The sequence below is a fragment of the Triticum urartu genome, chromosome 1 (genome assembly GCF_003073215.2).
Source record: "Triticum urartu cultivar G1812 chromosome 1, Tu2.1, whole genome shotgun sequence".
NCBI classification, from domain to species: Eukaryota; Viridiplantae; Streptophyta; class Magnoliopsida; order Poales; family Poaceae; genus Triticum; species Triticum urartu.
Genome location: NC_053022.1, coordinates 153,747,885 through 154,036,242, shown reverse-complemented (window position 1 = coordinate 154,036,242; position 288,358 = coordinate 153,747,885).

Below are 288,358 nucleotides of genomic sequence, written 5' to 3'. Positions count from 1 at the left end.
GATAGATCTTGGTTTTTGGATCTCTCAAGTTCTTCATAGTGTCTAGCAGATATAAATCCCAAGTGACTCAAAGAATAGAGCTATGCTCCCCGACAACGGCGCCAGTAAAGGGTCTTCATAACCCACAAGTATAGGGGATCGCAACAGCTTTCGAGGGTAGAGTATTCAACCCAAATTTATTGATTCGACACAAGGGGAGCCAAAGAATATTCTCAAGTATTAGCGGCTGAGTTGTCAATTCAACCACACCTGGAAACTTAGTATTTGTAGCAAAGTGTTTAGTAGCAAAGTAATATTATAGTGGTGGTAGCGGCAACAAAAGTAAAGACAACAAAAGTAATGTTTTTGGTATTTTGTAGTGATTGTAACAGTAGCAGCGGGAAAGTAAATAAGCGAGAACCATTATATGGAAAACTCGTAGGCACCGGATCAGTGATGGATAATTATGCCGGATGCGGTTCATCATGTAACAGTCATAACATAGGGTGACATAGAACTAGCTCCAATTCATCAATGTAATGTAGGCATGTATTCCGTATATAGTCATACGTGCTTATGGAAAAGAACTTGCATGACATCTTTTGTCCTACCCTCCCGTGGCAGCGGGGTCCTATTGGAAACTAAGGGATACTAAGGCCTCCTTTTAATAGAGAACCGGAAAAAAGCATTAGCACATAGTGAATACATGAATTCCTCAAACTATGGTCATCACCGGGAGTGGTCCCGATTATTGTCACTTCGGGGTTGCCGGATCATAACACATAGTAGGTCACTATAGACTTGCAAGATAGGATCAAGAACTCACATATATTCATGAAAACATAATAGGTTCAGATCTGAAATCATGGCACTCGGGCCCTAGTGACAAGCATTAAGCATAGCAAAGTCATAGCAACATCAATCTCAGAACATAGTGGATACTAGGGATCAAACCCTAACAAAACTAACTCGATTACATGATAAATCTCATCCAACCCATCACCGTCCAGCAAGCCTACGATGGAATTACTCACGCACGGCGGTGAGCATCATGAAATTGGTGATGGAGGATGGTTGATGATGACGACGGCGACGAATCCCCCTCTCCGGAGCCCCGAACGGACTCCAGATCAGCCCTCCCGAGAGGTTTTAGGGCTTGGCGGCGGCTCCGTATCGTAAAACGCGATGATTTCTTATCTCTGATTTTTTTTTCTCCGAAAGCAAATATATAGAGTTGGAGTTGGCGTCGGAGGGCATCCAGGGGGCCCACGAGGTAGGGGGCACGCCCTAGGGGGGGCGCCCCCCACCCTCGTGAGAAGGGTGTGGGCCTCCTGGTCTTCATATTTGGCGAGGATTTTTTATTTTTTCTAAGACCTCCCGTGAAGTTTCAGGTCATTCCGAGAATATTTTTTTTCTGCACATAAAACAACATCATGGTAATTCTTCTCAAAACAGCATCAGTCCGGGATAGTTCCATTCAAATCATACAAGTTAGAGTCCAAAACAAGGGCAAAAGTGTTTGTAAAAGTAGATAAGACGGAGACGTATCATTAACTGCTTGGTTCAATTCTGCAATGCGATGTCCAATTGTCATGGGTAGAATTTTGTATTGTTGTGCATGTGAGGAATAAATCAAATTTGGCTGCACTTAATACACGAGAAACATATACAAGTGCCATATTTCCTAGTTCTTAATCATGCTTGGTTTGGATAAATGGGTTTTCCATGTGCCTTGAATTGATCTGATGAATATGCAATGTGCTTATTTTTCATCAACATATTTTACTGATAGAATGCGAACCCTTACTTAACCTGATGACTAACTACCTTATATGTGTTGTAGGGAAACAATGGGAAGCACTGAGGTTTACAATCGAGGTTAGCACGTGCATGGTCCGTTGTCTAATAGCACATTATTGTGCAATTGCAGGAACCATTCTAATATTTAGGTTTTTAACAATTTGGTCTTGCACATGTAGGTCATGCTGTCAGAGGTTTTGACCCACTGTTCGACCCTTTTTGCATCTAGGGACATGAGTTTTCCATGAATATCAATCAAGTCAAGAAACTCAGAAAGATTGTTAGGATAAAGAAATTAGCGACAAAAAACAACAAGATCTTTGTCTACAAAATGAAGAAGACATCGGTTCACTACAAGATGGTACTAACTATTATACCTTGCCTTTTTTATTCCTTTGCCCCACGGTTCAATATTGAAGTGTTCCTGAAGAGGACGAAGGACGGACGGTCAATCATCCACAGGCACTGGCCTAAAGTTGCAAAGACCTTCAACATGAATGAAGGCTCAACATTTGCCTTCCACTTCAACAGTTTTCCAGATGAGATGCTTCTGTCTATGTACCGTCTATGATGCTAATTTCGAAAGGTTCTACATGTTGCAAGTGAAAATTGGTGCAGGTGCAGTTGTGTAATGGTGTAGCTGAGTGCTGAAGCTATATCATGTTGTACTCTGATGAATTTCAATTATGAAATCCTACTTCCTTAAGATGGAAATGAAATATATTATGTGCTTAATATGAATGTCAATTAGATTAATAAATGGATTATTAATAATAGAGCAATTATCCTACTAATGGCGAATTAGCCTGCTAATTGGGTTTAACTATTGCAAACGGTTATTGAGATAATACTGTGGGCGATGACCTTAAGCAACGCACACAGTTTCTAGGAATAAACCGTGTTGGATCAACGAACAATCACACACGATCTTCTCTTGAAAATTGCTTGTGTTAGGCCACCTTGCGCAAACGTTTACCACATAAAAAATGTGTGTGATGGACAACCTTTGCCACACAGTTTCTTCTACGCACCGTGTGTGACGCATTCAATAACGCAAACAATAAAATTGTTAATATCGTGTGTGATGTACCTGCGAACGGAAACGTTTTCCTTGAAGCGACTGTGTGGGATGTATATACGAACGTAAACGTTTAGCAGGGACTGACTATGTGGGATGTACTTACGACGGGAAACGATTTTGCCTGTATAATTGTATTTTTTAGCACTACTATATGTATAACCGTATTTGATCACTCGTGAGTCGCACACGACCTCATTTTTCCGAGCATGTGTGCCAGGAGGGCATATCCCCGACGGTTCCTGGGTCCTGTGGGAAGGACCCCCCTATCGCCCACACTCACTTGGCAGCGGTTCCAAATGCCGTCGCGAAAAGAAGTTAAAAACCGTTTGTATACCAGTGATTCTTATTGAATCTCAATCGTAGTGATACACATATTCATAATATTGACGCCAAAAGATGCAAAGTTGATAATGATAGTGCAACATACTTGTGGCGATGCCGTTTAGAGCATATTGGCGTAAAGCGCCCGTATGCATGTGTAAGGAAGGAAGACGCTCCTCAGGTCGCTCCCGTGGCCGGCTAGGGGAGCGAACCCTTGCTGCCGCCAGCGCAGCCCCACCGCCCTCCTCCTCCCCTTGCCGCCACCAGCGGAGGTCGCCAAGCAAAGCCCGCCCGACCCAGTAGCGGGGCGCTTTTCTCCTCCCGTCGAACCTCTGATACGTCTCCAACGTATCTATAATTTTTGATTGTTCCATGCTATTATATTATCTGTTTTGGATGTTTTATGTGCATTAATATGCTTTTTATATTATTTTGAGACTAACCTATTAACCTAGAGCCCAGTGCAAATTCCTGTTTTTTTCCTGTTTTTGAGTTTTGCACAAAAGGAATACCAAACGGAGTCCAAATGGAATGAAACCTTCGCGATGATTTTTCTTGGACAAGAAGACAACCAGCATACTTGGAGATGAAGTCGGAAGAGCCACGAGGCGGCCACAATGACGTAGGGTGCGCCTAGGGGGTAGGGTGCGCCCCGCACCCTTGTGGGCACCTCGTGCACCTCCTGACCTAATTCTTGCGCCTATATATTCCCATATATCCCCAAACCAACAGAGGCACCCACGAAAATACTTTTCCACCGCCGCAACCTTCTGTACCCGTGAGATCTTGTAACATCCCAATTTTCAATTTGGATGTTATTTAGATCATCATATGTATTCATCATTTGTACATTTTTTAAATTTGTTTTATTTGAATTTTGATCCTAGAAACATTAAGCAACTCAAGGACCAAATGAGAGAGTTGGAGGTTTTCTCAATAATCCATTTTTGAATTTTCAAAATTGGCAAATTGGATCAAAGAGGTTTACTCAAAATATTTTTCCAATATTTCAAATAAATAAAATAATGAGAGAAGATAATATGACTTCTTCAAAAACAGTAAAGAAATGTTGGAAATTTATTTTTGAATAGATATAAATTTGATTTGATTTTATTTACGTGTTTATTTATTTCTTGGTACTAAAAATTTTATTTTATTTTTAGGCATTCAGGTCCAGAAAAATGTTCACCTAGCCCATTTAATTAGGAGGGAATTCTGTGAATTTTTCTGCAGTTTTTTAAAAATATTTTTGTTAGGTTTTCGTATTTTTTGTATTTTCAAAAAATGTTTAAAAAAACTTTGTTCGAGTCGACCGAACTAGGCCGCGCCCAGCCCAGCCAGCCCAGCGCGCCGACCGCCTTCGTTCCCATCGCCTCGACGCCGCGCCGGACTCCTCCAGGAGTCCGACCGCACCATGCCGCCGGCCGCTCCCTCCCCCACGCCACCGCGCCCCCCTTTGGCCTTTATAAGGTGAGGCCCGGCCCCCTCCTCCCCTCGTCAGCCGCCCCGCCGCCTCCCGCAGTCGTCGCCGACGCTGCTGCCCGCCGCCGCCTGTGCCGCTAGTCACCGCTGCCGCCGCCTAGCCGCTGCCGCCGTCTATCCGCTGCTAGCCGCTGCCGTCGCCGCCGCTGCCCCGCCGCCACCGCAACCACCGCCCGAAGCCGCTGTCGCCGAAGTTCGCCACCATTGACGAAAACCGTCGAGAATCGCCGGTAAAACCGCTGAGGCATCCTATTTTTTGGTTTTTCTTTTTAAAAACCCAGTCGGGTTTATTTAATGAACGTTCGTTCGTTTAGGATCTATAGTGAATAGATTCGTTAGATTAGTTTTTGTAGCGGAAGTTCGTCCGATAGATTTTTCTTTTTCTATTTATTTTCGGCCAAGGCCCATCCGTAATTATTTTCTTCGCAGATTGGTCCCTATTCTTCAAACGATCAGAACTTTTTGCTCGTTTATCCAAATCCAATGAAACCAACGCCAAATTCTTCATTATGATCCACTCTATCTAGATAACCAACTTAAACATGTTTTTGAAAGTTTAAAATTTTATTTCAAACAGATTTTATTTTGAACTTCTTTTGATCGTGCTTGATCTTCTCAAGTTCTTCTGTCAGGCCATTTCTGTTGACGCGAAGTATCTCATGACGTCCTTTAATATTCTGGAGTTGCGTTCGAAACTTCTGGATTTTCAATATCCTTGGTGTGAAACATGGTCCTACTGTCCTTCAGTTCCTGATGGATCTTCGGTATCTCAAGGTTTTGCCCCTCCAGCTTGGCTACTTTCAGCTTCTAGGTTCTGAGCTCTTTATGAAATGCTTCCTTGTCGAATAAGGCTTCCAGAGGGTCCATCCGAAAATTCTTGATGTAATACTTCAGATCCTGGTGATACACCAGCTGAGGTGAAAACTTCATCTTTTGCTCGTTCGTCAAGACTCAAGTTTTAGGCCGTCAAGAAAAACTCCAAGACAGGAGATATCAACTATGGAATGATAGCTCATGGTTGAGACATGGGCATAAACACGGCTATTCAATCCTTGTGATTCCAGAATAATGAGGTATGTGGGAAAAACATGCCTACCTGTGGTCAACGTCAACTGAAAACATCCCTGGCTAGGCATATACTTTGCTCCTGGCGAGCTTACTAACATAGGTGTTTTAAGTGCTGCAGTTGGCAACTTAAACTTGTCCACAAATCCCCTTGATATGTATGAATGCGATACACTAGTGTCAAAAAGAACAAGGGCTGTAAATGACTTAATAAAAAACTTACCAATAACTGCGTCAGGCTGCTCGTTAATTTCCTCCACGTTGACATGATTCACGTGTCCTCTGGTGAAGGGGTTGGGCTTCTTTCCTGAGCTTCCATTGCCATTTCCATTATTTGCCTCAGGACAGTCATTGGCACAGTGTCCGGTCTTCCCGCACTTGTAACAAGTAATGTGACTCAGATCCTTCTTGGCGGGGGTTGCTGGGTTGGAACGGCTCTGACTGTTGTTTCCTCCACTCCCATTACCATCTTTGGGCCACTGTTGTCGTGCAATTGTCATGGCAGATGTCCTAGCGAAAGGACTTAGTCGTGGATCCATCGCAACTAGGAAGCTTAAAGGGGTTAATCGGGACAAAGGACACGAGAGGTTTTATACTGGTTCGGCCCCTTGCGATGAATGTAAAGCCTAGTCCAGTTGATGTGGTATTGCTAGGTATCGATAACCAAGGAGCGAAATATGCTAGCTTGGCTCTCGATTTGTTGTTTCTTGCCCTAAGCCACCGCCTGGTCGTCCCCTTATATACAGGGATTGACACCCTGCGGCCTACAGAGTACCGGTCGGCTCATACAATGTGTCCGGCTCGGTGTCAACTCTTACATGCCTTATCTTACAAGTCTTATTCATTCATGGTGGTTTACACTTACGGGCCTTAAGCCGCCTCTGGGCTTGGGCCTACTACAATATTTATCATAAACTGTCACCTTGTATACTCTTCAGGCTTCCTTTTAAGTAACCTGCCATTGGGATTGGCCCGGCCCCTCCTGGGCGGGTAATACCTGGTAGTCATATCCCCAACATTAGGCCCCAAGTTGATTTGAACTTTGTTCTTGTCAATCTCCAACGCTTAGAAAAAATCCATCTATTACTGCTGTGAAAGCCTTGTAACCCGCCATGACGTCATCTCCGAATTTTTCAGAAAACCGCCACGACGTCATCTTTTAACGGATCCTTATCTTAAATGTCTTCTGAAAATCGAGGCGTCCATTTAGTTGGATAATCATTATTTTGGCCTTCCTCGATTTTCGCGCCTGCCTATTCACCTATCCCCTTATAAATAGGTACGACCGGCCTTCCTCAGTCTTCTCCTTCTTCCTCTCGCAACCCCTATGTCGCTCAAGCTCTGTCGCCGCTGCAGCGCTCACTGTCGTCCTCAACCTCGGTCGCTGCATCACCCTGAGCTAGTCCAGAGAACGGCGGCGATCCTCCGTAGTAGATCTGTGTTCGTAAGTCCTTGCTTTCCCATACCTTATATCTTCATTTAGGGTTTGCGAGTTCCTTCTGTGTTCTTCGCTGTTCATCATGGTTTCTTTGTAGTTTCTCCACCGCATCCTCCTTTGATCTAAAAGAAGTATAGAACTCATGCGGTAGTTGTTTTGCATCCATTCCAGATGCTAGCAGATCCCTTTTTCTCATACAAAGGTCTCCTTAGAACTGATGAACTCCCCTGTGCTGGTTTTTAGGTCTAGATTTATTTTTATTTTTTGAACCATCTTGATCCAAAATAATAGCAACAACTTGTGAAACTTGTTTATCTCAGTATTTATCCAATTCTGTCTCAGGCAACCTTCGAATATCTTTAGTCATGGCGGCTTATCGTGCCGGCTCATTTTTGCTTTATATATCATTAGCCCTTACTTAAGCCGCCATTACTCATCTGTACTATAATCATTAACCTGTAACTCCACCAATTAATTTGAACTGGCAATTCTTTTCAGCTTGTCCTTTTTCATTATGCCGTCAAAGACGCTAACAGTCTGCAATTGGGTCCCTTCCATAGTCATTGATGACACTTTGAAGGATTTTGTCACCATCAAATTTTTGCCAGAGAAAAACATTATGTCTTATCGTGCCCCTGACCCGGACGAAGAACGACCTCAGCTCAAAGATGGTGAAGTCATTATCTTTACTGATCATATGAACCGGGGTTTTTCACCACCCGACTCAAAATTGTTCAGAGATGTTCTACATTTTTTCAAGCTTCATCCTCAAGATCTTGGACCCAACTCCAAATCCAACATCCGCAATTTTCAAGTTCTCTGTGAGGTTTATCTTCAAGAAGAACCTACCATTGAACTCTTTAGAGAATATTTCTATCTGAACTGCCAGAATGAATGCACCAACAGCCCTAGCTTGGAACTTGGTGGAATTTCGATTCAGCACCGGCAGGGTGCTGTCTTTCCCTTAGTAGTCTTACCAAGCCATCCCAAGGATTGGAACCAAACTTGGTTTTATTGCAAAGACACATCGCCAGCTGATGAAAAACCACTGTTGGGTTATCGCGTGGAGCGTCTTGACTCTAAGTTTGTGCTACCTGACAAGCTGACTGCCGCTGAACGTAAGAAGCTCATACCATCCATCAAAAGGATTCAAGCCTTGTTGGGAAACGGCCTAACTCGAGTTGACCTGATCCGTTGTTGGATCGCATGGCGGGTCATCCCTCTGAGCCGCCGATCCAACTTGATGTATAAATATGGCGGAGGTCCAGATGACCCTCTGCGTCATAGTTCTGTACAACTGACTGAAGAGGCCATTGTTAAAATGTCAACCACCCTCGTAAAAAGTAAATACAAGGACTGCATTAAAGTTGGATTGAATCCTTTCTGCAAGCTTAACCCGGCTCCAGAGGTAAGTCCCCTTGGCTCCCTTTTTTGTTCACTAGTTAAGTACTTGTCTGACTTTTAACCTGTTATCTGCCTACAGGCCAAATCGGACTTTTGGAAGGCTAAATATGATCATGAAGCTGCCAAGAAGGCTAGAGCCGCCGCCATAGCTGCCAAGAAGACAACCCGGAAATCCAAGAAGTAAAGAACTGCTTCTGATATGTTCAAGATGGATGATATTTTTGAGTCGGAGGTAGCCCTTGACTCTCTTGGGCTGCTTTTTAACAATCTTATTGACACTGACTATTGCCAGGACGACACGAGGGCCAGCCAAGCAGTAGAAGAAGAGGTAACTATTTCCTCCGACTCAGCCCCTTTGACAAGACAGAAACCTCGACTGGTAACCTAGAAAGTAAGGTTTTCACACCCTTTGGCTTATTTGGATCCTCATTTTCTTTTGAAAAAGCTGGAACACGAGAGCCGCCGTCAGGCCCGGACCAACAACGATAATGAATTGCCCACCGGCTTACCAAAAACTCCTCGGAAACGCCAGAACGAGGTTTCTTTCACCTTTGACTTTTTCTTTTGTCAATGAATCTATTTCCTTACTCTCTTAACTGTAATTTTACTATTGCAGGAAGTTTCTCGCTCTTCTAGCGATTCTTCACAAACTCAATTTCCGGCTTTTAAGACTGCCCCTGGGTAAAGAAAATCATCTTTCTTCTGCATCTTTAAGACTACATCATTATACTAACTCATGAAATCCTTCTTTGCGGTCAAGCAAAGCCCAAGAAAGCCAAGGTGACTAAGCCGACGGAAGACCCAAAAGACCCTGCTCCTGAACCGGCAATACCAACCCCTGCTCCTAATCAATCTGAAGCACCAGAAGACCCTGCTGTCAACATTCAACCCGACCTTCCTGAGCTGGCAGCTGATGAAACCATTCTCAATCCATCCATCGTCGGGCCGTCCAGCTCAGCTAACCCGTCGGCGCCTCCTGACAATGACGTCCTAATCACTGGTAGCAGATTCGTTGAGCCGGGCAATCCAACTGTACTGGCCAGGCACTCTGCCAAACAAGAGGCTTTGGAAAGGCAGAAAGTGCGGTTTGACGTCTCTCACTATACTCACCTGAATGTTAGTGGTGTGCTGTCTGGATACCTCAGTCATGTGCATTCCAGCCGTGACTCTGAAATTGAGATGGTCAAATAGCTGCAATTGAAATATGAGGTATGTTCTCCGGCTTTCATTAGTTTACATATGCTCTGCCAGCCCCCAAGTCTCCGGATTATGATGAACCTGAATGATCTGTAGACTTGTGATATAGGTTGATGCTTTGTCTTAGATTTTCCCTAAGTCCATTGGATTAGCATAAATTTCACCTGTAGTCCCCAAGGGTCGGCTTAATTTATCATAAATGAGCCGGTACTTGATTTCATAACTATCTTGAATCAGTCCAAACAAATAGTGTGATCCTGCTCAAGATGAAAACTTTCTTAATATCATGCATTAGCCCCCAAGTGCCAAGCATTGTTACTTGTAAAACACTTGGGACTTTAATCATAGAAGAGCCATTTTGCATTTAAAAAATTACTTTGGCAGACATTAGCTCCCAAGTGCCGAGTGGTGTTGTGTTGCAAAGCACTTGGGACTTTAATCATGATTTCCTTTATTGAAATAAATTTTTAACACACCTATGCATGTCTGTAGACCGCCATAACTGAATTGAGTTCTCAATTGACTGATGTAAAGATCCGGCTGGCGGATCAAGAGACTGAGACAAGAAATGTTGACTCCAAACTCCAGTTGAGCCTCTCTGAAACTGAAAAACTGAAGACCAGTTTTGACACGGAGAAAAAATCCTGGGCCGATGAGAAAACCTTGCTGATACAGCGTGCTGAGACAGCCGAGGCGGCTCTCAAGGAGGTTACCACGGAGCTTACTGGCTTGAAAAACCGTGTGTCTCAGATGGTCTCCACAATCTTTGGTGAGTCATTTGTATTATTTACTTAAACTCTAGTTTTGCCAGAAATATAAGCCGTCTGCTTAACCCTTTAAAATACTCATAGGTCCACGGAGTGGCAATCTGAGCCAAAACGGCGTGACAAAACTCATGCCGGTTTACACCCTGGTGTAGCAACTGTACACTGGGCTAAAGGGGCGCTTGCTATTATCTCCCTAGCCAACCAAGGGCCAAACCTCTTGAGTGATGTTTTGAAGAAGTTATCTATTTTAGCCGCCATATTCCAAGAGGTCAAGTGGTCTTGTGCAAGAGCCAAAACCCTAATTTCTCTAAGCCGCTCCAAAGCCTGGGTGCCGGAACTAGACCCGGCGGATGTAGCCAAGGGGTATCCCCCCTTGAAGGAAGACGGGACTCCATTTGATCAAGACGATTTTGTCGCTTGTGTGAGGGGAGTTCGTCCGCAGGCTACTATCCTTGGTGATGAGACCAATGTTGATAAGTATGAGCCGGGTTTTGAAGTTGAGAATAAAAACATGGAGACACCGTCGTATAAAGTGACAGATCTCATCCCGCCGGTTCGCCAACACACCTTTGCCCCAGAAATTGACCCGTCTGGACTAATTAACGATGAAGCTGAGTTTGTTGATCTTCATGGCTTTGATTGGTCCAAGCCCAGTTTCCAACTATTGGAGGATGAAGAACCGGCGAGGGAGGAGTCGTAACCATCCAACTAATCCAGCTGAGACTTTAATGAACCGGCTCTTAGCATCTGCTTAGGAGACAGGACAGTTTTAACCTTTTTGGGCTCCCAAGGCCTTGTAATAGGCTAGCTTAAAAACCTACATGTTCTACCTATGCCATCGTGCATATCATACTGCGTATGACATTTTATCCATCATGTCAATATATGTTGTATATCCTTTATCATATCTACAGTGTTTAAACCTGTTCCTGTATGTAAAAGATGAGAAACTATCCTAGTGGTTTATTGCTGGACGGGTCAAAACACCCAATACATAACTATGAAATTACCATAGTGGAATAATCAGGACCAGATGTAAAGATAAACAAGGCTGAAAAAGCCTTTGATTAAAGAAAAACCCAGATAAGTCTGTTTATGAACGACAATGCCATACCTGTGTTCTTTGACTCTGGACTGCTGGCTTATGTGACCCGGACAGTAAGGGTGACAACCCAATCGTTTTATAAGTCAATACTCCATATGCCTGACGACTGTTATACATTAGCAACTTATTGTCAAAGAACCAAGACAGTTTAAATTGAAACCAACCTTATAGTCAGATTCGAGATAACAAAAAAACCAATAAAACAAAAGATTATCTTTCAAACAATGTAAATCAAGTATTAAGAAAAATTTGGAGGCTTGTGATTCGAATACGATCAGTAAACCAGACCAAAGGGGTTAAGCTAGGATTTGGATACGATCATGTAGCCCCTGGTGGCCTTGGCGTTGCGCCGATCAAGAGGGTACCGACAGCTATGTTCTCTTTGGTTCGAATACGACCTATGTGTGAACAGGAAGCCCCCAAATGACCTTGAGAGGTTTTTAAAGACCCTAATTCGAATACGATCCAAGTCGGACTCAAAAGGGGTTAAGCTATTATTCAGATACGATCAAGAAGCTCCCTAGTGAGTTTGGCTTTGCGCCGATCAAGAGGGTTACGATAGCTATGTTCTCTTTGGTTCGAATACGACCTGTGTTTGAACAGGAAGCCCCCCGGTGACCATGAAGTTTTAACGGCTAGATTCGAATACGATCATGAGCCGGACCGAGAGGGTTAAGCTAGATTCGAATATGATCAGCCCCCAACTAGTCGTTTAATAATTAAAATACTAAAGATATGTGATCATTGAATATGAAAAGGACAGAGGTCCTGCTTTATTACTTATCATAATATATACAACGTCAAAGTATGTACATTATGCGAGCAGGTGGCTGATACGTCTCCAATGTATCTATAATTTTTGATTGCTCCATGCTATATTATCTACTGTTTTGAATGTTTATGGGCTTTATTATACACTTTTATATAATTTTTGGGACTATCCTATTAACCCAGAGCCCAGTGCCAGTTTCTGTTTTTACCCTGTTTTAGGATTTCGAAGAAAAGGAAAATCAAATGGAGTCCAATTCACCTGAAACTTCACGGAACTCATTTTTGGAAGGAAAGAAGCCCAGAAGACTTGGAGTGCACATCAGGGGACCTGTAAGGAGGCCACGAGGCAGGGGGGCGCCCTCCACCCTCGTGGGCCCCTCGTGGCCCCCTTGACGTACTTCTTCCGCCTATATATCTCCATATACCCTAAAAACATCCGTGAGCACAATAGATCGGGAGTTCCGCCGCCAGAAGCCTCCGTAGCCACTGAAAACCAATCTAGACCCATTTCGGCACCCTGCCGGAGGGAGCAATCCTTCTCCGGTGGCCATCTTCATCATCCCGGTGCTCTCCATGACGAGGAGGGAGTAGTTCTCCCTCGGGGCTGAGGGTATGTACCAGTAGCTATGTGTTTGATCTCTCTCTCTCTCGTGTTCTTGAGGTGGTACGATCTTGATGTATCACGAGCTTTGCTATTATATTTGGATCCTATGATGTTTCTTCCCCCCTCTACTCTCTTGTAATGAATTGAGTTTCCCCTTTGAAGTTATATTATCGGATTGAGTCTTTAAAGATTTGAGAACACTTGATGTATGTCTTACCGTGCGTATCTGTGGTGACAATGGGATACTACATGATTCACTTGATGTATGTTTTGGTGATCAACTTGCGGGTTCCGCCCATGAACCTATGCATAGGGGTTGGCACACGTTTTCGTCGTGATTCTCGGGTAAAAACTTTGGGCACTCTTTGAGGTCCTTTGTGTTGGTTGAATAGATGAATCTGAGATTGTGTGATGCATATCGTATAATCATACCCACGGATACTTGAGGTGACATTGGAGTATCTAGGTGACATTAGGGTTTTGGTTGATTTGTGTCTTAAGGTGTTATTCTAGTACGAACTCTAGGGCTGTTTGTGACACTTAATAGGAATAGCCCAACGGATTGATTGGAAAGAATAACTTTGAGGTGTTTCGTACCCTACCATAATCTCTTCGTTTGTTCTCCGCTATTAGTGACTTTGGAGTGACTCTTTGTTGCATGTTGACGGATAGTTATGTGATCCAATTATGATATTATTGTTGAGGGAACTTACACTAGCGAAAGTATGAACCCTAGGCCTTATTTCCTATCATTGCAATACCGTTTACGCTCACTTTTATCATTAGTTACCTTGCTGTTTTTATATTTTCAGATTACAAAAACTATTATCTACTATCCATATTGCACTTGTATCACCATCTCTTCGCCGAACTAGTGCACCTATACAATTTACCATTGTATTGGGTGTGTTGGGGACACAAGAGACTCTTTGTTATTTGGTTGCAGGGTTGCTTGAGAGAGACCATCTTCATCCTACACCTCCTACGGATTGATAAACCTTAGGTCATCCACTTGAGGGAAATTTGCTGCTGTCCTACAAACCTCTGCACTTGGAGGCCCAACAATGTTTACAAGAAGAAGGTTGTGTAGTAGACATCAAGCTCTTTTCTGGCGCCGTTGCCAGGGAGGTGAGTGCTTGAAGGTATATCTTTAGATCTTGCAATCGAGTCTTTTAGTTTCTTGTTTTATCACTAGTTTAGTTTATAAAAGAAAACTATAAAAAAATGGAATTTAGTTTGTCTGATACGCTTCACCTTTTTAATATCTTTCCTGAGTATGATGGAAAGGATAATTGTGCTCAAGTGTTAGAAGAAGAAATCTATAAAATGTTTGGCACTAAATCTATGAATGATGAGCATGATTGCAATGTTGTTAGTATGAATTCTTTGAATATCCATGATACTAATGATGATTGCACTAGTTATGATGAAAATGTCTCCTATAAACATGTCAATTTTTGTGGAGTACATTGGGTTTGTAAGTACACACGAAATAGGGAAGATAGATATTGCAAGAGGCATAAGTACTTAGAAACTAAATTGTTGCAAGAAGAGCTAGATGAATGTGCTGAAAATTTAAATTATGTTGGCCATGCTTGTGAGCTTTGTAATGAACGTGGTCATTTAATTATCCAATGCAAATTGTTTCATGATCTAATCGTGTCCAAAAATTGTGATGACTTGATTTCCCTTGCACATTATAATGAACTTAGTTTGCTTATGGGCTACGAAGAAATGAAACATATAACTAAGGATATTCCAAAATTTGCCCTTGATAGAGTTCTTCATTTTGACCTAGAGGAAATTTATATGTATTGTGCGGTGAATTGTATTGAAAATCCTTATATTGCCAACTACATAAAGAAAAGAGAACAAATAGAAGATGAAGACAATACTAATGAAAGGGAAGAGACTTCCCAATATCCTCCTATTATTTCTTATGATGAATCAGGTAACGAGGAGGAGCCTCCTATTCAACCAATCTCATTAATAAGGAGCTCCAAAAAGAGGATTGAACCCACACATGATGTGGTGAAGAAGAAGAAAAGAAAAAGGAAGAGAGGTAAAAAGATATCTCTCCCAAATAATGATGCTCCTATTACTATTGTGCCTCATGAAAATATAATTGTGGAAGATAATGATACTTCTTATGATTTTGAAAATCTTTTTGGCACTTTCTTGGAAGAATATGATAATTTCTATACTATTGGTGCTATCCATACTATTAACGATGAGAGTGATTATGCTTATGATATGAACAGGCCCAAGCTTGGGGATGCCATGTTTGATGAAGATGATGTTTTTGAGAATATATTTGCTGCAATTAATGTTTGTCCCAAGCTTGGGGAAGCTACGATTAATGAAGATGATATTTTTAGTCTCCCAAGTTTTGATATGCAGCCTTATAATGATGATAGCATGCCTCCTACTTATGATGATTATTGTGATGATACTTATGCTATAAAAAGTAGTGATTGTATTTATAAAACTTTTCATGATTATGGTGACCCCTTCTCTGATCATTACTCTTTTAATGTGGAAACAATTTATAGTATTCGAGTTTCTTATGATACTCCCACTATTCTGAATGAGAAGAATTTTGCTTATGTGGAGAGTAATAAAATTTCTATGCTTATAGATCATGAAAAGAATGCTTTAGGTGCTGGTTATATTGTTGAATTCATTCATGATGCTACTGAAAATTATTATGAGGGAGGAATATATACTTGTAGGAATTGCAATAATATCAAGTTTCCTCTCTATATGCTTAAAATTTTGAAGTTATGCTTGTTTTACCTTCCTATGCAAGTTGGTTCTTGTTCCCACAAGTTTTTTGCTCACAAAATCCCGATGCATAGGAATTGGGTTAGAATTAAATGTGCTAGTCATATTCTTCAAGATGCTCTCTTTATGTTACAATTCTTACCTTTTATGTGAGCATCATTGAAATCATCATGCTTAGCTAGGGGCGTTAAACGATAGCGCTTGTTGGGAGGCAACCCAATTTTACTTTTATTCCATGATTTTTGATCCTTTTTAGTAATAAATAATTTATCTAGCCTCTTTTATTATTGAGTTTTTTATGTTTTAATTAGTTTTTGTGCCAAGTAGAACCGTTGGGAAGACTTGGGTGAAGTCTTTATGATCATACTGTAAAAAACAGAAACTTTGCCGCTCACGAGAATTGCTGCCATTTTTATTTGGAGAGTTCTATTTAGTTAATTATTTTTGCATATGATTAATAGATAAATTACTCAGGTCCAGCAATTTATTTTCGAATTTTATTAGTTCCATAAGTATACATTTGATTCAGATTACTACAGACTGTTCTGTTTTTGACAGATTCTGTTTTCATCATGTTGTTTGCTTATTTTGATGAATCTATGAGTAGTATCGGAGGGTATGAACCATAGATAAGTTGGAATACAGTAGATATTACACCAATATAAATAAAGAATGAGTTTATTACAGTACCTTGAAGTGGTGATTTATTTTCTTATACTAATGGAGCTCACGAGTTTTCTACTTTAAGTTTTGTGTTGTGAAGTTTTCATGTTTTGGGTAAGGATTCGATGGACTATGGAATAAGGAGTGGCAAGAGACTAAGCTTGGGGATGCCCAAGGCACCCCAAGGTAATATTCAAGGATAGCCAAGAGCCTAAGCTTGGGGATGCCCCGGAAGGCATCCCCTCTTTCGTCTTCATTCATCGGTAACTTTACTTAGAGCTATATTTTTATTCTCCACATGATATGTGTTTTGCTTGGAGCGTCAATTTATTTTGTTAGGATTTTCTTGATGTTATTTACAACAATGTTTTGCATCTTTTATTTCAATAAAAGTGGCATTGATAGCCTTTACTATGCCTATGTTACAAGTGTAGATGTTGCTGTTTGAAAACAGAAAGTTAACCGCTGTTGCAATAATTCCCTAGAAAAGTCAGAATGTGATAAATTGTTGAAACCTTTTTCATATTAAGATATGATAAATTTAATACAGTGGGAATTTTCTTTCATAATTTTTTGAGCTAGTGAAGTATGGATGTTGCTGCATTTTTTACAGACTGTCCTGTTTAGGCAGATTGCTGTTATGTTTGCATTGTTTGCATATGTTTGCTTATTTAATGACTCTATTTGAGGATAGGACTATTAAATATGCAGAGGCATTTAGTATTCAATGTTGATTAACAATTTTAGTGATTTTCTACATTAGAGTATGATAAGGTTTTTGCAATGGTTTATACTAACTTATCTCACGAGTCCTTGTTGAGTTTTGTGTGGATGAAGCTTTTGAGATTTAGGGAGACCGTGATATGAGAGGAATTAAGGAGACACAAAAGCTCAAGCTTGGGGATGGCCAAGGCATCCCAAGATAATATTTCAAGAAGTCTCAAGCATCTAAGCTTGGGGATGCCCCGGTTGGCATCCCACCTTTCTTCTTCAACAATTATCGGTTAGTTTCGGTTGATCCTAAATTTTTGCTTCTTCACATGATGTTTGCCATTCTTAGAATGTCATTTTATTTTGCTTTGCTTGCTGTTTGAATAAAGTACCAAGATCTGAAATTCTTAAATGTTAGAGTGTCTTCACATAGTTGCAAAATTATTCGACTACTCATTGATCTTCACTTATATCTTTCGGAGTAGTTTGTCATTTTCTCTAGTGCTTCACTTATATATTTTAGAGCATGGTGGTAGTTTTATTTTGAAGAAATAGATGAACTCTCATGCTTCACTTAGATTAATTTTTGAGAGTCTTAAACAGCATGGTAATTTTCTTAATCCCAATATGCTAGGCATCCAAGAGTAGTAAAAACTTTCATATAGAGTATTGAATACTAAGAGAAGTTTGATGCTTGATGATTGTTTTGAGATATGGAGGTAATAATATCAAAGTCGTGCTAGTTGAGTAGTTGTGAAATTGATAAATTCTTGTGTTGAAGTTTGCAAGTCCCGTAGCATGTATGTATGGTAAACGTTGTGTAACAAATTTGAAACATGAGGTGTTATTTGATTGTCTTCCTTATGAGTGGCGGTCGGGGACGAGCGATGGTCTTTTCCTACCAATCTATCCCCCTAGGAGCATGCGCGTAGTACCGAGGGTTTTGATGACTTGTAGATTTTTGCAGTAAGTATGTGAGTTCTTTATGACTAATGTTGAGTCCATGGATTATACGCACTCTCACCCTTCCATCCTTGCTAGCCTCTTCGGTACCGTGCATTGCCCTTTCTCACATTGAGAGTTGGTGCAAACTTCGGCGGTGCTTCCAAACCCCGTGATATGATACGCTCTTTCACACATAAACCTCCTTATATATTCCTCAAAACAGCTACCATACCTACCTATTATGGCATTTCCATAGCCATTCCGAGATATATTGCCATGCAACTTTCCATCATTCCGTTCATCATGACACATTCATCATTGTCATATTGCTTAGCATGATCATGTAGTTGACATAGTATTTGTGGCAAAGCCACCGTTCATAATTCTTTCATACATGTCACTCTTGATTCATTGCATATCCTGGTACACCGCTGGAGGCATTCATATAGAGTCATCTTTGTTCTAGTATCGAGTTGTAAATAAATAGAAGTGTGATGATCATCATTATTAGAGCATTGTCCCAAGTGAGGAATAAAAAAAGGCCATAAAAAAGAGAAGGCCCAAAAAAAGAGAGAAAGGCCATAAAAAAGAAAAGGCCCAAAAAATGAGAGAAAAAGAGAGAAGGGACAATGTTACTATCCTTTTACCACACTTGTGCTTCAAAGTGGCACCATGATCTTTATAGTAGAGAGTCTCTCATGTTATCACTTTCATATACTAGTGGGAATTTTTCATTATAGAACTTGGCTTGTATATTCCAACAATGGGCCTCCTCAAGTGCCCTAGGTCTTCGTGAGCAAGCAAGTTGGATGCACACCCACTAGTTTCTTTTGTTGATCTTTCATACATTTATAGCTCTAGTGCATCCGTTGCATGGCAATCCCTACTCCTTGCATTAACATCAATCGGTGGGCATTTCCATAGCCCATTGATTAGCCTCATTGATGTGAGACCTTCTCCTTTTTGTCTCCTCCACATAACCCCCCTCATTATACTCTATTCCACCCATAGTGTTATATCCATGGCTCGCGCTCATGTATTGCGTGAAAGTTTATGAGTTTGAGATTACTAAAGTATGAAATAATTGCTTGGCTTGTCATCAGGGTTGTGCATGATGAGAGCCTTCTTGTGTGACGAAAATGAAACATGACTAAACTATATGATTTTGTAGGGATGAACTTTCTTTGGCCATGTTATTTTGAGAAGACATGATTGCTTAGTTAGTATGCTTGAAGTATTATCATTTTTATGTCAATATGAACTTTTGTCTTGAATCTTTCGGATCTGAATATTCATACCACAATTAAGAAGAATTACATTGAAATTATGCCAACTAGCATTCCACATCAAAAATTCTTTCTTTTATCATTTACCTACTCGAGGACGAGCAGGAATTAAGCTTGGGGATGCTGATACGTCTCCAACGTATCTATAATTTTTGATTGCTCCATGCTATACTATCTACTGTTTTGAATGTTTATGGGCTATATTATACACTTTTATATCATTTTTGGGACTAACCATTAACCCAGAGCCCAGTGCCAGTTTCTGTTTTTACCCTATTTTAGGGTTTCGAAGAAAAGGAAAATTAAACGGAGTCCAATTGACCTGAAACTTCACGGAACTCATTTTTGGAAGGAAAGAAGCCCAGAAGACTTGGAGTGCATGTCGGGGGACCTGCGAGGAGGCCACGAGGTAGGGGGGCGCGCCCACCCCCCTATGCACGCCTCCACCCTCGTGGGCCCCTCGTGGCCCCCCTGACGTACTTCTTCCGCCTATATATCTCCATATACCCTAAAAAGATCTGTGAGCACAATAGATCGGGAATTCCACCGCCAGAAGCCTCCGTAGCCACCGAAAACCAATCTAGACCCGTTCCAGCACCCTACCGGAGGGGCAATCCTTCTCCGGTGGCCATCTTCATCATCCCGGTGCTCTCCATGACGAGGATGGAGTAGTTCTCCCTCAGGGCTGAGGGTATGTACCAGTAGCTATGTGTTTGATCTCTCTCTCTCTCTCGTGTTCTTGAGGGGGTACGATCTTGATGTATCGCGAGCTTTGCTATTATATTTGGATCCTATGATGTTTATTCCCCCCTCTACTCTCTTGTAATGAATTGAGTTTCCCCTTTGAAGTTATCTTATCAGACTGAGTCTTTAAAGATTTGAGAACACTTGATGTATGTCTTGCCATGCGTATCTGTGGTGACAATGGGATACCACGTGATACACTTGATGTATGTTTTGGTGATCAACTTGCGGGTTCCGCCCATGAACCTATGCATAGGGGTTGGCACACGTTTTCGTCGTGATTCTGCAGTAGAAACTTTGGGGCACTCTTTGAGGTCCTTTGTGTTGGTTGAATAGATGAATCTGAGATTGTGTGATGCATATCGTATAATCATACCAAGGATACTTGAGGTGACATTGGAGTATCTAGGTGACATTAGGGTTTTGGTTGATTTGTGTCTGAAGGTGTTATTCTAGTACGAACTCTAGGGCTGTTTGTGACACTTATAGGAATAGCCCAACAGATTGATTGGAAAGAATAACTTTGAGGTGGTTTCGTACCCTACCATAACCTCTTCGTTCGTTCTCCGCTATTAGTGACTTTGGAGTGACTCTTTATTGCATGTTGAGGGATAGTTATGTGATCCAATTATGATATTATTGTTGAGGGAACTTACACTAGCGAAAGTATGAACCCTAGGCCTTATTTCCTATCATTGCAATACCGTTTACGCTCACTTTTATCATTAGTTACCTTGCTGTTTTTATATTTTCAGATTACAAAAACTATTATCTACTATCCATATTGCACTTGTATCACCATCTCTTCGCCGAACTAGTGCACCTATACAATTTACCATTGCATTGGGTGTGTTGGGGACACAAGAGACTCTTTGTTATTTGGTTGCAGGGTTGCTTGAGAGAGACCATCTTCATCCTACGCCTCCTACGGATTGATAAACCTTAGGTCATCCACTTGAGGGAAATTTGCTACTGTCCTACAAACCTCTGCACTTGGAGGCCCAACAACGTCTACAAGAACAAGTTTGTGTAGTAGACATCAGTGGCTCAAGTGTAGTAAGGCCAAAGATGAGCAATATTCCACGGCCGGCAGGTCTCCTCCTCCGATTTACGCGAGTCTTTGTGCTCTCGAACATCGATAAGGCAATATGACCCGTTGTTTAAGTTCTTGCTGACCATAAAGGGTCCTTCCCAAGGTGGGGATAGCTTGTGCGCATCAGACTGATCCTAGATGATCCGGAGCACTAAGTCACCTTCTTGAAAGGTTCTGGACTTAACCGGCGGCTATGATAACATCACAGGTCCTGTTGGTAAATTGCTGATCGGGCCGCTGCCAAGTCTCGCTCCTCATCTAATAATTCAAGCGCATCCTGTCGAGCTTGCTCGTTATCAGCTTCAACGTAAGCCGCCACATGGGGCGAGTCATGATGGATGTCACTGGGCAGAACTGCCTTTGCTCCATAAACCATGAAGAAAGGCGTATAGCCCGTAGACCTGTTAGGGGTAGTATTGATACTCCATATCACAGAGGGTAATTCTTCCACCCAACAACCAGGCGTCCGTTGTAAATGGACCATAAGCCAGGGTTTTAGACCTTTCAGGATTCTTGGGACAGGTTGGTGCCATTGTCAGTAATAATGATGTGTGGAAAGCCAAAACGAAAGATCACCTTCTTCATAAATTGAACCGCCGTGGCCGCATCACGCTTACTGACCGGCTCTGCCTCAACCCATTTTGTGAACTTGTCCACTGCCAATAAAAGGTGCATCTTTTTATCTTTGGACCTTTTGAAAGGTCCAACCATTTCAAGCCCCCAGACTGCAAATGGCCAAGTGATTGGAATCATCCGCAATTCTTGAGCCAGCAAGTGCGCTCGTCATGCAAATTTTTGACACCCATCGCATCTACTGACCAGATCCTCTGCATCGGTGTGAGCCGTTAGCTAGTAAAAACCATGACGAAAAGCTTTGGCCACAAGAGACTTTGAGCCAGCATGATGGCCACAATCTCCTTCATGGATTTCACGAAGAATTTCTTGACCGTCTTCAGGAGAGACACAACGTTGAAACGCTCCGGTGACACTGCGATGATACAACTCACCATTGGAATTGTCATTGACTTAGACCGCCGGGTTATTTGTCGAGCCAAGGTCTCATCCTCTGGCAACTCACCCCGGTTCATATAAGCCAAATAGGGCACTGTCCAATCTGGAATGACATGAAGAGCCGCCACCAATTGTGCTTCTGGGTTTGGAACAGCCAAGTCCTCCTCTGTAGGCATCTTGACAGAAGGGTTATGCAGAACATCTAAAAAGGTGTTAGGCGGCACCGGCTTACGTTGAGATCCCAACCGGCTTAAAGCATCGGCTGCTTCATTCTTTCTGCGGTCAATGTGCTCCACCTGATAACCCTTGAAGTGTCCAGCAACAACGTCAACCTCACGGCGATAAGCTGCCATGAGAGGGTCCTTGGAATCCCACTTGCCTGATACTTGCCGAGCCATCAAATCTGAGTCGCCAAGGCACCGTACACGGCATAAACTCATCTCTCTAGCCAGTCGAAGACCATGGAGTAAGGCCTCGTACTCAGCTACGTTGTTAGTACAAGGAAACATCAATTGCAACACATAACAAAATTTGTCACCTCGAGGAGAAGTTAAAACAACTCCAGCCCCCGAGCCTTCCAATTGTCTGGACCCATCAAAAAGAATCGTCCAATATGTGTTGTCTGGCTTCTCTTCAGGTATCTGCAATTCCGTCCAATCGTTAATGAAGTCCACCAGTGCTTGAGATTTGATGGCAGTACGTGGCACATACTTTAAACCATGAGACCCAAGCTCAATGGCCCACTTGGCGACTCGTCCTGTGGCTTCTCTATTTTGAATAATATCTCCTAAAGGAGCATAACTAACCACAGTGATATGATGACCCTGAAAGTAATGCTTAAGCTTCTGGCTTGCCATGAACACCCCATAAACAAGCTTCTGCCAATGTGTATATCTCTATTTGGACTCAATGAGCACCTCACTGACGTAATAAACCGGCCGTTGAACCGGATGTTCCTTGCCAGCCTCCTTGCGCTCGACAACAATGGCCACACTGACAGCATGTGTGTTTGCAGCCACATATAACAGCAGTGGCTCCTTCTCAATGGGAGCAGCAGGAACCGGTGGCTCGGCGAGCTGTTTTTTCATATCTTCAAAGGCAGAGTTAGCAGCATCACTCCAGACAAACTATCTGTCTTCTTCATCATTTGATACAACGGCATAGCCTTATCGCCTAACCGGCTTAAAGCTGCGACACGACCCGCCAGCCGCTGAACGTCATTGATGCACGCCGGTTTAGCCAAAGACGTAATTGCCTTAATTTTCTCCGGGTTAGCCTCAATGCCTCTGTTAGACACCAAAAAACCAAAAGTTTGCCAGCTGGGACTCCAAAAACGCACTTGGCCGGGTTAAGCATCATCTTGTAGACCCGGAGATTATCAAAGGTTTCCTTTAGATCATCTACCAGAGTTTCCTTCTCTCTGGATTTCACCACTATATCATCCACATAAGCGTAAACATTACGCCCAATCTGATTATGAAGACAGTTCTGCACGCACCGCTGATAAGTCGCCTGGGCACTCTTAAGCCCAAAAGGCATAGACACATAGCAGAAGGCTCCAAACGAAGTAATGAAAGCCGTCTTCTCCTGGTCCTTAACTGCCATTTTGATCTGATGATAGCCGGAATAAGCATCCAAAAAACTCAAACACTCATAACCCACCGTAGCATCAATGATTTGATCAATACGAGGGAGAGCAAAAGGATCAGCCGGACAAGCCTTGTTTAAATCGGTGTAATCCACACACATACGCCAAGTGTCGTTCTTTTTGAGCACAAGCAGCGGGTTAGCCAACCACTCTGGGTGAAAAACATCAACAATAAACCCGGCCGCCAAGAGCCGGGCCACCTCTTATCCAATAGCCTTGCGCCTTTCCTCGTTGAACCGTCGAAGAAACTGCCTGACCGGCTTAAACTTGGGATCAATATTGAGAGTGTGCTCAGCGAGTTCTCTCGGTACACCCGGCATGTTAGAAGGCTTCGATGCAAAGATGTCCCGGTTCTCACATATGAACTCGATGAGCGCGCTTTCCTATTTGGGATCCAAGTTAGCACTGATAATGAATTGTTTGGATGAGTCGCCAGGCACCAAATCAATCATCTTGGTATCATCAGCTGACTTAAACTTCAGCGCCGGCTCATGCTCCGTGGTTGGCTTTTTCGAAGAGGTCATGTTTGCCGGGTCGACATTATCCTTGTAAAACTTCAATTCCTCTGTCGCACAAACAGACTCGGGGTAAGTAGCATCACCTTCTTCACATTCCAAAGCTGTCTTCCGACTTCCATGCACTGTGATGGTGCCTTTATGACCCGGCATCTTGAGCTGCAGATAAACATAACACGGCCATGCCATGAATTTTGCATAAGCCGGCCATCCAAACAGGGCGTGATATGGGCTTTTGATTTTGACCACTTCAAATGTTAACTTCTCCACCCTAGAATCATGCTCATCTCCAAAGGCTACTTCCAGCTCAATCTTACCAACTGGATATGCCGACTTGCCAGGCACTACTCCATGGAAAACGGTGTTGGATGTCTTAAGACTCTTGTCAGTCAACCCCATGCGATGGAATGTCTCATAATAGAGGATGTTGATGCTACTGCCTCCGTCCATGAGTACTTTAGTGAATTTATATCCACCAACCTGAGGGGCCACCACCAAGGCCAGGTGACCCGGATTATCAACCCAGGGAGGGTGATCTTCCCTACTCCACAAAATAGGCTGCTCATACCATCTCAAATAACATGGAACCGCCAGCTCAAAAGCGTTCACAGCTCTCTTATGAAGTTTCTGGTCCCTTTTGCATAAACTTGTGGTGAATACGTGATACTGACCACTGCTCAGCTGCTTTGGGATACTCTGTTACCCGGATTGCTTGCTGCTGCCTACCTTGGCTAGATTGCTGATTATAGCCGCCTTGATTGCCTTGAGGGCCCTGGCCATCAAAAACCACCACCTCCTGAGCCGTCACCCGGGCCATGAATACCGCCACCGCCTGAGCCGTTGCCCAGTCCATGATAACCGCCACCGCCTGAGCCGTTGCCAGGTCCATGATAACCGCCACCGCCTGAGCCGTTGCCAGGTCCATGATTACCGTCGAACATGTTAGAATTCTTGAAAGCATTCATGATCGTACAGTCTTTCCATAGATGGGTGGCCAGCTTCTCCCGGGTGTTGTGTCTTGGACAGGGTTCATTTAGCAACTGCTCGATGGTGGGACCTGATCTGCCTGACCGAGCAGGTGGCCTCCCCTTACACCGTTGATTGTTGCCCTGTGCGTTGGTGTTAGCCACAAACTCCAGACTACTGTCAGCCTTACATTTATTATTACATCCTTGATTTGCCGGGTTATGCTGATGACCTTTGCTGTTGTCGTTCTTCTTTCCCTTCCTTTTCTTCTCTTCATCAGACGTGGGATCCTTGGTACTATCAGAATCGGCGTATTTGACCAGAGCCGCCATCAGCTTGCCCATGTCATTGCAATCATGCTTGAGCCGCCCCAGCTTCTGTTTTAGAGGTTCGAAGCGGCAATTTTTCTCCAACATTAAGACCGCGGAGCCGGCATCCATCTTATCAGATGAATGTATTATCTCCTTCACTCGGCGCACCCAATGGGTCGTGGATTCACCTTTCTCTTGCTTGCAATTAGTCAAGTCCACAATCGACATGGGTTGCTTGCATGTATCTCTGAAGTTCTGAATAAACCGGGCCTTTAACTCTGCCCATGAGCTGATGGAATTGGACGGCAACCCCTTCAACCAAGTGCGAGATGTTCCATCCAACATCATGGTGAAGTACTTGGCCATCGCTGCGTCACTGACCTCCAACAACTCCATCGCCATCTCGTAACTTTCAATCCATGCCCCGGGTTGTAAGTCAGTTGTGTAATTAGGCAGCTTACGAGGCCCTTTAAAATCCTTTGGCAAGCGGTCATTATGCAGAGCCAGCACCAAGCAAGGGACACCTCCAGTCCTCGTGGTCACACCTGCTTCAACAGAGGTCATTGGATAAATCGGAAAATCTTGCTGAACCGCCTGCTCAACTGCCTGTTGAACTGCTCGCTCAGCCTCTTGGCGAATCCTCTCCTGGTCAACCAAGTTAAGGGCTCCATCACGCGCCGGGTCATGCCTACGCGGCTGGTTACGGCGTTGGGCGTTGCTTGACACGGCCGCTGAATCCATATGCCTGCTATAGCTTGGGCTCCGGCTTGGGCGAGGGGTTGAATTAATTCTGTCTCGACTATAAGAGTATGACTCCTGCTGTGCCAGAGCCGTCTGAAGAAGTTCTCTGACCCTTTGCGTTTCGATTGCAATCAGAGAGTCGCCTTCCATGGGGAGAGCCGCCAAATGCGTCGATGCAGCAATCAGATTCTCCAGAGGGCTTGGAAAATGACCCGGAGGGGTCGGTGTATAACGAGGTGGAGCAGTGTTCACACGAGGGGGTTCCATACCCCGCGGCTGACCCGGCGCCCGAGCCCCGGGTGTTGTAATCCGGTTTGCCTCCGGCGGGTTACTGGGACCGGGTCCAGGTGTGTGGAAGAGGTTCCTAGGATCGTAAGTGAGGGGCAGACGTGATTGAGTCTTCTGGTGCCTTCTCCTCGTGACCTCGTTTGATGCATTCAGATTCATCGAGAGCTGAAAAGCCTCTGATTGAAGCTGCTGAGCCCGAGCGTCGAAAGCCGCCGGCTCTGCAGCCATCCTAACGTCATCCGCTGCCAAGTTTTCCTTGGCCTGAGCTACCTCCCCACGTAACCATGCCATCTCCGCATCGTGCTGAGCCTTATCCACCGGTTCAACCATGGCAGTTAACAGGTCCGTCATCCTATCCATGAGATCCATCAGCACTTGAGCCGGTGGGCACGCGGGGTCTCCTTACCCGGCCGCTGCCGTCCCGGTGGTTATTGCTGCCACAACCGTAGAGTTTTGAGCAGTCTGCGTACCAGTCATGAAGATCCCCGCTCTGTTCGGCGGCTCAGAGTGGTCCGGAATACTGCTACCAACGGAACAGCCCCCAAGCCCGCCATCTTTTAGTTGATACAACAAATTCATTTCGCCTGTGGATGACTCATCGTCAAAACAGATGGCCGTCTCACCGCCATCCACAGATCCTTCAGAGAACTCCCCTCCATGGATGCAACCCACGAAGGCACGCCTCACGGCGGGCTGAGTCCGGGCGGGTCTCGCACGCTGAGCCGTCTCAATGAGGTTGGTGCAGATGTCCGGCTCATAGCCCGGCTCGCTGATCCGGCCGACGAAGACGTGGATTCTGCCGAAGGGGACCCGGTACCCGTACTCAATTGAGACGGCATCGGGGCCCCAGCCTGTGTCATCGATGTAGAGGTTGCCGCGACGACTCTTGGTCATCCGGCCCACAGTTTATCCCTTGAGCCCTTCGAAGCTTCCCTTCAAGAACTCAAATCCACTGTGCACTGGTCCCACAGTGGGCGCCAACTATCGTGGATTTGTCACGGCAGATGTCCTAGCGAAAGGACTTAGTCGTGGAGCCATCGCAACTAGGAAGCTTAAAGGGGTTAATCGGGACAAAGGACACAAGAGGTTTTATACTAGTTCGGCCCCTTGCGGTGAAGGTAAAGCCTAGTCCAGTTGATGTGGTATTGCTAGGTATCGATGACCAAGGAGCGAAATACGCTAGCTTGGCTCTCGATTTGTTGTTTCTTGCCCTAAGCCGCCGCCGTGTCATCCCCTTATATACACGGGTTGACGCCCTGCGTCCTACAGAGTCCCGGCCGGCTCATACAATGTGTCCGGCTCGGTGACAACTCTTACATGCCTTATCTTACAAGTCTTATTCATACATGGCAGTTTACACTTACGAGCCTTAAGCCGCCTCTAGGCTTGGGCCTACTACAAGCTTTATCATAAACCGTCACCTTGTATACTCTTCGGGCTACCTTTTAAGTAACCCGCCATTGGGATTGGCCCGGCCCCTCCTGGGTAGGTAATACCTGGTAGTTATATCCCCAACAACTATGGTTGTGTGAATTTCCTCCATTGTGAGAATGGCCTCCATGGTTATGTCCTCCATGGGTTTGAGTGTGTCCTCCTGAGTATGGGGAATAGCGGGGCTTCTGCTGGGCTACAGAGTTATACTTTCCCTGTCCATACTTCTGCTTGCGGTTCTCTATGTGCTCCTGCTTGCCTTCAATCATGAGGGCCCTGTCTACCAACTCCTGATAGTTGGTGGATGTTGCCACCATCAACTGCATACTCAGCTCATCATTCAGTCCCTCAAGAAACTTGTCCTGCTTTGCAGCATCTGTGGCCACATCATCTGGGGTGTAGCGTGATAACTTACTGAACTCATCCACGTACTGTGCCATAGTACGATTCCCTTGGCGTAAGTTGCGGAATTCATGCTTCTTCATACTCATGGCTCCAGTTGAGACATGTGCGGTGTGGAAGGCCCGCTGAAACTGATCCCATGTAACATTGGCCACTGGGAAAGTGGTGGTGTAGTTCTCCCACCATGAGGCTGCGGGTCCATCAAGCTAATGTGTGGCAAAGCGCACCTTCTCTACATCCGTGCATCCAGCAGTTGTTAGCTCTCTTATGATCTTGCGGAGCCAATCATCAGCAACAATTCGATCAGTGCTGCTAGAGAACACCGGCGGATTTAACCTTAGGACACAGGCTAGGTTGTCAACTGGGGGTGGTGGCGGTGGGTTGTTGTTGTTGCCTTGGTTCTAGATGAGTAACTGCATCAAGGTATTCTGCTGTTGGATCAACTGGGTGAGGTCCGGCGGGAAAACAAATCCGGGGTCACATCTCGTAGGCATCTGATAGGTTAGAGGGGTGAGAATAGAATAGAATAGGGTCTAAAGAGATATTTGACTACCCATATGCACATGAGATAAACATATTCAATCCACACCACTCAATTCAAACAAGATTCATACAATTGATCTAAGCTACTATTACAAGATCTCGCGAACAATTTCTAACTACTTGGAAGAATTCTAATAGTAATATGGTGGTCGACTAAAAATTTTGATCGGTCAAATACTCCATAATATCTGCTCCAACTTCGTCTTCAAAATCATCACTGTCCTTGTCATCTCTATCTTCTTCAGCATCACTGTCGGTGTCGGTGTCATCAAGTATGATGTAGTCTTCAGAAAGAATGTCTACTTCAGGTTCCGGTTTCACTACAAATATTCCTATCTTCTTCCTCAGGTCTTCATTCTTCTCCAGTAGCACAGCAATTTCCTCTTCGTATCCATCGCGAGTAGCCTTGAGCTCCTCTTCTAGCTCCATATTCCGGGTCATTGCCTTCTTCGGATCTATCATGATAGCGCACATCTGATTCTCATATCGACGAATGTGCTGGTTCATCTCCTGTATGTAGGCTGCAATAGATCCATCCTTCCTGGTGCAAATCATCTCCCATTGCTCATCCCGACGTCCACATATCTGATAGATGGTGTCTTTGAGATCCTTGTTGTACACCACGCCTATGCGTCCAATGGTAATGTGGGCGGCCATGCTCTTTCCTAAGCTCCAGGTTGGTGCATCAAAGGAAAACTCGATGGGTTTTATTTAACGAACGTTCGTTTGTTTAGGATCTATAGCGAACAAATTTGTTATATTAGTTTTTGTAGCGGACTTTCGTCCGATAGATTTTTCTTTTTCTATTTATTTTTGGCCAGGAACCCATCCTTAATTATTTTCTTCGCAGATTAGTCCCTGTTCTTGAAACGATCACAACTTTTTTCTCCTTCATCCAAATCCAATGAAACCAATGCCAAATTCTTTGTTATGATCCCCTCTATCCAGATAACCAACTTAAACATGTTTTTGAAAGTTTATAATTTGATTTCAAATAGATTTGATTTTGAACTTCTTTTGATCGTAACTTGAGTTTTGTAATTCCGATTTAGTTGATTTTTTTGTAAATCGAAGTTCTCGACCTAAACTTTCTATTAATATCTTTTTCTTTGGTTTTATTTGCATCTTCATGCTTGAGTGCTTATGTATGCTATTGTTTGTCTATGATAGATTTTCCAGAGTGCGAAGCTTGCTACTACGAATTTCTAGGGTTTTCAGATCGCCGGCAAGGCAAGTTACACTTTAATCGTACCCTTTTATTACCCAGTTTTTATGCATTAGTTACATCGTCAAACATTGCATGAGTAGGACTGGGAACATGTCGTTATTGCTATGTAGTTGATGAGGTAGGAACCTAATACTTTTTATCACCCCGAGAATATACGGTATGCTCATATTGCTTAGCCATGCTTGTAGACGGGGATTGGTATGTGAGAATCTTGAAAGTTGTGAGAGTAATATTAACTAAGGGAAACTTATGGTGGCTACTTTAATACACATCTGGGTGGACTGGTTGTGGGCACCTAGGGAATCCAGTGTTGTCCTAGGAGATCTCGGGGTACCCGTGTGATCATCCTATGGAATGCCACCCAGGCTCAAAGGGATCGAAAGATTATTCATGCTTAGAAACTTTCGTGTGCAGCCACAAGCCATTATGGGCTCTGGCATAGTTAAGTAAGTTGTGGGAAACCTTTCCATGATGGGCTAGCAGATGTAGGGGAATTGTAGGTGTGCCGGCCTATCTATCAGTTAAGGGGACCTCTCCAGAAAGACAATGTCTCGATCTTCCGATCATGGATGAGGTCGAGTCTTGTGGGGAAAAGTGTGCAAACCTCTGCAGAGTGTACAGACTAATCATGATTAGCCGTGTCCCCGGTTATGGACATATTGAGTATATGGTATTTGTGTTATTGGTTGATCTCATCACTTTACTTAATAAATTGGTTGGGTTGTTAATATTATTGATACTTGATAATTTTGGGATTGAGTTGGGGATTACCTTCTCAATATTGGCATAAACTTGGTAATAAATAAAACCTATTCCTTTGTTGTAGGGAAAAAATAGCTTTATGCAAATGTTAAACTTAGAGCCTCCACCAGCCAAATATGCATGTAGTGATAGTCATTATTCATCATTTCTCTATAGTGTGATCTTGCCAGCATATTCCATGTGCTGACCTACACGGCTGCAACGTGGAGTTGTCTTGCACTCAGTTTTTCTGTGGAGTTGGATGGACTCATTTACCTTTGAAGCTTTTGCAGTTATTTTATTAGATGGCCTTGAGCCATATTATTGTAACAATTACTCTTTATGAGGACCTTGATGTAATAAGTGTGTGATTGAACTCTGTTATAATTCCTCGAGTACTGTGTGTGTCAGCATACCGATCCAAGAATGACACTTCAGCACAGAGACTTCGATCCATTGGGATCGGGTCGCTACAGATCTCATCTAGGGACCTTTTTCGGCACCCTGCCGGAGGGGGATTCAATCACAGAGGGCTTCTACATCAACTCTATTGCCCATCCGTTGAAGTGCGAGTAGTTTACCTCAGACCTATGGGTCCATGGCTAGTAGCTAGATGGCTTCTTCTCTCTCTTTGATTCTCAATACCATGTTCTCCTCGATGTTCTTGGAGATCTATTCGATGTAATACTTCATTGCGATTTGTTTGCCGAGATCTATGAATTGTGGATTTATGATCAGCTTATCTATGAATATTATTTGAATCTTCTCTAAATTCTTATATGCATGATTTGATATCTTTGTAATTCTCTTTGAACTATCGGTTTGGTTTGACCAACTAGATTGCTTTTTCTTGCAATGAGAGAAGTGCTTAGCTTTGGGTTCAATCTTGCGGTGTCCTTTCCCAGTGACAGTAGGGGCAGCAAGGCACGTATTGTGTCGTTTCCATTGAGGATAAAAAGATGGGGTTTTCATCATATTGCTTGAGTTCATTCCTCTACATCATGCCATCTTGCTTAATGCGTCACTCCGTTCTTCATGAACTTAATACTCTAGATGCATGCTGGATAGTGGTCGATGTGTGTAGTAATAGTAGTAGATGCATAATCGTTTCGGTCTACTTGACACCGATGTGATGCCTATATTCATGATCATTGCCTTAGATATCGTCATAACTTTGCGCTTTTCTATCAATTGCTCGACAGTAATTTGTTCACCCAATGTATTATTTGCTATCATGAGAGAAGTCTCTAGTGAAACCTATGGCCCCGGTCTATTTTCTATCATATAAGTTTCCGATCTATAATATTAGTTTCCCATTTACTCTTTTTGCAATCTTTTACTTTCCGATCTATAAACCAAAAATACCAAAAATATTTACTTTATCGTTTATCTACCTCTACCAGATCTCACTTTTGCAAGTAACCATGAAGGGATTGACAACCCCTTTATCGCGTTGGGTGCAAGTTGATTGATTGTTTGTGCAGGTATTCCGTGACTTGTGCGTTGTCTCGTACTGGATTGATACCTTGGTTCTCAGGCTAAGGGAAATACTTATCTCTACTTTGCGGCATCACCCTTTCCTCTTCAAGGGAAAAACCAACGCAAGCTCAAGAAGTAGCAGGAAGAATTTCTGCCGCCGTTGCCGGGGAGATCTACGCCAAGTCAAGACATACCAAGTACCCATCATAAACTCTCATCTCTTGCGTTACATTATTCGCCATTCGCCTCTCGGTTTCCTCTCCCCCACTCCTAAAATGATTTTCGAAAATATTTGCCTTTTTCTTCGCCTTCTTTCCATTCAATCTTTTGTTTGCTTATGTTACCATGTGCCTTCTTTTTGCTTGCATCTTCGGTTGCTAAAAGTTTATGGATCCTCATGTTGGGGAACATAGTAATTCAAAAAATTTCCTACGATCACGCAAGATCTATCTAGGAGAAGCATAGCAACGAGACGGGAGAGTGTGTCCACGTACCCTTGTAGGATCGAAAGTATGTCTAGAGGGTGGGTGATTAGACTACTTGACCAAATAAAAATCTAGCCTTTTCCCAATTTTAGTTGTTGGCAGATTTTAGCTATCTTAGCACAAGTCAAGCAATCTCCACACAATTCAAGCAAGCATGCAAAAGAGTATATGAGCAGCGGAAAGTAAAGCATGCAATTTGCAAGAATGTAAAGGGAAGGGTCTAGAGGATTCAAACGCAATTGGAGACACGGATGTTTTTGTCGTGGTTCCGATAGGTGGTGCTATCGTACATCCACGTTGATGGAGACTTCAACCCACGGAGGGTAACGGTTGCGCGTGTCCACGGGGGGCTCCACCCACGAAGGGTCCACGAAGAAGCAACCTTGTCTATTCCATCACGGCCGTCGCCCACGAAGGAATTGCCTCACTAGCGGTAGATCTTCACGAAGTAGGCGATCTCCTTGCCCTTACAAACTCCTTGGTTCAACTCCACAATCTTGTCGGAGGCTCCCAAGTGACACCTAGCTAATCTAGGAGACACCACTCTCCAAGATGTAATAAATGGTGTGTTGATGATGAACTCCTTGCTCTTGTGCTTCAAATCATAGTCTCCCCAACACTCAACTCTCTCTCACAGGATTTGGATTTGGTGGAAAGAAGGTTTGAGTGGAAAGCAACTTGGGGAAGGCTAGAGATCAAGATTCATATGGTTGGAATGGAATATCTTGACCTCAACACAAGTGTAGGTGGTTCTCTCTCAGAAAATGTGTATTGGAAGTGTAGGTATGTTCTGATGGCTCTCTCCACGAATGAAGAGTGGGTTGAGGGGTATATATAGCCTCCACACAAAATCTAACCGTTACACACAATTTGCCAAACTCGGTGGGACCGAATGGTTAAACTCGGTCGGACCGATTCAACAAACCTAGTGACTGTTAGGATTTTCGGTGGGACTGAGATGCAACTCGGTAGGACCGATATGGTTAGGGTTAGGGCATAACGTAATCTCGGTGTGTCCGATTACACAAACTCAGTGGGACCGATTTTGGTAATAAGCTAACAAAGAGTTGGTCAGGTAAACTCGGTGGGACCGATTCGCTCATCTCGGTGAGACAAAAAATGTTACAAAAGGGAAACAGAGAGTTTACATTGCAATCTCGGTGGGACCGATCGCTCATCTTGGTAAGACCGAAACGTTACGATGGGAAACAGAGAGATTACAATCCCATCTCGGTGAGACCGAGATCCCTATCGGTGAGACCGATTTGCCTTGGGTTTGTGGCAGTGGCTATGACATTTGAAACTCGGTGGCGCCGGATAGAAAGAATCGGTGGGGCCGAGTTTGACTTTTGGTTTAGGTCATATGTGTATGTGGGAAGGTAGTTGAGGATTTTGGAGCATATCACTAAGCATTTGGAGCAAGCAAGCCATTAAGCAACACCTCATCCCTCCTTGATAGTATTGGCTTTTCCTATAGACTCAATGTGATCTTGGATCACTAAAATATAAAATGTAGAGTCTTGAGCTTCAAGCTTGAGCCAAACTTTTTGTCCTTAGAATTTTGAGGGATCCCTTTCCTCATCCATGCCATGCCATTCATTGAGCTTTTCCTGAAATATTAATCTTGGAATAATGTTAGCTCAATGAGCTATATGTTGTTAGGAATTACCAAAACCACCCAGGGATAGTTGCACTTTCAATCTCCCCCTTTTTGGTAATTGATGACAACATATAGATCAAAGCTTCAACAAATGATAATAAGAGTGAAAGATATTTTCTCTTTGAGAAGTATGTGAAAAGCAAGAGCTCCCCCTAAATTTGTGCATATCTTAAGATTTGCTTTGGACTGCAAATGCACAATGAGTTAGGATCATGGGTTACTCTTCCATGTCACATACATCTTGGTGGAGCGCTCAAAATAATAAAGATTGAATACATGCACGCATCACCAAGCAAAGTGAATGATCATATAAGGATAAGTAAGATAATATCATCTAACAAGCATAAGTGTAGCTTATGATCAACCACATGATCATCAATGTCTCACAGATAATAGCATAGTATCTCAAGCAATCAAAAGACAAACAAAGTTCAACCACCAAAGCAAGAGAGAATAAAAAGCAACGCTCTCTCTCGAAGCCTATGATCTATACATGTTTCTCCCCCTTTGACAACAAGTTACCAAAAAGTTCATAGAAAATGCATAGCACTAAAACGTCTCTCAAGCTTGGTCTTCAGGTGGTGGCGTAGAGATGGCTCCTTGGACGAAGACTTCAGTTGATGTGGATGGAGCTGAAGGAGTTGGTGTTGGAGCTGGTTGCGCTGAAGCTGTAGCTGGTGCAGATGACGTGGCTCTGGTGTCTGGAACAGGCACTGTAGCAGACCTCTGAGCTCTAGGCACTCTGGCAAATGCATCAGTGGTTGTCTTGCCCTTCCTCTCCCGCATATCATCTTGAAGTTGCTCTACAGCAGACTGAATCTCAGTTACCTTCACATCCAAGTCATAGAATTTTTGCTCCATGATTCTTTCCAAGCTCTCCTGGTTTTGAGTCAGGGTGGCCAGTCCCTTCTCAATCCTCAGAGTGGATGCAATCAGGTAGCCAAGCTGATCTTGCTTGCTCTTCAGGAGATACTGAGATGCTTCTTCAGTAGTTGGCATCCTTGCATCCTTTTCAGCTTTTGCCTTCTCCTTCTTGGCTTGTGCGTGCACAGAAGATGGTTCATCCTCATTCATAACCACAATGTTGTCCTCGAAGTCTGGATAGATATGCATGTGCTCCTTGTCCAGCAGATATGTACCAGTGCCCATCTTGGAGTTGATTAGCTCCTAGATCTGTGGGGCATACCCACAACTCCTTTCTGATCTACAGCTGTCCTCTTGATAGTTTCAACTATTAGGCTCATGACTTTGAACTTCTGTGGGACATCAAAGATGTGAAGCAAGTTAATTGCATGGCCTCTAATCATCTTGTGATCACATGACTTTGGCAAGAGAGTGTGCCTGAGGATCCAGTTGACGGTTGGCAAGCCTGACAGAAGGTAATGTACAGATCCAAACTTATGTGTCTCAAGAGCAGCATCTGGGATCTCCTTGTACATGTGTGCCATTGTGTTGTGATCCTTCTTCCTGTTGGCATAGACATCCAAGTCATCTTCACTCTCTTTTGGGGCATTGATCAACTTCGCCCATTCAGCAACCGTGGACTGGTACCTCGTACCTTTAGACATCCAGACAATCCTTCCATTTGGGTAGAAATGAGCTGTGGAGTAGAACTGCATGATGACCTCATCATTCCATTTTGTGAGCTTCTGAGCCACAAACTCATCGACTCCACAAGCCTTGAAACTATCATGTACACCTGGATAGTGATCCTCATTATCCTTGATGTAGTCCCAGTCGACCCATCTCATGTCACACACTATGGGATTCTTGTCAAGAAGCACTGTCTCATAGAAGTCCTGTTGTTCCTTTGTGTGGAACCTGTAATCAACAGCAGTCCTTCTCCTGGTGGCATATGGATCTGACTCTCTCCATAGCCTCAGAGCTGAGTCCTTCCTTATCTTCATGTTCTCAGCTACTGGATGAGCATCATTGTGATCTGGGATTTTGGGTTTGAGCTTCCTCAGGACTTGTCCTTCATCATCTTTATCAGCAGCAACTTCAGGCACTAGGGCCTTGTTCTTCTCAGCAGCTGGTATACTCCTGGTATTCCTCTTAGGTGCACTCTTGGGCTTGGAGGCTACTTTGGGTGCTTCTTTGGGCTTTGATGTTGCAGCCCCTGACTTTATAGCATCACCCATCAGCTTTTGTGCCTTGGGTGCTGGTCCAGCAAACTATTCTTCCTCTTCCTCTTCAGAATCTCTCATGATTGAGGATCTCCCAAGCACTCTAGCAGTGGTCTTTTTGATCCTCTCCTTCCTCTTCTTCCCTTCTGCAGCAGCCACTTTGGGTTCAGATCCCAAAGGGACTTGAGTAGATGCTCTGGCCTTAGACATTGGAATTCTCTTTGCAGGAACCTTTTGCTTCATGCCTGGCTTGGTGGCAGCATTAGTGCTATATTCCTTCTTAACCACTTTCTTCTTGGAAGTGCCTCATCCTCAATTGACACATAGTCTTCATCCTCAGATTCAGAGGTCTTCTTCTTTCTGGCCCTAGTGGCAGCTTTGGGTAAGTTTCTTGGGGTGCTCCTGCTACCATCATCTAAACTTCTAGAGGGACTAGTGCCCTCACTCAGGTGAACCTGCTCCTCTGACCTGTTCTGGCTGTCACTCTGATCAGACATATTGCAAACACTGACAGCAGACCCTGTGAATAGATATAGATGAGATAGAGTGGATGAGCATCACAAAATGCAGAGGTTTTTGCAAAAGAATGAGTCAAAAACTTAGTTTTAGTTTTCCACAGAAAGCATTTCGGATCAACCGATTTGTAAACTCGGTGATACCGAAGCAGCTGTTGGAACCTAAACTAGTGAACTCGGTCAGACCGAGTCACAGTTCGGTGGCACCGAGACTGCTAGGGTTTCACAAAGTCCTGAACTCGGTCACACCGATTTGCAATTCTCGGTCAGACCGAAAATTACATGTGCAATGGCCTGATCCGAATCGGTGGTACCGAGTTCCACAACTCGGTGGGTCCGAGATGGTTTCGGCGGAAACCTAACCCTAAATTTTCAATTCATGACTAAACTACGGAGTGTTTTGACTGGATAAGAATGATCTCAATCGTGGCAAGATACATGGCGAACACAATGTGCTAGGAATCAGATAGGGATAGCACAGTGATCGAGTTCATACCCTAGTTCGGCGATGAACTCGCTACAGCGGCAACGGCGGGGATGATTCCCGTTGACGGCGGCGGAGACCAGCAGCAGGAGGCGGCTGGCGACGAGGAAGACGATCCGGAGACCGTGGAGGCAGAGCGGGCTAAGCGTGGGTCGAGGAGGTTCAGAAAGTTTTCCAAAATTTGACCCGTGGGTATATATAGCCCGACCCTGTCGGTGTGACCGAGTGGAACAACTCGGTGGCACCGAGATTTATAACTGCAATTAGTTACTGAAACTCGGTGTGACCGAAAGGTTCAAATCGGTTGCACCGAGATTGAAAACCTAGATCGACTTAGTGATCTCGGTATGACCGAAATGGATGAATCGGTCAGACCGAAACACACAAAGAAGTTTTGGAAGTTTAAGTCTATGACGAATCGGGGACTCCGAGTGCTCCTCACACAGAGTGGTTCGAATCTGACTTGATCAAATTTTTTGATGTAGCATGAATAGAGTTTGAGACGAGAAAAGCATAGATATCTAGAGAGGGTTCTTAGGCATTCTTGTCCATCCACTTGGCAAAAGAAAAGAAAACCAATCAATCAAAACAACAAGTGGATGTCCTCGAATGAGTAAAATATGCAATCAACATGCTCACACAATAAAATGGAAATTTAAATATGTGGTAAAGCATGCACAACCAATTCTAGCATCTATCAAACAATTTGCGATGACTAGGTCATCTATATATGAGTATATTGACTTAGGAGTCAAATGAGAACATTTGATCATAGGTCATACTCATCGTTTAAGCACAAGTGGGGTTACCACTTTTACATAAAGCATTGTTGTGTTCACACCATTAGAGTTGATTTAGCTCAATTCTTAGAGTAAAGCTCCCCCTAGATGTGATATCCCCCCTAAGAGGGATGAACTAACCTTGGGTTTTGTCGATGATGACTTCATGTAGATGTTGAAGATGTGGATGCTCAATGTTGATGTAGATCATTTGAAGCTATCCATTGGAGTGAGTTGCACTTTCAATACCTACACGGGTTAGTCCCACAAGGAACAAACAAGGAAATCCATAGACATAAAGTGATGCACACACAAGATGATGTCTATGAAAGCTTTTAGGTTACCTTGTCCCTTGTCTTACCAACAAGAGGGTTTGTGACTCCTTGAACTAGTGCAAGATGTGGAAGTTGATTGCACTTGTTCTTGCCAAGATGATAAGAGTGAAGTATGTTGGCGGAGTCACCCTCAAGAACTCTCTAGTTCTTCTTCTTCGGGATCCACACCATCTTGATGGGAATCCTCGGTGTTGTAGTTGTACTTGATGAAGTGGAACTTGAAGTAGTCTTGGGAACCCACTTGACCAAGGCCTTAGGAGCTTCTTCAAATGCATCAATTTCCTCTTGAAGCTTGTCCTTGCCTTTTTGCTTGTGGTCTTGTGGTGGAAGATCATCTTGAGCTTGTGTCCCTTTGAAAGAAGTAGGATCATACTTCTCTTGTTCAGGAACAAACTTTGTCTTGGGGTATTGATCTTCTTCCCACTCAACTCCATTGGCATTGAACTTTCGTTCAAAACCAACACCTTGATTCTTCCGGTGCCTTCCTTGCTAGCGTACAATTTCCTGTAATTGCTTACTTCCCGCAAGGCTCTTGTAAACACATTTCTCTATAATTCCCTTCAATAAGCTATTTTCTTGCTCAAGTGTAACTTGGCTAAGAGAATCATTAGTGGAATCAAGAGAACTACTAGAAGCAACAATATTGGATTTAGCATGATTATTGTTACTACTAGAGGAAGAATCTTTCTTGTTCTTGTTACTAGAGTTGACTTGAGGCATGTAAGTGGATAAGAGTAAACGCTTGGCAATGTAAGAAGAACTTTTCTTACGAAGATCATCATTGATTGCTTTTAAGAACTCATGCTCTTGCTCAAGGTTGAGCTTTTCAAAGCGTAATTTCTCATGAGTCCTTAAAAGTTCTCGATGATCTCCTAAGATAGTTTCATGAGCTAACTTAAGAGTGTTTAGTTCTTTAGTTAGAGACTCAATCTTGTCCTTATCATTGTCATTCGTTTTATCTTGATTAGCATGATTAATTGATGTTTCATCACAGTATTCATCACTAGAGTTGTCAACAAGTAAATCATCATCACCTAAGAAGTCATCTTCATCACTATTGAAATCAACATACTCGGGGTGTGATACCTTTGGGCCTTTAGCCATGAAGCATGTTCCAACTCCTTCATTTGGTGAGTCAAATATGTCATAGGAGTTGGTTGTCACAAGTGCTAGACCGGCAACACCTTCATCTTGAGTATATTCGGAGTCGGAGTGATAGCTTCTCTCGGAGTGGTTGTCGGAGTCGGAGCCGGATACCCATTCACCAACATGAGCTTGATGTCTTCGTTTTGTGTAGCTCCTTGATGACTTGTCCTTTCTTTCCAAATCCTTGCTTCTCCGTGAGGGTCTTCGTTCATAACCATCATCTCTACTCCTTTCTCTAGATGGTGATTCTTCTCTTCTACTTCTTCTCTTGGGAGAATCTTCTCTTCTCTTGTAGGGGCCGTACACTCATTAGAATAGTGTCCGGGCCTTCCACAATTGTAGCAGTTTCGCTCTCGACTAGAAGATCTTTTGTCATTGTAGGACCTTGACTTGGAGCTTCTCTCTTTGCTTCTACTCTTGTAGAACTTGTTGAAGTTCTTCACCAGTAAGCTCAATTCTTCATTGAAGGTTTGTTTCTCACTCGATGATGTGGGGGCTTCACATGAGGCTTTGTAAGCACCACTTGATTTGTTGTGAAGTTCCTCTTTATCCTTAAGTGACATCTCATGAGCAACAATTCTTCCAATCACCTCCGTTGGCTTGAGATCTTTGTAATTGGGCATCATTTGGATCAATGTGCACACCGTATCATATTTTCCATCCAAGGCTCTTAGGATCTTCTTGATGATGAATCTATCGGTCATCTCTTCACTCCCTAAGCCGACAATCTCATTTGTGATAAGAGCAAGCCTAGAGTACATTTCAGCAACACCTTCACCATCCTTCATTTTGAACTTGTCAAGTTGACTTTGAAGCACATCCAATTTGGATTCCTTGACGGAGTCGGTACCTTCGTGCATATCAATCAAAGTATCCCAAATTTCCTTTGCATTCTCAAGACGGCTGATTTTGTTGAATTCTTCGGGGCAATATCCGTTGAAGAGGATATCACAAGCTTGAGCGTTGTATTGCAGCATTTTCAACTCTTCCGCGGTGGCTTCACAATTCGGTTCTTTCTCGTCAAAGAATTCACCTTGCAAGCCAATACACACAATAGCCCAAACGGCGGGGTTATGTCCAAGAATATGCATTTTCATCTTATGCTTCCAACTAGCAAAATTAGTGCCATCAAAGTAAGGACCTCTACGGTGATAATTTCCCTCGCTAGACACCATACTCTCCTAGGTTGTGAAACCAAGGCTATGACCGCCAAAAGCTATGGAAATCAAAGCAAATGGAGACCAAAGCTCTGATACCACTTGTAGGATCGAAAGTATGTCTAGAGGGGGGTGATTAGACTACTTGACCAAATAAAAATCTAGCCTTTTCCTAATTTTAGTTCTTGGCAGATTTTAGCTATCTTAGCACAAGTCAAGCAATCTCCACACAATTCAAGCAAGCATGCAAAAGAGTATATGAGCAGCGGAAAGTAAAGCATGCAACTTGCAAGAATGTAAAGGGAAGGGTTTGGAGGATTCAAACGCAATTGGAGACACAGATGTTTTTGTCGTGGTTCCGATAGGTGGTGCTATCATACATCCACGGTTATGGAGACTTCAACCCATGGAGGGTAACGGTTGCGCGAGTCCACGGAGGGCTCCACCCATGACGGGCGCACAAAGAAGCAACCTTGTCTATTCCATCCCGGCCGTCGCCCACGAAGGACTTGCCTCACTAGCGGTAGATCTTCACGAAGTAGGCGATCTCCTTGCCCTTACAAACTCCTTGGTTCAACTCCACAATCTTGTCGGAGGCTCCAAAGTGACACCTAGCCAATCTAGGAGACACCACTCTCCAAGAAGTAACAAATGGTGTGTTGATGATGAACTCCTTGCTCTTGTGCTTCAAATGATAGTCTCCCCAACACTCAACTCTCTCTCACAGGATTTGGGTTTGGTGGAAAGAAGATTTGAGTGGAAAGCAACTTGGGGAAGTCTTGAGATCAAGATTCATATGGTTGGAATGGAATATCTTGACCTCAACACAAGTGTAGGTGGTTCTCTCTCAGAAAATGTGTATTGGAAGTGTAGGTATGTTCTGATGGCTCTCTCCACGAATGAAGAGTGGGTGGAGGGGTATATATAGCCTCCACACAAAATCTAACCATTACACACAATTTACCAAACTCGGTGGGACCGAATGGTTAAACTCGATCGGACCGATTCAACAAACCTAGTGACCGTTAGGATTTTCGGTGGGACTGAGATGCAACTCGGTAGGACCGATATGGTTAGGGCTAGGGCATAACGTAATCTCGGTGTGACCGATTACACAAACTCGGTGGGACCGATTTTGGTAATAAGCTAACCAGAGAGTTGGTCAGGTAAACTCGGTGGGACCGATTCGCTCATCTCGGTGAGACCGAAATGTTACAAAAGGGAAACAGAGAGTTTACATTGCAATCTCGGTGGGACCGATCGCTCATCTCGGTGAGACCGAAACGTTACGACGGGAAATAGAGAGATTACAATCCCATCTCGGTGAGACTGAGATCCCTATCGGTGAGACCGATTTGCCTAGGGTTTGTGGCAGTGGCTATGACATTTGAAACTTGGTGGCGCCGGATAGAAAGAATCGGTGGGGCCGAGTTTGACTTTTGGTTTAGGTCATATGTGGATGTGGGAAGGTAGTTGAGGATTTTGGAGCATATCACTAAGCATTTTGAGCAAGCAAGCCATTAAGAAACACCTCATCCCTCCTTGATAGTATTGGCTTTTCCTATAGACTCAACGTGATCTTGGATCACTAAAATATAAAATGTAGAGTCTTGAGCTTCAAGCTTGAGCCAAACTTTTTGTCCTTAGAATTTTGAGGGATCCACTTTCCTCATCCATGCCATGCCATTCATTGAGCTTTTCCTGAAATATTAATCTTGGAATAATGTTAGCTCAATGAGCTATATGTTGTTAGGAATTACCAAAACCACCCAGGGATAGTTGCACTTTCAACCCTCGTAGACCAAAAACGGAAGCGTTATGTAACGCGGTTGATATAGTCGAACGTCTTCACGATCCAACTGATCCAGGTACCGAACGTATGACACCTCCGTGTTCAGCACACATTTAGCATGATGATGTCCCTCAAGCTCTTGATCCAGTAGAGGGTCGAGGGAGAGTTCCGTCAGCACGACGGCATGGAGACAGTGTTGGTGATGTGATCCGCGCAGGGCTTCCCCTAAGCACCACGACAATATGACCGAGGTGGTAAACTATGGAGGGGGGCACCGCACACGGCTGAGGAACAATTGATGTGTCTTTGGGGTGCCCCCCGCCCCCGTATATAAAGGAGGAGGGGAGGAGGCGGCCGGCCTAGGGGCGCGCCAAAGGGGGGAGTCCAACTAGGACTCCCAATCCTAGTTGGACTCCCTTTCCTTTTCTGGAGGGGGAAAAGAGGAAGGGAGAGGAAGAGGAGAAGGAAAAGGGGGGCGCACCCCCTCCCTAGTCCAGTTCGGACTCCAAATAGGGAAGGGCGTGGCTACCCCTTGTGGGCTGCCTCCCCTCTCCCCTATGGCCCATGTAGGCCCAATATTCCCCTGGGGGGTTCCGGTAACCCCTCAGTACTCCGAAAAAATCCCCGAATCACTCGGAACCATTCCGATGTCCCAATACAACCTTTGAATATATGAATCTTTACCTCTTCACCATTCCGAGACTCCTCGTCATGTCCGTGATCTCATCCGGGACTCCGAACAAACTTTGGTCACCAAAACACATAACTCATAATAGAAATCTTCATCGAACGTTAAGCGTGTGAACCCTATGGGTTCGAGAACTATGTAGACATGACCGAGACATATCTCCGGTCAACAACCAATAGCGAAACCTGGATGCTCATATTGACTCCTACATATTCTATGAAGATCTTTATCGGTCAAACCGCATAACAACATACGTTATTCCCTTTGTCATCGGTGTTGGGGATATAACTACTGAGTATAAACCGCCCAGGAGGGGCCGGGTTATACCCATAAGGATATATCCATATTGAAGCCCATGAAGACAAGGAGCATGGCGCTTTACTATAAGAGATCTAAAAGCTTAGGGCCCAAAGGCGAATTAGGGCCCGTAGACATAAAATGCCATAAGGTGTGTAACTTGTGTTGTAAGATAGGAAAGAATAGAAACCGAGCCGGACACGCTTATGAGCCGGCCGGGATTCTGTAACCCGCCGAGCGTCAACCTGTGTATATAAATGGACGACCCAACGGCGGTTCAAGGACAGAAAACAACAACTCGAGAGCCAGGCAAAGCAGATTCGCTCCCTGGTCATCCAAACCCTAGCAATTCCATCACAACTGGATTAGGCTATTACCTTCACCGCAAGGGGCCGAACTAGTATAAACTCCTTGCGTCCTTTGACCCGCTTTAAACCCTTTAAGCTAACTATGTTGCGATGGCTCCATGACTAAGTCCTCACACCAGGACACCTGTCGTGACAATCCCACGACAGTTGGTTCCCACCATGGGGCTATCGCACGATGGTTTCAAGTTCTTAGAGGGCAGCTTCGAAGGACTCAAGGGATATGTTTTGGGCCGGATGACCAAAAGTTGTCGCGGCAAGCTTTACATCAATGACGCAGGCTGGGGCCCCGATGCCGGTTCAATGGAGTATGGATATCGGGTCCCCTTCGACGGTATTCACGTCTTCATTGGTAAGATTGGCAAACTGGGCCCTGAGCTGGACATCTGCACCAACATCGTCGAAACGGCTCAGCGTGCGAGATCCACCCGGGTTCAGCCTGCCATGAAGCGTGCCTTCGTGGGAGTCGTCCACGGAGTGGAATCTGAGGATAGATCGGTATCTGGTGGTAAAACCGTCGTTTTACCCTGATGATGAGTCATCTACTGGAGAGACAGAGTCATTGTACCAACTGCAAGATGGCCGGTTTGGGGACTATTCCGATGGCGACAATATTCTGAACCCCTTTGATCCGCCGAGCCGAGTTGCAATCTTCATGGCCGGTACACAGTCAGCGCAGCATTCTTCAACCGCAGCAGCAATGATCTCCGGTTCAGCAGCTGGGGCACGAGGCCCTGCGCCACCGCCGGCTCAGGTTTTGTTCGATTTGTTCGACGCTTTGGCAACACTGCTGGCGGCTGAAGTTAACCCGATGAATCAGGATTAGCATAACGCAGAAGTCGTGAAAGTGAAGGATCAGATAGCTCAAGCCAAGGCAGACCTGACAGCCGAGAACACCAGGATGGCTGCGGAGCGGGCCGAGTTGGATGCATAGTCTTATTGGCTTATGTTGGATCAGAACGCATCAAATGATGTAATAAGGAGAAGGTACCAGTCCCACCTACCTGCGGTTTTTGAGCCAAGGAATCTCTTTAACACGCCAGGAGCAGGAACCAGCAACCAACCAGTGGTAAACCGGGTAGAAGCACCTGGAACGGGGGTGCCGGTTCAGCCGCTCACAGTGGATCCGCCTCGTCAGAATATCCTGTCACAACACGTGTCAACGCCTCCGGGTCATTACTCCAACCCCCTGGATAACATAGTCACTACCGCTTCATGATTGGCAGCCCTCCCGGTCGAAGGTGAGTCCCCAGTAGAGGTTGAGATGCGACGGGCTAGGGAGCTCCTTCAGACAGCTTTGACTCAGCAGCAGGCATATTCATACAGCTGCGAGAGCATTCATTCCACCCCCTGCCCAAGTCGGAGTTACAACAGGCACTTTGATGAACCGGCCGTGTCAAGCAGTGCGCGGGACCATAATCTGCCTTGAGGGCATAATCTGGCAGGTGGTGGTACTAATGCTCAGGATTTGGTGGATCAGGGCAGAGCACGTCGAGAACCCGAGTTAGCGGCGCAGTACGCGGCCCGTCAGCTTACTCCAGTTCGTCCAACAACTTCGGTGGAGCCAGGAGTTACCTCCAGCTCTTTGGGGGTGCCGTGTCTCGTCCTGGCTCTACGTAATGTACGGCTACCCAAGGATTTCAAAGGACCCCGCAAAGTGCCCAATTATACTGCCGATTTACCCCCCGAGTCATGGATCGAAAGGTATGAGATGGCGATGGAGATGGTGGATGTGGATGTGGATGATGCAGCCTATGCTAAATAGTTCACCATGATGTTGGAAGGAACAGCTCACACTTGGCTGAAGAGTTTGCCAGCTAACTCCATTGGGTCATGGGTTGCGTTAAAGGCTCGGTTTATCCAGAATTTCAAGGACACGTGCAAGCAGCCCATGTCAATTATGGACTTAGCCGCCTATGTCCAAGAAGATGGTGAATCGACAACCCATTGGGTGCGTCGAGTTTCAGAAATCTTGCATTCATCGGACTGCATTAATGCCGATACAACAGTCTTAACATTGGAGGGCAATTGCCGGTTCATGCCTTTGAAGCTAAAATTGTGACGGCTCAAGCATCACTTCAATGACATGGGACCACTTATGGCAGCTTTGGTTAAGTATGCCGACTCTGATAGTACCAAGGACCCTGAGTCTGATGATGAAAAGCCGGGGAAGGGAGAGAAGAGTGGCAGTAATAAGGGGCAGCAACATAACTCGACGGGTCATGGAAACAACAGTAAGCGCAAAGTAGATAACAGTTCGGATTTTGTGGCTAACACCAACACGCAGAATAATAATCAGTGCCATAAGGGTAAACCGCCCCCGCGGAGTGGAGGATCAAGTGTCAATCTTGAGCGCATGTTAAACCAGCCTTGTCCAATGCACGGGACGCAAGAGAGACGAGCCACGCACCTTTGGAAGGATTGCTTTATTATGCGGGAGTTCAAAAACTCAGATCTTTTCCAATACGATCATGGGCCGCCCGATGGTTCAGGAGGCGGTTCTCATGGGCCGGGTTATGGTGGAGGCAGTTCTGGTTCGGGATTTCAAGGCAACCAAAGCGGACATGGCAATCAAGGCAGTCAGGGCAACTAGGTTGGTTATAATCACCAGGGGAGTTAGCAGCAGCAACAATCGGGTTACCCGAGCAATCCGAAGTAGTTGAATAGTGGGCAGTATCATGTCTTCACCACTAGCTTATGCAAGCGTGATCAGAAGCTTCATAAAAGGGCAGTAAACTCCATTGAACCGGGAGTGCCCCGTTATCTGCGCTGGTCTGAACAACCCATTTTGTGGAGTCGAGAGGATCATCCACCCCGGGTTGATAACCCGGGTCATCTGGCATTGGTGGTGGCACCTCAGGTTGGGGGGTATAAGTTCACCAAGGTGCTCATGGATGGAGGGAGCAGTATCAATATCCTTTATTACGAAACCTTCCGTCGCATGGGGTTGACAGACAAAAATCTTAAACCGTCGAACACTGTTTTCCATGGTGTGGTACCTGGTAAATCGGCATATCTAGTTGGTAAGATAGCTCTGGAGGTTGCTTTTGGAGATGATCATGATTCAAGATCGGAGACATTGACTTTTGAAGTGGTGAAAATCAAGAGCCCATATCATGCCCTGCTTGGATGGCTGACTTACGCTAAGTTCATGGCAAGGCCTTATTATGTTTATCTGCAGCTCAAGATGCCGGGTCATAAGGGGACCATCACGGTACATGGGAGTCGTAAGATTGCTTTGGAATGTGAAGAAGGTGATGCGGCTTATGCTGAGTTGGTTTGTGCAACACAGGAGTTGAAGTTCTACAAGGACAATGTTAATCCGATAGATATGGCTTCTTTGAAAAAGCCAACTACAGAGCATGATCCGGCCTTGAAGTTTAAATCGGCTGATGAGACGAAGCTGGTTGACTTTGTTCCTGGTGATTCATCCAAGCAGTTTAGCATTAGCTCTAACCTAGATCCGAAATAGGAAAGCGCGCTCATCGAGTTCATCCATGAGAACCGGGACATCTTTGCATGGAAACCTTCTGACATGCCAGGTGTACCGAGGGAACTCGTTGAGCACACTCTTAATATTGATCCTAAGTTTAAACCGGCCAGGAAGTTTCTCCGCCGCTTCAACGAAGAAAGGCGTAAGGCTATTAGTGAGGAGGTAGCCCGGCTCTTGGCAGTAGGGTTTATTGTGGAGGTTTTTCACCCTGAGTGGTTAGATAATCCGGTGCTAGTGCTTAAGAAGAATGGCACTTGGCGGATGTGTGTGGACTACACAGATTTTAACAACGCTTGTCCAGCTGATCGCTTTGCTCTCCCTCGTATTGATCAAATCATTGTTGCTACGGCGGGTTGTGAGCGTTTGAGCTTTCTAGATGCTTATTCTGGTTATCATCAGATCAAAATGGCAGTTAAGGACCAGGAGAAGACATCTTTTATAACTACCTTTGGAGCCTTCTGCTATGTATCTATGCCTTTTGGGTCAAGAGCGCCCAGGCGACTTACCAGCGCTGCATGCAGAATTGTCTTCATAATCAGATTGGGCGCAATGTTCATGCTTATGTGGATGATATTGTGGTGAAGTCCAGTAAGGAGCAGACGTTGATAGCTGACTTGAAGGAAACTTTTGATAATCTCAGGGTTTATAAGATGATGCTTAATCCGGCCAAGTGTGTTTTTGGTGTTCCGGCAGGCAAGCTCTTGGGTTTTCTAGTGTCTAATAGCGGCATTGAAGCTAATCCAGAAAATATCAAAGCTATTACGTCTCTGGCTAAACCGGTGTGTATTAATGATGTTCAAAGTCTGGCGGGTCGTATTGCAGCATTGAGCCGGTTTATCAGCTGATTAGGTGAGAAGGCTATCCCTCTATATCGGATGATGAAAAAGACAGATAATTTTGTCTGGAGTGAGGCTGCTAATGCGGCGTTTGAGGACTTGAAAATGCAGTTAGTTGAGCCACCTATCCTTGCTGCTCCGGTCGATAAAGAGCCGATGTTGTTATATGTGGCTGCTAATGCCCGGGCTGTTAGTGTGGCCATTGTGGTGGAGCACAAGGAGGCTGGGAAGGAGTATCCGGTTCAACGGCCGGTTTATTATATCAGTGAGGTACTTATTGAGTCTAAGCAGAGGTACCCACATTGGCAGAAGCTGGTGTGTGGAGTTTTTATGGCAGGCCGGAAGCTCAAGCAGTATTTTCAAGGTCATCCCATCATGGTGGTCAGTTCTGCCCCTTTAGGAGATATAATCCAGAATAGGGAGGCAACTGGCCAAGTTGTCAAGTGGGCTATTGAGCTTGGACCTCACGGGTTAAAATATGTGCCTCGTACGGCAATCAAGTCCCAAGCACTTGTGGACTTCATCAATGACTGGACAGAATTACAGGCGCCGGAAGAAAAGCCAGATAACACTTATTGGACTATTCATTTTGATGGGTCCAGGCAATTGGAGAGCTTGGGGGCTGGAGTCGTGTTAACTTCCCCATGAGGTGATAAGTTTTGTTATGTTCTCCGTTTAATGTTCCCTTGCACTAACAATGCAGCTGAATATGAGGCTTTACTTCATGGTCTTCGAATGGCTAAGGAGATGAATTTAAGCCGGGCTAAGTGCTTTGGTGACTCGGACCTGGTGGCTCAACAAGTGTCTGGTACTTGGGATTCCAAGGACCCGCTCATGGCATCATATCGTCGAGAGGTGGATATTGTTGCGGGTCACTTCAAAGGTTATCAGGTTGATCATGTGGACCGGTGAAAGAACGAAGCGGCGGACGCTTTGAGCCGTTTGGTTCCCAACGTAAATCGGTGCCACCTAATGTTTTTATGGATGTTTTGCATAACCCGTCGGTCAAGTTACCTACAGAGGAGGATTTGGTTGTTCCTGATCCGGAGGCTCAGTTGGTGGCCGCTCTTCACGTTATCCCAGATTGGACAGTCCCATATTGGGCGTATATGAACCGGGGTGAGTTACCGGAGGATGAAACTTTGGCCAGGTAGATAATCCGGCGATCCAAGTCAATGACCATTGTCAACGGATAATTGCATCATTGCAGCGTAACAGGGGCGTTTCAGTGTTGCGTATCTCATGAAGGAGATTGTGGTCACCACGCCGGTTCAAAATTCCTGGTAGATAAGGCCTTTCGTCACGGTTTCTATTGGCTGATGACTCATGCTGATGGTGAGGATTTGGTAAAAAGGTGTGATGGTTGTCAGAAGTTTTCATGTCGAGCTCATGTTCCGGCTCAGGAGTTGAGGATGATTCCAATCACTTGGCCGTTTGCCACTTGGGGGCTGGATATGGTTGGGCCCTTTAAGAGGTCCAAGGATAAGAAGACCCACCTTCTGGTGGTGGTTGATAAGTTCACTAAGTGGGTGGAGGCAGAGCCAGTCAATAAGTGTGATGCAGCCACGATGGTTCAATTCATCAAGAAGGTGATTTTCCGGTTTGGTTTGCCACACAGCATCATAACGGATAATGGTACTAATCTGTCCAAAGGTGCTATGGAAGAATTTTTTCAACGTGAGCACATCCAGCTTGACATGTCATCCGTGGCTCACCCCCAATCTAATGGTCAAGCGGAGAGAGACAATCAAGAAATCCTGCGAGGCATCAGGCCCCGGCTTATGGTTCCTTTACAGCGGACGCCGGGTTGTTGGGTGGAGGAGTTACCTTCTGTGTTATGGAGTATCAATACCACGCCCAACAGATCTATGGGTTATACACCTTTTTTCATGGATTATGGAGCAGAGGCGGTTCTCCCTAGTGACTTCCGTCATGACTCACCCCGTGTGGCGGCTTATGTTGAAGCTGACAATGAGAAGGCACGTCATGAAGCACTTGACCTGTTAGATGAGGAGCGTGATATTGCAGAGGCACGTTTGGCGATTTACCAACAAGATCTGCGTCGTTATCACAGCCGTCGGGTTAAAACCAGAACATTTAAAGAAGGGGATCTGGTGCGCCGGCTCATCCAGGATCAGACTGATATGCATAAGTTATCCCCGCCTTGGGAAGGACCTTTTGTGGTCAGCAAGAATCTGCACAACGGGTCATAATACCTTATCGATGTTCAAGAGCACAAAGACTCATGTAAATCGGAGGAGGAGACTCACCAGCTATGGAATATAGCTCATCTTCGGCCTTACTACACCTGAGCCATAGGCTCCTCTTATGTACATATTATTGATAATGTATATATTATGATGATCAGTATAATAAACCGGCATCCCTGCTAAAGCGAGGCCTCTGCTGTTATTCCTTGAAAGGTTTTAGGTTACATGGGGGCTTCTGTTTATAAAGCGGACTTCTAATTACCCATTGATCCAGCTCATAAGCCACACATAAACACTTGGGGGCTTGCCACCCACGGTCAAAAGGAGCCAAAGAGAGTCTGTTGCAAAGCACAACTCAAACATAGGCACCCATTGAGCACAACTCAAAATATTACTAGGGGGCTCTTTGCTTTTACAAGAACAAAGAGTCGATAACCTTGTAATAGGCTATAAAAGCCAGGTGTATTCACCTAAAACCCCGGGTTATCCTGCCTTTTTAAGTAAGCCACTCCGTCCAGGTAATCCTGGTAGACCCGTCGAACGTTTGACAAGTCAATCTTATAAAGACCCTGAACTTGTCATAGTTAAAATGATGATTGGTTGATGTGAGGTCCATCTTATAAGGCTTTGTAAAATGGTTTAACTCAGTGGCCTGGCAGCCCATGAAAAGCCTCGCAGTTTTTGCATATTTTCTTATGAAATCTTTCTGATGTTTCTTTTGAGGCGTTTTATACTAATCCGGTGTTTATTGACCCGTTTTTTGCTGTCGATTATAAGTCATCAGTATACATTCAACCATAATCCGGTGTTGATTGACCCGGTCTGGCTTCGACTACAAGTCGCCAGTATGATATACGAATAATCCGGTGTTTATTACAACCCAGTACGGCTTTACTATAAACCGGCAAAATAGGGAGGAGTTATCAGTACTCAAGATTTGGGTTATCACCCTTACTATAGAAAGTTGGTGAGCCAACGACATGATTCAATGTCACAGGTATGATGTATTTCATATTTGATTGTCATTCAATACGGCCTAGTTATAAACCCGTCCAGTGATAAACCGCTAGGACACTTTCAACTTGTTATATGCATAAACAGGTCAAATAAAGCTGCTAAAGATCATAAGCAGACAAAACATAAATCATGGCGGATTAAGAATATCATGCAAAGTGAATATGCACGATGGCATAGCAGACCAAGTGTTTTAACTATCCTATTACAAGGCGTTTTTATGCCCAAAAGGATAATTGTCTTTTCAGCAAGGATTGCAGTATGCAGAAGGCTAAACCGGCCTCCGGATCATGATTCTTTGTCGGCTGACTTGACGGCTGCGGATCCTGCTGCGCCGGTTCATCCTCCTCCTCTCCACCCAGCGGCTGGAAGCCAATGGTTGTCTAGTCGATTCCATTTAGGGCCTTGAATACACCTTCGTCGCTTGTAAGGGTGGAGGGGTCAACATCAGGAGAATAGGTATGCTTACAGATTGGCGGGATAAGATCTTCCACATCATGAGTTGGCGCAGCAAGTCGTTTGTTGTCAGCATCATAAACCGGCTGATAGTGAGAAATATCTGTTTCTTAGGCCAATTTTCTCACTAATGGGTGCATTTCCTTCATCAAAGCTCGAAGATCATCATTATCAAACTCTCACCCGTCTTCCTTTATGCTCGGATAGCCGCGTCCTATATCAGCCGAGTCAAGATCTGGTATCCAGGCTTTAGCCCGGATTAGCGTAGTCAGAGCACCTGCCCTTGCAGCTGATCTTTTTAACTCGTCCAACCGGGCAGGAAGCATGGACAGCTTCTCCAATGTTTCTTTGATCAAGGTTGGGGGCGGTTTATTATGAGCAGCAGTACAAATGATCCATTGTGCGCCGGTGTATAACTGCTCTATAAGAGTATAGGCAACCTTCAACTTCTTCTGCATATCAGAGCCCAGATGGGTAATGCGAGATCCTGCATCATTCAATATATTGATAAACCGGTAGTTTATGGGATAATACATGTTGAAGCTTATCATAAGAGTACTTACCAAACACAGCAGTGGTCATGGCGTTGATTTGCCGCTTCAAGCCAGCCAGTTCTTCTGCTACCGGATTAAGGGTTGTTTCAGCGTCCTCCTCTCGTTGTAGCAGTGCTGTTTTTCAACGTCCCATCCTGCCTGTTCGCCTCTAAACCTTTCTTTCAGTTGTTCCATGGATGTTAAAGCCCCAGTCAGCTCTTCTTTAGCCTTGGAAGTTTCTGCTTGCTGGGATTTAATATTTTCCTGAAGGTCGGCGGTTTGAGATTCTTTTTGGTTCAGATTAGCCTGCAAGAGACATTTAATGAGTTAGTCATGCATACTTGAAGTCCCAAGCACATAACAGGTTATACACTTGGCACTTGGGGGCTAATGCATATGGCTTTTATCAACTGACATTTTAAGTCCCAAGCACATAACAAGTTATACACTTGGCACTTGGGGGCTAATGTATGTTTTCTCAAGTCAAAGTTATGGATTTTTTCTTCCTCAAATCGGTTTAGAAAGATGATTATCAAGAAATTTTGGAAGCTTCATGACAGAAAGGTACCGATTCATCCTAAAGGTATAAATCGGTCCCTGGGGGCTACACAAGCAAACAATGTAAGATTCATACTTTAAAAGTCCCGGTTCATCCGAAACGATAAACCGGCCCTTGGGGGCTACGCAGGCAAATTTGAAGTATTACGAAGTCTCGGTTCACATTGATATCATAAACCGGCCCTTGGGGGCTGGTAGAGTTGATATTAGAAATTGGACACAAGAGAAAAATTTATGAAGAGTTAACAGTGTTTACCTCATATCGCTCCTTCATCAGGCCTACTAAAACCGGCTTCATAGTCGCGGCTTGTATACAGGCGGCTTAAGAAGCCGTAATGAATCTCTTGGGCGTTGAGGTGGGAATAGCTGGATAAATCTGTTTTCCACTTTCCCTTATCCATAGCAGAAGATTATTCCTTCGCACTATGCTTTGATAAAGTGACAGGATTGCCAGGGGTGGTGTGGCCGATGCAAGTGACAAGAACATCATTCGATTGATCATCAGCCGCTTTGGCTGGGCTTGGCGGTTTATCCGCAGCTTTAGCCGGACTTGGTGGGTCAGTAGCATGGCCGACAAGATCATCTTCCATCGGGTTAGCAAAGGTTTCATGATGTTCTGGTGGTGGATCATCATGTATAGCGTCAGCATTCGGCTCAAATTGTTCTGGGATCTGTTCTAGTTCAGTAGATGGGTTATCATCAGCCGGATTATTCAATTTGGCCTTTTTGCTGGGCCTGGCCTTGGCTCTGAAAAGAAAATACATAAAGGTTAATATAACAAACAAGTATAAAGCATCAGGAGTTAAGTTTAAAGTGCTCACCCAGGAACAGTCATAAGAGGAGGGAGTGGTGTGGTCGTTGACTCGCCGGATGATGAATGAGGTGTTCCCTAATACTTTGAATCAGATGGATTAAGAGGTTGCCTGAAATAACCCGCCTGGGATAAGGAATATCAGAAATATGAGACCTCTGATCGACGTTTCCGGGTTGGAGTGTTCGGTAAACTGGCTGAAGTAAATACATGGCCGTTGTGCCGGGTTGTGCGGCGAGCTTCATGCTGCTGTTTCTTCAAAAGAAAGTTGGGATCCAGATTAGCTAGAGGGTGTGAAAATTTTACTTTCCGGTTTGCTTGACGGATTTTCTGTGTTGGCCGAGGATCTGAACCGGAGGAGAGAATAATTACCTCTACATCTTCAGCCCGGCTAGCTTCAGCGTCATCCTGATAAGGGTCATTGTCAATGAGGTGTATGAAAAATGAACCAAAAGAATCAAGTTCTACCTCTGAGTCTGGATTGTCAAGGTCCTTGTGGAGATTCAGCCCGGTGGATTCAGCTGCGTTCTTTTTGGCAGGTTTTTTGACGACCTTTGTTTTGGGTCGAGGGGTCTTGGCCGGTTTATCCTAAGGTTTCTTCTTCCAAAATGGGTTGTCACCCTATTAAAAGATTGACAAAGGTTATAAGAAAAAGTTAAGAATATTAGGTACAAACAGGAGTTAGGCAATTCTTACAGCTGGCGGTTTATTCAAAATGTAGAAGGGACTTAGCCCTGTTTTTGCTGCAGACAACCACCGATTCATCAAGTATCTTTTTAACAGCTTCAGTTATTTTAGCGTCAGTTAACTGAATGTCAGTGTGCCGTTGAGGATATTTTGAGTCCCCTGTGTACTCGCACATTAAACCGGGGCGACGGCTTAAAGGTAAAATACTCCAAGATATCCAGTAACGAACAAAGTCAATTCATGTGAAACCATTAGTCATAAAGGCTCTGAGCTTGGCGAGTTGTGGTGCATATTTGGCCCATTCCTTTGCAGTCAACCTTTGCAGAAATGGATGTGTGTTGGTAAGCCAGTGAGCACGATAACCCGACAGAGGATTCTCATCATCAGAGAAGTATCCTTGCAGTAGAACCAAGTCTGGTTCCAACCCTTAGGGTGACTATGATGCTTGGCGTGAGGGAAGCTGACGTCTTTCCTTTTTTGAATTGAAATGCCGCCAAGTTCAGTATTTGGCCGTCTACAAATTCAGTACGACGATTTAAATAGAAGAAGTCCCTGAACAGTTCAACGGTCGGTTCTTCTTGCAAATAAGCCTCGCAAAACACTTGAAAATTACAAATATTGGACACAGAGTTAGGTCCAATATCTCAAGGGTGGATCTGGAAGCTAGCAAGCACATCACAAAAAAAATTGATCCGGGAGGCTTAAAACCACAGTTCAGATGATCAACAAATAGAACTATCTCACCATTCTTGGGCTCAGGAGGATTTTCTTGACCGGGGGCTCGCAAGTGAATTTCACTTTGTTTTGGTAAAGCGCCAGTTATAACACATCCTTCCAGATCTTCTTCCGTAATCCGGGATGGAACCCAGTTACAAGGATAAAAACTCTTGGCCATTTTTTGGACAGCCTGAAGGAAAGTTTGTGCTGGTATAAGATTCATGGTTGACAAGAATGAAGCATTGCATGTTAAGAGAGAAAAGGTATTCAGGCATGCAAAATTGTTAAACCGGAGGTTGGTGCTATTATAAATGATAAAGCGGTTGGCGGTTTATGAGGGGACTAATGGTATATGGCAGGTTATTTTCCAAAAGATAAACCGCCTATATGGACAATGAGAGTATAGATCTGAAGCCGAAAAATGACTAAGTGAGGAAGAACAAGTTTCACAGTTGCACATTAGAATTTCAGATCTACCGCATGTCAGGAAAAGGAAAATATTTAGACCTAAAGTTCGGTGCTTGAGCACTTCATGAAGTTCCAGATCGGGTCTTTCTACACAAAAGAGATGATCTGATGCCAAAAGAGGGACTATCATTGCTACCGCACAAGAGTATATCATGTTTGGAGTCTATCATATAGGCTGTAATGAAGAACAGGGGAAGAACACCGCGAAGCTTCCATGAGCCTGTGCGAACCCTAAACGGATCTATAGAGGAAAGAAAGAAGAACTCACCAAGACTGTTGAACAACGGAAAGGTGCCGCGATTCTCTGGTCGAATCAGGTTGATGCAGCGGCCGTTGTTGGGGCAGATGCGAAGGTCGACGGCAGCGGCGGCGCTCGAGTGCTAAGGCGACGCGACGAGGAAGAAAGACAAAGAGGCAAGGGGAGAAAAGGAAAGGGACCCTCGGCCCTATTTATAAGATGAAGGGATAAGCGACAGGCACGAGAATCGAGGAGCCTAAAAAATGGATATGTCACAAAGCTATCGCCTCGATTTTTGGAGGCTCATTAATAAAAGTTAGGTATATACAGTTGTTTAATAAAAAGGTGATGTCATGGCGGTTTATTATAATCCTGGAAGATGACGTCATGGCGGATTGCAAGGTTTACTCGAAGGTGCTGAAGAAGAAAGTTTCTTAAAGTGTTGAAGATTGACATGAACAGGTTCAAATCAATCTGGGGCCTAATGTTGGGGATATAACTACTGAGTATAAACCGCCCAGGAGGGGCCGGGTTACACCCATAAGGAGTTATCCATATTGAAGCCCATGAAGACAAGGAGCATGACGCTTTACTATAAGAAATCTAAAAGCTTAAGGCCCAAAGGCCGATTAGGGCCCGTAGACAGAAAACGCCATAAGGTGTGTAACTTGTGTTGTAAGATAGGAAAGGATAAAAACCGAGCCGGGCACGCTTATGAGCCGGCTGGGATTCTGTAACCCGCCGGGCATCAACCTGTGTATATAAAGGGACGACCCGGCGGTGGTTCAAGGACAGAAAACAACAAGTCGAGAGCCAGGCAAAGCGGATTCGCTCCCTGGTCATCGAAACCCTGCCAATTCCATCACAACTGGATTCCTTGCGTCCTTCACCGTAAGGGACCGAACCAGTATAAATTCCTTGCGTCCTTTGACCCGCTTTAACCCCTTTAAGCTAACTACGTTGCGATGGCTCCATGACTAAGTCCTCACACCAGGACATTTGCCGTGACAATCCCATGACAATCGGTATGTTACTTGCCCGAGATTCGATCGTCGGTATCATCATACCTAATTCAATATCATTGCCGGCAAGTCTCTTTACTCGTTCTGTAATGCATCATCCGGCAACTAACTCATTAGTTACATTGCTTGCAAGGCTTATCGTGAAGTGCATTACCGAGAGGGCCCAGAGATACCTCTCTGATACACGGAATGACAAATCCTAATCTCGATCTATGCCAACTCAACAAACACCTTCAGAGACACCTGTAGATCATCTTTATAATCACCCAGTTACATTGTAACATTTGATAGCACACAAGGTGTGACATCCGGATAATTAAGCTACAGTAATCCCCTGCTAATGATGCCATGTCATCGCTTTTACTGTTGCTACCTCCCGCTTAGATTCAATCTGGTTCAAATTCAAATTCAAATACTAAGTGCAATCCAAAAGCTAACAAACATGAAAACTAAAATGTTGATAATATGACAAATATTCACTTCTTAATATTGGTGGTGAACCAAATTTTTATAAAGTAGCTTAGTGCCCTAAAATGAAAGAAATCAGAGGCAGGAAAATAAAAAGGGAAAAAGGCTAAAGCAAAAGAAAAGAAAGGCCACAACCCCCTGCCCCCAGGCCTAGCCCACCCGAGCGGCCCACTTCCCCCCTCCACCGGTCGCCTTCCCTGTTCCCCCGGCCCCATCGCTAACAGGGGCGAGCCCCCACTAGACCGCCTCACCGGAGACGCCCCAGCAAGGATAAGGAGGCCAGCAACCCCCTCCACTCCCTCCAAAATATCTCACTACCCCCCTGATCCAGATCCACGTCTCCCCTATGCTCTTGCCTGATCTCGAGCTCGGCTGCGCGAGCTCGTCGCCACCGACCGCTCCGCGCCCTGTCGTCGTGCCCAGGAGCTACGTTGAGTTCCTCTACGTCGTCTGCACCTTCGACTTGGAGCTCAGAGCCGCCACCTCGGCCGCATCGAGCTCGTCTCATCCCTTTGACCGTCTTCTTCTTCTTCAAGTCCGTCGTCGTCTTGTGCTCCGGCCCCTCCCCATGCATGCTCTTGCACAACTACAGGTCCGGTGATGCCCTCCCTGTCCAATCCCTCCCTCTTTTCCCCCGTCCCGAATGCCTTAGGCCACGCGCCGTCCCTCGCGCCCGTCCGACATCACCGCGCCCTGCGTCGCGCCCCTGCCTTTGCCTGGTGCCCGCTCGTCAGTCCCGCACCGGCGTGCGCCCTTGTTGCTCTGCGCTGCTACAGCTTGCGATGCTGCTGCTGTCCCCGGCCTGCTGCTGCCTGCTAGCGCGCGCGTCCACCCGGCCACACCCCGTACGCCCGTGCTCGCGCTGCCGCTGCTACCCTTGTCCCCTATCGCGAGCCCACTACGGCCTAGTCCCCTTCCGCATTCACCTAGCCCCGTGCCGCCCATCTTCGTCCGGTGTGCCCCCCGCTCGCTGGCCGACGTCCCCCACGTGCCCGCTACTGCGGCTCGCCCCCGCCACTGCTGCCCCGCTGCGCCGGTCGCCACGGCCACTGCTCCTCCCGCTGCGCTGGCCGCCTCCGCCGCGCGCCCCAGGGCTCTGCGCCGCCCCTGGTTGTGCTCCCACTCCGGCCCCAGCCGTGCCTCGCCGGCGTGCCCGTTCGGGCAAAACCGCACCAGTTCGGGCGATGTCGCGCCAGTCGGGCGCCCGCACGCTATGGCCTTGTGCCACTGGTAGCGAGCCCCAGCGCCCCTGTAAAAAAGAGTTAAATAATAAAAATAAAAATAATTAATTAGGTTAATTAATCAAACTAATTACACTAATATGTCCATGACAGTGGGCCCCTCCCCTTAATTAGTCTGTTAGAATTATGGTTAGGTCAATGTGTCACTTAGAGGCAGGCCCCACTGCCCTGTTTGACCGGTCAATAGACTATGTTGACTGATGATGTCATGCTGACGTCATGCTGATGCAGAAACCTCCAGTAGTTCCAGAATATTGTTTAAATCTTTGAAAATTCATATAATTTAATCTATAACTCGGATGAAAAAGTTTTGTACATGAAAGTTGGTTAGTGATCCATCAGTGACCCCCACGTTGTCCTTGTTGCCCCAGCTTCATCATCGAAGACTCGATCAATGTGATCGACAACCAGAGCCCGACACCTCACAGCACATCACACCCCCTCTGTTGCTCAACTCTACAGAGATACTATCAAGTGCCGAGGGTGATACCTCATAATAAACTCTTGATGATAACTCTGCAGTATAGCTATTCGGTCGTGGTCATCAAGGGTGATTCCTTCGTAACCACTTCCCCTACGACTCTATCGTGCAACCCCTCAAGTGTGAACCTGGAGGGTGGTTCCTCTGACGTTCACCTTGATGATTACATCGAGTGGAATCCACCGAGGGTGATTTCTCGGGTTTTCCCCTTGATGTTTGGACACCCGGTTACTTTTCCTTTACTTGAGACCTTGGTGAAAGTTGGGCGGGCCCGAAGAGCACCCGCAAGATAATTACGTGGCACGGCCAGGCATTTTGGGCCCTTGTCGTAAGTCCACGAGATGGGGTGACGGGGTCACATCGATCGCGAGTCTCTGCTCGTCTCCGCAAGCTAATAATACACTATGGTTTGGGTATTTGTTTTGAGTTGGTCTTTGGCGTTTACGCACTAACCACCATGCGAGAATAGTTATGGGCCTCGACGACGTAGTATCAACCGAAGCTTTGTCAGACGTCTAGCTCAGCATTGCGGCACGGCTGGGCCGGCACCATCCATGTAGAGGTGGAGCCTGGACCCGTCCTGCTCGCAACGACCCGGAGTGCAATGGGCAATGGGCCCAGACCCCGGAGTCCTTAGGATGTAGACCAGCGGGGACCTCTCTACTGAGCCTAGATAGGGCTACGACGTGTTGATCTTCTGAGGCCGGGCATTGACCCAGAAAAGTGTGTCCGTCCAGAGTAATCAAGCATGTTGGAAAACGTGGTGCAACCCTGCAGGGAAGATTATCTATTAATAGTCGTGTCCATGGTAACAGACGTTCAGACTTATATCCTCATCTATTACAACTAGAAATGGATAAACGAGATATGTGGCTTCGAGATTGCTTTCTCGTAGGGAGTCGAGGAAGGTTCTCTGGGCGTTAATGCTATAACATGTTTGTCAAATGTAAATTGCTATTCTTTACTCTTCTACTTGCTACAAGATGCTTGGAGCTGCTTGAAGATGCAAGTCATCGATAGGCTAGGCCTTCCCCTCTATTCTGGCATTCTGCAGTTCAGTCCACAGATACAACCCTTCCTTTGATACCAATGCATACTTAGTATTGATCTGTTGCTTGCGAGTACTTTGGATGAGTACTCACAGTTGCTTTGCTCCCCCTTTTCCCCCTTTCTCCATCTTTTCGGTTGTTGCAACTAGATGGTGCATCCCTGGAGCCAGATGCCACCGCCGACTGATACTACTACATGGAGGCCGCCAAAGACCAGGAGTAGTTAGGATGTCCCAGGCAGGAGGCCTTGCCTCTTCGATCATTGATGTTTCTGCTAGCCTTCTTAAGGCAAAACTTGTTTAACTCATGTCTGTACTCAGATATTGTTGCTTCCACTGACGTTTGTGCTACGAGCTTATGTATTCGAGCCCTCGAGGCCCCTGTCTTGTAATGTAAAGCTTGTATTATTTCAATTTGTTTCTAGAGTTGTGTTGTGATATCTTCCCGTGAATCCCTGATCTTGATCATACACATTTGCGTGTATGATTAGTGTACAATTGAATAGGGGGCGTCACACAAGGTGTTCCTCCGGTATTCGGGAGTTGGATAATCTCATAGTTAGAGGAATATGTATAAGTCATGAAGAAAGCAATAGCAATAAAACTAGACAATCATAATGCTAAGCTAACAGATGGGTCTTGTCCATCATATCATTCTCTAATGATGTGACCCCGTTCATCAAATGATAACACATGTCTATGATCAGGAAACTTAACCATCTTTGATTAACGAGCTAGTCAAGTAGAGGCATACTAGGGACACTCTATTTGTCTATGTATTCGCACATGTACTAAGTTTCCGGTTAATACAATTCTAGCATGAATAATAAACATTTATCATGATATAAGGAAATATAAATAATCAACTTTATTATTGCCTCTAGGGCATATTTCCTTCACCTCATCCACTTGCTAATCTTTTCAAGAGATCCAATTATGATGAACCAATTTCTAGTGATTTGAGTGCACTAGATTATCTTTATGAGGTTTTGCTTGAAATTCGTGAATCTGAAAATTGTGATGAAGTGTTGACAGAAGAAAATTATAAAGTGATTCATGATAGTGCGCTGAATGAAAAGCATGATTGCAATGATGTTATTATAAATTCTATTTAATGTAAATTGTGCTAATAATATGCAAAACCCTATGCTTGGGGATGCTAATTTTGCCATGTTCACTACTTGTTGCAATGATCATGATTGGGGTGATTCTTTTTATGATCTTGGAAATTTATTTAAGCCCCATGATGAATATGAGATTGATAATAATGTTTGCAATAATATTGAAAGTGGGTTCGGAAGAGTGTCAACTTTAGATCCCACATATTTGGAGAATGTTCAATCTTATGAAATTTTTGATAAAAGTGGGTTTGGAGAGGTCATGACTTTAGTTTACGTTACTCCCACTATTTTGGGAGAGTGTCAACTTTGCATGCATGTGGATCAAGCTGAGAATATTTTATGCGATAGTTTTATTGATGAATTTGATTACGATCCTACATGTAATTATTATGAGAGAGGAAAATATAGTTGTAGAAAGTTTCATGTCACTAAATCAACTCTCGTTATGTTGGGATTGCTATTGTTCCTTTCTTCTTCCTTGCATATGCTAGTATTTGCTTGCCTTGATAATTTGTTTGCTTCTAAGATGCCTATGCATAGGAAGTATGTTATACTTAGTGATGTTTTTCACATGCTACATGATGATCTCTTCGTGTTTCAATTGTTATCTTTCATGTGAGCATCATTAAAATTATCAATGCCTAGCTTAATGGCTTTAAAGAAAAGCACTTGTTGGGAGACAACCCAATATTTTTCCTTGCTGTTTTGCAATAAATAATTCATCTAGCCTCTGGTTAGATGTGGTTTTATGTTTTAATTAGTTTTTTTGCCAAGTAAGACCTTTGGGATAGCTTACAGTGATAATTGATTTGATCTTACTGAAAAACAGAAAATTTTGTGCTCAGCAGAACAATTCTAATTTTCAATAGAAGCATGATAAAATACTGATTTTTTTGAAACAGATTAACAAAAAAATTTATTAGGTTGTCATAATTTTTCAGAATTTTTGGAGTTACATAAGTGTTCGAAATATCAAGATTGCTGAAGATTGTTCTGTTTTTGACAGATTCTGTTTTCTATGTGTTGTTTGCTTATTTTGATGAATCTATGGGTAGTATCGGGGGGGGGGGGGTTTGAACCATGGAAAATTTGGAATACAGTAGATATCACACCAATATCAATAAAGAATGAGTTGACAACAGTACAGAAACTGGTGATTTATTTTCTTATACTAACGGAGCTTATGAGATTTTCTGTTGAGTTTTGTGTTGTGAAGTTTTCAAGTTTTGGGTAAAGATTTGATGGACTAGGGAATAAGGAGTGGCACGAGCCTAAGCTTGGGGATGCCCAAGGCACCACAAGGTAATATTCAAGGACAACCAAGAGCCTAAGCTTGGGGATGCCCCGGAAGGCATCCCCTCTTTCGTCTTTGTCTATCGGTAACTTTACTTGAGGCTATATTTTTATTCACCACATGATATGTGTTTTGCTTGGAGCGTTTTGTATGATTTGAGTATTTGATTTTTAGTTTACCACAATCATCCTTTTTGTACTCACCTTTTGAGAGAGAGAGACGGATGAATCGTGATTTATTAGAATACTCCATGTGCTTCACTTATAACTTTTGAGCTAGGTAATTTTGCTCTAGTGCTTCACTTATATCTTTTCAGAGCACGGAGGTGGTTTTATTTTATAGAAATTGTTGAAATCTCATGCTTCACTTATATTATTTTGAGAGTCTCTAAACAGCATGGTAATTTGCTTTGGTTATAAATTTAGTCCTAATGTGATAGGCATCCAAGAGGGATATAATAAAAACTTTCATATAAAGTGCATTGAATACTATGAGAAATTTGATTCCTTATGATTGTTTTGAGATATAAAGGTGGTGATATGAGAGTCATGCTAGTGAGTATTTGTGAATTTGAGAAATACTTGTGTTGAAGTTTGTGATTCTCTTGCACGTATGGTGAACCGTTATGTGATGAAGTCGGAGCATGATTTATTTATCGACTGTCTTCCTTATGATTGGCGGTCGGGGACGAGCGATCATATTTTCCTACCAATCTACCTCCCTAGGAGCATGCTCTTAGTACTTCGTTTCAATAACTAATAGATTTTTGCAATAAGTATGTGAGTTCTTTATGACTAATATTGAGTCCATGGATTATACGCACTCTCACCCTTCCACCATTGCTAGAGCGATGATGCTGCAAGTTTAGAACCTGAACATCGAGGTGACTCAAGACGGCAACTCTCATCTGCAACTCTTCTTTGTGGTGCCACCGCCCATATAAAAGCGTTGCCACCACGCCAGAGGAGCTCAGCCCCTCCCATGTCTCGGGCCTGCTCGGCTCCCTCCAGGCGGAGCACAAGGCAGACCGCTACTGCATGTGTCGTCCTGGTGGCCCAGCGCGCTGCTCTGCGCCTCATTCAGGAACTGGGTGAGCTTGGCCCTAGTGACAAGATGACTCCAAATGCAGCAGCTAGGCTACTGAAGCGCTTCGAAGAGCCAATGTCATCCGAGGACACTAACACCATCACCAAGCTCACAAGGCTGGACTGACGGGCCCTGAAGATTGCTATCGGCATGGCCGGCGCAGATGGAGAAGATGCTGAGTAGGGACGCCACTTAGGTTATGTAGTCTCTGCCGACGGCTGGTCTTACACCAGTTTGAGTTAGGATCGTCTAACATGGGTAGTATTCGGGATCTAATGCTAGTTTCTAGATGACGATGGAGGTTTGGGCTATTGGTGGCTATCGTCGCCCCACGGCAAGATGTAAGATGTATATGCACTTTCCTTTTAGCGATTGAAGTCAACGGAACATATCATCGTGTCCTTATGAGTGATCCAAACATCAAATTCATGTCCTAGAATGTGAGAGGCCTTAATTCACCCGCGAAGCGATTCGCCATCAGTGAGGTAATTCAAGCACATAGAGTAGCAATTCTTAGTATTTAGGAAACCAAAATTAAAACCAGGACACGTGAGTTAGTTAGAGACATAAGTGGCGCTACTCTCCAAGGATGTGTAGTTCTAACTGCGCTAGGATCTAGAGGTGGGGCAGCTATCTTCTGGGATACGAACCTAGTCAACATAGTCTCACACAATCCGGGGGCCTTATTCATCATGGCCAAAGTAGAGCTCATTTTTAGCAACCAGTCTAACTGGTTTACCATGGTGTATGGGCCATCCGAGGGTGACCAGAAACAACTCTTCCTCGTCGAACTAGCTGTCATGGGCCTGCCACCCTCTGATGCATGGCTGATAAATGGTGACTTCAACATGATATATGAGGCAGGAGACAAGAACAATAGGAATATCAATAGAAGGATGCTGGTGCGCTTCCGCAAGGCCATTGACACAACAGGCCTGCGCATGATCTGCAAAACAAGGAGATTCACCTGGAGTAACGAAAGAGAGGATCCCATGCTCTTCAGCATTGACAAGTTTTTCTGCAACAATGACTGGGAGGCAATGCACCCGGGCTTCATGCTAACTGCAGCATCAACTTCCTCCTCGGATCACTGCCCGCTGATAGTGGCTAATGCATATGCACCCTTCAGAAAGGCTAGGTTTAGATTTGAGAATTTTTTGCCATGCTTGATGAGGACATCAATACCATTGTTACAACCACAACCCCTGCTGTTATACATACTGGACCAATTACTAGAGCTCGCGCACGCCAATTAAATTACCTGGTACTTTTGTTTCTTGGTAATGACTCTAATGTTCATGAGAATGTGATGCTGCCTAAATTGGATATATTTGTCTTGTTTACAAAAGAATGGCCTAGCTTGGACAAGAAGGATGAACATTGGAGCAAGATCAAGCATGGAGATAATGGCATGCGCAAGGGGACAAGAATGGAGTTTCAAGGGATGATTTCAGGACTTCGAAGCCACCATAATGAGTGCATGAATCCTTGGAAGAAATTTACAAGATGTCACTTCATAAATTTCGTCCAGAGGCTATTATAAGTGATGCGTCATGTAACGCCCTCGATGCGGCTATATCTCCCACGTGTCGAAGCACGACTTAGAGGCATAACCGCATTGAAAGCAATGTCGCAAGTGAGGTAATCTTCACACAACCCAAGTAATACATAAGGGAAAAAGATACATAGTTGGCTGACAATCGCCACTTCACACAATTACAAGAATATAGCATTACAACAACCAGATACAATCAAGGTCCGACTACGGAACCAAATTAAAAGAAGACTACCCCAAATGCTACACAGATCCCTGATCAACCCCAACTGGGCTCCACTACTGATCAACTAGAACGAAACAACACAAAGGACAAGATCTTCATCGAGCTCCTCCTTGAGCTTGGTTGCGTCACCAGCTCGGTAACATAGGCACCTGCAAACTAGTTTTGGAAGTATGTGTGAGTCATGGGGACTCAGCAATCTCGCACTCTCGCGATCAAGACTATTTAAGCTTATAGGTAAGGTAAAAAGGTATGAGGTGGAGCTGCAGCAAGCGACTAGCATATCTGGTGGCTAACATACGCAAATGAGAGCGAGAAGAGAAGGCAAAAGCGCGGTCGATAATCTATGATCAAGAAGTGATCCTAGAGCAACCTACGTCAAGCATAACTCCAACACCGTGTTCACTTCCCGGACCCCGCCGAGAAGAGACCATCACGGTTACACACGCGGTTGGTGCATTTTAATTAAGATCAACTTCAGGTTTTCTAAAACCGGACATTAACAAATTCCCATCTACCCATAACCGTGGGCACGGCTTTCGAAAGTTCAAATCCCTGCAGGGGTGTCCCAACTTATCCCATCACAAGCTCTCACGGTCAACGAAGGATATTCCTTCTAGCGGGAAGACCCGATCAGACTCGGAATCCCGGTTACAAGACATTTCGACAATGGTAAAATAAGACCAGCAACACCGCCCGAATGTGCCGACAAATCCCGATAGGAGCTGCTCATATCTCATTCTCAGGGCACACTCAGATGAGCTCTCCATACAACTAAAACCAAACCTCGAGTTTCCCCGAGGGGGCGCTGCACAGGGCTCTAATTTGGAGCGCGACTCCCAAGGGAAAAGAAAATGCTAGGTGGCGAATGGTAAAACCAATGTTGGGCATTGCTGGAGGAGTTTTATTCAAGGTGAACTGTCAAGGGGTTCCCATTATAACTCAACCGCGTAAGGAACGCAAAATCCGGGAACATAACACCGATATGATGGAAACTAGGGCGACAGGAGTGGAACAAAACACCAGGCATAAGGCCGAGCCTTCCACCCTTTACCAAGTATATAGATGCATTAATTAGATAAGAGATATTGTGATATCCCAACATAATATCCATGTTCCAAACATGGAACAAACTCCAATCTTCACCTGCAACTAACATCGCTATAAGAGGGGCTGAGCAAAGCGGTAACATAGCCAAACAACGGTTTGCTAGGACAAGGTGGGTTAGAGGCTCGGCTTAATAATATGGGAGCCATGATAAGCAAGTGGTAGGTATCGCAACATAGACATGGCAAAAGAGCGAGCATCTAGCAAGCAAATATAGAAGTGATTTCGAGGGTATGATCATCTTGCCTGAAATCCCACAAGGAGTAAGAACGAGTCCATGAAGAAGACAAACGGACGTAGTTGAACGGGTCCTCACAAACGCGACGTTATCGGAACCAACCCGAAGAAGAAAACACCGGAAAGAAGCACACACATGGTAAACAACCACGACATGAACACGACATGATGCACAATCAAGTATGATGCATGTCCGATTTAATGAAGCATGGCATGGAAAAATGCACAAGCAACCCTACAAATTAAGTGGAGCTCAACATGCAACGAGTTGCATAATGACGAAACACCACAACACGTTATTTAGTTCGATCTCGTTTATGTACCCAACAATATTAAATGTTGTTAAATATTGCAAGAGGGTGAAGCAAAGTAAAACTACCTATCTAGTCAAGGTTAAATGAGGCCGGAAGCAACGAACAACAATTCCGGTAAATCCCCATATGCATATATTAGGTTTGGTACTGTTCTGCCCTAAACACAATTTTAGAGTTGTTAAATATGCAAAGTAAAGCCATCATGATAAACTAGGCATTTTTCCACCCCAATTACATATAAAGTTTATTAAATTCCGAGTTACGGTTATTTAGTTATGAAATAAAGCATTTTAGCATGGCATAGGAGCAAATTTAACCAAACAGCATTTTAAACATTTCAAACATGGATGAAAGTTGAAAATTATTAAACTAGACAAAATTCTAAGCAACTTTCATATATAATTTATTTAGATCCGAGGCACGGTTGTGAAGTTATTAAATGCATGAAACTAGGGGGTTTTCTGTAAAACTGCAATTCCCTGGAAATTAGCTAAATTCGCACAGCCTCAAAAAAAAGATACTGGGTCGGATCTGCTGGCCCTACAACAGGGGAAAAAAGGGTGGGGCGCCAGGGGTGTTCTCACCATGGGCTTGGCCCATTCGGTGGGAGGAGGGAGGTCTGGCGCTGGCTTGCTCACGCGGCCCACGATGGCGCTGGAGGTGGGCCTTGGCGAGGGGCGCTGGAGTCAGATCACGATGTGAGGCAGGGAGACACTGACGATGCTCGCGCGGTCAACGGCGCTCGAGCGGACGAGCGAAGCTCCTCTACTTTCGAGCAGAGCGAGCATGGGCCGGCAACGAAGGACTTGGCAATGGCAGCGTAGAGACTTGGCGGACGGCGGCGTGCTCGGTGCGAGGCGGCGAGATCCAGCGGGGAAGCAGCTTGGCGGCACCGGGCTTGGGAGGAGGCCATCGGCGGAAATGGCGTGGATGGAGCAAGGCGGCAGCGACTCGGTACTTGATGCGCAGGGCGAAGCAGAAAATGCCAGCGCACGGGCTTGGCGGGTCGAGCTGCGGAACTTGGCAGGTCACTAGAGCGTTCGAAGCGGGGCGGCGTACTCATCCAAGGTTCAACAGAAGCGGGCTCGGCAGCCGCAGGAAGATGCGCTCGGGAAGATGCAGGGGAGCGGTGGCGGCGACTTGGCATCAGGAGGTGCGAGGAAGGCCGGGACGGTCCTGATCTGGGCGGACCCAAGGCGGAGGAGCGGTTCTCGGTGATGATTTGAACATCAGCGGCCGCGGAGCTCCATGGGTCCTTGTGTTCCCTGCGAGAGAGAGAGGAAGCAAGGAGATGAGAGGGGGAGAGAGAAAGGGAAGGGAAGGGAGAAGAGACACGGGCGCAGGGTGAGGGGGGCCAGCCTGATGCAGCGGGCGGTGGTTCCGAAGAGGTCGAGGAGGTTGTTTCGAGAGAAGGGGATCAGGGGATGGCCTGGTGGTGCCTACTCTGGCGAGCTCTGTGCAGAGGCGGCGGGGCTGGCTGCTCTGGTTGGGTTCCTGGTGGCAGGGGAGATCGAGTAGAAGGAGATCTGGGAGGATCCCGAGGTGGGGGGTTTGAGTGTGGCGGCTGCGAGGAGGAATGATGGGACATCTCTCCTTGATTTTAGGGTTGCCCTGATATTTATATAGCGGGTGGATTTGGGGTGCATCTGGGTCCTCCGATCTTAATCGAACGGTCGCGAAAAGATAGCTAGAGAGTCCAAATAAGAAAACGAAGACGTTTTGTAGATGTTTGGGGATGATCCGGACATGACGATGACGACTGCTCGGGTCGGGTCCGGGACAATTTTCGGACGCGCGCGAGGGGGGCTGCGGGCTGACGAGAGAGGTTAGGTTGGACCTGGCGGTAGGTAGTGAGCCGTGTAGACGGTCTCGAGCTGAGAGAAGAGAAGAGAGGGAGGCCCGAAGACTGTTTCGGGAGACCGAAAACGTCTGACGTTTGACCGACTATATTGTCGCTATAGTTAATCGTTGGGGCGTCAAATGAACTCCGAATGCGATGAAACTTGACAGGCGGTCTATCTACACTATAATAAGACCACACGCCAACTTTCATCCCATTCCGAGATCATTTTCCGGCCACTTATAAAATAATATTTTGGACATGCCGCGGGCGCGTGCAAGTGTGTCTGGGCTCAGAACGGACAGTGGACGGAACTGGGAGACCCGGACTAATGCAAGTTTCGAAAACATGATGATGCAATGCACATGATGACATGATATGCAATGCATGACACGCAAGCAAAGACACGGCAACAACAGCGAATAACTGGAGGACACCTGGCACATCGGTCTCGGGGCATTACACGTCACCTTATTATTGGGCCAGGCCCATGTAATTTCAAAATATAGAAGTATACACTATTTTTAGAGTCCGTATGTATGGGAAAACAGAGTTAGGGTTGGTTTCGGAGCCCTCCTACAAGGGGCCGCGAAATTCGCCCTCTCTTCCTCCATATATACATCCCTTTTAGGGCGTCGTTTAGACTTTGGGTTTTGTTTAGATTAAAAGTTTGACATAGCTGCAACTTCGCGTACTTCATTTGTGTTCAACGACCAGACCAAGATGCCATAGGGCCCCACCTTGACCAATAAAGCTTTCATCGTATATTCGCAATATCCAGATTGCAATCTTAGTTTCTTGCTTCTTCTTTGTTTGCTTGCAGGAAATAGACCTTCATGGTCAGGTTGATTATGCTCCGGCGTGGCCAATAACCTCTCGGAGTTGGTTTAGCGATTGCTAAGGCGCGACGTCCCTGCACGTTGGTAGTAGGATCGTCAAAGTCTACTCCTCCAAAACGATAATCACCTTCTCATCGAAAGACGGGACACCTTTGCCTCTATCAAGTGGTATCGGATTTCCAGCTTGCTCGGTGAGATTTTCCAGTTCTTCATAGTTTAGATCGAGTCTGTTCTTCATACCTACAGTCCACGAAAAAGCCACAAAAAAATTAGGGTTAGTTCATCATATCCCAATCTGTCTGAGCCTTTGCATAATATTTTCAATGTTTTGCTTTGTTGAATTTGCGGTTGCATCGTCGTGTCAAGTTGCTGGTCTTAGTATCTAGTTCTTTAGTGTTTCAAATTCTGTTTGTGACGCTGCCGCCGCCGCACCATCGTCATCGCGTCTGCCATATACGACACCGCTTATCCGCTACTTCTCTGAGTCCATATACTACCACCGATCCGAGTCCATATACCACCACCACTCCGAGTCCATATACCACCACCAATCCGACTTCTTTTCAAATTAGGTTTGTTTTCAAGATCCATCTAATTTTAGATTCATGTTTCCTTGCCTGAGTAGGTTTTAAAAAAAAGAGTCTGGAGACCCCCGGGCAGTTTTTAGGCCAAAATTTTAGTAGGTGAACTTTTTTTCCTATCATGTTTTTGTGCTTTCCTGAGTCTTTTGAGACACGTGCCATCATACTGATTTTTATCACACTTTTTGGTCGTTGCTGCCCTGATTTCCGAAAAAATTAACAAAATTTTTTTCATGCCTATCCTGTTATTTTGACTTGGGAAGAGTTTTGAGACACTCCCATTATAGTGATTTTCGTAAAAAAAAGAGTGCCAAAAAAGAAAAATTCCAGAGTGTGCTTTTCCCTTGTTTACGTGTCGCGCCATGATTTTGTTAGTGTTCTAGGCTCGCATCTCTAGTACGGTCTAGCCTAGGACACAGTACTGTCATTGAGCGTTTATTCAACTTTGCATCGCTGAATTGATTATTGCTGACATTTTTGCTACCATATCATAAGGCTTCCCAGCTCCACATACATCTACATTGTGTGTTTGACACCACCTGGCAATAGCTCTGTCGAAGCTTTGAGAGTTTTGACTACAATGGTTGCCGATCACCACCTACTGCTGGGTAAGAACTGGTAAGAATTTGAGATTTGCTTGACGGAGTTGTGACACCCCACCACCACCACCACTTCCTAATAGTCTGTAGGATCATATTCTTGTGTGTTTATATTGCTTCTAACCACGACAAGACCACAAGTCGACAAGAATTACTGGGAGAACTTGACGAAGAAGGAGCTTCATGATAAGTGTCAGCAAATGTTGGGTCAACAGGTGGAAGACGTGATGGCCAGCTTTGGAAATGCACTAGGGAGTATTGATGATATTAAGAAGACAATTGACACCAAGTTGGACGCCAAGTTCGATGAAGTACTTGCACATCTTCCAAAACCACCACCTGCATCTGCTGCACCGTTGCAACAACATCAACAACTACCTCCACATCGCGATCCATTAGGGCGAGCACAGTGTGTTCCTCTTGAGCTAGGACAAACTTCTAGTGCCGCTGCTACTGCTGTTGATGCTTCTGTAGCTTCTTCTACTACTGTCACAGAGGAGGACTATTACAAGGATGAGGTTGATCAAATCAGAACTACGTGCAACCACCAGCACTAGGTCGTCCTCATGCATATAATCGCAACGGTAGGGCTGCTCCACCACCTCGGGTATGAGATCATTACCATCTTCCTAAACTAAAATTGGATATTCCACCATTCGAGGGTAGATATGTTCCTGATATATATATCTTACATGGGAATTAGAAACTGAACAACGTTTTACATGTTCACAATATCCTGAGGAGAGACATGTTGCTGCTACTGTTTGTGCTTTCACTAGTTTTGCATGTGTATGGTGGTCTGAACATTGTAGATTATATCCTATTCCCACTACTTGGCCGATTTCAAAATTGCTATGCGTACTCATTAGGTTCCACCATATTATCAATGTGAATTACTTTAAAATCTGCAGCATTTGAGACAAGGAAAAAAATTCTATAGAGGAGTAGTATCAGGAATTACAAACTGACATGATTAGATGTGGCATTGTTGAGGATAATGACACTACTAGGAAAAGACCTACTAATGGCGCACCAGTTTTGCCTACTAATGGCGCATCACTGGTGCGCCATTAGTATCACGCCACTAGTATTTATTACTAATGGCGCACCACCCAGTGCGCCATTAGTATATGACACCATGCGCCATTAGTATGCCTCCCAGGGGCCATATTTAACAATGTGCTTTGGCACACTAATGGCGCACTACGGATGGATGCGCCATTAGCATACTTGGCATACTAATGGCGCACTATTTGGTAATGCGCCATTAGTATACTTTGGCATACTAATGGCGCATTCTGTAGTGATGCGCCATTAGTATGAATATTAGGTTTATTTTTTTTACTTTTTTGATTTTTGCACAGGTTACAAAATATATTATTTGACAGAATATAGACAGTAGCACACAGCAACAGTAGATTCATCGAATACAATAGAAGATTAGTCTCCGAATACAATTCATCATATTAGTCTCTGAATTCAAAAGACCGAACAAAGATAAAACATTACAAGTCTCGAGAACGCGAGTATCGAGTTTGTCTTCACATTACAAGTCGATATCGATCATCTAAACTACCATCACATAGAAGAGAGTTGCGGTCATCACGATGAGCATCATCGCGATGAAACTGGTCTTCATCCGGTTCCTCCAATGCTCCCTCCTCTCTCCCGCTAGATAGCGGGCGTATCTAGATTCCGCCTCCGCCCTAGTGGTGTACCCTTTGTAATTGTTACTGCTGAAACGGTGAACCTGTCTCCGACACTCCTCCTAGTTGTCGTAGACTCCGGGAACCTTACCCTTGTACACGACATACGGCGGCATCTCTATGCACAAGCCAAACAACAGACAATACATACATAAGCAATATATAAGTATGCAACAAAAGGATCGAAAGAGAAAAGCAAGACATGACATTAATAGCACGATTCATGGTCCTACTAATAAATAGCATCGATTACATCTAAGTTGAACGACTGTCCAAACCAAAGAGACATACAAGTTCATTAAAGTTTAATTACAACATGAGCCAATCAATGTTTCAGAACTACACATAGGATCACTACTGTCGACTCGACTCATGGGACCGGAGCATGGATGAAGCCGCCGTCTGTCGTGATGGTCATGAAATCGCGGGCGTTGTCAGCCTGCATTTGTAGCGTTCCGTCTATCTCCCTGTTGGATGGTTGATATCTGAGGTAGAACTGCCCCGAGGTATGAAGGACATCTTGATGGATGATGTTCGCAAACTCCGACTAGATGCGAAAGAATTCTTGTCTGATGTCCGCGTCCTGGATTGCCGACAAGCTCGCGGCCCAATCTTTGAGATTATTTGGTAGAAGAAGGTGATGATGGTCCCTTACGATCGCCCGCATGTGATGGAGGGCATAGTAGGCATCCTTCTGACCACCAGGTGGCTGCTTGACGCAGCAGAACGTCGTATTGGGGGCGAACACGTGCTTGCCATACTTACAAACTGCCCTGGTGAAGGTGCCTCCAGATTTGGTGTAGCCGGGGAGAACATCATCAAGAACATTCTTGATATTTGTGTAGTCTATGTTGGAGTTACAGTTCGGGTCGAAATATGTGGCCATGGAATATTTCGGGCTTAAGAGGATGAGTTTGCAATGTGTGTCACTACACAGAACACGGAATGTTAGAAAAAAAAGAACGATCGAAATCTAAGAAATCATATGTTACGGGGCGGTTAAAGGATGACTTACTCGGGAAAGTAAGCCACAAGGAAGTTATCCTTATCTCGGTTTGCCAGAATGACGTCTTCGAGGTGTGAACTCGCGACTTGGCGGTCCCCAGCGCTGCTCAAGAGGTTGGCACGCATGTAGAAGGGGTCGACGATCACGATGTCCGGGGTCTTGTCTCTAATGATCCGCATCTCCATACTCAGCGAAAACAGCCGAACGAAGGTGTAGTGCAGCGGATGAAGGTTAAACATAGCAAAGATGTCATCAAACCGCAGGACGATCGTACCCCCGATGTCGCCATCCACAAAGCCCTTGCCCTCTGGCACCTTGGCCACGAAAACTGGGTATGCCACATCATTCTCTCTTAGACGCCGCTTCTCCATAGAAAGAACACTGTCGTGCAGACTCCGCATAGCACCGGTTGCAGCATTGAGCATATTTGTCGGTAGCATCGCCCTACCCACCACATGCACCCTCCTCGAGATATCCTTAGGTGAAGGTGGCCCGTCCTGAGCACGGATCGTACTCGATGCTGGCTGGCTCGCACCGGCGCCCTTTTTAGTCTGCCGTTTCAGGCTCTTCTTCTTGATCTGTTGTAATGGGACCGAGTTCTGCTCAAAGACCGCCTTCTTGAGTGTGTTGGGGATGATAATATTTCGCACCTCAGCTATCTGAGGCTCGGTGAAGGCGGCAGCTGGAGGCTTCTCCTGAGAACTGAACGCCAGACGACGCCTGTTGCAACTGGGTTTCTCCGACGTACCAGCTAGATCGCGGTCGTCTTGGTTGGGTTCTTGAGAAGGAGGCCCGCAGAACTCGTCATCGTACCCATGTTCGGCAAAGTACTTATCAACGTTGGTAAATGTACCGTTGTCGTCGTCATCCGGATCTTGTGCCATATGCATGTCCGGATCCTGTGCCATAGGGATGTCCGGCATGTCCGGTAGCGTTGCGGCATTCTTGCCATGGCTTGGCGCCGGCACGACTAGCGGTCTTGTCTGTGGGGTGGTGTCCCCCGCCCCCAAACGAATCTGGCTCTTCGGCCAAAGCAGGGGCCAACTTACGCAGGCGCTGAGGGTCATCTCATCTTCTTCATCGGGCCCAGCGGGTCGAATCAGAGGTAACAGCTCGTCGCAGCCTGGTAGCACCCGAACCACTTCAACCCTGTACATTGTGGGTGGCATCGGATTACCGTGGAACACGGGGTTGCTCGGTTGAACGATTCTGCCCTTGGCGACATCGACCAACTCGCCGCCCACGAAGTGCAGGAGAGTGCAAGGAACGTCGGCGGCGCCCTGCGAAAACATGTAGGGCGTCAGGGATGATCAGTCAAAGGCAAGGAGATGAAGTCCTCGGCCGAGAGGCTTAGTTACCGTGATGCCGTCGAGCTCGGCTAATGTCGAGGCACCGCCAACGGCGGGCGTGCAACTGACGGAGGGGCCGCTTGCTGGCGAGGTGCCGGTCGGCGTACACCCAGGTGCATTAAGCTCCAATGCCGGCGCTGGAGACACCAATACCGCCGCCACCGGAGACACCAATGGCGCCGCCGCCGGAGACACCAATGGCGCCCCTGCGCGTTGTGCGAGTTGCTGGCCGTGAAGCTGGGAATCGGGGGCGGCCCCTGTTGGCCACCCGCAATCCACGTCGTTATCCCATGAATCAAGGTAGGCATAATGCCGGTGAGCGTCGATCCCAGTTGTTGTTGCACCTGCTCTTAGACCATCTCCGAAATCCGCGCCACTTGCGCCTTGAGTGCTTCAACCTCGCGCGACTGGCTTTCCGAGCTGGTCTTTTTCTCCTTTCGCCCACCAGTGGTATAGTATGACGACCATTTTGTGGACAAGCCTTTGCCGGCCACACGACCAGCTGACGTTGGCTTACTGAGCTTATCCTTGTTTTTCATTACGTTCAACGCCCTATTCAAAGGGGTGTCGAAAGGGGAGCTCTGAGACGACCCCGCGCTACTGCTTTCTTTGTCCTGCGGAAGGAACGTGAACCATTTAGAAATATTGGGGATTAATTAGAATGCAACCATATGGAGCTAATTACGCGGGGGTGTATTCCTTACCAGAACAAGCTCAAGCGCCTTGGTCTTCAGATCCGTGGTAAGTTCCTTTGTTACCGGGTCCTCCTTGTACCGGGCCCTGAGAAAGTTCCTGGTCTGCTTGTCATGGTATTTCTCGAAGCGGGGCGGTAGGCCTTGCTCGACACGCTCCGCGTCCTCCTTGTCCCATATAGGCTCCGCCACTATGTAACCGCCGGGACCGAGTTGGTGGACCCCTATGTTCAACTGCCGCATTTCTTTCCCCCACTGACTTGATTCGGAGGTTGCGGGGTTCTTGCACTTGATCTTGAACTCCTTGTAGTCATCTTCGCTAATCAAAGGATATTTCGCCTTGATCTTCTCATAACTATCACCTTTGTCAATCATTGCCTTCACCGTGCTCTTCCAAGTAGACAGGGCCGTGCTCATCCTCGTGAGGGTGGCACCGTTCACTTTATTCCCCGAGAGGCGTGTGTTTGCAAACTCAGCGGGGAACTTGTATCGTTCGTGCAGCTTCATGAAGAGGAGGCTGCGCAAATTCCCTTGGTCCTTATTCCTTAGGTTCTCGGTGTTGATCGAGGCGGTGCTCCGGAGAATGCACCCGAGCTGAACCGAGTACCCCTTGACTACGTGTTTGGGCGCCGTCGGATGGCCGGCGGAGTTCACTTCAGTAAATTCCTCCCTGACAGTGTCGAGCACGTTCGGGCGCCGGTCTTCCGTTGCCTCTTCGGTTGGCTGCCATCTGTGCGTGTGCCGCCATCATAAGTGGTGGCATCCGCGGCGCCATCATCAGTGGTGTCATCCCCGACGCCACTAGGGGTTGTGTAGTCAGGATCGGTGTCTTCCGCGGCGTCCTCATAGCGGTGAGGTTCTTCCTCCAACTCCTGGGACAGCTCCTAGAATTGCTTGCCGCCCGAACCGTCGGCCTCATCATTGTGGGCCATGTTTCGCTCTAAATAGGAAAAAAGTTTGGTCAAAAAGTTGGTTATTGTCAAGGAACAAGATCATGGTCTCATCATTTAGGGTTTGTCAACACCGAGGCATCCTAAAAGCTAAGCTTTTATCATTTAGGGTTTGTCGACACCGAGGCACCCTAAAAGCCTAAGCGTACATCATTTAGGTTCTCATCGACACCGAGGCACCCTATAGAAGCCAAGTTAAGTTTTCATCATTTAGGGTTTATCGATGCCGAGGCACCCTAGGTTGGGCCTAATCACTTGGCACTAATCACTTGGCTCTATTGCCACCTATGTTGGGTTTATCATCTAGGGTTTATCGATGCTAAGGAGAATTCTAAGTTGGGCCTAATCACTTGGCTCTGTTGCCACCTATGGTTTAATGCAGCAAGAATGGTGGGGCAGTTGATCCTACTTAACTAAGTACTGAGATACCCCGGCCCATGCATTAGTCGCAAGTACCCCATATGTCCTATTTTTAGCAAAGTCATGCTAAACTTCACGGAAAATTTCAGCATGCCCTTTGCTGAAAATAGGACATATGGAGTACCCAAATTTGCCGGAATGGAAGTTAATCAACATTCCGGCAAACTCAAGGGCCTCTCGGGGTACCTGCAAATTCATCACGACACAATGGTCAGAGACAAAACCCAGCCACAGACCATATGGTCCTCTGCTTTCATATGGAAAAAAAATCAGCTCAACTTATGTGAGCTTCCATTCTAGATATAATAGGTCACCCAACAAAAAATCATCAATAGTATGATCAATTTTGAATCAATAGACATACTTCTCAAAAGAGGCATGATCAAATTCTGGTGCCCTTGACTTACTAGTATTTATCTCTTATGACTGATGAATGTGCATTGAGTCCAGAAGCAAAGACTCTACAGTGAAATGAAAAAAACCTTGGAAATATATTTATGATAACTCTAAATGGATCAGAAGGTGCAGATGCACTTGTAAAAAAAAGGTATGCATTTGCAGCAGCTTTGTTCTGATTATGACACCATTTTGTTAAGAAGGCAAAATAACATTATCATCCCAATTCATGGTTGAAGTTGAAGACCCTAAGCTTTAAAATTCCAAGTCTCACTTACGCATGTTAACTTATTTACCAGTTCAGAACTATCACCAGAAAATAGTAAATCCACATTGACCACATAATATTATTTTGCAACCACTCAGTTTGTCCTTGGCCGGGACACTTGAAGCACAAAACAACTAATGCAGAGATAGGTCTACTTTGGTTCTAACAGATCACATCCTGGTGCATATGTGGGGTTTTTTACTTAGAAAATACAAAACTTCTATTATTGTTTTTATTTTTAACCAGAGCCTAACCACCTCTACAGTTTACAAACTAATTCAGATAATCACTAATCAGGCATGGAAAATTATTTTAGCCATGATCCCTGAGGATTAGAGCCTCCACAAGTCAGATAAAATTAATGTCTCCACTTATGTTGTCAATGCTTGTTGTATGTTTGGCTTAAGGGGTTTCCTTTTCAAATTCTGACTCTGTTTCTAAACAAAGTAGGCTTCTATCCTATCTAGAATGTAATGAAGATGTCTTGGATAAGCTGAGTGTTGTAATGAAGATGTCTTGGTGAGACTTGATATATGTCCAAAATTATAAAAATCACAAGGTACTTTCTCTACCTAATAAACTCCATATGACCACATAAAACCCTGTTTAACACACCTGTAAAGAGGAACAACCCCCCTAAGGAGCTAGAAAGCTATATGAAACAAAATTATCAAGCATAGGCATACAAATTCAGTACTGTATGAAACAAAATAGGTACAACAAGTAGCTGCTAGAGTCATATGCTAAGAGTAGGTGTCAGCCTAAGACATTCTGAAATAGTAAATAACTAAAGGGCACTTGATTATGCACTTAGTAACAAGGTATATTGCATGATTCATAATTTTATAGGAAACCAATAGTAGAAATTTGATTGGGAGTGCTCCATTTCACTAGAGGCCCAATTGCTTTTATCAGTAGCATGTGCATCACTGCATCAGGACATTAACAGGTGCATGTAACGCCCCGAGACCGATGTGCCAGATGTCGTCTAGTTATTTGCTGTTGTTGCCTTGTCATTGCTTTTGTGTCATGCATTGCATATCATGTCATCATGTGCATTTCATTTGCATACGTGTTCGTCTCATGCATCCGAGCATTTTCTCCGTTGTTCGTTTTGCATTCCGGCACTCCTATCTCCTCCGGTGGTCATTTCTACCTTTCTTTCATGTGTGGGGATTAAACATTTCCGGATTGGACCGAGACTTCCCAAGCGGCCTTGGTTTACTACCGGTAGACCGCCTGTCAAGTTTTGTGCCATTTGGACTTTGTTTGATACTCCAACGGTTAACCGAGGGACCGAAAAGGCCTCGTGTGTGTTGCAGCCCAACACCCCTCCATTTGGCCCAAAACCCACCAAAACCTGCTCCATCATCTTGGTCGTTCGATCACGATCGCGTGGCCGAAAACCGCACCTCATTTGGACTCTCCTAGCTCCCTCTACCTATAAATATGTGTCTTCCTCCGAAAATCCCGCAGTCCAAACCCTAGATCCAACTCCCGCACGCCGCCGGACATGTTTGTCCCGCCGCCGGACGTGTCCGCCGCCGCCGCCACGTCGCTCCGGCCAATGCCAGGCCGCCACATCATCGTCGCCGCCCCCGCGCCCAACCGGAGCCCGCCACCTGTCCAGCGCACCGCCTCCCACCGTGCCGGCCCGTGGAGCCCATCGCGGGCCCGCCCAGCCCGGATCCGCCGCGCCGCCCTCCCGACCGAGCCGCGCCGTCCGCCTGTCGTCTTCTTCGCGCCCGGTCGTCGGAGTTGCTCCGCGCCACCGGACCTCCGCCGCCGCGCCTCTACTTCCCCGCCGCCGCGCCTTCCTCTGCCGCCACCGCACAACGCCGCGCCGCCCGAGCTCGCCGGCCAACGTCGTCTGCCACGGCACGCCACCCGGCCATCGCCTCCGTTCGCCGGCGTCGACCGCCGCCGTCTCCCGCCACCGCATCGCCGGCGCAAGCGCCGCCCCGCCGCCGTCCTGTCTCGCCCTCGCCTTGCCGGAGTTCGAAGTCCGGCCGGATCCGGGGAGTGGGATGAGATCCACCACTCCCCGAACCAAACACCCGTCTCGGATCTGCACCGCGCCGTCCCGGATCCCTCCGTCCCGCGTTGACTTTCGCGGAGGTATAATTCCACTAAGTCCCCGAAATTCCCAGATTCATGTCCCATGTTCTTCATGCCGTAACTTTGCATCCGTAGCTCCGATTCATGCGTATAGCATATCAAAATGTTCGTCTCAGAGAGTACATCATTTCACCTCATTGTATCATTTTCATTTGAGTTCATCTTGATGCCCTAAATGATGTTGGAAGAGTGCTACTTGAGATAATTGTCAGATCTGCTGCTCCATTTAGATATTTGTCATTTTTGCCATGATTATTGTGTGCATGATATGCCCATGAGCTCTACATATGTTTTGTTAAGTGTTTCACCATCTTTCTAGAGGTGCAACCCATGTATTTTTGTGATGTCTGTGGCGACTAGCACAAGCTTGAAAAGTGAGGCACTTGTTAATGCTGATTTCAGGAACTTAGCATTTCCACTAAGTCCTTGGTCTGTTTATCTCATTATGCCATATGTTCATGTTGTTTCCTAGTGATCTGTGCCTCTCTTGAGGATGATCAGTAAGGATGTTTTGTTAATCTTGTAGTGCTCTATCCATCCATGTATTTGTTTGAAATTATGAAGCACCCTAGCTTGAGTCAATGGAGCTCTACTTTTGCTATTTCGTGAATCTGGGCAGATTGTCTACTTGGTAGCAATTTTGCCACGGATGTTGTAGTTGATCCGTGCATGCTATGTTATTGTTCTTGCCATGTCTAGCTTGCATTATGTGTATTCTTTATGGGTGTATGCTTATATTGTCATGCCTTGCTCTGTAGTGAGTGCATCGAGCTCGTAAACATGCCTACTTGTTATCTGTTTCAGCATGCTCCAGTTTTCTCTAAGTCTGTGATCTGATTATGTTTTTGCCATGTTCACATGTTTGCAATTGTATTTTCTGCTCCCTTTTGGCTCAAGGTCACTAAGGGACTTTTGTTAATATATTTGAGTAGCTCCATGCCATGCTTTACTTTGCCATGTTCAGGTCATGTAGCATATAGTTTTCATGCTCCGAAGAGTGCTATCTGATCTGAAATTCCAGAAAAGTGTTAATTTCACCAAGTCTGAGATCTGTTTACCAATTGCATTTTTGCCATGCTTGTTTGAACCTGTTAATGGATGAATTGGCCGTAGCTCTGTGTTCATCTTTTGTTAAGCATCTTGAGTGGATCCCTGCCATGTATTTTGTTTCCATGTTTGAGTGCTGTAGCATATTTAACTTGTTGCATTTAGATGGCTACTTGCTGTAAATCGCAGAACGTGGTCATATTTGAATCGCTTGCCATTTCCAAACCGTAACTCCGATTCCGGTGATCTTTATATTGTTTTCAAGTGATTTCATCTCATCTTTCCAGTGGCACACTTGGATTTCCATGTTGAGGCCAGTTTCATTCATTCCCTTGCAAATCATGCATGTGCATCGCATGCCGCATCCCGCATATCATACCATGTTCATGTGTTGGTTGTTTACTATGTTGTGTGCTTCTTTTCCGGTGTTTGCTTGTTCGCGTTGGTTCCGATAACGTTGTGTTGTGAGGACCCGTTCGTCTACGTTCCGTTTGTCTTCTTCATGGACTCGTTCTTCTTCCTTGCGGGATTTCAGGCAAGATGACCATACCCTCGAAATCACTTCTATCTTTGCTTGCTAGATGCTCGCTCTTTTGCTATGCTATGCTGTGATACCTACCTCTTGCTTATTATGCCTCCCATATTGTTAAACCAAGCCTCTAACCCACCTTGTCCTAACAAACTATTGATTGGCTATGTTACCGCTTTGCTCAGGCCCTCTTATAGCGTTGTTAGTTGCAGGTGAAGATTGAAGTTTGTTCCTTGTTGGAACATGGAGATGTTGTTCCTTGTTGGAACATGTTTACTTGTTGGGATATCACATTATATCTTATTTAATTAATGCATCTATATACTTGGTAAGGGTGGAAGGCTCGGCCTTATGCCTGGTGTTTTGTTCCACTCTTGCCGCCCTAGTTTCCGTCATATCGGTGTTATGTTCCCGGATTTTACGTTCCTTACGCGGTTGGGTAATAATGGGAACCCCTTGACAGTTCGCCTTGAATAAAACTCTTCCAGCAATGCCGAACATTGGTTTTACCGTTTGCCACCTAGCCTTTTCTTTTCCCTTGGGGGTCGCGCGCCCAAGGGTCATCATTATTTTACCCCCCCGGGCCAGTGCTCCTCTGAGTGTTGGTCCAAACTAGAGTCCTGTGCAGCGCCCCCTCAGGGAAACTCAAGGTTTGGTTTTAGTTGTATGGAGAGCTCATCTGAGTGTGCCCTAAGAAAGAGATATGTGCAGCTCCTATCGGGATTTGTCGGCACATTCGGGCGGTGTTGCTAGTTTAGTTTTACCCTGTCGAAATGTCTTGTAGAACCGAGATACCGAGTCTGATCGGAATGTCTCGGGAGGAGGTCTATTCCTTCGTTGACTGTGAGGGATTGTGATGGGCTAAGTTGGGACACCCCTGCAGGGATTTGAACTTTCGAAAGCCGTGCCCGCGGTTATGGGCAGATGGTAATTTGTTAACGTCCGGTTGTAGAAAACCTGAAGTTGACCTTAATTAAAATACATCAACCGCGTGAGTAACCATGATGGTCTCTTTCCGGCGGAGTCCGGGAAGTGAACACGGTATTGGAGTTATGCTTGACGTAGGTTGTTTTAGGATCACTTCTTGATCATACTTTTATCGACCGTGCTTTGCTTTCTCTTCTCGCTCTCATTTGCGTATGTTAGCCACCATATTTGCTAGTCACTTACTGCAGCTCCACCTCATACCTTTACCTTACCCATAAGCTTAAATAGTCTTGATCACGAGGGTGCGAGATTGCTAAATCCCTGTGGCTCACAGATACTTCCAAAACCAGTTTGCAGGTGCCCTTGAGTCCGTGCAGATGACGCAACCAAGCTCAGGAGGAGCTCGTTGAAGATCTTGTCCTTTGTCTTGCTTCGTTCTAGTTGATCAGTAGTGGAGCCCAGTTGGGGTCGATCGGGGACCTTTGTCGCATTTGGGGTTCTTCTTTTATTTTGGTTCCGTAGTCAGACCTTGATGTTATCTGGTTGATGTAATGCTTTATTCATGTAATTGTGTGAAGTGGCGATTGTAAGCCAACTATGTATCTTTTCCCTTTATGTATTACATGGGTTGTGTGAAGATTACCTCACTTGCGACATTGCTTTCAATGCGGTTATGCCTCTAAGTCGTGCTTCGACACATGGGAGATATAGCCGCATCGAGGGCGTAACAAGTTGGTATCAGAGCCTTCCCCGACCTTAGGAGCCCCACTGATTGTTCGTTTTTAGTAGCCGTTGTTGAGTCTAGAAAAATGTTTTGAGTCATTTAGGAATTATATATATCGGAGAGTTGAGGAATTCTTTTTACTTCCCAGTCCCCTCATCGCTCTGGTAAGGCATCCTGCCGTAGAGTTTTGACTATTCTCTTCTCAAATTTCACTAAAAAATTTTTAGGATCACGCGGGTATCTTGGAATCGTTCTGATGGTTTTATGACGAGAACATTGTCTTGGTGCCTCCTGTTAGGGGTTTTGTGGAAGTGTCCCGGGGAGTTGAGCTCCGAGGTGTTATCGCCATAATTTTATCGTTGCAGTTCTGGAATACCTGAGTTTAGTACGCCGACATCGAAAATCTCTTTTATGCAGTTCGTTGGTGAGATAACCTCGACGCCACCCAGTACTGGGGCGGGAGTTCGGGAGTAACGCCATAACTTGTATAACAGATGCTTTTCGAAGGTTGAGGTAGATGATTTCCAAAGGTTTCTTGGTTATGTGTTGAAGGATGGATACAGCTGGATGTAGGATTTGCTAGTTTGGGTGAGATATTATGCTTCCCCTGTATCCCCAACACCTGATTGCATAACCGGAAAGGTTCGGGAGTTTCATAGGTGGGAATTCAAGTAGCTCATAGGATATCTTTCCGACAGATGTATGATTTGAAATTGGGGTTCGACATCTAGTGGTCCGCCTATTCACGGTCGGTTTTACAGTGGTCTCGTTGTGTCTTAAAGAGTCCTTGGCTATGCCGACTCGGGGACGCTTCGTATGTTATGTGCACTGCCTTGTACATGATGGTGCTGTATGATCGAGCCCGTGTAGGCCCCACCCCGAAAACTTCGGACAAAATCTCTATCATATGTTTGTTCCGGCTTATTCTACAAGCCAATCCTTTGTTTTGTTTTGAGTTGTGGTATTCGAGTTGCTTCGAAGTCAAGTGTTGATTCCATACCTTTCCCCAAATGGTGTTCTCATACTCCGATGTGAGAACTAATCCTTCTCCGTCATCGAGACTGTCAAGCCAATCCTTTTTAACCGGCTTGCTTCTCTTCAAGTGGATCCGATCATTGCAACATCCGCAAGTTTCAATCTCAGCTTTCTCTACGGTGTTCGTTTCATCCATCCCAAGTTGCATTTGTTTTCCCGCCCACCCACCCTTTTTCGTGAAGGACTCAGATTTCTCAATCGAGTATCCATCTTATTGATGTGAAGACTCTCTATTCTTTTTCTATCAATATTCTTATCCGGTGATTCTCATGAAGATTCTAACGGAGCTTCAAGTTCGTCTCTCATCACTAGTTTTCTTCTCCGGTGGAACCAATTCAAGCTTTCGGTGTTGGTCATACCCTTTTCCTCGTTTCAAATGCCTTCTCATAACGGTACACCTAATAATCTTTCACCGCTCGCTATTCTATTGTTCCGGAGTGCTCAAGTTATCTCGAAGATTCATGTTTTCCACTCTGCAATCGTTCAAGATTTTTTGAGGTTGTTATCTCATTCAAGCCATTTATTTCAACCGGTGCAATCTCTCTTCAAATCGTTCTACGGTCTTTCTTTTGAGTGGGCCCTAACCCACAGGTCTTTTCCCAGGATCTTACCCGACTCTTCTAATTTTTCCCGGAGTTACTCACAAATTCTTTTCGAAGTTTGACATAAGAATGATTCATCATCAGTCATATGTATTTCTCCAAGATCTTTCAAATTCTTTTCATCGTTGGCTCGACCTTTTCCAATTTTAATTCCGGAGTGCCTCTACAATTCTTGGTGTTGTTTCTCGTCATCATTCTCTGTATTGAAGACCGAAGAAGAGTTTTTCCTTCATATCCTATCTGTTCTCTCAGAGATTCATGGTTCTAGTTCGAGGCCATCCTCTCATAATTGTTTTCGAGTGTGAGAATTCTTTTCATCTATCCGGAGTAATTGAAGAGTCTTCTCAGTTTGTTATCTGGAGTCCATCTATTCAGGATTATTCATTCTCAGCTTTCAGTTATCATTCTCCAATCATACCGGTGCTTAAATCAAGGATTCTCTAATCAGCTCGTAATCCCTTCGTTCTCATGTATCTAGATTCTCTCAAGTATCCTCGTTCATTTCATAATTCTTCCCGGTGTTCCTTTATGTTTCCTTCGGTCATTCTAATTCTTACCGTGGTTCGTTCAAGACTTCTCTTCCTTCGTTATCATATCAATTTATTCGTTATTTCAATTCTACCGGTGGTTCGTTGAAGACCTTCCCAAGTTTGACGCTATATCTCTCTTAATTTTTTTCTACGAGAATAAGTAATGTGTCAAATCCATTGATTGTCATCAATTTAATTGGTGAAGGATAAGCATAATATAATTCTTATTCTTGTTTCATCGAGTTTGTTCAATTCCTATTTTTTCGGAGTGGTTCATCATACTTATTCTGGGTTTCAAGTGCTCTTCTTTCTTTCCCGGAGTTCCAAGTTCTCTCAATTATTTCATCGCGAGATCCATTTAAATCATTGCAAGGCTTCAACCTTATTCTTTTCATCCTCCATTTTGATTGATCATTTCTTTTATTTCCGGAGTTCTCATGAAAGTTCTACATGATGGTTCATCAAGGATTTATACTCCTTCTCGAAGTGTTCATCGAGATTCTTTTCTAAGAAACTCAAGCTTTCTTCATATTGTAATCCGGAGTGCATTTCTGTCTATCGTATCATTGGAGATGGTATCATGTCATTCTTGATAATTTGAGTTCATGTTTTCATGATTCACATGCTGTCAAGATTGGGATATTTTAAATCCATCAACCTATTCGTTGGAATTGTCTTGGGTTATATTTCACCTAAAGCCATCCCTAAGGACTGTTGCTATCTATGGTGCTCATAAATGATCTAAGCTCTTCTTTATCCTCCCGGTGAAATAAGTTTCTCGTCTCCTCGTTCATATCAATCCAATTCTTTTCTCGTGAGTGGCAGGTTGTCACCTCATAATTTGAGATGTATTCCATAAGACCATATCAAGCTTATTCCTTTCGTTGTTGGTTTTTCCAACAACTCCGTTCTAGCTTTTGTTGTAAACTTGCTCCCTCAAGGCCTTGTTTTCCCTTCGTTCACTTCATCCCATTCTTACTTTTGTTCCGGAGGCATTGTGATGCTCATCTTTTCAACCCATCATCTCGAATGTGTCAGGACCATGCTCTTGTCGTGCTTATCCATTTAACCGGAGTGTCGTGCCCTCTTTTCAAGTTCTATCACTTCATCAAGTTCTATTCAATTCCTTTCTTTTTCAAACGGAAAGCTTCAACTTTGTTCATCTCCGTTGTATCCTTTCTTCCAATGTGTTCAACCTCTTCAAGGTTCGTGGTTTCACTCGTTTGTCAATGAAGCAACTTAGTTTTACCTCTTCTCTTTCTCTTCTGTTGTCCCTCCGGTGCCATTCTAGATCTCGGGACGAGATCCTCACGTAGTGGTGGAGTGTTGTAACGCCCCGAGACCGATGTGCCAGGTGTCGTCTAGTTATTCGCTATTGTTGCCTTGTCATTGCTTGCGTGTCATGCATTGCATATCATGTCATCATGTGCATTTCATTTGCATAGGTGTTCGTCTCATGCATCCGAGCATTTTCTCCATTGTCCGTTTTGCATTCCGGCGCTCCTATCTCCTCCGGTGGTCAATTCTACCTTTCTTTCATGTGTGGGGATTAAACATTTCCGGATTGGACCGAGACTTGCCAAGCGGCCTTGGTTTACTACCGGTAGACCGCCTGTCAAGTTTCGTGCCATTTGGACTTCGTTTGATACTCCAACGGCTAACCGAGGGACCGAAAAGGCCTCGTGTGTGTTGCAGCCCAACACCCCTCCATTTTGGCCCAAAACCCACCTAAACCTGCTCCATCATCTCGGTCGTTCGATCACGATCGCGTGGCCGAAAACCGCACCTCATTTGGACTCTCCTAGCTCCCTCTACCTATAAATATGTGTCTCCCTCCGAAAATCCCGCAGTCCAAACCCTAGATCCAACTCCCGCACGCCGCCGGACATGTTTGTCCCGCCGCTGGACGTGTCCGCCGCCGCCGCCACGTCGCTCCGGCCAATGCCAGGCCGCCACGTCATCGCCGCCGCCCCCGCACCCAACCGGAGCCCGCCACCTGTCCAGCGCACCGCCTCCCACCGCGCCGGCCCGTGGAGCCCATCGCGGGCCCGCCCGGCCCGGATCCGCCGCGCCGCCCTCCCGATCGAGCCGCGCCGTCCGCCCGTCGTATTCTTCGCGCCCGGTCGCCACAGTTGCTCCGCGCTACCGGACCTCCGCCGCCGCGCTGCTGCTTCCCCGCCGCCGCGCCTTCCTCCGCCGCCACCGCGCAACGCCGCGCCGCCCGAGCTCGCCGGCCGACGTCGTCCGCCGCGGCACGCTGCCCGGCCACCGCCTCCGTTCGCCGGCGTCGACCGCCGCCGTCTCCCGCCACCGCATCACCGGCGCAAGCGCCGCCCCGCCCCGTCCTGTCTCGCCCTCGCCTCGCCGGAGTTCGAAGTCCGGCCGGATCCGGGGAGTGGGATGATATCCACCACTCCCCGAACCAAACACCCGTCTCGGATCTGCACCGCGCCGTCCCGGATCCCTCCATCCCGCGTTGACTTTCGCGGAGGTATAATTCCACGAAGTCCCCGAAATTCCCAGATTCATGTGCCCATGTTCTTCATGCCGTAACATTGCATCTGTAGCTCCGATTCATGCATATAGCATATCAAAATGTTCGTCTCAAAGAGTACATCATTTCATCTCATTGCATCATTTTCATTTGAGTTAATCTTGATTCCCGAAATGCTGTTGGAAGAGTGCTACTTGAGATAATTGTCAGATCTGCTGCTCCATTTAGATATTTATCATTTTTGCCATGATTATTGTGTGCATGATATGCCCATGAGCTCTACATATGTTATGTTAAGGGTTTTGCCATCTTTCCAGAGGTGCAAACCATGTATTTTTGTGATGTGTGTGGTGAGTAGCACAAGCTTGCAAAGTGAGGCACTTGTTAATGCTGATTTCAGGAACTTAGCATTTCCACTAAGTCCTTGGTCTGTTTATCTCATTATGCCATATGTTCATGTTGTTTCCTAGTGATCTGTGCCTCTCTTGAGGATGATCAGTAAGGATGTTTTGTTAATCTTGTAGTGCTCTATCCATCCATGTATTTGTTTGAAATTATGAAGCACCCTAGCTTGAGTCAATTGAGCTCTACTTTTGCTATTTCGTGAATCTGGGCAGATTGTCTACTTAGTAGCAATTTTGCCACGGATGTTGTAGTTGATCCGTGCATGCTATGTTATTGTTCTTGCCATGTATAGCTTGCATTATGTATATTCTTGATGGGTGTATGCTTAGATTTTCATGCCTTGCTCTGTAGTGAGTGCATCGAGCTCGTAAACATGCCTACTTGATATCTGTTTCAGCATGCTCCAGTTTTCTCTAAGTCTGTGATCTGATTATATTTTTGCCATGTTCACATGCTTGCAATTGTATTTTCTGATCCCTTTTGGCTCAAGGTCACTAAGGGACTTTTGTTAAGCTCTTTGAGTAGCTCCATGCCATGCTTTACGTTGCCATGTTCAGGTCCTGTAGCATATAGTTTTCATGCTCCGAAGAGTGCTATCTGATCTGAAATTCCAGACAAGTGTTAATTTCACCAAGTCTGAGATCTGTTTAGCAATTGCATTTTTGCCATGCTTGTTTGAACCTGTTAATGGATGAATTGGCCATAGCTCAGTGTTCATATTTTGTTAAGCATCTTGAGTGGATCCCTGCCATGTATTTTGTTGCCATGTTTGAGTGTTGTAGCATATTTAACTTGTTGCATTTAGATGGCTACTTGCTATAAATCGCAGAACGTGGTCATATTTGAATCGCTTGCCATTTCCAAACCGTAACTCCGATTCCGGTGATCTTTATATCGTTTTCAAGAGATTTCATCTCATCTTTCCAGTGGCACACTTGGATTTCCAAGTTGAGGCCAGGTTCATTCATTCCCTTGCAAATCATGCATGTGCATCGCATACCGCATCCCGCATATCATACCATGTTCATGTGTTGGTTGTTTACTATGTTGTGTGCTTCTTTTCCGGTGTTTACTTCTTCGGGTTGGTTCCGATAATGTCGCGTTGTGAGGACCCGTTCGTCTACGTTCCGTTTGTCTTCTTCATGGACTCGTTCTTCTTCCTTGCGGGATTTCAGGCAAGATGACCATACCCTCGAAATCACTTCTATCTTTGCTTGCTAGATGCTCGCTGTTTTGCTATGCCTATGCTGCGATACCTACCACTTGCTTATCATGCCTCCCATATTGTTAAACCAAGCCTCTAACCCACCTTGTCCTAGCAAACCGTTGATTAGCTATGTTACCGCTTTGCTCAGCCCCTCTTATAGCGTTGTTAGTTGCAGGTGAAGATTGAAGTTTGTTCCTCGTTGGAACATGGAGATATTGTTCCTTGTTGGAACATGTTTACTTGTTGGGATATCACATTATATCTTATTTAATTAATGCATCTATATACTTGGTAAAGGGTGGAAGGCTCGGCCTTATGCCTGGTGTTTTGTTTCCAGTCTTGCCGCCCTAGTTTCCGTCATATCGGTGTTATGTTCCCGGATTTTGCGTTCCTTACGCGGTTGGGTAATAATGGGAACCCCTTGACAGTTCGCCTTGAATAAAACTCTTCCAGCAATGCCCAACATTGGTTTTACCATTTGCCACCTAGCCTTTTCTTTTCCCCTGGGGGTCGCGCGCCCAAGGGTCATCATTATTTTACCCCCCCACCCCGGGGCAGTGCTCCTCTGAGTGTTGGTCCAAACTAGAGTCCTATGCAGCGCCCCCTCGGGGAAACTCGAGGTTTGGTTTTAGTTGTATGGAGATCTCATCTGAGTGTGCCCTGAGAAAGAGATATGTGCAGCTCCTATCGGGATTTGTCGGCACATTCGGGCGGTGTTGCTGGTTTAGTTTTACCCTGTCGAAATGTCTTGTAGAACTGAGATACCGAGTCTGATCGGAATGTCTCGGGAGGAGGTCTATTCCTTCGTTGACCGTGAGAGCTTGTGATGGGCTAAGTTGGGACACCCCTGCAGGGATTTGAACTTTCGAAAGTCGTGCCCGCGGTTATGGGCAGATGGGAATTTGTTAACGTCCGGTTGTAGAAAACCTGAAGTTGACCTTAATTAAAATACATCAACCGCGTGTGTAACCGTGATGGTCTCTTTCCGGCGGAGTCTGGGAAGTGAACACGGTGTTGGAGTTATGCTTGACGTAGGTTGTTTTAGGATCACTTCTTGATCATACTTTTATAGACCGTGCTTTACTTTCTCTTCTCGCTCTCATTTGCGTATGTTAGCCACCATATATGCTAGTCGCTTTCTGCAGCTCCACCTCATACCTTTACCTTACCCATAAGCTTAAATAGTCTTGATCGCGAGGGTGCGAGATTGCTGAGTCCCTGTGGCTCATAGATACTTCCAAAACCAGTTTGGAGGTGCCATTGAGTCCATGCAGATGACGCAACCAAGCTCAGGAGGAGCTCATTGAAGATCTTGTCCTTTGTATTGCTTCGTTCTAGTTGATCAATAGTGGAGCCCAGTTGGGGTCGATCGGGGACCTTTGTCGCATTTGGGGTTCTTCTTTTATTTTGGTTCCATAGTCGGACCTTGATTGTATTTGGTTGATTTAATGCTTTATTCATGTAATTGTGTGAAGTGGCGATTGTAAGCCAACTATGTATCTTTTCCCTTTATGTATTACATGGGTTGTGTGAAGATTACCTCACTTGCGACATTGCTTTCAATGCGGTTATGCCTCTAAGTCGTGCTTCGACACGTGGGAGATATAGCCGCATCGAGGGCGTAACAGTGCAACAACGAATGCATCAGATCCTTGCATTGCATAGTGGAATACTAACTTTACAATCTTTGTAATCCTAAGCTCCCCTTTGTGTCTTCAGATTCAGTGGAGTGAGCAAGCTACTCACACTGAGCCGAGTATGTGCCAACTGCCAACTACTGAGAGAGAGACTTTACAACCACTCGTACCACAAAATCTACCTGTCTATAACCAAAAGAACCGAAAGGCAGCAACCAACTAATAATGATAACATGGTAACATAACAGCTTTGGGGAAACAAAGCCAACCCTGAATATAAAAATTACAGTAGTACTGCAAAATATTACCAACAGTACGGTACCAGCTCGCTCGGAAAAAGAATACAGCCATTCATGCTTTCCCTGTGCCCTCAGGTCCAGGATAGGAAAATCGCAAGTACCTAAACCTCAGAAAATGTGGAACTAACTAATCTGATAAAATTGATGTGTACAAATCTGTTGCCTCCCAACTTGATGTTCGTCTGTTCAGCCAAATTAAATCTCATCTTCGACATCGCAGCCCGAACACAGAACAAACTAGATAGCACTTGACACACCAATCAATCCCAATGGAACGAACGGACGCACACCCACGCACGCACCGCACGGGCGGTGCTAGGGTGCGGTGAGCGCGCCTGGGCGGGGCCAGGGTGTGGCTAGGGGCCGAGGGGAGCACGGCCACGGGGGGCGGCAACCAGGAGCTGGGGCGTGGTGGTGCGACAGTCTACGGCGACGAAATCGAAGGGGGGGGAGGGGAACCAGGGCAGCTCACCGAGAGGAAGACGATGGCGAGCTCGTGCGGGGCCGGGGTTGACGAGGTGACGTGGATCGACGGTGAGGCCACGGTGGCCGGAGGTGGAAGAAGACCTCGATCCGCATGATGCAGAGTCGTCGAGCTCGAACGACTGGCCGTAGATGACGTAGAAGAACACTGCAGAGCTCCTGGACTCATTGGTGGGGTGCGGGGACGACGGTGGTCGCGGGGACGATGCGGTGTCGACGGGGACGACCTAGTCGGGTGAAGCAGCGCGAGGGGAGGGGAAGTGGGGAGGTGCTAGGGTGTGGAGCGGGCGCGGGTGTCGTCGGAGCGGGCGCGGGGGAGCCGGAGCGGGTGTGGAGCGGGCGCGGGGGTCGTTGGAGCGGGCGCGGCGGGGGGGGGGAAGGGGGATCTGGAGAGGGAGAGGGAAGGGGGGATCGGGCGAAGGGGTATCCAGCTAGACACTATAGCAATGGCGCACCACCCTCTAGTGCGCCATTAGTAGTTTTTTTCTGATAGCAATGGCGCACCCTCCTCTAGTGCGCCATTAGTAACTTTTTTTTCTGACAGGAATGGCGCACCCTCCTCTGGTGCGCCATTAGTAACTTTTTTTTTCATTATTTCTTGTTGCATCTAATAATTTGTTTTTTATCAAATTTTTTATTCTCATGAGGACTAGAACAGAAGATATCATCAAATATCATCAATTTTTTTTGAAAATATCATCAAATTTGTTTTTTTATTTTTAATTGAAAATATCATCAAATTTGTTATTTGAAGATATCATCAAATTTCTTATTTGAAAATATCATCAAATTTGTTATTTAAAAATATCTTCAAAAAGTGGGGGAGGGTGCGGGTGTCGGCGGTGGCGGTGGAGCGGGCCGGGGGAAGGTGTGGGGTGTCGTCGGTGGCGGTGGAGCGGGGGGAGGGTGCGGGTGGTGCTCGGCGGCGAGGGGGATCTGGCGAGGGGGATAGCTATCGAGAGGGAGGGGGATCGAGATCGAGTGTCCTCATGAATATTCAATATTTTTTCATATTGAATATGAAAAAATATCATCAAATTTGAAAAAATATTCATGAATTCAAAAAGTGCCCATGAAATTTAAAAATATTCATGATATCAAAAAGTGCCCGAGAAATGAAGGCTACAATTTAAATACAATCGATCTTAGCTAGCTATCTGTTCACAATCTTCTTGCCCTTCTTTTTTCGCAAATGGAGTTCTTCTGTGGAACGGACGTCCTATAGGTAGGGTGGTCCCGCTTCTTCTTGTGGTGTATGCTGCTACTTCATCATCGTCGTCATGTTCGATCTTCGGGTCGCCGTACTTGTCGAAGTCTTGCTCATTGGCTACTCCATCCATTCCGATGATCTTCCTTTTGCCTCTCCTCACGACAACACGACTGGGCTTTGACGGGTCGGTAATGAAGAAGCATTGGTCCACTTGTGAAGCCAGTACCCATGGCTCATTTTTCGCGGTGACGTTTGCGCCCGTGGTCTTGGATTTGGCTTCGGGTATAACCATGGTGGTGAAATACCGGTCTTCTTTTAGGACGCTCTTGGCCCATTTGACACGGAACATCGGGACCTTCTCTCCAGCGTAGCTCAGCTCCCAAATCTCCTCGATCCTTCCGTAGTATCTGTCCTTGTCGTTACCGGTGTAGGATTCCATCGTTACCCCGGAGTTCTAATAACCATCGCTCTTCATGTCCTTGTCCTCGGTGTAGAATGTGTAGCCGTTGATATCGTACGCCTCATAGGTCATCAGGTTGTGCTCGGCGCCCTGTGACAAGGCGAATATGAGTTGTTCTTCCGCGGAAGAATCCTCATGTAAAGGGTACGCCAGAAGCTTCTGCTTGAACCTACGCGTGAAACATGAGTTGTGCTCTTTGATTATATCTCCGTCCGTCCTCTGTTGGCCTCGGTCATTGTACGTCTTCTCAATAAAGGTTTTGTCCTCTACCACCCAAGGATCGACCACGTCTATGTGTTATAGCGCGACTAGGTTTTCTCTTTCAAAGTCGGCGAGTCGACCCTCAAAGTCGGCATGCATTTCGCGGCGACCCTCACGGTGACCCCATCCAGCGAGCCTGCCGAGGTGCCTGTTGACGGGCAGACCAACGGGGTTCTCGATGCCTAGATAATTCGTGCAGTAGGAGATGCACTCTTCAGTCAGAAAGCCCCTGGCTATACTTCCCTCTGGACGTGACATGTTGAGAACGTATCCTTTGATGACACCATTCATCCTTTCGAACAGCATCATGCTATGCAGGAACGTCGGCCCGAGTTGGATGATATCCTCCACGATATGGACCAGCAGATGCACCATAACGTCAAAGAATGCGGGCGGGAAGTACATCTCAAGCTCGCATAGTATCACCATGATCTCTTCCTGTAGCCTTCTGAGTTGCCTCACGCCAACCGACTTCCGAGAGATGACGTCGAAAAAGTTGCATAGGCCAAATAGCATTTCACGGACGTGCGCGTCCATGATCCCGCGGATTGCAACTGGAAGTATCTGCGTCATTAGCACGTGACAGTCGTGAGACTTCATCCCGCTGAACTTCTGCTTCGCTGGGTCTAGGTAACTGCTTATCTTCCCCGCGTAACCGTAAGGAAGTTTTACTACTATGAGGCAGGTGAAAAACTGCTCGATCTCCTCCTGACTTAGAGTGAAGCACGCGGGAGGGTAGTCATTTCCGGTCTTCTTGGCCTTTTTGCCTTTGCGACAACTTTCCGTGTCCTGCTTTGCCTCATCATCATCATCATCATCATTAGCGTGAAGCTCCTGCCTGATGCCCACTGATTTCAAGTCTGCCCTTGCTTTCGGCCCATCTTTGGTCCTCTCTGGCATGTTGAGCAGGGTACCAAGCAGACTCTCGCACACGTTCTTCGTGATATGCATGGTATCAAGGCTGTGAGGCACATGGTGGATCTTCCAGTATGGCAAGTCCCAGAAAACAGACCTCGTTTTCCATACCTTCAGCAGCGGCTCTGGCGCCTTTCGCTTCTTTCCCGACTCTGGCGCCTTTTGCTTCTTTCCCGGCATTGGGCAATCTTTCCAATTTTTCAACAGCCCGTCTATTTCCTTGCCGCTCCTCGTACGCGGGCGTCTTCGGAGTTCGGTTTCACCATCGAACAGATCCTTGCATTTCCTCCACAGGTCATCGTCGTGAAGCCACCTTCGATGTCCCATGAACACGGTTTTCGAAGACCCAGGATCTCTATCTAGCTGGCGATACGTTGTGTCATCCATGCTCCTGACGCATCCATAAAATCCGTGGACCACCTGCCCCGCGAGATATCCGTAACCGAGATAGTCGTGCACCGTCGTGAGCAGTGCGGCTCTCATAGGGAAATATTCTTTCTCTGCGGTGTCCCACGTATTGGCTGGCGTTTTCCACAGCGTGTCTAGCTCCTCTTTTAGCAGCCCCAGATACAGATTGATGTCGTTCCCTGGTTGTTTCGGCCCTTCAATTAGCATACTCATGTGAATGTACTTCCTCTTCATGCACAACCAGGGGGGAAGGTTGTACATCCACACAAACACAAGCCAGGTGCTATGTGTGCTTCTCTGGCTGCCAAACGGATTGACTCCATCGGTGCTCGCTCCCAGCATGATGTTCCTTGGATCCTTCCCAAATTCTGGGTGTTCGAAGTTCAATGCTTGCCACTAGCTCCCATCCTTAGGGTGACTCAGCATCTTGTCTTTTTTATTTATCTCCAGATCATTTGCGTCATCTTCTTGCTTCTTCTCCTCCCTATCCGCGTGCCAACGTAGGAGCTTTGCTACCTTAGGGTCCGCGAAATACCGCTGCAGATGAGGAGTGATCGGAAAGTACCACACCACTTTTCGAGGAGCTTTCTTCCTCTTCTTGTATCGAGTGACGCCGCACACCGGACATATGGTAGACTCCGTGTTCTCACCCCGATAAATGATGCAATTGTTCATGCACACATGGTATTTCACGTGCGGTAAATCCAGAGGACACACGACTTTCTTCGCCTCCTCGAAACTGGTCGGGCACTTGTTCCCCTTGGGAAGACGTTCGTGCCAGAATGACATGTTCTCGTCGAAGCATGCGTCAGTCATTTTGTGTTTTACCTTCATCTCCAAAGCCATGAGCGTTACTTTCAGGCGGGTATCCTCGGGTCTACATCCTTCATACAATGGAGTAACCGTGTCTATCTCCAGTTGATCCAGCTTGGCTTTCTCTCGGGCGGCAGCTCTTGCGTTATCCGTCTGGTTGAGAAGCAGCTCTTGAATATGAGGGTCCTGCACCCAGCCCATAGATGGTCCATCATCGTCTGCTCCTCCGGCATCTTGATCTTTATGATCATGCCCTTCGTCTGCTTCGGCATCTTCCTCATCATCATGTCCGGCATCTTCTACATGATGACTGTGTACAGCATCACCGTCGTGATCATGTCCCGGAGATTCTTCGTCTTCTCGCCCGCCCGAGCCGCGGTGGTTGTCTTGCTGCCCTTCCTCATTTTTTCCCGGCCCCCATGGACGACTTCATAGTCATCTACATCACCTTGCCACTGATAGCCATCCATGAAACCACGCAAGAGCAGGTGGTCCCGCACCTGCCCGGAATCTGGGTCCGCAATAAGGCTCTTCAGCTTGCATCTTCGACACGGACATCTTATCTCCGTCTCGTTCTTTTGAAGCATATCGGCCTTCGCGGAGCTCAAAAACCTATTCACGATGCCTTCGGTCATCGTGCGGACCATGGTCGCCTGCGAGGTAGAGCAAAACGATATTTTAGAACCAAGAAAAATTTTGGCATGACTTTCCCTAAAAATAGAACCAAAAAGAATGCATAGTGCCAAAATTCTCGCCGAAACGGAAATGAATCAACATTCCGGCAAAATATTGGCAACTATCGCATTTCAAATACCGGTACCTGCAAACACAAACATATATGCAACACCACAAACATATGAAACACCACAAACGTACATAGATCTAGCTAGGCCACAAAAAGTGCATGTGCACGTTGTTGGAGCGAGCTAGGGAGAAAAAAAGTAGATCTACAACATGAAGATAGCTTTCCCCTTACTTACCTATCAAAAAAAGGTAATTTCAACACTTAATTTTGATGAATCTATGGTGCAAATGAGGTGAGGAGGAGGAGGCAGCCGACAAGCTTAGAGAAGGAGGTGGGGGAATGAAGTGGGGAAAGTGAGTGTGTAGGTGTGGCTGTCCAAAAATATCTACCTGGTCCCAGGTTACTAATGGCGCACCACATAGCCATGTGCCATTAGTAACCCAACATACTAATGGCGCACCACACAGACATGCGCCATTAGTAGTTTTGCAAAAAAGTAAAAAAATAATTTTTATACTAATGGCGCACCGTGGCACAGTGCGCCATTACTAGTTTAAACTAGTAATGGCGCACTATGCAACAGTGCGCCATTAGTAGTTTTGCAAAAAAGTAAAAAAAATACAGTAGTGGCGCACTCTATGGCTGGTGCGCCATTAGTAGTTCTAACTACTAATGGCGCACTCTGCCCGGATGCGCCATTAGTATGTTTGAAAAAATGAAAAAAAAACATTTTGTTACTAGTGGCGGACCGTGTGCCTGGTGCGCCATTAGTGTCTTCCACACTAATGGCGCATCTCCACATGGTGCGCCATTAGTATATAGTAGTGGCGCACCACTTCTCTGGTGCGCCATTAGTGTCAATTTCATCTTTAGCCCTTTTCCTAGTAGTGTGAGGCTATGCTTGCACGTTTTATGGGTGGATTAAATAGAGAGATTCAAACCATTTTATAGTATAGGGAGTATAACAATATCACTCATTTATTCCATCTTGCTTGTCAAGTTGAACGTGAAGTGCAGGATCGACAGGCCTTGGCGCAAACTAACTTTTCTGCAGGTCGACCTTCATCATGGACACCAGGTGCATCCTCTACTTCCACACGTTCCACAGCATCGGCACCTCCGTCAGCTACCACCTCCAACCGTGATACAAGAAAGCCAGCACAACCACAACTATCTGCCAAGAGCATACCTTCTGGGCCTGCACAGAGCTCTTCTTCATCCATGGCATCAACAGGGCAAACACATGATATTATTTGTCATTGTTGCAAGGGTGGAGGTCATTATGCAAGAGAGTGCCCCTCTAAGCGTGTGATGATTGCTACCGAGGATGGTGGGTATGAGTCCGCTAGTGACTATGATGAGGAGCCTTTGGCTCTAATTACAACTCTAGAACATGGTGGAGATGATTATGAACAAGAGATGCAATACATGGCTACTGAAGATGCTCACAGGTATGAAAGTTAGTTGCCCAACGTGTTTTGAGTGTGCAGGTCACACAAGCTGAGCAAAATCAGAGGCACAATTTGTTCCAGACAAAGGAAGTTGTGAAGGAACATTCTATTCACATCATCATAGATGGAGGGAGCTGCAACAATTTGGATAGCATGGAGATGGTGGAGAAGCTGTCTCTCACCACCAGACCACATCCGCATCCTTACAACATTCAATGGTTCCACAACAGCGACAAGGTTAAGGTAACACGTACTGTTTGTTTGCATTTTAGTATAGCTACATATGTTGATTATGTTGATTGTGATGTGGTACCCACGCAATCTTGTTCCTTATTACTTGGTAGACCATGGAAATTTGATAAAAATTATGCACACCATGGTAGAAACAATAAATATACTCTTGTTCATAAGGATACACATATTACTTTGCTTCCTATGTCTCCTGATTCTATTTTGAAAGATGATATTAATAGAGCTAGTAAAGAAAAATAGGAGCACAATAAGGGTGAAAATCAGATTGTGGCAAAAGAATTCGAGCAACACATGAAGCCTAATAACAAACCATATAGTGTTGTTTCTGAAATTAAATTGAAGAGTGGATGTTTACTTGCCACCAAAGTTGATATTGATGATCTAGATTACAACAAATCTGTTTGCTATGCTTTTGTGTGCAAAGACGCATTATTTTCCTTCTAGGACGTGCCTTCCTCTTTGCTTCCTGTTGCCACTAACATTTTGAGGAGTTCGTTGACGTCTTTACACAAGACGTGCCACTGGGATTACCTCCTATTCGAGGGATTGAGCATCAGATTGACTTAATTCCCGGTGCTTCATTGCCAAACCGAGTGCCATACCGTACCAAAACAGAGGAGGCGAAGGAGATTATGTGTCAAGTACAGGAGCTTCTCGACAAAGATTATATACCACTACTGCAGGATGCTCCTAACGGAACATTACGATCAGAGACCCTTTAACGAAACTATGTGTGATGCATTAATCGCAAACGGTGATGTAACAAACCATCAAAAAAAGATGAAAAACGTTTGTGATGAATGATACATCAAACACGGTTCAGATTTTAGTTGTGTGTGCGATGCGGGGCATATAGTTGATCCATACGAACTGTTTATGATGAGACAGAACAACAGAAATGGGCAGCCAGATCAAGGTGTGTGCGATATACGGCATAAAGTTCGCTCCGACGAACCATTTGCAATGACCAAGGTGAACACAAATGATTCAGCGTAACAAGATGTTTGTGATACCCGGCAAACAGGTCGGTAATCAGAATTGTGTGTGATCTTTATAGACATCCCATATGGTCTTTTTTTGTGAATTGTGTGCTCGTTAGGGCACATAGTTCAACAAACCAACCTGGGGGCGATAATGTAGAAGATCTCCGTTCAATATGTATTACTAACCGTCTGCGATGAGATTGACAGGATAAACAGAGATAACAAATTAATATGAGCGAATGGAAATAGAGATATATACAGTCTGCTTAATTTAGTCCTTCTTCTTGTTGTTGTTGGATTCCCCCGCGACATCGTCTTGGTGAGTTCACTTATTGCCGCTGACCGTTGGCTTTTCATCGCCACCGTCGTCTTCATCGTGGTTGATGTAGTCATCGTCCTCCTCCTTGTTTGACCATTCCTCCCCATCATCAGTGTCGTCCTCTTCTTCGTCCTCCGATGGCTCCTCGTTCGTCTGGTTGTCGTCTAACGACTCTCCATGATCCAGATATAATCAAGGTCTGGGCTCGACACCAGACTCACGGAAGACGAGCGGGATGATTCTGATTTTGACCTACCATCGGGCGCCAGACTGCTAGTCAAACTATCGCCCTCGTTGTCGCTCGACATGGCTGCAGTCATATAAAAACCGCAAGAAAGCGAGATTGCAGAGTGTATGCAAGTGTGTAGTGCGGCCTGCCAGGGATGATGAAGATGGTCGACACTTAAGCAGGGTATGCAGAGAAGAGGAAATGCCAATTGAACCAGGGGTTGACGTATTATCTAACCGCTGATATAATCAACCGCAATTATTTGTACCCAGTCGCTCCAAATTCCCGGGGTTGCGCAGGACTCCTATTGGTTGATTTCTTTTTTCAAGACAAAAACAAGGAAACAGTTTTGGGATTATGCACCTGTACCGGTACAAATGGAGTATGACAGTTGGCAAGCAATACATTGAGCTCTTCTTATTCATGAAGCCAGTAATAATCAAACTACAAAGGAAAATAAAAAAGGCAAAGGAAAATATCTGCACAAATCTTCGCGTAACATCAATGGCATAGGACCTAGATGTGCATTACTTAGAGCACATCTAGATGTGGTTTAGCAATACTGTCAAACAAAACCCCTAATCTATCACGGGAAACCACGGCCACCTATGGGACCAAAGGTCCCTTGCTGGTTCGGCGGGGGGATGGCATGTTGCATAAAAAGCAGAGGAGCGTGGGGCAGCACGACAGAGATCACACGAGAAATTTTACCAAGGTTCGGGCCGCCGTGAGGCGTAAAACCCTACTCCTATTTTGGTGGATTGATGGTGGAAAAGTGGTGGTGCTCGTAGCCCGCTTGCCAGGCAGGGTTGCCTCGGGGCTAAACGGCTACGTGCATACGAAATATGCGGGGTGGATTTGCTAATCCAGTGTCCAACCCTTTCTAAGGTTGCCTCAGGCCTCCTTTTATAGGTTAAGGGGTCAACACAGTGGCAAATCAGTCATTATGCACTAATAAGATAGCAAACAGTGCTATCATACCTAACTCTGTAGGTTGATAGAGCGCATTAAATGCGTTGCTCGACGTCACATCGTCGCTTGCTTGGCAAGTGATGTAGGGTAGAACCCTATACAGCCAATCTTTCACGAAAGGAGCAGATCCCGTGATGAAAACGAAGAACACAAGGGAGAAAACGAGGGGAAACACAAGGGAAAACACGAGAGAAACACTAAACCGACAAGTAATAGTCACACATGTGCTAGATCCCTGAGTACATAAAAGATCCCAAGATCCACGGATAACTAAGGACGATACAAAGGTAGCCGGTCTTCTCTGTGAGGAGGTCTTGAGGTTCTTCCCGTGAAGGGGTCTTGAATCTGCTTGGGGGATCTTCTCCGTAGGAGGCGCAATCTCCAAGGAGAAGGTAACCAAGTGGATGAGCAAAGCTCTCACATGAAATATGAGCTAATCCTTTGCTGACCCTAAAACGTAGGTAGGAGAAGAGTATATATAGTCTAGGTGGGCGAAGGGGTACATGGGCTGCGGCCCAACACATAACAACACACAGGCGTCAGACGTCCGGGAGTCACCGTCATCCGGAGGCTCATGAGGGTCCGGACGTCCGGTGCTTGTCGGACGTCCGTTGATTCGGCTCGGGTGTGCTTCGGTCGGTCGTCCGGTCAGGGTCGGTTGTCCGGAGGGCTTCGGAAATCCGTAGTTTCGGCTCGAGTGTGGGTGCGTCGATTGTCCGGAGAAGGTCGGACGTCCGGAGCCTGGAGGTTGTCGGACGTCCGGTCTTGGTCGGTCGTCCGGAGCCTGTAGATCGTCGGGCGTCCGGTCTTGGTCGGTCGTCCGGAGCCTGTAGCTTCTTCCACATCTCTTCTTCTTCACGTCCATCTTCCTCTTCTGATTCTCCTTGCTCCTTAGCTTCTTCATGGCTAACTCCTTGATACCTGAGTATGCATAATGTCTCTGTTTGAGGTAGTAGCCATGTCTCATGTGCATCAAAGTGAACTTGTGAGAGGAGAGATGTCACCTCGATTTCAAGAGATCTTGCACGTGCTCGTGTCATGGGTCCACTAGGCACTTTGGTGAGACGATGGTAGGTCCATGGGGATGACCTTGGGATGCTCCGCATCATCTCCCCTCCCTTGAGGAAGATCCGACCTCGGATCAAATTCTTCATTACCATGGTAGGGCGAGAGGTCCTTGACATTGAAGATGTTGCTCATGTTGTACTTGTCGCGTGGGAGGTCGATCTTGTAAGCGTTGTTGTTGTAGCGTGCAAGCACCTTGAAGGGTACATCCACTCGAGGTAGAAGCTTGGAGTTGTGTTTGGTGGGGAAGCGGTCTTTGCGAAGGTGTAGCCACACAAGATCACCAATTGTGAATACCATGGGTTGCTTGTTGATGTTGAGCTTGGTCGCAAGTCATTGTACTTGGCGCTTGATGGTGTGCGTTGTATGTTCATGCACCTTCTTGAGATGGTTCACATGTGCACTTGCATCCATATTGTTGCGCTCTTGTAGTGGTAGAGGGAGAATGTCCAATGGGGACAATGGGTTGAATCCGTAGACGACCTCGACGAGGGACTTTCCGGTTGTTGAGTGTCTTGCTCGGTTGTAGGCAAACTCGGCGATAGGTAGACACTCCTCCCACTCCTTGTTGTTCTTCTTGATGAGCACGCGAAGTAGAGCAGAGAGTGTGCAGTTGGTCACCTCCGTTTGGCCGTTAGTTTGTGGATGATACGCCGTGTAGAAGAGTAGCTTGATTTCGAGCTTGGCACATAGGGTCTTCCAAAAGTAGATTAGGAACTTGACGTTGCGGTCCGAGACGATCGTCTCTGGCACTCCATGTAGACGCAATATTTACCTACAAAAGAGATTGGCAACATGTGAAGCATCATCTATCTTGTTTCAAGGAATGAAATGTGCCATCTTAGAGAATCGTCCACAACGACAAATACCGAATCTTTTCCATTTTTCGTCCTAGGCAAGCCAAGTACAAAATCCCTCCTAATATCTTCCCATGGTTGATATGGAATTGGGAGAGGCATGTAAAGGCCATGGGATTGATCTTTGGACATGTAGAGCATCGGTTGGTGAAGCGGTTGACGTCGCAAAACATCTTGGGCCAATAGTAGTTCTTGGAGAGCGTAGCGAAAGTCTTGTCGCGTCCAAAATGTCCCATTAGGACTCCTCCATGAGATTCCTGCAAAAGCAACAAACAAAGAGAAGACTCAGGGATGCAAAGCTTGTTAGCTCTCATAAGATATCCATTTTTGATGTAATAGCGGTCCCAAGAGGTATGCATCAAACATTTGGCATAAGGAGTAGAAAAAGTAGGATCATGCTCATACAAGTCTTTTATGTGCTCAAAGCCAATGACATAAATTTCAAGTTGAGTAACAAGCATGCATATGCGGGAAAGGGCATCCGCCACAACATTTTCCTTACCTTTGATGTACTTGATGACATAAGGAAATGACTCAATGAATTCACTCCATTTAGCGTGACGCTTGTTCAACTTTGTTTGACCCTTAAGGTATTTGAGCGTTTCATGATCGGTATGAATGATGAATTCATGAGGGCGAAGATAGTGTTCCCATTCATGCAAAACTCGCACTAAAGCATATAACTCTTTATCATAGATGGGGTAATTGAGTTGCGCTCCGGAAAGTTTCTCACTGAAGTAAGCTATGGGGCGCTTCTCTTGCGTTAACACACCTCCTATGCCATTACCAGTAGCATCACACTGAATCTTAAAGGGCTTGTCAAAGTTGGGTAAAGCAAGCACGGGAGCATGAGTAAGCAAATTCTTAAGCTCACTGAATGTGGTATATTGGGATGGTCCCCAAACAAAAGGTGCATTTTTCTTGCTCAAAGCATGCAAAGGTGAAGCAATGGTGCTAAAGTCCTTCACAAATGTACGGTAGAAATCGGCTAGACCAAGGAAGCTACGCACTTGATGCAAGTTGGTTGGTTGTGGCCAAGTTTTGATAGCATTGATTTTAGAGTCATCAACATGAACACCCTTAGAGGAAACAACAAAACCCAAGAAAACGAGCTTATCAACGCCAAAAATGCACTTTTCTATGTTAGCATAGAGACGCTCCTTTCGAAGAGTTTTCAAAATGGTGCAAACATGGGTGACATGATCTTTAAGAGATTTGCTATAAACAAGGATATCATCCAAGTAGACCGCAACAAACATACCAATGTAAGGGAGAAAGACATGATTCATAAGACGCATAAAAGTACCCGGTGCTTCCGATAGACCCATAGGCATGACTAACCACTCGAACAACCCAAACCTGATTTTGAAAGCGGTTTTCCATTCATCACTCTCTTGTATGCGGATCTGATAGTAACCACTTTTAAGATCAATCTTGGAGAATATAGTGGCACCACAAAGTTCATCAAGCATATCATCAACGCGTGGAATGGGATACCTATAGCGAACGGTGATAGCATTGATAGGTCTACAATCAGAGCACATGCGAAACCTACCGTCTTGTTTTGGCACAAGAATGACCGGGATGACACAAGGGCTCAAACTTTAACGCACATGTCCATGGTCTATGAGATGTTTTACTTGCCTTTGGAGTTCTTTGGTTTCTTCGGGGTTGACATGGTATGGAGCTTTGTTCGGAAGAGGTGCTCCGGGTATGAGGTCGATGCGGTACTCGATGCCTCGTAGTGGTGGTAGTCCCAGAGGTAGCTCGTCGGGGAAAACATCTTGAAATTCCTGCAAAAGAGAAGACAAAACTAAAGGTAGAGCGTGAGATGTGTTAGCGTTTGGTGCGTCGTCCTTGCACAAAAGGACATAGTGTAGGACACTAGATGGGTTCTCACACACTCCTCTTATCTCACTTTTGGTGGCAAATAGAACTAAGTTCTTCTTGTCGCTCATTGTGGAGGCACTCGATTTGGGCTTGTGGCGCTCACTCTCTTTTTGGTGGCTCGCTCTCTCACCACTCTCTCCATGATGGGTGGCTTGCTTGTCGGTGATCAGTTGGCTTGGAGACGTGGGGCGAAGTACGTACTCCTTTCCTTTCATCTTGAAGATGTAGTGGTTTGTTCGGTCGTTGTGGATGACACCCCTGTTAAATTGCCATGGGCGTCCAAGAAGAAGGTGGCGAATGGTAATTGGAACGACGTCGCACTCCAAAGTTTCTTCGTAGGCACCAATTTTGAAGGAGACTTGTACTCGATGCTCGACTTGGACAGTGCCGGAGTCGCTAAGCCATTGAACTTTGTAGGGATGTGGGTGCTTCGTCTTGGGCAATTGGAGCTTGGAGCAAAGTTCTTCACTTGCGAGGTTATGATAACTCCCTCCATCGATGATGACTTTGACGAATCTTCCATTGATGCCAACCTTGGTATGAAAGATATGGCATCGTTGGTCTTCTTCTTGGTGATGTTGAAGAGTCAAGACCTTGGAGACAACTAGAGCCGGACTTGAATCTTCATCGCAAAAGACTTGTTCCTCTTCATCATTCACTTGCCAGTGCATAGCCACTTGCTCAAGGGCTTCCATTTCTCCCTCACTCATTTAGATAAGTGACGTCGTCATTGAGGATCATGGTCCGCTTGTTGGTGCACTCGTAGGACTTGTGGCTTCGGCCTCCGCATGTGAAGCATTTGAAGGAACTTGTCTTGACTGTCTCATCGGTGGGCGGTTGTTGATGATGAAGCTCTCGGCTTGAAGTTGCTCGGTGTAGAAGGATGACTTGGAGTTGACGAAGCTTTGTTGTAACTCGACTTGTCAACGTTAGTTGTAGAAGGCTTGGTAGATGGTGTTGGAGTCGTTGAAGCTTGGGTGTTGGAGAAGCCGTATGTCTTGGATGAGAACTTGGCATACTTGAAATCATCTTGTATTTGGCGTTCCGCTTTGGTAGCTTGATGCACTAGCTCGATGATGTTCAAGTATGGTTGGAAGTCGGCAATCTTCTTGATAGGATGGTTGAGTCCATTCAAGAAACATGCCATTGTTTGCTCATCATCTTCCATGACATTGGCTCTTATCAGGGCAATCTCCATCTCCTTGTAGTACTCTTCAACGCTCTTGGTTCCTTGCTTGAGTAGTTGGAGTTTATTGAGGAGGTCGCGGTTGTAGTAGGTAGGCATGAATCGTGCTCTCAGGACATCCTTCATTTGCGCCCATGTAGTGATGGGTGGTTCACCTATTGCCTCACGACACTCGATAACTTGTTCCCACCAAACGAGGGCATAGTCTTGGAACTCAAGGGATGCCATCGCGATATTCTTCTCTTCATCATAGTTGTGCAAGCGGAAGATTTTGTCAACCTTCAATGCCCATGATAGGTACTCTTTGGGATCGTTGCTTCCATTGAACTTGGGCATGGTGAACGTTAGCTTACCATAGCATTTCTCTTCATTGTGTTGGGGTCGGGGATGATGACGCCCATGTTGTTGATGATTGTCAAACTCGTGTTGCTCTTGGTGAGGATGGTTGTCAACCTCATGTTGCCCTTGTCGTGGAGGATTTCCATTGTCTTCATGCTCTTGTTGATCTTGGGGTTCTTGCGGATCTTGTGGAGGGGCTTGTCGAGCTCGAGGGAAAACTTGAGGAACTTGACGATGCACGCGGGCTTGAAATCTTCATTCGTGAGATTCTTCATGAAGTGTTTCTTCATGTTCACAAGCTTGTCGGCCTCGGTTCGCTACGGCTCGACTTGCATCTCGGAGGGCATGTTGTGCCTCAAGTGCTTGAGCTTCACGGAGTTGTTTTTCTTGGCGTTGTGCCTCGGCATCTTGTGCATCTTGGTGTAGACGCGCTCGCTCTTCCTCTTCATGTTGGCGTTGTCGTTGCCGTTCTCACGCTTGCGCAAAGGCAGCTTGGTTTTGACGATATCGGTACTCTTGAGAGTCAGTGTCGCATAGAGGATTTAGGTTCGCTTGACGATCATTGCGCGTGGCACAGCGAAGAGTGTTCGATGTCGGTGTACTTGAGCCGGAGAGGGTGAAGTCGGAGTGTCGACTTGAGCGGCTCCATCTTGATGAGGACGAAGTGGAAGAAGAGCGGTTGAGCAACAAAGCACGAATCTCATCCATTCTTGCGTCGTTCTCTTGCTTGTGATCGTCGAGATTGTGGTCGAAGTAGTCCCTTGTATGTTGCTCAGAGAGTCGCAAGTCGGTGTCGAGGTTGTCGATATGGTCACTCATTGCTTGTTGCTCTTGATGCAAAGCACGTTGTGCACCAAATAGGTGGCTCTTTGTGACGTAGGAGTTCATGTCGTCATCGTGCTCATTGAAGAGTGGGTTGGTAGAAGTACTTGGCCTATCCATCATTCCAAGAGAAAAATGTGAGTGGTAGAAAGAGAAGAACGTATACCAAATGTACCTTGACCGAAATTGAAGGTGGATCAATAATCACTCCAATGTGGAACAAGGAAATAGCACAATTGGTACCAATTCTTGTCGGTTTCTCACACCTACACAAGTAAAAGCTTATGGTGGAGCTTGGTTAGGATGGTGGCACAAAATTTGATGCAATTGTAAGTGAGCTTCAATAATGTTGGAAAAGATTCGCAAGTTTGCAATGCAACAAGTAGACCAAGCAATATAAGGTACACGGAAACACACACGCAAAGAGATAAGTGGGGTCATGCAACCAAGGGTGAGCCAAAAGGTGGAATCCACAAAAATGCTCTTGTTGCACAACACTAGAGAAACGCCAGCACGATTGCACAAAATGAGGATACGAAGGCTTGTGCACAACCTACTAAGAAAAAATGCAACGACTTCTATCCCAAGTATGCTCTATGTATGGTGTTTCGATGCTATGATCCAAGATGATCTAGCATGACAATCTTAATGTTATATGATGCTATGGTTCTTGCTTAAAAGCTCTTTGCTTATCTTTTCTTTTGCTTAAAAGTTTGTTTGGCTCTTTGTTGTTTGAGCTCTTTTCTCATGCAATGCTTCACGAACCAAGATAGCAATTGTGTATGCGATGACAACCTTGTGACACAAGAGATGATACCAAGATATGCACCAATGATGTATGTATGCTATGGGAAGTATGATCACTAATGTGCACAAGTCTCGTTGCCGGCAATACTCAACGGCTAGTCTCGATGGGTAAGCGACACAAAGGAGTAAGGCTATGATTGCTATAAATATAATGGAAAGAATGATATGTCCAATACCAAGGTGAGGTTACCATTTCTTGCTCACGGTATGGTGTCAAAATGGTGTTACGAATACTAAGATGTAGTCGAGGTTGTCGTTGTTGATGACGCGTCCGTGGAGAAGATGAGCGGTGGTGATGTTGATGTCGAACCGTACCTAAATAGCCGAAACACAATAGGACACGGAACCACAACTCAAATTCTCAAAACTCGAAGTGGCAAAATGTGTTGGCACAACACAAAAAAGACACATCTGTGACATTTTGGGCCGAACGAATTTTTTTTCTGTCATACATATGATACTTCTATGACGATAATTGTGACAAAACCCGGTATCATCATAGATGTGGTGGGCTCCTACTTCTATGACAAAAAAATCATGACAGAAAATGGGCTTTTCATAATGGGTGGGCCGGAGACGCAGCTGCATGACATTATTTGGGCCGTCCATGATGGAAAAAACCGTGGTAGAAGCGAGGGCGAGGAAAATTTCGGGGAGTTCCCGGTTATGGTGGGAGGTAGGGGGCCGAGCGAGGCGTTGGGCTCTAACTGAATCCGAGCGAGGCGTTGGGCTCTAACTGAACCCGAGTGATTGCACTGCAGGCTACGCGTTATTGAACCCGAGCGATCGATCGATGGCTGTTAACTGAACCCGATCGAGCGATTCCTTCGCTACTCCTGCTAACTGAAGCCGATCGATGCTGCCTCTGGATGAACAGTGAGTGTTGTGGGGGGGGGGTTGGATGAACAGGACCCCGTGGTGTTGCCTCTGGATGAACAGGACCCCGATCGATCGAGCCGGTTGGGGCTGGATGAACAAGACCCCATGGAGGGCTGGATGAACAGGACCACCCCGTGGAGGGCAGGATGAACAGTAGACGATGGAGGGCAGGATGAACAGTAGCCCGTGGAGGGGTGGTTGAACAGGAGCCCGTGGAGAGGGCTGGTTGAACAGTAGCCGGTGGAGTAGCGCGCGGTGGAGGCTGGATGAACAAGAGCCCGTGGATGAACAGTCGCAGGTGGAGGCTGGAGGAGGTCGATGGTGGATGAACAGTAGCTCGTGGAGGCTGGAGGGGATCGACGGTGGAGATGAACAGTATCCCGTGGAGTCCCGTTTTGCGGTACGCCACACCCCTCCCGATGAACAGGACCCCCGTTTCGACCGCAGCGCTCCAACACAAGTCCGTTTCCTCCGTTTTGCGGTAGGCCACACCCCTCCCGATGAACAGGACCCCCGTTTCGACCGTAGGAGGTCCGTTTCCTCCGTTTTACGGTACGCCAGACCCCTCCCGATGAACAGGATCCCATTTCGAACATGGCCGGTCGAACACAAGGTCGTTTCCTCCGTTCTGCGGTACGCCAGGCCTCGTTTCCATCGCTTGTTCCGTCCAAGCCCTCCCGATGAACACGACGCATTCCGTTGCCTCCCCATGAACACGACGCATTCCGTTGCCTCCCCATGAACACGACGCATTCCGTTGCCTCCCCATGAACATGACGATGACGCTGTTTCTCCGTTCCGACCCAGCCATGTACACGAGCCCTGGCCGTACATATGCGTGAGTAGGCGTTCGAGACCCCGCCCGTATGTACACATACATGGCCGTATTTTCTTTCTTGCACCCTGGCCGCCTCTACTATGACATGTGTGCGCCTCTACATCCACCAGTATATATGTACGTACACGTTCGTGACCAGAATGACAATGCTACGTATGCTTCGACCAGGTGGGTCCCGACTGTCAGGCACTTCCTTCCGTGCGAAGATGTAGCTGGTGGGTCCCATCAGTCAGAGGGGAAAAATACGGTGGCCCGTTCGGTGGGTCCCCGCTGTCAGGTGGAGGAATACTTATTTTGCACGTAATAAGGAGGCACTTCCTTGCTGCGGCCGTGGACCTAGCTGTCAGCCTCTCCACGTATAGTCCACGTCCGATGGATGTCGTTCCTTGACCACGTTGACCACGCCACGCCGAGAGCACCAGGGCGGTGGACGACGGCGAGTCCTAGGAAGGGGACGACGCGGAGCCGGGGAAGACGCGGTAGTGGATGCCCACGCGTAGAGAGTACGAGGGTTCACTGGTTCGCTGCGGTGTGAGGCTGCCGTCGCTGCAGAATAATAGGGGGTGTGGGTGAGTAGAGGGATGGCCTGGCCAGCGGTGGGAGTAGTAGGGGGCGGTGAGGCCTCCACCGCATCGCAGCCGGCCACGGGAGGTAGGAGCACGAGGCACGACCGGCGCTGGTTTGGGCGGCTGGAGCAAGAAGACCAGAGGTTGAAGAAGCACTACGGCCGTTGGATGGACATCGTACGGTCACTGGAGCTAGAATCATGCATATTGACTAAGTTGAAAAAGCCCCCCGTCCCCGTCAACTTAGTAGGCCCACAAGTCAGCCTGCCACTATACTAGGTCCCAGCTAACAGGGGGAGTATTCATTTTTTTGTGCGTAATAAGAAGGCACTTCCTTGCGTGCGAAGATATAGCTGGTGGGTCCGAGCTGTCAGCGGCGGTAACGTTTTTTCGTGAAATACAGAGGCCCTTTTGATGGGTCCCTGATGTCAGGTGGAGGAATCATTATTTTGCACATAATAAGGAGGCATTTCCTTGCGTGTGGCCGTGGACCTAGCTGTCGGCCTCTCCACGTAAAGTCCACTTCAGATGCATCTCGGTCGTTGACCACGTTGACCAGGCCGCGCCGAGAGCACCAGGACGGTGGACGACGGCGAGGCCTAGGAAGGGAACGACACGGAGGCAGGGAAGACTCGGCAGTTGTTTCCCACGTGGAGGGGAGTACGACTGTACGAGGGTTTACTGGTTCGTCTGCTGTCGCTGGAGAATAACAGCAGGTGTGGGTGAGTAGAGGGATGGCTAGGCCAGCGATGGGAGTACGGTGGGGCGGTGAGGCCTGCGCAGCAGCAGAGCCGGCCGCGGGGAGGAGGGAGCAGGCAGTCCCGCCTGCGCCTGTTTGAGCGGCTGGAGCAGGAAGAACAAAGATTGAAGAAGCACGAAGGACGTTGGATGGCCATCCAACAGTCACTGCTTGTGCGTCAACCTTTTTTTAGGAAAGCCTCAAATTTGTGGAAAACAGCATACAGCCCATCTGCCATTATTTCTGATAATTTACAGCCCGTTTGCTAATTATTAAGGTTTTTTTGGAGACCATATTCTTTTTGTTAGCATTACAGCCCATATTGTTGCCACGGTTAAAAAAGTATACGAAATTTTGCATATTTCGGTGCAGTCCGAACTGTTTTTAATTCCGAAATTTCGACTCACATTCAAACTGATTTTAAAAATAAATGTATATCAATATAAAATCCAACAAATTCTCCACGCATAAAAATTAATGTAATTTCAAATCTCGAAATGAAAAAAAGATATTTGAGAGTAATTGCGGTTTGATGTGTTCTAAAAATGTACATCCCATTTCTCATTACTGATGGGCCATTTTCTCGGCCAGCCGAATGAAAGCTCTCCTCGTCTTGACAGATTTGCAACCCAACGGGCCTGACAAAGCGACTTACTTGGCAAATCACAAAAAAACTGGGCTGTGGCCGTGGACCCAGCTGTCAGCCTCTCCACGTACAGTACTCTTCCGATGGAGTGTCGATGACCACGTTGACCACGCCGCGCCGAGACACTACAAGAAGTATGTCAACTTGTGACCACCACTATTGGTCACTGAAAGGTCATGGTTTTTCATTTGCGACCTTTTTGTGACCAAAAACAGAAGGTCAAAAGCTGGCGGTCATAAACTGACTATAGCGACCTTTCTTCTGGAATGGTCGAAGACGTTTACGACCAAAATAAGCCTATTGTTCTGTTTTGGTCACTAGCAACCTCCCCAGGCCACGTAAGCATCCAACGTGGCAAGCTGATGTGGTACAAGATTCAGCCAGGTCCAATTCGGTTTTCTACATGGGCCTAGCCCATTAATTCAGCCTATTAGTGTTTTTTCTCATATTAATTTTGGCTAGCTAGATGGGCCAAGCCCAACAATTAAGCCTTCTCATTTTTGGGCCGTGGCCTTTTCCGCTAGAAAGTTTTAGTTTTTTTGTAATATAAAAAAGGTCCACTAGTCAAATGGGTCCCAGATGTCAGGTTCAGGTATGTGGGTCCCAGCTAGCAAGTTCATATTCTTCATATTTCAATTTAACAGTCAATAAATAACCAGTATTTAAATTGGCACAAACAAAAAACACACATAATACTCCAAATATTATCAGCCAAATTCAGTACAGAGCTCCTATTGTACAAATAACATATACTTTACAAGCTCTACACATAATAAGCTCTAACATATACAAGCTCTACAAGCTCTACACGTGATACAGTGTCCTGGTGTTAACCCTATAGCTCTACAAGTGTCTTCAATCTTCTTCAACATGGAGCTCCTTCGGTAGCGAGCACAAACTAGGCACCTGCATCATCACGTGAAGGCAAAACTAAAATTACTAAGATATATCATCAACAACCATATAGATTTGTTTAATATTACTAAGATATATAGCCATTAGTTTGTTTTAACATGGAACCCAAGAGTATGTGACTCTAGCACCCTGAGAAAGATGTTAATTATGCTTGTTTAACAGGTACAATCATACTAGCTGATAGACAAACATTCCAGGAAGAATTGATGCTTGTTTAACAGGTACAATTGATACTGCCATCTCTAACAAACAAATTTAAAGTTTTTAATACATTTTTTTCTATTAGTAAATCTGAATATGCCACTTCCTGATTCATGGCCGCATAGTCCAGCTAGCTACACCAGTTTGCTCTCATGAAAAAGTTAGAAAAAAATGTATCATTGGTAATTATGCAACTCTGTTTGGAGTCATTTCTCCAAACAGTTACTGCTGTTATAGTTACTGTTGTATCCTAATTGATAGTACTTTACAGTAGATAAACATTTGTTGATGCTAAAAAAGACAAAGGCTTGTACCATGACATGTCCAACAAGCCTAATTAATAGTGTCAAATTGTAGCAGGACATAAAAGAACAGTACAGTAGTAACTTAAGCATGCTCCCCTGTAGACACACACACACACACGCACGCACACGATCAATTCAAACCCAAACAAATCAAATCATGCTCTTCATCTGGACCGCTACAGATCCATGTATTGACGCTTAGCATCAAGCATTAGGCCATGAAGCATCTATCCGATTTGTTCAACAAGATGAGTACATACCTGACTCCAGGTCAATGCGGTGGATGCGGCTGTACTTGAACATCTGGTCCAGGGATGAGACTGCTAATCCAAATCGAACAAACAAATTCATTAGGAGGGGATCGGAGAGACAAGGAAGAAATGAAGTAAACATACATACATGTCTATATAAGTAGTAGAAGTAAGTAATATAAATACATCCTCTTTCTTCCTCTACAACACTAACTAGAGCAACATCAATCATTGTACACAAGGAGCAGCAGCAACAAGCCGATAAAGAAAGATCAAGATTTGTGTCTTTTGCAAGTTTTAGCACACTAGTACATGCGTTAAAATGGAAGTGCCGCTGCTGGGTTGCAACAGCCAACAAACTATAGGGTTACCATCAAGTTAGCATTACAGAAAGCGAAAAGGAAAGTGGAAAAGACATGGCAGCCTATAGTTATGCGGAGAACATCGACAAGTAGCCAACAGGATGAGCATTGTGCAGTTTAATAACACAATGTATTAATCTAAATACATGTGAGCAAAACTAGCAATGTTATTAATACACTGCTAAATGAGCATTCAGGATGCTTATTATACACGTGAACAAAACTAGGCCAAAACATAGTAAAAAAACTACTAAATGGACACTAGAAGCAAAATGAGCATTGTGCAGCAAAAAAAGCAAGCAGGAGCTAATGGCCTAGGAACTACTAGTAGCACAGTGACACGAGGTGAGTATGGTAGATCTAGGCGGCTGGATACATATGAACTAGTATAGGCAGGCAACAACATCTCTTCTCTAAATCTCATGTCCCCACCCCCACGGTGACCGATTTACTAGCTGTTGTTTGCAAGTAGCGAATCACTGGATGGTCTTGTCACAGTTCATGTTCCTGACCAATTCAGAAGGGTCGCATGGATCGAACACTAATTGGCGCATCCTCGCGTGAAAACAACTAGACCTACACGGAAAGGTAATCGAGTAATCCCATCACAGCTCAAATCGCGCATCAATTACAACCTAAATATTCCAAACCAGAGAAGATCCACGACGGGAAACCCTCTCCAACCAATGAACACATCCGAGCAATCGCATACGAGTCGACATGAGAAGGGGCGAGAGGCGGGAGATGGGGTATGACGAACCTGGATGCCGCCGTGCATGGGAAAGATCCATCAACTGGGAAAATCATGGCTCCACGGGAGGCTTGAGCCTATCAGCCTCCGGACCCATGTCCTTCTCCGTGTTCTCCAGTAGCCCCTGCATGTATCATCCACAATAGAAGACCACCACATCAACCGCAGCTCAAGGAAAGGATTTTACAACAATATTAGGTTGCAAAAACAACTCTAAGAGACTGATATTGTAAGTTCATTGACATTCACAAGCCATTTGCATTTTTATTCAGAACCGTGCAACACCACTGACATTACTTTCACAATAGAAACAAGAAACCATGGTGCATTGTAAAATGACTACATTGAAGTTTCGAATCACTGGATTTAGAGAAACTAGAGAACATCCCGCTGGCATGTGTATAAAAGCAAGTAACTAATCCAGTATTAATTATGTACAATGGGATATGTGCAAAGCAAGCTTTCCAGCACCAAATTAGCAACTCCACTATGAGAAAGCTGGTGACGAATTGATGTTATAGTTTCTGAATTCAGAACGGGTGCACGGCAGCTACGACTTGCAAATAAGTAAAAGTTATGCACCAAGTTACATACATAACTGATATTCAGCTAGCATTCATGTATAGTATGATGCAACTCACATACTGAACTAGCAACTTAATTGTGCACTTTACTCCTTCACCATGGCAAAAAAACATGTTATAGTTTCTGAATTCATAACATACGCATGACAGTCGCGACTTGCAATAAGTAAAAGTATTTTCTTCTACAACTATGTGTAAAAACAGAGGATGATGTGTTGTAAAATAGTCCCTAATCACCATCTCCCAGAACTACCCATGTCTTGAGCATTCAGCTAACCCTAGGCCAAGCTACAAAGGTAGATGCCGACGTAGAGCTTGCCCATGGTTGGGCGTCTCCTCTCCCTGCATCCAAGTCGAGTTGGTGATGTTGCAGCCTTGCAGGCGTGTAGCTGCTCCTGCACATCGGGGAGGGGAATGGAAGGTAAGGGGGAAGAAGAAAATGAAAAGGAGAGGAGAGGATTGGGGGTCTAACCTTGATGGCGTCAGGGTAGCGGTGAAGCTGCATCGTTCATGTGAGGGAGACAAGATGAGGTGAGGAGGAAGACTTCCCGTCGATGGCGTCCCGGTGCTCGAGCAATGACGGCGTGCTAGATCTGCATGGGAGACAAGATGAGGTGAGGAAGAGAGGGAGGGAGATATGCGACGAGGACAAATGGAGGGACTCACCTGAGTCGCTGGAGCAACGCCAGAGCCACGCCGATGAGGTGCCAGAACGCAAGAGGAAGATCTGGTCGGGGGAAAGGGAGCAACGGAGGCAGGGGAGCTCAGATCTATCCTGCATGGATCTGTTGCTGGAGGTGGCTGGGTTGGGGGAGCAAGAGAAGGGGTCGCCGGCGGTGGAGGAGGCCGGGGTTGGGGGAGGTCTGCGGTGGCTGGGTTGGAGGGGATCGATCCAGAGAGGGGGAAGATGTGGGTTGGAGGGGATCAATCCAGAGAGGAGGAGGAGTCGTGGGGATTTTCCCTCTCATGTGAGAGAGAGATGGATGTCGCCGCGCGCGCGCCGGATCTCGCCGGCCATTGATTCCCGCCTGTGGTCGACAGAGGCGGCGACAGGCAGTGAGGGGTGGAGCGCTAGGGTTCGGTTCGAGAGAGAGAGAGAGAGAGGAGGGCACGACGGCAGGTTGGGTGGGGTTCGCGCGCGCGAGAGAGAGAGAGGGAGAGAGAGGAGGGTGTTTGCTGCAGTTGGTTGGATGGATCGACGGACGGATGGATGATGTATGGATGGACAGATGTTTGCCATGTCATCAATCCATGCCATGACTGATTGCACCAATCAGAATGAAGCTTATGTAGTATTGTTTTTTAACCTCTTATTCTGGATAAACATTTAACATGGCACCCTTTTATACTTTGTTAAAATGAGTCAATATTGTGCACATGTGTGTATCTTGGGATGACAAACAATGTTGGTTTGGGGGGGCTTTCATGTTCCTTGCACAAATAATAATTTTCCATTTTTTGAGTGCCCAAAATTAGTTTTTTTGTGAAGGACCTACAATATATTTGTTGCAAAATTGGACCAAATCAATTTTCTAAAATACTAGGCCATGTTTAATGCATAATTGACCAAAGGGTTGGGTGTCAAAAGTTTTGATCCACCTCTGGTGAAAAAGACAAATTCCGTCGATTTAGTTGGAAGCGGGTTAAATTTTAACTGCAGCTGCCTCATAGTTTGCTCTTTATTTTTTACAAAAATCATTTCTAGGTACATAAGTATCTATTTAATCATAGAAACACCAAAAAAAAATCCAAGATTCAACCACTAGCTAGGAACGGTCATTCCCGCCGTTTTGACCGCATTTTGAAACGGGCATAAAAAATTCAAAAAAAAATCAAAAAATTGGGAAACCTTCGCATTGTGTCATTATATGTGGCCAAATTCCTAGGAAAAATAACAAACTTGTAATACGGCAATTATTTTAAAAAAGTGTTCTCAGAAACGAGCTATCACGTGTGGAGATCAATGGCTTTCAAGCCAAATGATCAATCTTATGGCCACATCCATGGCATAGTTTGTTCAAATGATCTCATATTGTGCACAAGGCTGCATATTGGAATGGCAAACAATGTTGCCTAAGGAAGTTTTCATTTTCTTTGGACAAAAAAACCATTTTCCATTTTTGAGTGCCCAAAAGGAGGTTTTTTTGTGTGAAGGACCTACCAAATAATTGTTGCAAAATTTGACCAAATCAATTTTCTAAAATACTAGGACATATTTAATGTACAATTGACAAGATGATTGGGTGTAAAATGTTTTTATCCACCTCTCGTGTAAAAGACAAATTTCCGCCGATTCAGCTGGAAGCGGGTCAAATTTGAACTACAGCTGCCTCATAGTTTGCTATTTATTTTTTCCAAAAATCATTTCTAGTTACATAAGTACCTATTTAATCATAAATACATGGTTTGGTGGCGACACGTCAAGGTTTGGGTGGTGGCCGAGGGCCCCAACTCTAGAGCGCGTAAACTCGCATGCCCGCCGCGTGGTCACTGCGTGACCGTGGTGTTGCCTTGTGTTCTGGGCGGCCTAGGCATTTCTAGTGGGTTGGGCACTCCCCAGGTAGGTGCTAGGAAGAAAATTACAACATAAGATTCTCACGAGGAGACCGATCGATGCTCAAACATGAATTAGCAGCCAAGTGTTTGATTAGCGGTACGGGAAATGTACATGGCTAATGGGCGTGAGTTTTGGCTGAGGATGATCAGTTACTAAGAAGACCATCTTCACAAATTTTCAGCTCAAAAGGAGGAGCCTAGGTGGTACTTGCTTTGCAAACTACCACACTGGACATGACTACGAATGTTGAAGCTCGGCTCAAAATAATAAATGGATTGAGCTGGCATTTGGTGGAGGATGGTTATTTGGGCATAGGAAAGCACTGTAGAAAATGGATACTATTTGGACATGCCAAAGTGGTACTTCCTTCACAAACTGTTGTTCTGAACAGAATAGAAAAATGAATATTTTTGAATTATTTTTGAACTAGGCAAGGAAGGTTTTTACATATTTGACGAAGATATGGCCCAAAGAATTTATGAGATTTTTTTGGGAATTTTGGGAATGACAGAAATATAGGTTGCTTCACAACCTAGGGCAAAAACTGCCACATGGACATGACACATAGGCAAAACTGGTGAGATGGCGCCTAGTCATAGCAACCCACCACAATTTACAAGGCTATCACCATCTATATTGGTCGTTAACAACTAGAAATAAGGTAGCGGACTAGCGCTGTTTGCTTTATGACCATTTCCTCTAATGAAATTATGACCTTTCTGACCAAAATGGTCGTTATGGTTTAGGGTTTAGAGCCCTCCAGACAGCTTTTGACCAATCGGTCTAAAATGGTCATAAATTTATGACCAATTCTTCGAGGGTCACTGACAGAAGGTCATAAGTTGACATATTTCTTGTAGTGAGAGCACCAAGGTGGTGGACGACGGCGAGGCCTAGGAAGGGGACGATGCAGAGCCGGAGAAGACGCGGCAGTGGATGACCACGCGGAGAGGAGTACGAGGGTTCACTAGTTTGGCTGCGGTGTGAGGCTGCCATCGCTGCAGGGCCTGGATAGCGGTGGGAGTAGTAGGGGGCGATGAGGCCTCATCGGCAGCACAACCGGCCACTGGAGGCAGGAGCAGACGGTCTCCGTGGCGCTGGTTTGGGCGGCTGGTGCAAGAAGAGCAACGATTGAAGAAGCAGCAGGACCGTTCGATTCAAATCCAACGTTTACTGCTGCTAGAATCATTTGTTGACTAAGTTAACAAGCCCTGCGTACGCGTCAACTTAGTAGGCCCACAGGTCAGCCTCCCAACCGGTGCGCCCCAGATGTTAGTGGGACGAATCATTTTTTTCGTGTAATAAGGAGGCAGTTGATTGTGTGCGGCCAGGCCAGCGGAGGGAGTAGGGTGGGCCGGGGAAGCCTGCGCGGCATCACAACGGGCCACAAGAGGAGGGAGCAGTCAGTCCCGCCGGCGCTAGTTTAGGCGGCTAGAGCAGGAAGATCAGAGATTGAAGAAGCACGTCGGCCGTTGGATGGACATCCAACACTAACTGCTGCTAGAATCGTGTGTTCACTGACAAAGCCTTGCGTAAACAAGTCAGCCTCGAAATCTGTGGTGTGTACAGCCCATTTGCTATTATTTTTATAATTTTTACTCATTTTCTAATTCATATGGAATTTATTGCAGCCCGTTTTCCATTTTTAGAATTGCTGGCCATTTTCTGGTCAGTACCAGGGTCAAAAAATTAACTAAATATGTGGGAAATTTTGAAAATTCGGAATTTTTTGTTGGGGAGCAAAATATTCTTAATCCAAAAATTAATAGCCATACTAAAATAAATTTAAAAATAAATTAGTACTATGTCATGTTAAATCCAATGAAATACGTATAAGATATCAGTGAAGAACAAAAACAAAAAAAGAAACTTATATCCCATTGCTATATTTTTTTTTGGAATTTTCAACCCCTTTTGATATTACTTTTAACAGACATTGACCATACTCTTAAGCCAGGCTGGAATGCATCCCTCCTCGTCTTGAAAGATTTTTAGCCCAGTAATTCGGAGAAAACAAATAGGCCTAGCTTGGGTATTCTTCAAAAACAAATACTGGGCTACCTATTTTCCCAAAGAACTGGTGCATGAGCATTTAGCTTTATTGATTTATTTATTTATTTACTTATTTATGTTAGGGGACCATGAGCATGTACCTGGGCCGGATTCATGTGAGAGCCTCCCTTCTAGTTAATTATGGGCTTCTCTATTGGGCCTTCATCAGTGGGCTGCATGCTATCAACAAGTGGAAAATGTGTTCCGAATTTCAAAAAAAAGCGTTCTGTACGATAAATAGTATGCGCTACGTACGGTATGGGGCACTAAAGGATCGAACCATGCAACGACTTCCAAAACATTGTGTTTGTCATTCTAACAACACATTTATTCAACCAACAGACAAAATATACTACTGATTGTACATTGAAAACAGCAGCAGCAGCAACCAGGGCTGGGGGTGCAACAGAAGCAGTAAGCAGGCCAGAAGAGTGAAGACGCAGCTCTCTCTTCCAAACCAAACATCAGCCATCATTACAAAAGGGCTACCAAAAAAGAACAAGTGTATGCATCAAACTAAATAAAGATCCTACTACACCAAGTGTACGCATCTAACTAACTGGCTCAGTTAGACGTTACTATTTTTTTCGAAATAGAGGCAAAAGAATTGCCTCGTCGATTAATTAAGAAGAAGAGAATTGCCTGGTTAATCTACAGAAACCCAGGCTATAACCAAAGACGTTACTATTTATTAAGCGGTAGTGGAGTCGCAAATGGAGAGGAGTGGGAAACTTCACTGGTTTGGGTGCGCGGCAGCACAGCCGCAGTGCCGCCCACGGGAGACAGCAGCAAGAACAGAGGTTGAAGAAGGAGCATGGCTGTTGGATTAACATCCAACGGTCCAGCTGCTAGAATCATTTGTTGTTTAAGTTGACAAAGCCGTGCGTACACTTCCGCTTAGTAGTCCCAGAAGTCACTCACCAAATCTGACGGGTCCCAGCTGTCAACGGGATGAATACTTTTTTTCGCAAAACAAGGAGGCACTTCCTTCCGTGCGAAGATACAGCCGGTGGGTCCCAGCTGTCAGGTGGAGAAAACATTTTTTTCATCTTAATAAGGAGGAACTTTCCTTGCGTGCGACCATGGACCTCGTGGGTCCCAACCGTCAGGCTCTCCACGTAAAGTCATCTTCCGATGACTCTTGTTTGTTGACCACGCCGCACCGAACGCAGCGAGGCGGTGGACAACGGGGAGGCCCCGGACGGGAACGACTCGGAGATGGGAAAACGCGGCAGTGGAGTCGCAGATTGAGAGGAGGAGAAGGGTTATAACTGGTTCTGTTGCGGCGTGGGGCTGTAGTCTGTGCAGAATAACAGGAGGTGTCGAGGGGTGGAGGGATAGCCTGGCCGGCGGTGGGGTAGCGCTTCACAGCGATGCGTGCTAAGCAGAGCCGCTAGCCGCCGGAGGCCAGACCAGGCAGTCCCGACGACGCTGGAGGAAGAAGACGAGAGATTGAAGCTGCATGCCGACCGTTGGATATAAATCCAATGGCTGTGGATGACACAATCATTTGTTGACCAAGTTGACAACGCCCTGCGTAGGCTTTGACCTATTGGCCCACATGTCAGCCTGCAAAAATGTGGCATATATTTAACCCATGTTTTCTAGAATGTATAGTCCATTTGCTGGGCTAGGTGAACAAATAATTTCGCGTCAATCAGGCCCATTTATATTTTCTAAGAAATCCCAGCCCATTTGCACTTCCTTGAAATACACGTATTAGGCAGGCTCGTTATATATACTCCCTCCGTCCGGAAATACTTGTCATCAAAATGGATAAAAGGGATGTATCTAGATGTATTTTAGTTTTAGATACATCCCTTATTGTCCATTTTGATGACAAGTATTTTCGGAAGGAGGGAGTATAATGTTATGTTAGAAGGAGCAATTAATATCAAAGAATAAACCGGAGAGGCACATTTATATATATATAATTAAGAAATTAGCGAGTTATTGCTCAAAATAAAAATGAGCACGTTACTATTAAATTGGTCCTTAAAATCTTCGCAAGCTTTTGTACGCAATCACCAGGATTTTCCTTGCCTATGAGTCAAAAACAACCAGGATTTTCCTTGCCAACTTCCGTTAAACATTTACTTTTATAAGTTGGGATGTTTTTATAATGTATATATAAGTATCTATAAAATATACGATAATAGTAATAATATAAATATATATAATGTGGTTAGAAGGGAAAACATAGATTGGACACATCATTACTTTTATAAGAGACCTGTGTTTTATACCCCACAGTAGGCATACTAACAAGTTCACACACAAATACAACAAAAAAGGTAAACATTCATATCAAACTCAGATTCACAAGACACGTTCATATCCATAGCCAACATTCACAATCAACAACTCAAAAGATTCATATATACACAAGCTCAGCATATCTATGCATCCAAATGATTGATAGATCACGCGACAATATTCATACATAATTTACAAAAAGATTCAGATATACACATGTTCAGTATGTTTATGCATCCAAATGATTGAGATCACAGCCAATATGATCCATGGACGAGCTTTAATTACCTAGGGTACAGACTGGTAAATGGTGTTCAATTGGAGGTACTTCTTGCTAAAATTAGTTCTTGTACGAGTAAACTTTCGAGTACATAAGAGGCAGCACAGACAATCTGAACTTTGCTTGTAGGTTTATCCTCAAATAGTGGCCTCCTGCCCAGGGAGGTTTGAGCAACTTGGCCACTACTTTCATCCAACCAGTTTACTGGGTCATCTTGGTCCTGTATCTCACCAAAATACTACATTGAAGACGAGAAAGGAGACGGTTGAGAAAATGAACCACCCAAATTTTTTATGCAGTTCAACTGAAATGGAGCATCCTTAGCGTGTAGACTGATTAAGTGCCAGATGAATATACGTGTCAACCAACTTGTCTGGAATCTTTAGACTCCATGCCATATAGTTCGCTACCATATGTGCCGATAACCAAAAGGCACAAGTTGGGACCAAATATTGGACTGCGTTTTTCTGGGCTATGCACCAAGCAATATTTTTGGCGTTCACTCTCCTAACACTTGGAGTTTGACAATTGGTTGACACCGGTTGATACTCGAATGAATATAGGCACTTCTTGTCAACATCGATGCTTGTCTGAGTGAACTTTGGAGTACATACCAGCAGCATAAGTACTTGTCCATCTGATCATTTTGTGCAGTTCTACTGAAATCACCCGATGTAATGATTTGCCTGCGAGTTCAGGCTCCAAATTACTCCTTTATGAAATCGGCAAACAGTAGCACAATACCAAATTACCAATACATATGACAGGCACAATAATCAGGATAAAGACCAGTACCAACCTATGTGAGGTAGCATATCAATTACTATTTCCTTTGACTGGAAGCCGAGATAATCCAAGCGACTAACAGCAAAGGAAGAAAGCATGCGGAGTTTAGCGACTGATAGGAAAGGACGAAAGCTATCGAGGCAATGCAGCACCCAAATCTTTTGTGCAGTTCCACCAAATCGAGCATCCCTGTTGGCACATATATTGAGAGAGTGAGATTACTGTAATAGTGGGACTAGTTTATGAAACATACACTAACAAATAGAAGCACCCTCATTATCTTAATGGGTAAAGTTAGCAACATAGTAGTCTTGCTTAAAGAGAGGTATTAGTTTATTTAATCAGTGCCAATTAGCTCAACTCAACACTCAAAGCATTGCCATTTATCATAGGTTGCAAAACTTTAACGTGCAAAGATAAAGGAGTTTCTCATGACAGTAGCACGATACAAATAGAGATGATAGCAAACTAATATGGATGAAGGCCTTAGGCCCATACCAACCTAAGGAAAAAAAGCTTATTCATGTAGTCCCATAAGAGATGATAAAGCACTCACTGGAATCACACAATAGTATATATTTTTGTGCACTTCAAATGTATGGTTGAAATCACTCTTGTTTACCAGTGCTGAGATTATATCGAAAGATTATCAAGAACTTCCAGTAGAGTTAAAGCACTGGCTGGGATACAGTTCATTGTATTGTCTTGTGTAGTTCCATTTAATGTAAGATTGGCACAACATGATCCCTGTTTGCACAAGTAGGAACAAGGTGAAACCTTCATTAGCTTAGTGAGAAAGGATAGGAAGACATTAGCATATTACTCAACCAGTAGCATCAAATTCATGATGGACAATACACACAACATTGCCTCATTGAACCAATGGCAATAAATTGACATGCAAAACAATAGCACTATTATGTCATGACACTAATAATATTCCCTCCCTGCTCCACCACATGATTCACCTCCATAGACAAACATACACACGTACATGATTTAGCATAGGGTCCTACTAAAGATTTGTTTAACTCCAACAGGAAAATTAGGCAGTAATAAATTAGTGGTACTTAAGTACTCCTAATTAATTAAGTGAGACAGCAGAAGTGGAAGGGCTCCCTGGAGGATCGTCTCACATGTAAGGTAGTCGTTGTCGGAGCCCTTGAACGGCCTCGACTGAGGCCTCTGGCTTCAGCAAGATCGCCTTGGCACTGTTTATTCTTCTTATTCTTCTTCCTCTTCATGCTCTATTTCTCTTTCTCCTCACCAGTTGGTGAAAACAAGTACATGATTGGCCTTCTAATTCAGAATTGGTTTTGTCAGTGAGGGAGTACAAGTGTACTAGTAAAAAACAGCATTATTTTCTCATGGCAGTCGGAAAATAGAGATGAACACAATCATTAAATATCATTCTTACCTAAAGGAAGGTTATGGCGCCAATATGGATGATGAGGATTGGAACACAGATCTCCCTTTGTGCAGTTCCACCAAAATGAACCAACTGTTCCATTCTGACATTCCAGTTAAACAACACAAAAGTCACTTCTTTTAAGAAGAGTTTTGTGCAGTGCACCAAAAGGTCACAACAGCAACCAGGTGAATTGGATATCCCTGTTTGCACAAAAAGGCACATAGGAAACAGTTAGAGTCTCAAACAATTACAGGCAAAAGCATTTGGCTAAACTTGTCATGGCTTATAACAGTGGGTGCACCAACAGTCCAGCACCATGTACATAAATAGGGGCATAAAGTGGTGATTCATAGTTTGTTGCCCCGAGAAACAAACATCCAAGAAACATATCTGGGTTGGTCCCATTTTTGTTCACTCTATCCACCTACTTCTATGTGCGGATAGCAAATCTAGTCCTGGTCATACCACTGTGTATAGTGTTACCCCTATATTTCCCTTTTCGACCAAGAGACCGGTTGGATGACCAGTCTGTACTACTTTCACCCCCTTTCCTTCCTGTTTGTACCAAGTCCGATGTACAAACTAAATTCCCCCACCCCCACTTTATTTCTTGTTTGAACCAAGTACTCCCTCAGTCTGGAATTACTTGTCATCAAAATGTATGTGTCTAGAACTAAAATACATCTAGATACATCCGTTTCAATGACAAGTATTTTCGGACGGAGGGAGTACAAGATTCGACTCCATGAAGTAGCTTTACCTCTAACAATAGAAGAAAAAAATATGTGACGTTGGACCATCCGATCGAGAGGAGCTGAGAGGTAGAAAATGATGCACATGCAGCGACGTAGCAAGCTGGGGAAGTATAGCTAAGGCGGTTCCGAACGAAGATATACCTGAAGGTCGTCGGGATGTGGATAGGTGGGCGGTGGGAGGCCGGATCCGCCCACAGGCAACAACGAAGGGATCGGAGGACCTCCCGCGCCGGTGCTCGGCCAGAGATAACGGTGCGGCCGGCAGTGGGTCTCCTCCCTTGCTGTCGACGATGGCCTAAATACTGCCCCTCCCCCCTTCACCGGCGGAGGGGGATAGGTACGGATCTGTAACCAGTGGTGAGGATAGAAATCAAGTGTTTTTTGAAGGGAGAAAGACAGTGTTACTACCCCTATCTTGTTTAAATCTGGAGAGGATGAGAGTGTGTGAATAGAGCAACCCTAGCAAGCAAGCGCGGAGGCTCCGGCCTATATATACGTAGTGAGCAACCCTAGCAAGCAAGCAACCCCTATCTTCGTCAACTCATACAAGACCAGGAAATTTGATTACTACAACGCCCTCTCCCTCGTGGACTAAGCTCCGGTGCCTTAACTGCACCTGCCTTTGGCTGCATGACAGGAGGGCCAACCACCTATTGGGCCCACCTGTCATGGACGCAAAGGGAGGAGCAGTAAGTTGAAGCTTTCGCTATCCCTCCCGCACGAGGTGGACGGACATGCAGCAGTGGATTCGATACTGTAGAAGTAGGAGTAACATCATTATTGTTCATCTTCTCGAAGAGGCGAAGAGCCAAGCGCAACCCGAACGTGGCAGTTGCGAACGCTCGTGTGGTGCGGTACCTTGGAGTACTAGCCAGGCTCTTGCATGAGAAAAAATGGCTATTGTTTAACAATTAAACTCCATTATCCATTGGTTGATACTCATTCTGCATAGGTCCACGCGCTTAGCACCGTTTCCTCCTGGGGTCACCAATGTTTATTTGCTAATTAATAGCATTGCATGCAATGAACTAGCCATTGCAAGTCACTAAAAGCATGCACACCTCTCATCTCTTATTGATTGATATGTCAAGAAACAAGAAACAAGGTAGAAGTTAATGCACCGCGCCTAAGTGTTTTGGGACTATTTGGTTTTCGTAAGATGACTTACACACCTAGACGGAGGGAGTAGTATAGCCCTGTAAACCGAAAAGGAGTATTTGCCTTTCTAGAGATTTCAACAAATGACTAGACTACACTGTGTGCAGTACTCCCTCCCTTCCGGTTTATAGGGCTCAAATCTCAAATCTCATGAACCAAGGCATTTTGCGATTGGAGGAATGTATCCCGTACTTTACAAAACTACCCTAATTAAACTCATGCATTAATTATGTAGTTCTCTCGTTTTCCTCTCCGCCTTGGTCGCGGTGCACAATATTGAGCACTCCTATATGACTAGCCGCTCTATCTACATGCGCGACATTTCAAAGCATCCGGGCCCGCGTGCCATCCACCAAATCACAGCGAGGTGCTACAGTAGAGACTCACTTGTAACCCCGGTGTGGCCGTCATGACCCGTCATATCACAAAACCCACACCTTTACCAGTAGTGGTAAGGTGGCCTCCAAGTTGGACTGGACGAAGCAACCATCATTTCACTGGAACACTCGTTCAAGCCCTTTCTTCCCTTTCTTGAAGAAAACCTCACTCCAGGCTACTCACTTCTGCCATTTTTCTTCTGTACCGATGAAGGAAAGGTGGGCGAATCAGTTATGCTGCTATATTTTCATTCCAAGAATCTTCTTTTTGCAAAGCACCGACCGATTCTCACATCCTATTCTTTTCCCGTTTTCATTGCGATTGTGGTTTCCTTTCGATTGCTTTTTGTTTGTCAGTTCATTGATGGATCCTGGAGCACTAGGCAAAGAGTTGCCGGCGGACAACCCACTGGAGACAGCGATCTCCAGGAAGCGGGCACCGACCAACGAGTTGACCATGTTGGCGGGCCAACCCATGGAGACGAAGAACTCCAAGAAACAAGCATTGGCCAAAGATTTGAGGACATTGGCTTACAAACTCCTCAAAGGAAGTTGGAAGAACGGCAAGGGCCTCACCGTGCCTACCCCAGGAACTCTAATTGCCACCTATGTGAGGCTCAAGACCGAGTTTGAGGAGATAGTCGCCGTTGAGAAGCAGTATTCCCCTGGCAAGGTGATGGCCCCCATCGAGGACAAGGAGATGGCCCCCGAAGGGATGAGATCCCCTGGTCAGCTGCACAAGGTAAAAAATAATGGCTTATTACCATAGTTGTGGTTTTTGATTATTTGCAATGTGCTTGCTAATATGTTAGGGTTGTGCAGGTGCCGGTGGACGTCCTTGATGATTCCGATGTCGTGGCCCGTCCTGTTGGCATCGCCCCGGAGATCGATTCCGATGCCGCTGTCCATCCTGTGGACATCGCCCCAGAGATCGATTCCGATGTCGCGGTCAGTCCTGCGGACATCGCCCTAGAAATCGATTCCCATGCCGCTGTCTATGCTGTGGTCATTGCCTGAGAGATCGATGACAAGAAATAGTTGGTCGGGCTAATCCTCCAGGGTAGTTTACATTACCTTGTGTTTAATTACCAGAGCGATGTGTGTTATCATACCATCTTAGGGCTAGTGCACTGTCTTGTGTGGGCTGATCTTGCTACTATTGTTTGATAGTGAATCATGCGATGAATCATGCGAACTCTCTCCTTGTTATGGAAAAAGATGTATCCTCACCAGCTTTTGATGTAATATATGGCATGATTAGATGTAAGTTTGAACTGTTTATCATATCAACAGGGCTTGTTTGATGATTCTTGGTGTTAGTAGGCTAGCTACTATTCGAGCTATAGTACTTGCAAAACACTCACCGAAGAGAAACGTTGGGGCTGATGAGCTCGTGGTATGCTTATACTTATCCCTCGTTGATCGACCAATAGCCCTAGCTCCTAAAATTGTAGGCTTAGCGGTCGATGACCTAGGCAGGCTAGTTTGGCCTAGTGGGTTTCAGTGATATGACGTGCAACACAAAATCATAGCAGTGCAGAGACGTACTCCCTCCGTTCCAAAATAGATGACCTAGGCGGGCTAGTTTTCCCTAGTGTGTTTCAGCGATATGACATGGTACAGTGCCGTCCAGTCTTCGCGTGTGGTAGCAGTATTGCGGGTACAGTAAGTTTTCTTGAAGAAGCGGAATTCGACGAAGTCATGATGGTTCCTTCGTCCGAACAACTTACAATGGGAAAGGTTGGGCCTACGATACGACCGGGGTAGACCAGGATAATTTTGTGCATGGCAGGTGGACCAGGATGGTCGACGTCCCACATGTCGGCGAATGAAAGTATTCTTTCTGATATAAAGGACGAGCAATGAGTATTCATTGTATATTTTTGATGAAAGCAATTGTCTCCACTGTTACGACGAAGGAGTGTGAAACACGGCAGCCTAGTGAACTTGGCATGTGCACCACTCCCTCCTTCCTCATGTAATGCCCAGGTTACAAGTTTTTCTCACTTTCTCTCTATCTATTTCCTCTCAAGTGTTTTTTACCTTTCTTTTTTTAAGACACAATTGTTTTTTATGCCTTCTTTAGAATTATTTTTTTATACCTAGGAGCACGTGTAGAGACGGGCTCTTGCAGAGCCCACTCCTTGACTTTGTCAATGCATCTCTCTCCTCCACATAAGGAGTACTACTTGCTATGCATGCATGCGGCGGGCAGCTGGCGTCTTGAGGGGCCAGGGCGGTGAGAGCGGGCTCCGGAAGCGGTACGAACTCTAGCATAATTTTGGTTTTTACAGTATTTCTTTCTCCATTGACAGGTAGGCCCACATAGATAGATAAAGAACACGAGCTGATGAGGCGCATGCGTACTGTTTGACTGGTCAACCAGACAAATACGGAGCTATACGCTGAGCCAGTGACCGTATAATCACCATATCTCGTATACAATGATCAAAGTGAGCTATCAAGACAAGTTCGATGACCGCCAATGCATTTTACTCGGTAATAAATGACCAGGATTGAAGGGGACTCCAAATTTGCTTCGACTTCTGTCCTTGAGCTCTTGACAAACCAATGCACTATACGGTTGTCCGGCCACACCACCCCAGAGCTCTCACCAAGCATCGTTCATGCCACCGCGCCGCACACTAACTGGTAAGGCAGCGATGGCATCCCGCCGCGCCGAGTTCCTCGCCGCCCATGACCACACACGAAATGGTAGGGAAGCGATGGCATCCCGCCGTGCCGAGTTCATCGCCGCTCGCGACCTCACAACTATGTGGGAGGAATTTTAAGATGCCAAGGCCGAATGGGCGGTAGAGCAAGAGGCGGCCAAAGCCGCACAGAGGGAGCGGAAAAGTCAGAAAGCACTCAAGAAAAGAGAGGCCTGCCGCCGCAAGAAAGAAAAGGACGCACGCGTTGCTGCGGAGAGGTCGGTGGAGATCCAAGCACGGTGGGGTGTCGCCGACAAAGCCGGGAAGGAGAACGACGACGTCTAGCCTGCATGTGAGAAGTAGTAGTACTAGTAGTTAGTGTGTGTGTGTGTGTGTGTGTGTGTGTGTCTGAGTACGAGCATGTACCAGTACTACTAGTTACTGATAACCCACAAGTATAGGGGATCGCAACAGCTTTCGAGGGTATAGTATTCAACCCAAATTTATTGATTCGACACAAGGGGAGCCAAAGAATATTCTCAAGTATTAGCAGCTGAGTTGTCAATTCAACCACACTTGGAAACTTAGTATCTGCAGCAAAGTGTTTAGTAGCAAAGTAATATGATAGTGGTGGTAGCGTCAACAAAAGTAAAGATAGCAAAAGTAATGTTTTTGGTATTTTGTAGTGATTGTAACAGTAGCAACGGGAAAGTAAATAAGCGGGAACCAGTATATGGAAAACACGTAGGCACCGGATCAGTGATGGATAATTATGCCGGATGCGGTTCATCATGTAACAGTCATAACATAGGGTGACATAGAACTAGCTCCAATTCATCAATGTAATGTAGGCATGTATTCCGTATATAGTCATATGTGCTTATGGAAAAGAACTTGCATGACATCTTTTGTCCTACCCTCCCGTGGCAGCGGGGTCCTATTGGAAACTAAGGGATATTAAGGCCTCCTTTTAATAGAGAACCAGAACAAAGCATTAGCACATAGTGAATGCATGAACTCCTCAAACTATGGTCATCACCGGGAGTGGTCCCGATTATTGCCACTTCGGGGTTGCCGGATCATAACACATAGTAGGTGACTATAGACTTGCAAGATAGGATCAAGAACTCACATATATTCATGAAAACATAATAGGTTCAGATCTGAAATCATGGCATTCGGGCCCTAGTGACAAGCATTAAGCATAGCAAAGTCATAGCAACATCAATCTCAGAACATAATGGATACTAGGGATCAAACCCTAACAAAACTAACTTGATTACATGATAAATCTCATCCAACCCATCACCATCCAGCAAGCCTACGATGGAATTACTCACGCACGGCGGTGAGCATCATGAAATTGGTGATGGAGGATGGTTGATGATGATGACGACGACGAATCCCCCTCTCCGAAGCCCCGAACGAACTCCAGATCAGCCCTCCCGAGAGGTTTTAGGGCTTGGCGGCGGCTCCGTATCGTAAAATGCGATGATTTCTTCTCTGTGATTTTTTATCTCTGAAAGCAAATATATAGAGTTGGAGATGGCGTCGGAAGGCATCCATGGGGCCCACGAGGTAGGGGGCGCACCCTAGGGGGGGCGCCCCCACCCTCGTGAGAAGGGTGTGGGCCCCCTTGTCTTCATCTTTGGTGAGGATTTTTTATTATTTTTTCTAAGATGTTCCGTGGAGTTTCAGGTCATTCCGAGAATATTTGTTTTCTGCACATAAAACAACACCATGGCAATTCTACTGAAAACAGCGTCAGTCCGGGTTAGTTCCATTCAAATCATACAAGTTAGAGTCCAAAACAAGGGCAAAAGTGTTTGGAAAAGTAGATACTACGGAGACGTGTCAACTCCCCCGAGCTTAAACCCTTGCGTGTCGTCAAGCAATTCAGTTGACAAACTGAAAGAAATAAAAACTTTTAGAAACTCTGTTTGGTCTTGTTGTTGTAACTATGTCAAGCCAGCATTCAAGTTTTCAGCATAGATCATAACTAACCACATTTGCAATAATTCTCAGGTCTCACAATTACTCATATCAATAGCATAATCAACTAGCAAGCCATAATAATAAATCTCGGATGACAGCACTTTCTCAAAACAATCATAATATGATATAAAGAGATGGTATCTCGCTAGCCCTTTCTGAGACCGCAAAACATAAATGCAGAGCACCTTTAAAGTTCAAGGACTGACTAGACATTGTAATTCATGGTAAAAGAGATCCAATCATAGTCATACCCAGTATAAATTACCAGTGATGAATGCAAATGACGGCTGTGCTCTCCAGCTAGTGCTTTTTAATAAGAGGGTAATGACTCAACATAAAAGTAAATGGGTAGGACCTTCGCAGAGGGAAGCAGGGATTTGTAGAGGTGCCAGAGCTTGGTTTTGAAATAGAGATAAATTGTATTTTGAGCGATATACTTTCATTGTCAACATAACAACTAAGAGATGGCGATATCTTCCATGCTACACACATTATAGGCGGTTCCCAAACAGAATGGTAAAGTTTATACTCCCCCTCCACCAACAAGCATCAATCCATGGCTTGCTCGAAACAATGAGTGCCTCCAACATACATCAAGTCCCAAGGGGAGTTTTGTTTGCAATTAATTTTGATTTAGTTTGCATAAAGCATGGGACTGGGCATCCTGGTGACCAGCAATTTTCTCGTGAGTGAGGAGCGGAGTCCACTCCTCTTGAGAATAACCCGCCTAACACGGAAGATAAGGACAACCTTGGTTGATACATGAGCTATTTGAGCATACAAAACAGAATGTTTATTTGAAGGTTTAGAGTTTGGCACATACAAATTTACTTGGAACGGTAGGTAGATACCACATATAGGAAGGTATGGTGGACTCATCTGGAATAACTTTGGGGTTTAAGGGATTGGATGCACAAGCAGTATTCCTGCTTAGTACAAGTGAAGGCTAGCAAAAGACTGGGAAGCGACCAACTAGAGAGCGACAACAGCCATGTACATGCATTAAAATTAATAAACATTGGATGCAAGCATGAGTAGGATATAATCCACCATGAACATAAATATCATGAAGGCTATGTTGATTTTGTTTCAACTACATGTGTGAACATGTGCCAAGTCAAGTCACTTAAATCATTCAAAAGAGGATACCACCCCATCATACCACATCATAATCATCTCAATAGCACATCTGCATACAAGGTAAATCATTATAACTCATAGCTAATCAAGCATGGCACAAGCAACTATGATCTCTAATTGTCATTGCAAACATGTTTATTCATAATAAGCTGAATCAAGAACGACGGGCTCATCATATTTACAAAAACAAAAGAGGTCGAGTTCATACCAGCTTTTCTCATCTCAGTCAGTCCATCATATATCATCATAATTGCCATTCACTTGCACGACCGGACGGTGTGAATAATAATAAGAGTGCACGTGCATTAGACTAAGCTAGAATCTGCGAGCATTCAATAAACAGGAGAAGACAAGGCAATATGGGCTCTGGTTAAATCAACAATAATGCATATAAGAGCCACTTCAACCATTTAATTATGGTCTTCTCCTACTGACCCCCAAATAAAAGAAAAGAAATAAAACTATTTACACGGGAAAGCTCCCAACAAGCAAAAGAAGAACGGGAAATATTTTTGGGTTTTCTTTTTAATTATTACTACTACAGAAGAAAAATAAACTACTACTAATTTTTTTTGGTGTTTCTTAAGGTTTAACAAACACACAAGAAGAAAGCAGGAAAAAGAAAATAAACTAGCATGGATATTACAGTGAAAAAGTATGAGCACCGACATCTAGCAATGAGTGTGTGTGAACATAAATGTAATGTTGGTGAGAAATACGTACTCCCCCAAGCTTTGGCTTTTGGCCTAAGTTGGTCTATGGCCACGGCTGGCCTGGCGGATATCCATAATAATAGTTGTTGGGGTCGTACTGTGATGAGGAAGAATAGTTGGGATCATACTGATGTGCAGCGGTTATCGCCTGCTGAGCTGCAGCGTGGAGTCGAGCTGCCTCCGCTCTCCTCTCGTACTCTTCTCCCTCCTCTCTGGTAATAACATATCTTCCTTTTGTTTGTGAATCAAAGAAGGCAGGAGCAGGGAGAGTAATACGGAAAACACGTCGTTTATCAGAAATTAAACGATATAAAAGAGGTGATTCAGGCCTCTCAACAACCTGGTGCGAAGCCATAGAGTCATAATCTAAATATGCAGGAGGCAACTCCGCATCACCCTCATAAATTCCTCCAAAGAAATCTCCATTATGTCTATTATGATGCAACCTACGAGCTACAATGGCTCCCATATGATAAGATTGGTCTCCTAACACAGCACTCCTTCAAACATGACTGAAGGAGAATTACGCGAAGATGAATACTCAAACCTCCTCACAAATGAACTTGTGAGATCATGATACTGGGGGCATTTGTTAGCCTCAAAATCTTCAAGACCGGCATTGCGCAATATGCTTTGAATTCTTCTTTAATTCCCGCACGGTCCATAAAATTTTCCGACAGCCATTCGCAAGGCCATACTGGAGCGTCTCTTGTTGGATCCTCGTCAGCATCGCGCATAGCAATCATGGGTCCTTGCTTCTTAGAGGAACCACCTTGGAACATCTTCCTAAACATATTGTTTTTCTCTGAAAAATTCTGAAATTTTTAGTAACTTCAATATAAAAGTAAACCAACTTCAATAAAACTGATAGCAACTACTCCTACAAGTGCCTAGAGCCTATATCAAGCATTAGAACTACTTGGAACCATATAAATTTGACATGCAAGCTCAAGAACATGGTCACCTATGCAGCACAAATTTGCATGTAATAAAGTACTAGAACAAAAACTAATTGGACCAATGGAGGAGTCACATACCAAGGAACAATCTCCCCAAGCAGTTTTGTGAGAGGTGCATTGAGAAAGGAGATCAAAAATCATAGCAAAAGTGGCTGGAACTCGTGCTTGAGTTGGTTTTTCGGGTGTGTGTGAGACAGAGGAAGAAGATGGGTTCTGGGATAAGTGGAGGAGGGCCACCGTGGGCCCACGAGGCAAGGGGCGCGCCCTAGGGGGGGCGCGCCCACCACCCTCGTGGCCAGGTGGCAGCTCCTCCCGCGGTAATTTTTGCACAGTAAATCCTCAAATATTCCCAAAAAATCATATTAAATTGGCATGGCATTCTGAGGACTTTTAATTTCGAGATATTTTTATATTGCATGGATAAGTTAAGAAACAGACAGAAAATACTATTTTTACTTTATTTCTACAAATTAACAGAAAATATAGAGAGGGTACAGAAGGTTGTGCTTCTAGTTTCATCCATCTCACGCTCATCAAGTCTTGTTAACAAACTCATTCCGATAATCATGAAACCGGAGAAATTTCGAATAACACTAAGTTACCTCAACGGGGATATGCACATCCCCTATAATAAATATATCATATTTCTTTTTGACAGTAGGAAGAGGAAATTCAAAACCTCCAATTATAATCGATGGAATTTTTCCAATAGAGTTGATACTATGAACTTGAGGTTGTTTCCTCGGAAAGTATACCGTATGCTCATTACCATTAACATGAAAAGTGACATTGCCTTTGTTGCAATCAATAACAGCCCCTCCAGTATTAAGAAAAGGTCTTCCAAGAATAATAGACATACTATCATCCTCGGGAATATCAAGAATAACAAAGTCCGTTAAAATAGTAACGTTTCCAACCACAACAGGCACATCCTCACAGATACCGACAGGTATAGGAGTTGATTTATCAGCCATTTGCAAAGGTATTTTAGTAGGTGTCAGCTTATTCAAGTCAAGTCTACGATATAAAGAGAGAGGCATAACACTAACACCGGCTCCAAGATCACATAAAGCAGTTTTAATAGAATTTCTTTTAATTGCGCAAGGTATAGTAGGTACTCCGGGGTCTCCATGTTTCTTTGGTATTCCACCCTTAAAAGTATAATTAGCAAGCATGGTGGAAATTTCAGCTTCCGGTATCTTTCTTTTATTAGTAATGATATCCTTCATATATTTAGCATAAGGATTTGTTGTAAGCACGTCAGTTAATCACATACGCAAAAAGATAGGCCTAATCATTTCAGCAAAGCGCTCAAAATCCTCATCATCCTTTTTCTTGGATGGTTTCGGAGGAAAAGGCATGGGTTTCTGAACCCAAGGTTCCCTTTCTTTACCATGTTTCCTAGCAACAAAGTCTCTTTTATCATAATGTTGATTCTTTGATTGTGGGTTATCAAGATCAACAGCAGGTTCAATTTCTACATCATTATCATTACTAGGTTGAGCATCATCATGAACATCATCATTAATATTTTCATTAGGTTCATGTTCATTACCAGATTGTGTTTCAGCATCAGACATAGAAATATCATTTGGATTATCAGGTGTTTCAGCAATAGGTTCAGTAGAAGTTTGCACAGTCCTATCATTTTTCTTCTTCTTCTTTTTAGAAGAACTAGGAACATCGATATTATTTCTTTGAGAATCTTGCTCGATTCTCTTCGGGTGGCCTTCAGGATACAAAGGTTCCTGAGTCATCCTACCAGTTCTAGTAGCCACTCTAACAGCATAATCATTTTTCTTACTATTCATTTCATCAAGCACTTCTTTTTGAGCCTTAAGTACTTGTTCTACTTGAGTGGTAACCATAGAAGCATGTTTGCTAACAAGTTTAAGTTCAGCTTTAATATTAGCCATATAATCACCCAAGCGTCTAATCATATAAGCATTTTCTTTTAATTGTCTACCAAAATAAGCATTGAAGCCGTCTTGCTTAAACATAAAGTTATCGAACTCATCCAAGCACTGACTAGCAATTTTAGTAGGAGGGACTTCAGCTTTATCATATCTATAGAGAGAATTTACCTTTACTATATGTGTCGAGATATCGGGATCAGGAGGTTCTTCAGTAAATAAAGAATTAAGATCATATGTTTCTTAAACAGGCGGTGAATTAAGACCATGTATTTCTTCAATAGGAGGTAAATTCTTAACGTCTTCAGCTTTACTACCTTTTTCTTTCATAGATTTCTTTGGCTCTTGCATATCTTCGGGACTGAGGAATAAAACACCTCTCTTCTTCGGAGTTGGTTTAAGAATAGGCTCAGTAATTGGACCAGGAGTTGGCTCAGGAGCTGGCTTAGGAGGTGCCCAATTATTTTCATTTGTCAACATATTATTCAATAGAATTTCAGCTTCATCCGGTGTTCTTTCCCTGAAAAGAGAACCAACACAACTATCCAGGTAATCTCTGGAAGCATCGGTTAGTCCATTATAAGAGGTATCAAGTATTTCAGGTTTCTTAAGAGGATGATCAGGCAAAGCATTAAGTAACTTGAGAAGCCTCCCCCAAGCTTGTGGGAGACTCTCTTCTTTAATTTGCACGAAGTTGTATATTTCCCTCAAAGCAGCTTGTTTCTTATGAGCAGGGAAATATTTAGCAGAGAAGTAGTAAATCATATCCTGGGGACTACGCACACAACTAGGATCAAGAGAATTAAACCATATCTTAGCATCACCCTTTAATGAGAACGAAAATATTTTGAGTATATAAAAGTAACGTGATCTCTCATCATTAGTAAACAGGGCAGCTATATCATTTAACTTAGTAAGATGTGCCATAACAGTTTCAGATTCATAGCCATAAAACGGATCAGATTCAACCAAAGTAATTATATCAAGATCAATAGAGAATTCATAATCCTCATCAGGAACACATATAGGTGAAGTTGCAAAAGCAGGGTCGGGTTTCATTTTATCTCTAAGTGATTCTTTGTTCCATTTAATTAATAACCTCTTAAGCTCATATCTATCTTTACAAGGTAAAATAGCGGCAGAAGATTCCATATCAAAAAGATAACCCTCAGGAATAACAGGCATATTTTCATCATCACTATCATCATCGTATTCAGATTCAATAATTTCTTTTTCTCTAGCCCTAGCAATTTGTTCATCAAGAAATTCACCAAGGGGCACAGTAGTATCAGGCATAGAAGCAGTTTCATCATAAGTATCATGCATAGCAGAAGTCGCATCATCACTAACATGCGACATATCAGAATGAATAGCAGAAGCAGGTGTAGGTGTCGCTAACTTACTCATAACAGAAGGTGAATCAAGTGCAGAGCTAGATGGCAGTTCCTTACCTCCCCTTGTAGTTGAGGGATAGATCTTGGTTTTTGGATCTCTCAAGTTCTTCATAGTGTCTAGCAGATATAAATCCCAAGTAAGAATAGAGCTATGCTCCCTGGCAACGGCGCCAGAAATTAGTCTTGATAACCACGAGCATAGGGGATCGCAATAGCTTTCGAGGGTAGAGTATTCAACCCAAATTTATTGATTCAATGCAAGGGGAGCCAAAGAATATTCTCAAGTATTAGCAGCTGAGTTTTCAATTCAACCACACCTGGAAACTTAGTATCTGCAGCAAAGTGTTTAGTAGCAAAGTAATATGATAGTGGTGGTAGCGGCAACAAAAGTAAAGACAACAAAAGTAATGTTTTTGGTATTTTGTAGTGATTGTAACAGTAGCAGCGAGAAAGTAAATAAGCGGGAACCAGTATATGGAAAACTCGTAGGCACCGGATTAGTGATGGATAATTATGCCAGATGCGGTTCATCATGTAACAGTCATAACATAGGGTGACACATAACTAGCTCCAATTCATCAATGTAATATAGGCATGTATTCCGTATATAGTCATACGTGCTTATGGAAAAGAACTTGCATGACATCTTTTGTCCTACCCTCCCATGGCAGCGGGGTCCTATTGGAAACTAAGGGATATTAAGGCCTCCTTTTAATAGAGAACCAGAACAAAGCATTAGCACATAGTGAATACATGAACTCCTCAAACTATGGTCATCACCGGGAGTGGTCCCGATTATTGTCACTTCGGGGTTGCCGGATCATAACACATAGTAGGTGACTATAGACTTGCAAGATAGGATCAAGAACTCACATATATTCATGAAAACATAATAGGTTCAGATCTGAAATCATGGCACTCGGGCCCTAGTGACAAGCATTAAGCATAGCAAAGTCATAGCAACATCAATCTCAGAACATAATGGATACTAGGGATCAAACCCTAACAAAACTAACTCGATTACATGATAAATCTCATCCAACCCATCACTGTCCAGCAAGCCTACGATGGAATTACTCACGCACGGCGGTGAGCATCATGAAATTGGTGATGGAGGATGGTTTATGATGACTATGGTGATGAATCCCCCTCTCCGGAGCCCCGAACGGACTCCAGATCAGCCCTCCCGAGAGGTTTTAGGGCTTGGTGGCGGCTCCGTATCGTAAAACGCGATGATTTCTTCTATATGATTTTTTTCTCTCCGAAAGCAAATATATAGAGTTGGAGTAGGCGTCGGAGGGCATCCAGGGGGCCCACGAGGAAGGGGGGCGCGCCCTAGGGGGGGCGCCTCCCACCCTCGTGAGAAGGGTGTGGGCCCCCTGGTCTTCATCTTTGGCGAGGATTTATTTTTATTTTTTCTAAGATGTTCCGTGGAGTTTCAGGTCATTCCGAGAATATTTGTTTTCTACACATAAAACAACACCATGGCAATTCTGCTGAAAACAACGTCAGTCCGGGTTAGTTCCATTCAAATCATACAAGTTAGAGTCCAAAACAAGGGCAAAAGTGTGGGGAAAAGTAGATACGACGGAGACATATCAGTTACTACTGTAGTTTTTAGAGCAAATTACCAGTACATTAGCCTAGACTAAATGGAAAAATTCCTATCCTAAGCATCAAATGTCATTTCTTTCTCTATAGGAATTGAGATGCATGTCATCTCACTTCCTATGATTTTCATATTCCTATCCTATGAACGAAAGGAGTCCTCTGTTGGAGTAACTACTGTAGCTAGCAGTACTGCTAGTACAGTAGTTTTCTTCAAGAAGCGGAATTCAAAGAAGTCATGATGGTTCCTTCGTCCAAGCAACTTCAAAGTGGGAAGTGGGCCTGTGATTTGACGGCTCATTAGTCATTGTAACTGCGGCGCGATGACCTGGGTGACTCCCTTGGAGTTCTGCATGCATGGCAAGTGGACCAGGATGGTCGAAGTCCACATGTTGGGGAACGGAAGTATTCTTTCCGATATCGAGGAGCAAGGAAACCGCGTGGTATAGTATCACTTCTGATTGGTTCACAAAAAAATAGTATCACTGCCGATTTATAATTATTTTTTATTTCTAATGAATGCTAGCGTTTCAACTCTTACGACGAAGGGTGCCAAACACGGCACGTGCTCGATGTCCCACACGTCAGCGAAAGGAGTGGGACATGAACAACGTGGTAGAGCCCAGCGTAAAAAGAACAGCGTGGTAGAGCGTCTCCACTTCTTCCACTTCTGGGTCGGAGACCACACGTAGTACTAGTACTTAGTGGTATGAATGATACAAAGTGCGACCTGGAGACAAAGACACATCTAGTTGGAAGGTCTCGGGGCACATACACGTAAAAAAACTATAAAAGTTAATATGTGCCTCCAACTAATATAGTAGTAGTAGAGTACTTATGCACGTACTCCATAACATCACCGTGCATTGCACGTACAACATTTAGTGGTAGTACGTAGTAAGAGACAAATGCCGCCCAAGAGTTCCCTTCTCGACCTACTTTTGGGTGTTTGGTAGAGTGTATGGAGGGTGCATGAGTCCATAATAGTTTAGCACAAATACACTAGAAGCATGCATGAAGAGAGCATGCATGAAGAGGGGTGTTGAGTTGAGCATGCATGAAGAGGGAACAACTATGCTGAGACGAGAACGCAACCAAACACACCCTATATGCCACGCATGTTCATACCATTTGTGCCTTTCTACTTCACTTACTGCGCTACATTACTCAGGTTCGTACGTCCACTCCTGGGTACATGTTCATCTCGTAGTTCCAGTCCCACGTGTTCTTCATATAGATGGAACGATCCTTGCATAACACGTGCACCTTGATGCTAGATGTCTCGCGTGTTGGCAAAAGGATGAACAAAGCTCTCGTAAAAAAAATAGAGTGGGAGAACATAGATTCCGGATGACCGAGAAGGAGCAAGGAACCTCGTGGTGGAGCTTCTACACTCATAATATTTAATATTATGTAGCGATATGAAATTAACCAATCATCTCCACAGTGGACTGGAAGAGTACGAAACACGACATCCCAGTGTAGTATCATACTAGTACATGGCTAACCCATGCTATCACCATATTTCTTGGCTTCCGTGCGACACCTATCTCTAGTAATCCAGCAGCCTGTATCGCTTCTCCCTCCTCGTCTCTATCAAAGTGCGGCGGGCTGGCGTTTCTGCCGTCTATTGGGGTCGGTTAACTATCACATGTTAGCGACATGCCAAGAGCATTCTAAAAAAAATTCCTTTCACGTTCCGTTTTCAAAAAGAAAAAAATCCTTTCACATACGAATTTGCCTGTATGCTTTGAGCAACTTGCATGTCCTATACTGCTCCTGTTTGATACTCTAACTTAGCTAGAGGTTAGACTAACTCATGACTAACCCTGAACTAACTGTAGCCAAAGAGGTGTTTGGGTGGCATGGTTAGATTGACAATAAATGCACTTCATGGAGAGAGAAAAGTGATTTTTCGGTGGTCCCAATGAGAACTATCTCCAGTTAGCACCTCTTGGGTGGGATAGTTTTTTTTGGTGGGTTCGGTGCAACTTGCTCCAATTTAATCCCTCATGCTTGGATAGTTTAGGGCTATTTGAGCCCCAACTAGCTCAAACTAACTCTAACCCATGGATCCAAACAGGGCCTATGGCCAGTCTCGACGCGGAGCAGTCGCCTGCACTGGGAAGCGGCGCTCTCTCGGCCATCGCGCCACTTCAAAGCCGGCACCAGTGAGAGGTCGCCTCCGCTCTGGCCGGGCATTAATGCGGCACTGACGCTCCAGGGGCACGCTGACCGTTTCACGCAGGAAGCGCGCACTGGCAAGGGAGTATAGGTTTTGAACCGTTTCAGGTGTAGTACTGGTAGTTTGCAAAACTACTCAATTATTGCACTCAGTTTCCTAAGAAATTGTGGTAAAAAACGTTACTCCACAGCCCGCTTCCCTTCTACTTCCTCTTCCACCGCCCGTGCACGTCCGCGGGAAGTGACCGGTCAACCCTTATATAGGAGTGCTAGCACAAAAGGATCCATGCATGACCACTAAAATTTCCATATTAAAGCGCCGCTCCAGCGGGAGTATGGCGTATGTTGTTACCTTCGGCCGGCCCATGGCTACCGGGCGACGGCGACCACAGAAGAGGCGGCAGGAGGGGAATGAATGCAGCTACTGTTTGGGTTCGCCTTCCGACTTAAATAAATGCGCAGCATCACGTGTACCTGCGGGTGCACAAATTGTAACATACGTGTCTGCTTAAGTGGGCGTCACGTAAGTGGTGTGTGTGTGAGAGACATTCTGAGAGACAGAGTGCGTGTGTGCGACTCTACTCTTCAGACATGTACTCAACCTTTTGCATCGGGATATAAGTATAATGGTATTTACTTTAGCTAGTGATTTACGTGGCCATGTTAACATGGTTGTGTCAAAAAAATGTCACTTCCTGCTCGTGATTTGCGTTATATAATTACAAGCAAGATTCTCGTGCATTGCACGAAACATCAATATGCATTTTTTCACAGAACACCTGTTGTGATTGACCCATGCAGGAGTAATCCCATGTGTAAAAACTAATCATATCTCAAGAATTTTATCGGAAAACTGGTATCTCGAGAATGTCATCGAAAAAATGAAAGATGAGAGATAAGGCGAGGAGGAGTGGAGCCTGGTGGTGACTGGTGGTCGGAATGGGCGGAGGCATGGGGATGGATGGCGCCGGCAGGCGGCAGCGGCCACCATGCATGCTAGATTGTTCCAGAGACTTATTCCTTTTTTAATTGCTGAGCAATGGGGTTGAGAGAGATAATGATGTGGAGAGAGGTGCCGGTATCTTTTGTAAAATTATCATAGTTTGCTTTCTATCCTCAGATATAGATCATACGGTCTGTATTACAAGATGGCAGGCACACCATCACCGCCAACTCGTTTTTTTATAAGGGTACAAATGATAAGTTTGCTGACTACTAAAGTAAAGTGGAATTTGTCCATGTTGTGCAAGTAAATAAAGGTGATTGTTTATCATACGGGTAAGGTTGGATGAAGGGTGGTAGGAACAAATGCTCTGCCTAGAGCATGTGTGTGTGAGATGGAGTCTTAGTGTGTGTGTGAGGTGTGTGCGTGTGTGTGTGAGAGAGAGAGAGAGATGGAGTCTTAGTTTGTGTGTGTGTGAGAGAGGGAGAGAGATGGAGTCTTTGTGTGTGTGTGGGGGGGGCGTGCGTGCTTGCGTGTGTGTGTGTGTGTGAGAGAGAGAGAGAGAGAGATGGAGTCTTAGTGTGTGTGTTGGGGGGGTGTGCGTGCGTGCGTGTGTGTGTGTGTTGCGGGGTCCTCTGTGGCGGATGTAATTTAAGTGTGCATGGCTTTCATCATAGAGAGGTGATGTGTATGGCAGAGGCCACCAACGATGGGGTGCGAGAGAGAAAATGCCCGTAGAGAGGGAAGAGAAGGTGTGTGCGCGTGAGAGGAGTCGACTTCGAGAGAACGTGTTTGTTCGAGAGACACCGAGGAAGACTACTATATATCGATGGTGCATGTAGGCGGGAATTAAACTAAGGGATGGTCTCATTGGTTTTGGGGATATAGGGGAAGAGTGAGAGGCGGGGGGGGGGGGGGGGGGGGGGGGGGGAGTAGCTAGAAGGAGATTGTTAAGTGTGAGTGTGTGTTTTACCCATCCATGCGGAAGTTATGTGCACAAAAGAGGAGAACGATTCGATGTGGCGTTAGGATTGAGGGTAATTAACTACGTATGGAGACATAGAGACCTTGAATGTGCATGTGTGAGAGGTATACATGTATACGTGGGATGTGTGTGTGTGCGCGCGCGCATGATCGAGATAAAAGAAAGAAGACATAAGTCATAAGATCAACGACATGGGAGAGACGGATCAGTATGACAATATGCATGCATGTGAGAATGCATGGAAGAAGTCCCGACAATTTAGCATGTGTTTTTGTATTTAAGAGATAGTGGCGTGGGCTGGAGCATGCATCTATGGCGAGCAGAGGGAGTGAGGCGCAACAATTGTGCAAAAGAGACCAACCTATAAATGCATATGTATGGAGAGACATATATAGTGTGGGTGATAGGAAGCAAGACTCCGTGCGAAAAACAAATGTTGACGGAGAAAGTACAGATAGATACAGAGATGGAGATGCTAGCTAGAGGGACATCCGCTAGTTTGGGTGTTGGAGATGACCGTCGGGTGGTTCAAAGGGTGAAGTTATATATGTGTGTGAGAGGGCACTTGACTGCATGTAGAGAGAAACATATGTAGTGTGCGTGATAGGAATCAAGAGTGAGGGCGAGAAACAAGGTTGATGGAGAAACAGATAAATAGAAAGATAAAGATGCTAGATAGTGTGCGTTAGAGATAGGAGTCGAGTGGATCAGAAGGCTGGGTTATGTGTGTGGGTGTGAGAGAGATAGAGAGAGGGTGCATGTGAGTCACATACAAACAGATATCAGAGAGCAATGAGATCCAGAGAGACGGAGTTTTGTGTCTGCGAGAGAGAAAGATATTCCACAACGAGAGTGATAGCTAGAGAGACATACGAGGGAACGCAAGATATCTCTAGGGTGAGAGGGTGTGTGTGAGCGACATACAAGAGAACAATGGAGAAATATGAGACCCTGGGAGGCAGAGTTTGTGTTTGTGTGTGAGAAAGAGATATTGAAGAGGAAGAGTCGTAGGTTCTCATATCTAAGGAGCGAAAGACATCTCTGTATGAGGGGTGTGCGAGCGGCACACATGGGAATAGTAGAGAGAAATGAGACCCCGGGAGACAAAGTTTTGTGTTTGTGTGACAGAAAGAGATTCCACATGGAGAATCATAGTTAGAGACACATAGCAGGGAGCGAGATATACTTAGAGAGAGATAGAGTGATGAAGGTCGAGGGAGAGAGTACCGTCAGTGTGTTACGAAGATAAAAGATCATTGTCGACATACAGGTAGCACGAGAGATACCTGAGAGACGATGAACGCGTATAGGTCCAGAGAGATAGTCCTATATAAGCATGAGTGATAGCTACATGAGACGAATATCTGGATTAAAGGGGATTCAAATATTTAAACTGGAGATCACGACATCGATAATATCATAACGCAAATTGGTGTATCAAACATGCATATTCATTTGAATTTGGGCACACGTGTAATGTTATATAGTTTATCAATATTAGTGATCCATAGATTCTTCAATTACAAACAATGCATGGTTTATATGCAATTAATGTCTAAACGGGATTACACTATATGTTGCGTGTGTGAAACACATTATACATGTTTGAGAAGTAAAAAAAACTTGCATGAAACACACATTAATTGGAGACAGTTAGCGAGGAATGGATACATTGGATTTCAACATAAAGTGGTTTCAAATATTTGAAAATCCAAATTGATGGATACAACCTTATGAATCTGAGATCATGCCATTTCTAAACCATATTTTTGTATAAATAGTGTTGTGCTTTTGAAAGTATATATAAAAAAATGATGTATATAGAATGTAATTCCAATTGAAAATGGACCCCGCCCGAAAAAAATAGAATACAAACAAGATTCGAATTGAGTTGGCACGGTAAACGTGCACTCTGCAAAATTTGAACGAAGGGGGGAAAGTCGCAGTAACCGCCCGAAACCAAAATCTGCGAGATGGAAATCAATACTGCCTATCCCTTCCACGCAAAGCCTATATGCTAGATTTCTATAGGTTTCGATAGGGGTAGGTTTGTAATTTCACCCAAATGTGACGTAACCACCTCTCACCCGGATTCATACACGATGGGCGCCAAAAAATAGTGTGTCCTCGGCCGAAATCGACTCCCTCCCTGATTCATATTCATACACGGTGGACGCTAAAAACAAACTCGTCGGCAAATATTTGGTGTATGCAAGATTACCATCCTATCCCCAACTGACTAGTGTTGCTGTGATGTAGTCAAAATTTGAAACGGGGGCTAAGTTTGTAAATTTCCTCGCATTTGAGACAAGCGCGCCCTGAATACATGGTCCCCCCTTCCTCTCTACCTCCCTTTTCCCCATTTGTACTCCGTGGGCGCCAAAACACCCTCTCCACCCCACCCTCCTCCGTCCGCCGCAGTCTGCTACCCCATCCACCGCCGTCCTCCTCCACCATGCCGGAGCTGATACCCCGACGCCACCGTCCATTACAAGAGATCGACCTCTCTCATCCACGGCTTCGGACCGGGATCATTGCATCCCGTCCTCTCGCTTCATCCCCGCCGTCGTCCATCTTGTCGGCGCCGCTCCTACGACCGTCTCATCCACCGCGCCCCGCCGCCACTGTCTACGCTCCTACATCTGCTTCCACGCCGCCGACAGCCATCGCTACCATAGCACCATAAAATTCTCAGCAGATGCGTACACGGCGCCGCACCAGAGGCGGTACTCTTTCGTATCTGCTCAACTTATTTATCGCAGCAAGAAAATAGATCGCCACAGCTTTACTCTGATTTCTTGTCTTGGTTGCGAAGTTGCCTTTGTCCGGTTTGCACCTTCAGATCCTCCATGGCACGCTCAACACCATACTCTCAATGCTTATGGTTTTCCCCTTTTATATTCCACACTAGTTAAATCACAGTAGACTAAATTTCAAAATTGGGTCAGTCGATTTTTCAGTGCTCGCCGGAGTTCGCCGGTGCAATCGAAGGGGCTCGGGTGGGGACGGTGGTTGTGGGGGGAGGTGGTGGGGCCTCGTCGAACGAAGAAAACTCGACGCGGGTGGGGGTGGGGGTGGCGGAGGAACACAGGCGGTGGGGCCGGTGGTTTGGCCGGCGGCCCGTGCGGTGTTCTGGATGGGAAGCACAATATGTTCCTTGTCAGGAAGGGGAGCAGGGACATCTGCAGTCAACAGCTGATAGATCTGGCCTGTACGTGATCGATAGGCTTTCAATTACTAGCGGCAATACAACACCGTAATTTCCAGCCAGTTCCACTTTCCCGATTTATATATCCTGGTTATGGTGTACCCCTGTTATGTACACTATGGGGCTGTTTGGTTTGTGACTAACTTTTCCAAAGATTGCCACACCTAAGGTTAGGCAAGTTTGACCAACTTAGGTGAGTGTTTGGTTCAAGCCACATCTTAGGCAAGCCACACTTGGACCCCACATGGCATACACACAAAAAGTGTGGCAAGATTCCCTTAGGCTTGCCACCCGTGGCTCTCATTTTGATGAACTAACCTTACTCAAGTTTGGCAAAAATGTGTGGCAAAGTGTGGCAATGCTAGTCCTAAAACCAAACAGCCCATATGATCTGCCTAGCTGCTGTTTGCTCTTGTTATCATGGTTTGGCAATAAACTCTCTATATAGTATATTATGAACCTATCATCTGCCAGCCATCCTTACTTCTGGAGCCTATTTTTTGTGTACTTGTGCCAGATTATATAAAAGCACGCACCATATTACAGCACACATGAGCTCTCTCATCAGAATCCAATGATAGCACACAAGTGTTTACAGGGGCGCCCCTATATTAGAATATCATCTACATTACAAAGATAATCTCACAACTATTTATGTTTTCATGGTTCTCAGATATTATACGCACAATGAATATCAGAATCCGCGCATCAGAAGAATATTGTGGAGCACTTCAATGACTTACAAAATTGGCAGCAAGGCATTGAGTGCCATTCTAGCAGCAATGAAACTCGTACGCTCCCCACCTGTTGATTCTTGTTCAGAATATCATCCTAATGACTATCCTAACCTCGAGGAGTCAAAGGCAGATGGCCTGTCCTGTTCACCCATCAAGGTGCCTGTTCTAATTTGGCAAGGTTTTATTGATTGCGCGTATCTTGCATATGTTGTCTTGCATTTCTTCTACTTTGTTGCACTGCCATCTGCTTAGTTTACTCATCATATATGTCGAGATGCCATGCCCATCCATTATTAATACATATTCCATCTGTCATCATACCATGTTTTTCCACTCAAATGTTGTTCTTGTGCATCAAACATCAAAAAGGAAGAGGGTGATTGCCGAACTTGAAGGACCACCAGCAAAGTCCTTGAAAAACATGGTGGTGCCGGAGAAATCAAACAACACCCCACTTATATTGGCTGTACAACTAGACACAAAACGTAGGACCGACTCCAGCAGACTGTACCCATACTTCACTGGCCACACCACTAGCCCCACCACACAGGACCTGCACTCTAGCAAAAGGTATACCGATTTCATTTGCCATAGCACTAGCTATACCACAGAAAAATCCCACTCCAGCAAAAAGTACAGCAAGTCCACCGGCCGAAGACCTATCCCAACTGCAGAGACGGCCAATTCCTGCAGATTGGAACCCCATTCCATTTATTCCTAGTTTAAAAGACAATTCTTTCAATGTTGTTAGGGACTATGTGCATATATTCCCATCATGGGAAGATTATTGTGAAGACAAACACCATTTTCACATCTTCCTGTCCAACTTACGTGTAAGTGCTATTATTCATGGTTAATATTTTCCTATTTTCTGCTGATTGAACACATCAATGATTTACATTACATTGTTGTAACTAGGAGACGGTCAATCTGGATAGTCATGATGAGCAAGGCTTGCTTGTGCTTTTCAAGGAAGCATTGCAGCAGTATCGGTGTTACCTGAGGAAATCACACTTTGATGGCAAGTCTATAAACGAATTTCCGGTGAAGTCTCCTGTGCTAAATTTAGAAGACATTGAATGGAAAAACCTTGTTATGCAATGGTCTCATTCCCAGGATGAGGTACTTTCTATGAAATCACATGACAATTTGAACTTCTACTTTTCCGCATGTGCCTTATGGATCTTTTTTGCAGGAAATCTGCTCGAAGAAGAATTCTGGTTTGACAAGAATGACAGGATATCACAAATATGCTGCCCACTGCTTTTCCCTTGTTAGTACCTGTTGTCCTGTATCACTGTACTTGCATACATACCTGGTTCATTATGTGATAGCAGTATGCATGATAGCTTGCTTATCAATTGTTCGCTCCAAATTACCCGATCTGTATGAATGGTTACATTAGTGTAGAATATATCCAATGCAATGTTTTTTTAGCTCCACATTTCTTGTAAGTACATGCTGTCCTTTATCAGTGTACTTATAATGACTGGTAGTTGTTCATGTACCATCACTCTGTAGCTTATTTTCCTTTACCCTCCATTTTCTACACATCAGATCTATATTTACTCTTACCATAAGGTTGGTACTAAAGAAGTTTAGCTGTGCATTGCTCTTGGCTGTACCTTTTACCTGTATCACTGCACTTACACTTATAGCTACTTCGTTATGTAGCATCACTCTTCATCTTATCTTAAATATTCTCCATTTTTTCGTATATTATCACATCTATATTTACTCTTAACAAAATGTAGAATAAAGGCAATGCTTTTGAAGAAGATTCTGTGGTAAACTTCTTGAATTGCCCCCCATCAGCATGGACAAGGCCTTTATAGAGCATGTCTTCACCAATAATGTAAGTTTGTCCATCTCTAGCCTTCAAACTTTGTTGTATATATTTGGTTAGGGATGACTGCAATAGCTGTTTATTTTTGGTGTTTGCATCAAATTGCTTGTTTAAAGTTTATTATATGTAGTTCATAAACAAAAGTTTGTCCTTTCTCAATTTAAGTTTTCAGTTGTACAACCAAGTTCCTTCTTCATACCATGTAAGTTAAACTATACAGAGCAAGTGATCTTCTTTTGTACTACATGTATGCTTCTTTTCTTCATCCGTAATCTAGTGGTGTGGTGAACCTACCCACTACAGCACAATGTCATATTCTGCAATGTCTTAACTATGAACAATGTCATATCATTCTACTATTATTTAAACCGTCTATTTATTTGCTAATCTGAAATGGTATAAATTGACAACACACTAACCATTGATACTTATGAGTTCTTGATATGTAATCCAGTGGTGTCGTGAAGCTGCCAACTCCTTCACAATGTCATTTCCTGCCATGTCTTGACCTGAACAATACCATATTGTGTTAATGCAAATTTAAAGTGTGTCACTTTATTCATCAGTAAGAAATGTGATGAATTGTCAGCACTGATACTTTTATGTGCAAAACCTGTTATCTATCTGCTTGTTTATCTTTCAGAGTGAGGAAGATATAAGTGTTGAACAAGCGCGGTCTCATCATCTTGCTCAGCTGCTTGCGCTGCAGCTCCCCAGCAGGGCTAACCTTTCCTGAACTCTATTGAAGTGCTGTCGGTTTTGTATATTATTTTGTTGGCGTGTTTATTTGCACTGGTGGCGATCTTTGATGCCTAGTGTTTGTAATCTGTTGTCTGCTTGTGCTTTATTATCATAGTGGCGAACTTTGATGCCCAGTGGATGTAATATGCCGTAATTTCTTTATTGTATAGTCTAGGTTTTTTCTTATTCACAATGCTGCAGTTATTTTACTGTATATATATCCTGTCTTCGCAGTAAACCGGCCAAACCGTAAAATTACGGTACATAATCGGGCTGTCATGCAATCACGATGGAGGTTGGGCCTGAAACGTGCCGAATAGCTCACGGGCCGGCAGCAGCCCGAAATGAACCTCGGCCCATGATTCTGCGAATCAAATCACGGGCTTTTAACTGGCCAAAAAATTGTCTTGGTCCTTGTTTGGCCCAATCAGATATCGGCTGTGAGCAGGCCGGATGCAAACCGGGCCGTAGTTAGGCCCAACTATATGACGGGCTTTAAACAGGCTGAAATTAATATAGGGCTAAAATGTTAAACGGGCCCTTAACAGGGCAAAACTAATATCAGGCCGAATTACTAAGTGGGCCTTTAGCAAGTGGGCCCAAAAGCATAGTGTCCAGTTGACGGGCCGAATCTGATATGGGCCATAATTGAGCCCAAAGCCTCTCAAAGGGCCGGACCTGATATGGGCCGTAATTTGGCCCAGAACGTGGTAGGACTTTAACGGGCCGGATCTCATATGGGCCACTATTAGGCCCGGAGCGTGGCCGGACAATAATGGACCGGATCAAATATGGGCCGACATTTGGCCCAAAACATGGCACACAGTTAATGGGCCGGCCTACTAGGGTCCTCAAAATCTTGTGGGCCTATAGCTGGGCCGGCCCATTAAAGTCGGCAAAATCTCGTGGGCCTTTAGCTGGGCCGGCCCATTATGATCTGCAAGAATCTTGTGGGCCTTTACCTGGGCCGGCCCATTACGACACACAAAAATCTTCTGGGCCTTTACCTGGGCCGGCCCAATATGGCCCGGAAAATCTTGTGGGCCTTTAGCTGGGCCAGCCCATTATGGTCCGCAAAATCTCGTGGGCCTTTAGCTGGGCCGGCCCATTATTGTTCGCAAAATCTTGTGGGCCTTTAGTTGGGCCGGCCCATTTAAACTTGTTGGGCCGTGCCACGTGTCGACGTATCATAGGCGCCTTCTGTCCAGTGAGTGGATGACATCTGTCCCGACGATGAGCCGACACGTGTTTCCTCTAGCCAATGATGATTTTACACGTGGAAAATCCCCATTGGTCGGGGTGGTTAACGGGTTATCGGATCCAAAACCCGACCCGATAGCTTAACGGCGTTCCGTTACGGTGGATGCCACGTGTCGGTCACCCTTGACGAAAGCACTTCTATGATGCGCGATTTATCGTCATGGAATTGGACACTTCCATGATGATAATTTTGGTAAAGTCATGGAACACTTCTACGACAGCACAGGTATGACTATCTTGATTCTGTCATAAATTTGTCATGGATGTACATGCATGACAAAAAAAGCGACCTACTGTGACAAACACGTATCATCACGGAAGTGTATTTTTGTTGTAGTGTGGAGTGCGAAACGGGAAAGCAATGGTGGTAGTATTCGGAAGTGGTAATGGTGTATATGTGGTTGGAGTGGGTATGTGGAAGTGGGGCGGTGGTGGTGACTAAACTGAAAAAATTTAGTTTTGTCAGGTAAGGTCGGACGTCCGGGATGGGCCGGTTGTTCGGTCATCGGACGTCCGGAGGCGGTCGGACGTCCGGTGCCTAGGCAAAATTTCGGGCATGGGATGAACGACACATGGTTGTGGTGGAAGAGATGAAAAATGTCAAATCCGAGGGATTTTGTGGATGGAAAAGGTGGGGAAAGGGGGAAAAGCTAGATCCACTCAAGGTAAAGCAAATCCATGGATCAAATTGAACAAAACATCAACACACCAACAAATCACAAAAAAAATTGGGGCTATTTTTGGTGGGGATTTTTCGAATTAGGGACAAAATCAACAAAAATAAGGCTAGAAACACAATAGGGAGGCTCGGAAATTGTGATCAACGTGGCTCTAGATACCAAGATGATGTAGGGTAGAACCCTATACGGCCGATCTTTCACAAAAGGAGCGGATCTCGTGATGAACACGAAGAACACAAGGGAGAAAACAAGGTGAAACACAAGGGAAAACACGAGAGAAACACTAAACCAACAAGTAATAGTCACACATGTGCTAGATCCTCGAGTACATAAAAGATCACAAGATCCACGGACAACTAAGGACGATACAAAGGTAGCCGGTCTTCTCCGTGAGGAGGTCTTGAGGTTCTTCCCGTAAAGGGGTCTTAAATCCGCTTGGGGGATCTTCTCCGTAGGAGGCGCAATCTCCAAGGAGAAGGTAACCAAGTGGATGAGCAAAGCTCTCACACGAAATATGAGCTAATCCTTTGCTGACCATAAAACGCAGGTAGGAGAATAGTATATATAGTCTAGGTGGGCGAAGGGGTACATGGGTTGCGGCCCAACACATAACAACACATAGGCGTCAGACGTCCGGGAGTCACCAATCGTCTGGAGGCTCATGAGGGTCCGGACGTTTGGTGCTCGTCGGACGTCCGTAGATTCGGCTCGGGTGTGCTTCGGTCGGTCGTCCGGTCGGGGTCGGTCCTCCAAGCGTCGGTCGTTCTGAGGGCTTCGGAAATTCGTAGTTTCGGCTCGGGTGTGGGTGTGTCGGTCGTCCGGAGAAGGTCGGACGTCCAGATCCTGGAGGTCGTCGGACGTCCGGTCTTGATCGATCGTCCGGAGCCTGTAGATCGTCGGACGTCCGGTCTTGGTCGGTCATCCGTAGCCTGTAGCTTCTTCTGCATCTCTTCTTCTTCACGTCCATCTTCCTCTTCTGATTCTCCTTGCTCCTTAGCTTCTTCATGGCTAACTCCTTGATACCTGAGTATGCATAATGTCTCTGTTTGAGGTAGTAGCCATGTCTCATGTGCATCAAAGTGAACTTGTGAGAGGAGAGATGTCACCTCGATTTCAAGAGATCTTGCACGTGCTCGTGTCATGGGTCCACTAGGCACTTTGGTGAGACGATGGTAGGTCCATGGGGATGACCTTGGGATGCTCCGCATCATGCAAGCCTTGCCGGGCAGTTTTGCCAGCTTCGCGCCACCGCTTGACACGTCATAGGACGGGTGTCATCTATGGATATTCCCCGTAGAAAGAGGCCTCCATGTGGCAGATGGCTGCCACTTAGTCATCTTGTGGCTTGACACCGCACTGATCAACGACATGCATCATGGTGAAGTGGTTTTAATGAGGTGGTTGTGTCTCGTGAGCCCGGCAGGCCCTGCTGGGGCGTCTTGGAGGTCTTCTTCTTGGGGTAACCTCGTCCTTATGGGGCTCGCCTGCCCGACAAAGGAGGCTTTTCTCCTAGTGGTTTCTTACTCCTCTGGCTTGGTCTTGGTCCTCTTGATCTGCATGTTGGACTTTTGGGAATCTTGTTTTCTTGTACTTTGGCCTGTCCTTGGTGCTGTAAACTTGCTCCCATGTCTGTGCACAGTCCGAGCAACGGACCTAGGGTTTGTTGCACCGACAGAAGCCCCCGGGCCTTCCACAAACGCGCTGTCGAGCGTCACCGGGCTAGGTCCTAATAAGTGCACAGGAAGGTGTGCGAAAGAGGCTAGCCTCTTGAGGTCTTCTTTGCTTCTTCATTAATCTTTAGTCTGGGCCAGTTTTCGGTTTCCCCGTGCGTTGTGTAAAGCCAATCGTGGTGGGGCCACTCTTGTAATGGCCTGTGGATGACTTTAATGCATGAGGTGGAAACTGCCAATTTACTCGTCCCACCACGCCCTTATCCTCAGCCACATATGCGACATGCATCGTGCGGGGTAGGTAACAGAGGCGCATGGTGCGGGAGAGCATCAAGACGGGGGGCCCAACTTTCACGGATTGGCGGAGGAGGGTGGCAGCCGCTTGTTGAGGGAGAGGCTTCCCTCCTCGGCTCGCCTATAAAAGGAAGGGCGAGGGGAGATTGCAGTCATCCATCTCTGCACTTCTTCTCCTCCATCTTCTGCTTCCTGCTGGTTATGCTGAAGAGAAGAGCCTGGGTCTAGGCCCCATGCTCCAACTTGATGTTGGTGACATCAAATGCTTGTGCTGATGCTTGGGGAGTGAGCCTGGTCCTAGCCTGGAGAAGACGCGGTGGACAAACCACCTATGGCGCGGGAGATATCAATCTTCTCCATTGTGGGGAAATGCTTGCATCCCCTACTTCAGTCGGTTCCCCTCCGGGTAGTGCGATATTCAGCCCCGGGCTGTTGCCGCTTGTTGGCTTACTGACCAGGTTTCTGGCGCCTTCGGTGTTTACCTAGGAGGCAGGGCTTGGGATGTTGGTAATGCCAGTACCACCCCTCCCGGAGGCCTTGGTGCTTATGTTGATGAGAGACGCACCTTTGTACCCGCCAAGGTGGGGAGCAGCACGTCTTGAGCCCCCTGGCCATCTTGGTCGCTCGCCGTCTCTTCGGGGAAGGTGCCGGACCACGAGGTTGGCATTCCCCTAGGATGGTGTTGATGAAGATGAAGCCAGGGAAGACGAAGAAGGCGGGAGGCAGGCCGGCCAGTCGGAGTACGATAGCACCGACACGTTCGTCTCGTACTGGCGACCTTCTGCCTCGTTTTTCTATCTTTCCCCTCCTTTCCCCGGTATCGTCATCACCGTTTTACCGGCTGCCGGGGAAAGGATCGCTCTCCTGGCGCTGTCGCTTCCTCCAGTGGTCTTCCAGCTAGGCTCTAATGTCCTTCTCTGCCGGTGCCTGTGCTGGAGCCTCTTGGTTGGTCCTGGAGGTGATGACCAGAGGGCTGCTGAGGTGCTCTTTCCGCCTTCCTCCATCACAGCCTCGCCACTCCCAATCTTGTCAGGCTATGTTTGGCAGGCCCTGACAGGATCGGGGTGGCATTGTGTCGGTGTGCCTCCTGCTCTCTTCTCTTCCCACCGCACTACCTGGGTGTGACGCCCCCGATTTGACCGTACACTAATCATACACGCAAACGTGTACGATCAAGATCAGGGACTCACGGGAAGATATCACAACACAACTCTACAAATAAAATAAGTCATACAAGCATCATATTACAAGCCAGGGGCCTCGAAGGCTCGAATACAAGAGCTCGATCATAGACAAGTCAGCGGAAGCAACAATATCTGAGTACAGACATAAGTTAAACAAGTTTGCCTTAAGAAGGCTAGCACAAACTGGGATACAGATCGATAGAGGCGCAGGCCTCCTGCCTGGGATCCTCCTAACTACTCCTGGTCATCGTCAGCGGGCAGCATGTAGTAGTAGGCACCTCCGGTGTAGTAGGAGTCGTCGTCGACGATGGCGTCTGGATCCTGGGCTCCAACATCTGGTTGCGACAACCGGGTAGAAGGGATAGGGGGAAAAGAGGAAGAAAGCAACCGTGAGTACTCATCCAAAGCACTCGCAAGCAAGGAGCTACACTACATATGCATGGGTAAATGTGTAAAGGGCCAAATCAATGGACTGAACTGCAGAAAGCCAGAATAAGAGGGGGATAGCTAATCCTGTCGAAGACTACGCTTCTGGCCACCTCCATCTTGCAGCATGTAGAAGAGAGTAGACTGAAGTCCTCCAAGTAGCATCGCATAGCATAACCCTAACCGATGATCCTCCCCTCGTCGCCCTGTGAGAGAGCGACCACCGGTTGTATCTGGCACTTGGAAGGGTGTGTTTTATTAAGTATCCATTTCTAGTTGTCATAAGGTCAAGGTACAACTCCAAGTCGTCCTGTTACCGAAGATCACGACTATTCGAATAGATTGACTTCCCTGCAGGGGTGCACCACATAACCCAACACGCTCGATCCCATTTGGCCGGACATACTTTCCTGGGTCATGCCCGGCCTCGGAAGATCAACACGCCGCAGCCCTACCTAGGCACAACAGAGAGGTCAGCACGCCGGTCTAAATCCTATGGCGCAGGGGTCTGGGCCCATCGCCCTTTGCACACCTGCACGTTGCGAACGCGGCCGGAAGCAGAACTAGCCCCCTTAATACAAGAGCAGGCTTACGGTCCAATCCGGCGCGCGCCACTCAGTCGCTGACGTCACGAAGGCTTCGGCTGATACCACGACGTCGAGTGCCCATAACTGTCCCCGCGTAGATGGTTAGTGCGTATAGGCCAGTAGCCAGACTCAGATCAAATACCAAGATCTCGTTAAACGTGTTAAGTATCCGCGAACGCCGACCAGGGCCAGGCCCACCTCTCTCCTAGGTGGTCTCAACCTGCCCTGTCGCTCCGCACAAAGTAACAGTCGGGGGCCGTCGGGAACCCAGGCCCACCTCTACCGGGATGGAGCCACCTGCCCCTTCAGCCCCCATCTCCGAACTAGTATCACAGGTAATGTAACTGTGTAAAGTATATATGTATATGCCCGTGATCACCTCCCGAAGTGATCACGGCCCAGTAGTATAGCATGGCAGACGGACAAGAGTGTAGGGCCACTGATGGAACACTAGCATCCTATACTAAGCAGTAGGATAGCAGGTAATGGTAACAACAGTAGTAGCAAGGACAGGCTATGCATCAGGATAGGAATAACGGAAAGCAGTAACATGCTACACTACTCTAATGCAAGCAGTATAGAGAAAAGAGTAGGCGATATCTGGTGATCAAAGGGGGGGCTTGCCTGGTTGCTCTGGCAAGAGAGAGGGGTCGTCAACGCGTAGTCGTCTGGGCTAGCAGCGGCGTCGGTCTCGTAGTCTACCGGAGAGAAGAGGGGGAAGAAACAATGAATATAATGCAAACAGATGCATAACGATGCATGACATGACAAAGGGTGATGCTAGGTGTGCCCTAACGCGGTACGAGGTGGTACCTGTGAAAGGGGGGGAACATCCGGGAAATTATCCCCGGTGTTTCGCGTTTTCGGGCAGAGGCACCGGAGGGGGGAAGTTGCGAGTTGGATATGTTAGGGATGCGTGGCGGATGAACGGGCTGCATAACCGGGTTCGTCTCGTCGTTCTGATCAACTTTCATGTACAAAGTTTTTCCATCCGAGCTACGGTTTATTTTATATTAATTTTAAAGTTTTAAATCATTTCCTAAATTAATTTTAATTCAAAAATTAAATGTTAAATTGCTATGGGTACTTAGAAGTGTACCCATAGATGGGCTTGGGTGGCTGACCAGCAGGGCCAGTTGACTTGGTCAACTGCCCAGTCAGCAGAGGCTGACTAATGGGGCCGGTCAAAGTCAACAACCCAGTCAATATTGACTATTGACTGGTCAAACTAACTAGTGGGTCCCGCTTGTCATAGTCTCATAATAATTCAACAAGGTTAGTTAGTTTTAACTAAATGATTAGGTTAATCTAATCCAGATTATTTAAGTTAATTAATTAATTAACTAATTAAATTAATATTTTAATTATTATTTATTTATTTATTTTTAATTCTTTTTTTTAACAAAACAAAAAAAACGTTCTGGGGGGGGTCCCATGTGTCTGTGGCCCAGAGGGCATTAGCGAGTTTGGGCGGCGGCTAACGGGGCGGGCGCTGGGTGCGGGCGCTCGTGCCCGAGGCCACAGCAGCAGGCCGAGCACGGCGGCAGAGGGGCACGGCGCGGCGAGGCCGCGGGGCGTGGGCAAGCACGGGCGCGCGCGCGCGGCCTACATGCGCAGCAGGGATGAGGCGGCGCGGCGTAGGCAGCGAAGAGTCAGGCGGGGGGGGGGGGGGGGGGGGGGGCGAGCGGCAAGCCGCGGTGCAGAGCGGGCGCGGTGGCACGGCCGGGCGAGGATGGCGCCGGAGTAGGGACGGCCCCAGATGACGGCGGCCCTGGTTGGCGCGGCCAGGCGTCGCGGGACGGAGGCGATGGTGGCCGGGCGTAGGCGGCTCCCGGGGCAGCGCTCGCGGCCGGTGAGCGGAGCAATGGCGACGGCGGCAGTGGAGCTCGGTAGCTGTTGGCATGGGCGGCTCCGAGGCGGCGCGGGATGGAGCCGAGCGTGAGGGGGGGAGGGCGCGGCCACGGCAGAGAGAGGAGGGAGGGGAGCTCACAGGGGAGTAGTAGGGCACGGGCAGTGGGGCTCGGGAGGAAGACGTGGACGGCGCGCGATGGGGAGGCAGTCCGGCGAGGAGGCTCCGGCGTCGAGCAGCGGGGCGGCGTCGGGCATCGAGCATCGGGATCGATCCGATCTAGCTCGGGTCAAGGTGGGGCGGGCGCCATGCGGGGGAAGATGGGGAGGCGGGCGCCGGCGAGGGGGGTGGCCGGAGGCACTGGGCAGCGGCGGCGGCGTCGGGGGCGAGGGCCCCGATCCCGATCTGTATCGGGGGTAGGAGGAGAGGAGCGTGGGGATCGTGGGGGGGGGAACTGGGAGGTGCTGCGGTTTGGTGGGTTAGGGTTACGGGGGATAAGGGCAAGCGAGGGTGGGTCGGTCGCTGGCCTGGTTGGCCGGCCGGGCGGCCTGGAGGCCAGCTGGGCCACGGCCCAGCAGGGAGGGGTTCTCTCCTTTTCCTTTTTCCTTTTTTTGTATTGTTTTGTTTTCTGTTTTTATTATTTTATTTCTTTACTGCTTTCATTTGAAGTTTCTTTTCTTTTAGTTTCATAAAATACCAAATGAGCACCTAAATTTGTATTACTAATTAGGCCACTCCCACAATTATTTTGGCACACTATTAAATTAGTTATATTATTATAACTTTATAAAAGGCATTAAATTAATTATCTTGCCCTTTGTTTTGGTTGTTTTAGTGCATCTAAATATTATAAGAAATGTTGGTTTCTCCAACATTATTACTCATAATTTTTTTGTCACAGTTAGAACATTTTAGTTTTAATGTGTGAAAATGTTCATTTGTTTGTTTGATTTTTAACTTGGACTCGAACCGGTTTCGAACTAACGCAAGATTAACAACAGTAACCGTGATGACGTGGCATCATTAACATGAGATTACTGTAGCCTAATTATCCGGGCGTCACAGTTCTCCTCCACTACAAGAAATCTTGTCCCGAGATTTAAGAGGTAGTGGAAGGGGGAAAGGTTTTGGTTATGAATATAGCGGGTCTTCTCGATATTGGCTGCTCTTCTCGAAGAGATCGATCCATTACGTTGATGTCTTAATTTCTCTGTTTCAGGTCATCACGATGAAGCTGGCATCCTTTCTCCAGGATCTCCATCATTCTTATGGATAGGCAAGGGACAGCTCATCAACGGTAGAATGCTATAAAGGGTAATCGTCTGGGGTTTTCCCGTGAATGAACAGATGAGTATCTCTCGAGTTGCACAGATCGAGAGCAAGGTAAGTAGGTACAACAAGGAGTTCCAAGCGGATAGACAATCGTTCGATGCCTGAAAAGGAATGTGAAAGGGGTTCAAAGCAATGGGAATAATTATTGCGTCTGATACCAGAATAGATCACTAGGCAGGTGGCCCGTGAACTACATACGAAGTCAAGCTCTAGGAATAACTTTGGCAACATGGGTGTACAAGAGAGTTAGGTTTCGATTCTGTGGAACTGTGGGTTATGGGCCCACCATGTGGGGTAAAAGTAGGAAGGGCGGTGACGTCTTGCACGATCATGTAAGCAAGGCATGTCAGGGGATAGCCTGTTAGTTATGTCGGCAACAACATCGGTACCAAGGGCGAGGGACGAAGAGAACCACTTTCCTGCTCGTTGAAACGAGGCGGGCCAATAGGCAAGGTTCTCGTCCATCGGTGGCTACCGAAATGTCATCAACAATAGTAACAGGGTCTTGCTGACAGAATTGTATACCGAGGTATATACATAAGCAGGAGAATATTACTGCTTAGATCATATAGATCACAAGAAAGGTTAAACCAATTAATGGAAAGGAAAATGTGTTTTAACACATATATCAGGGGTATATCCTTCCCAAGGACAAGCAGAGCATGATATCCTTGGCAGGATATAATGTAGAAAACTCTTTTAGGAAAGGGGAGAGAAATTTCATGACATTACCAATGCAACGGTGTTTGGATAATTGATCAAGTAACATTTAGCATTGGGCTTCAAATGTTCTTGTTGAAAATCGGAGCACCACCGACATGCTTCGAGATAGCATTGACATGGTCTACAGGTGAAGATCAGACTTTGGAAACAACAGGATCCATCAGGAACAACTTATAGAATAAGTCTTACAATTTCCTCATGGAAGAATGGCTAACCTTGCTAAAAAGGAAATTATAACAATAGGTCCTCCGGTCGGGTGTGCTAGGCATGACATCACCTTACCGAGTCATATAAGGACCAATGTTATAACTCTTGAAAATATGTCCCAACCATCATATCTGACCGAGGTTCAGATCCGATTGGTGTCAGGATACCTCTGACTTAGGATGCCAGAGAAGAAAAGGTGCAACACAAATTGACGAGATGACAATGTAAGATTCTCGAGAAATGAACTATGGGAGAGGGTCCAAAACAAGAGTTCATCATTAAACCAAGGAGAGGATGGGGAGGTGGCTGATGGTCTCAGCGACACTTCATCGAGAGTTCCAACAAGGTGGTTTTCCACAGTTATGTGAACAAGGGGATATAATTAGTCGGATCAAATGATATAAAGATGTATGCTCGAGGAAAACATACACAATTACACATTGGTTGAAAGGTGCACCCGAAGTATGGCCTTAGGTAGCATGATCAAATGTTAGAATGGTGATTCAGTGATCAATAGTCTAAGAATGAACGTTCGACCATTAACTTCAAAGCAATAGGGTTGCTAGAAGGGCAGAATCCAAACAGCACCGTTCACCTGTTGGTATCCCGGTTAGAACCAACACGGGGACCAAGAAAGAATGGTGATGGTGAGAAGTATTACTATATCAAGAATTAATAGTGGAGGTAATTCCCTTAACATTCTTGACGTAACAGATGGTAATACTCCAAGATAGAATCATAATATAAGTTGGATAGAAAGGAAACTACACGAAACATGAACAAGTTTTGTGTCGGAGGGAATGCGGGAATGTTGTCGATGTTAATACAAATCATTAAGGGGGCAAGGATGGTGTTACACATTCTGAATTTGATTGATATCCTAGAAGAGCTCAATATGTTGATGATAATCATGACAATTTTGTCGAGATGCTCCACAAAGAAGCAATCGAACAGCGACTGCTCAAGCAGAAGAACTGATGCAGCAAAAGACTATTGGTATGGATACAACACCAACTAGGGATCAAGCTTGCCGTTCGGGGTGAAACGACAAGACAAGGAAGATCGACATAAGCTTAGCTCATCGTCGAAAGTTGTGCTCCGGGAAAAAGGACCAGGTAGCACAGTTAAAAGTCTGCACGATGATGATATAACCGATAAGGCTAGGAATGACTTGAAGGATTATTAAAATCATAAGCAACGGAGATTACTTAGAGTTATTGAATCGGAGTATGAAATTGATTCACTTATCAGTGTCCTTGAGTGTCTAACAACTCAGAAACCCGGGAAAATTGGAATCGGTGGGAAATAATACTTGAAGAACTCATAAGAAGTAATATGGTTCTGTGCTAGTATCGAGATACCACGGGGTAATACTCGAAAGTAGATCATAATAAAGGTTGGACGGGTGCATTGTTCTGCAGAGGACTTGTCCGAGAAAAGAATCAAAGATGATCAATCATGGTCGGAACCACGGTTGCAAAGGGCCAGCATAGATACAAGATGAACTTATAACAAGGGGACCATTATTAATACAGGAAGCTTCCTTGATAGACTCCACATTGGGCCCATGGGCATGAACACAAAGTTCAAGGTCGACTCCCACTTCTCCAGAGCAGAACCTTACATTCACTTCTCATTTTGATAATGGCATTAGTGTTGAAAGTTTTACCTGGTGAAATACCAGATAAGTAGGACCTGTGAAATCTTTCGAGTTTGCACAGATTAGGGAAGGCATAGGTTCAACCCATCGGGGCATCGTGGAAACATATACCACAAGCTTTAACAGTAAATACCACCAGCTCGAGAGCAGAGCATGGTTGAGAAAACAGAGGATACAATTTACCCAAGGCTTTATATATCCGTGGAAGGCTCACAAGGTTATTGAATATGAAGGACGCTGTCGGATAAAATTCATTAAGGGATCTGTCGGTCCATAACAGAGTTGATGTGAGCATCGGCACACAACCAGAGGAAGTAACAATGCAAAGGCATTGGATTATAGAAACAACTGACTAATCCAGAGCTCAAATGCAAAGGAATTATGATTTTCAAATCAAGGGATCAGAAGCAATGTTTTGATTAGGGATGGATAAGTTGAATAACCTTAGGGGTACAATCGACGGCAATTGGACTGGTTGAGAACCAACTCATGTTTAAAATGACATCTGAGCCGGAAAGATAATTTAAAAGGATCAACTGATGATTGCGTGCATTCGCACTCATGTTGAATCAATAGGATCAAAATGACGGTGCCTAAGGATACTAACGAATATTGTCAGACATATGGAAAGCATCCATAATGCAAGCAGACAAGCATTGTAGAGCAATAAGCTACTAAGGATTTTTGGAGGATCGAATAGTATTTTGAAGACCATTGTGAAACACATGAACAACTGGGGGATGAGCGGATACTCGATAAGTGTGAGAATTATCCGTAGGGGTATTCAGGAGACAAAGAGCAGCAAGGCAGTAAGCTCAAAGGATTATCGAACAACGACGAGTATTTCGGGGTATCTTGTAATAACAAGACCAACTGGGGATGAATGTAAGAATAACAACTGCATGTAGTTATCCATAAGGGTTGACGGTGGAAGGGGAATTGCAAACGCGATGAACATAAGTTCTCGGGTTAACAGCGGAGAGTATCTTCAGGGTCTTCACGTGCAGCAGACGATCATCAGTAATAAGGGGCTCTCTGGGTCAAAGTGATAACGAGATCCTAATGTTAGATTTAGCAAAATTCATTTAACCCGAATAGGAGAGATGTCAGAGTCCCAGAGTATAGGTCGGGAAACAAAAGACCCTACTACCACCCAATGGCGACGTGGGCCCATGGGCCGCACAGCCATGTAAGTAAAACATTTTTCATCGACTAGACTCAACTTCAGCCAAGGAGTTGGAAGGGGGATTCCTACAGGCAGTCGGCTCTGATACCAACTTGTGACGCCCCCGATTTGACCGTACACTAATCATACACGCAAACGTGTACGATCAAGATCAGGGACTCACGGGAAGATATCACAACACAACTCTACAAATAAAATAAGTCATACAAGCATCATATTACAAGCCAGGGGCCTCGAAGGCTCGAATACAAGAGCTCGGTCATAGACGAGTCAGCGGAAGCAACAATATCTGAGTACAGACATAAGATAAACAAGTTTGCCTTAAGAAGGCTAGCACAAACTGGGATACAGATCGATAGAGGCGCAGGCCTCCTGCCTGGGATCCTCCTAACTACTCCTGGTCGTCGTCAGCGGGTAGCACGTAGTAGTAGGCACCTCCGGTGTAGTAGGAGTCGTCGTCGACGATGGCGTCTGGATCCTGGGCTCCAACATCTGGTTGCGACAACCGGGTAGAAGGGATAGGGGGAAAAGAGGAAGAAAGCAACCGTGAGTACTCATCCAAAGCACTCGCAAGCAAGGAGCTACACTACATATGCATGGGTAAATGTGTAAAGGGCCAAATCGATGGACTGAACTGCAGAAAGCCAGAATAAGAGGGGGATAGCTAATCCTGTCGAAGACTATGCTTCTGGCCACCTCCATCTTGCAGCATGTAGAAGAGAGTAGACTGAAGTCCTCCAAGTAGCATCGCATAGCATAACCCTAACCGATGATCCTCCCCTCGTCGCCCTGTGAGAGAGCGACCACCGGTTGTATCTGGCACTTGGAAGGGTGTGTTTTATTAAGTATCCAGTTCTAGTTGTTATAAGGTCAAGGTACAACTCAAAGTCGTCCTGTTACCGAAGATCACGGCTATTCGAATAGATTGACTTCCCTGCAGGGGTGCACCACATAACCCAACACGCTCGATCCCATTTGGTCGGACAGACTTTCCTGGGTCATGCCCGGCCTCAGAAGATCAACACGTCGCAGCCCTACCTAGGCACAACAAAGAGGTCAGCAGGCCGGTCTAAATCCTATGGCGCAGGGGTCTGGGCCCATCGCCCTTTGCACACCTGCACGTTGCGAACGCGGCCGGAAGCAGAACTAGCCCCCTTAATACAAGAGCAGGCTTACGGTCCAATCCGGCACGCGCCACTCAGTCGCTGACGTCACGAAGGCTTCGGCTGATACCACGACGTCGAGTGCCCATAACTGTCCCCGCGTAGATGGTTAGTGCGTATAGGCCAGTAGCCAGACTCAGATCAAATACCAAGATCTCGTTAAACGTGTTAAGTATCTGCGAACGCCGACCAGGGCCAGGCCCACCTCTCTCCTAGGTGGTCTCAAACTGCCCTGTCGCTTCGCCACAAAGTAACAGTCGGGGGCCATCGGGAACCCAGGACCACCTCTACCGGGATGGAGCCACCTGCCCCTTCAGCCCCCATCTCCGAACAGTATCACAGGTAATGTAACTATGTAAAGTATATCGTATATGCCCGTGATCACCTCCCGAAGTGATCACGACCCAGTAGTATAGCAAGGCAGACGGACAAGAGTGTAGGGCCACTGATGGAACACTAGCATCCTATACTAAGCAGTAGGATAGCAGGTAATGGTAACAACAGTAGTAGCAAGGACAGGCTATGTATCAGGATAGGAATAACGGAAAGCAGTAACATGCTACACTACTCTAATGCAAGCAGTATAGAGAAAAAGAGTAGGCGATATCTAGTGATCAAAGGGGGGGCTTGCCTGGTTGCTCTGGCAAGAGAGAGGGGTCGTCAACAGCGTAGTCGGTCGGGGCACCAGCAGCGGCGTCGGTCTCGTAGTCTACCGGAGAGAAGAGGGGGAAGAAACAATGAATATAATGCAAACAGATGCATAACGATGCATGACATGACAAAGGGTGATGCTAGGTGTGCCCTAACGCGGTACGAGGTGGTACCTGTGAAAGGGGGGGAACATCCGGGAAATTATCCCCGGTGTTTCGCGTTTTCGGGCAGAGGCACCGGAGGGGGGAAGTTGCGAGTTGGATATGTTAGGGATGCGTGGCGGATGAACGGGCTGCATAACCGGGTTCGTCTCGTCGTTCTGATCAACTTTCATGTACAAAGTTTTTCCATCCGAGCTACGGTTTATTTTATATTAATTTTAAAGTTTTAAATCATTTCCTAAATTAATTTTAATTCAAAAATTAAATGTTAAATTGCTATGGGTACTTAGAAGTGTACCCATAGATGGGCTTGGGTGGCTGACCAGCAGGGCCAGTTGACTTGGTCAACTGCCCAGTCAGCAGAGGCTGACTAATGGGGCCGGTCAAAGTCAACAACCCAGTCAGCATTGACTGTTGACTGGTCAAACTAACTAGTGGGTCCCGCTTGTCATAGTCTCATAATAATTCAACAAGGTTAGTTAGTTTTAACTAAATGATTAGGTTAATCTAATCCAGATTATTTAAGTTGATTAATTAATTAACTAATTAAATTAATATTTTACTTATTTATTTTTAATTCTTTTTTTAACAAAACAAAAAAACGTTCTGGGGGGGTCCCATGTGTCTGTGGCCCAGAGGGCATTAGCGAGTTTGGGCGGCGGCTAACGGGGCGGGCGCTGGGTGCGGGCGCTCATGGCCGAGGCCACAGCAGCAGGCCGAGCACGGCGGCAGAGGGGCACGGCGCGGGGAGGCCACGGGGCGTGGGCAAGCACGGGCACGCGCGCGGCCTACATGCGCAGCAGGGATGAGGCGGCGCGGCGCAGGCAGCGAAGAGTCAGGCGGGGGGGGGGGGGGGGGGGGGGGGGGGGGGGGGGGGGGGGGGGGGGCGCGAGCGGCGAGCCGCTGTGCAGAGCTGGCGCGGTGGCACGGCCGGGCGAGGACAGCGCCGGAGTAGGGGCGGCCCCAAACGACGGTGGCCCTGGTGGGTGCGGCCAGGCGCCGCGGGACAGAGGCGATGGTGGCCGGGCGTAGGCGGCTCGCGGGGCAGCGCTCGCGGCCGGTGAGCGGAGCAACGGCGACGTCGGCAGTGGAGCTCGGTAGCGGTTGGCGTCGGCGGCTCCGAGGCGGCGCGGGATGGAGCCGAGCGTGAGGGGGGGAGGGCGCGGCCACGGCAGAGAGAGGAGGGAGGGGAGCTCACAGGGGAGCAGTAGGGCACGGGCAGTGGGGCTCGGGGAGGAAGACGTGGACGGCGCGCGATGGGGAGGCAGTCCGGCGAGGAGGCTCCGGCGTCGAGCAGCGGGGCGGCGTCGGGCATCGAGCAGCGGGATCGATCCGATCTAGCTCGGGTCGAGGTGGGGCGGGCGCCATGCGGGGGAAGATGGGGAGGCGGGCGCCGGCGAGGGGGGTGGCCGGAGGCACTGGGCAGCGGCGGCGGCGTCGGGGGCGAGGGCCCCGATCCCGATCTGGATCGAGGGTAGGAGGAGAGGAGCGTGGGGATCATGGGGGGGGGGAACTGGGAGGTGCTGCGGTTTGGTGGGTTAGGGTTACGGGGGATAAGGGCAAGCGAGGGTGGGTCGGTCGCTAGCCTGGTTGGCCGGCCGGGCGGCCTGGAGGCCAGCTGGGCCACGGCCCAGCAGGGAGGGGTTCTCTCCTTTTCCTTTTTCCTTTTTTGTATTGTTTTGTTTTCTGTTTTTATTATTTTATTTCTTTACTGTTTTCATTTGAAGTTTCTTTTCTTTTAGTTTCATAAAATACCAAATGAGCACCTAAATTTGTATTACTAATTAGGCCATTGCCACAATTATTTTGGCACACTATTAAATTAGTTATATTATTATAACTTTATAAAAGGCATTAAATTAATTATCTTGCCCTCTGTTTTGGTTGTTTTAGTGCATCTAAATATTATAAGAAATGTTGGTTTCTCCAACATTATTACTCATAATTTATTTGTCACAGTTAGAACATTTTAGTTTTAATGTTTGAAAACGTTCATTTGTTTGTTTGATTTTTAACTTGGACTCGAACCGGTTTCGAACTAACGCGAGATTAACAACAGTAACCGCGATGACGTGGCATCATTAACATGGGATTACTGTAGCCTAATTATCCGGGCGTCACACTGGGACAAGAGGGACAAGGAGAGGAGTTTACGGGGCACTTATCTTTTTTGAATCTTAAATCTATAGGCACTAGCCAAATTTTAGTTCAAATAATGTAATATCTCGAGTCCATGTCTATGTTATGTAAGGTTTGCACTTGTATAATCAACATATTAATGAAAAAGATGAACCTTGCTGGGAACTCGTGCATGTATATGTCCACGCAGAGGTGGAATGCCTCTTTATTTAAATAAACGAGTTTTTCCCGATAGGCTATCCTGTCGGCACCATTTTATTTTGTTGCTGGAGGACTGAGCCTACCGGGCATAAATAAAGGGGCCCGACCCCCGCCAACCTCTTTTCACCAAAGGCCACTGCGACCATCCTGGTTGAAGCAACATTCGAGTCCAAGGATGGGAGCGCCTAAGTTTCAAAGAGCAGCGAGGTTTTCTTATGCAAAAGTTTCAGCTTGCAGAACACTTATGGGCAAGAGGTAGAACTTATCTATTTGGCTTGTCGGAGACCGCAGTGCTGGTTCACCTTCCCAATTTCCGGTAGAGGCCAAGCTCAAGGCAGGAACCTGCAACCTCATGCAGATGGAAATGATGCAAGATGTGACCTTATATGCATATGCAAATGCTCATGAAATGCTTATGCAAAGCTCTTGAAATGCTTATGCATGCATGCAACTTGTCGGGAGCCCCCAGCGCTTCGTTTATTTCTCTGTTGCTCAGGGTCTACGCCTGGCTTTGTACAAGGGGTTACATGCAACAGAGGCAAGTCCTGTAGAAAAGGGTGGCTGCCGAGCAGGGCCCGACGGCCGCGCCTTATGGGTAGAACTTGTGGAGATTCTCATTATTCCATGAGTTTTGCACCTAAATGCCATCTCTGGTGTCCAGATGGACTGCGCAGGTCTAGTGACTCAAACTACCCGGTAAGGGCCTTCGCACTTCGGCGTCAACTTGTTTGTACCCTTGGCGGACTGAACGCGCCTAAGGACAAGGTCGCCTTCCTCAAAACACCAGGCATGAACCCTGCGGTTGTGATAGCGACACAGGGCTTGCTAATAGCGTGTAGCACGCGTAGCAGCCCGGAGACGGTTCTCCTCGAGTAGCACAACATCATAACTCCGGTGCTGATCTTGCGCTACATCATCGTAGGCAAGCACTCGAGGAGAAGCGTAAATGAGTTCCATGGGGGTAACTGCTTCTGCCCCATAGACTAGGGAGAAGGGAGTTTGCCCGGTAGCTCGGTTTGGTGTCGTTTTGAGGGACAAGAGAACTACCGGCAGCTCGTCGATCCACCGCCTGTCGTGCTTTTGCAGCGTATGAAAGGTTCTTGTTTTGAGTCCTCGCAGCACTTTAGCATTCACCCTCTTAGCTTGTCCATTGCTTCTGGGATGTGTGACAAAGGAAAATGAGATCTTGCTTTCGAGGGCATGAACATATTGCATGAAGGCGCGGCTCGAGAACTGGGTGCCTTTATCGGTAATGATCCTTGTCGGGACTCCAAAACGGCACACCAATTCCTTTAAGAACTTGATAGGTGACTGAGCAGTCACATTTCTCATGGCAGCTACTTCCGGCAACTTTGTAAACTTGTCGATAGCAACGAACAAGAATTCAAAGCCCCCAGCAGCTCAGGGGAAAGGGCCGAGGATATTGAGCCCCGGACCGAAAATTGCCATGACAAAGGGATTGTCTGAAGAGCTTCTAGAGGCAGGTGGATGTTTTTGGAATGGAACTGGCAGGCTTCACACTTGGTGTCTAGCTCAACTACATCTTGGAGGGCTGTGGGCCAATAGAATGCTTGCCGGAATGCTTTCCGAACTAATGCCCTTGATGCAATGTGGGAGCCGCACATGCCTTTGTGTATCTCAGCTAACAGTTCCTTTCCTTCTTCCCGATAGATGCACTTCAATTTCACACCGTTGGGCCTCCTTCTGTGCAGAGTGTCATCAAAAACTGATACATACTGGCCCTCCAGGATACTCTTTTGGCCTCATTGTAACGCCCTGAGACCGTTGCACCAGGTGTCTTCCAGTTATTCGCTGTTGTTGCCTTGTCATTTGCTTTCGTGTTGCATTTTGCCATGTCATCATGTGCATTGCATCATCATGTTTTCAAAACTTGCATTCGTTCGGGTTTCCCCAGTTCTCTCCATTGTCTGTTTTGAACCCAGACACACTTGCACGCGCCCGCGGCACGCCCGAAATAGTATTTTATAAGTCGCCAGAAAATGTTCTCGGAATGGGTTGAAAGTTGGCGTGCGGTCTTATTATAGTGTAGGTAGACTGCCACCCAAGTTTCATCGCATTCAGAGTCTGTTTGATAGCCCAACCGTTAAACATATAGCGGCACTATAGCCGATCTTTTCGTCGGACATTTTCGGTATCCAGAAACCGTGCCAGGCCTCCCTCCTTCATTCTCTCCTCTCAGTTCATGGCCCTCTACATAACCCACAACTAGCTCTCTAAACCCCCCTCCGATCAGTACCACCGGATCGCGATCTGATGGTCCGAAATGCTTCGAAAACCCCCTAACCCTAGCACCTACCCTATATAAACAGCCCCTAGTCCATTTTTGGTCAAACATAGCTCTTCCCTACCCCTAGACCCCTTTCTCCTCGGATCCGCCGCCACGAGCTGCAGCCAACCCCCTCCTCCTCGATTTCCGGTGTCGCCCAGCCGCACTCCGCCACTTGCCGCCGGTGCCCCCACGCCCCGGACCAATCCGGGTGCGCCACATCGCCTCCCAACCGGTTTCCCGCCTAGCCCGAACCGCCGCCGCTCCCGAGCGCTCTGCCTGATCTGGGTCGGGAGGCCTCCTCCCGTTCGCCCAAGACCCTCACCCCCACCGTCCGCTCCTTCTCCACCGACTCGCCGGAGTCGCCGCCGACGACCATCTCCGGCCAGGTCGCGCTGCCACCTGGCCCCCCTCTCTCCCTTCCCTTTCCTTTCCTCCCCTCACCAGCTCTCTCCCTCCCTCTGTTGTCCCAGGGAACCACCATCGTCGTCTGAAGCTTCCTTTGCCGTCGTCGTTCATCGAAGGCCATCACCGGCCGTCATGGTCGCCCCGCTCGCCGGAGATCCTCACCGGTGCCAGAAACGGACGGATCGGGTGGATCCCGTCCGGATCCGCGCCTCCAGGTCCTCCTTAGTGCCTCCGTGATGCATGCCGCCGCCACCATGGCTCTGCTCGGGTTCGAGCAGAGAAACCACTCGATCTGGCCACCCGCCCGCCCGCGTCGTGCGTGCGTAGGCCACGGCTCGAGCCGACCCAGCTCCTCGACGCCCCCGTCTGAGAGCCAAGGCCCTGCTTCCTCGGCCATCTGTTAGCTCCCCAGCGCCCCCTTTTTTTCTATTGTTGGACCAACATGCTTCAGACTCGGCCCAGTGTAGTATTTTTTCAAATCTGCAAATTTGTCTATTATCCAGAGAATGGCAGTTTTGCAGAAAAGCCCTTGCACTTCATGCATTTAATAACTCACAAACCGTGCATCATATGTAAAAATGATATATATATATGAAAAATGGCTAGAATTTCATCTAGTTTCACAATATCGAACTTTCATGCATGTTTGAAATGTTTAAATTGCTGTTTGCACATATTTTTCTTAATTGCCATGTTAAAATGATTTATTTCATAGGGATTTTTAATTCTATGCCCCGTTTTCTTAGTTGTGCTCACTTTTCCCCATTCGCGTTTTTTCGTCCTTTTTGAGAAATTTTTCAGGGGGAAAAGTGAGGAAAATGTGAAAGCAAAAAACCCGAGACATGGGGAAAAGTGAGGAAGAAGTTAACGAATGGGGAAAAGTGAGCACAACTAAGAAACCGGGGGCATAAAATTAGAAATCCCTATTTCATAACTAAATAACCGAAGCTCCAAATTTAATAAACTTTATATGTAAATGGGGTAGAAAAATGCCTAGTTTAACATGGTGCACCCATCTTGCATGTTTAACAACTCTAAAATTGTGTATAGGGCAGAACAGTACCAAAAATAGAATATGCACATGAGGATTTTCCAGATTTGTTGTTTGTTATATCTGGCCTCATTTAAACTTGTCTAGATAGGTAGTTTTCATATGGTTCACCTCTTGCATGTTTAACAACATTTAACATTGTTGAGTACATAAACGAGAGTGAACTAAATGTTTGAATGTGGTTTTTCCTCAATATGCAACTCGTTGCATATTGAGCTCCACTTAACTTGTAGTATTGTTTGTTGCACTTTGCCTTGCCATGCCATGCCTCTTTAACCAGACATGCATCATACTTGCTTGTGCATCATGCCATGTTTAGGTGATGGTTGTTTACTATGTTGTTTTGTTGTTTCCGGGTTGCTTCTCTCGTTAGCTTCGTTTTCGTTCCGAAGTTGTGAGGATTCGTTCGACTACGCCCATTTGTCTTCTTCATGGACTCGTTCTTCTTCCTTGCAGGATCTCAGGCAAGATGACCATACCCTCGAAATCACTTCTATCTTTGCTTGCTAGTTGTTCGTTCTATCGCTATGTCACGCTACCTACCACTTGTTATATCATGCCTCTCATATGGCCATGTCAAACCTCTAACCCACCTTCCTAGCAAACCGTTGTTTGGCTAAGTTACCGTTTTTGCTCAGCCCCTCTTATAGCGTTGGTAGTTGCAGGTGAAGTTGAAGTTTGTTCCATGTTGGAACATGTTATGTTGGGATATCACAATATCTCTTATTTAATTAGTGCGTCTATATACTTGGTAAAGGGTGGAAGGCTATGCCTTATGCTTGGTGTTTTGTTCCACTCTTGCTGCCCTAGTTTCCGTCATACCGGTGTTATGTTGCTTGATTTTGTGTTCCTTCGCGGTTGGGTGTTATGGGAACCCCTTGACAGTTCGCTTTGAATAAAACTCCTGCAGCAAGGCCCAACCTTGGTTTTACATTTGCCTAACAACCTATACCTTTCCCATGGGTCGGCCAATCCGAGGGTCATCTTTATTTTAAACCCCCTGGGCCAGTGCTTCTCTAAGTGTTGGTCCGAACCGAGCTGCCTGCGCGGCCACCTCGGGGAAACTTGAGGGCTGGTTTTACTCGTAGCTAGTCTCATCCGGTGTTGCCCTGAGAACGAGATACGTGCGACTCCTATCGGGATTGTCGGCACATTAGGCAGCTTTGCTGGTCTTGTTTTACCATTGTCGAAATGTCTTGTAACCGGGATTCCGAGACTGATCGGGTCTTCTCGGGAGAAGGAATATCCTTCATTGACCGTGAGAGCTTGTGATGGGCTAAGTTGGGACACCCCTGCAAGGTATAAACTTTCGAAAGCCGTGCCCACGGTTATGTGGCAGATGGGAGTTTGTTAATGTCCGGTTGCAGAGAACTTGACACTTAACTTATTTTAAAATGCATCAACCGCGTGTGTAGCTGTGATGGTCTCTTTTCTGCGGAATCCAGGAAGTGAACACGGTTCTTGTGTTATGATTGTGCGTAAGTAGTTTTAGGATCACTTCTTGATCACTTCTAGCTTCACAATTGTTGCGTTGCTTCTCTTCTCGCTCTTATTTGCGTATGTTAGCCACCATATTTGCTTAGTGCTTGTTGCAGCTCCACGTAATTACCTTATCCTACCCATAAGCTTAAATAGTCTTGATCTCACGGGTGTGAGATTGTTGAGTCCTCGTGACTCACGGATACTTCCAAACAGTTGCAGGTGCCGATGATACCAGTGCAGGTGATGCAACCGAGCTCAAGTGGGAGCTTGCTGAAGATCTTGATCGTTGTTTTGTGTCTTTTCCGGTTGATCAGTAGTGGTGCCCAGTTGGGATGATCGGGGATCTAGCATTTGGGGTTTCTTCTTTATTTTGGTTCCATAGTCGGTCCTTTGATTGTCCTTTGGATGATGTATGGATTATTTATGTGTTGTGTGAAGTGGCGATTGTAAGCCAACTCTTTATCCCTTTCTTATTCAGTACATGGGATTGTGTGATGATTACCCCTCTTGCGACAAAACTACCATGCGGCGATGCCTCTAAGTTGTGCCCTGAGACGTGGGAGATATAGCCGCATTGTGGGTGTTACAAATTGGTATCAGAGCTATCCCCAACTTAGGAGCCCCCTGCTTGATCGAATCGCTGACGTTGTTGAGTCTAGAACAAAATGTTTTGAGTCTTAGGATTATATATATCGTAGAGTAGGATTCTTTTTACTCCTCAGTCCCTCCGTCGCTGTGGTGAGGCCTACTGACGTAGAAGTTTTGACTTTTCTGTCCTCAAATTTCATGAAAAAAATTTTAGGTTCACATGGGTATCTTGGGATCGTTCCGATAGTCTTTTAACGAGAACATTGTTCTTGGTGCCTCCTGACATTTAGGGCTTGTTGCTGTGTCCCGGGGAGTTGAGCTCCGAGGTGTTGTCGTCACAATTTTACCGTTGCAGTTCTGGAATACCTGAGTTCGCCGACATCGAAAATCTCTTTTATGCAGTTGTTGGTGAGATAACCTCGATGCCACCTAGTACTAGGGCGGGAGTTCGAGAGTATTGCCAGAAGTCGTATAACGGTTGCTTTTCGAAGATTGAGGTACATGATTTCCGAAGGTTTCATGGTTATGTGTTGAAGGATGGATATAGCTGGATGTAGGTATTGTTAGTTTGGGTGAGATATTATGCTTCCCCTATATCCCCAACACCTAATTGCATAACCAGAAAGTTTCGGGAGTTTATAAGTGGGAATTCAAGTATCTCGTAGGATATCTTTCCGACAGACACATGATACGATATGGGGTCTATCATATGTTTGTTTCCGGCTTATTCTGCAAGCCAATCCTTGTTTTGTTTTGAGTTGTGGTATTAGAGTTGCTTCGAAGTCAAATGTGGATTCCATACGTTTCCAAGTGGTGTTCTCATATTTCTATGTGAATACCTATCCTTCATGATAATCAAGATTGCCATGTCAATCCTTTTCAACCGGTGTGTTTCTCTTCAAGTGGATCCGATCATTTCAACATTCGCAAGATCGCCCCTAAGTTTTCCCAACGGTGTTTGTTTCATCCGTTCCAAGTTGTCTTTGTTTTTCCCGCCCTCCCATCCTTTTCTTCAAGGACTCAGATTTCAAATCAACTATCCATTTTATTCATGTGAAGTCTCTTCATTTTTTTTCAATCAATGTTCTTATCCGGTGATTGTCAGGAAGATACTAAGGAAGCTTCAAGTTTATCATTCTTCGTTCCCTTTTGTTCTCCGGTGGGTTCTATTCAATATTTGTTGATCATATCCTTTTCCTCGTTCCAAATGTTTTCCCATGCCGGTGCACCTCATAATCGTTCCCCGCTTGCTATTCAATTGTTCTGGAGTGCTGAAGATATCTCGAAGATTCGTGTTTCCACTCTGCATTCGTTCAAGCTCTGTCGAGGATGTTATCTCATTCAAGCCAGTCAAATCAACCGGTGCAATCTCCCTTTCAAGTAATCATTCGAAGGTGTATCTTTTGAGTGGGCCCTAACCCACAAGTCTTTTCCCAGGATATTACCTGACTCTTCTAATTCTTTCCGGAGTTATTCTCAAATCCATTTCAAAGATTGACGTAAGAATGAATTATCATCGGTCATATGTCTTTCTCCAAGATCTTTCACATTCTTTTCATCGTTGGTTCAACCTTTCTATTTTTCATTCCAGAGTTCTTCAACAAATTCATGGTGGTTCTCATCATCGTTCTCAACATTTGAAGAACGAAGAAGTGTTTTTCCTCCAAATCTTATCCGTTCTCTCAAAGATGCGTGGTTCAAGCTTGATGCCATCCTCTCATAATTATTTTTGATTGTGAGAATTATTTTCAACCATCTGGAGCAATTCAGGAGCCTTTTCAGTTTGATTCTCCGGAGCCCATCATCTCAGAAGTATTCATTCCAGCTTTCAGCTCACATTCTCCAAATCTTCCAAGTGCATCATTCAAGTATTCTCTAGTCAGTTCATGATCTCTTCGTTTCAGTTGTATCTAAATTCTATCAAGTATCTTCGTTCATTTTCCAATTCCTCCCGGCGATGCATTCATTTTCTTCGCTCGTTCTTTTAATCCTAACGATGGTTCATCCAACATTCTTCTTCCGTCGTTATCGTATCAATGCATTCGTGCTTTCCAAATCCTTCCTGTCGGGGATATACCCCGCGGTATGAACCGGCCGGAAATATGACCCGGCCGGGCTTGGCGGTTTACTTGAGACCCGGCTGACACTTGGCGATTCACTGGTGACCCGCCCTGACTTGGCGGTTTACAGCAACCCGCCTGAACATTATGACTCACTGGTGACCTGGCGGGCGGGTCAGACGGATGACAAGGCCCAAGGCCCAGAAGGCCGGTTCATATTAATGGTGGGCCAGTTTTTGAGCAAAGCACAAGGAATATTCTCCTACAAAGGAAGCAAGACTAGGACTCCACTTGTAATAGAGTAATCCTAATCCTAATAGGACTAGTCATGTAACCCACCCCTTCAACATATATAAGGAGGGGCAGGGCTCCCCAAAGAGGCACAAGAAAGGAGAAAATAATCTTAGGGTTAGACACAACTAGGAGAGCCGGTTTACGGCGACTCCCTCGTGATGATAATGAGACCTAGCAACAAACAGCATGTAGGGTTGTTACCGGATGATGTTTCCCGGGGCCCTCGGTGTATAAACCCGTGTCTTGTGTTGCGTCTCTCGATTCCACTCAACCCCTCTCAAGCTACCACATAGATGCGTTGGCCACACGACTAAGTCCTCACACTAGGACATCTGCCGTGACAATTCCACGACAGTTGGCGCCCACCATGGGGCCTGCGCACAGTGGTGTTATGTTCTTGTAGGGAACTTTTTAGGGATCGAGAAGCTCGCAACTGTTCGGATCAAGAATAGTCGACACGATAAACCGGATGAAGGAGTGCTGGCACGACATGTATGAGATTGAGATAAAAATTTAGGGTTTGGCGTTCTGTGGGCCGCCGACGCAAGGCGATCTGTCAAACCCAACTGGAGATTGGTCTCGCTAGTATGTCGAGTCCTACAATGAGTCAAATCGCACTTTCCATCGAAGCGGACAAAAAAGTTTTTGCTGCCTGATCCGCCTCGCTGTCTGATCCGTTGGGTCCCTCAGGTTGCTACTATTGGGTTACAGGCTCAAGTCCCGAAGCGTTTTAGTTCTTCTGGCTGGTAGGAATACAAGACAAATCAAGTTGAGTATAATGCGGGGTTCGAGGATAATACACCAATGTCAAAAGAAAGGAGATTGAAACTACTGCTACTGCTATGAGCATCAAGTACAGGCTGATTGCATGAGGAAAGATGGTAAACTACTGATAAAACGCCTGTTTCCAAAGTACTGCCACGTCCGTCGTCTGTCCTTGTGTCTGCAACCGAAACTGCTTCTCACCGAAGACACTTACTGCCTTAAGTCGCTATCACCGCAGAGTCAAAGTTGTGCTCTTCTCCGCTGGACTCTAAGTCGCTCGCCGATTCACCTTAACCACTGAAAGGTTAAGCCACCCGCCGCTGGTCCGACCGGGTGCTCCGTGGGCTTCGCGCCGCCCCGAATCAGCTCGCCGCTGACCCATCCACGCTGGATGTGACCCGCACCCTCGTCACCTATGCTGTTGCCTCTAACGCAACTCGCCTCTTCCAGTGTCCAAGAGCTGCCGCAGCTGCAACCCAACACACCTTGAACCGCTATGCCGCAGCGGCCTTGACCCGCCGCCGCCCATGCTAAGCCGCCACGGAGTCCGCCCTTGAGCCGCCTACTTTGAGTCGCCATCGTTCCTACGGGCCGGGTCCGCCCGCGAGTCGGCCGACCTCCGCCGTAGCCGCTTCAGCCTTGCTCTGAGTCACCGGGAGGGCTTCGTGCCGAGTCGCTTCAAATCACCGACCTGTGAGTCACCCTCTCTCCGTTTCTCTGCAAACCGACTCCGAGCCGTTGCGGCGCGGCCCAGTTTGGCTGGATTCATCAACCCCTCAAGTAGCGGTGGAGGCCTCATGCGTGTTCCAAGCCACTGTAGTTGCCGAGTCACCCGCAGCATGCAAGTCAATGTCGAGATTACCAAGCCGCCGAGATAGCCGAGGATGATTTCATCAACCACAGGTACTCCTTGATGCTCACGAGGAGTACTAGTTGACTAATCTGGTACTAATTGTTGTGAATTGCTACAACCACTCCACGATACTACGAGGTGCTATCCTTCCTATGTATTTTGTATGTACATGTTAAATTCATCCGACAACAATTACTCTGGTTTGTAATGTTTTTATGCAGGGAGACTATTAAAAAAAGGGTGGGGATATACCACGGATGCACATTCAGCTGTGCCACACGGCTTCACGGACAGGCATGTCATGGTCCGGTTTACATCAACGCGCCGACCGACTCGCTCGTCCATGCAGCATTACAACACCATAAACGACTCGCCCGCCCGTCCTCGCGACTGGTTCACGCGTCCGCATCGGCTTACAACGAGGAGGACTAGTTGCTCATCCGCACCGGCTTATAACGCCGCGGCCGATTCATCTGTCTGCTCCCGCGGCCGATTCACCCGTGAGTGATTTTAGTTTCACCTAGTGATCATCAACTTCATGGCGGATTATTTTTGGCCTAAACACATCAGGTGATATCCATTTAAAATATATTTTATTAGCACATATTATTTTTATTAAAGAGCAGTTTATCTTTGCCTTGGTCTGCAATATTGTTTATGCAGGAAAATTATTCACTGCAAAAGTTGTGGCTGTGTCATGGATGTATAACTCGCGCCACCATTATAAGGCTCTAATATCTTACCATGCCATCAAGCTTGATGAATATATGTGCAAGCCGCCATTCTGCAGACCGGTTTACATCAATATGATGTGGCTAACTCGCCCGTCCACGCCGGTTTACAACACCGCGACTGATTCATGTGTCTGTGCCGCCTCTGAAGCCGCGGTCGTCTTTGTCGTCCGTGTCGGATTTCGGGTTCTGGCAGACCCTTGAGGTTCGAACACTAGGGTGCGCGCGGAGATCTCTCCCCTACCGATCTACGTCCAATCTCCTCGCGTGATCTAAGCTGGAAACAACGAACAACACAAGGGACACGAGGTTTATACTGGTTCGGGCCACTGTTATGGTGTAATACCCTACTCCAGTGTGTGGTGTGGTGGATTGCCTCAGGGGCTGACGATGAACAGTACAAGAGAAGAACAACCTCGCGAGAGGTGTTCTTGAGCCGGTGCGATGAACTGTTTGGTGAGTTCAGTCGCCTCTCTCTCTCTCTCTGCTAGGGCTCTACCAGATCTCTAGCTGTCCTCCTCCCTACTCTGTGGTGGCTAGCACTATTTATAGAGGCCCTGGGCCTCTCCCCAAATAATGAGCGGGAAGGGCGTCAACAATTGGCCATTTTGAAGGGGAACATCTAGTACAAGTTATCCTGACCAAAGGTGGTCTTCGGCTGCCAAAAGCACTGGTGATGACGCCGTCTTGGGCTCCACAGTGACCTCCATCCTGCCGCTTTGCTGGTCTTGGTCTCGTTGCACTGGAGTGCTAACCTTTGCCCGATGCCTTGGCCTGTGCTTGCCCCCTTTGCACCAAAGGGGAAACAAGGACACTGTGCAGGCCGGCGCCCGCCTGGCGCCCGCCTGGTCTCGATCGTCATGGCTTGCATCACGGGCTCCTCGCGAGGTACCTCTGCCTTGATCTCTCTGCCTCCACGCGAGCGTGCCTGATGAGGCTGCCTCTGAGGAAGCTTCCGGTCGTCCGCCCCGCGAGGCTTGGCCCCTCGCTAGGGTCTTGAGCTTGAGCTGATGAAGATGGGCCGCGCTGGGCCCCCATTTGAGCCACGCCACAAGCTGCAGGAGGGCAACTCTGGGGACCCCATTCCCAGGACATCGACAGTAGCCCCCAGGCCCAAGGCGCGTCCGGGCTTGGCCTAGCAGGGAAGCAAAGGGGCAAGCGCGAAGCACCGCGCGCCCCAATAGCTTGCGGCCTTGGGCGCCGCGTGGCGATTGATTGGATGTGGGCGTATGCGCTTCCCCATGACGCCTCGGCGACCACACGTCTTGACAAGTCCCTGCATGCAGAGAAACCGGTCATGATTACCTGCGATCGTGGTGCTCGGCAGTTGGCCTCCTCTGGCTAGAAGTACGGGGCTGCACGAGCCCCTTCAGCTCATCCCTTCCTGCTGCTCCTTTTCTTCTTCTTGGCTACTCGTCATTCCCATGGCTCCAAAGATATTCTCGGCCGCGGATAAAGGAAAGGCCCGTCAGGCAGGGCATGACTCCCCCCCGATCAAGCACGGCCGAGGCCGCCCTCACAAGTATTCCACGGTCCCCGTAGTGGCCTCCCGCGGCCATGGAGGCGGTTCCCTGCGCGGTGGTGAGCGCCCGGTTGCCTATGGGGGGCATGCCGTGGCTGCGCGCCCTCCTCGGCCGCGCTTTCGCTCTGCGGAGGTGCTGGCGGAGTTCATCATGTGGTCGGTGGACCCAACCAGCACCCGCCTCCAGCTTCCCCGTTTCTTTGTAGGTGAACTGCCGACCAGCGCCCGGTGCGGCCTCTGGCTCCTGGCAGACGGCTGCTGGAGCAGGGCCTCCTGGGCTTCGCTGGAGGTCTCCGTCTCTGGGAATGGTGCCCTGACCAGCAGCTGGCAAATGTTTTCCCGCGCGCGCGGCCTGAATCGGTGGTGCACCCTGCACTTCAAGTTCGATGGCGACGCCACCCTCTACGTGAGGGTGTTTGGGGAAGATGGTCGCCGTGCTGGGTGCTGCCCCAAAGACGATGACCGCGGCCGCCTGCCCAGCCCCGGTACCGACTAGGAAGAAGACAACGACAGGCGTATAGGCGGCGGTGCTCGGGGTTTGCTAAGCTTCGGCGACTCCCTCTCAGGCAGCAGCTCCTCCAGCGGTGGCCGCGACCAGCCCCCGCGCCGTCGCGCCCGCCTGGGTGAATGTAGCGGGTCAGCCCGCCGTCGCGCCCCGGTGAAGCGAGAGGAGGGATCCGCCTGAGCCCCAGAAGCAGCTCGAACCTTCGCCGTGGGTTGGCGCAGGACGGACTGCACCCATTTTGTTTTTCTTCTTTTCCTACGCAGAAATAGAAGGCAGTATAGGGCCCCACGGGGGCGTGTTAGAACTGCTGCTGTTAACCATCGCGCCGCTTCCGCTATTTCTGCGTTGTGTTTCCGCGTCGTGCACCCATGTGCGGGAATTATTTTAGCTCGGAGAGGCTTGACATGGTCCTCGCCTCCCGAGGCCGTGGCCTCGCCATGCGCTTCGTGCCCTGCAAGGATTAGTAGGAGGGGTAACTTTCGGTCTTGGTTGTGGGGGCGTTCGGCCCAGGTCCTGCGCTTTTGTCGCGTTGCCCGTGGGGCATGGACTGGGAGGGGTGCTCCCGCGGAGGACTCGGATAGGAAAGCTACAAACGATCGGGGCAGAAAACACTCGCGAGGGCGCCCACGAACCTCCCTCGCGAGACTTGTGCAAGAGAAAACGAGGCAAGCGAATAAAAAAGATAAAGAGTCACAACCCGGGAACGCCAACAGCTCCAATAAAACTTCAAACGGGAATAAAAAAGCCAACTGCGGAAAGCAAATGGAAAAGCCGTGTCCGGCACCTATTCTAGTCTTTGACGTCTTCTCACCAGCGCGGAGCTAAGTGCTGCCACTGGGCATGGGCGGGAGCCCCCGACGCACGAGGGCGGCACTCCGGAGACTCCGGGGCGTGTATAGCCCCACTCATTATTACGTGACAGTGTCAGGGGCGGCGAGCTTCACAGGCATTGGCCTTCTTCACATGCACCGGACCTTTCCCAAAACACGGCAGCTTCACAGGCATTTGCCTTCTTCACAGGCACCGGGCCTTTCCCAAAACACGGCAGCTTCACAGGCATTTGCCTTCTTCACAGGCACCGGGCCTTTCCCAAAACACGGCAGCTTCATAGGCATTTGCCTTCTTCACAGGCACCGGGCCTTTCCCAAAACATGGCAGCTTCATAGGCATTTTCCTTCTTCACAGGCACCGGGCCTTTCCTAGGCACTAGGCCTCGCTCAGGGGTAGAACCTCCGGAGAAGCTGAATGTTCCGTGCGTTCTGGATGGGTACCCCCTCCGTGGTCTCCAGGCGCGCGGAGCCAGTCTTGGACAAATGAACAACCTTGAATGGGCCCTCCCACATGGGAGAGAGCTTGTGCAGCCCCTCCCTGGAGAGAACCCGTGTGAGCATGAGATCCCCTACCTCAAGAGTTCTGGGGTGGATGTTGTGGCAGTGGTGTCGTCGCAGCACATGTTCATACCTTGGCGCTCGCAGTGCGGCTTCTCGATGACGTTCCTCCCCCAGCACGAGATCTGTCCCCCGCATGGGGTCCTGTTGCGTCTCGTCGAACGCCAGGACCCATGCGGAGCGACGCCTGACCTCATGAGGGAGAACAGACTCTACCCCGTAGACGAGGAAGAACGGGGTCTCGCTAGTCGGCTTGGTCGCAGTGGTGCGGATTGACCACAGCACGGACTGGAGCTTGTCGTACCAGCCCCTGCCACAGGCCTCCAACTTCTTCTTGAAGGTCCTGGCTTTGAGGCCTCTCAGGACCTCCGCGTTGGCTCGCTCGGCCTGGTCGTTGCTCCGGGGGTGTGCTACCGAAGCGTAGCATATCTGCGTTCCAAGGTTAGCACAATACGTTTTGAAGAGATTACTCGTGAATTGCGAACCGTTGTCGGTGATGATGCGGTTGGGCACCCCAAATCGGCTCATGATGCCCTTGATGAACTTGACCGCAGAGCCTGTCGGGATTGTGCGGACGGCTTCCACCTCAGCCCACTTGGTGAACTTGTCCACAACGACGTAGAGGTAGCGATAGCCCCCTGGTGCCCGAGGAAATGGGCCCAGAATGTCCAGCCCCCAAACTACGAATGACCATGAGAGGGGTATAGTCTGTAGACCTCCCGCAGGCTGATGGATCTGCTTAGCATGAAACTGGCAGGCCTCGCAAGCCTTCACCAGCTCAACGGCGTCGTTGAGCGCCGTGGGCCAGTAGAACCCACTACGAAACGCCTTGACGACGAGGGTTTGTGACGATGAGTGGTGCCCACAGTCTCCGCCGTGTATGTCCGCCAGCAGCTCCTTCCCTTGCTCTCGAGATATGCAACGTAGGGACACATCATTTGGTCGCTTCCTGTAGAGCTCTCCATCCTTGATGCAGTAAGCTGTGGCCTGCCGCGCCACACGCTCCGCTTCCTCCTTGTTCTCTGGCAGAGTCCCTTGCATCAGGTAGTTCTTGAGCTCTGGGATCCAACACCCTTCCTGAGGCCCCAACGCCAGGAGCAGGCGTGCCCCTGAGGCCAGGCCGTAGACCGGGGTTCCTGAGGTGGGCGGCTGAGGGAGCTCCTCCCTTGGTTGCGCCGTGCTCGACAGTGACGGCACCGCGGAGGGTTTGAAGAGCCGCTCCTCGAAGACACCTGGCTCCTAAGGCAGCCGCCTAGATGCCCTCTTGGCAATGTCATCAGCCTCTTGATTGGTGCCGCGAGGCACATGCTGCAACTCCAGCCCCCAGAACTGTTTCTCCATCTTGCGAACCTCAGTGAGGTAGGCCTCCATGTGCTCGTCCTTTGGCTCGTATATCTTGTTGGAGAAGTTGACGAGGAGCTGCGAATCGCCCTTAATGATGAGGCGCTTCACCCCTAAGGCAATTGCGGCCTTCAAGCCTGCTATCAGGCCTTCATACTCCGCTATGTTGTTGGAGACCTTTTTTCCGTGCTGGAAGCAGAGTTGTACGGCGTAGTAGAGTTTGTCCTGGGTAGGGGATATGAGCACTGCGCCAGCTCCCGCACCGTGTTGGGAGAACGCCCCATCGAAGTACATGACCTAGCCGTCCGGTGCTTCACTTCCTGGGGAAAGTGATCGGTCTTCGCCTGCCTCGAGACCCGGCGCTTCTGCCCATTCTGCCACGAAATCTGCAAGTGCGGCTCCCTTGATGACTCTGGTCATACTGAATTCTAGCTGAAATGCCTGTAGTTCAATGTTCCATTCAACAACCCTTCCAGTTGAGTTAGGTCTCCTGAGCACTCTTTCCATGGGGTATGCTGAGACGACTTTGATGGGATGGCCTTGGAAGTAGTGGCGCAGCTTGCGTGAGGCCACTAGTAGCGCGAGGAGGAGTTTTTGGGGCATGGGATACCGTGCCCTTGCGTCCCGTAGCACCGTGCTGATGAAGTACACAGGATGCTCGACGAGGTTGAGGGTGTTGGCACAGCTTGCGTCCTCCAGAGGTCAAGGCATCTCTTGAGACGACGGAGCTCCCAGCGCTTGGTCGCCTGAAGAGGCCTCTCCTGTTCCGGGTGCGTCTCCTGCTGCGGCTGTTCCTTTCCGGCTGCGGTTGCGGCCTTCGCGAGGCCCTCCTGGCTCTTCTTTGCTTCAGTTCGGACGGTCGATGCGGCCTTGGCACAGTGCTCCTCCTTGACCGCCACCAGGGCTGCGCTAGCGGAGTAGGGAGTGGTCGCAAGGTAGAGCACCAGGGGCTCCCGAGGACGCGGAGCTACCATCACTGGTGGGCTGGTAAGGTACCTCTTGAGGTCTTGGAATGCCTTGTCGGCCTCTTCAGTCCATTCGAAGGGGCCCTTTTTCTTCACCAGCTTGAAGAAGGGCAGCGCTCGTTCCCCCAGCTTGGAGATGAAGCGCCCCAGCGCAGTTACACGCCCGGTGAGCTTCTGCATTTCTCTGAGGGTCCTTGGCGGGCTCATGTCTTCGACTGCCCAGACCTTCTCCGGGTTTGCCTCGATGCCCCTGTGGGACACGAGGAAACCCAGGAGCATGCTCGAGGGGACTCCAAACACACACTTCCCCGGGTTGAGCCGTAGGTCCACTTCGTTGAGGCTCGCAAAGGTTTCTTCCAGGTCATGTATCAGGGTTCTTGCCTCATGAGACTTCACCATAATGTCATCGACGTAAGTTTCAGCGTTCCTCTCGAGCTGCCGGCCTAAGGCGATGTGCATCAGCCGCTGAAAGGTCGCGCCTGCGTTGCACAACCCAAATGGCATGCACGTATAGCAGTACACTCCACACAGGGTCAGGAAAGCCGTCTTTTCCACGTCTTCTACCGCCATCTTGATCTGGTGATAGCCCGAGAAGGCATCTAGGAAGCACAATAGGTCACACTCTGCAGTGGAGTCGACTATATGGTCAATGCGGGCGAGCGGAAATGGATCCTGCGGGCAGGCCTTGTTGAGGTTGGTGAAGTCGACACACATGCGCTCCTTTCCTCCCTTTTTTGGCACAATGACCGGATTAGCCAGCCAATCAGGGTAGCGGACCTCGCGGATAACTCCTGCCACCTCTATCTTCCGGGTCTCTTGAACGATGAAAGCATGTTTCTCAGTGGACTGCCGCCTCGCCGTCTACTTCACGGGGCGCACATTGGGGCACACGTTGAGGTGATGCTCAATCACTTCGCTAGGGACCCCTGCTGACTGATCAGGTTCCCACGCGAACACCTTCTTGTTCGCACGCAGGAACCTCGCCAGGGCCTTCCCTTGCTCGGGCTCAAGGCTGGCCCCTATGGTGAAGGTGGCGTCAGTGGACCCGTCCTCATCGACTGGTACCTGCTTGGTTTCCGCCTTGTCTTGGGTGAATAGCTGCTTCTTTTTAGCCGGCGCAGCCCCCTTGGGCTCAAGGGCGTCGGTGCTAGTGGGTTGCGCCACCGCGGCCACCCTGAAAACAAGCTAGAGCACCTGCAGTGCATCCCTTGTGTCTCCTGACACGGTGAGGACGCCGCTGCTCCCAGGCATCTTCATGAGGTTGTACACCGGGTGAGTTGCTGCCATGAACCGAGCCAAGGCCGGATAGCCGAGGATGGCATTGTAGGGGAGGCCGATGGGGGCGACGTCGAAGTCGATCAGCTCCGTGCGGAAGTTGTCGTAGGTGCCGAAGGTCATTGGGAGGCGGATCCGTCCCAAGGAGGCGGTGGAATCGGCTCCGGCGGCCGAGAAAGGCCTGCTAGGTTGGAGCCGCTCCAGCGGCACGTGGAGGAGGCTAAAGGCCTCCATCGAGATAATGTTGAGGCCGGCACCACCGTGGATGAGGGTCCTGGTGACGGCCACTTGGCAGATGGTGGGAGTGCACAGCATCGGCAGCGCCCGAACCGATGGGGTTGAAGGGGTGATCCTCCGAGTCGATGGTTAGATCAGCCTCGGGCGCCACCCAGCCCGGGGGGGGGGGCTTCTCGGCGCTTGGAGGCGGTTCTGATCCGGTGGGTGAACGGCTTGTCGTGATGGCTAGAGGGTGGTGCCTGGGAGCCACCCAGGAGAGCTGCGATGACGGGCGGCGCTGGTGCGGCAAAACGGGCGAGGAAGAGGTCGCACAGCTCGTCCCAGGAGGTGATGGAAGCCGTCGGCAGGTGGAGGAGCCACACGCGCGGGAAGCCGGTGAGGGCCATGGGTAACCAGTTGGCCATCACTCAGTCGTCGCCCCCGGCTCTAAGGACGGCCTCCCCGTACGCCAGCAGGAAAGTCATCGGGTCCGTCGCGCCGTTGTAGCGCAGCGGCATCTTGGGCTTGAACTTGCATGGCTACTGCACCTGTCGCAAGGTGGGGGCCAAGGCCTGGAGCCCCCCGGCCCTAGTGCAGGCATCCGTTGCTGGAGTGGGCGGTGCGTTGTCCGCCATGAGGGCGGAATGCGATGTTGGGGGAGAGCGGGTCGTCAGGAGGGAGGACTCCAGCGCACCCCTACCTGGCGCGCCAAATGTCGGATTTCGGGTTCTGGCAGACCCTTGAGGTTCGAACACTGGGGTGCGCGTGGAGATCTCTCCCCTACCAATCTACGTCCAATCTCCTCGCATGATCTAAGCTGGAAACAACGAACAACACAAGGGACACGAGATTTATACTGGTTCGGGCCACCGTTGTGGTGTAATACCCTACTCCAGTGTGTGGTGTGGTGGATTGCCTCAGGGGCTGACGATGAACAGTACAAGGGAAGAACAGCCTCGCGAGAGGTGTTCTTGAGCCGATGCGATGAACTGTTTGGGTGAGTTCAGTCGCCTCTCTCTATCTCTCTCTCTGCTAGGGCTCTACCAGATCTCTAGCTTTCCTCCTCCCTACTCTGTGGTGGCTAGCTCTATTTATAGAGGCCCTGGGCCTCTCCCCAAATAATGAGCGGGAAGGGCACCAACAATTGGCCATTTTGAAGGGGAACATCTAGTACAAGTTATCCTGACCAAAGGTGGTCTTCGGCTGCCAAAAGCACTGGTGATGACGCCGTCTTGGGCTCCACGGTGACCTCCGTCCTGCCGCTCTGCTGGTCTTGGTCTCGTTGCACCGGAATGGTAACATTTACCCGATGCCTTGGCCTATGCTTGCCCCCTTTTCACCAAAGGGGAAACAAGGACACTGTGTAGGACAACGCCCGCCTGGCGCCCGCCTGGTCTCGATCGTCATGGCTTGCGTCACGGGCTCCTCGCGAGGTACCTCTGCCTTGATCTCTCTGCCTCCTCGCGAGCCTCCCGATGAGGCTGCCTCTGAGGAAGCTTCCGGTCGTCCGCCCCGCGAGGCTTGGCCCCTCGCGAGGGTCTTGAGCTTGAGCTGATGAAGATGGGCCATGATGGGCCGCCACTTGAGCCACGCCGCAAGCCACAGGCAGGCAAGTCTGGGGACCCCCGTTCCCAGGACGCCGACAGTCCGTCTCTCGCGGCCTGGTCTACATCAACACACCGGGCCGCACCTGTCTGCATGAGCTGTCAATGGACATGCGCACAAGTCCCCGCCACTACAGTTTGGTTAAACTTCAAACAACCAGTTGGAAGGAACCATTGGCAGAGTTGCTGACACGGCTCATACGGGATTATTTATAATCCGCCGCAGTCACATCAACCTTCTATGGATTCACATCATGCTATCAACACCAATGATATACAACTTCTGCCGGTTTATATCACGGCCAAACATGGAGAATCTCAAGACAACTCCTCGAGACGTCTTAAGACTCGGGGGCTACAAGGACATGACTCAGCAAACCTTGCCAGTTTCAGCAAATTCAAGAACCCTAGGACGATGGAGGGAAAGATAACCCAGTCCAGGAGTCTACTGCTATATTGATCAAAAATTTAAAAGGGCATCCGAAATATTCTGGCTCACAATGATGCTTCCGGTTTACAATCCGGTTCAAGGGAAATCCCGTCTCCAACAAAGCGCTGAAGCCCTCAATATCCGGTTCAAAACTCGGTTTAAGAGGAAGCTGTTTCTCGCAAAGTTCTGAAGCTCTCAAATCCGGTTTAAGAATTTCCGGTTCAAAAAGAATTAATTTCTCGCAAGTTCGAGTTTAAAGGCCGTCAGAAAATTTCCGGCTGAAAATGAAGAATTATTTTGTTGCATAATGTTTACCATATGTGCATGCTACGGGACTTGCAAACCTCAACACAAGTATTTCTCAATTTCACAACTACTCAACTAGCATGACTTTGATATTATTACCTCCATATCTCAAAAAAATCATCAAGCATCAAACTTTTCTTAGTATTCAACACACTCATAAGAAAGTTTTATTATTAATCTAGCATACCAAGCACATTAGGATCTTAAGCAAATTACCATGCTATTAAGACTCTCAAAATAATCTAAGTGAAGCATGAGAGATCAATAGTTTCTATAAAACAAATCCACCACCGTGCTCTAAAAGATATAAGTGAAGCACTAGAGCAAAACTATAAAGCTCAAAAGATATAATGAAGCACATAGAGTATTGTATCAAATTCCAAATCATGTATGGCTCTCTCAAAAGGTGTGTAAAGTAAGGATGATTGTGGTAGACTAACAAGCAAAGACTCAAATCATAAAAGACACTCCAAGCAAAACACATATCATGTGGTGAATAAAAATATAGCTAAAAGTAAAGTTACCGATAGAAGTAGACGAAAGAGGGGATGCCTTCTGGGGCATCCCCAAGCTTTGGCTTTTAGGTGTCCTTATATTATCTTGGGGGTGCCATGGGCATCCCCAAGCTTAGGCTCTTGCCACTCCTTGTTCCATAATTCATCAAATCTTTACCCAAAACTTGAAAACTTCACAACACAAAACTTAAAGTAGAAAACTCGTGAGCTCCGTTAGCGAAAGAAAACAAAAGACCACTTCAAGGTACTGTAATGAACTCAATTTTTTATTTATATGGGTGTTATACCTACTTTATTCCAACTTCTCTATGGATTATAAACTATTTTACTAGCCATAGATTCATCAAAATAAGCAAACAACACATGAAAAACAGAATCTGTCAAAAACAGAACAGTCTGTAGTAATCTGTAGCTAGTGCAAGATCTGGAACACCAAAAATTCTAAAATAAATTGATGGACGTGAGGAATTTATCTATTAATCATCTTAAAAAAATAATTAACTAAATATCACTTTCCAAATAAAAATGACAGCAGTTCTCGTGAGCGCTAAAGTTTCTGTTTTTTACAGCAAGTTCAACAAGACTTTCCCCAAGTCTTCCCAACGGTTCTCCTTGGCACAAACACTAATTAAACACAAAAAACACAACCAAAACAGAGGCTATATAATTTATTTATTACTAAACAGGAGCAAAAAATCAAGGAATAAAAATAAAATTGGGTTGCCTCCCAACAAGCGCTATCGTTTAACGCCCCTAGATAGGCATAACAAGCAAGAATAGATCTAGGTATTGCCATCTTTGGTAGGCAATCCATAAGTGGATCTCATGATAGATTCATATGGTAATTTTATTTTGTTTCTAGGGAAGTGTTCCATGCCCTTTTTAATGGAAATTGAAATCTAATATTCCCTTCCTTCATATCAATAATTGCACTAAACGTTCTAAGGAAAGGTCTACCGAGAATAATAGGGCAAGAAGGATTGCAATCTATATCAAGAACGATAAAATCTACGGGCACATAATTCCTATTAGCAACAATAAGAACATCATTAATTATTCCCATAGATTTCTTAATAGTGGAATCCGCAAGATGCAAGTTTAGAGAGCAATCATCAAAATCACGGAAATCTAGTAAATCACACAAAGTTTTGGGAATAGTAGAGACACTAGCACCCAAATCACACAAAGCATAAAACTTATAATTTTTAATTTTAATTTTAATAGTTGGTTCCCACTCAGCATAAAGTTTTCTAGGGATAGAAACTTCCAATTCAAGTGTTTCTTCATAAGATTGCATCAAGGCGTCAACGATATGTTTAGTAAACGCTTTATTTTGACTATAAGCGTGAGGAGATTTTAGCACAGATTGCAACAAGGAAATACAATCAATCAAAGAGCAATTTTCATTGTTAAATTCCTTGAAATCCATAATAGTGGGTTTAGCAACATCTAGGGTTTTAATTTCTTAAATCCCACTTGTATCAAATTTAGCATCAAGATCAACAAATTCCGAATTCTTAGAACGCCTTCTAGGTAAAGGTGGATCATATTCAGTCCCATCATTATCAAGATTCATATTGCAAAAAAAATATTTAATAGAGGACACATCAATAACTTTTAGATCTTCATCATTATTTTCATTGGAACTAGAAGAACACACTTTTATAAAGGCATCTTTCTTAGCACGCATCCTAGCGGTTCCTTCTTTGCACTCGTCAATGAAAATTCTCATGGCTTTGAGAGACTCATTGATATCATGCTTAGGTGGAATAGATCTAAGTTTCAAAGAATCAACATCAAGAGCAATTCTATCAATGTTCCTAGCCAAATCATCAATCTTAAGCATTTTTTCTTCAATCATAGCATTATAATTCTTTTGCGAAGAAATAAATTCTTTAATAGTAGATTCAAAATCAGCGGGCATCTTATTATAATTTCCATAAGAATTGTTGTAGGAATTACCATAATTATTAGAGGGATTACTAGGATAAGGCCTAGGATTGAAATTTCCTCTATACGCGTTGTTACCAAAATTGTTCCTACCAACAAAATTCACATCCATAGATTCATTATTATTCTCAATCAAAGTAGACAAGGGAACATCATTAGGATCAGAAGAAACACTCTTATTAGCAAATAATTTCATAAGTTCATCCATATTTCCACTCAAAACATTAATTTCTTCTATCGCATGCACCTTTTTAGTAGATCTTTCAGTACGCCATTGAGAATAATTAACCATAATATTATCTAGGAGTTTAGTAGCTTCTCCTAAAGTGATTTCCATAAAAGTGCCTCCCGCGGCCGAATCTAAAAGATTTCTAGAAGCAAAATTCAATCCGGCATAAAATTTTTGTATAATCCTCCACAAATTCAAACCATGAGTAGGGCAATTACGTATCATTAATTTCATTCTATCCCAAGCTTGTGTAACATGTTCATGATCAAGTTGTTTAAAATTCATAATATCATATCTAAGAGAGATGATCTTAGCGGGAGGAAAATACTTAGAGATAAAAGCATCTTTGCACTTGTTCCATGAATCAATACTATTTTTAGGCAAAGACGAAAACCAAGCTTTAGCATGATCTCTAAGCAAAAAAGGAAATAGCTTCAATTTAACAATATAATTATCGACATTTTTTTCTTTTGCATGTCACACAAATCAACGAAGCTATTAAGATGTGTAGCGGCATCTTCACTAGGAAGGCTGGAGAACGGATCTTTCATGACAAGATTCAATAAAGCAGTATTAATTTCACAAGATTCAGCATCGGTAAGAGGAGCAATCAGAGTGCTAAGGAAATCATTATTATTGGTATTGGTGAAGTCACACAATTTAGTATTATCTTGAGCCATCGCGACAAACAATCAATCCAACACACGAGCAAACAAAAAGGCAAACAGAGAAAGAGAGGGAGGATAGAGAGAGAGGGCGAATAAAATGGCAAGGGTGCAGTGGGGGAGAGTAAAATGAGAGGCAAATGGCAAATAATGTAATGCAGGAGATAGGGATTGTGATGGGTACTTGGTATGTTGACTTTTGCGCAGACTCCCCGGCAACGGCGCCAGAAATTCTTCTTGCTACCTCTTGAGCACTGCGTTGGATTTCCCCGAAGAGGAAGGGATGATGCAGCAAAGTAGCGTAAGTATTTCCCTCAGTTTTTGAGAACCAAGGTATCAATCCAGTAGGAGGCTACGCTTGAGTCCCTCGTACCTACACAAAAACAATAGCTCAACGCAACCAACACGCTTAGGGGTTGTCAATCCCTTCACAGTCACTTACGAAAGTGAGATCTGATAGAGATGATAAATAATATTTTTTTGGTACTTTTGGTATAGAGATGCAAAGTAAATAAAGTAAAAGCAAAGCAATAATAAAGTGATGGAGATTGATATGATGAGAAAGATACCCGGGGGGCCATAGGTTTCACTAGTGGCTTCTCTCAAGAGCATAAGTATTCTACGGTGGGTGAACAAATTACTGTTGAGCAAGTAACAAAATTGAGCGTAGTTATGAGAATATCTAGGTATGATCATGTATATAGGCATCACGTCCGAGAGAAGTAGACCGAAATGATTCTGCATCTACTACTATTACTCCACTCATCGACCACTATCCAGCATGCATCTAGAGTATTAAGTTAAAAACAGAGTAACGCCTTAAGCAAGATGACATGATGTAGAGGGATGGTTTCATGCAATATGATAAAAAAACCCATCTTGTTATCCTCGATGGCAACGATACAATATGTGCCTTGCTGCCCCTTCTGTCACTGGGAAACGACACCCGCAAGATCGAACACAAAGCTAAGCACTTCTCCCATGGCAAGAACAACCAATCTAGTAGGCCAAACCAAACTGATAATTCGAAGAGACTTGCAAAGATAACCAATCATACATAAAAGAATTCAGAGAAGATTCAAATATTATTCATAGATAGACTTGATCATAAACCCACAACTCATCGGTCTCAACAAACACACTGCAAAAAGAAGATTACATCGAATAGATCTCCACGAGAGAGGGGGAGAACATTGTATTGAGATCCAAAAAGAGAGAAGAAGCCATCTAGCTACTAGCTATGGACCCATAGGTCTGAACTAAACTACTCACACTTCATCGGAGGGGCTTGGATGATGATGTAGAAACCCTCCGTGATCGATGCCCCCTCCGGTGGAGCTCCGGAACAGGCCCCAAGATGGGATCTCGTGGATACAGAAAGTTGCGGTGGTGGAATTAGGTTTTTGGCTCCATCCCCGATTGTTTGGGGTACGTGGATATATATAGGAGGAAGAAGTACGTCGATGGAGCTTCGAGGGGCCCACGAGGCAGGGGGCGCGCCCTAGGGGCGGCGCCCCCTACCCTCGTGACCACCTCGTGGCTTTCTTGATGGAGGGTCCAAGTCTCCTGGATCTTATCTGATGAGTAAATCACGTTTCCGAAGGTTTCATTCCGTTTGGACTCTGTTTGATATTCCTTTTCTTCGAAACCCTATAACAGGAAAAAAAACAACAATTCTGGGCTGGGCCTCCGGTTAATAGGTTAGTCCCAAAAATAATATAAAAGTGGAAAATAAAGCCCAATAATGTCTAAAACAGTATAATATAGCATGGAGCAATCAAAAATTATAGATACGCTGGAGACGTATCAGATCACAGCTGTGACTACCCTATTAAATACGGCTATGGGTTTGAACCATAGTTACACCTCTTGATAGGCATAAGGGCACCAGGGAATCACCTGGGGGCTTGGTCGTATTCGAACCATAGCTACACCTCTTGATCGGTGCAATGCCACAATTATGACTACTTGGGGGCTCTGGTCATATCCGAACCATAGCTTAAACCCTCTTGATCATACACATGCATCACCATATATTAAGTTATACATTGCATCATCATTACATCATCATAGCATGTATCATACAGGCACGGATATACCGGTTTTTATGGCAGGAATCGGTTTTCAAACCAGGTTATATTATTCAAGTCATTAATAGCCAACTTGACTGGATTTTTATTATGGTTATCAATAACCAATATTATGATTGAGGTTTTCAAAGTCGCTTCAGCGCAATGGATATAATTTATTCTACAATGAAAGGAATAGTCCCGGGTCGCTGTAGGCTTACAACCCGCCACTTGGGGGCTACATTATTCAAGTTGGGATTACATCAAATACAAAAGTCTTATGTCGCTGCAAGAATGCACCATGACACTTGGGGGCTAATGTAAAGTCATTGTTTTCTCACGTTATTGAAGACCCGACTCATCATATCATAATGAGCCGGCCCTTGGGGGCTACCAATTGCTCCTCTCAACAAATTCAAGGTACACAAGTCTTAATCCATTATATTGAAGGGTCCACTCCTCAGTTGGTAAAGCACAAAGCACATAACCTTGTGGACATGGGTTCAAGCCCCATGATAGGTGTTACATCATATGAGGATATTTTCAATGAAGTATATATAAAGTCCCAGCTCAATATCATCTTATTGAGCCGGCCATTAGGGGTTACACGTTGCTGTTCAAATCTACATGATCATATTTATAAAGTCCCTGCTCATTATTGCATAATGACCCGGCCCTTGGGGGCTACACTGGTTGAAGTTTTTTGAGCATCATGCAATTACAAGCCCTAGGTTGCTGCAAGCATGACAACCCGACACTTGGGGGCTACATAATATGGAGTATTCAATTTTTACTAGTGACTGAGATGAACAACATGGATTTCTTCAAAAGTGGCAGTATTTATATTGAAGCAAATCTTCAGCCATCACTTTGTTCTGCTCAAGACTTGGGGGCTACAGGTAATATGGATATAAGGGAGAAAAATCTTGCAATTATCAGTTTTGAGCAAATTAGGCAAATCAATTACATGAACCGGCGTTGGCAACAATCATGACCCGGAATTATAAGTTTTTATAACCCGACAATTTTGGAAATCAAATATCAGCAAGTTCTATATTTCCAGGCCAACTGAATATCAGTTGAATATTTGAAGACCAATATTTTTGTCAAAGTCAGAGCATTGAAGGCCGAGTCAAATGGATTCTTTATTTACAATATTTTTTCACAAGTAAATTGATTATGAAGCTGGTCTACTGACACGAATTTTCTAGAAGGAGGAATTAACAAGGACTTAAGGATGATCAGGATCAGTTTAACATGGATAAATCCAAATTAAACTTGGGGCTAATGTCGGGGATATACCCCGCGGTACGAACCAGCCGGAAATATGACCCAGCCGGGCTTGGCAGTTTACTTGAGACCCGGCTGACACTTGGCGATTCACTGGTGACCCGCCCTGACTTGGCGGTTTACAAGCAACCCGTCTGAACATTATGACTCACTGGTGACCCGGCGGGCGGTTAAGACGGATGACAAGGCCCAAGGCCCAGAAGGCCGGTTCATGTTAATGGTGGGCCAGTTTATGAGGAAAGCACAAGGAATATTCTACTACAAAGGAAGCAAGGCTAGGACTCCACTTTTAATAGAGTAATCCTAATCCTAATAGGACTAGTCATGTAACCCGCCCCTTCAACATATATAAGGAGGGGCAGGGCTCCCCAAAGAGGGACAAGAAAGGATAAAATAATCTTAGGATTAGACACAACTAGGATAGCCGGTTTACAGCGACTCCCTCGTGATGATAATGAGACCTAGCAACAAACAGCATGTACGGTTGTTACCGGATGATATTTCCCAGGGGCCGAAGCTGTCTAAACCCTTGTCTTGTGTTGCGTCTCTCGATTCCGCTCAACCCCTCTCAAGCTACCACATAGATGCATTGGCCTCATGACTAAGTCCACACACTAGGACATCTGCCGTGACAATTCCACGACACTACCGGTGGTTTCTTTGAAGACCTTTCTCAAGTTTGCGCTATATCTATCTTAATCCTTTCAACGAGAATAAGTAGTATGCCAAATCCGTTGCTTGTCATCAATATAAATTGGTGAAGGATACGCATAACATAATTCTTATTATTGTTTCATCCAAGTGATCTAGTTTCTTCTTTCCAGAGTTGTGCATCATATCACATATTCGGTTCGAGATGCTTCATCTTTTCTTTTCCGGAGTTCCAAGTTTTCTGGATTATCTCATCACGAAGATTCATCTAAATCATTGCAAGCATTCACCTTGTGTTTTCAACTTCTCTTTCTTTCTATCATCCTTTTATACCGGAGTTCTTCATGGAGGCTCTACATGGTGGTTTGTTAAAGATTTCTTTCATTCTCGAAGTGTTCTTCAACATTCTTCTTGGAGGAGCTCAAGTATTCGTCATCTTGCATTGTGAAGTGCAATTCTTTCTACATTATCTTTTGAGGTGGTGTTATGTCATTCTTGTCAATTTCCCTTCGTGATTCACAAGTTGTCTGGAATGACATATTTTAAAACCATCATTTTCAATTCGTTCTTGAGATCCTTTGCAACCCATCAATCTCTTCATTGGAGTTATCTTGGGTATATTTCACCTTAAGCCTTCCCTAAGGATTGTTGCTATTATGGTGCTTATAAATGACCCAAGTTCTTCATTTATCCTCCCGGTGAAATAAGTTTCTCGTCTCCTTGTTAATATCAATCCAATCTATTGTTTTCGTTTGTGGCAGAATTTCGCCTCAATTTTGAGAAGTTTTCCATAAGCCCACAACAAGTTTATTCTTTTCATTGTTCATTTCCTAACAACTCCGTCCAATCCTCTATGGAAGGATGTTTTAAAATTCATTCGAGGTAGAAGATGTTGTTTTTCTTGTTTGTTACTTTCAGTCTGTTCTATCTTTTGTTTCGGAGGCATAGTGATGTTGCGCTGTTCGACCCATCATTTTGTTTTGTCAAGATCATGTTCTTTTATTGCTTATCCATTCAACCGGAGTGTCATGTCCTTCATTCAAGTTCTCTCATCTTATCAAGTTTTGCCTCCCTTCTCAACCGGAGTGTTGTCTGAAATATTTTTACCCCTTGAGCCATTCTTTCAATATTTCTGGAGGCAGTGTGTTGTTGATCTCATCAAGTATCCTCTCATCTTTTCAAGTTCATGTTGAATTCTTTCCATTTACAGTCGGAGTGCTGTCCAAATTATATCATTCTTAGTCCTTCTCTATCTTGTTTAACTGAGTGTTGTGGCTATCATTCCTCTTCTAATCGGAGTCTAATCCAAGTGCCTTCTTTTTGCCAAGTTCATATTCTATGCCTTCCATTTCCAACCGAAGTGTTGTCATAATTGATCTTTATCGTTCCTTGTACATCTTGTTTCAACTGGAGTGCTTGCATGTACTTCTTGTCCATTGCAAACCTTTTCTTATGTCTTTCAACCTACAAGGTTCTAGTAATGTTCCTTGTTCGTCTTTTATAACGGAGTGTTTTCAACTTTGTTCATCTTCGTTGCATTCTTTCTTTCAATTGGTTCAACCTCTCAAGGTTCTTTGGTTTCACTAATTTGTCAAAGAAGAAACTTTGTGTCACCTCTTCCTCTTCCGTTTCTCCCCGGTGCCATCCTAGATCTCGGGACGAGATCCTCTTGTAGTGGTGGAGTGTTGTAACACCCCGACACCGTTGCGCCAGGTGTCTTCCAGTTATTCACTGATGTTGCCTTGTAATTTGCTTGCGTGTTGCATTTTGCCATGTCATCATGTGCATTGCATCATCATGTTTTCAAAACTTGCATTCGTCCGGTTTCCCCCGTTCTCTCCGTTGTCCGTTTTGAGCCCAGACACACTTGCACGCGCCCGCGGCACGTCCGAAATAGTATTTTATAAGTGGCCAGAAAATGTTCTCGGAATGGGTTGAAAGTTGGCATGCGATCTTATTATAGTGTAGGTAGACCGCTTGCCAAGGTTCATCACATTCGGAGTCCATTTAATAGCCCAACCGTTAAACATATAGCGGCACTATAGCCGGTCTTTTCGTCGAACGTTTGCGGTCTCTGGAAACCGTGTCGTGCCTCCCTCCTTCATTCTGTCCTCTCAGTTCATGGCCCTCTACAAAGCCTACAACTAGCTCTCTAAAGCCCCCTCCGATCGGTACCACCGGATCGCGATCTGACGCTTCGAAACGCTCTGAAAACCCCCTAACCCTAGCACCTACCGTATATAAACAGCCCCTCGTCCATTTTTGGTCAAACCTAGCTCTTCCCCTACCCCTAGACCCCTTTCTCCTTGGATCCGCCACCACCAGTTGCAGCCAACCCCCACCTCCTTGATTTCCGGCGCCGCCCAGCCGCACCCCGTGACTTGGCACCGCCGCCCCCGCGCCCCGGACCAATCCGGGCACGCCACATCGCCACCCCGCGCCCGCCAACCACTCCCATGATGCCACCTCGCCTCCCCAATGGGCTTCCCCCACCGCAGGGCTGCCAAGCCCGGGCGCAGCCCGCCTGGCCCGAATCGCCGCCGCTCCCGAGCGCTTTGCCCAATCTAGGTCGGGAGGCCTCCTCCCGTTCGCCCAAGACCCTGACCCCCGCCGTCCGCTCTTTCTCCACCGACTTGCCGGAGTCGCCGCCGGCGAGCACCTCCGGCCAGGTCGCGCTGCCGCCTGGCCCCCCTCTATCCCTTCCCTTTCCTTTCCTCCCCTCACCAGCTCCCTCCCTCCCTCTGTTGCCGCAGGGAACTACCACCGCCGTTTGAAGCATCTCCTGCCGTCGTCGTTCATCGAAGGCCATCGCCGGCCGTCATGGTCGCCCAGCTCGCGGGAGATCCCCACCGGCGCCAGAAACGGACGGATCGGGTGGATCCCGTCCGGATCCGCGCCTCCAGGGCCTCCTCAGCGCCTCCCAGATGCAAGACGCCGCCGCCACCATGGCTCTGCTCGGGTTCGAGCAGAGCAACCGCTCGACCCGGCCGCCCGCCCGCGTCGTGCGTGCGTGGGCCACGGCTTGAGCCAGCCCAGCTCGTCCATGCCCCCGTCCGAGAGCCAAGCCCTAGCTTCCTCGGCCCATGGGTGAGCTCCCCAGCGCCCCTCCTTTTTTTCTACTGCTGGCCCAACATGCTTTAGATTCGGCCCAATGTAGTATTTTTTTCAGATCTGTGAATTTGTCTATTATCCAGAGAATGACAGTTTTGCAAAAAAGCCCTTGCACTTCATGCATTTAATAACTCACAAACCATGCATCATATGTAAAAACTTTATATATGAAAAATGACTAGAATTTCATCTAGTTTCACAATATCCAACTTTCATGCATGTTTGAAATGTCTAAATTGTTGTTTGCATATATTTTTCTTAATTGCCATGTTAAAATGATTTATTTCATAACTAAATAACCGTAGCTCCAAATTTAATAAACTTTATATGTAAATGGGGTAGAAAATGCCTAGTTTAACATGGTGCACTCATCTTGCATGTTTAACAACTCTAAAATTGTGCATAGGGCAGAACCGTACCAAATCTAGAATATGCACATGAGGACTTTCTGCATTTTTCATTTGTTATATCCGGCCTCATTTAAACTTGTCTAGATAGGTAGTTTTCATATGCTTCACCTCTTGCATGTTTAACAACATTTAACATTGTTGAGCACATAAACAAGAGTGAACTAAATGTTTGAATGTGGGGTTTCATCAATATGCAACTCGTTGCATATTGAGCTCCACTTAACTTGTAGTATTGTTTGTTGCACTTTGCCTTGCCATGCCATGCCTCTTTAATCGGACATGCATCATACTTTCTTTTGCATCATGCCATGTTTAGGTGATGGTTGTTTACTATGTTTTTGCTTCTTTCCGGGTTGCTTCTTGTCGGTGTCAAAATTGGCGGATCTTGGGTAGGGGCTCCCGAACTGTGCGTCTAAGGTTGATGGTAATAGGAGACAAGGGACACGATGTTTACCAAGGTTCAGGCCCTCTCTATAGAGGTAATACCCTAGTTCCTGCTTTATTGATCTTGATGAATATGAGTATTACAAGATTTGATCTACCACGAGATCGTAATGGCTAAACCCTAGAAGTCTAGCCTGTATGACTACGATATTGAGTATATCCTTTCCGGACTACAACTTCCGGTTTATATATACACCGGGGTGGGTCTAGGGTTACATAGATTTGGTTACATAAGATGGAATCTTCATAGTTGTTCGCCAAGCTTGCCATCCACGCCAAGGAGAGTCCCATCCGGACACGGGTATAGTCTTCAGTCTTCATATCTTCACAGCCCATCAGTCCGGCCCATAGATAACAGGCCAGACGCCCGAGGACCCCTTAGTCCAGGACTCCCTCAGTAGCTCCTAAACCTGGCTTGAATGACAAGGTATCCGGCACGTAGTGCTATCTTCGGCATTGCAAGGCAGGTTCCTCCTTCCGAACTCCTGAATAGTCTCCAGACAAATTGATCGTGTCTGGACCTGTAACACACACCGCACACAACTGCAGAGAGAATATAATAACACACGAGTCCAATCTGTTGACAAATTTAGTAATGTGACGTCACGCCCGTCCGATCATAATTTCGAACCGTTTTTCGCCCCACGTTTCGTGACGCGGTTGTCATTGGCACGTCTTGTCAAAGCAGAGATCGTGTCCCCTTATTACGGGATTCTCATCAATACGAGTGTGGGTAACCCAACCGTGCTGCGAGAAATATTCCTTAGGAATAGGCAGGTCCTTAGGCTTAGGAGGAGGCGTTCAATACCGGAGGTGAATATAAAGGAACCAAGGGCCGTCTTTTTATGCGAAACCTCTCCTAAGCCTCCCCAACCCCGAGTTCCAGCACCCAAGGTTCGACTCCATTGCTTTCAGCCTTCCCATCATGTCCGGATTCAGCTCCCAAGGCTGATGGGTGGCTTCCTCCATTACAGAGGAGGATATCACAAAGCTTCGGGCGGTCAGATATCTGACCGCAGAGATCCACCACCGGCTCCCTGCTCAGGGACAAGTTATCCCGACCCCCAGATCGGCGAGAGGGTGGTATTCATCTCCCACTTCCGAGGGCTAATGTTTTATTACGGACTAGATATTCACGATCTTGCCCCGGACTCTATCCTCCATGTCTCGGCTTTCATCATTACATGCGAGGCCTTCCTTCGAATCCCCCCACACTTTGGCTTATGGCTCAAGACCTTTAGTGCGAAGCCGAAGGTAGTCGACGGGGTACAGGCGGAGTGCGGCGGTGCTACAATCAGCCAACTCGCCAACACTCCCTGGCCAAAAGGTTCTTTTACTGAGGCTTCCAATTACTGGCAGCGGGATTGGTTTATATTACAGAACCCCGCAGTGCTAAATGGGTAGCTGCCCCCACCTTCTGTCCTGGCACACCATTACAGCTCGCGTCATGGGTCAACAAGGGGCTAGACTGGGGATTAGTGGATGAAGTGCGGACCTTACAAAGCCGCATCCGAACCCTCCTCGAGAGAGATATCGATCTCGTCAGTGTGATCCAAGTGATGTTAGTTCGCCGAATCCTGCCCTGCCAGCGCAGGCCTCGCCGCATGTTGGAGTTTAATCCAAAAGGACTACAAACCCTCCAACACTTGTTCAGTGCCACACACGAAGGGATGTGGATGTTATTTTTTGGGAAGCGTAAACATTGGCTGGATACTGCTGAGGACGCTGGCCTTAACTGTAATCGTCCGGATACCCCGGTAAGCACTTCACTTTCGAATATTTTGTGGTCATGCATAAAGTAATATGGTACTGAGCAAGATGTATTTTTCCAGGTCTGGATAAAGAAGGCGGAACTGATTATGTGTTCGGTCCCTCTGCCCGAGGGTCCATCGAATCATGTCCTAACAAGGATGCTGGCCCCAGCACCATACCAGATGCCCGAGAAGGAGGACGAGGCGGAGGGCAAGAGGACCAAGGGTGGCCTCTATTCCCAGGGAACCTCGGACTTTGTGTCCAGAGGAATAAAAATCCCCTCTTCTGAAGATGAAAGTGAAGGGGGCCCACTATCTCCTTCCTTCCCATGAAGAAGAGAGCCGCCTCCGAAGATTGGGAGAAGATGCTCCTAAGTGAGGCAAGATGCCTCTGGGGGCGGCCTAGGCCTGGAGGACATCGAAGCGCAGTCTCATGATGAGGACAAGCCTCCGGCCAAATCGTAAGTGAACAAGGCTGTTTTAAACCTATCCCGTTCCTTTCTTATGATGCCTAGAATATATTTTTGGCAGCTCAGCGCGCAGTTCCCTTCAACAATCCTCTTCTTCGGGGGACCTTCTCTCGGAGATGATGGAAAGCAAGACGCCCCCACCAGTTTTTCCGTCCAATAGGGAAGATGACTTTGAGGTGTCGTCGCGGAGGGTCTCCCCTGACCAACAAGTGGTGCAAGGGATGACGAAGACGCTACACGAAGGTGATACTTCGGCGGCCCAGGGTCCAGGGAACAAAAATGAAGACCCCGAACAATCCGGAATGTGGCCGGATACATATAAAAGGATCCCTTCAAAGGGTGACCGTAATCCCGCGGCTGCCTCCGGAGACCCAGAGGCGCCGGATATCTTGACGAACATGCTGCGGCAGTCGTCCATTTCAGAGGAACATCGTACCTTCATGGGTACGGTGGTTAAAAAGGTCCTATACACAAAGAGCGGATTGAATGAGGCCTTTGCGAGTCTGCTGAGAGGCTTCGAGGTTTGTACTGTAATATGTGCAATTGTGTTTTATTCAAAAAATACACCTGTGTATAGACGGTAGCCCCTGAGACTTAGGTTGGCTTCCCATAGGGAGCGAACGGAGGATCAAAAGAAATATCCGAGGACTAATCTGATTAACTTTGAACACAGGATGCTTCCCCTGGCGACTTCCCAGACTATGGATATTGCCGAGCTGCAATGGAAGCTTGATGTAGCCGGGGATGACATTACGTTAATCAATATGCGTCTTGATGAGTCGCAGGGTATGTATTCAGAGCAGTCCCTGCACATACATTTTTGTGATATAAGCATGATGCTGAAAGTTGTGCCTGGCTGCAGATGGTGCTGCCGTCGTTGAAATTCTTCGGGCGGAGCTAGCCCGGGCCAAGGAGCAGGCCCGGTGTAGTAATGCGGTTGCCGAGAAGGCATCGGCTGAGTTAAAAGCCGAACGAACTGCTCGGAGTCAAGACGAGGTGAAGATATCCACAATGGCGCTCGAGCTAAAAAGTGCTGCTAGCCGATGTGAACTCCTTGATAAGGAGAATGAAGCCATGACGGCTGAAATTGACAAGGCCCTACGAGAGGCGAGAGAAGCGCGGTCTGAATCCATAGCAGCCTGTGAGGAGATCCGGTGAGCAAGGGAGATTGCAGCTGGTAAGCCATTTTTGCTACAGGCTAAGTTCGGCGATCCAAACTATCCTCAGCTTAACCAATTGTGGAGTTCTCCGGACAAGTTTTTAGACTTGCCGAAGAGTTCTTTCGATGCGGGGCAGTATTATCAGGCGCGAGACAGGTACGCAATGGAGAAGATTTTCTGGTCACAATTCGGCGCCTCGAAGCAACCCCTGTTGCTAAATGAGCATATGTCCCGGTGTGCCGAGCTTCATAGGATATCCGGTGCTGCCATGAAGAACATCATAATTCGGTTATGGCCAACTGAGCCTGTTCTGAACAGTTACTTCGGCTTGGTGCAGCGGATTGTCGACGCAGTGCCGTGTATCGACGCTGTGAAGCGATTGGTGTGTATCGAAGATGCACGAATGGCTTTTCCTTGAGTCAAGACGTTCTGGGGGAATATGAAGGCCATCGACGTTGTGGTGAAGAGTCCACCCAAGGGCAAGGACCGCCACGAACCGGAGCATTATTTTGAAGACGTCCTTGTAGCCGCCTGCTTGATAGAGGGTCAATGCTCGAAAGAGATACTGTTCGAGTGAAGTGTATGAGAATTGTACGAGACAATTTTATAGTGAATCTATTTGTATATTTTGCTCGAAAGCTTGTGCTCCTCCTGTGCGGCCGTTTTAATATAATCTGAAAGTTTTCCAGTCGTCGGCTTCAGCCCCCTTGTAGGAAGTATAGGGGTGTTCGAAAAAGCATCTGATCACTCTTGACCCAACGTCTTGGTCCATGAAGGAGGTGTCAATGCGGTGAACCAGGCAACCAGACTATAGGAAGTTAACACTTTCATTTAGCCATAGGAGTTTTATGGTGGGTCTACGACATAGCCCCTAGTATGTATGCGGCTTACTCATACGATGTGTTTACATAATTGACCAGAAAAGAGGTCCTTCGTGTGACACGGAGGAATCGCTAGAGATTCCGATAAGTCCTCGAGTGTTTGACCAGCTCTCGCTGCATCATGATAGTCAGTTTTTGGCTTTCTCTACTGAGGTGCATCACCGGGTGAACCGGTAGCACAATCACAGTAGTTCTCCCTTTACTACCCTAGCTGATAGAGTAGAACGTAGGGTAGCAAGCACAGGAGCTGGGCAACCCAACTATTGACCCAAGACATGATTCGGAGCTGGTGCATATAAGGCCAAACTCGTGATGCCAAAGTACGCTGTAAAAGATGTTCAAACTTTGTTGGCAACTCATTTGTTCCCATACCGAGCCCCTGGCAAGTTAAGCCAGGGTATATCTATGAAACAACCATAGGAGGCGTATTCATTTTGCGAAAAGATGCGAGTGGTTAATTCGGATAATTTGAACTGGGACCTGAGTGATATGCCAATGGTTACTTGATATACATAAGGGCCACGCCCCGGCAATTTGATATGTCCTGGGTCGAAGGCAGAGGAAAAAGGAATGTTACAGGCTCAAAAAGAGAGTGCGGTCTACAAAAAGTTATTTTGGACCTCATCTCGCACGTCTGCGCCACCTGTCCTCAGCGAGGGGAATCCTTGAATGGAGTAGCCCCGTAGGTGAGTGTACGGATCCGAACTCCTATGGGGTCGGTCGTAGGTGTTTCCCCTTTGCGCCACCTGCTATTAAGATATAATGAAACAAAAGAAAATAGGAAAGCAGTTAAAGAATGTTACCGGAGTTCCTATAGACTTGTCCGTATTGTGCTTTCGTCAATGCCCATGGTATCTTTAGTGTGTAATTATCTATGCGCGGTATAGTTTTAACAGGTATACGAGATGGGCAGCGGAAGCCGAACTACTATTCCTGTTCCGGATTTGATTGATCTTCAGGGGGAAATTGCTTCCGCCCTCCGACATTTAGCTGGTGAGCCGCTCTGTTGTCCCTATTGCCTAGTGATACGTGTCCATCATATCTACTTTTCCAAACAGTTTTGCCCTTGTTTTGGACTCTAACTTGTATGATTTGAATGGAACTAACCCGGACTGACGATGTTTTTAGCAGAATTGCCATGATGTTGTTTTATGTGCAGAAAACAAATATTCTAGGAATGACCTGAAACTCCACGGAACATCTTAGAAAAAATAATGAAAAATCCTCGCCAAAGATGAAGACTAGGGGGCCCACACCCTTCTCATGAGGGTGGGGGGCGCGCCCCCCTGCCTCGTGGGGCCCCTGGATGCCCTCTGACGCCAACTCCAACTCTATATATTTGCTTTCGGAGAGAAAAAATCAGAGAGAAGAAATAATCGCGTTTTACGATACGGAGCCGCCGCCAAGCCCTAAAACCTCTCGGGAGGGCTGATCTGGAGTCAGTTCGGGGCTCCGGAGAGGGGGATTCGTCGCTGTCATCATCATCAACCATCCCCCATCACCAATTTCATGATGCTCACCGCCGTGCGTGAGTAATTCCATCATAGGCTTGCTGGACGGTGATGGGTTGGATGAGATTTATCATGTAATCGAGTTAGTTTTGTTAGGGTTTGATCCCTAGTATCCACTATGTTCTGAGATGGATGTTGCTATGACTTTGCTATGCTTAATGCTTGTCACTAGGGCCCGAGTGCCATGATTTAAGATCTGAACCTATTATGTTTTCATGAATATATGTGAGTTCTTGATCCGATCTTGCAAGTCTATAGTCACTTACTATGTGTTATGATCCGGCAACCCCGAAGTGACAATAATCGGGACCACTCCCGGTGATGACCATAGTTTGAGGAGTTCATGTATTCACTATGTGCTAATGCTTTGTTCCGGTTCTTTATTAAAAGGAGGCCTTAATATCCCTTAGTTTCCAATAGGACCCCGCTGCCACGGGAGGGTAGGACAAAAGATGTCATGCAAGTTCTTTTCCATAAGCACGTATGACTATATACGGAATACATGCCTACATTACATTGATGAATTGGAGCTAGTTATGTGTCACCCTATGTTATGACTGTTACATGATGAACCGCATCCGGCGTAATTATCCATCACTGATCCGGTGCCTACGAGTTTTCCATAAACTAGTTTACGCTTATTTACTTTCCCGCTGCGACTGTTACAATCACTACAAAATACCAAAAACATTACTTTTGCTTTCTTTACTTTTGTTGCCGCTACCACCACTATCATATTACTGTGCTACTAAACACTTTGCCGCAGATACTAAGTTTCCAGGTGTGGTTGAATTGACAACTCAGCTGCTAATACTTGAGAATATTCTTTGGCTCCCCTTGTGTCGAATCAATAAATTTGGGTTGAATACTCTACCCTCGAAAGCGGCTGCGATCCCCTATACTTGTGGGTTATCAAGACTAATTTCTGGCGCCGTTGCCAGGGAGCATAGCTCTATTCTTTGAGTCACTTGGGATTTATATCTGCTTATCACTATGAAGAACTTGAGAGATACAAAAACCAAGATCTATCCCTCAACTACGACGGGAGGTAAGGAACTGCCATCTAGCTCTGCACTTGATTCACCTTCTGTTATGAGTAAGTTTGCGACACCTGCACCTGCTTCTGCTATTCGTTCTGATATGTCGCATGTTATTGATGATCCCACTTCTTCTATGCATGATACTTATGACGAAACTGCTTCTTGATGAACAAATTGCTAGGGCTAGAGAAAAAGAAATTATTGAATCTGAATACGATGATGATAGTGATGATGAAAATATGTCTGTTATTCCTGACGGCTATCTTTTTGATATGGAATCTTCTGCTGCTATTTTAGCTTGCAAAGATAGATATAAGCTCAAGAGGTTATTAGTTAAATAGAACAAAGAATCACTTAGAGATAAAATGAAACCTGACCCTGCTTTTGCTACTTCACCTATATGTGTTCCTGATAAGGATTATGAATTCTCTGTTCATCCTGATATAATTACTTTGGTTGAATCTGATCCGTTTTATGGCTATGAATCTAAAACTGTTGTGGCACATCTTACTAAGTTAAATGATATAGCTGCCCTGTTTACTAATGATGAGAGATCGCGTTACTTTTATATACTCAAAATATTTCCGTTCTAATTAAAGGGTGATGCTAAGATATGGTTTAATTCTCTTGATCCTGGTTGTGTGCATAGTCCCCAGGATATGATTTATTGCTTCTCTGCTAAATATTTCCCTTCTCATAAGAAACAAGCTGCTTTGAGGGAAATACACAACTTCGTGCAAATTAAAGAAGAGAGTCTCCCACGAGCTTGGGGGAGGCTTCTCAATTTACTTAATACTTTGCCTGATCATCCTCTTAAGAAACCTGAAATACTTGATATCTTTTATAATGGACTAACCGATGCTTCCACAGATTACCTGGATAGTTGTGCTGGTTCTCTTTTCAGGGAAAGAACACCGGAGGAAGCTGAAATCCTATTGAATAATATGTTGACAAATGAAAATAATTGGACACCTCCCGAGCCAGCTCCTGCTCCAATTACTGAGCCTATTCCTAAACCAACTCCGAAGAAGAGAGGTGTTTTATTCCTCAGTCCCGAAGATATGCAAGAGGCAAAGAAATCTATGAAAGAAAAAGGTATTGAAGCTGAAGATGTTAAGAATTTACCTCCTATTGAAGAAATACATGGTCTTAATATACCGCCTGTTGAAGAAACATATGATCTCAATTCTTTATTTACTGAAGAACCTCCTGATCCCGATATCCCGACACAGGTAGTAAAGGTAAATTCTCTCTATAGATATGATAAAGCTGAAGTTCCTCCTACTAAAATTGCTAGTCAGTGCTTGGATGAGTTCGATAACTTTATGTTTAAGCAAGACGACTTCAATGCTTATTTTGGTAGACAATTAAAAGAAAATGCTTATATGATTAGACGCTTGGGTGATTATATGGCTAATAAAAGGTGAACTTAAACTTGTTAGCAAACATGCTTCTATGGTTACCACTCAAGTAGAACAAGTACTTAAGGCTCAAAAAGAAGTGCTTGATGAAATGAATAGTAAGAAAAATGATTATGCTGTTAGAGTGGCTACTAGAACTGGTAGAATGACTCAGGAACCTTTGTATCCTGAAGGGCACCCTAAGAGAATCGAGCAAGATTCTCAAAGAAATAATATTGATGTTCCTAGTTCTTCTAAAAAGAAGAAGAAGAAAAATGATAGAACTGTGCAAACTTCTACTGAACCTATTGCTGAAACACCTGATAATCCAAATGATATTTCTATGTCTGATGCTGAAACACAATCTGGTAATGAACATGAACCTAATGAAAATATTAATGATGATGTTCATGATGATGCTCAACCTAGTAATGATAATGATGTAGAAATTGAACCTGCTGTTGATCTTGATAACCCACAATCAAAGAATCAACATTATGATAAAAGAGACTTTGTTGCTAGGAAACATGGTAAAGAAAGGGAACCTTGGGTTCAGAAACCCATGCCTTTTCCTCCGAAACCATCCAAGAAAAAGGATGATGAGGATTTTGAGCGCTTTGCTGAAATGATTAGGCCTATCTTTTTGCGTATGTGATTAACTGACGTGCTTACAACAAATCCTTATGCTAAATATATGAAGGATATCATTACTAATAAAAGAAAGATACTTGAGGTAACTTAGTGTTATTCGAAATTTCTCCGGTTTCATGATTATCGGAATGAGTTTGTTAACAAGACTTGATGAGCGTGAGATGGATGAAACTAGAAGCACAACCTTCTGTACCCTCTCTATATTTTCTGTTAATTTGTAGAAATAAAGTAAAAATAGTATTTTCTGTCTGTTTCTTAACTTATCCATGCAATATAAAAATATCTCGAAATTAAAAGTCCTCAGAATGCCATGCCAATTTAATATGATTTTTTGGGAATATTTGAGGATTTACTGTGCAAAAATTACCGCGGGAGGAGCTGCCACCTGGCCACGAGGGTGGTGGGCGCGCCCCCCCTAGGGCGCGCCCCTTGCCTCGTGGGCCCACGGTGGCCCTCCTCCACTTATCCCAGAACCCATCTTCTTCCTCTGTCTCACACACACCCGAAAAACCAACTCAAGCACGAGTTCCAGCCACTTTTGCTATGATTTTTGATCTCCTTTCTCAATGCACCTCTCACAAAACTGCTTGGGGAGATTGTTCCTTGGTATGTGACTCCTCCATTGGTCCAATTAGTTTTTGTTCTAGTACTTTATTACATGCAAATTTGTGCTGCATAGGTGACCATGTTCTTGAGCTTGCATGTCAAATTTATATGGTTCCAAGTAGTTCTAATGCTTGATATAGGCTCTAGGCACTTGTAGGAGTAGTTGCTATCAGTTTTATTGAAGTTGGTTCACTTTTGTTTGAAGTTACTAAGAATTTCAGATTATTTCAGAATAATAATGAGGAGATTTTTGAGGGGCTCATCGAGCCAAAGCTCGAAGGAAAAGGCACCGAAGCCTAAGTATAATTTGCCGCGCACCGCGGAGATTCGAGCGTGTGAATGGCCTTCTAATGATTTCTTGAGAGCAGCCTGTATCTATGAAGATTTTCATGAATTGGCTCACAATGTAGGCCTCACCACTTTCCTCCACGACCAATGCGATCAGTATCTCTACTCACAAATACTTTTGTGCAAAACTTTCATTTTCATTCTAGGAACTCACCACCTACGGTGGAGTTTCATTTATACGATGAGCATAAGGAGATGTCACTTTATGATTTCTGTCGGATTTGTTTAGTCCCTTTTGAGGGCAAGACAGAAGAACCACATCATGATGATGTGGCTGGGTTTATTGATACTATCACTGTAGGAGAAACTAGGAAGGTTTCCGATGCACGAATCACTAGCATACATTTTTCTGTTTTACGTTACTTTGCATTATTTGCTAGTCGTTGTTTAATTGGACGCAGAAACTGTGGAAACCTTAGTATCCCTGATATAATTATTCTGCACCACGGTTTATATAGTGATAACACTTTTAGTATGGGCATTATTATTGCTAGACGGTTAAGTATGAACTGTACTAAGGGTCCCATCTTTGGAGGCATCTATGCTACACGCCTAGCTGCACATTTTAACATACCTATTAGGCATGCTGAGAAGGAAGAAAAGGTGCTGCCCCGTGTTTACCTAGATCATAAAAGTATGGTGGCACACGATTTTATTGTTAAGAATAGGGCAGGAGAGCTTAAATATCAATTGTTTTTTAACAAACATCACCCTGAGACTATTATCCTGCCTGCTCCTTCTTTGTTTGATTTGACTGTAGGCACGTACCTTGTTCCATTGACGGCTATTCACGCCTACCGGAACCCTGCACCAGCCGAGGAGCCAGAAACGGAACCACAATTTGATCCTGCACGACAGTCTAACTATCAGTGGGATCCGGAGATGATTGCCAGCCAGTGGCAATCGGAGCCTTCTTCTTCCTCATCACAGTATGACCCCAGCAACTATTATTATGGATATCCGCCAGGCCAGCCGTGGCCATAGACCAACTTAGGCCAAAAGCCTAAGCTTGGGGGAGTACGTATTTCTCACCGACATTACATTTATGTTCACACACACTCATTGTTATATGTCGGTGCTCATACTTTTTCACTGTAATATCCATGCTAGTTTATTTTCTTTTTCCTGCTTTCTTCTTGTGTGTTTGTTAAACCTTAAGAAAAACCAAAAAAATAGTAGCAGTTTATTTTTCTGTCGTAGTAGTAATAATTAAAAAGAAAACCCAAAAATATTTCCCGTTCTTCTTTTGCTTGTTGGGAGCCTTCCCGTGTAAATAGTTTTATTTCTTTTCTTTTCTTTGGGGGTCAGTAGGAGAAGACCATAATTAAATTGTTGAAGTGGCTCTTATATGCATTATTGTTGATTTAACCAAGAGCCCATATTGCCTTGTCTTCTCATGTTTATTGAATGCTCACAGATTCTAGCTTAGTCCAATGCACGTACACTATTATTATTATTCACACCGTTCGGTCATGCAAGTGAAGGCAATTATGATGATATATGATGGACTAACTAAGATGAGAAAAGCTGGTATGAACTCGACCTCTTTTGTTTTTGTAGATATGATGTGTCCCTCGTTCTTGATTCAGCTTATTATGAATAAACATGTTTGCAATGACAATTAGAGATCATAGTTGCTTGTGCCATGCTTGATTAGCTATGAGTTATAATGATTTACCTTGTGCCCCAACATGCTATTGAGATGGTTATGATGTGGTATGATGGGGTGGTATCCTCCTTTGAATGATTTGAGTGACTTGACATGGCACATGTTCACGCATGTAGTTGAAACAAATCAACATAGCCTTCACGATATTTATGTTCATGGTGGATTATATCCTACTCATGCTTGCATCCAATGTTTATTAATTTTAATGCATGTACATGGCTGTTGTCGCTCTCTAGTTGGTCGCTTCCCAGTCTTTTGCTAGCCTTCACTTGTACTAAGCGGGAATACTGCTTGTGCATCCAATCCCTTAAACCCCAAAGTTATTCCAGATGAGTCCACCATACCTTCCTATTTGCGGTATCTACCTGCCGTTCCAAGTAAATTTGTCTGTGCCAAACTCTAAACCTTCAAATAAACATTCTGTTTTGTATGCTCGAATAGCTCATGTATCAACCAAGGCTGTCCTTATCTTCTGTGTTAGGCGGGTTATTCTCAAGAGGAGTGGACTCCGCTCCTCACTCATGAGATAAATGGCTGGTCACCGGGATGCCTAGTCCCATGCTTTATGCAAACTAAATCAAAATTAATTGCAAAAAAAACTCCCCTTGGGACCTGATGTATGTTGGAGGCACTTGCTGTTTCGAGCAAGCCATGGATTGATGCTTGTTGGTGGAGGGGGAGTATAAACTTTACCATTCTGTTTGGGAACCGCCTATAATGTGTTTAGCATGGAAGATATCGCCATCTCTTAGTTGTTACGTTGACAATGAAAGTATACTACTCAAAATACAATTTATCTCTATTTCAAAACTGAGCTCTGGCACCTCTACAAATCCCTACATCCCTCTGCGAAGGGCTTATCCATTTACTTTTATGTTGAGTCATCACCCTCTTATTAAAAAGCACTAGCTGGAGAGCATAGATGTCATTTGCATTCATCACTATTAATCTATGTTGGGTGTGACTATGATTGGATCTCTTTTACCATGAATTACAATGTCTAGTCAGTCCTTAATCTTTAAAGGTGCTCTGCATTTATGTTTTGCGGTCTCAGAAAGGGCTAGCGAGATACCATCTTGTTATATCATATTATGATTGTTTTGAGAAAGTGTTGTCATCCGAGATTTATTATTATGGCTTGCTAGTTGATCATTTTATTGATATGAGTAATTATGAGACCAGAGAATTATTGCAAATGTGGTTAGTTATGATCTATGCTGAAAACTTGAATGCTGTCTTGACATAGTTACAACAACAAGAGCAAACAGAGTTTGTAAAAGTTTTTCTTTCTTTCTTTCAGTTTGTCAACTGAATTTCTTGAGGACAAGCAAGGGTTTAAGCTTGGGGGAGTTGATACGTCTCCGTCGTATCTATTTTTCCAAACACTTTTGCCCTTGTTTTGGACTCTAACTTGTATGATTTGAATGGAACTAACCCGGACTAACGCTGTTTTCAGCAGAATTGCCATGATGTTGTTTTATGTGTAGAAAACAAATATTCTCGGAATGACCTGAAACTCCACGGAACATCTTAGAAAAAATAATAAAAAATCTTCACCAAAGATGGAGACCAGGGGCCCACACCCTTCTCACGAGGGTGGGGGGCGCCCCCTGGGCGCGCCCCCTATCTCGTGGGCCCCCTGGATGCCCTCCAACGCCAACTCCAACTCTATATATTTGCTTTCGGAGAGAAAAAAATCAGAGAGAAGAAATCATCATGTTTTACGATACGGAGCCGCCGCCAAGCCCTAAGACCTCTCGGGAAGGCTGATCTGGAGTCCGTTCAGGGCTCTGAAGAGGGGGATTCATCGCCGTCGTCATCATCAACCATCCTCCATCACCAATTTCCTGATGCTCACCGCCGTGCGTGAGTAATTCCATCATAGGCTTGCTGGACGGTGATGGATTGGATGAGATTTATCATGTAATCGAGTTAGTTTTGTTAGGGTTTGATCCCTAGTATCCACTATGTTCTGAGATTGATGTTGCTATGACTTTGCTATGCTTAATGCTTGTCACTAGGGCCCAAGCGCCATGATTTCAGATCTGAACCTATTATGCTTTCATGAATATATGTGAGTTCTTGATCCGATCTTGCAAGTCTACAGTCACTTACTATGTGTTCTGATCCGGCAACCCCGAAGTGACAATAATCGGGACCACTCCCGGTGATGACCATAGTTTGAGGAGTTCATGTATTCACTATGTGCTAATGCTTTGTTCCGGTTCTCTATTAAAAGGAGGCCTTAATATCCCTTAGTTTCCAATAGGACCCCGCTGCCACGGGAGGGTAGGACAAAAGATGTCATGCAAGTTCTTTTCCATAAGCACGTATGACTATATATGGAATACATGCCTACATTACATTGATGAATTGGAGCTAGTACTGTGTCACCCTATGTTATGACTGTTACATGATGAACCGCATCCGGCATTATTATCCATCACTGATCCGGTGCCTACGAGTTTTCCATAAACTGGTTTACGCTTATTTACTTTCCTGCTGCTACTGTTACAATCACTACAAAATACCAAAAACATTACTTTTGCTGTCTTTACTTTTGTTGCCGCTACCACCACTATCATATTACTGTGCTACTAAACAATTTGCTGCAGATACTAAGTTTCCAGGTGTGGTTGAATTTACAACTCAGCTGCTAATACTTGAGAATATTCTTTGGCTCCCCTTGTGTCGAATCAATAAATTTGGGTTGAATACTCTACCCTCGAAAGCTGTTGCGATCCCCTATACTTGTGGGTTATCACCCGGTGGCCCATTTCCACTGTGTCCAGCGTTGAGCCTGTCGGCCTGCTTGAGGACCCAACAACTTCTGTTGGTGTTATTAGCTGGTTCATTGGGGTGGCCATGAATCTGGCAGGGCCGGTCCAATATCATGTCTAGTTTGGATGGTCCATCTCTGTTTGCCTTGAATGGCTTTTTCCGTTGGCCGGGCTTGGGATTGCTAAATCTGGCGTTGATCGCTGTGTCACGTGATCTTTCATTATCATTGCGACTATTGTGTATGCTTTGTCGTGGCTAGCCATTGCCGTCTCGGATTTTGGAAGTGCCCGAGTCGCTGGCGCTGTTGCTTCTACGAGCGAGCCAGCTGACTTCTCTCGCACAAAAGTGGGTCATTAGAGCGGTAAGGGATGTCATGGATTTCGGTCCTTCTTGACCGAGGTGACGTGCAAGCCATTCATCCCGGATGCTATGTTTAAAGGCCGCAAGGGCCTCCGCATCCGGATAGTCGACGATTTGGTTCTTTTTAACTAGGAACCTGGTCCAGAGCTTCCTGGCTGACTCTCCAGGCTGCGGGACGATGTTACTTAAGTCATCGACGTCTGGTGGCCGGACATATGTTCCTTGGAAGTTGTTGCGAAAGGCGTCCTCCAAATCCTCCCAGCTGCCGATAGAATTTTCCCGCAGACTGTTTAACCAGTACCGAGCTGGTCCTTTGAGTTTTAGTGGTACGTATTTGATGGCATGAAGTTCGTCTCCGCGGGCCTTGTGGATATGGAGGAGGAAGTCCTTGATCCATACTGCGGGATCCGTTGTTCCATCGTATGAATTGAATATTCATGGGTTTGAACCCGTCTGTGAATTCATGCTCCATTACTCCATTTGTGAAGCAAAGAGGGTGTGTGGCGCCTCTATGTTGGGCCACACTGTGGCGTATCTCCGACAGGGTCCATTTGCGATTTTCTTCCCGGGCGTAGCTAGGTTCGTTACGTCCGAATAGGTGGCCGTCGTCACTTGTCGAGGTATGTCCTCGCGATCCGTAGATCGCTCTTGAGTGTCCTGCTTTACTAACCAAGTCTTGTTGACGGTCGTATGTATAACCCCTAGCTGTTTTATTCTTGGTTTTACTGCGAGGTGGGGCAGTCTGGTGTTCGGCTTGACTTGCCGCTTTACCTGGCCCCAGTTGTGGTCGACCTGCCGCATTGTGCGATGATGGTACGGGCTCCAGTGCCTTATTGTTGCCCTAGGGTAGCAATCTATGCTTCGGGTAGCTTTTGGCTGGTCCACTAAGGCCGTATTCTTCGGCGGCTAGGACTTTGGTCCATCTATCATTGAGCAGATCTTGGTCAGCTTGGAGCTGTTGCTGCTTCTTTTTCAGGCTCCTTGAAGTGGCTATTAGTTGGCGCTTAAAGCGCTCCTGCTCACGAGGTTCCTCAGGCACGATGAAATCCTCAGTGCCAAGGCCCACCTCATCCTCAGAGAGCGGAAGGTAATTGTCGTCCTCTGAATCTTCGTGTGTGTGGCCTGTTTAACAGGGCTAAGCTGCCCATCCTCTTGTTCATTAGTTTTATCAACGGGGTCTTCGTTGTCATCGGCATCATTATCCATGCCGTCGATATTCTTGGAGTCGTAATAAAGTGTATCAGTCGAATTCTCGACTGTGGCTATGAAGTGTGTGGTGGGTGGGAAGCACAATTCTCCACTGTCAGCCCCTGGTTCGAGCCGGATATAGTTCGGTTGTGAGTCCTCCGCCAATGACAAGTTTCTTATGGAATTTAGAGCATCACCCAAAGGCGGGTGCTGGAAGATGTCTGTGGCGCTGAATTCGAAGATCGATAAACGATCAAGCTCGGCATCCGTTGACTCGCGTGGTTCGGAACCTACGGTCGGAGACGAGTCCAGCGTTCCAGTGGCATAGGCATCGTGTGAGACCGGGTCCATGTGCGGCTGCAACGCCGTGGAATCCACGACCTCCGTGGTGGGGTTAGTTCTCCCGTGTTTGGATGGCATGTCCTGCCCTAGCTCTAGGGCCAGAGCGGTTACATGAGCGATCTCCTGGATGCGGCCCGATGACAGATTTAGGTCATGATCATCGGGGTGACCGGGAGCGGCTACCGCAGTATCGAATCCGGTAAAGATCAAGTCTCCACAGATGTCCGCGACGTAGTTCAAGCTCCCAATTCTAACCTGATGGCCAGGGGCGCAGCTTTCGATCTGCTCCAGATGGCCAAACGAGTTGTCCCGCAGTGCGAAGCCGCCGAACATGAAGATCTGCCCTGGGAGGAAAGTTTCTCCGGAGACAGTGTCATTATTGATGATTGAAGGGACCATCAAACCTTTCAGCGACAATAGAGAGGAACTCTCAATGAAAGCACCAATGTCGGTGCCAAAACTGGCAGATCTCGGGTAGGGGGGTCCCAAACTGTGCGTCTAAGGTTGATGGTAACAGGAGACAGGGGACACGATGTTTACCCAGGTTCGGGCCCTCTCTATGGAGGTAATACCCTACTTCCTGCTTGATTGATCTTGATGAATATCAGTATTACAAGAGTTGATCTACCACGAGATCGTAATGGCTAAACCCTAGAAGTCTAGCCTTTATGACTATGGTATTGAGTATATCCTTTCCAGACTGCACCCTCCGGTTTATATAGACACCGGGGGGGTCTAGGGTTACATAGAGTCGGTTACATAAGATGGAATCTTCGTAGTTGTTCGCCAAGCTTTCCTTCCACACCAAGGGGAGTCCCATTCGGACACGGGTACAGTCTTCGGTCTTCATATCCTCACAGCCCATCAGTCTGGCCCATAGATAATAGGTCGGACGCCCGAGGACCCCTTAGTCCAGGACTCCCTCACTTCTCTCGTTAGCTTCGTTTTCGTTCTGGAGTTGTGAGGATTCGTTCGACTACGTCCGTTCGTCTTCTTCATGGACTCGTTCTTCTTCATTGCGGGATCTCAGGCAAGATGACCATACCCTCGCAGAGCGAAAAAACATCCAGAGTGTGCTTTTCCCTTGTTCACGTGCAGCGCCGTGATTTTGTTAGTGTTCTAGGCTTGCGTCTCTAGCACGGTCTAGCCTAGGACCAGCACAGTACCGTTGTTGAGCGTTTATTCAACTTTGCATCTCTCAATTGATTATTGCTGACCCTTTTTGCTACCATATTATAAGCCTTCCCAGCACAACATACATCTACATCGTCTGTTTGACTCTCCCTGGCAATCTCTCTATCCAAGTTTTGAGAATTTTGACTACGACGGTTGCTGATCACCGCCTGCTGCTGGGTTAGAACTGGTAAGAATTTGAGATTTGCTTGACGGATTTGTGACGCCCCACCACCACTATTTTCTAGTAGTCTATAGGATCATATTCTTGTGTGTTTCTATTGCTGCTAACCATGGCAGGATCACAAGTCGATGAGACTGACTGGGAGAACATGACGAATAAGGAGTTGCATGATAAATTTCAGCAAATGATGACTGAACAGGTGGAAGATGCACTGAACAATTTTGAAGAGGCCATGGATAAGATAACTAGCTTTGAGAAGACGTTCAAAACAAAGCTCGATAACAAATTTAATGAACTCCTTGCGCGTCTTCCACAACCACCATCGGCTGCACCTGCCGCACCTCTTCAACAACAATGACTACCTCCACGTCGCAAAATAGCCCTTCGCCAAGCGAGCCGTGTCCCTCTTGAGCCTGGCCAAATGGTTGTTGCTGCTGTTGATACTTCTATGGCTCCTGCTGCTGATGCGGAGGAGGATGATTATGCGGGAGATTACGTGGATGAGGTTGATCAAAATCAGAACTACGTGCAACCACCAGCACCACAACCACCAGGCCGTCCACATGCAAATAATGGCAATGGTAGGGCTCCCCCTCAGGTACGAGATCATGACCACCTCCCTAAACTAAAATTGAATATTCCACCATCTGGGGGTAGATACATTCCTGATATACATCTTACGTGGGAGTTAGAAACCGAACAACATTTTACATGTTTAGAATATCCCGAGGAGAGACGTGTTGCTGCTGCACTTTGTGCTTTCACTAGTTTTGCTTATGTGTGGTGGTCTGAACATCATATATTATATCCGAATAATATTCCAACTACCGGGCTACCTTGAAAACTTCTATGCATACTCGTTGGGTTCCACCATATTATCAATGTGAATTACTTCAAAAGTTGCAGCGTTTAAGACAAGGAAAAAATTCTGTAGAGGAATATTATCAGGAATTACAAACTGGCATGATTAGATGTGGTATTGTTGAGGATAATGAAGCTATGCTTGCACGTTTTATGGGTGGATTAAATAGAGAGATTCAGACCATTCTAGAGAATAAGGAGTATAATAATATCACTCGTTTATTCCATCTTGCTTGTAAAGCTGAACGTGAAGTGCAGGATTGACAGGCATTGGCACGAACTAACTATTCTGCAGGTCAACCTTCCTCATGGACAACACGTGCATTGTCACAGCCCTAGAATTTGATAGCAAATTGTTGTTTCCTATAGAGTTTCCTTCCCTCATCATCGTGTTGGATGAAGATCTCGAAGACAAAGACGTCAAGAGCAATGTGATGCAATATATCGGTATCTTCGAGAAGGGCAGTTGGATTGAGAAGACTGTGATAGTTTTGTGACCCCTTTGTCTTCTAACTCCACTTCTTGAATCTTGGGACGAGATTCTTGTTTAGTGGGGGTGAGTTGTCACAGCCCTAGAATTTGATTAAAAATAAATAGTTGCACAAGCATCCATGCATCATGTCTAAATTTCTATGAAAGTTGAAATGGGGATTGTTGAAACCCTAGCACCAAATGAATTTAACTAGGCTCAGTAAAAATATTTTCAGACATCCCAAAATATCCATTGAAAATGTTCATGATTTTTTATAAAAGGTGAAAACCTCTGCCAAAAATGATGAATATATTTCCAGGCAATTCTGGATCTTTGAATTAACTCATAAGTATTTGAATTTGGACATTTAAATTCTATAAAATATTTGAAGTGTCCAAATAATCTTGAAAGCATTTGAGGGCTGTTGGAAATATTTTCAAAAGTGCCCACAATTATTTTCAGGATTTTAAAAAATGAATTAGTATTTTTTACTAATTCAAAACAAAGTAATAAAAATAGAAAACAATAACAGAATTAGCAGAGAGAGAGACAGACCCACCTGGGCCTCCTTACATGCGCGGCCAGCCAGCCAGCCCAGCCCACCAGGGGCAAGGGCGTCTTCCACCTCCTGCCAGGAGGACAGGCAGGTGCGTGGCGCCAGCACGCGCGCCAGCCTCACCTCCTGCTTGCCCCAACACACGTCGATGCCGCGGATGATCACCCCGTTGCCGTCCGGATCCGCCCGACCTCTCACTCGCCCCACCCCGCTCTCTGTTTCACTTCCCCCTCTCTTCCCCGAGCGCCGCCGTCGCCGCCGCTTGCCATAGCCGTGCCCGCCAGCTCCCCTTGCCGCGCCGACCCGCCCAGGAGAACCGCAGGGTGGTCTTCATCATCTACGAGGAGCCACGCGACGCCGGACGCCCCGCATCGCCGGCTACCTCGTCTTCTTCCTCCTCTGCCGCTGAAGATCGCGGGTGACCTCCCGTCGTCACCAGCCCCTCCCCGAGCTTGCCGACGCCCCTGTTGCAACTGTTGTGAGCTCCTGCCCCTAACCCCCCTCCTCCCTGCATCGATTGCGCCGTGTAGCCACCGTTTCCATTGGAGCCGAGAGCACCTCACCCGGTCATGACGCCGTCGTGGCTACGGCCGTGCAAGCACACGTCTGAGCTCACCACTGCAATCAGTGCAGCCCCACGATTCGAAAGCACCCACCCTTGGCTCCTTCCGTGCCCTACCGCGTCCATTCCGAGTTTGTTCCCCTGGATGCATGCGGGCACGGGCTACCTCCTGTTGCCCTCGACTCGTCGATCCGTCGCCTCTGGCGCAACTCCGGCGGACGCCGCCGCGGTTTGAGGTCGCCGCCGGCCAAAACTCCGGCATGCTGACGGTCAACGTCATTAGCCACTAACATCTCCGCTAATTACCCCCTGGTGACACCGACTGCTGGGCCCCACGCCTAATTAACTCCGGGTTTATTTTCTGTTTAGATTAGTTTATAATCCGGCAGGGCCCATGTGTCAGCTTTGACTATGCTGATGTGGGCGTTGACCCGACCCCACCTGTCTATGACCTAGGCAGCACTGGATCACTGACCAGTGGGCCCCACTGGTCAGGTTTGACCTGGACGGCTCCTGTTGACCTGCTAACATCAGCATGACCCAATGCTGACGCAGTAATACATTTTCTTTATTTATTAATAATCAGTCAATTCTAGAAAATATCCAAAACTTTGAAAATCATAGAAATTAATCTATAGCTCCAAATGAAATAAATTATATATGAAAAATGATCAGAAAAATCTAAGGAATCTGAATATGGAAGGTTCATGCATGTTTGAACAACTTAACCTCACTGTTTAGTCCAAAACATGATAATGCACTATTTGAATTCATAGTTTGAATTTGAATTTGAACCTAGTGTTCAAACCAACTCCATTTAACTTGTTGCTAGTTGCATTAGCTCAATCAACAACATATTGCCATGTCATGATCATGCATCATATTTTTGCATTGCATTGATTGTGCTCTCCCACTTTGTTGCCGGTATTCGTCCCCTCTCGATAGACGTGCTTCCGACGATGAGTTCGATGACACCGATGAAGAGCTATAATATCTTCAGAAGTGCCAGGCAAGCAAAACCCCGACGATGAGTTCGATGACACCGATGAAGAGCTATAATATCTTCAGAAGTGCCAGGCAAGCAAAACCCCCTTGTTCATTCCGATATAATCCCACTCTCTCGCTCCTGCTCTCTTTTACTGCATTAGGACAACACCGTTTCAACTGTTACATGCTGCGGTAGCTGAACCCCTTTCCTCTGCATGACCTGTCATTGCCACAGTAAATAGATGAAACCCACTAGCATGAGTAGGAATTGTTTGAGCCCTGATGTGCCTACTCATTCATGCTTGTTGTCATGCCTACTACTGCCTAGAGTTGAGTCCGATCTGATTCATCGGGAATGAATTGGAACGTGGTGAACATGTCCTACCATTGAGAGCTAAGTGTGTGAACATGATTTGGTAAAGGTAGCGGTGAGAGGCCATGTAGGAGTACATGGTGGGTTGTCTCATTGCAGCCGTCCTCAGGAACTGAGTCCTGTGTTTGTGATCCATGAACAGTTACTACCACACATTGGGTTCCGGTAACTCGGCCCCTCTCGGCTTATTAATAAACTTGATCTCTGTCCAGGAGTTGCAACTAGTTTCTGGTGTTTGTAGGTAGTGTTAGTAGTCTACCAAGTGGCACCCGGTACAGGTGGGCTTGGGACAGACTAGGCACAGTGGCACGGTGTACCAAGTGGCACCCGGATGGTGGGCTTGGGAAGCCTGCACACATCATTTGGGGCCGTGAGCGACACCCCGGCCGGATCTCCTTGCGGATGGAACCCGAATAGGTGATAAACCTGGACTAGAGACTTGTTGGTTAGTCAGGTCATGGCCGACTCCCTCGCCCGGCTTCCGCTTGAAGGTTGCCGAGGTACATGACGTGTACAGGGCGATAAGTGGCGAGAGTGTGTGTGAAGAAGTACACCCCTGCAGGATTATCATTATCTATTCGAATAGCCGGATTCCTCGGATATGGAAACTTGGACCCCTTGCATAGTTCATAGACAAGTGAAAGTGGATACTCTAAAATTCGCAAGATAAGCGTGAGTGCTATGGATGGCCTTCTCGTAGGAAGACGAGAGTGGATCCATAGTGGTGTCTTGATATGGTGAATTTGCGGACTCGTGTGCGCCACCTCAAAAGAGTTACTTGCAGTCGTAGTTCAGGTTAGCCACTGATTCAAAGCTGGCTTGCTGCAGTTAAACTCCACCACCCCTTTGTTGATACTGATGCATATGTAGCTAGGTCTGATGTAAGTCTTGCTGGGTACATTTGTACTCATGTTTGCTTAATTTATGTTTTTTGCAGAGAGACTTCAGTCTCGCTAGTAGTTCCGCTTGGACTTCGACGTTTAGCTTGTTACCTCAGCTATGATCTGGTGCCCTCGGCAGGATCTGGTAGATAGTCAGGCTTCTCATCCTTTTTCATTTGTAGATGTCTGTACTCAAACATGTTAAGCTTCCGTGTGTGCTTTGATTTGTATGCTCTGAATGTTGGGTCATGAGACCCATGTTTGTAATATCTTGCTCCTCGGAGCCTAATGAATAAATACTTTGAGTCGTAGAGTTATGTTGTGATGCCATGTTGTATTTACACATATCGAGCATATTGTGTGTATGATTGAAATGCCTGGTATGTGTGGGATCCGACAATCTAGTTGTTTATCCTTGGCAGCCTCTCTTATGGGGAAATGTAGTCTAGTGCTTCCATGAGCCATAGTATTCGGCCACAGCCCGGTTCGCCGAAGTCCTGCTAGCCCAGCACTACTGCTCAGGACACTTGACTGGCCGGCATGTGTTTCACTTCGTTCCTGTGTCTGTCCCTTCCGGGACATGTCACGTGGTGACATCCGGAGTCCTGCCTAGCCTGCTACAGCCCGGGTTACCGGAGTCCTATTAGCCCAGTGTTACAGCCCAGATTCGCACGCTGTTGACCGACATGCTCGAGTTGATTCATGTATGCCTGTCCCCATGGGTTAGTGCCGCTTTGGGTTCACGACTAGCCATGTCGGCCCGGGTTCTCTATCATATGGATGCTAGCGACACTATCATATACGTGAGGCAAAAGGCGCAAACGGTCCCGGGCCATGGTAAGGCGACACCCGTGGGAATACCGTGCGTGAGGCCGCAAAGTGATATGAGGTGTTACCGGCTAGATCGATGTGACTTGGAATCGGGGTCCTGACAGCGTTGGTATCTCTTTACCAAGCCAAGTTGGTCGAAGTTGTGTCTAGAAATGCTTTAGTTATATAAGTGAATTGATTGTGGATGGGAATGTAAGGCTCTTTTTACTCCTTATCCTCATGACCTTCTGATCTGAGTCATCTTATCTTTTCTACGGGGTTAAGAACTAGGCTTCTCTTCTATCTCTCAGGATGACGTGTTACTAAACCGTAGTTGCCCAGGATTGTTGAGTTCAAGCCTCAGTTCAATTCCTACTACTTCCATATGTTCATAGCTGGCCTCAGAACCTTGATATTGTGATGTTGAGTGGTTATGCCACCATTTTTGCAGGATGTCTCAAATCATTTTGAGCATTCACAGCCGTTATGCTGTCCGAGTCATCCCAGGTTTCTAAACAATCTGATGCATTTGCAAATCCCTTTCCCCTGTGTTCGATGTCTTTTTGGGCCAGTCTAACCACACTATCCGATGCGTTGAGGTAATTTATTGCCTCGACATATATGTTGGAGTTATTATTATGATCCTAGGTGTCTCAGAAGATTACCTAATAATCTAGCTATGTTTTGTGTTCCCCGTGTGATGATTCTGGCCATCATTCTTGAAAGCATCCTGTGATGCCATTTAGTAGTAGGTATTCTACTCCTGTTTTCTTGACCCAAGAATCACTCTGTTCACTTCATGTTGATATTGTTGCTAGTTCCTTTAGGATATTAGTAACCTTTGTGATAGTCCTCGAGGTCCATGGTATTTCCTTCTTCCAAATACCATGAACCATTAAGGCAGAAGTTCTTTGAACCAAAAGATCACCATTAGAGTACTCCTGAGGAGTTCTCCATTCATAATTGTGACTCTGCCAGTCCTACCTCTCAGCATGGGTTATCCGGAAGAAATATGTTGAACTTGTTCGACATACTGACCTATGCATCCACAACTCAGAAAGATATATGTTCCTTTGAGTTGTCCCTCTGTAGTTGTATTTCGATCCTTGTCTATCAGTTGATAGCCAAGTTTATGTCGTGCATTCGTGTTATCGATGCCTATTATTCTTGTGGTCCATCGAGCCATTCTATTCCGAATGACTAGGAGAAACAAACTCCAGCACCTCATCCATTTCTTGGACTGGTCAAAGTAGTTGTATTCCGCAGATCAAAATGCTAATCCAGCTTTTGTTCGGTTCTACCTTGGAGTATTACCCCCTTTATGTTAGGATTGTCATAGGAATTGCAGCATCTCTCATGAATTCTTGACGTAGTGATACTCTTGCCATCATTTTTCATTCCTCGGTCCCGTGTTGTCGCAACCGAAATGCCGGCAAGTGAACTATGATGTGTGAAATAAATACACCTAGAAACTCCGCTGCTTGGTAGTTAATGGACATTAATATCATTCTTAGTGTGCTGATTATTGAATCATCACCCTAAGGTTGATCGTGCTACCTAGTCCTTATTTCTGGTGCACTCTTCGGTCAATGAGTTAGGATTATTCAACCCCTTTCTTATTTGATCATATCGTCTTGTCTGAAAAGCAAGATTATTCTCGATCTTAGTAACATGTCGATGGTTCGTGATTTTCCGAATATCTTCTCGGAAGTATTTCCAGGTTGTTCCCTGACCGCTATGTTGAGTTCGTGATCAAGTTGGTTACTTATAACCAATCCTTCTCCAGGAATCTGTGTTGCATACCCTTGAGCTAGTTGGTTAAGCTAGACAACAACTTGGAGAGTCGGAAGATAAAAGCTTGTCCGACCTAGCTCACCCCTAAGGGATATCTTGTATCTGTGTTGAAGAAAGATGGTATTTCATTGATTAATCCTCGTGATCAGTTAATGGACCTATCATCTTATCCAAACCTTGATTTGAGTGTGGGCTATCGTCAGATCAAATCAGAACCAACGATATTTGTAATGTTGTCTTACTCCTGGTTGTTTCCTCGAGCATACACCATTATATCCTTTGGGTCTGACCAATGCTATCACTTTGTTCACATAGTTGTGGAATTCCATCTTCATGGAAATATGGATGACCTGCTGTTGAGCCCATCAGCAGCATTTTGTCTCCCCCATGATTCATGTTGAACATCAACCTAGTGTTGAAAACTTTGTAAGCAATGCCTTCGTGTTCCGTTCATGAAGCTTATGCTTGGATGGAAGAAGTGACTTCCTCGTATTCATGTGCATTTGGTGCAAGTTGTCGCCGTGAGTTTGAGAAAGATTGTTTTTGTTTCCTCTGGTACCATCCCAAGCCAGTCACGCATGTGCGAAGTATTCTGTTGTTTGACAGATTAGCTACGTTCATCCCATACGTATCCCTAGCACACTAAGCCACTGATTGACTTGTTCAAGGAGAAGAAGTTCCTTTTTAAGAATCATGACTTATGTGAGGACTTCGTTATCCTCGATGATGGTTCCCAACCTGAACTCGGTAGTATTTTATTATAAGACTACTACGTGGTCATGCTTGTCTGGGACAGCATGCTCACATGTGTGTAGCAGAACCAGCTCATGTTTCGGAGCTCTCTATTGCAGTTCATTTCCCGAGAATCTCGCAACATCGTCTTGTCGATTTGTGTTGCAAACTTCCTTTTCTAGACATGATGTCTGAAATATCCTGTTACCAACCAGATCTGAATCTCAGGCAGATATGATGATTGGAACATTCCCACCATTTGCATTTTGTTCCCAGCTTGCACCTCAGTAGTTGTTGTTCAGGATCATCTTCAAAAGTGGACTTACCATGGGTCCCATCCATTTCCGATCATAAGCTAAAGATCATCCATTGCGTTATCTTCAACAAGGTAGTCCACATCATCCATCCTAGTCGGAGTATGCCATTCTTTCGAACCCCTTCCAACGATCAATTATGATTACCTCAGGCTGGTATAATGAGTTTCAATGATCTTTGTATCAAAAGTAATTCTTTTTGCCACTTAAGGGAAATGCTCTACGAGTCACCTTTACCTAAGGTGTCCCGTTATGGAATCATGGCAATTACCTCCTCGCTAATTTGAAACCATGCACCATCCTACTCCAGCATGGAATTGTTGCCCACCAATTTGAACCCTTGTCATCTATTACCTCCCATCTCTCTCGATGTGTGTTTTGTGTCTCAGCCCAAGAGATGTTTCAACGTCTCACTCCATGAGTTGATCTTGAGTTGCTCGATCTTGAGAAGATCGTTTCCTGTAGAGTTTCCTTCCCTCATCATCGTGTTGGATGAAGATCTCGAAGACAAAGACGTCAAGAGCAATGTGATGCAATATATCGGTATCTTCGAGAAGGGCAGTTGGATGGAGAAGACTGTGATAGTTTTGTGACCCCTCTGTCTTCTTACTCCACTTCTTGAATCTCGGGACAAGATTCTTGTTTAGTGGGGGTGAGTTGTCACAGCCCTAGAATTTGATTGCAAATAGTTGCACAAGCATCCATGCATCATGTCTAAATTTCTATGAAAGTTGAAATGGGGATTGTTGAAACCCTAGCACCAAATGAATTTAACTAGGCTCAGTAAAAATATTTTCAGAGATCCCAAAATATCCATTGAAAATGTTCATGATTTTTGATAAAGGTGAAAACCTCTGCCAAAAATGATGAATATATTTCCAGGCAATTCTGTATCTTTGAATTAACTCATAAGTATTTGAATTTGGACATTTAAATTCTATAAAATATTTGAAGTGTCCAAATAATCTTGAAAGCATTTGAGGGCTGTTGGAAATATTTTCAAAAGTGCCCACAATTATTTTCAGGATTTTACAAAATGAATTAGTATTTTTACTAATTCAAAATAGAGGAATAAAAATAGAAAACAATAACAGAATTAGCAGAGAGAGAGAGACCCACCTGGGCCTCCTTACCTGCGCGGCCAGCCAGATAGCCCAGCCCACTAGGGGCAAGGGCGTCTTCCACCTCCTGCCAGGAGGACAGGCAGGTGCGTGGCGCCAGCACGCGCGCCAGCCTACACCTCCTGCTTGCCCCAACACACGTCGATGCCGCGGATGATCACCCCGTTGCCGTCCGGATCCGCCCGACCTCTCACTCGCCCCCACCCCGCTCTCTGTTTCACTTCCCCCTCTCTTCCCCGAGCGCCGCCGTCGCCGTCCCTTGCCATAGCCGTGCCCGCCGAGCTCCCCTTGCCGCGCCGACCCGCCCAGGAGAACCGCAGGGTGGTCTTCATCATCTACGAGGAGCCACGCGACGCCGGACGCCCCGCATTGCTGGCTACCTCGTCTTCTTCCTCCTATGCCGTTGAAGATCGCCGGCGACCTCCCGTCGTCACCAGCCCCTCCCCGAGCTCGCCGACGCCCTCGTTGCAACTGTTGTGAGCTCCTGCCCCTAACCCCCTCCTCCCCGCATCAATTGCGCCGTGTAGCCACCGTTTCCACCGGAGCCGAGAGCACCTCACCACCGGCCATGACGCTGTCGTGGCTACGGCCGTGCAAGCACACGTCCGAGCTCACCACTGCAATCAGTGCAGCCCCACGGTTCGAATGCATCCACCCTTGGCTCCTTCCGTGCCCTAGCGCGTCCATTCCGAGTTCACCCGAGCGCCGGCCGCCGCCACGAGCTCGCTTCCGGCGAACTCCGGCCACCCCGCGCCCTTCCGTTGGTTCCCCTGGATGCGCGCGGGCACGGGCTACCTCCTATTGCCCTCGACGCGTCGATCCGTCACCTCTGGCGCAACTCCGGCGGACGCCGCCGCGGTTTGAGGTCGCCGCCGGCCAAAACTCCGGCATGCTGATGGTCAACGTCATTAGCTGCTAACATCTCTTCTAATCACCCCTTGGTGACACCGACTGCTGGGCCCCACGCCTAATTAACTCCGGGTTTATTTTCTGTTTAGATTAGTTTATAATCCGGCAAGGCCCACGTGTCAGCTTTGACTATGCTGATGTGGGCGTTGACCCGACCCCACATGTCTATGACCTAAGCAGCATTGGGTCACTAACCAGTGGGCCCCACTGGTTAGGTTTGACCTGGACGGCTCCTGTTGACCTGCTGACATCAGCATGACCCAATGCTACGCAGTAATGGTTTTCTGGATTTAATATAATTTAGAAAATTCCAGAAAATTAGCAAAACTTCTAAAAATCATAGAAATTAATCTATAGCTCCAAATGAAATAAATTATATATGAAAAATGATCAGAAAAATCTAAGGAATCTGAATATGGAATTTTCATGCATGTTTGAACAACTTAACCTCACTGTTTAGTCCAAAACATGATAATGCACTATTTGAATTCATAGTTTGAATTTGAATTTGAACCTTGAGTTCAAATCAACCCAAACCTTTCTGTTACTACTTGCATTAGCTCAAATCACAACATATTGTCCATGTCATGATCATGCATCATATTGTGCATTGCATTGATTGTGCTCTCTCTCTGTTGCCGGTTTGTCCCCTCTCGATAGACGTGCTTCCGACGATGAGTTCGATGACACCGATGAAGAGCTATAATATCTTCAGAAGTGCCAGGCAAGCAAAACCCCCTTGTTCATTCCGATACAATCCCACTCTCTCGCTCCTGCTCTCTTTTACTGCATTAGGACAAACACGTTTCAACTGTTACATGCTGCGGTAGCTGAACCCCTTTCCTCTGCATGACCTGTCATTGCCACAGTAAATAGATGAAACCCACTAGCATGAGTAGGAATTGTTTGAGCCCTGATGTGCCTACTCATTCATGCTTGTTGTCATGCTACTGCTTAGAGTTGAGTCAGGTCTGATTCATCGGGAATGAATTGGAACATGGTGAACATGTCCTACCGTTGAGAGCTAAGTGTGTGAACACGATTTGGTAAAGGTAGCGGTGAGAGGCCATGTAGGAGTACATGGTGGGTTGTCTCATTGCAGCCGTTCTCAGGAACTGAGTTCTGTGTTTGTGATCCATGAACAGTTACTACCACACATTGGGTTCCGGTAACTCGGCCCCTCTCGGCTTATTAATCAACTCGATCTCTGTCCAGGAGTTGCAACTAGTTTCTGGTGTTTGTAGGTAGTGTTAGTAGTCTACCAAGTGGCACCCGGTACAGGTGGGCTTGGGACAGACTAGGCACAGTGGCACGGTGTACCAAGTGGCACCCGGATGGTGGGCTTGGGAACCCTGCACATCGTTTGGGGCCGTGAGCGACACCCCGGCCGGATCTCCTTGCGGATGGAACCCGAATAGGCGATAAACCTGGACTAGAGACTTGTTGGTTAGTCAGGTCATGGCCGACTCCCTCACCGGCTTCCGCTTGAAGGTTGCCGAGGTACATGACGTGTACAGGGCGATAAGTGGCGAGAGCGTGTGTGAAGAAGTACACCCCTGCAGGGTTATCATTATCTATTCGAATAGCCGGATTCCTCGGATATGGAAACTTGGACCCCTTGCATAGTTCATAGACAAGTGAAGTGGATACTCTAAAATGCGCAAGATAAGCGTGAGTGCTATGGATGGCCTTCTCGTAGGGAAGACGGGAGTGGATCCATAGTGGTGTCTTGATATGGTGAATTTGCGGACTCGTGTGCGCCACCTCAAAAGAGTTACTTGCAGTCGTAGTTCAGGTTAGCCACGTGGATACTCTAAAATTCGCAAGATAAGCGTGAGTGCTATGGATGGCCTTCTCGTAGGAAGACGAGAGTGGATCCATAGTGGTGTCTTGATATGGTGAATTTGCGGACTCGTGTGCGCTTTGTTGATACTGATGCATATGTAGCTAGGTCTGATGTAAGTCTTGCTGGGTACATTTGTACTCATGTTTGCTTAATTTATGTTTTTTGCAGAGAGACTTCAGTCTCGCTAGTAGTTCCGCTTGGACTTCGACGTTTAGCTTGTTACCTCAGCTATGATCTGGTGCCCTCGGTAGGATCTGGTAGATAGTCAGGCTTCTCATCCTTTTTCATTTGTAGATGTTTGTACTCAAACATGTTAAGCTTCCGTGTGTGCTTTGACTTGTATGCTCTGAATGTTGGGTCATGAGACCCATGTTTGTAATATCTCGCTCCTCGGAGCCTAATGAATAAATACTTTGAGTCGTAGAGTTATGTTGTGATGCCATGTTGTATTTACACATATCGAGCATATTGTGTGTATGATTGAAATGCTTGGTATGTGTGGGATCCGACAATCTAGTTGTTTATCCTTGGTAGCCTCTCTTATGGGGAAATGTAGTCTAGTGCTTCCATGAGCCATAGTATTCGGCTATAGCCCGGTTCGCCAAAGTCCTGCTAGCCCAGCACTATTGCTCAGGACACTTGATTGGCCGGCATGTGGTTCACTTCGTTCCTGTGTCTGTCCCTTCAGGGAAATGTCACGCATGACATCCAGAGTCCTGCCTAGCCTGCTACAGCCCGGGTTACCGGAGTCCTGTTAGCCCAGTGTTACAGCCCAGATTCGCACGCTGCTGACCGACATGCTCGAAGTTGATTCATGTATGCCTGTCCCCATGGGTTAGTGCCGCTTTGGGTTCACGACTAGCCATGTCGGCCCGGGTTCTCTGTCATATGGATGCTAGCGACACTATCATATACGTGAGGCAAAAGGCGCAAACGGTCCCGGGCCATGGTAAGGCGACACCCGTGGGAATACCGTGCGTGAGGCCGCAAAGTGATATGAGGTGTTACCGGCTAGATTGATGTTACTTGGAATCGGGGTCCTGACATGCATCCTCTACTTCCACACATTCTACTGCATCAGCAACTCCATCACCTGCCACCTCCATCGTGATACAAGAAAGCAGGCACAACCACCACTATGTACCAAGAGCACACCTGTCGGGCCTATACAGAGCTCTTCTTCTTCCATGGCATCAATAGGGCACACAAGTGATATTATTTGTCGTCGTTGTAAGGGAAGAGGTCATTATGCAAGAGAATGCAAATCTCAGTGTGTGATGATTGCTACTGAGGATGGTGGTTACAAGTCCGCTGGTGACTATGATGAGGAGACTTTGGCTCTTATTACACGTGAAGAACACGGTGGAAATGATTCTGAAAATGAGATGCAATACATGGTGCAGCGGCTAGTGTACTTCGTCAGCTCCTTGCTACAAGGAGCTAGATCGAGGTACTCTAGTGTGCAAAAGTTGATCTTTGGTCTCTTCATGGCCTCAAGGAAACTGCGCCACTACTTCCAAGCCCATGAGATCACGGTTGTTACTCGCTTCCTGTTGGGGATATTACTATTGGACGTAAACCGGCCAGGAGTAGCCGGATTAGCTTTATGAAGATTAGAAGCCCTTGAAGACGTAAGAATGACGGTGCTTTATGAAGGCCCAAGGCCCAGAGGCGAGTTAAGGCCTGTAGATGTAAACCGACCTAATTATGTAACTTGCATTGTAAGATAGGAAGTGTAGAGACCGAACCGGACACGTTTATGATCCGGCTTCGGGACTCTGTAAACCGGCGGGCGTCAACCTATGTATATAAAGGGACGACCCGGCAGCGGTTTAGGGATAGACAATAACTCGAGAGCCAGATAAAGCGGATTCCCTCCTTGGTCTTCGAAACCCTAGCAATACCAATCACAACTAGACGTAGGCTTTTACCTTCATTGAAGGGGCCGAACTAGTATAAACTCCCCGTGTCCCCTTGTCCGGTTTAACCCCTTTAAGCTAACCCGTTGCGATGGCTCCATGACTAAGTCCTTTCACGAGGACATCTGTCGTGACAAACCCACGACAGTTGGCGCCCATTGTGGGGCTATCGCACGATGGTTTCGAGTTCTTAAAGGGTAGCTTTGATGGACTCAAGGGATACGCTGTGGGCCGGATGACAAAGAGTCATCGCGGCAAGCTCTACATCGACAACGCAGGATGGGGCCCCGAGGCCGATTCAATCAAATACGGGTACCGGGTCCCCTTTGGTGGGATTCACGTCTTCATCGACAAGATTGGCGAACCAGGCCCTGAGCCGGACACCTGCACCGACATCATCGAGACGGCTCAGCATGCAAGCCCTTCCCTAGTTCAGCCCATGGCGAAGCATGTTTTCGTAGGTGTCATCCATGGAGCAGAATACGAGGATGGACCGGCGTCCGATGGAGAAACCGTTGTCTGTTCCGACGATGAGTCTTCTGGAGAGACCGAATTGCTCTATTAGTTGCAGGATGGCCGGATTAGCGGAGGTTCCGAGGGCAATAGTAGTCCGGACTCTCCCGATCTGCCAAACCGGGTTGCCATCTTCATGGCCGGTACACAGTCAGCGCCTCACTCATCAGCCACCGCAGCAATACTCTCCGGTTCAACAACGGCCACGCCAGCGGGGGCAGGAAGCTCTGCGCCGCCTCCGGCTCAAGTCATGTATGACTTGTTCGACACTTTGGTAACATTGATGGCTGCAGAGGTGGATGCAGCAGCCCGGGATCAGCACAACGCGGAGATTGCAAAGGTGAAAGATCAGATAGCTCAGGCTAAAGCGGACCTAGCGGCAGACAACGCTAGGATGGCTACAGAACGGGTCGAGTTGGAAGCTCAGGCCTACCAGATTAGGCTGGATCAGAACGCTTCCGAAGAAGTCACGAGAAGAAGATACCAATCGCATCTCCCGTCGGGTTATGAGCCACGAAATCTCTTCAATAAGCCAGGAGCAGGAACTAGTAACCAGCCAATATTAAACCGGACGGAGGCGCCAGGAACAGGAACGTCGGTTCAGCCGCGCACGATGGACCCGCCTCGTCAGAACAACATTGTGCCACAGTATGTTCCAACACCTCCCGGGCATTACTCCAACCCGTTGGACAACGTTGTGTCCGCCGCTTCACGATTGGCAGCCCTCCCAACCGACAGCGAATCACCAGTTGCAATTGAGGCACAACGAGCTAGAGACCTCCTTCAAACAGCTCTATACCAACAGCAGGCATATTCACACAGCCGCAAGAGGATTCATTCCACCCCCCGTCCAAGCCGGAGTTACAACAGGCATGTTGAGGATGAACCGGCCGTATCAAGCAGCGCACGTCGCCGTAATCCGCTCCGAGGGCACAACCCGGCAGGGGGAGGTGCTAATGCACAGGATGTGGTAGACCATGGTCGCGCGCGTCGAGTGGCCGAGTTCGTAGCTCTGCACGGAGCCCGTCAACCTACTCCGGTTCACCCTACCGCTTTAGTGGAGCTAGGTGTGGTATTCAGTTCCTTAGGGGTGCCGTGTCTTACCCCTGCTTTACGTAATGTGAGACTGCACAAGGATTTCAAAGGACCTCGTAAGGTACCCAATTATACTGCCAATCTGCAACCAGAGGCATGGGTTGAAAGCTACGAGATGGCAATGGAGATGTTAGATGTGGATGAAGCAGTATGTGCTAAATACTTCACCATGATGTTGGAGGGAACAACTCGTACTTGGTTGATGAGCTTACCAACTAACTCTGTCGGATCATGGGCCGAGTTGAAGCACCGGTTTGTCTAGAACTTTAAAGATACTTGTACGCTGCCCATGTCAATTGTGGCTCTGGCCGCTTGTGTCCAAGAGGATGGGGAGTCCACAACTCATTGGGTAAAGCGGGTCTCAGCTATTTTGCATTCATCAGATCGTATCAATGAAGATACCGCAGTGCTAACATTGGAGGGAAATTGCCGTTTTCTGCCGCTCAAACAGAAGTTAGGAAGGCTCAAACGTCACTGCAATGATATGTCAACGCTTATGGCTGCTTCGGTTAAATACGCCGATTCAGATAATACCAAAGACCATGACTCGGAGGAGGATAAACCAGGGAAAGGGAAAAAGAACGGCAACACCATGGGGCAGCAGCATAATCCGGCAGGCCATGGCAACAATGGTAAACGCAAGGCCGATAACAGTTTGGACTTTGTGGCTAACACCAATGCTTAGGAGAATGGTCAGCGCCGTAAGGGCAAGCAGCCCCAGAGAGGCAGAGGTTCAGGCCCCAATTTGGAGCGCCTGTTAAATCAACCCTGTCCAAAGCATGGATCCAAGGAGAAGCCGGCATTGCATCTTTGGAAGGATTGTTATATCATGCGAGATTTCAAGAACTCCAATATGTTTCAGTACGATAATGGCCCGCCCGGCGGTTCAGGAGGTGGTTTCCACAGGCTGGGTTATGGAGGTGGCAGTTCCGGTTCAGGATTTTAGGGCAATCAAACTGGACACATCAATCAAGGGCACCAAGGCAACCAAGGAGGTTACAACCATTAGGGGAACCAGCAGCAGCCAGGTTATCAGAGCAATCCTAAGCAGTTAAATGGGGGGCAATATCATGTCATCACCACTAGCTTGTGTAAACGTGATCAGAAGCTTCATAAGAGGGCTGTGAACTCTGTTGAACCGGTGGTGCCTCAGTATTTGCGCTGGTCTTAGCAACCCATTTTATGGAGTAGAGAGGATCACCCGCCCCGGGTTGACAATCTGGGTCATCTGGCATTGGTGGTGGCCCTTCAAGTTGGGGGATATAAGTTCACTAAGGTACTCATGGATGGGGGAAGTAGTATCAACATCCTATATTATGATACCTTCCGTCGTATGGGGTTGACAGATAAGAATCTTAAACCGTCAAACACCGTTTTCCATGGTGTGGTGCCTGGTAAGTCTGCATATCTAGTGGGCAAGATAGCCTTAGAGGTGGCTTTTGGAGATGATCATGATTCAAGATCAGAAACATTGACTTTTGAGGTGGTAAAAATCAAAAGTCTGTATCACGCTTTGTTCGGGCGACCGGCTTATGCTAAGTTCATGGCAAGGCCATGTTATGTTTATCTGCAGCTTAAAATGCCAGGTCATAAGGGGACCATCACAGTACATGGGAGCAGGAAGATCGCTTTGGAATGTGAGGAAGGTGATGTAGCTTATGCTGAGTCGGTTTGTGCCATGGAGAAGCTGAAGTTTTATAAAGACCAAGTTGATCCAGCAGATATGACTTCTTTGAAAAAGCCAATTACGGAGCATGATCCGGCGTTGAAGTTTAAATCGGCCAAAGATACTAAGATGGTTGATTTTGTTCTTGGTGATTCATCCAAACAGTTCAGTATCAACGCTAATCTGGATCCCAAATAGGAAAGCGCGCTCATCGAGTTCATCCATGAGAACCGGGACATCTTTGCATGGAAACCTTCTGACATGCCAGGTGTACCGAGGGAACTTGCTAAGCACACACTTAACGTTGATCCTAAGTTTAAACCGGTCCGGCAGTTTCTCCGCCGCTTCAATGAAGAAAGGCGCAAGGCTATTGGTGAAGAGGTAGCTCTGTTGTTGGCCGCAGGGTTTATCGTGGAAGTCTTTCACCCGGAGTGGTTAGCTAATCCGGTGCTGGTTCTTAATAAAACGACACTTGGCGTATGTGTGTAGATTACACAGATTTGAACAAGGCATGCCCTGCAGACCCCTTTGCCCTCCCTCGCATTGAATAGATTATTGATGCTACGGCGGGTTGTGACCGTTTGTGTTTTCTGGATGCTTATTCTGGTTATCATCAGATCAAAATGGTAGTTAAGGACCAGGAGAAGACAACTTTCATCACTCCCTTTGGAGCCTTCTTCTATGTCTCCATGCTCTTTGGGCTTAAGAGTGCCCAGGCGACTTATCAACGATGTGTTCAGAATTGTCTTCATAAGCAAATTGGGCGCAATGTTCATGCATATGTGGATGATATTGTGATAAAATCCAGGAAGGAGGAAACATTGATAGATGATTTGAGAGAAACCTTTGACAACCTCTGGGTTTACAAGATGATGCTCAATCCGGAAAAGTGTGTCTTTGGTGTCCCGACAGGTAAACTATTGGGTTTTTTGGTATCAAACAGAGGCATTGAGGCTAATCCGAAAAAAATCTTAGCAATTACATCTTTGGCTAAACCGGCGTGTATCAATGACGTTCAACGTTTGGTCGGCCGGATTGCGACTTTGAGCCGGTTTATCATTCGTCTTGGGGAGAAGGCTATCCCTTTATATCAGATGCTCAAGAAAACAGATGATTTTGTCTGGAGCGAGGCGGCTGATAAAGCATTTGAGGATCTGAAGAGGCAGTTAGCTGAACCGCCTTTACTTGTAGCCCCGATCGATAAAGAGCCGTTGTTGCTATATGTGGCTGCTAATGCCCGAGCTGTTAGCGTGACTATTGTGGTGGAACGCAAGGAAGCTGGCAAGGAATATCCGGTTCAACGGCTGGTTTATTATATCAGTGAAGTGCCCATTGAGTCGAAGCAGAGGTATCCACATTGGCAGAAGCTGGTGTATGGAGTGTTTATGGCAAGCCAGAAGCGTAAACATTATTTTCAGGGTCATCCTATCACAGTGGTCAGTTCAGCTCCTTTGGGAGATATCATTCAAAACAGAGAAGCAACTGGCCGGATTGCCAAATGGGCTATTGAGCTTGGACCTCACGGGCTCAAATACATACCTCGCACAACAATGAAATCCCAAGCACTCGTGGACTTCATCAATGATTGGACAGAATTGCAGGCACCAGAGGAGAAGCCAGATAACACGTATTGGACTATTCACTTTGATGGATCTAGGCAGTTGGAGGGCTCGGGGGCTGGAGTCATGCTAACTTCCCCATGAGGTGACAAGTTTTGTTATGTCCTCCCTTTAATGTTCCCTTGTACTAACAATGCAGCTGAATATGAGGCCTTACTCCACGGTCTTCGGATGGCTAAGGAGATGAACTCAAGCCGGGTCAAGTGCTTTGGGGATTCAGATCTGATGGCTCAATAGGTGTCTGGCACTTGGGATTCTAAAGACCCACTCATGGCTGCATATCGACGAGAGGTGGACATAGTGGCTGGTCACTTCAAGGGTTATCAGGTGGAACATATAGACCGGCGAAAGAACGAAGCGGCGGACGCTTTAAGTCGCCTTGGTTCTCAGCGTAAACCGGTTCCACCAAATGTTTTTCTTGACGTGTTGAATAATCCGTCAGTCAAGGTACCAACAGAGGAAGAGTTGGCTATTCCTGATCCGGAGGCTCAATTGGTGGTGGCTTTGCATGTCATACCAGATTGGACAATCCCATATCTGGCTTACATGAACCGGGGCAAGTTATAGGAGGATCAAACCTTGGCCCGACAGGTAATCCGGCGTTCCAAGTCCATGACTATAATCAACGGGGAGTTACATCGTTACAGCGTCTCAGTAGCAATTCAACGTTGTGTCTCTCCAAAAGTGGGTTGTGAGATTTTGCAAGAAATCCATGAAGGGATTGTGGTCACCACGCCGGTTCAAAGTCATTGGTAGCTAAAGCTTTTTGCCGCGGTTTTTATTGGTAACAGCTCACGTCGATGCAGAGGATTTAGTCAAAAGATGTGACGGTTATCAAAAATTCGCACGCCGTGCTCATATTCCAGATCAGGAGTTGAGGATGATTCCAATAACTTGGCCGTTTGCGACCTGGGGGCTTGATATGGTTGGACCCTTCGAGCTATCCAAGGATAAAAAGACCCACTTGTTAGTGGCGGTTGACAAATTCACCAAATGGGTGGAGGCAGAGCCAGTCAGTAAGTGTGATGCAACCACGGCGGTTCAGTTCATCAAAAAGCTCATATTCCGGTTTGGCTTTCCACACAGTATTATAACTGACAATGGTACTAATCTGTCAAAGGGAGAGATGGAGGAATTTTGCCAACGTGAGCACATCCGGCTTGATATAGCATCGGTGGCTCACCCCCAATCCAATGGTCAAGCGGTGAGGGCAAATCAAGAAATTCTACGAGGAATTAAACCCCGGCTTATTGTTCCTCTAAAATGGACACCGGGTTGTTGGGTTGAGGAGTTACCTTCTATGTTATGGAGCATCAACACGACACCCAATAGATCTACAGGTTACACACCTTTCTTCATGGTTTATGGAGCGGAGGCAGTTCTTCCTAGTGACATCCGTCACGACTCGCCCCGTGTGACGGCTTATGTTGAAGCTGATAATGAGAAGGCACGTCAGTATTCTCTGGACCTGTTAGATGAGGAGCGTGATCTTGCAGCAGCACGTTTGGCGATTTACCAACAAGATCTCCAACGTTATCATGGCCGCTAGTTTAAGACCAGAACTTTTCAAGAAGGCGATCTGGTGCTTCTGCTCATCCAGGATCAGACTGATATGCACAAGTTATCCCCACCTTGGGAAGGACCTTTTGTGGTCAGCAAGAATCTGCACAATGGGTCATACTACCTCATTGATGTTCGAGAGCACAAAGACTCACGTAAATCGGAGGAGGAGACCAAGAGGCCATGGAATATAGCTCTTCTTCGGCCTTACTATACTTAAGCCACAGGCTTCTTCATATGTACATATTTATGACAATGTACATATTATATAATAAACCTGAGCCTCGAATAAAGCGGGGTCGCTGTTCTTTTTTACATCATGTGTGTGCCTACAAGAGTTTCTATTGACAAAGCAAAGTTTTGTTAAACCGGTCTCTGCAGCCGCATGGATACAAAGGGATTTCACTAGGGGGCTTGGTTGTTACCACACCATAGCTACACCTCTTGATGGGCGTTAAGCCACAAAGGAAATTATGTGGGGCCAAAGAGAGTGTTGCACAAAGCACAAATTCAAACATGGGCACCCACTGAGCACAGCTCACAAAGTTACCTGGGGGCTCTATGTGCAAAGCAACAAAGAGTTTGAAAGGACCCTTGTAATTGGCTATCAAGCCACGGCTTGGAAGCCTGGTGTATTCACCTAAAACCCCGGGTTAACCTGCCTTCATCAAGTAAGCCACTCATGTCCAAGTAATCCTAGTATGACCCGCTGAATGTTTGACAAGTCAATCTTATACAGACCCTGAACTTGTCAAAGTTAAAACTACGATTGGTTAATTGGAGGCCCATCTTAAAAGGCTTTGTTAAGTGGTTTAACTCAGAGGCCTGGTAGCCCATGAAAATCCTCGATTTGGAGCCTGGCAGCTCGTAAAAAGCCTCGCATATTTCTTTTTCGAGTCCTATTTGCTAAGTTTTTCGCCTTTATTGAGGTTCCTACTGTCTTCTGATAAACCGGTGTCCTTGACCCGGCTTGGCTTTCAACTACAAGTTGTCAGTACATGATCAGTTATAAACCGGCATTCATTACCCCGGTCTAGTTTTGACTAACAAGTCGCCAGTGTTATAAGAGAAACCCGGTGTTTATTTTATCCCGGTACAATTTATTATCATAATTCGGCAAATTAAGGACAGAGTTATCACTGCTCCGGATTGGTGTTTACACCTTCACCATACAAGCAATTGGTCAGCCAACGAGGTATGTTGCACATGTTATTTTTTATATACAAACTTTGATTATCCATCCAAGTATTGTCTATTCTTGGGCATCATGACCCATCCATTGGTAAACCACTAGGACACTTTTCAAGTTCTTGTATCCAGGAACACAACTCATCATTGGTTATGCATAAATAGATCCCAAAAGGTGGAGCAAGTTTTCACATTATCAAAGCATCACAAAACATGCTCAATGGCATGACAGATAAAGGAGTTTTTGCTACCCTATTACATGAAGCTTCCAAACGGCTTCAATTGAATAGTTGTTTTTAAGCATTGGCACACAATAGCTGGTATACCGGCTGCCGGTTTAAGACGCTTCATCTGGACGGTTTGATGGTTGAGGGTCAGTTGGTGCGATCACTTCTTCATCATCCCTCCCCACACGCTGGAAATCAACCGTTGACCAATCGATTCCAGTTAAAGCTTGAAACACGGCTTCTTCATGGATAAGGCTGGAGGGGTTAATGTCAGGAGCGTAAGTATGCTTATGGATTGGAGGCACAAGTTCTTCGACTTCATGGATTTCGGCAGGCTGTCTCTTCCCTTCAGCGTCATAAGCCAGTTGGAAATGAGACAAGTCTGTGTCTTCTGCCAGTTTGCTGGCTATTGGCCGCAATTCTTTGGCCAGCCTTCGGAGGTCATCATTGTCGAAGTTTTAACCGTCCTCCTTCACACCTGGATATCCTTTAATGGTGTCCTCTGCTTCAAGATTTGGAATCCATGCCTTGGCTCGGATTAGTGCGGTTAATGCTCCTGCTCTTGCAGCTGCCTTCTTCAGTTCGGTAATCCGGGCTGGTAACATGGCCAACTTATCAAGAGTTTCCTTTATCAGTGATGGCGCTGATTTATTGTAAGTTGCAGTGCAAATAGCACGCTGGGACATAGAGTACAACTGTTCAATCAAGGTATAAGCCGCTTTAAACTTCATCCGCATATCTGTGCCCAGATGAGCAATACGAGTGCCTGTCATGGTTTAAAATCAGCACTCTGGTAAATGATAAGGTTTTATGAATTGGACAAACTGCATAAGGAGATACTTACCAAAAACAGCGGAAGTCATGGCATTGATTTGCCGTTTCAAACCAGTTAGTTCATCTACAACTGGTTTCAGGGCTGCTTCGGCATCCTCAGCTCTCTTGGTTAAACCGGCCTTCTCGGTTTCCCAGTCAGCACGATCTTTGTTAAAAGACTCTTTTAGCGTTTCCATTGTTGTCAGGGCTTTGGTCAGTTCCTCCTTGGCTTTCCTCAGAACTAGTATAAACTCCCCGTGTCCCCTTGTCCGGTTTAACCCCTTTAAGCTAACCCGTTGCGATGGCTCCACGACTAAGTCCTTTGATGAGGACATCTGCCGTGACAAACCCACGACACTTCCTGTTGCAAAGGATACTCCAAAACCTTGAGGCTACCAGCAGAATAGTAGAGTGGGCTTTGGAGTTATCCAGTTTTGGCCTGAAGTTTGAGAGCACATCAACAATTCAGAGTAGGGCATTGGCAGCATTTATTGCAGAATGGACGCCAACCCCTGATGAGGAAATACGGGAAACGGTTATCCCCGGCAAGGAAGCGCCCCAAGGATGGATCATGTATTTCGATGGTGTCTTTTCCCTGCAAGGTGCTGGCGTGCTTCTCGTGGCTCCCTCCGGGGAATACTTGAAGTACGTCGTCCAGATGCACTTTGCCCGGGCTGAGGATTGCCGCAGAATTGGGAATCAAGAAGCTGGTCATTCAAGGAGATTCACAGCTTGTGGTGAGACAAGTCAACAAGGATTACCAAAGTCCATTGATGGAGGCATACGTTGAGTAAGTGAGAAGATTAGAGGAGCGCTTTGACGGATTGCAAATAGAGCACGTACACCGTGAAAAAAACAGCATAGCTGATCATCTATCAAAGTGTGCTGCGCAGAAGCTTCCTGTGGAACCAGTAACATTTGTTCTGCATCTTACTCAGCCCTCCGTATCCCCAGCAACAATGGCCCGGAAAAGGAGAAAGATGCACTCTGGTAAGCCTCTCCCAGTAGAGCCCCCCGAGGCTCCTAGTAGGGACCCTGCCAGAAAAACTCCCCATCAACTACCGGACCGCACCCTCCAGCCGGGCTTATGGTCCCTGCGAATGAGGAACATGCCCCCGTAGTTGAGAAGGTGTCACTCGTCCTCGTTGCCGAGCCCCAGGCTCCAACTTGGGCGAGGCACATAATCGAGTTTCTCCAAACCAGAGAACTTCCCAATGACCAAGATGAGTGTAACATCCACAATGCGGCTATATCTCCCACGTGTCGGGGCACGACTTAGAGGCATAGCCGCATGGTAGTTTTGTCGCAAGAGGGGTAATCTTCACACAATCCCATGTACTGAATAAGAAAGGGATAAAGAGTTGGCTTACAATCGCCACTTCACACAATACATAAATAATCCATACATCATCCAAAGTACAATCAAAGGTCCAACTACGGAACCAAAATAAAGAAGACAACCCCAAATGCTAGTTCCCCGATCGTCCCAACTGGGCACCACTACTGATCAACCGGGAAAGACACAAAACAATGACCAAGATATTTAGCGAGCTCCCACTTGAGCTTGGTTGCGTCACCTGCACTGGTATCATCGGCACCTGCAAATGTTTGGAAGTATCTGTGAGTCACGAGGACTCAGCAATCTCACACCCGCGAGATCAAGACTATTTAAGCTTATGGGTAGGATAAGGTAATGAGGTGGAGCTGCATCAAGCACTAAGCAAATATGGTGGCTAACATACGCAAATAAGAGCGAGAAGAGAAGCAATGTAATAGTAGTGAGGCTAGAAGTGATCAAAAAGCGATCCTAAAACTACTTATGCACAATCATAACACAAGAACCATGTTGACTTTTTGGATTCCGCCGAAAAGAGACCATCACGGCTACACACGCGGTTGATGCATTTTAAATTAAGTTAAGTGTCCAGTTCTCTACAACCGGACATTAATAAATTCCCATATGCCACATAACCGCGGGCACGGCTTTTGAAAGTTTATACCTTGCAGGGGTGTCCTAACTTAGCCCATCACAAGCTCTCACGGTCAACGAAGGATATTCCTTCTCCCGGGAAGACCTGATCAGTCTCGGAATCTCGGTTACAAGACATTTCAACAATGGTAAAACAAGACCAGCAGAGCCGCCTAATGTGCCGACAATACCGATAGGAGTCGCATGTATCTTGTTCTCAGGGTAACACCGGATGAGACTAGCTACGAGTAAAACCAGCCCGCAAGTTTCCCCGAGGTGGCCCTGTAGGCAGCTCGGTTCGGACCAACACTTAGAGAAGAACTGGCCCCGGGGCATTTAAAATAAAGATGACCCTCGGGTTGGCCGACCCAGGGGAAAGGTATAGGTTATTAGCAAAATGTAAAACCAAGGTTGGGCCTTGCTGGAGGAGCTTTATTCAAAGCAAACTGTCAAGGGGTTCCCATAACACCCAACCGCGTAAGGAACGCAAAATCAAGGAACATAACACTAGTATGACGGAAACTAGGGCGGCAAGAATGGAACAAAACACCAGGCATAAGGCTGAGCCTTCCACCCTTTACCAAGTATATAGATGCATTAATTAAATAAGAGATATTGTGATATCCCAACATAACATGTTCCAACATGGAACAAACTTCAGCTTCACCTGCAACTACCAATGTTATAAGAGGGACTGAGCAAAAGCGGTAACTTAGCCAAATAACGGTTTTCTAGGAAGGTGGGTTAGAGGCTTGACATGGCAATATGAGAGGCATGATATAACAAGTGGTAGGTAGCGCGACATAGCGATAGAACGAACAACTAGCAAGCAACGATAGAAGTGATTTGTTTTTTCTTCTGCGCTCCTCTGTTTTTTGCGAAAAATCACTATAATGGCGAGTGTCTCAAAACTCTTCCAAGGTCAAAATGACAGTATGGGCACGAAATTTTTTTGACAATTTTTTTTGGAAATCAGGGCAGCGACGACGAAAAAGTGCGGCAAAAAATCACTACGATGGCGAGTGTCTCAAAAGACTCAGAAAAGCCTAAAAATAGGATAGGGAAAATATATTTTCGGTCGCCGAAATTTTTGCCTGAAAACTGCCCGGGGGTATCCAGACTTTTTTTCTCGAAACCTACTCAGGCAAGGAAACACGAATTGGAAATTAGATGGATCTTGAAAACAAACCTAATATGGAAGGAACTCGGATTGGTGGTGGATATATGGTGGTAAGATATGTGGACTCGGATTGGTAGTGGACGGGTGGATGTATATGTGGACTCGGATTGCTGGTGGACAAGCATATTTATATGTGGACTCGGATTGGTGGTGGACAAGCGGATGTATATGTGGACTCGGATCGATGACGATGGTGTGGCGGCGGCGTGACAACTTGTGAACAGAACGTAAAACTCTTAAGGGAAACTAGATGGTAAGACCAGCAACTTGACAGGACGATGCAACCACAAATTCAACAAAGAAAAATACTAAAAAGACTGCAAAGGCTCAGATTGGTTTGGATATGATGAACAAAACCTAATTTTTTTGCTTTTTTGTGGACTGTAGGTATGAAGAACAAACTTTATCTAATCTATGAAAAACTATAAAATCTCACCGAGCAACCTGGAAATCTGATACCACTTGATAGAGGCAAAGGTGTCTCGTCTTTCGATGAGATGGTGGCTATCATTTTGGAGGAAGTCGACTTTGACGGTCCGACTCTGAACGTGCGAGGACGTCGCGCCTTAGCAATCGCTAAGCCAACTCCGAGCGGTTATTGACCATGCCAGAGCACGATCAACCTAACCACGAAGGTCTGTTTCCTGCAGGAAAACAAAGAACAAGCAAGAAACTAAGATTGCAATCTGGATATTGCGAATATAAGAGGAAAGCTTTATTGATCAAGGTGGGGTTCTGTGACGCCTTTGTGTGGTCGTTGAACACAAATGAAGTACGCAAAGTTGCAGCTATGATGAACTTTAATCTAAACAAAACCCAAAGTCTAAATGACACCCTAAGGGCTGTATATATGGAGGAAGAGGGGGGGATTTCGTGGCCCTTGGAGGAGGGGTTCGAAACCAACCCTAACTCTTGTTTCCCCACACATACGGACTCTAAAACCAGCCTATACTTAAGTACTTCGAAATTACATGGGCCTGGCCCAATAATAAGGTGACATAACACCTAGAATATTCTTTGGACGAAATTTATGAAGTGGCATCTTGTATATTTCGTCCAAGGATTCATGCACTCCTTATGGTGGCTTTTAAGTCGAGAAATCATCACTTGCAACTCTGTTCTTGTTCCCCTTGCGCATGCCATCATCTCCATGCTTGGTCTTGCTCCAGTGTTCATCCCTCTTATCCATGTCAGGCCCTTAGCAAAACAAATGTATCCAATTTAGGCAGCATCATATTCTCATGAACATTAGAATCATTACCAAGAAATGAAAGTACCTGATAATTTAATTGGCGTGCACGAGCTCTAGCAATTGGTCCATTATATGTAGCGGTAGGGGCTGTGGGTGTAACAATGGTATTGATGTCCTCATCAGACCATGTTTTCGAAGATAGGACAAACATGAAGTGAGCGTGCGGGTGAGCTGGAGAAAAGAGAGTGATAGGTACACGAAGGAGCATGCGAGAGAGATGGGCGTGAAAGGAGTCAACATAATAGGGATTCAAATATTTGAATTCGAGATGATGATACATGTAATTCATACTCGAAACCAAAATTGATCTATCAAACATGCATACTCATATGAATTCACGCGCATCTATGTTATTTAATATGTAGATATTACTGATCATACATTTTAGTAGAACATAATTTGGTTTAAAATTTTTGAATTCAACCTTATGATTTGAGATCATTGTATTTGTAAATCATATTATACATATAAAGGAGCAGAATTCTTTGTTGTGCTTTTGAAAGTATATATAAAAAAAATGATGTATATAGAATTTTATTCCAATCGAAAATGTATCCTGCCCAAACAAAAATAGAATAGAAACTGGATTCGAATTGAGTTGGCACGGTAAACATGCACTCTTGCTCTACAAAAATTTGAACGAAGCGGGGAAAGTCGCAGTAACTGTCTGAAACCAGAATTTGTGAGATGGAAATTACTGCCTATCCCTGACACGCAAAGCTTATCGGCTCGATTTCTATAGGTTTCAATAGGGGTAGGTTTGTAATTTCACTCAAATGTAACATAACCGCCTCACCCGGATTCATACATGGTGGGAGCCAAAACACAGTGTATCCTCAGCCAAAATCAATTCCCTCCCCGATTCATACACGGTGGGCGCCAAAAACAAACTCTCATCGGCAAATATTCGGTATATGCGAGATTACCGCCCTATCCCCAACCGACTAATATTGCTGTGATGTAGGAAATTTTAAACGGGGGCTATGCTCCTCGCATTTGAGACAAGCGCACCCTGAAGACATGGTTCCCCTTTATCTCACCATTTCCCCATTCGTACTCCCTAGGCGCCAAATAACCCTCTCCACACCAGCCTCCTCCACCATGCCGGAGCTGATACCCCGACGCCGTCATCCATTACAAGAGATCGACCTCTCTCATCCACGGCTTTGGACCGGGATCCTTACATCCCGTCCTCTCGCTTCATCTCTGTCGTCGTCCACCTTGCTGGTGCCGCTCCTACGACTGTCTCGTCCACCGCACCCCGCCGCCACCGTCTACCCTCCTAGATCTGTTTCCACGCTGCCGACAGCCATCGCTACCGTAGCACCGTCAAATTCTTAGCAGATGCATACACGGCGCCGCACCAGAGGCGGTACTCTTTCATATCTGCTCAACTTATTTATCGCAACAAGAAAATAGATCACCACTGCTTTACTCTGATTTCTTGTCCATCACTTACTTGTTAGTTGAAAGCAAACATTGGTTGCGAAGTTTCCTTTGTCCGGTTTGCATCTTTAGATCTGCCATGGCACACTCAACACTATACTCGCAATGCTTATGGTTTTTCCCTTTTATATTCCACACTAGTTAAATGACAGTAGACTAAATTTCAAAATTGGGTCAGTCGATTTTTGAGAGCTCGCCGGAGTTCGACGGTGCGAAGGAAGGGGCTCGGGTGGGGACCGTGGTTGTGGGGGCGGTGGTGGGGCCATGCCTAACAAAGAAAACTCGACGCGGCTGGGGGTGGGGGTGGGGGTTGTGGAGGAACACAAGCGGTGGGGGCGGTTCAGGGGAGGGCGAGGGGGGGGTCGGGGTCGGTGGTTCGGCCGGCGGCCCGTGCGGTGTTCTGTATGGGAAGAATCAGAGACGAGGAAGAAGAAGGGTCTGGAAACATAGGATCTTCATACAACCGCTTGAAATGGTCGACTGACCCAAATGACAAAAATCACGCGACTTGCATGCAAACATGCCTTTATATTCAGTGCCATCATCGTAGGTGCTTAGCACTGCTCCTGAATCCATCAAGCTAAACAACGTGCCACTCATAATTCCAAACTTGTTGCTCAAATATGAATCTGATATGATGCTGATATTACTAAAATAGATAATGTATAATTGGTCTGCTAATGTTCCTACTTTATTTTCGAAAAGCACATGCACCACATATAGAGAGACAACAGGGAGTTGCATTCTTAATGTGCTCTGGTTCATCATGTGTGGGCACTATGCAACGAACATTTTATTATCCAAAATTTGCTTGCTCTTATTTAGCATGTTCCTCTTCCGTTCTTCTTTAATAAGTACTCTATCCGTTCCTAAATACAAATCTTTGTATAGATTCCACCATGGACTACATATGGAGCAAAATGAGTGAATCTACACTCTAAAATGTATCATTATACATCTGTATGTGATCCATAGTGGATATCTTTACAAAGACTTATATTTTGGAACGGAGGGAGTATGATAGTAGCACAGTATGTTCCTTGTAGTGAAGATGAGCAGGGAAATTTGCAGTGTAGAGGTCTATACGGTCGGTTGTGATGGACACTTTGAACTCTTTGGGACTCTTTGATTCGTAGGATTTTGTAAACATAGGAATAGGAATTGTAGTAGCCTGCCCACTTGAATCCTATAAGATTAGCAAAGAAATGCGGGAGCTGTGTCGCCTTTGAGAGTTATACTGATATTAATAGTACTGCACCTTCAGTTGAAGAAAGCTGGTATCCGAAGCCTTTCTAGCCATACCGGCAATACTTGCAGATATATTCCAGGAAGTTCCACTTTGCTGATTTTACTCCTGATGCTTACGGTTTTCCCGTTATATCTACACTATGATCTGTGTAGCTGCTTTGTGTCACACTAGCAGCAGTCCACTCTTGAAGCTAAACAACACACCAATCATAAGTCCAAAGCTTACTTCTTCAAATAGGAATGGTGATATGATACTGATATTAGTTAATAGACACACATTTAATTGGTCAGGTAATGCTCCCACTTGATTTTCCAAATGCGTGTGGCCACATATAGAGAGACAGCATGGAATTGCATTTCTTTGGGTGCTGTGATTCATGATGAGTGGGCAACCAACATTGTATGCAATGAAGCAGAACCTCAAGAATATGCTTCCTATTTTATTCTTGAACATGTTCCTCTTTTGTTATTCTGTATTTAGAACATATAGTATGTTCCTTGTCAGGAAGGGGAGCAGGGACATCTGCAATCAAAAGCTGATAGAGCTGGCCTGTACGTGATCAATAGGCTTCAGTTAGTAGTGGCCATAGAACACCGTATTTTCCAGCCAGTTCCACTTTCCCAATTTATATATCGTGGTTATGGTGTACCCCTTTTATATACACTACGATCTGCCTAGTTGTTGTGTGATCTTGTTATCATGGTTTGGAAATAAACTCTCTATAGAGTATATTATGACACTACTACAGGATACTGCTAACGCGACACTATGATCCGAGACCCTTCGACGAAATTGTGTGAAGTGCCATAATCGCAAACGGTGGTGTAAAAAACCCGTCAAAAAAGGTGCAAAACATTTGCGTGGAGGATGCATAAAAGACGGTTCATATTTTCATTGCATGTGCGATGCAGGGCATACGGTTCAGCTCAATTAACTGTTTGCAATGGGGAGGATCAAAAGAAACAGGCAGCCAGATGAAGGTGTGTGCGATGTACAACATACGGTTCACTCGGATGAACTGTTTGTGATTAGGCAACACAAAAGAAACGGTCAGCCAGATCAAAGGTGTGTGCGATATACGGCATGCGGTTCACTCGGATGAACTGTTTGCATTGAGACATGATAGCAGAAACGGTTCAAAAGAACAAGATGTGTGTGATACGAGGCAAATAGGTGTGTAATCGGAAACGTGTGCGAAGACCGATAACAACACAGACGATTACTGTTAACAAGCCATGTGTGTTGTGAGCAAATGATTGTTGGTATACAATTGTGAGTGATTGATGAAAACATCACCGATGAGTTACATTGTTTAGTACGTGTGCGATGTGATTTTCTTTGTCCGCACAACATCTATGCTCTGTCTATAGAGCATCGACATATATACTTAAAAAGACAGCATTGCATAACCAAATTAAGCATACAATTACACAAGTGACTACACACAAAACATTTCCACACACCAAAGCAAGCAATTACATGTATACTAAAGTAGGAGAAACGAGTATCTAATCATCTACTTATTGTTGCGACGATGCTTGCCATTTCTCTACTTCCGGATGGATCCCTGGCCGTTTTGGGGAAGGAGGCACTTCCTCATGTCAACGATCCACCTATACATGTCGTAGCTCATGTACGCCTCCTTAGCCGCGTACACGACGTGAGCTTTGTCGAGTTTCTCCATCCAGGCCGAGTGCCTGGCACGATTTGTCCTTGTTGCATGAATCGTTCATGTCTCTGTAGTAGGGATCGATGATGTCCTCGGCGAGGTGAACCAGTGAGTCCTTCTCATGCTTCTTGCTCCCCAGATCTTGTATTGGCCCTAGATGTCGACAACATTCTGGCAGGCGATGCCCGAATTCTCGAGCGCCTTTACATCGTTGGTGATGTCCACTTAGCGAACATGTAGTGGGGGCTATTGACAAACCTGGCGAAACACTGGCAAGGCCTTGTGGCCAGGAAGAAGTGGTAGACAAGGACGTGGTGGCGCACGCACATATGGGCGACGGTGACCTCGGGACGAGAACTAGCAAGAGCACGGGTGTACTCAAGGCCGAACCTGACCACCTTGTACTTCTTCGCGGCAAGCAATAGCTCCATGATGTGGATGGAGTGCTCCACCCAGACCGGGTCATTGGTGTACATCACCGAGAGGTCCATGAACCTTCTGTGGGTGTCCACCATGGCACGCATGGTGAACTGCTGCTCGTCTTCGGCAGCCACTCGGAGCACCATTGGAGCCGCGCAGGATACCCTCTAAGAATTTCTCATGGTGGGTGTGCTTCTTACAATGGTGGGGCGTGATCGTAAGGTTGAAGAGACACAAGGGTTAAATGTCCGTTGTAATAAATGAGGGTCGGCTGGCCTGTAATCGTCACCTCTTGTCACGGTGTTCAAAGCGGAGGATTCCAGTGCACGCTTGACAACACCGCCCTGCACGCGTGGGCTTGAAGAGGTGCCAAATGAATCGTTAGTGAGCCTGTTCTCGCGCTACTGCGTTGTTTACAGCGCAAGCTTCCCGCCCGGCTTGTTTGGCCACGCGTCGGCTAGAAGAGGGACAAATCGTGGGCATTTATTGGCAAAAAGCTTTGTAAAAACGAAGTGTGTGGAATGACTTCGATCATAAGTTTACCCGTGGGTGATGAGGTCAAAGTTACACAGAAGGGTGATCATGGACACTCGAGTGCGATAAGTAATTCTACGCTCTACAGTGCACACGGTGGAAGAAACCAACTATGTGCAATAATGTCGAAGATCGTAGTCAAGTTAGCTATACAGATCGTGTGCTGTGAGATCAACAAGGTAAACTGATTCGAGAATGGTTAATAAAATCTAAGACCATTGCATATTAAGGTGAAAATAGTGTTAGCAATATAGAAGTCTCATACGATGACATTTCAACGATTGTACCACAAAAGCTCGAAATGTTACAAGGTTCAAATTGCAGAGTTATATGGGTCAAATTCAAAGATTACAAGGTTCAAACTGATATTAGAAATGAAATTCAGCTCATCAGCTGCAAACGCTCGCGCTGATCCGCTGAACATGGATATCAGAGAGGTTCAAACTAATATCAGCGCTTCTAAGTCTGGTTTCGAAACCTCACAATTTTTGCAAAGGGGCCAGCCACTGAGAAGTCATGTATGGGGTTGACACGATGACTTCTGATTACTCTGTCATCTGAAATTCCGAAATGAAATTCAGCATTTTTGGAGCCTACTCCATTCTTCCGCAGGCGCCGGCGCTGATCAACAAACCAATCATTTTTGTGAAATAGATGTTGGGAAACCTCATTTCTTTCAGCACCCTTGCTTTGATAACAAAGAACCTGGCGAATATAATCTCCAGTAAGGTCCCTCGGTAGGAGTTCAAAGTAATTTCTGAGAGATGCAGATCTAGGCATTCGACATGATTGTTATATTGTATCACATTATCCACCATTGTGCCTAATCTTATCTGCAAAAGAAGAAAACGTGCTAGTGCCTACATGCAGTTTTTAACATTACTACATGCCTATTTGGTTTGCAGGATTTGTAAAATGCACTAACATGCCATCTTCGATCTGACATGATTAACATGGGCATTTGATTACATTCTAGAAAATGTAGACTTATTCACAAGAGGTTGGAGTGGATGAAAAGTTCCCTAAGAAAACTTGAACTCCCTTATGGTTAACATTTAATAGGAAAGGAACATCACCTCGATATATAGCTTCTCCAGGCACGGAAAGTATCTCAGGAAAGTGAAAGCTTGCTCCAGGTTGGGGCCGATAGATTCTAGTGCCAAGACCTTCACTATGCACAGTTTCGGGGTCAAGCTTGTCAGAATCATTTTCTGAATGACAGACGAACAAACATCTTCAAAATTAGAAATAATGTTAATTTGTAGAAGGAGAGGTAGAACGCGGCTATTGTACCTGAACAGGTGTGGATCCAATAACAAGTTCGGAGTATTTGTGAGACAAGTAGCCCACCACTATCAACTTCGGTGTAGAAATGACATTGATTCTTGTTGGACCTTCTTGATCAACTACAAGTAATCTCTCAAGTGCAGATGTGTCCTCAATGACCATAACATGGTACACATCTTGTGATGTCTTCCTGCTGCACCAGCAACACACATAAATAGTCCGGAGAGTCATGGAGGTGATGTGGAAGGTACTCAACCCATTGATCGCCTGAAGATGAAGGTACTCGAGTGCAGTACAGCCACGGAGCAGGTGCTCCATGTCACCGTTTGAGAGGCAGACGGCGACGAGCTCGAGGTGCTTGAGTCGTGGTAGAATAAAAGCGGGCATGTCATTAAGGGGGGGGGAATGGCAGTTCCTGAACTTGGCGACGCACAGCATGGCCGCGAGGTGGAGTGCGGATGTTGGCAGCGACCGCATATGCCCATCATCAAAAGTGAGCTCCTCAAGCTGATCTAGGGCGGGGGATTGGAACCAGTCGTCAAGCTTGGCTCGGTCCTTGCCGTTGGAATGGAAGTTGCCCATTCTAAGGCCTTTGGTTGGGCCAAGGTGACTACTGAGGATCTTGGAGAACGCATCCAAGCTTTTGCGATAGCCATGGCAGAGCTCGTGGGTGCCGATGAGGTCGAGAGGGCTGGAGTACCATAGGGGGCGCCACCGTTGGGAAAGGATGGTTGTCTGCGCCCCATACGTGATTGGGAGGAGGGAGATGATGACTCTCAACATATCATCGCGGAGGCTACTGATGAAGTCTAGGCCTGCTGGAGTCGCTTGCGGTTCTAGCTCGCCCCGCCTCTGCTTGTTGGCAGCCCGATTCTCCACCTCTAGAGTCTCCTTTTCAGCGGCGCTTTCTGATAGGAATGGGAGTACAGGGAATATTTAGTTAAAACAGGGCAATAGAAAAGTGTATTAGTAACTAGAAGTTACTAGGTAGGAATATAGTAAGAAAAGGGAATAACAATTGGTTTCTTAAATACTACACAATTTGTCAGCGTTCTGGGAACGGGGGTCTCCAGACTTGCCTGCCTGCGTCCCACGGCATGGCTTAGCCAGCAGGCCGTACGGCCCATCTTCACCAACAAAGCATCCAAGACGCTCACGAGGGTCCAAGCCTCGCGAGGTAGACGATGCAAGACCTCCTCTGGAGTGGCCTAGCCAGGTAACCTCACAACGAGTGGAGATATCAAGCTGGGGCAAACCTTACAAGGCCCTCGTGACGTGAGCCATGATGCACAGCACCAGGCGGGTGCCAGGCAGGCGCCAGCGCGCATAGCGACCTTGTTTCCTCTTTGGTGCTAAAGAGGCCAGCGTAGGCGAAGAGTACCGATGCGTCAGGCAAAGGTTGCTATACTGGTGCAACGAGACCAAGACCAGGAGGACGACAAGACGTAGGTCATCGTGGAGCCCAAGACGGCGTCACCACCAGAGCTTTTCGCAGGCGAAGACCACTTTTGTCAAGATAGCTTGTACTAGTTGTCCCCCTTCAAATTAGCCTGCCGTTGTTGGCTCCCTTCCCGCTCGATATTTGGGAAGAGGACCAGGGCCTATATAAGTAGAGCTAACCACCATAGTAGGGGGCCATGGGATCTGATCGCATCTCATCTCATCTCATCTCACCTTAGCTTGATCCAACCCGATTGAGAGCCTACTCACAAGAACACCTCAACCTCAGGAGGCTGTTCTTCCGTTGTACTGTTCATCATCAGCCCATAGGCAATCCACCACCACCACACTGGAGTAGGGTATTACACCGCAACGGTGGCCCGAACCAGTGTAAACCTCGTGTCTTTCTGTGTTACGAGTTCGTCGAGTTTGTCCGCGAGATCATAGCGAGCTAGGGCGTAGATTGGTAGGAAGGAAAGACTTAGTGTGCACCCCAGTGTTCGAACCTTACGAGTTTGCCGGAACCCCACATCCGACATTTGGTGCGCCAGGTAGGGTTGCATTGTAGCTTCCCTTCCATCAGTTTGTCGCTCTGTCGTCTCCACGGCGGATGCTCATCGTGATCGAGCTGAGCGTCGGGCTGCCCTCACCACCCGCGTCGCTCAGACGGCTCCCGTCGGCGGGCCACATCGCCGTTCTCCATCTCCCGCCGCCAACGCTGCCACCGGCCCGGTGGGAACGAGCAGCAGGCATCCTCACAGCATCCTTCGGTGCGGCAGGACCGCCGCACCGCCACTCCATCTCTGACCCCTGCCGGTTCTTCGTCTCATGCGCACCGCGCTCCCATGGAGGCACTGGTGGCGCTCCTCGTGGCGAACAAGCTCCTACGCTACCGCCCCGTCAGCGACCTCTACTAGGAGTAGCTCGACCGCATCGCCGAGATCGTCCACGCCACGGGGGGCTCTCTGGCGCCGTCCCACTCTCTGCCTCCCCCTCAACCAGTCACGGGTGACGGGGCTCATGGCGTGCCTCCACCACCTCAACCCCAAGACGGCGCCTTGGCACCAAGGCGCACGGCTCCGCGACGTGATCCGCTGCGCCCGGCGCCTGTGTGCGAAGAGAGAACCTGCCAAGAAATTCCGCGGCCGCGAGAAGCTACACCTGTGCTCCCTGCGACACCTCCTCAAGACCGCGCACCGCCTGCAGCGGTGCAGCGCGGACCTCGTCAAGACCAAGCTCCGCCTCCGAAGCGGGCCTCGGTAACCACGGCTGGTTGCCGTGCCTTCACCCCTAAGCTGCATAGCGTCGCCTAGTCGGGCAAGTTCAAGCCGGATCTGCCTCCTCGCTACGACGGTACCGCCGACCCCATGGAGTTCCTGCAGCTCTATGAGCTGAGCATCGAAGCGGCCAACGGCGACGAAAAGGTCATGGCAAACTGGTTTCCCATGGCTCTCAGGGATGGAGCTCGCTCCTGGCTCCTGAACCTGCAGCACGGCTCGATCTCCTCCTGGGACGAGATGCTCGACCGCTTCGTCGTCAACTGCTATGAGCATCAAGAACAGGCTGATTGCATGAGGAAAGATGGTAACCTACTGATAAAACTCCTGTTTCCAAAGTACTGCCGCGTCCGTCGCCTGTCCTTGTGTCTGCAACCGAAGCAAGCTCGGCGGTGATTCGATAGTCCCACACGGTGGCTTCCACTGCTGCTCACCGAAGACACTTACTGCCTTAAGTCGCTATCACCGCAGAGTCGAAGTTGTGCTCTTCTCTGCTAGATTCTAAGTCGCTCGTCGATTCACCTTAACCATAGCGGGGTCAAGCCGCCCGCCGCTAGTCCGACCGGGTGCTCCGCGGGCTTCGCGCCGCCCGGGATCAGCTCGCCGCTGACCCATCCGCGCTGGATTTGACCCGCGCCCCCGTGACCTATGCTATTGCCTCTGACGCAACTCGCCTCTTCCAGTGTCCAAGAGCTACCGCTGCTGCAACCCGACGCACCTAGAACCGCTACGCCGCAGTGGCCTTGACCCGCCGCCGCCCATGCTGAGCCACCACGGAATCCGCCCTTGAGACGCCTACTCCGAGCCGCCGTCGTTCTTGCGGGCCAGGTCCGCCCGCGAGTCGGCCGACCTCTGCCGTAGCCGCTTCAGCCTTGCTCTGAGTCGCCGGGAGGGCTTCGTGCCGAGTCGCTTCAAATCGCTGACCTGCGAGTCACCCTCGCTCCGTTTCTCTGCAAACTGACTCTGAGCCATTGCGGCGCGGCCCAGTTTGGCTGGATTCATCAACCCCTCAAGCAGCGGTGGAGGCCTCATGCCTGTTCCAAGCCACTGTAGTTGTCGAGTCGCCCGCAGCATGCAAGTCGATGTCAAGATTACCAAGCCGCCGAGATAGCCGAGGATGATTTCATCAACCATAGGTACTCCTTGATGCTCACGAGGAGTACTAGTTGACTAATCTGGTACTAATTGTTGTGAACTGCTACAACCACTCCACGATACTACGAGGTGCTATCCTTCCTATGTATTTTATCAGTACATGTTAAATTCATCCGACAACAATTACTCTAGTTTTTAATGTTTTTACGCAGGGCGACTATTTAAAAAAGGGGTGGGGACATACCACGGATGCACGTTCAGCTGTGCCGCACGGCTTCACGGACAGGCGTGTCATGGTCCAGTTTACATCAACGCGCCGGCCGACTCGCCTGTCCACGCAGCATTACAGCGCCACAGACGACTCGCCCGCCCGCCCTCGCAACTGGTTCATGCGTCCGCATCGGCTTACAATGAGGAGGACAATTTGCTCGTCCGCACCGGCTTATAACACCGTGGCCGATTCATCTGTCTGCTCCCGCGGCCGATTCACCCGTGAGTGATTTCAGTTTCTCCTAGTGATCATCAACTTCATGGCGGATTATTTTCGGCCTAAACACATCAGGTGATATCCATTTTAAAATATATTTTTATGAGCACATATTATTTTTATTAAAGAGCAATTTATCTTTGTCTTGGTCTGCAATATTGTTTATGCAGGACAATTATTCACTGCAAAAGCTATGGCTGTGTAATGGATGTATAACTCGCGCCACCATTATAAGGCGCTAGTATCTTACCATGCCATCAAGCTCGATGAATATATGTGCAAGCCGCCATTCTGAAGACCGTTTTACATCAATATGATATGGCTAACTCGCCCGTCCATGCCGGTTTACAACGCCGTGGCCGATTCAAGTGTCTGTGCCGCCTCTGAAGCCGCGGTCATCTTTGTCGTTCATCTCTCGCGGCCTGGTCTACATCAACACACCGGGCCGCACCTGTCTGCATGAGCTGTTTATTGACCGCCGTTTGCGATGGATGGCTCAATGGACATGCGCACAAGTCGCCGCCACTACAGTTTGGTTAAACTTCAAACAACCAGTTGGAAGGAACCACTAGCCGAGTTGCTGACACGGCTCATATGGGATTATTTATAATCCGCCACAGTCACCTCAACCTTCTGTGGATTCACATCGTGCTATCAACACCAATGGTATACAACTTCTGCCGGTTTATATCACGGCCAAACATGGAGAATCTCAAGACAACTCCTCGAGACGTCTTGGCTCGCGTGGTTCGCGTGGTTCGGAACCTACGGCCGGAGACGAGTCCAGTGTTCCAGTGGCATAGGCATCGTGTGAGACCGGGTCCATGTGCGGCTCCAATGCCATGGAATCCACGGCCTCCGTGGTGGGGTTAGTTCTCCCATATTTGGATGGCGCGGCCTACCCTAGATCTAGGGCCAGAGCGGTTACAGGAGCGATCTCCTAGATGCGGCCCGATGACAGATTTAGGTCATGATCATCGGGGTGACCGGGAGCGGCTACCGCAGTATCGAATCCGGCAAAGATCAAGTCTCCACAGATGTCCGCGACGTAGTTCAAGCTCCCGATTCTAACCTGATGGCCAGGGGCGTAGCTTTCAATCTGCTCCAGATGGCCAAACGAGTTGGCCCGCAGTGCGAAGCCGCCAAACACGAAGATCTGCCCGAGGAGGAAAGTTTCTCCGCAGACAGCGTCATTATTGACTATTGAAGGGACCATCAAACCTTTCAGCGACAGCACAGAGGAACTCTCAATGAAAGCACCAATGTCGGTGTCAAAACTGGCGGATCTTGGGTAGGGAGTCCTGAACTGTGCGTCTAAGGTAGATGGTAACAGGAGACAGGGGACACAATGTTTACCCAGGTTTGGGCCCTCTCTATGGAGGGAATACCCTACTTCCTGCTTGATTGATCTTGATGAATATCAGTATTACAAGAGTTGATCTACCACGAGATCGTAATGGATAAACCCTAGAAGTCTAGCCTGTATGACTACAGTATTGAGTATATCCTTTCCGGACTACACCCTCCGGTTTATATAGACGCCGGGGGGATCTAGGGTTACATAGAGTCGGTTACATAAGATGGAATCTTCATAGTTGTTCGCCAAGCTTGCCTTCCACACCAAGGGGAGTCCCATTCGGACACGGGTACGGTCTTCGGTCTTCATATCCTCACAGCCCATCAGTCTGGCCCATAGATAATAGGTCGGACGCCCGAGGACCCCTTAGTCCAGGACTCCCTCACTTCTCTCGTTAGCTTCGTTTTCGTTCTAGAGTTGTGAGGATTCGTTCGACTACGTCTGTTCGTCTTCTTCATGGACTCTTTCTTCTTCATTGTGGAATCTCAGGCAAGATGACCATACCCTCGCAGAGCGAAAAAAATCCAGAGTGTGCTTTTCCCTTGTTCACGTGCAGCGCCGTGATTTTGTTAGTGTTCTAGGCTTGCGTCTCTAGCACGGTCTAGCCTAGGACTAGTACTGTACCGTTGTTGAGCGTTTATTCAACTTTGCATCTCTCAATTGATTATTGCTGACCCTTTTTGCTACCATATTATAAGCCTTCCCAGCACAACATACATCTACATCGTCTGTTTGACTCTCCCTGGCAATGTCTCTATCCAAGTTTTGAGAATTTTGACTACGACGGTTGCTGATCACCGCCTGCTGCTGGGTTAGAACTGGTAAGAATTTGAGATTTGCTTGACGGATTTGTGACGCCCCGCCACCACTATTTTCTAGTAGTCTATAGGATCATATTCTTGTGTGTTTCTATTGCTGCTAACCATGGCAGGATCACAAGTCGATGAGACTGACTGGGAGAACATGACGAATAAGGAGTTGCATGATAAATTTTAGCAAATGATGACTGAACAGGTGCAAGATGCGCTGAACAATTTTGAAGAGGCCATGGATAAGATAACTGGCTTTGAGAAGACATTCAAAACAAAGCTCGATAACAAATTTAATGAACTGCTTGCGCGTCTTCCACAACCACCATCGGCTGCACCTGCCGCACCTCTGCAACAACAACAACAACAACAACAATGACGACCTCCACGTCGCGAAACAGCCCTTCGCTGAGCGAGCCGTGTCCCTCTTGAGCCTGGCCAAATGGTTGGTGTTGTTGTTGATACTTCTGTGGCTCTTGCTACTGATGCGGAGGAGGATGATTATGCGGGAGATTACGTGGATGAGGTTGATCAAAATCAGAACTATGTGCAACCACCAACACCACAACCACCAGGTTGTCCACATGCAAGGCTCCCCCTCAGGTACGAGATATGACCACCTCCCTAAACTAAAATTGAATATTCCACCATCTGAGGGTAGATACGTTCCTGATATACATCTTACTTGGGATTTAGAAACCGAACAACATTTTACATGTTTAGAATATCCCGAGGAGAGACGTGTTGCTGCTGCACTTTGTGCTTTCACTAGTTTTGCTTGTGTGTGGTGGTCTGAACATCGTAGATTATATCCGAATAATATTCCAAATACTGGGCTACTTTGAAAACTTCTATGCGTACTCGTTGGGTTCCACCATATTATCAACGTGAATTACTTCAAAAGTTGCAGCGTTTTAGACAAGAAATTTTTTTTGTAGAGGAATATTATCAGGAATTACAAACTGGCATGATTAGATGTGGTATTATTGAGGATAATGAAGCTATGCTTGCACGTTTTATGGGTGGATTAAATAGAGAGATTCAGACCATTCTAGAGTATAAGGAGTATAATAATATCACTCGTTTATTCCATCTTGCTTGTAAAGCTGAACGTGAAGTGCAGGATTGACAGGCATTGGCACGAACTAACTATTCTGTAGGTCGACCTTCTTCATGGACACCCCCTAGGCCTTGTTTCAACGCATTGCAATACCGTTTGTGCTCACTTTTATCATTAGTTACCTTGCTGTTTTCATATTTTCAGATTACAAAAACCTTTATCTACCATCCATATACCACTTGTATCACCATCTCTTCGCCGAACTAGTGCACCTATACAATTTACCAATGTATTGGGTGTGTTGGGGACACAAGAGACTCTTAGTTATTTGGTTGCAGGGTTTCTTGAGAGAGACCATCTTCATCCTACGCCTCCTACCGATTGATAAACCTTAGGTCATCCACTTGAGGGAAATTTGCTACTGTCCTACAAACCTCTGCACTTGGAGGCCCAACAACGTCTACAAGAAGAAGGTCGTGTAGTAGACATCAAGCTCTTTTCTAGCGCCGTTGCCGGGGAGGTTAGCGCTTGAAGATATATCTTAGATCTTGCAATCGGATCTTTTTGGTTATTGTTTTATCACTAGTTTAGTCTATAAAAGAAAATTACAAAAAATGGAATTAAGGGTACCTCATATGCTTCATCTTTTTAATGTATTTCATGAAAATAAGGATTCCGATAATTGTGCCAAAGTGTTATAGGAAGAATGCATTAGAATGTTTGGCACTAAATCCTCATATGATGAGCATGATTGCAATGTTGTTAGTATTAATTCTTTGAATATCGATGATGCTAATGATATGCAAAGACACAAGCTTGGGGAAGCTATGTTTGATGGACATGATATTTTTTGTCCCCCAAGTTTTGATGAGCAAATTTATTATGATGAAAGAATGCCTCCTATTTATGATGATTATATTGATGAAAGTGGATTTGGAGAGGTCATGACTTTATTTAGTGATGAATCCACTATTTCGGAAGAGGTTCCAATTGATTATGAGAACAAAGTTACTATCTATGATAATTATTGTGATGGCTTGTATGCTATAAAGAATAATTATATCCATAAAACTTGTCATCATGATTTTAGTTTTCAATTGGATTATGCCTCACATGATAATTATTTTGTTGAGTTTGCTCCCACTATTATTCATGAGAAGAATTTTGCTTGTGTGGAGAGTAATAAAATTTCTATGCTTGTAGATCATGAAAAGAATGCTTTAGGTGCTGTTTATATTGTTGAATTCATTCATGATGCTACTGAAAATTATTATGAGGGAGTAATATATACTTGTAGGAATTGCAATAATATCAAGTTTCCCCTCTATGTGCTTAAAATTTTGGAGTTATGCTTGTTTTACCTTCCTATGCAAGTTGATTCTTGTTCCCACAAGTTGTTTGCTCACAAAATTCATATGCATAGGAAGTGGGTTAGACTTAAATGTGCTAGTCATATGACTCATATTATTCATGATGCTCTCTTTATGTTTCAATTCCTATCTTTTATGTGAGCATCATTGAAATCATCATGCCTAGCTAGGGGCGTTAAACGATAGCGCTTATTGGGAGGCAACCTAACTTTATTTTTGTTCCTTGCTTTTTGCTCCTGTTTAGTAATAAATAATTTTAGCCTCTGTTATTATTGATTTTTTATGTTTTAATTAGTGTTTGTGCCAAGTAGAACCGTTGGGAAGACTTCGGGAAAGTCTTGTTGATCTTGCTGTAAAAACAGAAACTTTAGCGCTCACGAGAATTGCTGCCGTTTTTTATGGGAGAGTGATATTTATTTAATTATTTTTGAAGATGATTAACGGATAAATTTTTCACGTCCAGAAATTTATTTGAGAATTTTACGAGTTCCATAAGTGTACGTTTGATCCAGATTACTACAGACTGTTCTGTTTTTGACAGATTCTGTTTTCTATGTGTTGTTTGCTTATTTTGATGAATCTATGGCTAGTAAAAGAGTTTATAAACCATAGAGAAGTTGTAATAAAGTAGGTTTAGCACCAATATAAATAAATAATGAGTTCATTACAGTACCTTGAAGTGGTGTTTTGTTTTCCTTCGCTAACGGAGCTCACGAGTTTTCTGTTAAGTTTTGTGTTGTGAAGTTTTGAAGTTTTGGGTAAAGATTTGATGGAATATGGAATAAGGAGTGGCAAGAACCTAAGCTTGGGGATGCCCGAGGAAACCCAAGGTAATATTCAACGACAACCAAGAGCATAAGCTTGGGGATGCCCCGGAAGGCATCCCCTCTTTCGTCTTCGTTCATCGGTAACTTTACTTGGAGCTATATTTTTGTTTACCACATGATATTTGTTTTGCTTGGAGCGTCATTTTATTTTATTTAGTTTTGCTTTATTTTTGAATAAAATACCAATATCTGAAATTATTAAATGTTAGAGAGGCTTCATATAGTTGCATATTCATTCGACTACTCATTGATCTTCACTTATATCTTTCGAAGTAGTTTGTCATTTGCTCTAGTGCTTCACTTATATCCTTTTAGAGCACGGCGGTGGTTTCCTTTGAAGAAATAGATGAAACTACCATGCTGTTAAACCTACTGTATTACAACTTTGCAAGTCCCGTAGCATGCACGGCGGTAGTTTTTATTATATCCCTCTTGGATGCCCATCATATTAGGACTAGTTTCATAACCAAAGAAAACTACCATGCTGTTTCAACGCATTGCAATACCGTTTGTGCTCACTTTTATCATTAGTTACCTTGCTGTTTTTATATTTTCAGATTACAAAAACCTTTATCTACCATCCATATACCACTTGTATCACCATCTCTTTGCCAAACTAGTGCACCTATACAATTTATCATTGTATTGGGTGTGTTGGGGACATAAGAGACTCTTAGTTATTTGGTTGCAGGGTTGCTGGAGAGAGACCATCTTCATCCTACGCCTCCTACGGATTGATAAACTTAGGTCATCCACTTGAGGGAAATTTGCTATTATCCTACAAACCTCTGCACTTGAAGGCCCAACAACGTCTACAAGAAGAAGGTTGTGTAGTAGACATCAACGTGCCACATCAAAATTGTGAAATTGGTTATTCAAACATCACACAACACCTTTTTGGGCCACATGCATATCCTAGCTAGGACACTCACATGTGACACTTCCATCTGTGGGCCCACGAGGCCATCGTCGATGCATGCATGCATCACTTTGACCTACATTGGGAGAGGTTAATTAATTTCACCATCGATGAGGATTCTTTTGGGTTGTACATATATTATGGGAGGAGCATATAGTATGCGGTGAAGAGGGGGTGATGCGGAGGATCCCACATTCATCCCCATGTACACTCTGACTACTCTCCAAGCCCCAAGGATACATAAGATGAGACCTCGACTATACACCATTGGACACAAGGTGAACTCGCTCCTCTTCGAACCATCACTTTCCATATGTGAGACATGGCTACTACCTCAAATATATGTGCTATGCATGACCAAGAACAAAAAGGAGGACCATGGACAAGACGATGAGGACACCAAGTACAAGGAGCTGCCAAAGAAGCTCCAGCGAGCGGACGTCCGGCCTCCACCGGACGATCTGCCAGCGAGCGGACGTCCGGACTCCACCAGACGACCAGCGCCTGAAGCACAGCCAATGCCAGCTACAGCACCTCCCAGCGAGATGACGTCCGGCCCCCACCGGACGACCGGTAATATTAACGGAAGTCCGAAGACACCGGACGTCAGGTGTCTCTTCACAGAACGTCTTCAGCGGACGTCCAGCGACTAGGGGACGACCGGTCCCTCCTGAGCCACCGGACGACTGGTACCTACCTGTGCACAGCCGGGCCTTTGGCCTTGTATCCCTCTCCCACTTACCCCTTCGTCGCTCTAGACTATATATACTCCTCCACCCCCACCATTTGAGGGTTAGCATAGGTTTAGCTCATTTGAGATAGAGCTTTGCTCATTCATACGGATCTACTCCACGAGAGAGAACGCGCGCCTCTATGGAGAAGATCCACCTTGGATTCAAGACCCCCTCACAAGTGGCCCCCATCAAGACGTTCTCACGATCATGTTGGTTTTGGATCATGTGATCTCTATGTGTACTTGGATGTAGCATATGTGTGATCGTTCTTGTTGCTTTGAGTGATTCTCTCGTGTTTCCCCTCGTGTTCTTCGTGTTCTTCGCGGGATCCGCTCCTTTCATGAAAGATCAGCCATCTAGGGTTCCACCCTACATTATCTTGGTATCAAAGCCATGTTGATCACGATTTCGAAGCCTTCCCTCGTTGTTTTCTAGCCTAATTTTGTTGTGTTCTTCCCCAATTTCGAAAATCCCCACCAAAAATAGCCCCAATTTTTTTGTGCTTTGTTAGTTTGATGAAGTTTTGTTGGATTTGATCCATGGATGCTTGGTTTCAAGTGGATCTAGCATTTCCCCAAGTTTCCCCACTTTTTATCCACGAAATATCATCAATTTTGACCCCAAAATCATCAATTTCCGCCCAAAATCGCGTCCCAAAACTCGCATCTCCCGTTGACCCCGACCCACCGGACGACCGGCGTTTTTACGGACGTCCGGACCCCCACGAAGCACTGGACGTCCGTCATCCATCGGACGACCGGAACCGGCCAACAGAACGAAATAAGCGAATTCCCGAGCCCGACCGGACGTCCGGCGACCGGACATCCGTCTATTTACAAGCGTCCGATACTTGTAGTTTCACACTTCAGCTGATGTTTGTTTTGTCCATAACTAATTCATCCGAACTCCGATTTTGACGTTCTTTAGCTCATTTTGAAGCTATTGACATCCCCCTTCCCACAAAAATACTTCCAACATCATTTGACTCCATTAAATATTTGGAACTTCAGCATCTTTGCCTAGGGCTTCCACCACATCATCCGCTACTCCACCACCGACTTCCGCAACCTAAACCATTGTGATCCATATAGCATTAGTGGTTGGTTGAGTAGTGATTAGAGTCTCCTAAGGTGTTTCGGCTATTTAGGGACAGTTGCTTCTTCATCAACCTCCACTACCGCATAGGCTTACCCACCATACACTTCCGCCACCCCAATTTAACCGAATTTTGTTTGAGTTGTGAGTTGTGTATCCTAAGGTGTTTCGGCTACTTAGGGACGGTGACCTTCAACTCCGACTCACATAACCCCATAACCTCCACTTCCGCATTGCCTACTCGCATAACCCATCATTGCATTTCCGCAATCCCATTGAGCTTCCACAACACCACCACCACATCCCACTACCACCATTTGACATTTGTCTTTTGAGATTTTGAGTTCGCGGTTTTTCCGTTTCCTAAGGTGTTTCGGCTACTTAGGGACGAGTCTCCATAATCTTGATATCTCCATCAAGATCACTGCCACTCATCATTGCCACGAGGTCGTCATCGACATTGACCACTTCACCATCATCCGTCCGTGGCTTACAAACGAGAAACCCTCGACGGTAACCTCCATACCGGTATCATCTTGGTATCGTGGTATCCCTCCATTGTATATTCCCTTGTCATTGCATTGATAACCCCTAGCCTATTCTGCGTCACTTGCCTATCGAGACTAGCCATTTGAGTATTGCCGGCAACGTTACTTGTGCACATTACTGATCTACACCATACATTGCATACAAACCATATCATATTGGTATCATATCATCTCATGTGCCTCAAGTTTGTTCCCTCATATACACAATTGCTATCTTGGTTTGTGCATTTCGCATTGTGGCCATATACAAAAAAAAGCTTTTAAGCAAAAGAGAAAGAGCAAAGAGCTTGTAAGAAATGGCCATATCATCACACCACATTACATATCATACTACCATATTGATCATCTTGGATCATCGTGTGTGAAACACCGGTAACCATACATACATAGCATACTTGGGATAGAAAGCTCATATATTTTGCATCTTATAGGTTGTGCACAAGTGTCGTATCCGCCTATTGAGCAATCGTGCTAGCGTCTCTCTTGAGTTGTGCAACATGAGCGTTTTTCGTGGATTCCACATTTTGAGCTCATTCCTTGGTTACACGACCCCATTTATCTATCCGTGTGTGTGTTTTCGTGTGCCACCCATATTCCTATTGGTCTACTTGTTTCACTTGCGAATTTGTGAATCTCTTTCAACATTACTGACTCTTGCTAACATATTGCATCAAAAATTTTTGTGCCACTATCCTCACCGAACACCACCATAAGCCTTATTTGTGCAGGTGTGAGAAATCGACAAGATTGGTACCAATTGTGCTATTTCCTTGTTACATCATTGAGTGATCATTGATCCATTTTCAACATTGGTCAAGGTACATTTGGTATTGTTCTTCTCTTTCTTCCACTCATATTTGCTCGAGTCTTGTGATGGATAGGCAAGGCATTTCATCTCTGGTCTTCCACAACAACGACGGCGTGAACAACTACATCTCAAGTCACAAGTCTTTGGAGCGCAAACATGATACAAGCTAAAGTTGTCCACGTCCACATCTCCATGGTGACCATCATCACATTCGTGATACAACTCATCATGAAGGGCAAGTCACCTCCAAGCATCATGTGCACGACGACGACGAACGACAACTACTACGAGCTCAAGTACGACAATGACAACATCAGCACAAAGATGCTCACCAAGCGCAAATGTAGAAGTCCCAGCAAGCCCTACTTCATGCCAAGTCCAAGCTTCATGAGCAAAAGAGAAGACCGCGAGACGAGCACCACCAAGACGGAGCTATGGCTACACCAACCACTTCGGCATCTTCGCGAAGTGTTCTCAAGGCATCTTTGCCTTCAGACGTACGACATATTCACCTACTTCCCATGAGTTCGCCTACGTCAACATTTTCAACTACAAGGCGACCACCTACAAGTGAGGGCGACACTTCCATCTTTGGAAGCCCCTCAAGGAAGATGGTCGAGCATGGGAAATTCCCTCCGGTCATGGAGACGAGCTACGAGGTGCCACATCATGTGGGACTCCAACAACAAGATGGTGACAAGAAGGTCGAGCAAGGGCCATCCCCTTCGACCACAACGACGAGCATGAACCTCTTCAACTATATGAATATGGCACCCCAAAAGGACTCATTCTCCGAGTCAAGCTACGAGACCGCACATGAGACCTTTATCTTTGGTCTTAGAGGAGAGTGATGATGTGCCATCTTTTGCCTTCATCTGAGGCTACGACTATGACATGATTGAGCATGAAGACGTTTGCACCTACATCTCTACGACACCCATATATCATGAGATGCCCCAATTGCCATGTGAGGAGAGCCACCACCACATGAGTGACATGAGTGACTCCACCATACATGACATTGAGAGCATTTCCTATGAGAGGATGAGTGTGACCACCACTAGCCCCACACATGAGAGCATGCCACACATCCTATGTGAGGTTGAGAGCCATTTGAGTGACTCCACCAACCATACGAGTGAGAGCATCCAAGAGGGAGTGAGTGAGCCGCAACACTTAGTGAGTGAGGTAGTTGAGAGGGCATGTGAGGACACTTTGATTTTTAATGACTTAACCTCTACTCCTAGTGTGTTTTCTTCTTTGGTGCTAGGTCTCCTACATGACGACATGCCTAACCTCGACGAGTCCATATCTCCAATAGAGACAACGATGGCTATGGTCGAAGAAGATGCACCCCCCACATGGTTCCATCAAGATGAAGATGAACACGACTTGGTCTTCGACACCTCGCCTACAACACATGAGCGATGCTCCAAAGGTAACATAGGCGATGGTGCTTCTCTTGTCCCACTAGTGGACTATTTTACAAATGATTGCTTGCATGATGTTGACACACCTATTCCCATGCTTCATGCTAGTGTGACTTCCTCATGTCATGACTTACCTATTTATGATGAATATGATGACGAGCATGTTGAGTTACCTAGTTGTGATGTTATGCTCCATAGGATATCATGTGAACATTCTTTTGGTCACATCATGTTTGACAATCCATTAAACTTGTCATATGCTGTGAATGAGATCTTCCATATTGCATCATTTCAATCTCAACATAGTAACTATGCATGTCGCATTAAAATAAATCCCATTTGCACTTATGGCATAGATGATAAGATGATGGTCATTGGCTTTTGTTTTTCATGTGATGCTATTGCCATGCTTCCTTTACATGATTTGCGCAATTCATCTACTATGCCATGCCATGATCACAATGTTCCAAATATGCATTGTTTTGAATGTTGAAAATATTCTCCGTGTGATGTTTCCACTAATGATCATGAGGATACCCCCATAGTTTCCTCGTAAATATTAGGAGATTTTGATGCATTCCATACTTTGCATGATTCCCATAATTTCTTGCACCATATGCATTACATGAATAACAATGCTCTACATATTTCTCATGATGCATTACACAATATGAGTCCCCATTATGCTATACATAACAACAAACCTATCATGATGGATGACATGTTTCTATATCATGCATCTCATTTATTCGAGCATTGGATATTTTGTGCTAACCAACACAAGCACGTGCGCATCATGATGGATGATGTGTACATATACCATGCACACACAATTTTCCCTTTGTCTTTGTTTTGTGTAGGTACTCATGTATACTCGTCAACCTCTCAATCCCAAGAGTTGACGAAACGAGCTCTTGAGAGCAACGACGATTGGGGATCCCGTCGATTATCATTCCCACCATTCCCTTCACTCAAGGACTACATGCATCTCTTATACTTGGCTCTCACACGGCTATTGGCTATATATCACTTGTTACTTTATGCCCATTGTATCTTGTTTCACTTTGCATGTTATGCCTCTTTACATGATTGTGCCATGCAATTGTGACCCTTGCTTGCATCTACCCATGATTCACCATTATGATACTCCTATGTGTATTTGCATGCTTGGTGGAGATCCTTGTTGCTATTGCCATGTTTATCATGTGCCTCATGCTATTGATGCTTGTTGTGTTGGGAGAGTCATGATGTCCCATTGCTATTTACATATGGCCTCTCGCCAATACAATGATGATACTTTGCTCATATCATCCTTTCATGCTTGTGCTATGTCATGTGAATCATTCATGCACACTATTTGCACCCATGACATGCTTGACATGATTACCTCTAGTACGTTCATCTTTGCACTACTAGCTTGCACCACTTGATCGCTCTGATTACTTGCTTTGTTGCATCACCCATGTTCCATTCTTACAATCTTTCTTGGGTTGATGACATATATGCTCTTGCCTCTCACATGATTTATCTTGATCATTGTCTCTTGTCTCCATTAGTGGCATCCTTCATATCCACTTGTATTGAGTGCCAAGTTGCTATGCTTATTGATCGTGGAGATTTGGACATATTACTTGTGATGCATGCTTGTTTCTTTGAGTCTATTCTCTTTGGTTGTTCTCGCATCATATGCATCCATACTATGAAATGCTCCCTTGTACTTTCTTATGATGAGCATGATGCATACACTTGTTTGGTATCCTACCACACGAATGATAGGTTTTGCACTTCCGCTAACCTCATTTGTTTTTCCAAGTATTTTTCATGTTCTTTCATTTCGGAGGATTCACAAGGCAGTGCCGTTATGCGACAACTTGGTCATGCAAAGACATACACGATGTGCGACACCAACATTTTCGACATTCTAATAAAGGTGAACTCCTTCCCTTTGAGCCATCCTCAAATACGCATATTGGATGGGTCACTCTTTCATTGTTGTTTCATTCTTGTTGTCTACATGATACATCTCGCGAATGGAGGAGCGACATTGAAGATTGGCTCTATGGACCTTCACATTGAGGAGCGCTCGGACTTATTGGATGCACCTTCGAACCTCCACTCATGCCACGACATCGAGCATTGGTACACCAACACTTCCATATTTGTTGATTGTGTTCACATATGCCATGCTTGATGGACATATCATACACATGGCAAATTTGCATCTTATGCATGGATTGACCCACATTATGATTTCCTTGTTGCATCTTGTATTCTCATGTCATCCATGATATATGAGCTTGTGCATTTCCTTAGCAAATTTGTTGTGATCTTTCTTGATGGCATCTTCATACATCATGACCATATTGCCCATCATCAATTGCATGATCACATACTCATATTGAGCACGCATTACCATGTTCATGCTTTCGATAAACCATCCCATTATGACATCATTTTGCACAATGGTTGCATTGATCACATTCACAATACATTTGTGTGCACAATTAATGCTCGTGCTCCCATGAATGCTTTACATATCATTTTACATCTGTAGGATAAGCATCATGTGTCTTGCCATGCACAATATTGCTAAACGGACTCATTCTTACATGATGGACACTTTGTGTGCACTAACCATTGTATTTTCGAGTATCGTTTTTGTTTGCTCTTTTTGCATGTATACCACTCCGGCATGATGCGGAGCATCCTATGGACATCACCATATCAAGAGTCCGTTCGGTGAGCGACACGTGCGACATCTATTTCACATACACAAAGGTGAATCATCTCCTTTACATGTGCTCATTTGACCCCTTCAAGGATGGTATACTACTTGACACTTCTCCCGTGTGCATATATAAGTATTGTCGAAACGCTACGCATGACGTGGAGGAGTGCAAGCGCCAAGGAACACCTACACCATCCGTGAGGGTAGCGTGGAAGCAAGGATAGAAGAAGAAGGAGTTGCGGAGTCTACAGCGACCAGACAACCGGAAGCCACTGGACTTCCGACGCTCTACAGCGCCCGGACGACCTATGTCCACCGGATGTCCGACGCGACCACGCCAGGACCAGCCAGGAGATCTACAGCGGCCGGATGACCGACAACCTCCGGACGACCGGTGATATTAACGGAAGTCCGACGACACCGGACATCTGGTGCCTCTTCAACAGAATAGTTTTAGCGGACGTCCGACGACCAGCGGATGATCGGTCCGTCCTGAGCCTCCAGACGTCCGACCCCTACCAGACGTCCGATACCTGCCTGTGTGCAGCCGGGCCTTTTGCCTTGTATCTCTCTCCCACTTACCCCTTCGTGGTTTAGACTATAAATAGACCACCTCCACCTCCTTTCTAGGGTTAGCATTGTGATAGCTCATATTAGAGATAGAGCCTCGCTCATCCATATCGGATCTACTCCATGAGAGAGACCGCGCGCCTCTACGGAGAAGATCTACCTTGGATTCAAGACCCCTCACGTGAAGATCCCCTCATGGATTCAAGACCTCCTCACGGAGCAGAACCGGTTGAGGGAGTCCTGGACTAAGGGGTCCTCGGGCGTCCGGCCTGCTAGCCATGGGCCGGACTGATGGGCTGTGAAGATACGAAGACCGAAGACTGCACCCGTGTCTGGATGGGACTCTCCTTAGCGTGGAGGGCAAGCTTGGCGACTAAATATGTAGATTCCTTTCTCTGTTACCGACCTTGTGTAACCCTAGATCCTCCCGGTGTCTATATAAACCGAAGGACTTAGTCCGGATAGGAGAGAGACTCATTACCATAGCCATACCAGCTAGGCCTCTAGGGTTTAGCCATTACGATCTCGTGGTAGATCAACTCTTGTAATACTCGTATTCATCAATATCAATCAAGCAGGACATATGGTATTACCTCCGTAGAGAGGGCCCGAACCTGGGTAAACATCATGTCCCCTGTCTCCTGTTACCATTGACCTTAGATGCACAGTTCGGGACCCCTACCCGAGATCCGCCAGTTTTGACACCGACATTGGTGCTTTCATTGAGAGTTCCACTGTGCCATCGACAAAAGGTCCGATGGCCCCTTCAATCGTCGATAGTGGCGCTGTCCAAGGAGAAACCTTCCTTCCCGGACAGATCTTTGTGTTCGGCGGCTTCGCGTTGTGGGCCAACTCGTTTGGCCACCTGGAGCGGATCGATAGCTACGCCCCTGGCCATCAGGTCAGATTTGGGAGCTTGAATTACGTTGCGGACATCCGTGGAGATTTGATCTTTGCCGGATTCGAGATCGCGGTAACCGCTCCTGGTCACCTTGACGAACATGACCTAAATCTATCGTCAGACCGCATCCAGGAGATAGCTCCTGTGACCACTCTGGCCTTAGATCCAGAGCACGTGGCGACATCCAAGGATTGGAGGCTCAACCCCACCACGGAGGCCACAGATTCCCCGGCGTTGGAGCCGCACATGGACTTAACCCCACGCAATACTCGTGTCACCGGAACTTAGGACTCTCCTCCGGGTACAAGTTCCGAACCATGTGAGTCCGCGGATACCGAACTTGATCGCTTATCGATCTTCAAGTTCAGCGCCGTAGACATATTCCAGCACTCGCCCTTGGGTGATGTGCTGAACTCATTAAAGAACTTGTCCTTGGTGGGGGACTCATAGCCGAACTATGTACGGTTCGAACTAGAGGCTGATGATGGGGAATTTTGCTTCCCACCCGCCACCCACTTCATAGCCACTTTCTAGGATTTAACCGACATGCTTGACTATGGCTCTGAAGACATCGCCAGTATGGATGACGATGCTGACAAGGAGCAAGGCCAAAACCCGCCATTCACTGGACGATGGACGGCCTCTTATTCCTACGATGTATACATGGTGGACACGCTTGGAAAAACTAACAACAATGACAAAGAGGATCCAGTTGAGGATAAACCTCCTGAGAGACAGGCCAAGTGCCAGCTTCCTCGATGCCGCTCTAAGTCACATCGTTCCAAAGACTGCAGTACGGGCACCAGAAAAAATAATACTCCGGACGATGCCGAAAATAATGAAGACCCTGTCAAGATAACCTCCGAACAGGGGGAACGGGATAATGGGCAAGTTAGCCCTGATGAACAGGCCATACACGGAAACTTGGAGGACAATAATTATCTTCTGCTCTCCGAGGGTGACAAGAGCCTCGGGAACGAGGATTTCATCGTGCCCGAGGAACCTCTTGAGCAGGAGCGCTTCAAACGCCAGCTAATAGCCACTGCAAGGAGTCTGAGAAAGAAGCAGCTGCAGCTTCAAGCGAACCAAGATCTGCTCAATGATAGATGGACCGAAGTCCTAGCCGCCGAAGAATACGGCCTTAGTGGCCCATCCAAAAGCTACCCGAAGCGTAGATTGCTACCTCAGTGTGACGACAAGGTGCTGGAGCCCATACCATCATCGCACAATGCGGCAGGTCGACCACAACTTGGTCCGGATAAAGCGGCAACTCAAGCCGAAAACTAGAACGCCCCACCTCGCCGTAAAGGCAAGAATAAAACAGCTCGGGGTTGTACATACGACCTTCAACAGGACATGGATAGTAGAGCAGGACATGCAAGATCGATCTACGGATCGCGAGGACATGCCTTGACATGCGACGACGACCACCTATTTGGACGTGACAAACCTAGACACGCCCGGGCCGAAAACCGCAAATGGAGTCCATGGGAGGTACGTCGCAATGTGGCCCAACATAGAGGCGCCGCACATCCTCTTTGCTTCACAGATGAAGTAATGGAGAATGAATTCCCAGACGGGTTCAAACCCATGAATATCGAATCATACGACGGAAGAATGGATCCCGCGGTATGGATCGAGGACTTCCTCCTCCATATCCACATGGCCTGCGGAGATGACCTTCATGCCATCAAATACCTACCACTAAAACTCAAAGGACCAGCTCGGTACTGGTTAAACAGTCTGCCGAAAAATTCTATTGGCAACTAGGAAGATTTGGAAGACGCCTTTCACAACAACTTCCAAGGAACATATGTACGGCCACCGGACAACAGTGATTAAGTCACATTGTCTAGCAGCCTGAAGAGTCAGCCAGGAAGCTCTAGACTAGGTTCTTAGTTAAAAAGAACCAAATCGTCGACTGTTCGGACGCGAAAGCCCTTGCGGCCTTCAAACACAGCGTCCGGGATGAATGGCTTGAACGCCACTTCGGTCAAGAAGGACCTAGATCCATGAAAGCCCTTACTGCTCAAATGACCCGCTTTTGCGCGGGAGAAGACAGCTGGCTCACTCGTAGAAGCAAACAGCGCCAGCGACTCGGGCACTTCCGAATTCCGAGACGGCAATGGCAAGCCACGACAAAGCAAACACAATAGTCGCAATGATAATGAAAGATCACGCGACACATCGGTCAACGCCGGATTCATCAATCCAAAACCCGGTCAACAGAAAAAGCCATTCAAGGCGAACCGAGACAGACCATCCAACCTACACAGGATACTGGACCGACCCTGCCAGATTCATGGCCACCCCGATAAACCAGCTAATCATACCAGCAGAAGTTGGGTCTTCAAGAAGGCCGGCAAGCTCAACGCGGAACACAAGGGGACGAGGCCGCCAGGCGATAGGGATGACAAGGAGGTTCACCAACCAAATACCGGGGGTCAGAAGCAATTTCTCCCCGAGGATCGATCAACCCTGGAGCAGAAATAGAAGTTCGGCTTCCACCGTGCACCTCATATACCCGCAAAATTTGTACCGTGCATACATCACTACGCACTTAAGATACCATGGGCATTGGCGGAAGCACAACACAGACAAGCCGACAAGCATTCCCATAACATTTTTTATCTACTTTCCTTTTTTCTTTCTTCATTATCTCTTAAAAACAGGTGACTCAAAGGACAAACATCTAAACCGACTCCATCGGAGTTCGGATCTGTACACTCACCTAAGAGGCTACTTCCGTCAAGGATTCCCCTCGTCGAGGACAGGCGGCGCAAACGTGCGATAGGAGGTCCAAAATAAACTTTTTGCAGACCGCACTCTTTATTTCGAGCCTCTAATATGCCTTTTCCTCCGCCTTCGATCCCGTGCATGTCAAATAGCCGGGGTTGAGGTCTTTTTATATATAAAGTAACCATTGGCATATTGCCCAGGTCCCAATAAACATTATCCGAATTAATCATTCGCGTCTTTTCGCAAATGAATATGGCTCCTATGGTCGTTTCACAGATATACCTTGCATAACCTGCCAGGGGCTCGGTATGGGAACAAATGAGTTGCCAACAAAGTCCGAACAGCTTCACAGCGTACTTCGGCGTTGCTAGTTTGGCCTTATATGCATCAGCTCCGAATCATGTCTTGGGTCAATGGTTGGGTTGCCCGGCTCCTATGCTTGCTGCCTTACGTTCCGCTCTATCGGCTAGGGTAGTAAAGGGAGAACTACTGCGATTGTGCTTCCAGTTCATCTGGTCAAGCACCTCAGTAGAGAAAGCCGAAAACCGACTGTCATGATGTTGCGCGAGCTGGTCAACCACTCGATGACTTATCGGAATCTGTCGCGATTCCCTCCATATCACACAAAGGACCATTTTTCAGGTCATATATGTAACGCACCATATTGGAATAAGCCGTATACATACCAGGGGCTATATCGTAGCCCCCCCTATAAAACTCCTATGGCTAAGTGAAAGTGTTAATGCCCTATAGTCGGATTTCCTGGTTCGCCACATTATCACCTCCTTCATGGACCAAGACGTTGGATCAAGAGTGATTAAATGCTTTTCCGAACACCCCCATACATCCTACGAGGGGGCTGAAGCCGACGACTGGAAAACTTTCAGATCATATTAAAACGGCCGCACAGGAGGAACACAAGCTTTCGAGAAAAACATAAAAATAAATTAACTATAAAATTGTCTTTTATAATTCTCATACACCTCACTCGAACATTATGTCTTTCAAGCATTGACCCTCTATCAAGCGGGCGGCCTCTAGGACGTCTTCAAAATAATGCTCTGGTTCGTAACGGTCCTTGCCCTTCGGTGGACTCTTCGCTACAACATCGATGGCCTTCATCTTCCCCCAGAATGTCTTGACTCGGGCAAAGGACATCCGTGCACCCTCAATGCACATCGAGCTCTTCACAACATTGATACGTGGCACTGCATCAACAAGCGTTGCACCAAGCCGAAGTAGCTATTCAGAAAAGGCTCAGTTGGCCACAACCGAATTATGACGTTCTTCATGGCAGCGCCGGATATCCTATGAAGCTCGGCCCATTGGGACATCTGTTCATTCAGCAACAGAGGGTGCTTCGATGCGCCAAATTTTGACCAGACAAGCTTCTCCATTGCATACCTCTCTCGCGCCTGGTAAAACTACGCCGCACTGGAAGAACTCTTCGGCAAGTCTAAAAACTCATTCAGAGAACTCCACACTTGGTTAAGCTGAGCATAGTTCGGATTGCCAAACTTAGTCCGTAGAAAAAGGGCTTGCCAGCTGCAATCTCCCCAGCTTGCCGGATCTCCTCATGGGCTGCTCTGGATTCAGACCGTGCTTCTCTCACCTCTCGTAAGGCCTTGTCAAGTTTAGCCATTTTGGCTTCATTCTTGTAGGATCAAAAGTATGTCTAGAGGGGGGTGATTAGACTACTTGACCAAATAAAAATCTAGCCTTTTCCCAATTTTAGTTCTTGGCAGATTTTAGCAACTTTGAACAAGTCAAGCAATCTTAACAAAATTCAAGCAAGCATGCAAAGAGTATATGAGCAGCGGAAAGTAAAGCATGCAACTTGCAAGAATGTAAAGGGAAGGGTTTGGAGGATTCAAACGCAATTGGAGACACGGATGTTTTGTCGTGGTTCCTATAGGTGGTGCTATCGTACATCCACGTTGATGGAGACTTCAACCCATGAAGAGTAACGGTTGCGTGAGTCCACGGAGGGCTCCACCCACAAAGGGTCCATGAAGAAGCAACCTTGTCTAACCCACCATGGCCATCGCCCATGAAGGACTTGCCTCAGTAGCGGTAGATCTTCACGAAGTAGGCGATCTTCTTGCCCTTATAAACTCCTTGGTTCAACTCCACAATCTTGTTAGAGGCTCCCAAGTGACACCTAGCCAATCTAGGAGACACCACTCTCCAAGAAGTAACAAATGGTGTGTTGATGATGAACTCCTTGCTCTTGTGCTTCAATTGATAGTCTCCCCAATACTCAACTCTCTCTCACGGGATATGGATTTGGTGGAAAGAAGATTTGAGTGGAAAGCAACTTGGGGAAGGCTAGAGATCAAGATTCATATGGTAGGAATGGAATATCTTGGTCTCAACACAAGTGCAGGTGGTTCTCTCTCAGAAAATAAAGGTTGGAAGTGTAGGTTTGTTCTGATGGCTCTCTCCACGAATGAAGAGGAGGTGGAGGGGTATATATAGCCTCCACACAAAATCTAACCGTTACACATAACTTTCCAAACTCGGTGGGACCGAATGATTAAACTCGGTCGGACCGATTCAGCAAAGCTAGTGACCATTAGGGTTTTCGGTGGGACCGACCTTCAACTCGTTAGGACCGATATGATTAGGGTTAGGGCATAACGTAATCTCAGTGAGACCGATTACACAAACTCGGTGAGATCGATTTTGGTAATAAGCTAACCAGAGAGTTGGTCAGGGAAACTCGGTGGGACCGATCGCTCATTTCGGTGAGACCAAAACATTACGAAGGGAGAACAGAGAGTTTACATTGCAATCTCGGTGGGACCGATCGCTCATCTCGGTGAGACCGAAATGTTACGAAGGGAAACAGAGAGATTACAATCCCATCTCGGTGAGACCGAGATCCCTATTGGTGAGACCGATTTTCCTAGGGTTTGTGGCAGTGGTTATGACATTTGAATCTCGGTGGCGCCGGATAGAAAGAATCGGTGGGGCCGAGTTTGACTTTTGGTTTAGGTCATATGTGGATGTGAGAAAGTAGTTGAGGGTTTTGGAGCATATCACTAAGCATTTTGAGCAAGAACCTCATTAAGCAACACCTCATCCCTCCTTGATAGTATTGGCTTTTCCTATAGACTCAATGTGATCTTAGATCACTAAAATAGAAAATGAAGAGTCTTGAGCTTTGAGCTTGAGCCAATCCTTTGTCCTTAGCATTTTGAGGGGTCCACTTTTCTCATCCATGCCATGCCAATCATTGAGCTTTCCTAATATATTAATCTTGAAGTAGCATTAGCTCAATGAGCTATATGTTGTTAGGAATTACCAAAACCACCTAGGGATAGTTGCACTTTCAATCTCCCCCTTTTTGGTAATTGATGACAAAATATAGATCAAAGCTTCGACAAATGATAATAAGAGTGAAAAACATTGTCGCTTTAAGAAGTATGTGAAAAACAAGAGCTTCCCCTAAATTTGTGCATAGTTTAAGATTTGCTTTGGACTGCAAATGCACAAAGAGTTAGGATCATGGGTTACTCTTCCATGTCACATACATCTTGGTGGAGCGCTCAAAATGATAATAATTAAAATACATGCACTCATCACCAAGAAAAATGAATGATCATATAAAAGGATAATGTCATCCAACAAGCATTAAGGTAGCATATGATCAAACACATGATCATCTAAGCAAGCACAAAGTATAAAGTATCTCAACCAAGCAAATAAATGAAGTTTAACCACCAAACAAAAAGAGAGAATAAAAAGCAACACTCTCACTCTCTTAAAGCCTATGATCTATACATTTTCTTCCCCTTTGGCAACAAGTTACCAAAAAGTTCATAAAAATGCATAGTGCTAGATCGACACTCAGGCTTGGTCTTCAGGTGGTGGTGTAGACAGAACTCCAAGAACGAAGGCATCAGTCGATGTAGATGGATTGTAATACCCCAAAATTTTATTTTTTATTTTTATCAACTTCTTTATTTGATTTAAAGAAGGTCACTTGAATTTTTCAAAAAAAGGGGCTCATCTTCTCAAATCTTTTTACGACAAATATTTCATAAGTTCTTCTCAATCTTGATTTTTGGTCTTGAAGATTTTTCATCTTGTGTTGGCTCAACACAAATAATTTTGGAAGGTTTTTAAAATTCCTTTTCATTAAAAATAATTCCTATAAATTATGAATTTTATTCATCCCCATTCAAAAATTACTCTCTTGCCATGACCTATGTTGAATACTTTCTTCCAAAACCACCTCCCCACTTTGGCTCAAGTCAAGCATCAAGTCCAGCAAAGTTAAACTTCCCCTAGATTTTTATTCTATTTATTATAAACTTAAAATATTTTTCTACCAATTATTTAGACCTTAGTGATTTACAAAGGAACTACTAGATTTCCTTTGAGTTTTGGTTCCAAATAAATTCCTCTGGCTAGCCCTTAGTGTCCTCAACCTAGATCCATAAAGATCTGCTAGTTCACAGTACAAAATTTTCAAAATTTGCTTGCTGCAAGTTTGGACCAGATTTGCCATTTTTGGTGAATTTCATTCTTTTTATTTTCCAAAAATTCTGAGATAATTCAGGCAGTCTCCAAAGGCATCAAGAGATCACTTCACCAAGTTTCAGCTCAAGAGAAATTTTCCACGTGCATAAATCATTTCGTCGAACAGGTGGCCGGCACTGTTCCTGTCATGTTTCAGAAGTTCAGTGTTGGGTTCAGTCGTCAGTGTTGTTTTCGTCAGGGCTCTTCGTCAATCTCGCCAGTAGCTGCCTTGGATCGTTGCTCAGTGCTCCTTCTTCTTATCCAATGCGCCGCACAGTTGTTTGGCCGGTCGCGAGCGTCGGTGGCGACGTGTCACGTCAACTCCGGCGTCTTCCGTGGTGGCAGAACCGCCGTGGCGACCAGTAGGGGCCAGCCCTGTAGTACGGCGCCGTCCAGCACTGCCCACACCACCAGGAGCCTCCGTGTGGCTGTCCTCTTCCCTGTGCATGCTGCAGAACCGTCGCCGTGGCCTGAGAGGCGCAGAGCGCACTCTCTGCCGCCGACGAGCCCGTGAGCTCCTTCCGTCGAGGCCACGGGAGCAGGCCAAATCCAATCAAGATTAGTTGTTGAATGGAACCAGTGAACTAATCAGAAGGTGCCCAGTCACCTAAACCTCCAGTCCGACCACTACCTCGCCGTAATCACTCGCCGGAGTGATCCCGTTCTCGGCAACCGCCTTGGGCCGGCTATAAATAGAGGCCCCGAGCTCGCCTTCGACCTAGCACCACTCCTCCACCTCACCAGAGCCGCGCCCAGCCACTAGAAGGACCTCGAGGAGGCCTTCTTTCCCAACTCCGGCTGCCACGACCCGCTCTGGTAGCTAGCTTGATTCACTTGATTCCTTGCATAGCTCTAGCTCAAACTTGGGGAGGAACCTCCTAGTGCACCCACTCCCCTAACCCGCGCTTCAATTTGGCATTTGCAGCTCTCGTCGGAGGGATCCATCCTCGACCAAACCGCCGTCCGCCGGAGTGGAAGCCGCCGTCGGCGTGGTGCTCGCCGATGACCAAATCCACCACCCACCGACGCGGAATTGTCCCCTGAGTGCAACCATTCCCTTGCTTTCCTCTGGATCCCCGTCGATCATCGCCGGCGATCATCGTTTGCTTCGGCCGGTGGTGGGATTTTAAACCTGACATGCGGGACCCCCTCGTCATCCTCTCCTGTTTTATTCGAAACGTTTTCTGAAAGCGCCTTCGGGCAAAGTACGTTTTCCCTTTGGGTTGGCGTATTTCCAACCGAAACGTTTTTTGTTTTTTTTAAACTAGCGCCTGGAAAGTTTCTCTTTCATCACAGATTAGTCCCTGGACTAAAACCTTAATAACTTTTAAACAGAAGATGATTTTGAGTTGATTCTTTTTCTGTCATCTTTATTTTTCTATCTAGTTTTTTTATCATATTTATTTGAAAAATATTTGGAACAATTTTTATGCACACACGGTATTTACGTTAGTATCCGATTTCTTTTAGAACGTAGATACCGAAGGAGGTGACGGAGCCGCAAACTTCGCTGAGCTAGACTCTGACTACTCCGAACCAAGCAAGTATGTTTAACCTTTGATATGATGAGTGTTTTTCATGATTGCTTAAGTGGTTTCCTCATGACATGTTTATATAAGCATTTGTGAATGTTATATTCCATGCAAGCAAGCTGCAAGTGAGCTTCGAAATTCGATGTATTCATATGATGGTGAGATAACCTGATCAAGTCGTGGCATGATAGGTTGCAAGCTGGTATTGTTGAAGCATGCCAGTTTTATATCAACTGTTTAACTCCAGTATTAACATGGATCAAGTCTTGTTCCCATTCGTCCCCTTCCGTGCTACCACATGTTTTCTGCAAAGAATACGGTTTAGTAAGTTGCAAACCTATTTCCTTGTACACACCAAATAGATAGGGATGGCAATTTTATCCATGGATCTGGATACCCAAGGATACCCGACCCGGTTGGGCAAGGGTATGGAGCACATTTCTGCCCGTGGGTCCGTGGATATGGATACCCACGAACAGACGGGTTGGGCATGGTTTTAGTTTGTGCTCCATGGATATCCAATGGATACCCATATGACATGTGGGGCCAAATTCCAGTGACAGTAGAAATCGCAAATCAATGGGAGATGGCAGGAAATATGCAACTTGTGCCATGAGCTATATGCTACAGAATCAACCTCTGGTATGTCACACTTAAGGACTCATCGTATTACTTATTACCTACTTATGCATGTAGCTTATGTTGTCATTTGTGAGTGAATGATGATGAGTTGATTTGATCTTTGGGAAGGCTTCATCCTGACTTTTCTATGCCCATGGAGCACCATGGGTATGTGGGTTTCCAGCGGGTTTGGGCATGGGCACAAGTTGTGCCCATGGATAATTTGGTCGATGAGCACATGGTAGGAAGATGGGTAATGGGTTGGATTTGGACCAGCTCCACCCGCCCCAAACCCGACCCATTGCCATCCCTGCAAATAGAGGGGCCGCGATGAGGGTTCCATGGCCCTGGATTAAAGCCCGTCATCCGGTCAGGGGGCATGGGTGTTTCCGGTTGGGACCGAGAGGGGGGCACCCCTTAGAGCGCGTGATATAAATTTGATCCCATGCTAATCGAGGTTGTAGCCTCCCCGTCTTAGATTTTTTCTTGAACGTTGCCTAGGGTGATTCCTGGCAGCGGAATGTGGAATGGGTGTGTACTGGTTAGATGTGTTTCTCCTAAAATACCGTAAACGGAACTAGTCCTTTGTGACTACTAAAATCCGTTGGCTATGGTTAAAGAGTACAAACTCTGCAAAGTCAAAACCATTCGAGTAACCATGTCCATGGTCAAGGACTTTGATCAACATATTAGTGTCAATCTCAGTATCAGTCTCAGTGTTAGTCTTAGTGACAGTCTCCGGAGAATAAGAATGAAACTGAGAGTGGTAAACCCGGCTGAATGTTATTCATGTGGATGGACTAACCAGTTTATTATCATGTACCGAGTATTCCGTGGAATGATGTTACCTTCATGATCTACTTGAATTTGAATGATGAGATATAAGCCCTTTATGTGATGTCGCTCAGATGTCTGACTGTGGCATTATTGTTATTTACTTTTGATATAAGCCCTTTATGTGATGTCTCTTAGACGTCCGACTGTGGCATTCTTGTTATTTACTTTGATATAAGCCCTTTATGTGATGTCGCTTAGACGTTCGACTGTGGCATTCTTGTTATTTACTTTGATATAAGCCCTTTATGTGATGTCGCTTAGACGTCCGACTGTGGCATTCTTGTTATTTACTTTTGATATAAGCCCTTTACGTGATGTCGCTCAGACGTCCGACTGTGGCATACTTGTTATTTACTTTCATTATAAGCCCTTTTCGAGATGTCGCTTAGACGTCCGACTGTGGCACGTACTGTCATTTACGTTTCAATATAAGCCCTTTATGTGGTGTCGCCCTGACGCCCAACTGCGGCATGTTAAGTTATTTTACCTTTCGAGGCGTCGCTTCAGACACCCGATCGGTCTTCAACTATTTTATTGGGATTTCGGGAGGACTACCGCCTGACTTCCTTTTTATTTAACATGCAGTGCAAATTTATTATCTAAGTGCGCATTACTCGTCTGCTCGTATGCATCATGTTTGTATTTGTTATATCTTATGTCCAAACTGTCTTGCGAGTACATTCAAAGTACTCACCTGTCTTGTTCATTTGGCCAGATGTTGACGAAGGCGATCTTATGGATGAAGAGTACGATAGCGAGTCCGACGCCTAGAGGAGTCCCATTTAGTCCCGTGCGATCCTGGAGTTGGTCACTTGTATTATATACGCTTCCGCTACCCTAATAAAATCATCGAGCCTCACTCCTGCGCTTGATGAGCTGTAAGATTTTGGAGTCATGTCACCCACTTCACTGTGACATATCCACCACCACTTTTATTACGAGTCAGTAGTTATGCCACCATACTCTTTGTGTCATATCTGCCTTTATATATAATATCGGCGTGCTTGTAATAAATTGTTGAGCAGCCTCAGCTCAACCTTGTATAATATTTAGTACTTTTGGATTTCTGTATCAAGGTTTCGTCTACCGGTATGGAGGATTCTTCTATACTGGTCTGATATAATGGTCGGTTTTTCAATAAATGTTTTATTGGAAAACTGGTCCTAACAACCTTGGTATTAGAGCCAAGCTGACTGTAGGAAGCCACTAGGTGTGATCGCTAATCGGTTATTTGCGTAATAAGTGCTATTTTAACATTTTGCAAATGTAGCAATTTTCTGTTAGTCATCATAAATTTATGATTTGACTATTCGAAATTTTTTTCTACCTTTGTAGATGGCTGGCAGCGACTGTGAGTCACAGGTGTTCGCCAATGTGCCTGAGGGGTTTATAAAGCTTCTTGTCTCCATCACCAAGGTCGTGATCGGGCCATCGGCTCGTCCGGAGTTCACACTCTACCAGCACAAGATTAGCGACAGCGTGTCTATGCACCAGGCCGTGGTTCAATTCAAGGGAGGACGTTCTGAGTCACACCGCTTCCGATTTGTGGGAAGGGCCATGCCTACGGAGAGGCATGCCATGCAGATGACTGCCCGTGAGGCGATAACTCGTGTACGGGATGCCCTCCCTTTGATGAAGGCTCGTCGCTACCGCTACCTCCCTTGCCACGTGCCATACACTTGTCACTATGTGTTCGCTTGCGCTAGGGGGGAGAGAGATGAGGCTATTGAAATGTTGGTTGAGTATCTCAAAGCTCTTGAGGCAGCTTTTGATAACCTTGTGGACGACTTTGTGGCTGCTCGTATGGACTTAGTTCAGGGCTGTTCCGCCAACAGGAGGGAGCTCCTCCATACAGCACCACCACTGACTTACGTCTCGTCCTCAGCATCCTATACACCTGCCATCTTAGCCACCGCTCGCCGCCTACCTACCATTGAGGAGTTTGACCAAGTCATTGCTCCTACTCCAGTCAGTGCTGCACCACCTGCCGCGCCCGCATCAGCTCCTCAACCTAGTACTTCGCGCCTGGAGCCTATTAGTGAGGAGGAGGTGAGTCTCTAGCATCACTGGGTCTTACCCTCGGCAGGCCGAGGGAAGTTTTTACCATCTCCGACTGAGTGCGCCTAGCAGTCGTGCGATGTACCAGCTTGTATGATATGTTTATATGTATATAGGTTTGGTGAGAAGTAGTTTGTGTGCGCATCATGTAGGAACTCGGAGAAGTGCACTAGCCTAAATAACATGTCAGGAATGTGTACGCACATCCTGAGTGATGTATTGTATAATTACGGCTTGCGTGTAAGATATGTACTGAGCGGTCCTTCTCATGCCCAATCAAGTATTTTCTTGAAAAATCTTGGAGTTTTTTTTTAAAATCCGCCTTTGCAAAATTCTTTATTTTTGCCACTCAGTTTTTCTCATGAATTCTACAAAAATACCCCAGAGTGGAAAATGCCTCGTCCATGGACTCGTTCCATGCCAAGTCCGCCAGAAGAAAATTATGGTACCCAAACAAGTAACAATTTCACACAGGGGCAATCAAGTCAGCAAGGCAGTGAAGCAGCATTTTCTCAAGTATGCCGCCTTTATGAGCAAAGCCAGCAGCAACATCAAGAAATGATGAACCATGTTATCAATATGGGAAATCACCGTGAACCATATCAACAACATTCCAAATTGACTAAACTACCAAAGACACGTCCCCCAACGTTCTCTCACACTGATAGACCTCTTGAGGCCGATGATTGGCTTCGAGACATTGAAAGGAAGTTAATTATTGCACAATGTTCGGACCATGAGAAGGTGCTTTATGCAGCTCACTACCTCACTGGAGCAGCTGCATCATGGTGGGAAAATTTCCTACACATGCACCCCAATGAAAATAACATCACCTGGGAAGAATTTAAAGAAGGTTTTCATGGGGCGCACATTCCCAGAAGCATTATGAGGATCAAGAAAAGGGAGTTTGATGACCTCAAGCAGAGAAGCATGACAGTGACTGAGTACAATAGTCACTTTACTCAATTATCTCGTTATGCCAACGAGGATCATATGACTAAAAATAAAAAGATGGAAAAATTTCTGGACGGTCTAGCACCAGCACTTAAATGCCAGCTGGTCGTACACACCTTTCCGGATTTCAAAACACTTGTGGACAAAGCTATTACATTGGAAAATGAGCGCCGCAGCTTGGAGGATTTTCGCAAGCGCAAAAGGGACAAGACTACTAATGCTCGCAACAACCAGAACAAGACTGATTTTAAGAAAATTGGAGCGAACAAATCCACAACCATTGTTCCATGCCCAAGCAAAAAATTTCATGCAAGAGACAAGGATTTTACATATCACCCAGGTGTTACTTGCTACACTTGTGGAGAGGAAGGACACTATGCCAAACAGTGCCCAAAGCCAAGAAACTCGGCCCCCAAGCTGAACAACAGTGGAAATAATTCAACACCCAAGCATAACAACTTCAACCCCAATAACAATCACAAGAAGGGTCACTTGAACCATGTGACCAAGGAGGAAGCATAGAATGCCCCGGATATCGTACTCGGTACGTTCCCTGTCAACACAATACCTGCCACGGTTTTGTTTGATTCTGGAGCTTCTCACTCGTTCATTTCAAAGAAATTTTCTTTGCAACATGATTTTTCGATGCTTCCCTTGGAAAAATCCATGACCATCAAGTCCCCCGGGATTAAGCAAATCACTCAGACTTACTGCCAAGGTGTGGTTATTGAGATTGAGGGACTAAAGTTTCAGGCAAACCTCATTGTATTGGAAAATAAGGGACTGGATGTTATCCTAGGAATGGACTAGTTGACCACCAATAAGGGATTTATCGACTGCTTCAATCGGACTGTAATTCTTACTCATCATCACGGGAAGACGATAAAAATTGCATCTCAAGAAAGACCAATATCACAGCAACCAAGGTTGAACAAGGTGGACATTTCAGAGTTAAGAAAAGTTCCACTGGTGTGTGAGTTCCCTGACGTATTTCCCGAAGAACTACCAGGCATGCCACCAGACCGGGAAATAGAGTTCATCATTGAACTAGCACCTGGAACCACCCCCATTTACAAGAAACCCTCTAGAATGGCACCCACCGAGTTGGTAGAATTAAAGAAGCAAATAAAAGAATTACTGGACAAAGGATTTATACGGGCCAGCTCCTCACCTTGTGGTTCACCAGTATTATTTGCGAAGAAAAAGGATGGGACACTGAGATTATGTATAGACTATCGAGCACTCAACATGGTCACCCTAAAAAACAAATATCCAATGCCACGAATAAATGATTTATTTGACCAGCTCGCATAAGCCAAGGTTTTCTCAAAAATTGATTTAAGGTCAGGGTATCATCAATTAAAAGTACGGACAGAAGATATCCCTAAGACAACATTCACCTCTAGATACGGATTATATGAATTTACAGTAATGCCGTTTGGACTGAAAAACGCCCCCGCATATTTTGTCCACCTCATGAACAAAGTGTTTATGAAATTTATGGACAAATTTGTTGTGGTGCTCATTGATGATATTTTGGTATACTCTAAGACACCAGAAGAACATGCTGAACATCTCAGAATTGTACTGGGAGAATTAAAGAAACATCAATTATATGCCAAATTCAGCAAATGTGAATTTTGGTTAAGACAGGTTGGTTTTCTAGGCCACGTATTGACCCAAGAAGGTGTTGCCGTGGACCCAGAAAAAATCAAGGCCGTACTTGGCTGGAAACCACCAACCAACGTGACAGATGTACGAAGTTTCCTGGGGATGGCTGGATATTACCGAAGGTTTATTGAGGGGTTCTCCACCATAGCAAAACCAATGACACAGTTACTCAAGAAGGTTAAGAAATTTGTATGGACTGAAGCTTGCGAGAAAAGTTTCCAAGAACTCAAAAGGAAATTAACAACGGCACCAGTATTGGTTGTACCAGACATACACAAAAGTTTTGAAGTATATTGTGACGCATCCCGGAAGGGATTCGGATGCGTACTAATGCAAGAAGGAAAAGTAGTCGCATATGCTTCCAGGCAACTACGAAAGCATGAAGAAAATTATCCTAATCATGACATGGAATTGGCAGCAGTCATTCATGCACTCAAAGAGTGGAGGCACTTTTTGCTTGGAAATCGTTGTGAAATATATACAGACCATAAAAGCCTCAAATATATTTTCACACAACCAGAACTCAATTTACTACAACGGCGCTGGTTGGAATTAGTGAAAGATTATGATGTTGGCATTCACTACCATCCAGGAAAGGCGAATGTAGTCACAGATGCTCTTAGTCGAAACCCCAGCTCGGGCAACGACAGTCTACAGAACTTGAGACCTGAATTTCAGCAGGAGTTCGCCAAACTCAACTTGGTGATGGTCACTGAAGGCAATGTGTCAAATTTGGAAATACAGCCCACCCTAATGGAACAGATTAAGAAGGCTCAGCATGGACACCCCAGCATCGAAGGCATAAAAAGAAAAGTGAGTCTGGGCAAGGCTTCAGAATTCGTCGTAGACGATAAGGGAATATTATGGTACGGAGACAGACTTTGCGTACCAAATATAGAGGACCTCAAACAACAAATTCTAGCCGAAGGCCACACCGCTCCATATTCAATCCACCCTGGAGGAACCAAAATGTACGAGGACATTCAGGAAAAAATTTGGTGGCACGGTATGAAGAGGGATATAGCCACATTCATTGCATGTTGTGATTCATGTCAGCGCATTAAAGCTGAGCACCAAAAACTAGCAGGACTATCACAGCCAAACAGGATACCTGAGTGGAAATGGGATGAAATTGGAATGGATTTTATTGTCGGACTACCTCGGTCACGACACGGAAATAATGCCATATGGGTCATCACAGATAGATTAACTAAGGTGGCACATTTCATCCCAGTAAAGACAACCCACACCACTCAAAAGCTTGCCAAACTTTATTTCTCCTGTATAGTTTGTCTGCATGGAATTCCAAAAACTATAATATCCGACAGAGGCACTCAATTCGTCTCTAGATTTTGGGATCATTTACAACAAGCTCTGGGAACTCAACTAGTATTCAGTACAGCATACCACCCCCAGACTGGAGGACAAACTGAACGTGTGAACAAAATTCTAGAGGACATGCTAAGAGCATGTGTTCTCACCTATGGAACGAGTTGGGAAGAAAGCTTGCCATATGCCGAGTTCGCATACAAGAACAGTTACCAAGCTAGTCTACAAATGGCACCTTTTGAAGCCTTGTACGGGCGAAGATGTCGTACCCCATTAAATTGGTCAGAAACAGGAGACTGTCGTATCTTCGGCCCAGACATGCTCAAGGAAGCTGAGGAGAAAGTTAGACTAATCAGGGATCGACTCAACACAGCCCAGAGCCAACAAAAGAGTTATTACAATCAAAAACATCATGAAGTCAGCTTTGAACCGGTGAATATGTGTATCTATGAGTATCTCCTATGAGGGGCCTGCAACGATTCAAAGTTAAAGGAAAGCTAGCACCACGGTTTATTGGACCCTTCTGTGTGATTGCACGAAGAGGCACAGTGGCCTACCAGCTTGACCAACCCAAAGAACTGTCAGACGTCCACGACGTGTTCCACGTCTCACAGTTGAGGAAATGTGTAAGAAACCCAGAAACGCATGTATCTCACGAGAACATTGACATGCAACCAGACCTCACCTACACGGAACGTCCCATAAAAATATTGGAGGAGTCTCAAAGAAGGACCCATCAGAAAACAATTAAGTTTTTCAAGGTCTAGTGGAGTAATCACACCGAGGATGAAGCAACATGGGAAAGGGAGGATTTCCTTCGGGCAGAGTACCCACACCTATTTGAGGATCAGCTGAAATCTCGGGGACGAGATTTTTCCTAAGGGGGTAGGTGTTGTAACACCCCAAAATTTTGGTTTTGATTTTTATCAACTTCTTTATTTGATTTAAAGAAGGTCACTTGAATTTTTCAAAAAAAAGGGCTCATCTTCTCAAATCTTTTTACGACAAATATTTCATGAGTTCTTCCCAATCTTGATTTTTGGTCTTGATGGTTTTTCATCTTGTGTTGGCTCAACACAAATAATTTTGGAAGGTTTTTATAATTCCTTTTCATTAAAAAGAATTCCTATAAATTATGAATTTTATTCTTCCCCATTCAAAAATTACTCTCTTGCAATGACCTATGTTGAAAACTTTCTTCCAAAACCACCTCCCCACTTTGGGTCAAGTCAAGCATCAAGTCTAGCAAAGTTCAACTTCACCTAGATTTTTATTCTATTTATTTTAAACTCAAAATATTTTTCTGCCATTTATTTGGACCTTAGTGATTTACAAAGGAACTACTAGATTTCCTTTGAGTTTTGGTTCCAAATAAATTCCTCTGGCTAGTCCTTAGTGTCCTCAACCTAGATCCATCAAGATCTGCTAGTCCACAGTAAAAAAATTTCAAAATTTGCTTGCTGCAAGTTTGGACCAGATTTGCCATTTTTGGTGAATTTCATTCTTTTTCTTTTCCAAAAATTCTGAGATAATTCAGGCAGTCTCCAGAGGCATCAAAAGATCACATCAACAAGTTTCAGCTCTAGAAAAATTTTCCACGTGCATAAGTCATTTCGTCGAACAGGTGGCCGGCACTGTTCCTGTCAAGTTTCAGAAGTTCAGTGTTGGGTTCAGTCGTCAGTGTCGTTTTCGTCAGGGCTCTTCGTCAATCTCGCCAGTAGCTGCCTTGGATCGTTGCTCACTGCTGCTTCTTCTTATCTAGTGCGCCGCACGGTTGTTTGGCCGGTCGCGAGCGTCAGTGGCGATGTGTCACGTCAACTCCGGCGTCTTCCGCGGTGGCAGAACCGCCATGGCACAAGCAGGGGCCAGCCCTGCAGTACGGCGCCGTCCAGCACCGCCCACACCACCAGGAGCCTCCGCATGGTCATACTCTTCCATGTGCATGCTGCAGAACTGTCGCCGTGGCCAAAGAGGCGCAGAGCGCGCTCTCTGCCGCCGACGAGCCTGTGAGCTCCGTTCCGTCAAGGCCATGGGAGAAGACCAAATCCGATCAAGCTTAGCTGTTGAATGGAACCAGTGAACCAATCCGAAGGTGCCCAGTCACCTAAACCTCCAGCCTGACCACTTCCTCGCCGTAATCGCTCGCCAGAGTGATCCCGTTCTCGGCAACCGGCTCGGGTTGGCTATAAATAGAGGCCCCAAGCTCGCCTTCGACCCAACACAACTCCTCCACCTCACCAGAGCCGCGCCCAGCCGCTAGAAGGACCTCGAGGAGGCCTTCTTCCCCAACTCTGGCCGCCACGACCCGATCTGGTAGCTAGCTTGATTCACTTGATTCCTTGCATAGCTCTAGCTCGAACTTGGGGAGGAACCTCCTAGTGCACCCACTCCCCTAACCCGCGCTTCAATTTGGCGTTTGCAGCTCTCTTCGGAGGGATCCATCCTCGACCGAACCGCCATCCGCCAGAGTGGAAGACGCCGTTGGCGTGGTGCTCGCCGACGACCAAATCCACCACCCACCGACATGGAATTGTCCCGTGAGTGCAACCGTACCCTTGTCCTCCTCTGGACCGC